Raw genomic sequence first — 288,358 nt, forward strand, 5'->3', positions numbered from 1 at the left:
TAAATGTTGTAATTGTACCAGCCTTCACCACTTCCTCTAGCAACTCATTCTACCTAGGTACTATCTTCTGCGTGAAAAAGTTGTCCCTCAGGTCCCTTTTTAAATCTTCACTAGACTCCGCTATGCTGGGGGAGAAAGATCTTGGTTATTAATCCTATCCGTGCCCCTTGTGATGTTACAAACCTCTGGTCATTCCTCAAACTCTGATGCTCCAGGGAAAATAACCCCAGCGTCTTCCTATCGTTCAAATTCTTGTAAATTTTTTCTGCACTCTTTCAAGTTTAATAATGCCTTTCCTACAGCAGGGAGACCAGAATTGAATGCAGTATTCCAAAAGTGGCCTTGTTAACATCCTGTACAGCTGTGACATGACTTTCCTACTCTTCTAGTCAGTATATTCAAAACACGATAGCTTATTTATAGATTATAGAATCCCTATGCTGTGGAAACAGGCCTTTGGCCCAATAAGTGCACACCAACCATCAAAGCATTGTGCCCCACCCAGATCCATCCCCCTATACTTGACGTACCTTGCAAATCCCTGAACACTATGGGAAATCTAACATGGCCAATCTACCTAGCCTGGACATGTTTGGATGGTGGGAGGAAACCGGAGTGCTTGGAGGAAATCTGCACAGACACAGTGAGAATGTGCAAATTTCACCAGGTCCCTGGTGCTGTGAGGCCTATCTCAATTAAATTTCATCTGCCGCTCCTCACCCTGTCAGCCTATCTGATCAAGCTTACAGTGTACTCTGAAATAATCATCATCTTCACTACTACACCACCTATTTTGGTGTCATCTGCAAACTTATTAACCGAGTCTCCTGTTATTCAAACCAAACCAAATCAATTATATAAATGATAGAAAGCACCAGATTCACCATTGAGCTTGGCGCTATACCACTGGTCTCTAACTTCCAGTCTGAACAACAACCATCCACAACAGGCCTCGTCTCCTACCTTCAATCAATTTTGTATCCTAAAGGCTAGTTCTCCCTGGATTCCACGTGACCTAATCTTGCTAAGCAGTCTATCACTGAAGCGTGTTGTCAAAACATTTTGCTGAAGTCTACATAGACAGTGTCCACTGCTCTGCCTTTGTCAATCTTTGTCACTTCTTCAAAGATAATTTGTACTCCCTGATATGGAATCAGCAGCCACACCAGATTTATCATCAGGCTACTATCCTATCCCTGTTTCTTCTTCAGTTTATTCAGGCAACGTGGGCAGCTGCTCACTCCATCTGGCAACATTTACTTCCCATACATCATTGCTGTTTAAGATGAGCTAATCCTGGGGAAAGGGACTATGAGAGGAAGTGGTGTAGGAGAGGACGGGAGGGAGAGACAAGTGGAGAACAAACAGGAGAGGAAGTTGCACACCCTGCCTCCATATCATTTCACAGTTGACAGCTGTTCCTTGGTTCATTTGAGGCCTGTGCCCTTGAGTTAACATACCTGTTAAGAAAATGGAGAAGTGGCAGAAATGTGGAGCTGATAATACATAAGAGGTAACGAGCAGGCTTGGCAGCATCTGTACAGAGGAAGTAGAGCTAACGTTTTGGGTCCTGTGACCATTTAGCAGAACTACATAGGAATAGGTGGTACGTATTGCCAGAAACAGTGGTTGGGGTGGTGGGGTAGAACTAAACTACAAGGGGAGATGAAGTCCAGAGTGACAGAACAGTAGCTGGGCAATGGATTTCTGAGGAAGGGTGTTGACCCGAAACGTCAACTTTGCTGTTCCGCTGATGCTGCCTGGCCTGCTGTGTTCCTCCAGCTCTACACCTTGTTATCTTGGATAATAGTGAGCCAGAGAGAAAAGCTGCTCATGGAGTGATCAATAATTGGTGGAAAGGGGAAACCAGTTCTCATTAGTCGTGTTTATTTCTCCCTGGCTGCTCTTTCTATGTATAGCTGTTATCACACCTGCAGACGTTTTGAGATAACAAGGTGTAGAGCTGCGTGAACACAGCAGGCCAAGCAGCATCTTAGGAGCACAAAAGCTGACGTTTCGGGCCTAGAAACGTCAGCTTTTGTGCTCCTAAGATGCTGCTCGGCCTGCTGTGTTCATCCGGCTCCACAGTTTGTTATCTTGGATTCTCCAGTATCTGCAGTTCCCATTATCTCCGAGCAGGAAAGCTAACACTTCGGGTCTAGACCCTTCTAACCCTAACCCTGGCGCAGAGATTTTCCAGTATTTTCTGTTCACGTTCCTAATTTCCAGCATGCACAAGTCCTTACCCACGCCCAGTTCATGGAACGTGGTGACACTCGTAGGACCACACCCTCTGATTGGGTGCCGACACTTACACCCCGCCCTCTATTTGGCTGACGCCCGAAGCCGCTTCCATTTCCAAACGTAACTGGCGCTGTGCTAACGCAAAGCGCAGGTTCCACCGTATTGGACGGCCCAACTTGACAACGGAATTATGATTGGGTCAAAGTCCGAGGCACTGATTGGCAGGGGGCGCGCAGGCGCGGGGTGGTTGTTGTTGTGAGGCGGGAGGCGGCGGTTGGTGAGTGGAAGATTTGTTAATGTTCGCTCCGGGTTGTGATATCTAATCGTCTATCTGTCCGCCCGGGGACAAGGACTGTGGTTTCCGCAATCAGCCGGTTGCATGCCGTTCCCGGATCCTCACGCGTACTCACCTCTCTCCTAGGCTTCTTACTTCCCATCTCCATCGTCTCTTTCGCCACCAATCTCCTCACCCTTCTCCCTCCACCCCCCAGCCCTTCTCGCCCGCCCCCCCCCAGCCCTTCTCGCCCCCCCCGCCCGCCCCCCCAGCCCTTCTCGCCCCCCCCAGCCCTTCTCGCCCCCCCCCCCAGCCCTTCTCGCCCCCCCCCAGCCCTTCTCGCCCCCCCCCAGCCCTTCTCGCCCCCCCCCAGCCCTTCTCGCCCCCCCCCAGCCCTTCTCGCCCCCCCCAGCCCTTCTCGCCCCCCCCCAGCCCTTCTCGCCCCCCCCCAGCCCTTCTCGCCCCCCCCAGCCCTTCTCGCCCCCCCCCAGCCCTTCTCGCCCCCCCCCAGCCCTTCTCGCCCCCCCCCAGCCCTTCTCGCCCCCCCCCAGCCCTTCTCGCCCCCCCCCAGCCCTTCTCGCCCCCCCCCAGCCCTTCTCGCCCCCCCCAGCCCTTCTCGCCCCCCCCAGCCCTTCTCGCCCCCCCCCCAGCCCTTCTCGCCCCCCCCCCAGCCCTTCTCGCCCCCCCCCAGCCCTTCTCGCCCCCCCCCAGCCCTTCTCGCCCCCCCCCAGCCCTTCTCGCCCCCCCCAGCCCTTCTCGCCCCCCCCCCAGCCCTTCTCGCCCCCCCCCAGCCCTTCTCGCCCCCCCCCAGCCCTTCTCGCCCCCCCCCAGCCCTTCTCGCCCCCCCCCAGCCCTTCTCGCCCCCCCCCAGCCCTTCTCGCCCCCCCCCAGCCCTTCTCGCCCCCCCCCAGCCCTTCTCGCCCCCCCCCAGCCCTTCTCGCCCCCCCCCAGCCCTTCTCGCCCCCCCCCAGCCCTTCTCGCCCCCCCCCAGCCCTTCTCGCCCCCCCCAGCCCTTCTCGCCCCCCCCAGCCCTTCTCGCCCCCCCCCCAGCCCTTCTCGCCCCCCCCCCAGCCCTTCTCGCCCCCCCCCAGCCCTTCTCGCCCCCCCCCAGCCCTTCTCGCCCCCCCCCAGCCCTTCTCGCCCCCCCCCAGCCCTTCTCGCCCCCCCCCAGCCCTTCTCGCCCCCCCCCAGCCCTTCTCGCCCCCCCCCAGCCCTTCTCGCCCCCCCCCAGCCCTTCTCGCCCCCCCCCAGCCCTTCTCGCCCCCCCGCCCGCCCCCCCAGCCCTTCTCGCCCCCCCGCCCGCCCCCCCCAGCCCTTCTCCCCCCCCCCAGCCCTTCTCCCCCCCCCCAGCCCTTCTCCCCCCCCCCAGCCCTTCTCCCCCCCCCCAGCCCTTCTCCCCCCCCCCAGCCCTTCTCGCCCCCCCCCCCCCCCCCCCAGCCCTTCTCGCCCGCGCCCCCCTCCCCGGTAGGGGAGCATTTTGGTAACAGTGATCATAATTCTGTATGTTTAAAGATTAGTTATGGATGGATGAAGATAAAGTTTCGTCCTTAAGTTAAAGCACTAAAATGTGGGGAGGCCAACAGATCGGTATTAGGCAATGACTGGAGAAATTAGATTGGAGAATGCTTGTGAATCTACATTTGATATGTGGGAATCTCCTAAAAGCATGGACCTGTATTGATAAATATAAGGATGGCACAATTTGGGAACCCTGAATGACAAGATATTGAAAGTTTACTCAAAAAGTAAAAGGGAGCATATGTAATGTTCAAGAAAAAGAAATTAGACAAGGCCCTACGTGAGTACAAAGGAAGCAGGAAAGAACATAAAGTAGGAATTAGGAGGGCTAAAACGGGCCATGCCAAGTAGGATTATGGAGAATCCCATGGCATTTTATGTGATAATTAGGAGCAAGAGACTAGCTAGGGAAGGGCTAGGCCCGTTCAAAGACAAAGGGAATTTGTCAGTTGGACCAGATGAAGTGAGTAAGTTCCCAAGATGTATTTGGCGCCAGTCCTCAACAGGAGATGGACATAGATTATTGTCAAATTTGCAAAGTGTACGTTGATATTCAAAGGTATGCGATATTAAACACCTGGTGGTGTTGGGTGTCATCCAACTTAATACATTTCAAAAGTCCCCAGGTCCTATTGGGATCTATCCCAGGATACGGAGGGAGGCAAGGAAAATATTGCTGGGATCTCAACGGGGATTTTTCTATCCTATTTAGCTACAGTCAAGGTCCTTGAAGAATAGCCAATGTTGTTTCTTTGTAGAAGAACGGTGATTCTTAACAGATAATACTGGTGATTATAGGTGAGTGCACCTTATCAGTGGTAGGTGAATTATTGGACAAAATTCTCAGTAACAGGATTTACTCACATTTGGAAAAGAATGGACTTTTCATGGATAGTTGGCATGGCTTTGTGAGGGGATGGTCATGTCTCATTTGAGTTTTTTTCAGGAAAAGACAAAGATGATCGAGATAGGGCAGTGGATATTATCTACATTCATTTTACTAAGGCATTTGACAAGATTCCTCATGATAGGCTGGTCCAGAAAATTGAGTCACGTTAGCTCCACAGTGAATTGGTAAATTGGGTAAAAAATTTGACTTGGTCATAGAAAACAAAGGCTAGTTATGGAGGGGTGTTTTTCTGTTTGGAAGTCTGTGACCAATGATGTTCCACAAGGACTAGATCTGTTGCTTGTAATATTTATAAATGATTCGGACAAAAATGTAGTTCTGATTTGTAAGTTTGCAGTTGACATGAAAATTGATGGAGTTGTGAAAAGAAAGGAAGGTTGTCAAAAGATACGGCACAATATAGATCAGTTGGAAAGTTGAACAGAGAAATGAAAGATGGAATTGAATCTGGACATGTGAGAGTTGATGTATTTTTGGAGGTCAAATGCAACAGGAAAGTCTATAATCAATGGCTGGACTCTTAGGAGTATTGATATCAGAGGGATCTTGGGCTCTAAGCCCATAGCTCCCTGAAAGGGGCAACACAAGTGGATAAAGTGGTCAAGCAGGAGTGTGGTATGCCTTAGCGAGTCATAGGCCAAATGCAGGCAAATGGGACCAGTTTAGTTTGGGAAACCTGGTCAGCAAAGGTCTATTTCCGCACTGTATGACTGACTTTAAGTCATGTCGCAGCTGTGTATAACATCAGTTATGGTACTTACGGAATATTGTGCGCAGTTCTGGTCGTCACTCAATAGGAAGCATATGGACACTTTGGAGAAGTTGTAAAATAGGTTTACCAGTATGTTAGATAACAAGGTGTGGAGCTGGATGAACACAGCAGGCCAAGCAGCATCAGAAGAGCAGGAAAGGTAACATTTCGCGTCTGGACCCTTCTTCACATGAAGGGTCTAGGCCTGAAACATCAGCCTTCCTGCTCCTCTGATGCTGCTTGGCCTGCTGTGTTCATCCAGCTCCACACCTTGTTATCTCAGAATCTCCAGCATCGGCAGTACCCAGTATTTCTTACCAGAATGTTGCCTGGCTTGGAGTGCATTGGTGATAAGAAAAGGTTAATCACACTTGGACTTTTTTCGATATAGCATCAAAGTTTGAGGGACGTCCTGATAGAAAAATATGAAATTATAGAGACTTGGATAGTCAGAGTTGTTCTCCCAGGATATAAATATCAAATACCAGAAGGCATTGATTTAAGGTGAGGTGGGGGGGGCAAGGGAAATATTTAAAGGAGATGTGCAAGGCAAGTTATTTTATTTTACACAGAGGCCAGTAGGTGCCTGGAATGTGCTGCCAGGGAAGGTGGTACAAACAGATACAGTAGCAAAGTTTGAGGCATTTAGACAGATGCATGAACAGGCAATGAACAGAGAGATACAAACCATATACTGGCAGATGGGGTTGGTTTAGAATGGCATGTTGTCTTTCTTGGCCAAAGGGCTTGTTCCATGTCCTTTGTTCTTTTATTCCATGTGCCAGTTCCTGGGAATTCTCTCTGCTAAGTGAATTAATAAGAATACCATGTGAGTATGATTACCATTTTCTGACCAATTACTAATGTTGTGTGGTGCCTTGAAGACTGAAGGCCAAACTTTCTGCTTCCTAAAAATAATATTGCTCTCAAATTGCAGTGATTTGAGAATTCTAGTTGGTATTCTGTCGTAAATTTAACTCTGTTTTCACCTTTGGTTGTTCCTTGACATTTTTGCTACGGAAGCCCCTTTTTTATTGTGCTTTTTGGGAGCATAACCAAACAAAAAGGACATTGAAACTGAACAATGTAGTACAAGTTAAGGTGTGTTGAGAGGGAAATTCAGAAAGAAAACATAAGTGCAAGAGAAAATGAGATGTGGCAGTGTCTGAGGAGAGAGAAACAGTTAATGTTTAGAGTCAAGTATGATTCTGGAGAAATTCGGAGCCTTGGTAAGCTGCTAGGAGTGGTAGAATGTCACACAAGCAAAAATAGTGAATTCTTGAGTGATGGCAGTATACAGAGAGATCTATTTGGCAGAAATTTCAAGGATTGGTAAATAGAAACGGACTGTGCACGGGTGAAGGAGTCTAAATTAACCCCCCCAAAATAAGGTGCCATATTAAATGTTGAACATGTAGGACAGAGTAGATGAGAGTTTCTTGCCAAGATGGGTACATGTTCCGTGGAACACTCAGATTTGAAACTAAAAGCGTAACACTGAAGTGTAAATTAGAAGGGTTATTGAGATAGTGATACTAGCGCAGGATATTCGGACTTAGGGATAGGTTAGACTAGGCGCTCGAGCTGTGTTATTTCTGTGTAGCTCAGTACCAATGTCATGCAAAGAGTATGCTGGTTAAATACACCTCTGATGCAATGGATTTTTAGAATACAGTGTTCTGCAGTAGCTATTCATCCAGAAAGTGGAAAAAATCCTGGAAGAAAAGGGTGAATGTGATTGCCCGCTCTAGAACTGTCATGTGATTATTTGCAAGGAGAGGATTTTTGAACACTTAGAAACGATAAGCAGAGCAAAAAGGAATTTTTTCACTGTGGGGAGAGAAAAGTAAACGAGAAAAGAATGTAAAGGGAAGATGACATGCTCTTAAAATCCAGTTGGCTAAGAACAGAACTAGAGTCAGTCTTGGCGTACACGTTTATTTATGCACATTACAAGTAAACATCTCCTCAACCAATAACTGAAGGTTTAGTCTGCGTCTGCTTTTAGGATTCAAGTGAATCACAAATTAATACTCACCACTTGTGTACTTTAACGTAGATATAGACCCGAGAGAGAGCCGGAAACATTTAAAGCGAATAACGTGAAAAAAACTTTTGTGCTTCAGAGCATGCAAAACACGAAAATCAGTTCCAGAAAGGAGTCGTAGCTTTATGAAAAGATGGCTAGTTTCTGTATCAGAATGGAAGTAATGCAAGGTATCTGTCAGCTATCTTGAGGGGTGTTAATCATCCCAATCTAGTTCAGTACTACAAATGTACTGCCAAAACTCCCAGGTGCTGATGTCGCCTTAATTATCCACAGTTCATGTCGTCATTGGCTTATGGTCTTTCAGACACCTGGGTCCCAAACTTTGGAAATTTGAATGCCTCTCCAGTTTGTCTCTCTACTCCAAGACCTATTCTTTTGACCAAGACATTCTTTGCCCAACCTGAAATTCATTTTTGAATTTAGCAACGTTTCTCTAGGCGTTCCTGTTGGTGTTCTAAGCTGTCGTCTTTTGGGAGGTATGTGGTCAACAGAGACTCGGGCATATGTGGTTGAGAGTGTGTCAGTCAGGAGGTCAAACAGATGCTTTCCTCTTTCCTGAGCCCTTTTGTCTTTCATATGAAATCTATTCTTCATGCAGTTGCTCAGTTCCAATTCCATAATTTATGTTGTTGGCACTCTATTAGTGAAGTTTGCAGCATGAAGCAAAGTACAGAGGAAACTGCCATTTGGAATTCATCGCTGTAGACTTGTGGCCTAAATAGATGTGACACTTTTATAGAACAGTTGTACTTCTGACAAATACATGACCTGAAATGTAATCATCACACTTCATGATAACCAGGAGCTAGTGAATGTAATGTTCCACTCCTGACAATATTGTTACTGCTCCTTCATGGAAGCATAGGAAGTTTTAGCCAAGACAGATACCATTGAACTTTTCATGTCTCTGCTAACAAGCAGCAATCCAGACGACTCCCACTTTCCTGATTTAGTTCTGTGGCCTTGTAAGTCACAGTACTTTAAGTGCGTATGCAGGAACTTTAGAATTCCTAAGTGTGTTTCTGGTTCTGCCACCCTTTCAAGCAGTGTATTCCTGATTTTCCCCCAGCAACCTTTGGATGAGATTTTTTAATTTCAATCGTCTGTAAACTTTGCAGCTCTTCTCACAGGAATAAAGTTTCCCTCTCTACTTTAACTAGACTTCTCGTAGTTTTATACGCTTCAATTAGGCCTTCCCTCAACCCCTTCTGTTAGAAGGAAAACAACCATGTCCCTATCCAGTATTTCCCCTCAACTAAAACTCCAGTTCAGGCAATGCTATGCTAAATTTCTTTGATGTCAAATGTATTTACATACTTCCTATATTGTGATGACCAGAACTAGACATACTTTTCCAGCAATGACCTGAATTGTTTCTCACAGTTTCAAGAAAACCTCCCAGCTCTTGAATTCTTAGGGAAATATCCCATATTCCACTTGGCTGTCCTGTCTAACTATCCACTATCAGGGATCAGTGTGGATATACATTCTCATATTCCTCTTTCCTCCCCACCTATCCATATTCTACCACTTATGTAAGAGTGCATTCCTTTGCCATTTTTGGCTTGCCCCAAGTGCATTACCTCGCGTTTGCCTACAGGATTTCTTGTTGTCTGGTGCAGACCAAGCAACTCAAAAGGAAGAACTTTGGTTCTCTTGAGTGAGAGAGGACTTTTTTTAAAATAGTATTGGTTTTATGTGTTCAATCATGATCCTGTTTGGAAAGCTGTTTCCTACAGCACTAATGAACCCAAGAAAGCATGACCTTGGTCCCCACCCTCCAAATAATAAATCGTATATTCTGAGATTTGAAGGTTTGTTGGCCAAAGGCCAAGAAAAGCAAGACGCAAGCAGGCCTACAGGTTGTCAGCTAAATGTGAGTGTGCTTAAAGTGCATCAAGCAGAAGAATCTGGGCTCTTTGAGGTGTTGCAGGTGTTAGATCCAGTGCAAGGACTAGCCATGGGAAGGTGGGATGTATATTAGGTTCACTGCAGTCAGGGCAGATCCTTGGGAAGATGGAATGGTGTTCTGTCTAGTGGTGGGTTCATTTGGATTATTTTTGAGGGAGGCAGGCGTTGAATTCATATCTTCTTTACCTGTGTTATCCAGGGTACGTAGCTAAGAAAGGTTTAGAGGGATATGGGTCAAATGCAGGCAGGTGAGACTAGTTCAGTTTAGAAATCCTGGACCGTATGGGTGAGTTGGGCCAAAGGGCCTGATTCTGTACGATGTGATTCTCTGAATCTTTAGCTGACCAGATATCTGAAATAAATCTAGTCCCGTTTGCCAGCATTTGGTCCATAGCCTGCTAAACCCTTCCGGTTCATATACCCATGTTGTACTAGCCTCCACCACTTCGACTGAAAACTAGCTCATTCCATGCATGCATCACCCTCTGCATGAAAAAGTCTTTTTTTATTCGTTCAAGGAGTCAGGACATTACTGGCTAGGCAGCATTCATTGTCCATCCTGAATTTCCCAGCGGGCAGTTAAGATTCAATCGCATTGTTGTGGGCCCGGAGTCACGTGTAACCCAGACCCTAAACAGTCCTTGCCTTTCCAGGTAGATGTAAATCCTGACCCTCTGGTTTCCTACCAGTGACATCAGACTCAGTTGTCCATAGTTCCCTGGCTTTTCCTTATAACCTTTCTTAAATAGTAACACCACATTAGCCAACCTCCAGTCTTCTGGCACATCACCTGTGGCTATCATTGGCACGCGTCTCAGTAAGGGGCCTAGCAGTCACTTCCCTAGCTTTCCAGAGTTCTGGGGTACATTTGATCAGGTCTCGGGGATTTATTCACCTTTATCTGTTTTAAGCTATCCAGTATCTCGTCCTCTGTATTGTGGTTATTTTTCAAGATGTCATTGTTTATTCTATATCACATTTTATATCTTCCTCCTCATTCTACACAGTAAACAGTGATGCAAAATACTTGTTTAGTATCTGCCCACTCTGCACTTCCAAACACAGGCGGCCTTGTTGATCTTTAAGGGGCCCAATTCTCTTCCCTAGTTACCCAGTTGTCCTTTTAATGTAATTGTAGAAATCTTTGGATTCTCCTTAGCTTTAGCAAACAGGGTTATCTCATGCCCCCTTTTATGCCCAACTGATTTCCTTCTTGCACCCCTACTGCCTTTATACTTTTCTGGGGATTCACTCAGTCTCTGCTGTCTATACCTGACATATGCTTGCTTGCTTCCTTTTTCTTGACCAAAACCTCAATTTCTGTAGGCATCCAGTATTTCCTATACCTACCAGCCTTGCCCTTCACCAAGACAGGAACATTCTATTTCTGGACTCTCATAGTCCCATTTTTGGAGGCTTCTCATTTTCCAGCTTTTCCTGGGTAACTATTAAGCTTAAGCAAATCACTATCTCCTGAAGTCTCCCAACTTAGAAATGGAATTGGTAACTTTTTCAGACAGCTCCAGATGCCAGGTAGTTTTGACCTGCTAGTCAGTTCCCGTGGAGACAGAACTTCTGCATGTTCTGACATGCAAATCCAATCCAGGCTATGCAATAGAACAAAGAACAATACAGGACAGCAACAGGCCCTTTGGCCTCCAAGCCTGCGCTGACACATTTTGCTCTTCCATATTAAAACTGTCTTCACTTACAGGATCCATATCTCTGTATTCCCTTCCTATTCATGCATTGTTCCGGGTGCTTTTTGAATGCTGCTGTTGTCCCTGCTTCCACTACCTCTGGCAGTACATTCCAGGCCCTCCCCACCCTTTGTGTGAAAAACATCACGCACATCTTTTAAACTTGTGCCCTCACAACTTGAACCTGAGTCAAGCCCACCGACTCCCACCCACCTTCCTGCAAAAAATTCCATCCCCTGTTCCCAATTCCTTAAACTCTGCCGCATCTGCTCCCAGGATGAGGCATTCCACTCCTGTACATTTCGGATGCCCTTGTTCTTCAAGGACCGCAACTTCTTCCCCCGCAGTGGTCAAGAACGCCCTCGACCGTATCTCCCGCATTCCCCACAACTCCTCCCTCACACCCCGTCCCCAAAATAACGGCCAAAAGAGAATCTCCCTCGTCCTCACGTACCACCCCACCAACCTCCGGATCCAACGCATCATCCTCCGACACTTCCGCCATCTGCAGTCCTACCCCAACACCAAAGACATTCTTCCATCCCCACACTTGTCTGCCTTCCGGAGGGACCAATCTCTCCGTAACTCCCTTGTCCGCTCCACACTCCGCTCCTACCCCACCACACCCGGCACTTTCCCCTGCAACCGCAGGAAGTGCTACACTTGCCTCCACACCTCCTCCCTCACCCCCATCCCAGGCCCCAAGAAGACTTTCCACATGGAGCAGATGTTCACCTGCACATCTGCCAGTGTGGTATACTGCATCCGCCGTACCCGTTGTGGCTACCTCTACATTGGGGAAACCAAGCGGAGGCTTGGGGACCACTCTGCACAGCACATACGCTCGGTTCACAACAAGCAACTGCACCTCCCAGTAGTGAACCATTTCAGCTCCCCCTCATATTCCTTAGGCAACATGTCCATCCTGGGCCTCCCGCAGTGCCACGACGATGCCACTTGAAGGTTGCAGGAACAGCAACTCCTATCCGCTTGGGAGCTCTGATACCATTGGGCTGTAATGTGGACTTTACTAGCTTCAAAATCTCTTTTCTTCCCGTTCATCCAGTTCCACACCTCGTTATCCCCTAGTAATTGACCCCTCCGTGCTGGGGAAAACGTCTCATAGTTTCTACTCTTTCCATGCCATTCACAAGCTTAGAAATTAGTGTCATGTCACTCAACTCTGTGTTTCAGTAAAAACAAATCGAGTCTATCCAACTTTTCTTCATAGCTAAAATCCCCCATATCAAGCAACATACTAGTAAGGCTTTCTCTGTACCCTCTCTAAAGTATCCACATGCTTCTGGTTGTTTTGAGACCAGAACTGTGTGCAGTATTCCAAATGGGGCCTAAATAAAGTTCTACAAAGCTGCAGCATAACTCGTCCATCCTTCTATTCAGTGCCTCTTCCAATGAAAGCAAACGTGCCATAGGCCCTTTTTTAACGACGTTATTTACCTCTGCTGCCACCTTCAGTGATCTGTGGACCTGCTCACCCAGATCCCCCTCAATATCAATGCACCTATATAATTAGCCTCATCCCGCCTCCTTGACCTGTCCAAGCTCCCCGGACAGACCTATCTCCTCCCTACCTCCCCACCTGCACTCGCCTCTACTGGCTCCGTCCCCGCCTCTTTAACTTGTCCGTCTCCTCTCCACCTTTCTTCTACTCTATCCAAGATAACAAAGTGTGGAACTAGATGAACACAGCAGGCCAAGCAGCATCTTAGGAGCACAAAAGCTAACGTTTCGGGCCTAGACCCTTCATCAGAAAAGGGGGATGGGGAGAGGATTCTGAAATAAATAGGGAGGGGGGGGGCCATTCACTATATAATTTCCACACGTACTTGACCTTCCAAAATACATCACCTCTCGTTTGTCCAGGTTAAACTCCATCTGTCATTTTTCTGCCCATTTCTCCAACTAATCTATATCCTGCTGCATCCACTTACAATCTTCCTCACTGTCTGCACATGTACCAATTTTTGTATCGTCCACAAGCCAACTCATTAGACCAGCAATGACAAGGTGTAGACTTGGATGAACACAGCAGGCCAAGCAGCATCAGAGGAGCAGGAAAGCTGAAGTTTTGGGTGTGGACCCTTCAGAAATGTTCTTCAGACATTTCTGAAGAGGGGTCCAGACCCGAAACGTCAGGCTTCCTGATCCTCTGATGCTGCTTAGCCTGCTGTCTTCATCCAGCTCTACACTTTGTTACTGCGGATTCTCCAGCATAGGCAGTCCCTACTGTCTCATAGAACAGATATGTTTTTTCTTCAAATCGTTTGTCGATCATGAACAGCAGACGTCCCAGCTCTGATCCTTGTGGAACACCACACGTCACAACCCTCCATTCCAAAAAGCATCCTTCCACCAATGCTTCCTGTCTCCTATGACTAAGCCAGTTTTGTATCCATCTTACCAGCTCACCTCTTGTACCATGTGACTTCACCTTTTGGACCAGCCTACCATGAGGGATCTTTACCAAAGGCTTTATCGAAGCGTATGGAGATAACATCAACCACTTTTTCCTCATCAATCACCTTTGCCACCTACTGAAAAAAACTCGATCAAGTTAGTGAGGCACGAACTTCCCCATATGAAACCATGCTGTTTATTGCTGATCAATCCATTTGCTTCCAAAGATGTGCAGGCCAGGTGGATCAGCCGTGCTAAATTGCCGGTCATGTTCAGGGGTGTGTGGGTGAAGGGGGAATGGGTCTGGGTGGGATGCTCCAAGGGGCGGTGTGGACTTATTGGGCCGAAGGGCCTGTGTCCACACTGTAGGGAATCTAATCTAATCTAAATGCTTACAGATCTTGTCCCTGAGAATCTTTTCCAGTAATTTCCCTACGTTGACATGAGGTTTACAGGCCTGTAATTTCCTGGATTATCCCTGATATCCTTTGTAAACAATGGGACAACATTAGCTATTCTCCAGTCCTCTGGGACCTCACCTCTGGCCAAACAGGATACAGAGATGACTGTCAGCACTCCAGCAATTTGTCTCCTTCCTCGCTCTGTATTCTGGTATAGGTCCCATCAGGAAACAGGGACTTATCTATGTTAATGCCTTTTAAGACGCACAACTCCTCTTCCTTTTTAATAACAACTTAGCTTAGAAATTCAGCAGTCCTTTCCCTGAGATCATCTCCCACCAATTCCTCCTCTTTGGTGAATACTGGTACAAAGCATTCAGTTAGGAACTCACCCACCTCTTCTGGCTCCGCACATACATTCCCTCCTTTGTCCTTGATTGGGCCAACCCTTTCCCTGGCTGCCCTCTTGCTTTTAAATATGTATAAAAAGCCTTGGGATTCTGCTGAATCTTGCCTGCTAAAGACTTTTCATGACCCTTTTGAGCCCTTATAATTCCTTGCTTAAGTTCTTTCCTATTTTCCCTAGATAATGTCAATTGTTTTGTCAGTTCCGATCCTCCTAGATCTTGCATATGCATCCTTTGCCTTTTTGGCCAATGTCATAACATCCCTGGTCATTCGAGGCTCATGTAACTTGCCATACCTATCCTTCATTCCTGCAGGAACATGCTGCTCCTAAACACTTACCAACTGCTGTTTGAAATGCCATGATCATCTTCCCTTTAGAAATTCTGGACTAGTCAAGTTTTTATTTCATTGTGCTGTTAAGAATGTGGAGCCTTGCATGATCCATGGGTTGAACAGGACACCTTGGGAAAAAGAATCTGCTGTTCTCCGTCAGCATGCTTGGCTGGGAAATTTTAGCTGCTGTTCTCACTGGTCACCAAGGTTTTCTCCGATCACCAAATGTTTATGGTCTAATGAAATCTGATACTTTCCAAGTTTGTTTGTTAAATAGCAAAGGAATGTGAATAATTTAATATTTTCTGTCTTGTGTAAGGCTAAGTTCTGATGAATATAAAGTTGAATTCTTAAGACTGACTGAAAGGATGTCAAGTTGGTGTACAGACTGCTGCTTTTCCTGATATTCAGCAGTGTCCACTTTTACAAAATAATCGCCCTTCTTTGTTTTTTTTTAAAAGTTTATTTTTAATTGGGCTATTTCCTGAAGACTAGTGGAACATTCTTGTGTTCAATTCTGGAATCCACATTATAGGAAAGATGTGATTGCACTAGAGAGAATGCAGAGGAGAATAACCAGGATGTTACTTGGGCAGGAAAGTTTTAGTTATAAGAAGTGTGGTAGACTGGAGTTATTTTCCATGCAGCAGATGAGACATGATTGAAATGTGTGAAATTCAGGGGTATCGATTGGGTAGACAAGAAGAGACTGTTCACTCCCCAGGGGGCATAGATTTAAAGTGACACGATATGAGGAAAACGTTTTTTCAACCAGAAGGTGGTGCCAACCTGAAACTCACTCCCTGGAAGGGAGAATTGGAGGCAAAAATCTTGGTGACATTAAAAACAATATAGATATACACATGTGATGCCAAGGCATAAAAGCCTTTGAGCCAAATGCTGGAAAATGTGATTAAAATAGTTTAGCTGGTTGTTTTTGATTTGGTCACAGGACCTTTTCTGAGCAGTAGACGTGATATTTTTATTACTCTATACTAACGGTCTGTTGACTATAAATCCACTTGCATCAATTGTGAGTATCGCAGAGTGTAGGAACAAGAGGAGATTTTGCATTTGGAATATTGTGTTCAATTCTGGTCACCCCACAACAAGGAGGATGATGTGGCTTTGGAGAGGGTACAGAAAAGAATTACCAGCATGTTGCCTGGTATGAAGGACATTAGCTATGAGGAGAGGTTAGAGAAACTTGGGTCGTTCTCACTGAAACAACAGAGGCTGAGGGACAACCTGATAGAGGTTTCCAAGATATGAAGGGTGTGGACAGTCAGAAGCTTTTTCCCAGCGAGGAAGAGTCGGTTACTAGGGGGCAAAGGTTTAAGGTGCAAGGGACAAGGTTTAATGGTATTGTACGAGGCAAGTTTTTTTTTGCACAACTATTGGTGGGTGTCTGGAACCCACTGCTAGGGGAAGTTAAGGAAGCAGATACGATAGTCACTTTAACGGGTGTCTTGACAAATACATGAATAGGATGGCAAGAGAGGGATACGGTTCCTAGAAGGGTAGGGGGCTTTAGTTGTGAAGGGTGGCATGTCAGTGCAATCTTGGAAAGCCGAAGGGCCTGTTCCTGTGCTGTAATTTTCTTTGTTCTTTGTACTCATTTCTTTGACTGCTATGTTATTCATTTGGATCGTGTTGAACTAATCTCAAATCCATTTTCTCACCTTGGCTCTATATCCCGTGATAGTTATCGCCCACAAAATCTGTTAGTCTCATTCTTCAACATCTCTTTCAGTCAGATCACTCAGCTGTTCTTGGGAATAGGCTCAGATTACATCAACCCTTATTTGGGAAATGTGCTTTCGAATTTCCTTCCTGACTAACCTAGTGCTAATGTTGATATTCTTCTGTCGGAGTCTTGATTCCCTCTACCAGCCAAAAAACAACTATATCACCATTCAGTAATTCTACTATTTTAAATATTTTAATAGATTACCATTCAACTACACAAATACACCTGATTGTTTATTGATTTAAACAACCTGCCATCATAACTTGACACTTTAAATACACTGATCAATTTTTGTAAATCTGACATTTTCCCAGCCACCAGTTCGCAGTTGAAGGCTAGCAATTTTTTTGCTGAAATACACTACCAAAATTGCAGACCCTGAGGTGGGATTTGACCAAGTCTATGTATTACCAAAATATTACTTCCTTCACGTTGCATTCCAACCCCCTTAAAACAAAGGCCAGTGCCCCATTGCTTTTTTGCACCCATGCCCCTTCAGCTCTTCCACAATGCTGAATCTTTACCCATTGGGGAAAAAAAAAATTCTGATCTGTCTGTCTTGGGTTTTACTTTTGAATGTTGCCCATAGGAGCTACGTTGGAAGTCCAAGCCTTGAATCTCTTTACAATTGAAAAATCAGGCCTTTTTGGATTGTCAGTTTGAACTGGATTTTAACTACATCACAGAAGTTAAGTGTGTTTTGTAACTGATTTGTCTGTTAGTAAGGTAGCAGATGTAACAAGTTGCTGAATTTACTGTAGAGTTTTCTGGTGATAGCCTGTTGCGGTATATAGAACAATACAGCGCAGAACAGGCCCTTTGGCCCTTGATGTTGTGCCGACCTGTGAACTAATTTAAGCCCATCCCCCCTACACTATCCCATCATCATCCATATGCTTATCCAAGGGCTGTTTAAATGCCCCTAATGTGGCTGAGTTAACTACATTGGCAGGCAGGGCATTCCACACCCTGACCACTCTGAGTAAAGAACCTGCCTTTGACACCTGTCTTAAATCTATCACCCCTCAATTTGTAGCTATGCCCCCTTGTACAGGCTGACGTCATCATCCTCGGAAAAAGACTCTCACTGTCCACCCTATCTAATCCTCTGGTCATCTGTTAAATCCCCTCTTAGCCTTCTCTCCAATGAGAACAGACGCAAGTCCCTCAGCCTTTCTTCATAGGACCTTCGCTCCAGACCAGGCAACACCCTGGTAAATCTCTTCTGTACCTTTTCCAATGCTTCCACATCCTTCCTGTAATGGGGTGACCAGAACTGCACGCAATATTCCAAGTGAGGCCGCATTAGTGTTTTCTACAGTTGCAGCATGACATCATGGCTCCGGAACTCAATCTCCCTACCAATGAAACCTAACACACCATAAGCCTTCTTAACAGCACTATCAACCTGGGTGGCAGCTTTGAGGAATCTATGTACATGGACACTGAGATCCCTCTGAACATACACACTACCCAGAATCTTTCCATTGACCTGGTATTCTGCCTTCCTATTATTCTTCCCAAAGTGAATCACCTCACATTTATCCGCGTTGAATTCCATTTGCCACCTTTCAGCCCAATTCTGCAGTTTATCCAATCTCCTTGCAACATGCAACATTCTTCCACACTGTCCACCATTCCACCGACGTTAGTGTCATCTGCAATCTTACTAACCCATCCACCTATGCCTGCAACCAAGTTATTTATAAAAATGACAAACAACAGTGGACCCAAAACAGATCCTTGAGGCACACCACTAGTAATCGGACTCCAGGCTAAATATTTTCCATCAACCACCACTCGTTGCCGCCTTATAGAAAGCCAGTTTCTAATCCAAACTGCTAAATCTCCCTCAGTCCCATGCCTCTGGATTTTCTCCAGTAGCCTACCATGTGGAATGGTATCGCAGGCTTTACTGATGTCCATGTACACTATGTTAACTGCTCTACCCTCATCCACATGCTTGGTCACCTTCTCAAAAAACTCAGAGGTTTGTGAGACACGACCTGCCCTTGATGAATCCGTGTTGACTATCTCCAATCAAATTGTTGCTTGCTAGATGATTATAAATCCTATCTCTCCTAATCCTTTCCAAAACTTTTCCTACAACAGACGTAAGGCTCACAGGTCAAGAATTACCTGGGTCATCTTTACCATCCTTCTTGAACAAGCGCACAACGTTTGCAATCCTCCAGTCCTCTGGTATTAAACCTGTAGACAATGAGGACTCAAAGATCAAGGCCAAAGGCTCCGCCACCACCTCCCTAGCTTCCCAGAGAATCCTCGGAAAAATTCCATTCGGCCCAGGGGATTTATCTACCTTCACACCTTCTAGAATTGATAACACCATCTCCTTACTAACCTCAATCCTTTCGATTCTAGTAGCCCGTAACTCACTTTTCTCTTCTACAATATTCTGCTGTTCCTCAGTGAAAACAGATGAAAAATATTCGCTCAGCACCTCTCCAATCTCCACAAGGTCAACACAACTTCCCTCTTCTCTCTTTGACTGGCCCTATTCCCACCCTAGTCATCCTCTTATTCCTCACATACCTATAGAAAGCTTAAGGGTTCTCCTTTATTTTACCTGCTAATGTCTGCTCATGTCCCCTCCTTGCTCTTCTTAACTCTCTCTTTAAATCCTTCCAAGCTAACTGTAATCTCCATAGCCTCATCTGAACCATCTCGTCTCATCATCACATAAGCCTCCCTCTTCCGCTTTACAAGAGATACAATTTCTTTAGTAAACCATGGTTCCCTTTCCTTATTACTTCCTCCCTGCCTGACAGGGACATACCTATCAAGGACACGCAATATCTGCTGCTTAAAATAGCTCCACATTTCGATGGTCCCCATCCCCTGCATTTTGCTAACCCATTCTATGCCTCCTAAGTCTTGCCTAATCGCATTATAATTGCCCTCCCCCCATCTCTAACTCTTGCCCTGTGGCATGTTCCTATCCCTTTCCATTGCTAAACTAAACGTAACCGAATTATGGTCACTCTTTCCATAGTGCTCGCCTACCACTAAATCAAACACCTGGCCTGGTTCATTACCAAGTACCAGATCCAGTATGGCCCTTCGACATACTGTGTCAGGAAACTGACTTGCACACAGTGGACAAAAACTGATCCATCTGACATACTAGAGTTATAGCATTTCCAGTCAACGTTAAGGAAGTTAAAGCCTCCCATAATGACCACCCTGTTCCTTCCACTCCTGCCCAGAATAGTTTTGCCAATCCTCTGCTCCACATCCCTGGAACTTTGCGGAGGCCTATTTTTGAAAAAAACTCCCAGCAGTGTGACCTCTCCTCTCCTGTTTCTGACCTCAGCCCATACCACCTCAGTAGACGAGTCCTCGTCAAAAGTTCTTTCAGCCACCTTTATACTGTCCTTGACAAACAAAGCCACACCTCCCCCTCTCTTACCACCTCCCCTGATCTTAATGAAGGATCTAAACCCTGGAACCCGCAACATCCATTCCTGACTCTGCTCTAGCCATGTCTCCGAAATGGCCACAAGATCGAAGTCCCAGGTACCGATGCATGCTGCAAGCTCACCTACCTTATCCGGATACTCCTGGCGTTTGAAGTAGACACACTTCAAACTAGCTTGTTGTCTACCAGCACACTCCTGTGACAGTGAGATCCTGTCCATGTCCTCCCTACTCTGTTCCTCCTGTGTACTGGAACTACACCTCAGTTTCCCATTCCCCCTTCTGAGCTAGTTTAAATCCACCCAAATAGCACTAGCAAATTTCCCACCCAGGATATTATTACCACTCTGGTTCAAGTACAGACCATCTTATTTGTAGAGGTCCCACATTCCCCAGAATGAGCCCCAATTGTCCATGTACCTGAAGCCCTCCCTCCTGCACCATCCTTGCAGCCACGTGTTCAGCTGAAATCTCTCCCTGTTCTTTGCCTCGCTATCATTGACACGGGTAACAAACCAGAGATAACCACTCTGTTCTAGCTCTTCCACCCTAGCTCTCTGAAATCCTGCCTGACATCCCTATCCCTCTTTCTACCTATGTTGTTGGTACCTATGTGGACCACAACTTGGGACTTGTCCCCCTCTTCCTTCAGGACCCCAAAGACACACAATCTGAGGCAACACACCAACCGTGAGTCTCTTTCGTTCCCCACAAACCTTCTATCTGTCCCTCTAACTGTCTCTTGAGTCCCCAATACTGTCCTCCTATAACCCCTTCCCTTCTGTGCAAGAGGGACATTCTGTGTGCCAGAGACCTGCACCCCACTGTATCCAAAACGGTACACTTGTTTTTCAGGAATGACAACAGGGTATCCCTGCACTGATTGCTTTCTTCCCCCCTCTTCTAACAGTTACCCGGCTTTCTTCATGCTTAGGAATAACTACTTCCCTGTAACTCTTGTCTATCACAGACTCTGTCTCCCGAATGATCCGGAGTTCATCCAGCTCCAGCTCCAGCTCAGTTCCCTAATGCGGTCTTGGAGGAGCCGGAGCTGGGTGCACTTCCTGCAGATGTACTTGGGTGGGACACTAATGGCATCCCTCACCTCAAACATCATGCAGGAGGAACTTTCCTCTACCTGCACTGCCATCCCTGCTAGTCCCCTTATCAGAAAGTGTAGAAAAAAAAAAGTTTAACTGATTTGTCCCTGGTGTATAAGGTTAGAGGAGGTGGATGGGTGGGAGGCCCTACAAGGATTGGGTCTTGGGCTTGGAAAGTGATCAATTATGTAGCAGAGGGGATAAAAAAAAGTCCCTCACTTCCCAGAAACCTCTGCTCTCTGAGGTGCTGCTGCTTACAACACAAATGGAGGGCTCCGACACTCAAGGTAAGCTTTTGAAGATTTAAAAGCACCTACTCGCCCGCTTCCTGACAGGCCCCTGGTTCAAGCTCCCGCTCTTGCTGCAGCTCAAAACACAAATGGGTATTCTGGCACATTTAGTTGATGGAAAATATCATCCAGAGCCCATAGTTTCTGTGGCAACTATGGTGATTTACCTTTGAAGATTTTTGAAAGACTTTCACTTCTACAATACTTTGACACTGTTGGGCAAAATGTTTTACAGCGAATGAGATAGTTTTAAAATCTGATTTTGTAATCTCAGGCACACAGCAGCCAGTTTGCATAAGGTCTCAAAAACTGTCAATGATGACCATGGAAATGGACTGTAAAAAGACAGTTGTTTTGCTGCATTTGTATGAAACATTGGTGAGGCCTCATCTGGAATCTTCTGTTCAGTTTTGATCTTTCTTAGACTAAAAGTACATTAGATGCTATTTAGAGAAGGCTCGCTGAGCTGAAGTCTAGGATGCAGGAATTATCTTATGATGAAAAATTGAATAGGTTAGGCTAACATTGACCGACTTTCGAAGAATGAAAGAAGATCTTGATGGAGTGAATACTGAAAGGATATTTCCCCTTGTGGGAGAGACTAGATTAGGGTACACAGTTTAAGAATGGGATCTCCCATTTTGGAATTGAGATTTTTTTTCCTCTCGGGTGGTGTTTAGTCTTTGGGATACTCTTGGAAACAGAGTGGGGTCATTGAGCATTTTTACAGCCGAGCTAGATGGATTGTTGACGAAGAAGGGAGTTGATGACTATCATAGAGTCAGAGCCGTACAGCATGGAAACAGATCCCTTGGTCCAACTAATCCATGCTGAACATAATTCCAAAGTAAACTACCTTTCAACCTGCGAACAAAAACAAAGTTGCTGAGAAAGCTCAGCAGGATTGGCAGCATCTGTGAAGGTAAAAACAAAGTCAGTGTTTCGGGTCCAGTGACCCTTCCTCCGAACTGACGGTAATTGGGAAAATGTCAATTTATACGCAGAAAATAGTGAGGTGGTGGAGCAGGGATTAAACGATAGGATAGAGCCCAAAGAGAGAAAATGACAGTTGGACAGACAAAGGAGTTGCTAACGATCAGGCTGGGAGGGTGAGTAGTTGTTAATTGGGACTGTTAGTGACTAACAACAGGGGGTGTGTAATGGCAGGCTATGTGGTAACAAGGCCTGGTGTGTGGAGTAGGGGGCTGGGACCCGGGAGAGTTTAGGCCCTAAAATTATTGTATCCAGGATTGAGTTCGGAGGGCTGTCGGGTCCCCAAGTGGAAAATGAGGTGTTGTTCCTCCAGCTTGTGTTGGGCTTCACTGGAACACTGCAGCAAGTCTGAGACCAAGATGTTGGCCAGGGAGCAGGTTGTGTGTTAAAGTAGCAAGCAACAGGTAGTTTTTGCAAGCATAATGTAGATATTCTGCGAAGTGGTTTCCAAGTCTACGCTTCATTTACCCAATGTAGAGGAGACCTCATTGTGAGCAGTGAATGCAGTAGACTGTATTATGGGAAGTGAAGGTGAAGTGTTGCTTCACCTGGAAAGGTGTGTTTGGGCCCTTGGATACTGGGAGGGAGGAGATAAGTGAGCAGGTAGGTATTGCACCTTCGCCAGTTACAGTGGAAGGTGCCGTGGGGCTGTGGGTTCCACCCTGCCTTATCCTGGCCCATATCCCCCCAAACGTTTCCTATTCATTTACTTATCCAAATGTCTTTCAAACATTGTAATTGTACCTACATCCACCGCTTCCTCAAGAAGTTTATTCTACATGCAAACAACCTTCTGTGTAAAAAGTTTGCCACTCGTGTCTTTTTTTTCATAGAATCGTACAGTGTGAAAGCAGGCCATTCAGCCCACCCTGCCCCTCCGAAGCACATCTCACCCAGGCCCGCCCCCTACCCTATCCCTGCATTTCTCACCATAGACACGATGGGCCATTTATGATGGCCAATCCACTTAACCTGCACATTTTTGTACTGTGGGAGCACCCAGAGGAAACCCACACAGAGACGGGGAGAATGTGCAGGCTCCCCGTTGCCCAAAGTTGGTTTCAAATCCGAGTCCCCAGCACTGTGAGGCAGCAGTGCTAACCACTGTGCCATCCCTAAATCTCTTTCTTCTGACCTTTTTTGAAAAAAAGTGTCTCCTAGTCTTGAAATCCTCCATTTTAGAGAAAAGGCAGCTGCCATTAACTCTAGCCATACGCCTTATTATTTTATGAATCTGTATAAGGTTGCCTCTCAATTTCCTATGCTCCAGTGGAAAAAAAATCCTAGCCTATCCAGCCTTTACAATTCAAGCCCTCTGAACCCAGCAACATTCTGGTAGATCTCTTCTGAATCCTCTCCAGCTCAGTGATTCTCATTGTCAGAAGAAGCTGGAAGTGTGGAGTTAAAGTCACAATCAGACCAACAGTGATCTTGTCAAATGGCCGAGCAGGCTGTTGTGGTACAGTGGTAGTTTTTTTTTTATTATTGTGGCCATGAGTGGCTGGCTAGCATTTGTTGCCCATCCCTAGTTGCCCTTGAGGCAGGGGTGGTAGCGAGCTACCCTGTTGAACTGCTCCAATATACCTGCTGTGGGTTGACCCACAATGCTGTTAGGGAGGGAATTCCAGGATTTTGACCCAGTGACAGTAGAAAAATTTGAGAGATATTTCCAAGTCAAGATGGGGAGTGGCTTGGAGGGAACTTGGAGGTGGTGGTCGTGTTCCCATATATCTGCCACTCTTGTTCTTCGAGCTGGAAGTGATCGTTCTTTTGGAAGTTGCTTTCTGAGGATCTTTGAATTTCAACGGTAGATAGTAGAACAGTGTGTACTAATTGGTGAAGGGAGTGGAGGCCTGTGAATGTAGTGCCAATTGAGTTGGCTGTTTTATCTTGGATGGTGTGAAGCTTCTTGAGTGTTGTTGGACCTGCACCCGTCCAGGCAAGTGGGGAGTATTACATCACACTCCTGACTTGTGCCTGGTAGATAATAGACAATAGACAACAGGTGCTGGAGTAGGCCATTCGGTCCTTCGAGCCAGCACCACCATTCATTTTGATCATGGCTATTCATTCACAATCAGTATCCTGTTCCTGCCTCATCCCCATGACCCTTGATTCCACTATCTTTAAGAGCTCTATCCATCTCTTTCTTGAAAGTATCCAGAGAGTTGGCCTCCACTGCCTTCTGGGGCAGAGCATTCCATATACCCACCACTCTCTGGGTGAAGACGTTTTTCCTCAACTCTGTTCTAAATGGCCTATCCCTTATTTTTAAACTGTGTCCTCTGGTTCTGGACTCACCCATCAGCAGAAACATGCTCCCTGCCTCCATAGTGTCCAATCCCTTACTAATCTTATACGTCTCAATCAGGTCCCCTCTCATCCTCCTAAACTCAAGAGTATACAAGCCCAGTTGCTCCAATCTTTCAACATACGATAGTCCCGCCATTCGGGGAATTGACCTCGTGAACCTACGCTGCACTCCCTCAATGGCAAGAATGTCCTTCCTCAAATTTGGAGACCAAAACTGCACACAGTACTCCAGGTGCGGTCTCACCAGGGCCCTGTACAGCTGAAGGTGGACAGGCTTTGGTGTGTCAGGAGGTGAGTTACTCACCTCAGTATTCCTAGCCTCTGACCTGCTCTTGTAATTACTGTGTGTATGTGGTGAGTCCAGTTGGGTTTCTGGTCAATGGTGACCCCTAGAAAGTTGATTGTGGGAGATTCAATGATGGTAACACCATTGAATATTAAAGGGTGGTGGTTAGATTGTCTCTTGGTGATGATCATAGCCTGGTATTTGTGTAACATGAATGTTATTTGCTACTTGTCAGCCCAGGCTTGGATATTTTCAAGTTTTTTTTAATTCATTTATGGGACGAGGGCATTGCTGGCTAGGCAGCGTTTATTGCCCATCCCTAATTGCCTAGAAGGCAGTTCAGAGTCAACCACATTGCTGTTGCATTTGAACTGCTTCAGGATCTGAGGAATCATGAATGGTGCTGAACATTGTGCAGTCATCAGCTACATGACCTTATGATGGAGGGAAGGTCATTGAAGCAGCTGAAAATGGTTGCTACTAGGACAGTATCCGGAGGAACCCACGCAGACACGTCCTGGAGCCGAGATGACTGACCTTCAACAACCACAACCATCTTCCTACGTGTCAGAGATGAATGGCTCCAACCATCCAGTGGACAGTTTGCCTCCAATACTCAATGATTCCAGTTTTGTGAGGGCTCCTTCATGCCACATTCATGCAAATGCAGCCTTGATGTCAAAGGCTGTCACTGTCACCTCACCTCTGGAATTCAGTTCTTTTGTCCATGATTGAACTGAAGCCAGCCTCCCTGCTAGGGAGGCCTGAGTTCAAGTCTGACCAGTTACGGAGGTATGTAATAACATGTCTGAACAAATTGTTTAGACATTTATTTATTTTTCTTTCTTTTTTTTCCTGCCATCATCACCTAGTCTGGCCTGCATGTGATTCCAGATCCCCACCAATGTGGTTGACTCTTAGGCAATTAGGGGCAGGCAATAAATGTTGGTCCAGGCAGTGATGCCCACATAGAACATTAGAGCACAGTACAGGCCCTTCGGCCCTCGATGTTGTGCCGACCTGTCATGCCGATCTCAAGCGCATCTAACCTACACTATTCCATGTATGTCCATGTGCTTATCCAATGACGACTTAAATGTGCCTAAAGTCGGCGAATCTACTACCGTTGCAGGCAAAGCGTTCCATTCCCTTACTACTCTCTCTGAGTAAAGAAACTACCTCTGACATCTGTCCTATATCTTTCACCCCTCAATTTAAAGCTATGTATGCCCCCTCATGCTCGCCGTCACCATCCAAGGAAAAAGGCTCTCCCTATCCACCCTATCTAACCCTATGATTATTTTATATGTTTAAATTAAGTCACCTTTCAACCTTCTTCTCTCTAATGAAAACAGCCTCGAGTCCCTCAGCCTTTCCTCGTAAGACCTTCCCTCCATACCAGGCAACATCCTAGTAAATCTCCTCTGCACCCTTTTCAAAGCTTCCACATCCTCCTTATAATGTGGTGACCTGAATTGTACACAATACTCCAAGTGCGGCTGCACCAGAGTTTTGTACAGCTGCAGCATAATCTCTTGGTTCCGGAACTCGATCCCTCTATTAATAAAAGCTAAAACACTGTATGCCTTCTTAACAGCCCTGTCAACCTGGGTGGCAACTTTCAAGGATCTGTGTACATGGACACCGAGATCTCTCTGCTCATCTGCACTGCTAAGAATCTTACCGTTAGCCCTGTACTTTGCCTTCCAGTTACTCCTACCAAAGTGCATCACCTCACACTTGTCTGCATTAAACTCCATTTGCCACCTCTCACCTCAGCTCTGCAGCTTATCTATGTCTCTCTGCAACCTACAGCATCCCTCTTCACTATCCACAACTCCACTGACCTTAGTGTCGTCTGCAAATTTACTAACCCATCCTTCTATACCCTCATCCAGGTCACTTATAAAAATGACAAACAGCAGTGGACCCAACACCGACCCTTGCGGTACACCACTAGTAACTGGTCTCCAGGATGAACATTTCCCATCAACTACCACCCTCTTGTCTTCTTTCAGCAAGCCAATTTCTGATCCAAACTGCTTTATCTCCCACAATTCCATTCCTCTGCATTTTGTACATCCCATGAATGACTTTTTTTTAGAAAGTCCAGTTTTCTCCCCTCACCACTGAAATAATGGCACAAAGGCTTGTTTCCAAAATATCTACAGAGCAGGCTCAGTTGGCTGATTAACTTGTTATTCTAGTTAATATGTTTGTATTGGCCATTTCATGATGTGGATTGAGAGGTATTGTTCAGGAGACTGAAAATCACTCTCTCGCTCTTCAAGATAGTGATGTGATCCTTTACATCTACCTAGGAGAATGTGTAAGGCCTCAGTTCAATGTTTGATACCTCTGACAGTGTGAGACCATTGAAATTACACTGGATTGTCAGCCTTGATTTATTTGCAGATGGCCTGGATCGTCGCTTGAATAATCAGCATTTTGCTTGGGTTGAGAGTGCTGCCAACCAAGCTATGGCAAATCAGCTAGAGGGAAAATTCAGAGATACTTCAGATGGTTTTGTGACCTGGACCATGTCCCTGAAAGGGAATGTGAATTTAAAAGAACTGTCAATAGGTGTTTGGATTTGCATTTGAACAAGATTAATTTGCAGACTATTGGGGAAAATCTGGGGTGTAGCCTAGAATAGACATTTTCTAGAAGCCAGGATAGAGATCATAGGATGAATAACCTCCTTCTGTGTCTAAATATTCTATGAAATTTGACATGAAATGATGATGTACAGCATTGTTGTAGAAATATTGAGCAGTTTTTTTCAGATGCAATAATTGTTTTCTCCTAGAAATGTATTTTATTGGTCTGATCCTTTGTAGCCTGTAGATCACATGTTGAACCCGCGCCAAGCCTACAATTGATACATCGGCATAATTGCTCTATTTGTCTAGTTCAAAACTATGAAACAGGGAAAAATATTTTGGAAACAAAAATGAATGTCCTGGACCAGCCATAAGTGGAACCCTCACTGTACTTTTATTGCCTGCCTTTCCTACTTTTGAAGTCACGGTTCCTGTGGATTATTACGCTTGTTTTGCGGGCTAGATGTAATCTGCTGTGGAGGGATTTGAGAGTTCTGGATTTAACTTGTTTTGTGGATCTGGGTTGTTCATTCACTAAATTCTTGTACTGTTTAATGGACACAGTTTATGAATGTTGATGTCTACAGATCAGCAATTGTATGCTGAAGCTTATTTTTCTGAGGAAATTAATCATTCATCTTGTAGTCAATGAGATAAAGAACAAACATTGATTTAAGTCATTTCTTAAACAGGAGCATAAAATCCTTTGGCTAAGCAACTCTTCATCGAAACATCCCTCTTCCAATTTTTCCTTTTGTTTTGTCTAGTATATAGTCTAATGAGCTATAATTAGCACATGATCCAATTTAATTCAGTATTCAAACAAGGCAATGAGGAGTGGCACTGTCAATCCATATAATTAGCATCATTGACAGTGTAAATTGAGGCGGTGTCTGACTCCTGCCTGCTTGGAGCACCAGATGTATGACTAAAGAGTGCAGATAGCCACACAAGATGCTGGAAATGCAGTGTTTAGTTTTGGTTCTGTTACTTCCTTTTGGTTTTCATCAGACCTTTGATTTTCTAGTGCTTAATGCTTCTAACTACATTTATTTAAAAATACTTTGAAAGTAACATGACTATATTCTTGTCAATTCCATTTCCTGTGTCAGACAGCAAAATTATATTTGTATTGTGACCTTAAAATTTAAAAGCTTCTGTACTTCACAGATGTTTTATGAAACTAACACTGAGCTATATAAGGCAATATTAGTCAGCTAACTGGAAGATTGGTCAGAAGGAAAAAGACTTTAAGGAGTACTTCAAATAACAAAGAACAAAGAAAATTACAGCACAGGAACAGGCCTTCGGACCTCCAAGCCTGTGCCACTCTAGGTCCTCTATCTAAACTGGGGCCAAACTGGAAATTTAAGAATGAAGTTAAAGGGAAAGTGAGAATGAGAGGTTAAGAAGGACAACAGAATCAACAGAGCAGAAAACTCAAGAACGGATCGTACAGTATCGCCAAGTGAAATAGGGATTGATAGGAAGGGTGGGGGGAGAAACACATTAAAAATATTAGAAATGAATGCACGAAGCATAAGAAATAAGGTGGATGAGCTTGAGGCTCAGTTGGAAGTTGGCAAGTATGACGTTGTGGGTATAACTGAGACGTGGCTTCAAGTGGACAGGGCCTGGGAAATGTATATTCAAGGCTATACGTGCTATTGAAAAGACAGACTGACGGGCAGAGGGGGTGGGGTAACCCTGTTGGTGAGGAATGATATTCAGTCCCTTGCGAGGGTGGACAGAGTCAGGAGATGTAGAGTCAGTATGGATACAGCTGAGAAATTCTAAGGGTAGAAAGACCCTAATGGGAGTTATCTACAGGCCCCCAAACAGTAGTCAGGAGGTAGGGTGCAGGTTGAATAAAGAGTTGAAATTGGCCTGTCACAAAAGGTATCACTACAGTTGTTATGGGAGATTTCAACTTGCGGGTAGACTGGGAGAATCAGGATGGTACTGGACCCCTAGAAAGGGAGTTTGTCGAGTGCCTCTGAGATGGATTCTTAGAACAGCTTGTGCTGGAGCCTACCAGGGAGGAGGCAATTCTGGATCTGGTGTTGTGCAATGAACCGGATTTGATCAGGGACCTCAAAGTAAAGGAGCCATTAGGAGGTAGTGACCATAATATGATAAGTTTTAGAACATAGAAAAGTATAGCACAGTACAGGCCCTTCGGCCCACGATGTTGTGCCATGGAATAATCCTAATCCAAAAATAAAATAACCTAACCTACATTCCCCTCAATTCACTGCGGTCCATGTGCATGTCCAGCAGTCGCTTAACTGTGACTAATTGACTCCGCTTCCACGACTACCACTGGCAATCTATTCCATGCGCTCACAACTCTCTGGGTGAAGAACCTCCCTCTGACGTCTCCTCTATACCTTCCTCCTAACACCTTTAAAGCTATGACCCCTCGTGGCAGTCTTAATCTGCAGTTTGAGAGGGAGAAGGGAGAATCGGAAGTGTCAGTATTGCAGTTGAATAAAGGTAACAATGGAGCTGTGAGGGAGGAGCTGGCCAAAGTTCAGTGGTTCAATGCCCTCGCAGGGATGGCAGTGGAACAACAATGGCAGGTATTCCTGGATATAATGCAGAAGGTGCAGGATCAGTTCATACCAAAGAGGAAGAAAGATCCTAAGGGGAGGCGGGGGCAGCCGTGGCTGACGAGGGAAGTTAAGGACTCTATAAAGATAGAAAAAGTATAACATAGCAAAGGTGAGCGGGAAGCCAGAGGACTGGGAAAGTTTTAAAGAGCAACAGCACATAACTAAAAAGGCAATACACAGAAAAAATGAGCTATGAAGGAAAACTGGCCAAAAATATAAAGGAGGATAGTAAAAGCTTTTTTAGGTATGTGAAAAGAAAAAAAATGGTTGCGACTAAAATTGGGCCCTTGAAGTCAGAAACGGGTGAATTTATTATGGGGAACAAGGAAATGGCAGATGAGCTGAATAGGTACTTTGCTTGTGTCTTCCCTAGTGAAGACAGATCCAATCTCCCAGATGCAGTAGTGACTGAAGGACCGAGGGTAATGGACGAACTGAAGGGTATTTATATCAGGCAGGAAGTGGTGTTGGATAGATTGTTAGGTCTGAAGGCTGATAAGTCCCCGGGACCTGATGGCCTGCATCCCAGGGTACTTAAGGAGGTGGCTCTAGAAATTGTGGATGCGTTGGTAATTATTTTCCAAGGTTCTATAGATTCAGGATCAGTTCCTGCGGATTGGAGGGTGGCAAATGTTGTCCCACTTTTCAAGAAAGGAGGGAGAGAGAAAACAGGAAATTACAGACCAGTTAGCCTGACGTCAGTGGTGGGAAAGATGCTGGAGTCATTTATAAAAAATGAAATTACGACTCATTTGGATAGCAGTAACAGAATAGGTCAGAGTCAGCATGGATTTACAAAGGGGAAATCGTGCTTGACTAATCTTCTGGAATTTTTTGAGGATGTATCTGTGAAGCTGTACAAGGGAGAACTAGTGGATATAGTGTACCTGGACTTTCAGAAGGCCTTTGATAAAGTCCCGCATAGGAGATTGGTGAACAAAATTAGGGCACAAGGTATTGGGGGAAAAATACTGAGTTGGGTTGAAAATTGGCTGGCCGACAGGAAGCAGAGAGTAGTGATAAACGGATCCCTTTCGGAATGGCAGGCGGTGACCAGTGGGGTACCACAAGGTCCGGTGCTGGGCCCGCAGCTGTTTACGATATATATTAATGATATAGACGAAGGCATTAAAAGTAATATTAGCAAATTTGCTGATGACACAAAGTTGGGTGGCAGTGTGAAATGTGAGGAGGATGTTATGAGAATACAGGGTGACTTGGACAGGCTAGGCGAGTGGACGGATGCATGGCAGAAGCACTTTAATGTGGATAAATGTGTGGTTATACACTTTGGCAAGAACAGGAAGGCAGATTACTATCTCAATGGAGTCACATTAGGTAAAGGGGAAGCACGATGAGATCTAGGTGTTCTTGTACATCAGTCAATGAAAGCAAGCATGCAGGTACAGCAGGCAGTGAAGAAAGCTAATAGCATGCTGGCCTTCATCACAAGAGGAATTGAGTATAGGAGCAAAGAGGTCCTTCTGCAGCTGTACAGGGCCCTGGTGAGACCGCACCTGGAGTCTAGTGTGCAGTTTTGGTCTCCAAATTTGAGGAAGGACATTCTTGCTATTGAGGGAGTGCAGCGTAGGTTCACAAGGTCAATTCCTGGAATGGCGGGACTATCATATTTTGAAAGATTGGAGTGACTGGCCTTGTATACTCCTTGAGTTTAGAAGGATGAGAGGAGATCTGATTGAGACATATAAGATTATTAAGGGATTGGACACTGTAAGCAGGAAGCATGTTTCCGCTGATGGGTGAGTCCAGGACCAGAGGACACAGTTTTAAAAATAAGGGGTAGGCCATTTAGAACAGAGTTGAGGAAAAACCTCTTCATCCAGAGAGTGGTGGATATATGGAATACTCTGCCCCAGAAGGCAGTGGAGGCCAACTCTATGGATGTTTTCAAGAAAGATAGACAGAGCTCTTAAAGATAGTGGAATCAAGGGTTACGGGGCTAAGGCAGGAACAGGATACTGATTGTGGATGATCAGCCATGATCATAATGAATGGTGGTGCTGGCTCGAAGGGCCGAATGGCCCACTCCAGCACCTATTGTCTATAAACCTGTCACCTATTTTCCAAGAATCTGTATCCCTCTGCTCCCTGCCCATTCATGTATCTGTCTAGATACATTTTAAATGAAGCTATCGTGCCCGCCTCTGCCGGTGACGCGTTCCAGGCATCCACCACCCTCTTCGTAAAGAACTTTCCATGTATATCTCCCTTAAACTTTTCCCCTCCCACCTTGAAATCGTGATCTCTTAGTAATTGAGTCCCCCACTCTGAGAAACAGCTTCTTGCTATCCACCCTGTCTATACCTCTCATGATTCTGGTGACCTCTGTCAGGTCCTCCCCTCAAAATCCGTCTTTCTATTGTAAATAATCCTAATCTACTCAACCTGTTGTCATAGCTAGCACCCTCCATACCAGGCAACATCCTGGTGAACCTCCTCTGCATCCTCACCAAAGCATCCACATCTTTTTGGTAATGTGGTATGCAGTATTCCAAATGTGGTCAAACCAAAGGCTTATACAACTGTTTGAGAGGTAGTAGGAACTGCAAGATGCTGGAGAATCTGAGACAACAAGGTGTAGAGCTCCATGAACGTAGCAGGCCAAGCAGCATCAGAGGAGCAGGAAGGCTGACTTTTCGGGCCTACTTGGTAGACTCTCGTCGGACCTCTGCCACCACCTCTATTTCCGAGGCCAACACCACAGACACTGAGGATGCACCTACCATCACCGCTGCTGCTGCTGCCGCCTACCCCACTCTGTCCACCATGGATGCAGACACAAATCTGCCCACCGCAAACACCAATCTAACTCCACCCACTGCCAACACTGCACGACCCACCACCGACGCTAACGTCGCTCCATCCATCACCTCCACAGCCAGCAGCTCCAGAGGAGACAGGTCTTCACCATCCCCCCAGACCTCCCCCTTACTGAGGATGAACGGTCAGTCCTCAGGAAGGGGCTCAGCTTTGTCCCCCTTCACCCACACATCAATGAATACCGATCACGCTTGGACGTTGAACAGTTTTTCCTCCACCTCTGCACGCACTTCTTCAACCGTGGGTCTGATCCCTTCTGCCGCCTCCAACACACCACCTCCTCCAGGACACCACCCCAAGACCACCTACACACCCTCGACCTCTTCATCTCTAACTGCCGTCGAGACATCAATCACCTCAACCTCTCCACCCTGTCACCGACTCCAGCCTCTCCCCCACAGAACTTGCAGCCCTCCGCTCCCTCTGTTCCATAAAACCCACGGACAAGGGAGGCTCACTGGTAGTATGACGTACTGACCTCTACATTGCCAAGGCTACGCGCCAACTCTCCGACACATCCTCCTCCCGCCCACTTGATCATGCCCCCACCCCCAAGCACCAAACCATCATCTCCCAAACCATCCACAAGGTCATCACCTCAGGTGGCTTCCCACACAGCCTCCAACCTCAGCGTTCCCCAACCCTGAATCGCTTGCTTCTATCTCCTTTCCAAATTCCACAAACCTGGCTGCCCTGGTTGACCCATTGTCTCCACCTGCTCCTGTCCCACCAAACTTACCTCCACCAACCTTAGAACATAGAACATTACAGAACAGTACAGGCCCTTCGGCCCTCGATGTTGTGCCGACCTGACATACCGATCTCAAGCCCATCTAACCTACACTATTCCATGTATGTCCATATGCTTGTCCAATGACGACTTAAATGTACCTAAAGTTGGCGAATCTACTACCGTTGCAGGCAAAGCAACGTTCCATTCCCTTACTACTCTCTGAGTAAAGAAACTACCTCTGACATCTGTCCTATATCTTTCACCCCTCGATTTAAAGCTATGCCCCCTCATGCTCGCCGTCACCATCCTAGGAAAAAGGGTCTCCCTATCCACCCTATCTAACCCTCTGATTATTTTAAATGTTTCAATTAAGTCACCTCTCAACCTTCTTCTCTCTAATGAAAACAGCCTCAAGTCCCTCAGCCTTTCCTCATAAGACCTTCCCTCCATACCAGGCAACATCCTAGTAAATCTCCTCTGCACCCTTTCCAAAGCTCCCACATCCTTCTTATAATGCAGTGACCAGAACTGTACGCAGTACGCCAAGTGCGGCCGCACCAGAGTTTTGTACAGCTTCACCATAACCTCTTGGTTCCAGAACTCGATCCCTCTATTAATAAAAGCTAAAACACTGTATGCCTTCTTAACAGCCCTGTCAACCTGGGTGGCAACTTTCAAGGATCTGTGTACATGGACACCGAGATCTCTCTGCTCATCTACACTACTAAGAATCTTACCATTAGCCCTGTACTTTGCCTTCCGGTTACTCCTACCAAAGTGCATCACCTCACACTTGTCTGCATTAAACTCCATTTGCCACCTCTCAGCCCAGCTCTGCAGCTTACCTATGTAACCTTGACTCTCTTTTTTTCCCTCTTGGTCCAGGAACTCCCTACCTATGTCTGTGACACCACCCATGCCCTCCACCTCCTCCAGAACCTCCAATTCCCTGGTCCCCAACACCCCATCTTTACCATGGATGACCAGTACTCCTCCACTGACACCCTCATCCACTTAGTCGATCTCGTCCTCACCCTCAACAACTTCTCTTTCAATTCCTTCCTCTTCCTACAGACAAAGTGGGTGGCCGTGGGCCCAAGCTATGCCTGCCTCTTTGTAGGTTAAATGGAACAATCCCTCTTCCAGAGCTACAGTGGCCCTTAACCCCACCTCTTCCTCCGTTACATGGATGACTGTATCGGCACCACCTCATGCTCCCACGAGGAGCTCAAACAGTTCATCCACTTCACCAACACCTGCCACCCCTACTCGAAGTTCACCTGGACCATCTGTAACACCTCTCTCACCTTCCTGGACCCCTCTGTTTCCATCTCTGGCAACCACCTAGAAACTGATATCCATTTCAAGCCACTGACTCCCACAGCTACATAGAATACGCCGCCTCCCACCCACTTTCCTGCAAAGCTTCCGTCCCCTCTTCCCAATTCCTTCGCCTCCGCCCCGTCTGCTCCCAGGATGAGGCATTCCACTTCCATACAGCTCAGATGTCCTCGTTTTTAAAGGACCCGCAACTACCCCCACCCCAGTGGTCAGGAGCGCCTTCAACCATGTCTCCCGCAACTAATCCCTCACACCCCTTCCCCGCAATCACAACCAAAACAGAGTCCCCCTCATTCTCACGTACCACCGATCCAAAGCATCCTCCTCCGACACTTCCGCCATCTGCAACCCGACCTCACCACCAAAGACATATTTCCCTCCTCACCCTTATCTGTTTTCTAGACGGACCAATCCCTCCATAACTCCCTAGTACGCTACACACTCTCCTCCAGACCCACCACACCCAGCGCTTTTCCCTGCAACCGCAGGAAGTGCTACACTTGCCCCCACACCTCTCCCCTCACCTCTAACCCAGGCCCCAAGAAGACTTTCCACACCTGCACGTCTGCTAATGTGATATACTGCATCCGCTGTTCCCGTTGTGTCCTCCTCTACATCAGGGAAGCCAAGCAGAGGTTTGGGGACTGCTTTGCAGAACACGTACGCTCGATTCACACTAAACAAGTGCACCTCCCAATCATGAACCATTTCAACTCCCCCCTCCTGTTCCTCACGTGACATGTCCATCCTGGGCCTCCTGCAGTGCCACAACGATACCACCTGAAAGTTGCATGAACAGCAACTCGTATTCTGCTTGGGAACCCTGCACCCCAATGGTATCAATGTGGACTTCACAAGCTTCAAAATCTCCCCCCCCCTCCTACTGCATCCCAAAACCAACCCAGCTCGTCCCTTCTTCCCACCTATCCCTCCTTCCACCTCAAGCCCCGCCCCTATCTCCTACCTACTAATGTCATCCTGCCCCCTTAACCTCCATCCTCCCTGGGCTGACCTATCTCTTCCCTAACTCCCCACCTCCACTCCCCTTTACTGGCTCCATCCCCGCCTCTTTGAACTGTCTGTCTCCTCTCTCCATCTTTTATCCGCCTCCACCCTCTCCCTATTTATTTCAGATCCCTCTTCCCCCTCCCCCATTTCTGAAGAAGGGTCCAGGCCCAAAACATTAGCCATGCTGCTCCACTGATGATGCTTGGCCTGCTGTGTTCATCCAGCTCTGCACCTTGTTATCTCCCATACAACTGTAACATGACCTGCCAACTCTTGTACTCAATACCTTGTCCGATGAATGAAAGCATGCCGTATGCTGCCTTGCCCACACTATCGGCCTGTGTTGCCACATTCAGGGTACAATGGACCTGAACACCCAGATCTCTCTATGCATCAATTTTCCCCAGGGCTTTTCCATTTACCATATAGTTCACTCTTGAATTTGATCTTCCAAAATGCATCACCTCATGTTTGCCTGGATTGAACTCCGTCTGCCACTTCTCCACTCAACTCTCCAGTCTATCTATATTCTGCTGCATTCTCTGATAATCCCCTTCACTATCTGCTACTCCACCAATCTTAGTGTCATCTGCAAACTTGCTAATCAGACCATTTATATCTTCCTCCAAATCATTTATGCATATCACAAACAACAGTGGTTCCAACACGGATCCCTGTGGAACACCACTGGTCACAGTTCTCCATTTTGAGAAACTCCCTTCCACTACAACTCTGTTTCCTGTTGCCCAGCCAGTTCTCTATCCATCTAGCTAGTACACCCTGGACTTTTTCCATCAGCCTACTATGGGGAACCTTCTCAAATGCCTTACTGAAGTTCTTGCATATGACATCTGCAGCCTTTCCCTCACCTGTCAACTTTGTCACTTCCTCCAAGAATTCCAGCAAGTTGGTAAGACATGACCTTCCCTGCACAAAACTATACTGCCTATCACTAATAAGCCCATTTCCTTCCAAACATAAATAGATCCTACCCTTCAGTATCTTCTGCAGCAGCTTCCCCACCACTGATGTCAGGCTCACCGGTCTGTAATTGCCTGGATTATCCTTGCCACCCTTCTTAAACAAGGGGATAACATTAGCAATTCCCCAGTCCTCCGGGACCTCACCTGTGCTCAAGGATGCTGCAAAGATATCTGTTAAGGCCCCAGCTATTTCTCCCCTCACTTCCCTCAGAACCTGGGATAGATCCCATCCGGACCTGGGGACTTGTCCACCCTATTACCCTTTAGAATGCCCAAGCATCCATATCCTGGGATATTTAGTTGCCAATCTTGCCCTTCCCTCAACCAAGTCTCAGTAATAGCAATGATATCATACTCCCAAGTACTTATCCAAGCCCGATCTAATAGCAATCAGTAATAGCAATGATATCATACTCCCAAGTACTAATCCAAATCTTACCTACTACATTTCCCGCATTAAAACAAATGTACCTCAGACCACCTGTCCCTTTGCGTTCATCATCTGCTCTCTGCCTACTGTTCCCCTTAGTCACACTGACTTCATTATCTAGTTCCTTGCAGGCTTTAGTTACTACCTCCTTACTGTCCTCTAACCTCTTCATTTGGTTCCCATCCCCCAGCCACATTAGTTTAACCCTCCCCAACAGCATTAGCAAATGCACCCCCTAAGAATTGGTTCCAGTCCTGCCCAGGTATCGACTATCCCACTTGTAATAGTCCCACCTCTCCCAGAACCGGTCCGAATGTCCCAAAATCTGAACCCCTCCCTGCTGCACCATCTCTCAAGGCACTCATTTATCCGGCCTATTCTTTCGTTTCTCCTCTGACAAGCATGTGGCACTGGTAGCCATCCTGAGGTCCTACTTTTTAACTTGGCTCCTAACTCCCTAAGTTCTGCTTGTAGGACCTCATCCTGTTTTTTACTTGTATCATTGGTGCCTATATGCACCATGACAGCTAGCTGTTCACCCTCCCCCTTCAGAATGTCCTGCTTTCGATCTGACTCATGCCTGACCCGTGCACCTGGGAGGCAACATACCGTTCGGGATAATAGGAACTACAGATACTGGAGAGTCCGAGATAACAAGGTGTAGAGCTGGATGAACAGGCCCAAAATGTCAGCTTTCCTGCTTCTAAGATGCTGCTTGGCCTGCTGTGTTTATCCAGCTCTACACCTTGCTATTGCCATTCGGGAGTCTTGTTTTTCGACCACAGAACCGCCTGTCTACACCCCTTACAATCGAATCCTCTATGATATAGCCCTTCCACTCTTTTTCCCGTTCTTCTGTACAGCAGAGCCAGCCACGGTGCCAACCATGAACCTGGCTACTGCTGCCTTCCCCTGGTGAGCCATCTCCCCCAACAGGATCCAAAATGGTGTATCTGTTTTGGAGGGAGATGACCACAGGGGACACCTGCACTGCTTTCATGCTTTTTCTGTGCCATTTGGTCATCATTCCCTTTCTCCATCAGCGATCCTAATTTGCACTGTGACCAATTTGCTGAACGTGCTATCCATGAATTCCTCACTATTGTGGATGCTCCAAAGTGAATCCGTCCGCAGCTCCAGAGCCATCATGTGGTCTAACGAGCTGCAGCTGAACACACTTCTTGCACATGTAGGAGTCAGGGACGTCAGCCGCGTCCCTGAGCTCCCACATTGAGTAACAGGAGCATAACACAGGCCTGGGATCTCCTACCATTTTAACTCTTAAGTTTAACTCAGTCCTGCTAGAATATCAATACTAGATAAATGAAATGAAAAAAATTTACCAAATAACTCTATTTACCAGCATGCCATTTTAAAAAAAAATCTTAAAGTATGGGAACACTTAGGAGGCAGCAATCATAATATGGTGGGGTTCAGTCAGCAGTTTGAAAGAGAGAAGGCAAAATCGGATGTAATGGTGTTACAGTTAAATAAAGGTAATTACAGGGGCATGAGAGAGGAATTGATGAAAATCAACTGGAAGCATAGCCAGCCGGGAAGACTGTAGAGCAACAATGGCAGGAGTTTCTGGGTGTAATTGAGGACACAGTATAGAGGTTAAGCCCAAAGAAAAGAAAGATTATCGGGGGTGGTGGGGAGGGGGGCGCAGTGGTGGGGGGATTAGACAGCCATGGCTGTCATAGGAAGTCAGGAAATGTATCAAAGAAAAAGAGACAGCCTATAAAGTGGCCAAGAGCACTGGGAAATCAGAAGATTGGGAAGGCTACAAAAACAGAGGATAACAAAGAGCGAAATAAGGAAAGAGAGGATCAAATATGAAGGTAGGCTAGCCGGTAATATTAGAAATGATAGTAAAAGTTTCTTTCAATACATATGAAACAAACGAGAGGCAAAAGTAGACATTGGGCCGCTCCAAGGCTAGTGATGGGAGATAAGGATATAGCTGAAGAACTTAATAAGTACTTTGCATCAGTCTTCACAGTGGAACACCTGAGTAATATCCCAACAATTATCCTAAAAGACATTAAGGTGGACAAGTCCCCAGGTCCGGATGGGATCTATCCCAGGTTACTGAGGGAAGCGAGAGAGGAAATAGCCGGGGCCCCAACAGATATCTTTGCAGTGTCCTTAGACACGGGTGAAGTCCCAGAGGACTGGAGACTTGCTAATGTTGTCCCCTTGTTTAAAAAGGGCAGCAAGGATAATCCAGGTAATTATCGACGGGTGAGCCTGACGTCAGTGGTAGGGAAGCTACTGGAGAAGATACTGAGGGATAGGATGTATTCCCATTTGGAAGGATAGGCAACATGGTTTTGTACAGGGAAGGTCATGTCTTACCAACTTAATAGAATTCTTTGAGGACGTGACAAAGTTGATTGATGAGGGAAAGGCCGTAGATGTCATATACATGGACTTCAGTAAGGCGTTTGATAAGGTTCCCCATGGCAGGCTGATGGAGAAAGTGAAGTCATATGGGGTCCAGGGTGTGCTAGCTAGATGGATAAAAAAACTGGCTGGGCAACCGGAGACAGAGGGTAGTAGTAGAAGGGAGTTTCTCAAATTGGAGACCTGCAACCACTGGTGTTTAACAGGGATCTGTGCTGGGACCACTGTTGTTTGTGATACATGTAAATGATCTGGAGGAAGGTGTAGGTGGTCTGATTAGCAAGTTTGCTGATGACACTAAGATTGGTGGAGTAGCTGATAGTGAAGGGGACTGTCAGAAATTACAGCAGAATATAGATAGACTGGAGAGTTGGGCAGATAAACGGCAGATGGAGTTCAATCTGGGCAAATGCGAGGTGATGCATTTTGGAAGATCAAATTCAAGGGTGAACTATACAGTAAATGGAAAAGTCCTAGGGAAAATTGATGAAGAGAGAGATCTGGGTGTTCAGGTCCATTGTTCCCTGAAGGTGACAACGCAGGTCAACAGGGTGGTCAAAAAGGCATATGGCATGCTTTCCTTCATTGGGCGGGGGATTGAGTACAAGAGTTGGCAGGTCATGTTGCAGTTGTGTAGGACTTTGGTTCGGCCACATTTGGAGTACTGCGTGCAGTTCTGGTCGCCACATTACCAAAAGGATGTGGATGCTTTGGAGACGGTGCAGAGGAGGTACACCAGGATGTTGCCTGGTATGGAGGGTGCTAGCTATGAAGAGAGGTTGAATAGATAAGGATTATTTTCATTAGAAAGACAGAGATTGAGGTCTACAAAATCATGAGGGGTATAGACAGGGTGGATAGGAAAAAGCTTTTTCCCAGAGTGGGGGACTCAGTTACTAGGGGTCATGAGTTCAAAGTGAGAGGAGAAAGTTTCAGGGAGATGTGCGTGGAAAGTTCTTTACACAGAGGTTGGTGGGTTCCTGGAATGCATTGCCAGCAGAAGTGGTAGACGCAGACACGTTTCTTTGTTTGTTTTGTTTCTTTATTTGAGAGTCAGGGGCAGAGTTGAATATGGTAGGCATTACAAAAGAGAAAGTGCTAGTAAACCTAAAAGATCTAAAAATTGATAGATTTCCTGGCCCTGATGGGCTACATCCTAGAGTTCTGAGGGAGGTGGTTGAGGCAATAGCGGAGGTGTTGTTTGTGATCTTTCAAAAGTCACTGGAGTCAGGGCAAGTCCCAGATGATTGGAAAATGGCTGTTGTAACCCCCTCCTTTAAGAAAGGATCAAGACAAAAGATGGAAAATTATCGGCCGATTAGCCTAACCTCGGTTGTTAGTAAAATTCTAGAATCCATTGCTAAGGATGAGATTTCTAAATGCTTAGAAGTGCCGGGTGGGATTAGAACAAGTCAGCATGGATTTAGTAAGGGAAGGTCGTGCCTGACATAGAGCAAAGAAACCTACAGCACAGGAACAGGCCCTTCGGCCCTCCAAGCCTGCGCCGATCAAGATCCTCTCTCTAACCTGTCATCTATTTTCTAACGGTCTGTGTCCATTTGCTCCCTGCCTATCCATGTACCTGTCCAAATATATATTAAAAGATGCCAACTGTCTGCGTCTACCACCTCCGCTGGCAACGCGTTCCAGGCACCCACCACCCTCTGTGTAAAGAACTTACCACGCAAATCTCCCTGAAACTTTCCTCCTCTCACTTTGAACTCATGACCCCTAGTAATTGAGTCCCCCACTCTGGGGGGGAAAAAGCTTTTTGCTATCTATCCTGTCTATACTCCTCATGATTTTGTAGACCTCAATCTCTGTCTTTCTAATGAAAATAATCCTAATCTACTCAACCTCTCTTCATAGGACCCTCCATACCAGGCAACACCCTGGTGAACCTCCTCTGCACCCTCTCCAAAGCATTCACATCCTTTTGGTAATGTGGCGACCAGAACTGCACACAGTACTCCAAATGTGTCCAAACCAAAGTCCTATACAACTGCAACGTGACCTGCCAACTCTTGTACTCGATCCCCCGCCCAATGAAGGAAAGCATGCCATATGCGTTTTTGACCACCCTATTGACCTGCGTTGTCACCTTCAGGGAACAATGGACCTGAATCCCAGATCTCTCTGTTCATCAATTTTCCCCAGGACTTTTCCATTTACTGCATAGTTCACCCTTGAATTTGATCTTCCAAAATGCATCACCTCGCGTTTGCCCGAACAAACCTGTTAGAATTCTTTGAGGATGTAACAAGTAGGTTAGGCTAGGGAAACCCAGTGGATGTTATCTATCTGGACTTCCAAAAGGTCTTTGATATGGTGTCTCACGGGAGGCTGCTGAGTAGGGTGAAGACCCGTGGTGTTCGAGGTGAACTGCTGGCATGGATTGTGGATTTGCTGTCTGACAGAAGGCAGAGAGTTGGGATAAAAGACTTTTTTTTGGAATGGCAACCGGTGACAAGTGGTGTCCCATAGGGTTCAGTGCTGGGGCCACAGCTGTTCACTTTTTTTTTATTTATTACTGATCTGGATGAAGGGACTGGGGGCCTTCTGGCGAAGTTTGCCGATGATATGAAATTAGGTGGACAGGCAGGTAGTGCTGAGGAAGTGGGGAGGCTGCAGAAAGATTTAGACAGTTTAGGGGAGTGGTCCAGGAACTGGCTGATGAAATTCAACGTGTGCAAATGCAAGGTCTTGCACTTTCAAAAAAAGAATACAAGCATGGACTATTCTCTAAACGGTGAGAAAATTCATAAAGCTGAAGTACAAAGGGATCTGGGAGTGCTAGTCCAGGATTCTCTAAAGGTTAACTTGCAGGTTGAGTCCGTGATTAAGAAAGCAAATGTAATGTTATTTATATCGAGGGTTGGAATATAAAAGCATTGATGTGCTTCTGAGACTTTATAAAGCTCTCGTTAGGCCCCATTTAGAACACTGTGTCCAATTTTGGGATCCACACCTCGGGAAGAATGTACTGGCACTGGAGCGTGTCCAGCGGAGATTCACAAGGATGATCCCTGGAATGGGAGGCCTAACATACGATGAACGGCTGAGGATCCTGGGATTGTACTCATTAGAGTTTAGAAGGTTGAGGGGAGATCTAATAGAAACTTAGAAGATAATGAATGGCTTAGAAAGGGTGGACGCTGGGAAGTTGTTTCCGTTAGGTGGGGAGAATAGGACCCATGGGCACAGCCTTAGAATTAGAGGGGGTCAATTTAGAACGGAAACGAGGAGACATTTATTCAGCCAAAGTGTGGCGGGCCTGTGGAATTCATTGCCGCAGAGAGCAGTGGAGGCCGAGACGTTCAGTGTCTTCAAGGCAAAGATCAATAAATTCTTGATCTCGCAAGGAATTAAGGGCTACGGGGAGAGTGCAGGTAAGTGGAGTTGAAATGCCCATCAGCCGTGATTAAATGGTGGAGTGGACTTACTGGGCCGACTTGCCTTACTTCCACTCCTATGTCTTATGGTCTTATGGAAACCTTACCTTATCAACACACCAGGGTCTTTTTTGTTTGGCCAGAGGAGGAGAGCGGGTGGGAGACACTACACGTATAGTGCCCAAATATATCAGTTCACTCACCTAACCAGAGCGCAATTTGATGACTCCCACTCAGCTCCACTGCTGAAATGAAGAAGGGGAAAAGTAGAGAGACTCAGTCGTCTAGAAACAGAATTCCAGAGTTATGGGCCTTGATGTCAAAGGCGTGATCACCGAAACGGGGAAAGCTTGAATACAGACTTCAGATGAGTGCAAATATGAGAGTCAGATGTTTATAGCACATAAGGAGGCCATTCAGCCCATCAAGTCTGTGCCACTCCAAAAAATATGACTGCATGAATCCCATTTTCCAACTCTTGGCCCATAGCCTTGAATGCTATGGCGGTGCAAGTATATGTCTGAATACTGCCAATCACAGTGATATGGATTGGGGAACTGAAGCAATTTTAAAACAAGTGTGATAGGTTTGAAATTGAGACATTGTTTACCCGTTTGGCTCAGTTTTATGTTTGGAAGGCTTTTTAAAATATTGTTTATGGGATGTGGGGTCTTTGCAAGCTAGTATTTATTGCACATCCTACCTGTCTTTGATAAGGTGATGTTAATTTGTTGCTGAACTACAACAGACCTTGGGATGTAGAGGCACCTATGAGCAAGGGAAATAAGCTGTTAACAAAGAACAAGAATAACACGAGATGTTTGAAAATGCCATAGAACTTGCTTAAATGTTAGCTTAGTATTTGAAGTTTGCAGCGTCATTGTTTGTTGCACAGACAGAGAGAATTGCATATTTCACACTACATTAAATTTCACCAAAAAAATTGACTTTTCTGCCTGAAGATGTGTAGTTTACTGTCCACGTCTTAGAGTCTTGTCATTTTTGGATCTTACCTGTGGCTCGTGTAGGGAGCCCAAAGTAGTCTTGCGTTGCTTTGAAAAAGGCGCATACACACACTGCATCTGGGTGATGAGTTAAACTGTCTCAACCTTAACTCTCCTCCACTTGTTCTTCAGCCTAATGGGGATTTTTTTGCCTTAGCTTTGCCTGTCGTGTGAGCAAGCTATTTGTGAGTTTAGATCCCGTTGTCAGGCTTAAAATGCTGTCACTTTACATTCAATGATTTTATATTTCTCTATGTCACTATCAGACCAGTCCTAGTGTCTTTTATTAGCAAATCCAAAGATTTTTATTAGCAAGTCCTGGCATGAAAATGTGTTGTCTTGAATTTTTAGTGATGTGACCATCCGTTCCTGTCATTTCTATTGGTTTGTTCTCAACATCGAGCAATGCAGCACAGAACAGGCCCTTTTGGCCCTCTGTTGCGCTGACCTGTAAACTAATCTAGGGGCCTGGTTGTCGTCGTCATCCTTGGCATTAAAATCCATGAGATAATGTCTTTGAGGTAATACACTTGCTAGATTACGATATGGACTGGACCAAACCCCGTGAAAAAATATTCATGGTCTAGACGCCCTAACTTTTTTTTCTTATTTTAAAGGCAAATATAAGGTGTTGCATTCCACATGCAATTCGATTGGTCAAACTACACAACATTAAGCAAAACCTACTTTATTCATACACTATAGCTAAAATACAACAAAAATAACTAATTTTAGAATAACTTAACTTGATTGGAAAATTTTCCAGAATAATTATTTAACTACTCAACAGTATCCCATAAACACACCCTTGGTAAAACAGATTGTCTCACATGCAATTCTAGCAACAAGAGGAGAACCCCCAACTTTTAGCTGTAACCAGGAGATGAAAAGCTGCTTCCACATCTACCTTCGAGACCCCAGCAACTGCTACTGAAAAACACTCAAAATCCTGGTTCTTTGGGAGCTTGGCCCCACTCATTAAGGCTGCTTTTATTGTTCCACCTGTTTCTTTTAACAACACAAGGTCTCAAACTGTTTATTCTAGTGGCCCGAGTAGACTGCTTGTCTCCCCTCTCTCAACCTTTCTTCATTTAAAACAAATCCAGGATGGAATACACCTCTTAAAGCCATAGTATTGTCACAAATGTCTAAGTTTGAAGAGAAAATTTCTTTTAGTTTGCTCTCAGTAGGTGCATAAATGCTGATGAGTTTGGAAAAGTATTATCGTTGAGCTTAAAATGAGTGCCTGGGGATGCTGATTGTTAGCAGGGAGTTTATGAAGTTTTTTTCATTTCCTTTGTGATAGCAAAGCTGACTCATGACTCCTGTGTTATTGTTCTGATTTTCCTTTTCTAGGTGCAAGGATAATTACTATTACGTTCTTTTGATTTGCCAACTTCCACGACTAAATCTCGCTAGAGGCGACCATGTCAGTGTGTGGGTGTCAAGAGTTTGTGGGCCCCCTTAGCCATTACCCTTAGATCAAATGAGGGGGGATTCCCTTTTGCCCTTCCAAACACTAATGGACTTTTCTTGAGAGTTGGAGAAATTTCTTCAAAATTTACTTTTTTTGTTTCTTCTCTCATAAATGGTGTAGTTAGAAGACAAGTTGCAGTGCGTATAGCTTTGTTCTGGCTTTTTGGGATAGGTTTCTTAGACCAGATGGTGTTTTATGTCCTTTGGTGTGTATGCATCAAATCATATTCACGTGATAAGATGCTGATTTTTCAGTAGCCTGACATGTTTCCTTTGAATTTAGATACAGTGATGTGAGGTAGATGTTTGATTGATTAGGAGTAACTCTTTTGTGCAAACTGTTGAATAAATTTAGGCAAAAAGATATAGTTTGAGATAAATTGTTTGACAATATTAAAGTCACAAGTTGAAATTGAATGTTACGATGACTGATTTTTAGTTTTTCTCACGCTGGTAAACAGCTTCTTGCTCTGGACAAAGGTTAAGAATGAAAAGCTGATGCTAAGTCTGGTATGCATGGTGCAACAGTTTGCTAATCCTCCCTGCAGACTTTTCTCTCATCCAGGTAGACAGTACGGAACTTCTTCATTCTTGTCGGCTTAGGACAAAAGAAAAGTGTCTTCTGGTAGTCCACCTGGCTGCCCAACTCTTCGTCACCGTTCTGCTGTCCGTTATGTGTCCTTCCTCACCCAACTGTTTGGATGTGTTGTTTCTTCCCAGACCCAATGGGCCTTCTCTGTACCATAAACCTCAAAGACATTATGCCTCATGCCCATCTACCTGCAGCTCAATGTTTGAACCTTTCCAGATAGGTTTCCGCTCTTGCTGCAGCACTGCCATAACCAGTCATGACTCTGCTGTTTCTGTCCATAGTTGACCACTCCATTCCCCAACAGTGCTTCTTCCATAACAGGGCATCAGGTGAGATTCCAATCCACCCAGCTATACCAAGAGAATTTCCTGCAATGGCTCGTTTGCCAGTTCTGCACCCTTACTACTTGTGTCCTCCAAGTAACAATTCTTTAGAGCAAATCCACCCATCCCAAACAATTTATCATGTTGTCCAAGTTGACACTGTCTGAAAACGTACCATGCGTGGGTACGTTGATGCAATCCAGCAGAAATGAAGTCCCTGGTCTCTTGAACCTGGCATTGTCCCTGTCTCGTTGGGCTGCCTGTCAAACATCCAGTATTGAACGAAATGAAATGTGTTTCGATAAAATATTGAGAAGACCAAAGCCACAGTCTTCTGCCCTCTAAACTTCGATTTCGTTCTTCTACCTCGCAGTTGTCTGTGATCCAGATGATTCACAATATTGAACCTGTCTGGGAATGAGCTATGTTTTTACTCTATTTCCCTCCTCATCAAGACCGACTTGTCAACTCACCTACCTTCACATTTTCCTCAGGCCATCTGCCACTGAATATTTTATCCATACTGTACAATCCCAAGACAGTGTCTGATTGACAAACTTTCATTCTCTATTGATGAACTGATCCAAAACTGCTGCCCATTTGCTACTTTGCAGCTGATCCATTCATTACCTCTGTGCTGAAGGGAAGGTGATGGCCTAGTGGTATTATCACTGGACTGTTAATCTAGGGATCCAGATAATATTCTGGGACTCTGGTTCGAATTCTGCGACAACAGCTGTTGGAATTTGAACTCCATATCTGAAATTAAGAGCCTAAAGATCGTGAATCCATTGTCGACAGTCAGAAAAACCCATCTGATTCAGTGATGTCCTTTAGGAAACGAAACTGCCATCCTTATCCAGTCTAGCCTACATGTGGTTCCAGACCCACAGCAACGTATTTGACTCTGAACTGCCCTCTGGGCAATTAGGGATGGGCAATAAATGCTGCCTAGCCAGCGATGCACTGATCCCGTGAATGAATAAAGAAAAAAAATTGGACTAGGTTTGTTCTTGATTTTTAAATGTTTCATTGTTTTCAGATCACTATGTCCACTCCGCCTCCCTATCATTGTGGCCTCCTCCAACGTGACAACCTTCCAGAATATCTGCAGTACTCCAGCTTTGGCCATCTGTATGCTTTTAGACTTCCATGGCTTCACTGTTCATGGCCGTGCATTCACTGTCTGTGCTCAGCAATCCCACTTTCAACTATTCTTTTAAATCTCCTCATTTTAAAGACTGCTGTTAAACCTACTTCTTTAAGCTTTAAGACACACCCCACTGTCTCCTTTTTATTCAGTCTCTATTGTTTTTGTCTGGTTTGCAATCCTGAGGTTACATGGGATGTTTTACTTTGTTAAAGATGTTATATAATTGTTGTTTGAACTGGTAATCTTCTGTCTCAAGGCAAGAGTATAACAGACTGAGCCAAGTTTATTTGTGTGTGACTAATTTTACTAATGGATGTAACTTGTTTTCTAGAACCTTGTCTAAGCTACACTTGTTTCCTGGCTTGCTACAGGAGCAAGCTGCGCCATGTCTTTGAACCCTCCCACCAGCAATGACGCATGCCTGAGCATCGTGCACAGTCTGATGTGCCATCGACAAGGTGGTGAGAATGAGACCTTTGCTAAACGTGCCATTGAGAGTTTAGTGAAAAAGCTCAAAGAAAAGAAAGATGAATTGGACTCACTGATTACAGCTATTACAACCAATGGAGCACATCCCAGCAAATGTGTTACAATCCAGCGGACCCTAGATGGAAGACTACAAGTAAGTGCAAATATGATGTGTAGATTTTATAGTAGTGCTGTTCATGTAAAATATCTTTGCTTCATGGACGCACTTTTTAAAGGGTGGTGGCTTTACAGCAGCTATTCTAAATTAGCAATGCTTTTTGGGAACCATGAAACAAATGGCAGTTTATCAACCGATTGCCAAATACGTTTGGATATAGGTAAAATATTCTGCTTCTCAGTCACCATCAATAGCCCTTGTTCCCAAATTAGCTTTCCATGAAAGCACGAGATAGAACACCTTTCCTTTCCTCCTCACTAAGGCCCCAAATATTGCTGACAATTAAAACAATGGTGACTTCTATTTTGTGTGCTCTATTCACTGTTCCCAACATGATGTGCCTTGTTGAGGAGACCATGTAGAGAGGACGCTGGGTGACTACTTTACAGGAGACCTCCATGGCTCAGAGGTTCTAGTCACCTGTCATTTAAATTGTGCAGCACGCTCACCTCTCTATTCTCTGGCTTCTGAAATCTTCCATTAAAGCTCAGTGTAAGTTTGAGACACAATATATCTTTTCAGTGAGAACTTTACTGTGGCTCACTACTTCCTTTTCATTGGCTATTAAGGGTGATCAATGAGACTTGACTCCAGCTCCCATTCGAAGCAGTTTATTTTCTTACTTGGTACCAAGGAGAGTGAGTGTCGATCTCCACCGGCACCTGACTCTGCTAATACAGAGTATAACAATCTCCTTTATACCATTAACTTCAGAGCAGGGTGTTCCTGTGACATCTTGTGTTTGTCGATTCGTTCATTGTAAGCTTAAAGAAAACAGACGCTGCTTGAGGTAACAGGAATGCTGTCTTAGAGATACCTTAATAGTTACTTCTTCAAATGCCCTTTGGCATGCAGCTAGCATAGGGAGTGATTTACAGTTTGATTGAAGGTCTAACTTATCAGTAACTAGGCTCCACAGGGATACAAGGGACATCTCTAATTCAGCCTAAAACCTTGGTATAGTGACAGTATATCAAGAGATCCTCCTGTAGCTATAGCTAAGATAACATGCACATAGTGATAACGCAGTCTGAGTAACTACCTCCTGACTTCTGCTAAGCTCATTAAAACCTGACATGCTAAACTAATTAAAAAATCTTCCTCTACACCATCAATTTCTCCCATGTCTGCCATTTCTGTCTTGGCCTAAATTCCCATCTGCCTTCGTGATGTAAAATATTTTTCTTCCACACCAATATGTTGATCACACGAACAAAAAGCTTCTGTCAAATCCTCATACAGTCTTATATTCCATCTATTTGTGTGTGACATTGACTTCCTCTGTCTATCTTACATAAGCCCACCTGTTCCTGGGCAAAGTATAATAAGCCACCTTTTGTAGTAATATGCTACCTTTTCTTTCCTATAAATTCTGTTGCTGGTATTGCTGCATCCTTTGCCCCAATTTCTTAGTTCCTGACTGGAATAGGGAGTGTCAGACAGGCACTGTCAATTACAATACTTTTATAATTGGCCTTCCAGTCTTGGCTGTGTAATAAGTCAATTGTTCATGGAGTGCTGTGAGTTATTTGTGATTGGTCACTTTGAATATTGGTGGGAAATGGTTATTGTAAAGTCACAAATCAAATTGTTAAAACCCATTGAATCGCAGCATACACAGTTGCCCTGTTCTCATGAAAGCTGTATAGCTGCAAAAATATGCCTGTCAACACATCACAATAGCATGGGCTGTGGTCATAATGCTTCTTTACTTGGCTGGTGTAAACCTGAGAGTTTGTTTTGCTGTTGGTTTAATGTCTTTACTTCAGGATTCTTTACCTCGCACTTCCTTTGAGATTTGCTTTGTATTTGGCTGGAAAAGAGCGAGAAGGATCTGTTCTTCTGCAGCCAGTGTCTGTACATAACCTGCTTTCTCTCAACCTATTAACATAACATAAATTTGCTCAGTTCACACCTTACCTTGCACCTCATTTTAAAAAAATGTATTTAGGAATAGAGAAACCAGAAAGATTTGCCCTTTTATTAAAATTACTTAGATCACAGCTGTTATAATGTGGCCAGTTCTGGGCTCCCACTTCTGAGAGCATTATAACGCTTTTGAGTTGATGCAGAACGGTACCAGGGATGACGGGCTTTATTTATGTCAGGTGATAAGAGGAGCTGGAGTTATTCTCCTTCATCTACAGATATTAAGGGGGATTTGGTTTCAGTATCCAAAATAATGGGCTTAATGGAGTAAGAAAAAGAAGTTTTTTTTTTGTTTTGCACTCATCAGGACATTTAGCAAGAAATATCAAAGTAAAGTGTGAACATTTTATACTGTATGAAAGGAGGTTGCTGATTTGTTGGCAGGTCTCTGACTGGTAGAAGTGTTGCCAAGGAGGATGCTGATGGGTCAATTACAAAGAGCTTTGCCAGAATGTATTTTATCAGCGATACTTAAATTCTGAACTAGCAAACAACTGAGTACAGAAAGAGAAATTGTTTCCAGTTAGAGGATGTTCACTATTGAGAGGGTACAGATTGAAGGTAATTGGCAAAAGAACTGAAGGTGATGTGAAAAAGCAGAGTTTTGTTCAGTGATTCGAATGCACTGCCCAAAAGGAATTGATTTCAATTATACATTTTTAGACGTAAAATATATATAGGCATGAATGGGAAATAATTTTCAGAGCTATAAGGAAAAAATTGGATGATTAGGACTAATTGGATAGCTGTAACAAAGAGCTGGCAGAGGCTCAGTGAGCTGAATGCACCTTTTTCTTGCAGTATGGCTCTATGAGATGACTCCTGAAGAAGTCTGTCAAAAATGTACACTTGCATCATTCTTCTAATGTATTCACACTAATGAGATTCTGTGCAATAACCATGCTGACAGATAACTGTTGTTATCAGCGTCCAAAACATATGGTGATGTCTTGCTCCCAAGTTACCTTTGTCTGTTTGGGTCACCTTGATCCAGGGCAATGCTATTTAATTTAAACTTGTAGAATCTTTGAAAAGCTGACTTGATTTTAGAATTTACATTCATGTCTTCCTCGGTCTCTAAAGAGCGGCCTGAAATTGCATCTGATTGGTGTGGGAAGTCATTCCCTTCAGAGATTCTCTTTGTGTGTGCTTTAGTGGAACTGTTCACAGGCCGGGGGCATACTTGCCTCCCTTATAGGCTGGAAAATATTTTTCTTCTAAAGGCTGGAAAGAGCCTTGTTGGTGGCAATGTAGCTCAACAACATCCCTCATCAGGAGACGAGGAAATAAGTAAGGTCAGAGGTGTCTTATTTTGAACATTTAGTAACAACTTGTTAGAGGATTTTTTTAGATCACTCATATCTGCTGTGCTGTATGCTTGTGCAAGTGAACACCATTGGGTGTTCACACCGTTAAACGTTGTCATTGACACTGGCTGTTCCCCACTGGGTCTTTCACTGGTCTTTGTGAAGATCTTAATTTCAAACATTTTGCCAACAAATTTGTCCAGGAAGCAACATGTGGGAAAGAAAGATGGATTCAGAGTGGCAGAAGTGGAAAGAAATTTTTCACAAAGGTCAATACTGGGACCATGAATGATATAGACTTAGGAATAATGTCTAAATTTTTCAAGTGGCACCAAATTGAGAGAGTACAACCAATACTATAGGGGATTGCAACAAATTACAAAGTGCACACTTGGAGAATGTGCCTATGATTGGCAAATGAAGTTCAACTTAGTTAAGAGTGAGTTGTGCATTTTGGAAAGAAGATTCAGGGGTTACTTACAACTGATGCAAGTCTAGGTGGGGAAAAGTACAACAACATCAATCACTGAAGGTTGTGCTTTCTGAGGAAGGATCACTGGATCTGAAATGTTAACTCTGATTTCTGTTCTCAAATGCTGCCAGACCTGAGCTTTTCCAGCGACAACTTCTGTTTTTTGTTTCTGACTTAACGCATCCGCAATTCTTTCAGCTTTTATTGAAGGTTGTGCCACAGGTTAGAAAGTTCATTTTAAAGAAGAAAACCAAACACTGGGCTTCATTGCTGGAGGGATGGAATTAAAAAGTATAGACTTGTGTTTAAAGTGATAATGGAAACTGCAGATGCTGGAGAATCCAAGATAACAAAGTATGAGGCTGGATGAACACAGCAGGCCCAGCAGCATCTCGGGAGCACAAAAGCTGACGTTTCGGGCCTAGACCCTTCATCAGAGAGGGGGATGGGGAGGGGGAACTGGAATAAATAGGGAGAGAGGGGGAGGTGAACCGAAGATGGAGAGAAAACAAGATAGATAGAGAGGAGAGTATAGGTGAGGAGGTAGGGAGGGGATAGGTCAGTCCAGGGAAGATGGACAGGTCAAGGAGGCAGGATGAGGTGGTAGGTAGGAAATGGAGGTGCGGCTTGAGGTGGGAGGAAAGGATGGGTGAGAGGAAGAACAGGTTAGGGAAGCAGAGACAGGCCGGGCTGGTTTTGGGATGCAGTGGGGGGAGGGGATGAGCTGGTCTGGTTTTGTGATGCAGTGGGGGGAGGGGACGAACTGGGCTGGTTTTGGGATGCAGTGGGGGAAGGAGAGATTTTGAAGCTTGTGAAGTCCACATTGATACCATTGGGCTGCAGGGTTCCCAAGCGGATTATGAGTTGCTGTTCCTGCATCCTTCGGGTGGCATCATTGTGGCACTGCAGGAGGCCCATGATGGACATGTCGTCTGAGGAATAGGAGGGGGAGTTGAAATGGTTCGCGACTGGGAGGTGCAGCTGTTTGTTGCGAGCCGAGCAGAGGTGTTCTGCAACGCGGTCCCCAAGCCTCCGCTTGGTTTCCCCAATGTAGAGGAAGCCACACCGGGTGCAATGGATACAGTATACCACATTGGCAGATGCGCAGGTGAACATCTGCTTGATATGGAAGGTCATCTTGGGGTCTGGGTAGGGGTGAGGGAGGAGGTGTGGGGGCAAGTGTAGCACTTCCTGCGGTTGCAGGGGAAGGTGCTGGGTGTGGTGGGGTTGGAGGGGAATGTGGAGCGGACAAGGGAGTCGCGGAGAGAGCGGTCTCTCCGGAAGGCAGACAAGGGTGGGGATGGAAAAATAGCTTGGGTGGTGGGGTCGGATTGTAGATGGCAGAAGTGTTGGAGGATGATACGTTGTATCCAGAGGTTGGTGGGGTGGTAAGTGAGAACGAGGGGGATCCTCTGGGGGCGGTTGTGGCAGGGGCGGGGTGTGAGGGATGTGTTGCGGGAGACGCGGTCAAGGGCGTTCTCGACCACTGCGGGGGGAAAGTTGCGGTTCTTGAAGAACGTAGACATCTGGGATGTGCGGGAGTGGAATGCTTCATTCTGGGAGCAGATGCGGCGGAGGAATTGGGAATAGGGGATGGAATTTTTGCAGGAGGGTGGATGGGTGGTGTATTCTAGGTAGCTGTGGGAGTCAGTGGGCTTGAAATGGACATCAGTTTCTAGCTGGTTACCTGAGATGGAGACTGAGAGGTCCAGGGATGTGTTAGAGATGGCCCAGGTGAACTTGAGGTTGGGGTGGAAGGTGTTGGTAAAGTGGATGAACTGTTCGAGGTCCTCTGGGGAGCAAGAGGCAGTGCAGATACAGTCATCAATGTAACGGAGGAAGAGGTGGGGTTTGGGGCCTGTGTAGGTGCGGAAGACGGACTGTTCCACGTAACCTACAAAGAGGCAGGCATAGCTTGGGCCCATGCGGGTACCCAGGGCCACCCACTTTGTCTGCAGGAAGTGGGAGGAATCGAAAGAGAAGTTGTTGAGGGTGAGGATGAGTTCGGCTAAGCGGATGAGGGTGTCGGTGGAGGGGGATTGGTCAGGCCTGCAGGACAGGAAGAAACGGAGGTCCTTGAGGCAATCTGCATGAGGAATACAGGTGTATAGGGACTGGACGTCCATGGTGACAATGAGATGTTGCAGGCCAGGGAATTGGAAGTCCTGGAGGAGGTGGAGGGCAAGGGCGTGGGCATGGGTGGTGTCACGGACGTAGGTGGGGAGTTCCTGGACCAAAGGTGAGAAAATGGAGTCCAGATAGGCGGAGATGAGTTCGGTGGGGCAGGAACAGGCTGAGACAATGGGTCGTCCAGGGCAGGCAGGTTTGTGGATTTTGGGAAGGAGATAGAAAAGGGCCGTGCGGGGTTGGGGAACAGTGAGGTTGGAGGCTGTGGATGGGAGGTCCCCTGAGGTGATGAGGTCATGGATGGTGTTGGAGATGATGGTTTGATGCTCGGGGGTGGGGACATGATCGAGGGGGAAGTAGGTGGTGGTGTCCTGAATGACTACTAAGAGTCGGGTTCTTTCAGTGAAACATTGAAAGTCTCACTCCCCACCAACAAATTCCTGTCACTTCTTTCTCACTTAACTTAGTCACTTCCTCCCCTTCATGTAATTCAAAAAAAAAAGCCTGCCTTCCTGGTCTGCTGTGGAAGACTGATCTGCTGTTGACAAAAGTCAACAAATAGGTGGGGAAAATGGCTCTTTAATAGGACATTTGAATATTTAAATTGATATCCTTGTTGCAGGATTGTTATGGACCATACCAAGCCCCTCAAAATATAAGATAGCATAGATCCTAACTTTTTCTTAGTCTTAAAGATAAGTGTAAGCATTCCAGATGCAATTCGATTGGTAAAACTACTCAACTTTAAGCAAAACACATATTTTTGCACTACAGTTAAAATACAAAGAAAATTAAAAATAAAAACAATGGCTTAATGCTATCAAAATGCTTAACAAAATAATATATTAACTACTGCTAATTAACTTCCAATATAGTAACATCCCACACAAACACACCCTTGGCAAAGTCAAATTCAGTAAAACAGATTCTGACATGAAATTCTAGCAGCAGGAAGAGAGCACCTTTTAGTTGTAATGAAGAAAGGAATAAGATCTTCTACATCCAGCCTCAAGATGCCATCAACTGCAACAAGCTAGCTTCTGGCTCTGTGGGAGCTTGACCCCACCCATTCAGGCTGTTTCTACTGTCCCAACGGTTTTTAAAAAAAACCCAAGTCCTCACAAGCTGTTTACTTGATTGGCTTTGAGCAGACTGCTTGTCACTTGCCTCAACCTTTCTTCATTAAAAAATAACTAGGGCAAAATACACCTCTTGTAGCCAAAGTATTGTCACAGGATGCACGTCCAAGTCAGTCCCACCATTGAAAAAGTTCTTGTGTGTCCCAGTTAATCTCCATCCCTCCCCTTGTACCCACCGTATTGATGTACCTGCTGCAGTTCAGTTTCTGGTCAGTTGTGAACCCCAGGATTTTGATGGCAGAGCACACCATTGAATGTCAAGGAATGATGGTTCAATTCTGTCTTGTTGGAGATGGTCATCATCTGGCATTTGTGTGGCATAAATGTTACTTGCAGCCTTGCGGGACTGTCTGTATGGAATTTGCATATTCTCCCAGTGGTTTCATAGGTTTCATTGATTGCTCCGTTTTCCTCCCACCGTCCAAAGATGTGCAGGTTAGATGAATTGGCCATACTGAAATTGTCCGATGTGATCGGCTAGTTGGATTAGCCAGGGTTAGAATATTTGGTGGGGAACTGGGTCTGGGTCAAATGGCGGCCTTCCGTGCTGTAGGGGTTCTGTTTTTGTGTAAATTTTCTTCTGTTCCTCCTTCCATTTCTCTCATGATGAATTTATCTCTATTCCTGAGTAAACTGGCTAAGAAACATTTCAATGTTTTCCCAATATAATTTTGAAGATCACTATATGGCTTCCGTTAACTTACCTCTATTGAAGTAAGAAAATGCAAATTTCTTGAGCTGAGGTGGAGGTGCCTGGGATGAATTTAGTGGACAAGGTCAAGTCACATGACACTGGGTTATGGTCCAACAAATTTATTGGCCATAACAAGGACTGTTGGACTCTACCCTGACCAATTTCTAGCTGTTCATCCAGTTTTCCCCACATCGTCATCAACGTACAAAACCTCTCAATTCTATTTCCAAAATTCAGATTATGTACTGTTTAAAGGATTAAGATAGTGGTGTAGAAGAGAATCTCACCGGTTGTATTTTGAGTCGGATAAAATTGAGACGAGGAGAAAAGCCTGTCCCTTCTGCAAAAGAGTACGCTCCTCGGAGTGAAAACAAAATCAGTGGTTAAGATGCAGGGAACAAAGCGGGAAAGTAATGAAAGGGAGGGCGGAGATGACAGATAAGAAGAACTGCAATGAAGGACAAATACAAAGTGAAGAGCTCAGAGGGCAAGGTTGGGAATGAAAGGATGACTGGTTAAAAGTATGTGTAGGGCAGGGGGGGAGCAAAATGAAGTCAGCTTGGCCGGAAAGGCGGAGAGATTGAGAAATGAAGATAGATACTGGAAGCGCCAGCACCGTCTTAGGGGTTTTGATTTGCTTTGTTATTGTCATGTGGTGTTTAGTAACGCGGGGCTTCCTGGAATGCGGTCCCACACCCCAAGTAGAAATTTCGGAGTTGAGTGCCTGTCATGGAGGCCTTACCAGGGTGTAATAAGGGGTACAGTTGTCATCCGTGTTTTGTTTTCACTGAAGGGATGCAATAGTTTTCGAGCCTTGAAATGGGTTCGCAGAAGGAAAGTTTGGGAAGCTTCGTTTGGTGTTGAATTATTTTTAAGGATGAGCGACATGTCCGATCGACACGGTGTCTCCAGGACAGATAAAATCCACCTAGAATTGAGTCAGTGGATTTCTGTTTGCATGTTTCGATCAAATATGCTCGGAAGCCTAAGCTTGTGAACGAATGATAGGGGCTGCTCGGTGCTCTGTGTGTGTTTGGGGGACGGGTTGGGTGTTATTGTGCTGACGGGTGGAGTCGGTGTACATTGCAGTGTGGCGCCAGTGCAGCCGGCGTCACTCGATAAGTTTTGACATTTCGCCACAATGGAATAAACAAAAAGCGATGAACCGGGTCCCTGGGGTCGTTGAAGATGAGGAACGAGTGTCATGTTTCAGAGTCGAGACTGGCTGAAAGAATGTGCAGAATCCTGCGTTTGGTGTCATTTAATGTGCTCGGATAAACAGCTGATGTTTACTTCTCCTTATTGTTATTAACTATTGCCATACCAGTTTGTTCACATTTGCCTTTTCTGAGTTTCATTAATTGTTGCTGTGATCATATACGCTAACAATTTTAATGTGGTAAAACCAGAATCGCACACACTTGTTACTCCAAGCTTAATGTGTTCTGAAAATCCAGATAAGCCAAATCTGTCTCTACCACTTCTCCCCTTTCAAGCCTTGAAGATTCTAGTTCTTACTAGAGTTCGGTTCTGCAGATATTGTTGCACTCCGTTTTATTGTCAGAGGCCATTCTGTATGGAGTCAGCCCAAGGCAAAAAATGTGAAAAGCATATTTAATGGGCCGTCAGTCAAGAATGATGCTGTCCTTACCCAGCACTTAGAAACACATCCAGTTTCCAGCAAGATAGCAATCAAGAGTTCAAAACCATTCCAATCATCTCTGAGTAACCCAAACACACTGCAGCCACTTGCAGTGCTGGACTACCTTTGTTGAAATCAGCTAACTCAGTAGGTTGTAAATGAAATCTAGCAATTCAAATCTGTCACATTTTGTATCAAGGAAAAACTAACATGTTAGAGAATGTTGCAATAAATACAGGGCCCCCTTGCTCCTCAGCATCACTAGGAAGCCATTTGTTCAAGTCATGCACTCTTTTAAAAAACCCATTCTACTCGCAGACTCTATTACTTAAAGCCCAGTGTAGTTACAGTGCTAGTAGATTTACGGTGGATATTATTGTCATTGTATGCGAGCTCCAATAGAGCTGAACTGTCGTGTTTACTTTAATAGATGTCATCAAAGCATCAACACTTGGTAAGGCCAGAGTCTATATATTTCGGGAGTTTCTTTTCATGCTATACACTGTTCTAAACAGTTTGACAGCACCACTTCATGTTTTCAGGTGAAGAATGAAAGGATGTCAGACTGACTGAGGCTTTTGATCAGCCTCGATAAAGTGCCATATTTGGATGTGAAGTATTGACTTGCAGCCATCAAGAAAGGAAGTTGAACTATTTAACAACTTCGTTATTTGCGATGCATTTTGAAAATCCCATGGAAGGATAAAACCATGAACATGCCAGTCCCCTCAGAAAAACTAGCCTCTATTTCCAACTTTCCAGATATTTGGAATGGATTAATTTATGACAGGCTGAGAGAACTGTCTTACCGTTGGGAATGATACCAAAAAATTCACTGGATGCTGGAGGAGGAATAACTGAATGTTAGCATGAACAAGCTAGATTAATACCAGTTGTTGCAGTCAGAAACATGGTGTTTTTGGGTAAGAGTTAGAGCACCCTTTAACTGTCAAGACGACTATAAACAATCGCACAATTTAAAATAGAATTAAAATAGTAATAGAACTAAATGCTGTAGTTAATGGTAATTGTTTGATGTTAATCATCATCTTATTGTTGATTTTCTTTAGCCCCGTTTTCTGACAGTACAATCTATTGCTGGGCTAGGCTTCCTTTGGGAATTTGCCATTGTCAGCAGTGAGATCTTATAAATGATAGGATGAATAATCAGTCACCTTTCCTGATAGATTATCAGCACCTTTACCTTGCAGAAGAAACACTGATCTCTCCCCTCAGCTATCACGATTAATGGTAGAATTGATTACTGAATGTTGCGAGTAAAGTAGATTAGCAGGTAGAGATATAGTTAGTAACTTCAGGCACTGAAAAATCTTTTTAACTCTCAGAATTTTACAATACAGAAGGTTACTCTTTTACCCCTAATATACTTGTAAAATCCCTTTGGATTCTATTTTAGCTTATGAGCCAAAGTTATCACATTCCCTTTTTGTCTTCCTAACTTCTCTCTCCTATTTACTACTACATCCCCTATATTCCTCAAGAGATTCGCTTGAACCCAGCTGCTGATACCTGACACATTTCTCTTCCTTTTTCTTGACTAGTGCCTCAATATGTCAAGTCATCTAGTATCCCCTACTCCTGCTAGCCTTGCCCGTCTTACTAACAGGAACCTGCTTGCCCTGAACTCATGTTATCTCACTTTATTGAAAACCTCCCCCTTGCCAGGCATCCTTTTTACTGTGAACAGCCCCACCCAATCAAGTTTTGGAAGTTTCTAATACCATCAAAATGGGCCTAACCCCAATTTAAAACTTTGACTTGTGGACCGGGCCTATCTAATTTATTAAAACTAATAGAATTATGGTCCCTGGCCCCAAAGTGCTCCCCCGCTAACACCTCAGTCAACTGCCCTGTCTTATTTCTTAAGAGGTGGTTGAGTTTTGCCCCTTCTCTAGTAGGGCCATCTACTTTTTGATGAGAGTGTTTTTCAGAACACACTTTACAAAATCCTCTCCATCCAAGCCCTTATTGCTATGGCAGTTCTTGCATCAAGGATGGCATCTTAAGAACTTCATGCACCTTTAGTAAGAAGTTGATTATGAGTACTAATGGATATTTTGAGGATGTGGTCAGTTCTTCAGAATGTAATTTGCTTCTGTTTGCAATAGTTGAAAAATCAATTCCGACCCTTAGGCGTTGCAGACGGTTTGGTAGACAACAAATTGTTTTCAAAAGGCCTACATGTTTAGTAACATGGAACTGAGATGAACAGAACTGACAGTATAACACCAGATTAGTGCAAGGTTAATGCAGAAGATACTGGGCTTTCCAATGTTGAAGGACATGGTTGAGCCATACTGTGAATGTATTTGATGATATTTCATTAAGTAGCATCTGGAATTGACGGAAGTTTAATTGTGTTTGCATTTCAGGTCGCTGGCAGGAAAGGTTTCCCTCATGTGATCTATGCCCGACTCTGGCGCTGGCCAGATTTGCATAAGAATGAGCTAAAGCACGCCAAATTCTGCCAGTTTGCCTTTGACTTAAAATATGACAGTGTGTGTGTCAACCCGTACCATTATGAGAGGGTTGTCTCTCCTGGAATTGGTGAGTGGTAAAATGTGTTATCAGCATTTACAGAATTCGCAAAGAGCCCAAAAGTGTAATAATTTAAAATTGCTAACTTTGCACCTATTTGCTCCCATTCTTGTAAGTTTCCTCAAACTCTCTCTGATGTTACCAGTGAATTTCTGCTTTGGGAAAAGAGAAATACGTGGGCATACACTGCTGTCATTTTATTGACATCTCCAACTTAAGTATTCAGCATTCTGGAAAATTAGGTGAGAAAGCCAGATATCAAGAAATAAATGTTGAGTTAAAGCTCAAGTTTTGAAGCTAAATTCACGGCATTTAGTTTCGAAGAGATTAAGCTGGATGTAACCAATTGTACAAGTTCTTGTGTCATCACCTGAAAGAATCACTGAATGAAGCAAGTGGGAAACCTCGGAGTTGGAGTTAGATATTGACTTGAAATGAAATTGTGTAACCATGGAGATGACTTATTGAGAAGTGCATGATACCAGACCCAAAAAACAGATTTTGGAGTTTCCCAGATAAAGAATTAGATTTTGACAGTTGTTCAAAGGTTGAAGTCACGGAGTATTTATTGTAGCAAACCTGGAAAATCGGCACATGAACAGTCATAATGAAGACCTTGAAATTAGCCAGAACTCTTAAAGAAGGGAAGTGTTGACAATTTGGAGAACACAAGATGTAAAAGAGCAGAACAGAAATTAACAAAGTCACTGGTTAAGAACTCCATATTTGTGAGAAGGAAATATGAACTGTAAGGGGACAACAGAGATCATTGTGACCGAGATAAATTTGGTGTGACATTCCCTCTCCTAACAGGGTTGGTTTTGAACTGTGTTCAGGGAAACACTGGGATGTTGATGCTGGATGAAAATCCCACTCAGTTGCTAACTTTGAGTTGTATCTCAGGAACATATGGAGCATCTGATTAGCTGCGGAGAGAGGCCATTGGCTTTTTTCATGATGCACGAGAGTATTGCTTTGTAGTTGGCCACAGATAATGGCTGACTGGAGATATGAACTATCCTTTCTCTTTCTGCTGCTTTCTCTTCCTTAAGGCTCCAGTGGACATTAAAAAGTCTCTCTTTTTTTGTTTTGCAGGTGTCAGTCTTCAGAATACAGGTTAGTATTTCAAATTACTTGTTTGAACTTTAAAGTGTTTTTGCATGCATTGTTGAGACACTCTCTTCAAAGTTCTGTCACTGTGGCAAGAGAATTTCAGTAACCTCTGTACTGATAGAGCACTGCGGATTATTGCTTAGTAAACCAACGCCAATGGCCATGTGGAGAATAAAAGCGGACTGAGTTTAGAAAGAAGAACAGCTTCGAATTGGTACTTATGTGGCTCAAGTGTTTTCCTGAATCAAAAAAAGCCAAATGACATGGTTAATGTTGCAGCAAGGATATGTCTCATGTTGAAAAAGTTCTAGGAACACATGATTCCAAGGTAATTCAAAGCAATGTTATGGCCTTAAGCCACAGAAGACAATATTACAGTTGATGGTCAAAACTTGGTCAAAAACTTCTGTGCAATAAAGGACAAAAGAGAAAGGCTTCAGAAAATTTCTAGAGTTTGGGATATCTCGAAGACAATGGTAGAGCAATGAAAATTCAGGACACTGAAGCCAAAACGAAATTGGTTCACTGTTTTGCAGGGTTTTGGGGCTGGAGGATATGAGAGGAATGGGTGAGACCTTTTGAAAGCAAGGTTATGAATTTTAAAATCCATTTAGCAGTGTATGTCAGCAAGCACTGATGGGTCGATTAGATGGTGTGCATAAGGACACCGATAAAAGTCTTCGATAGCCTCAAGCATACAAATAATAGAATGCATGAACTGAGACAGCACTGGGTTGGAATAGAGGTAACAAAAATTCAGATGACCATTTCGGCAACACATAAGCTGAGGTCAAGGTGAAGTCAGGCAGTTATTATGGAGGTTGTAATAGATCATCTTAGTGATTTCACAGCTGTATACCTACCTGGGGGTGTCAAATCTAACACCATTATGAATGTGAGTGAGTAGTGAGAAGGGTTGTGTAATTTGTTCCAAATTCTGTCTGACAGCAAGTCTGCATGGCTTGGTTACATAGCATCAAAGGTGGCCAAGTCAAGAGTTAATAACAGCTATATGCAAAACGTTCTCACCCGAAACAGGCAGGAGCAGCTTGGGCTGACGTTCTGTCTCCAGGATTTTGGATTGGGTGTCTCTGCTGGCTTGACAAGCAGAAGGGAGAGTATAGCCTACTTGGCAGAATTCAGGAGAGAGAATGGTCACTGGTCACCAAGAGATGAATGTAAAATGAGAGGGAGAGTCACTGGTTCCTGTAAAAACTGGAATCGACAGTGGGCAGTGCAATATACCTATGCTATGAGGTCAGAGTTTTAGCGGAGTTTTATGTTAATGTTGATAGACTGGAGTCGACATAGAGTATCAACAAATTATGATCTAGAGAGTGAACTCCAGAAGAGGCTTGAAGAGTAGCATATTACTGATGCACTGATGGAGTAATTTCTGAGAATGAAGATTCATGACTCATCCAGAATTGGCTTATAAGGATTATGATCATGTGCAGTCCCTGCTCATGTTTAACAACAAAGTCTGACCTGCAGTCATCTTGGAGCACCTTTGTCATGGATCAAAACTTCTCTCTGTCGAGACTGAGAAATTGACACCATTCAACAACCGGCCCACGTTTTTTGTTTAAAAAGTCATATTCCACATCAGAATGAAGTCAGGGGTGTGGAACATCCAGACACTGAAGGCAAAACTTAATGAGCACAGACCTAAGCGCTGCACCCATATTATAATTTGGAAACTCGTGCTTCAATGTTACATTATCACTCTAACTAAGACACAACATGCAGGACAAGACCAACTGAAGGAGCATTGCAAAGAGTGTGGCTTTTCTGGAAGCTGTCTGTACAGGGTGAGCTTCATCAAAACTGATCATCTTTGGCACCTTAGTGACTTATAACTATCCAGCTCGCCCTCACAAGGAGAGCAGAGTTCCGAAGACCTCAATCCTCAGAGAAAAGGAAAATTGGCTTCTCTCGATTTTAAATGAGCAGCCCCTTATTTTTAAATAGCTCAAACTTCTCTCGAGTCAGTCATACAGCATGGAAACAGACAAAGTATTTTGTCCTTATCCAACCTGTCAAGGTCTGTCAGGAGAACCAAGTGTGGAGCTGGATGAACACAGCAAGCCGAGCACAAAAGCTGACGTTTCAGGCCTAGACCCTTCATCAGAGAGGTCCTGTCAGGATCTTGTTGGTCTCGATCAAGTCCTCTCTTCACTTCTAAACTGTAGTGGATACAAGCCTAGCCTGTCCACCCTTTCTTCATAAGCATACCTACCCATTCCTGGGTCACAGTTTAAAGATACAACATAGGCCAAGTAGGTATGAGATAAGAAGAAAGTTTTTTTTTTCCACTCAGATTGAGAGCCTATAGAGTTCTCTGTCAGAGAAAGCAGTTGAGGCCAAAACACTGAATGTTTTTGATAAGGAGTTTGGTATAGTTCTTTGGGTTAAAGTGATCAAAGTGTATGTGGAGCAAGTAGGTACAAGATACGGAATTAAATGATCAGCCATGACCATATTAAATCGTGGAACAGGTTCAAAGCGCCAAATGGCCTACTGCTTTTTCTACGTTCTGTTTCTTCCAATCTGGTAATCCTTCTCTGAACTGCGTCAAATGTATTTACTTTTGAAGTGAGGTAACTGTAAGTGTATACCGCACTCAAGATATGACTCACCAGTGTCCTGCACAACTGAAGAACAGTCTCCAAAAATGAGGGAGGGTAAGGGGATTCTGAAATAAATAGAGCTGGGAGGGGAGGCAGATAAAGGTTATTTCAGAATCCCCCTCCCCCATTTCTGAAGAAGGGCCCAGACCCAAAATGTCAGCCTTCCTGCTCCTCTGATGCTGCTTGGCCTGCTGTGTTCATCCAGCTCTACACCTTGTTATTTCAGATTCTCCAGCATCGGCAGTTCCTACTATCTCTGAAGAACTATCTCCATAGTTTTGTATTCGGTTCCCCACACAATAAATGATAACGTTCTGTTAGCTGTCCTAATTACTTGCTGTACCTGCATCTTCAACTTCTGTGATTCTCACACAAGGTCACCCAGAGCTCTGCAGTTTCTAACCATTTAGATATAATTTATTTTGTTCAATTTGGAAGTAAGAATACAATTTCAAATTTTTCACATTATACTCCATTTGGCAGATATTTGCCCACTCACTAAATCTATCTGCCTGTTTGTCTCCCTATATGTCTCTTTGTCGCATTCTTTTGTCCTCTTCATGCTTTACTTTCCTCCTGTCTTTGTCATCAGTAGATTTGCAAACCATACCTTTGGTCTGTTTCGTTGTTAAGCCTCAGCTAGTTTAAAGTATGCCTTTTTAAGAGACATGCTTATGATGGCATTAACATATCAAAGCATACGACCTGAAGATATGAAAGCCTTTACTGTATCTTAAGTAGGGCATGGCACACTGATAGAAGCATGCTGTTGTTGGTTTTTGTTAGTATTAGCAGAATATTTTAAAATATTAAAAAGTTATTTCAAACACAAAGTGCCAGTGTCAGTAATATATATATCTAAGTACCATGTTACACATCTTGTGATATGGGAGCGAGCGTCAACACTGCTGCATCAGGCACAGATACTGTACTGGAGACAAAGCCCACACCACAGTAGGAGATCACCTTCACCCAAGTCACATAGTAACCCATTGAGGTCCCAACACTGTTTGCTGTGGCCAGCCATTACGTCTTACCATTCTCTCTGGTTTCTGTTAGCCAGTCAATCTTCTATCCGTGCCAGTATGTTAACCTTTTAAAACCATGAGCTTTTCTTTTCCACAAAAGCCTTTATCAAACACCTTCTGGAAACCCAAGTACAAAATAATCACTAGTTTCCCTTTTAACCTCAAAGATTCCAATAGATTGTTTAAACATGATTTCCTGTTCACAAGCACACATTAACTCTGCCCAATTGTTTTGAATTGTTTTTTAAATTCCCTTCCTTTTTGCCATAACAGCTTCTAAGATTTTCTCTAAGACAGATTTTGCGTTAACCCACCTGTAATTTCCTGCTTGCTTTCTCCAGGGTTCTGAAGGAATTGTACTTGACACCTTCTAATCTAATGCGACTTGACCTAAATCTAGGGGTTTGTGGAAAATTAAAACTAACGCATCAACTATCTCACTAATTACTTGTTGCAAGACCCAAGGATGAGGTCCATTTAAGACCAAGGACGTGTTAATCAGCAATTCCAACAATTTACACAGTCCTACTTCCTTGGTGATTGCATTGTCCAAAATACAGAAAATGACACTACACCACACCATGTTTCACCTTTGTCTATGCTACAAGCAACATTCTCAGAAATCTTGAGTTTATCAAAACATTATTTCCCTTTTATAAATCCATCCTGACTGTGCCCTATGTTGCCTTTTTTGTCTAAATGTTCAGTTATCATATCTTTTATACTAGAATTTTAACATATTCCCTTTGAGAGCTATTAAGCCACTAGGTGAATAGTGCTTCATCCTCCCTCTCCATCACCCTCTTAATCTCATTATTTGAGATGAGATGACTTTTTTGTTTCTTTCCAGAAGCCTTTCCAGAATTGTTTTTGGCAAAAGGGTAATACTTAAATGGGAGAGGAGAGGAGAGGAAGAAAGTTTCACGCTGGAGATGAAGTAAATGATGGAGGATGATGCGTTGAATACTGACAGTTGGAAGCTGCTTTTGTAGGGACTGGGTTATACCCAACCTAGTTACAGGCTGGCAACAACTAATATGAAGTGATAGCAAAACCTCCAAAGATACCATAGTCTATTTATGGTTTAAGTTGTGACATAACTATTTTTCATACCTGTCTTGAGTCCTAGATACTGTTTTCTTCTGCTTTTTACTGTCTGGCCATCCACTGAATGTAATCTAAATTATTTACTTGGTTATGTGTTAGCTCCTCCTACTCGTTTGGTGAAGGATGAATTTGTGCATGAGTGTGTGCAACTTGATAGACCACAAGTCATGTCGCATGCTGAAGAACATAGGCTTGAGCCAGTCAAACACCCAACTAACGCACGACCATCTTCTGAAACCTACGTACAGCCCCTCCCAGCTCCAGTACTTTCCTTGCCAGAGACTTCCAGAGCCACTGTGCACAGCTTTCCCAGCATTCCAATGTCATCTCCTCGTGAGTACATTGTTTAACTGACTACTCATATACTGTAATTCCTGAATAATTTTCTTCAAGTGCTAATGGATTAAATGCTATGGGCAAAAATCAGCAGAAATGCTTTAAAGATTTTGTCAAGCTGATATGTTATCATGATATGAGGTACCGCAGGATAGACACTGTTGAGAACCTCCACAGAGAGCTGCTGAGTGTGACTCTGAAGAGGTCAGAGCCAACTGAGGATATGGGGAATATACTTCTGATTATTGTAGAGAACTTTGTGACAGCTTACTTCTACTGGTTTACAATTAGTCAGTTCTGTATCATTCTGCCATTATAATTCATATAAATAGGACTAATTAAATACTATTAATATTCAGCCCAACTTCTCCTCTGTGCATTTTATTCAGGTATTTTTCCTTTATTGCATTCCAGAAATAGAAAGCATGTCCTGTACTGCTTGCTGTGTTTTGGAGTGGTATACTGAAAGTGGAACCCTGTCTCCTCACTCTGTCTCTGACTCCCTCTTGTGTGCTGTGTATGCTTGCCTGCTGCCTGTGTGTCTCTGCTTTCTATGTCTCAATCCTGGTGGGAAGAGTGCGCTGGTAATCAAGTGCCGTTATCCTAAGAGTGGTCACAAATGTATAAATGACCAACTAAATCACTGAGATATTTGACTTGCCTGACCCTGACTGCTGTCTGGGGCAAAAGAAACTCACCCCAGGTTTTTTAATGAAAGAAGAAAAAGCTCTTACTATAAATAAGCCTGTCTTTAAACAAGCAGTGAAGCAGATTATTACCTACTATGATGCAAACTTGAACTATATCCCCTCTAAAACCAAGCATACAATCTTTTAATTGCAACAAACAGTTCTGTAGAAATACTGTGGTGAAAAGGATGCAAAAATGAACAAATCGAAAATCTAAACTACGGGGGTGGAATGAGGTGGCTTTTTCATTATTCCTTATCAACTATACAATGATAGACAGCCCACAATTGAATAGCTGGTCAGTTGATCAACAGCTTTACTTGAGTTAGAAGTTCTTCATTTTGAAGTCTTTGAGTGTTTATTTGGCTGGCCAACAGAAGACAGCGAGTGGTAGTAGAAGGAAAATATTCTGCCTGGAAGTCAGTGGTGAGTGGGGTTCCACAGGGCTCTGTCCTTGGGCCTCTACTGTTTGTAATTTTTATTAATGACTTGGATGAGGGGATTGAAGGATGGGTCAGCAAGTTTGCAGACGACACAAAGGTCGGAGATGTCGTTGACAGTGTAGAGGGCTGTTGTAGGCTGCAGCAGGACATTGACAGGATGCAGAGATGGGCTGAGAGGTGGCAGATGGAGTTCAACCTGGATAAATGCGAGGTGATGCATTTTGGAAGGTCGAATTTGAAAGCTGAGTACAGGATTAAGGATAGGATTCTTGGCAGTGTGGAGGAACAGAGGGATCTTGGTGTGCAGATACATAGATCCCTTAAAATGGCCACCCAAGTGGACAGGGTTGTTAAGAAAGCATATGGTGTTTTGGCTTTCATTAACAGGGGGATTGAGTTTAAGAGTCGTGAGATCTTGTTGCAGCTCTATAAAACTTTGGTTAGACCGCACTTGGAATACTGCGTCCAGTTCTGGGCGCCCTGTTATAGGAAAGATGTGGATGCTTTGGAGAGGGTTCAGAGGAGGTTTACCAGGATGCTGCCTGGACTGGAGGGCTTATCTTATGAAGAGAGGTTGACTGAGCTCGGTCTCCTTTCATTGGAGAAAAGGAGGAGGAGAGGGGACCTAATTGAGGTATACAAGATAATGAGAGGCATAGATAGAGTTGATAGCCAGAGACTATTTCCCAGGGCAGAAATGGCTAGCACGAGGGGTCATAGCTTTAAGCTGGTTAGTGGAAAGTATAGAGGGGATGTCAGAGGCAGGTTCTTTACGCAGAGAGTTGTGAGAGCATGGAATGCGTTGCCAGCAGCAGTTGTGGAAGCAAGGTCATTGGGGTCATTTAAGAGACTGCTGGACATGCATATGGTCACAGAAATTTGAGGGTGCATACATGAGGATCAATGGTCGGCACAACATTGTGGCCTGAAGGGCCTGTTCTGTGCTGTACTGTTCTATGTTCTATGTTCTATTTACTCCAAGGGTGAGAAAAACAGAGAACAGTCTTTTCTTTTGTGTTTCTCAAGTTTTCAATGTTCTCTCAGATCGGTGACAAATTGTGACTTTAAAATTGAGACCTGTTGCTCGGCACCTTTTCAAACCAAAGACACCTTGTAACTTGTGATCAGAAATAATGAGAACTGCAGATGCTGGAGAATCCAAGATAACAAAGTGTGAAGCTGGATGAACACAGCAGATCAAGCAGCATCTCAGGAGCATAAAAGTTGATGTTTCAGGCCTAGACACTTCATCAGCTCTGATGAAGGGTCCAGGCCTGAAACGTCAGCTTTTCTGCTCCTGAAATACTGCTTGACCTGCTGTGTTCATCCAGCTTCACACTTTGACACCTTGTATCTTGAATCATTTTCCCACACAAAAGTATTAAATCAAACTTTACCAAAAGTGTCATGACCTGGTGTAACCAATAAATGAACACTAAATAGTTACACCTTTGATTTGCAAGTTGTGATTTTCAAAGAAAAAACTCGATACATTCTGTGCAATCCAGCAGTGTCCAAACTTCCATAAATCCCAGTTTATATTTAGAAAAATACATGAAGTCTTTAGAGTCACAGAACATAAGAAATAGATCCAATAAGGCCAGTCTGCCATTCAGTGAGATTACCTACATCAACACTATTTTCCTGCAGTATCCCTGTATCCCTTGTTTTTGACATCCAGAAATTGGGCAGTTTCAATTTCGAACAAACCCGAGAACTGAACGTGTGCAGTCCACTTGGGCAAAGAATCCCGTCAGAGAGCGAGGAAATTTTTCCTTATCTCTGTTCTAAATTAACTGTCTGTTGGATCTGAGATCCCCCTGTTTCTGAACGCACCTCCAAGACAGGGGAAACATGTTCCTTCACTTCTCCTCGAGTTGATTCATGTATGAGCAAACAATAGCAGAGGAAAACCCTTCAATCCCTTGCTGCACTGGCTATCATCCGATAAAGTCATGGCCTTAACTGTACTTTTTTGTCTGCCTTAAAATTTTTGACTCCCTTGTCAATTAAGAAACTATCCCCTTACCCCCACTGTTGTGTGGGAAAGAGAGTTCCATTGGCGAATGATCTTCCAAGGAAAACCAAGTCTCATTATTTCCATTCCGATGGGAGACTCTTATTTTAAAATTCTGTCTTCTGGTTCTAATCCCTTCCATAAGGAGAACTTGCCTCTCAGCTCCTAACCTGTCATATCCCCTCAGGATTGTGAACTTTACAATAGGATCAACTCTCGTTTTTCTAAATTCTGAGTACAGACCAAATTGGTCCAGCCTTTCCTTTAAGAATCCACTTATCCCTGCAGTCAGTTGAAAATCCTTCTCTGAGCTGCTTAGAATAAACCCTATTCTTTCTCAATTTAGGATATTAAAGCTGTCTGCAGTCCTCCAGATCCAGTGTCTCATGTCTGTACAATTGCAGCAAAATTTTCCTTCTTTGTTAGCTCCATGTTTTCTAATCACTGCTGTACCTGCATGCTAACTATTTTTTAAGTGATTCACGCACCAAGGCACCCAGATATCTCTATCTCACTGTTGTGTCGTGTCTCTACATTTACTAACATACTACTTTTTTATTCTTCCTGCCAAAGTGTTCACATTTCTCCACATTATACTCCATCTGCCAGTTATTTTGCCCACTCACTCAGTTTGTGGACTGTTAAGTTCTCGTCACAACTTACTTTCCCACCTATTTTGATGTTATCAGCAAATGTATCAGTCTTCAATTTGGTGTGTTCATCCAAATCATTGATATCAATTATACATAGTTGATCCCAGCAGCAGTTTCTTTATTCCTCTACTCGCCAAGATAAAAATGACCCACTTATCCCTAATACCTGCTTTCTGTTAACCAGTCTAGACATATACTAATATGTGACTGTTTACTCACCAAACAAGATTTTGAGGTGGTAATGTACAATGTGGCAACTGCCTTTTGGAAATCCAAGTACACCAAAACTACTTTCTTTGGTACTTCCTCAAATAACTGTACTAAATTGGTGAAGGATAATTTTCCTTTCACAAAATTGTGCTGATTTCAATTGCAACAAGATTTTCTAATTGTCCTGCTGCTCTGTTTTCCTGGTTACAAATGTCAGCTAACCAACTCATTGTTTCCTCCCTTCTATCTCCCCTTTTTTTGAACACAGGAGTTATGCATGATATTTTCCAAACTGTTGACACTTTTTCCAGAGTAAAGGAATTTTGGAAAATTTCAACCCCAAACCATCTGCTATCTCCGCAGCTACTTTTAGGACCCTGGCATGCAGGCCACCATGTATGGAGACGTATCAAACTTTAGTTCTCATTATTTTCTCAGTATTTTTCCCCAGTGATTAAATGTTTTACGTTTCTTGGTACCTTTCATCTCTTGATTTACAAGTATTTCAGAGATGTTACTTGTGACTTCTAGCGTTGAGGAAGTGATGGCCTAGTAGTATTATTGCTGGACTGTTAATCCAGAGACCCAGATGATGTTCTGGGGACCTGGGTTCAAATCCTACCAAGGCAGATGGTGGAATTTGAATTTGATAAATATCTGGAAGTAAGAGTCTAAAGATGACTGTAAATCCATTACTGATTGTTGGAAAACCCATCTGGATCACTAATTCCCTTTAGGCAAGAAAACTGCCATCCTAACCTGGTCTGGCCTGCATGTGAGTCCAACCCCATGACTCTGTGGGTGACGCTGAACTGCCCTCTGGGCAACTAGGGATGGGCAATAAATGCTGCCTGGGCAGTGACCCCCTCAACCCTTGAATGAATAAAGAAGACAAACCACAAAATATCTGAAAAATAAAACAAGGAGCTGCGATGCTAGAAATCAGAAACAAACTCAAATTGCTGGAGAACTGAATAAGGGTCACTGGACTCAAAACATTAATTCGGTTTTCTCTTCACAGATGTTGCAGAACTGCTGAGCTTCTCTAGCCATTTCTGTTTTTGTTACAAAATATCACCTCACATGCCCACCAGTTCCTTATTTGGGAAAGGAATAATGCATTTCAAATATCTTGATTGAAGAATTACTTGAATATTTAAAAGTTAAATACAAATGTAAGTAACTCACTTCTTGGTTCTCTCTCTTTCTCTCTCAGCTGCCAACAATTCTCTCATTCCTATGAATCCCAGTGAGGGTTTATTACAGATTGCTCCATCACTGCAACAGATGGCACCTCCCCCAACTCCACCTCCCCCTCCTCCTGTGCCCCCCAATCCATCTCAGCAAAATGGATATCCACCACCAAAACAGCCTTATCAGAGTAAGTACCCCTCCCTTCAAAGGGTCTTGGAAGTGAAAAATATTTGGCGGCATTATTTTTGAACTGTATCGAATGCTGGAATTTACAATGTGACCATTTACTAATTATGATCCAGTTCTTTCAGAAGCAGATTTGCTCATGTTTGCGATCGTGTAAAAGTTTTTTGAACATTTTAAAACCACTAGCAGCATGTGACAGCTACAGAGTTTTATCCAGGTCTTCTCTTTGAAGTAAAAACAGAAAATATTGGAAATATGCAGCAGCTCAGGGCACATCAGTGAAAAGAGAAGCAGTTAGCATTTTAAGTCGAATGCCCTTGTCAGTTCTGTCTAATGGACAGTGATCTGGTGTATTAGTTCTGTTCCTGTCCTCTCATGTTCCCTGATCTTCTGACTATTGCCAGCAGTTCTGCAGCAATCTTGACTGAAGCAGAATGTGTAACATGGTTGCTTGATAACTTGAGGACGACCCCAGTCACCAATGTAAACATGCACTGTATCCACTACCAGCGCAGTGAAGGCAGTTCGAATTACATGCAAGATGCACTGGAACAACCCACCAAGGCTCCTTTTGTCAGTTTCCAAACTGCAACTGTTGTTACTTACAGGGACAAGGGCAGGCAATGCAAGGAAGCAATAATCTGCAAGTTCCCCTCCAAACTAAACAGCTTCCAACTTGAAACTTTGTGTTTCTTCATGAACACCGTCGCTGGATTAAAATTCTGGAACTCCCTTCCTAATAGCATCTACACCAGATGAATTACAGCAGTTTGGGAAGACAGCTCACCACCTCATGGGCAAGTAGGGCTCTGTAACAAATGTTGGCCCTTGACAGAAAGACCCACATCCTATGGAAGAAACTTCATGAAGTGTTCTGGCTTTGTTTTGCTGAAATAATTTGTGGAAAGGTGTAATTCTGGTTATGTTTACTTCAGTTGCTACAGTTTTAAAGCTATGTTTTCATTCCATAGATACAACAGCAACTTGGACAGGCAGCAGCACAGCTGCTTATGCACCGAACATGGTGCCCCAGCAAAATGGGCATGGGCACCATCAAGCAGCAGTGCACCATGCCAGCCATTACTGTGAGTACATCCTGATGTCTGTGTCACATCTGAGGTACTTAGCTCAAACTCCGTCTCACTGAACTTTTCAAATCCAACCATTCATTACAAACACACCTTTCAAGTAGTCAGTCCTTCCACCCATTCTGCATTGCCCCATTATAGAAATGGCACTCTGTATAAGAACTTACCAGTAACTTGGTTTCCTTACAGTAGACTATATTTTATTTACTGTAGCTGCACATGGTTGCTATTCTAACAGGCGGAATTATTGAATTGCTGGTAAAACTGCAGATTATTTTTAAGGACTTATCCAGTGGAACTAAAAAATAAGAAAGGGGGCATTCACTTTGTGATTGTATTATATGCCTCCCAATAATTAGCGAAAAATTGAGGAGCAAATAGGTAGGGAGATCGGAGCTAGCTGCTAGATGGTAATTGTAGGGGATTTTAACATTCCAAGCATAGAGTGAGACTACTATAGCAATAAGGGTTTAAATGGGGAAGAGTGTCTAGTGTGTTCAGGAAAACTTTCTCAATCAATATGTAGGTGGACCTATGTAGAAGGGGCAAAACTCAAGCTCTTCTTGGGAAATAAGGCTGGGCAAGTGACTGAGGTGTTAGTGAAGGAGCTCTTTCTGGACCAGTGACCATCATTCTTTTAGTTTTGAAATACTTGTGGAAGAGGATAGGCCTGGTCCACAAGTTAAAGTTCTAAATTGGAGTAATGCCAATTTTGACAATATTAGACAGGGACTTTCAAAAGTTGTTTGGGGAAAGTTGTTAGCAGACCAAGGGACATCTGGCAAGTGAGAGGCTTTCAAAAGCAAGATAATGAGTTCAGGGCCAGCGTTTTCCTGTCAGTGAAAAGGGCGAGGCTGATAGGAGTAGGGACACTGGATGACTAGACATTGAGGCCCTGGTCAAGAAAAAGAAGGAGGCATGTATACGTAGCTAGGATCAAGTGAACCCCTTGAGTGATTGGAGTGGAGGAGTACACTTAAGAGGGAAATCAGGCGAGCGTGGAGGGAGCAAATCCAAAGAGATTCTGCAAGTATATTTAAAGTCAAAATAGTAACCAGGGAGAGAAAAGAGGCCCTTTAAAGATCAAAAAAATTGTCTGTGTGGAGCCACAGGAGATCCCCCAACGAATATTTTCTCATCAGTATTTACCATAGCAAAAGGTTTGGAGGCTAGGGAACTCAGAAAGAAAGTCCCAATTCCAGAAGAGGTGGTGCTGGAATTCTTAAAACACATATTGGGAAGCTAGCAAAGAAATTGCAGTGCTCTGAGGAGAGATATTAGTATCATTGACAGCCACAGGTGATTTGCTTGAAGACTGCAACGTGACTAATGTTGTGCCATTATTTAAGACAGACTGTAAGGAAAAGCCAGGGAACCTACAGACCGGTGAGCTTAATATCAATGATGGGTAAGATGTTGGGATTCTTAGACAGGATCTACATGCGTTTGGGAAAGCAAGGACTGATCAGGGAAAGTCAGTATTTCTTTGTGCGTGGGGAATTGTGCCTCCAAATTTGGTTGAGTTTCTTTATAGTGGTGACAAAGAAGAAAAATGAAGGCAGAGCGGTAGACATTGACTACATGGATCTTAGCAAGACCTGTGATAGGATTCTGTATGGTAGACTGTTTAGTAAGGTTACATCGCGTGGGATCCAGGGAGAACTAGCTAACTAGATACTGAAATTGTCTTAATGGTAGGAGACAGAGGGTGGCAGTAGAGGGTTGTTCAGACTGGAGGCCTGTGACCAGCAGAGTGCAGCAAGAATCAGTGTTGGGTCTGCTGATGCTCGTCATTTTACATAAATGATTTGGATCAGAATTTAGGAAGCATGGTTAGTAAGTTTGCAGATAACCCCAAGACACCAAAATTGGTGATATGAGTGGATGGTGAAGAAAGCTGTCTAAGACTAAAACAGGATCTTGATTGAGTGGCCTGAGGAATGGCAGATGGAGTTTAATACAGATAGATGTGAGGTGTTGCTTTTTGTTAGGACAAACTAGGGCCGGACTTGCACAGTTCATGGTGGAGCCCTGGGGAGTTGAACGGAGACCTGGGGGTGTCGATACATTGTTCCTTGAAAGCAGCATCATGGTTGACAGAGTGGTGAAGGAGGCATTTGGCACTCTTATGGTGCATTGTGTACAGAATTTGGGGCACCATGTTATAGCTGTACAAGACGTTGAGGCCCCATTTGGAGCACTGTGTACAATTTTGGTTGCCCTGCTTTGAGAAGGAAGTTATTAAACTGGAAAGGGTGCCAAAAGATTTTCATAGGTGTTACTGAGACTGAAAAGTTGTAAGTAGAGGCTGAGGCTGTCTTCCCTGGAGAAGGGGCTAAAGGGTGACCTTATAGACCTTAAAATCGTGAGGGCATAGCCATGGTCTTTTCCCCAGGATAGGAAGTCCAAAACTAGAGGGCATTGGTTTAAGGTGAGAGGTGAGCGAGTTAAAAGCGACCTGAGGGATAACTTTTTCAGAGAAGTTAGTGCATATACGGAACAAGCTGCGAGAGGAATTGGTAGAAGTAGGTGCAGTTACAACAGTTAAAAGATCATTTGGACAGGGACACTGATAGGAAAGATTTAGAAGGATATGGGCCAAACACAGACTAAAGAGTTCAGTTCAGTTTAGAATACCTGGGCAGAGTGGATTAGTTGGGCCAAAGTGTCTGTTACATGTTAAGTGACTCTGACTGTTATCTGGAGGCTTAATGGTCAAGTGATCTTTCAGCAGGCTGATGTTTTCAGATTTGCAACATGCACAGTATTTTCTTTTGGCTTACTGTTACTTACAAGTCTATCTTTGATTCCAGACTATTTCACCTAGATGTTTTCCTTTGATGAATCAACTGTTTTGCTCTCTTGTTACCAGCTCATTTTTGTGCACTAATGTGTTATATTTTTGGGCTGCCTGAAGAAACCAACTTGGTCATTACTTCAATGTCAGTCGTGGCTCAGTAGCCAAGAGGTGAATTGGTTTGGTGTTTTCCTTTTAGGCAGAGAGATTTTGGGTGGCTTTTGTGGCACAGTAGTACTATCTCTACTTCTGGGCCAGGAAGGTTAGGTTCAAGCCATACTTGCTCCAGAGGTGTGGCATGACCTGTGCGAACGGATATTTGAAAATACTGAGGCAGAGTAGTTTAATCTGTGATGACCCACTTCCAAGGCAGGTGGAACTTGAACCCAGACCTGCGACCCAGAGTTAGGAAGATTGCCACAACAAGCAGTTACTATTATTACAGGGTTGAGAGAAATCCAGAAAATTACCCTTGCGTGTTTATTTCTTGATGTGAATCTTGTAAATCTTAGTGATTACATTGAGGGTGGGCTCTTTGCCCGTAGGGAGGCAGGGAATATTGAGAAACTAACTTTTTTGCTCCATCTGAATTATTTGCCCATAAATTTTCAACTTTAATGTATATTGCTTTACAAAGCCTTCTAATGCACACGCTGAACTGTCATATGATCCCTCAGGTCAGGCATCACAGTCAGCAGTGATACCCTTCCTCTTGCGTCACACTGCCTCAGCCTCTCAACCACGCACGCCACACAATGGTGAGTAAACCTTATCCTGTCACTTTTGAAATCCTGGAAGTGTACTTGCAGAAATGTTACCATCGTTAGTTGACTACTTTTCCTGCTTTTAGCAAAATTAACAGGTTTTCAATAAATTGGGCATGGTCTTATATTTGAAATTGACTTTTTTTAATTATTACTGTAAGAAAGCTTTCATTATCACCTCAGCAGAAACATTGCACATCTGATAGCTGAGTGTATTTTCAATAGACACTGTGGAATTAGCCCAGATTATGCACTCAACTCTTTGGGGTGGGCGCAAAGCCGTAGCCTTTCTAACTCAGCATGAGAATCACTGTGTAGATCATGAACAACACCAACAATTAGTATTGATCTGTAACGAGAGGAACAGTGGGTGAATGAGACTGCATGACTTGGTTGAATTGGATGGCCTGAAATGCCTGGCGAATGAGAGCTTTTAACCAGGTATCTATTGTAATCAACGAGTCTGGCAGTGAAGGTGTGGATGAGGGTTTTAACAGCAGATACTCCTAAGTTTGAAGTCAGCTATCGTTATCAAAATAGCTGCTTTGCAGTGCCGCTACATCTTTTTTGCCTTGTAAACTTGCATTTCCCCCTCCTGAACTGTAACCACCTTGGAAAAAGAGGTTTAACTAAAGGCTTTATTTGGTTTGGCAGCATTATTTACCCCTTGCTTGAGAGGACTATGAAAGATGTTTAGCAGAAAAGATGGCTGAGAAACAGTACAAAATGTTGAAGAAAATTGTTCGTGCCTCAGTCAGCAACAATACATCTTAGTGAGGAGGAAGGGTTCTAGGAACGGTATAAACCAACCACAATAATCAAGGATGTCAAAGATAATAAATTGATGGAAAAACACAACGGGTTTTTTTCCTTAGGGTTTTGGAGGCTGAAGTGACCTTCTAGACATATGAGACATGAGGGGCATGGATAGGGTGAATAGCCACGGTCTGTCTCTCCCCACCTCCCCAAGCGTAGGCGAGTCCAAAACTAGTGGGCATAAGTTTAAGGTGAGAGGGGCAAGATTTAAAATAGACCAGAGGGGCAACCTTTTCAAGATGAGGGCAGTGCAGATATGGAATAAGCTGCCAGAGGAGGTGGTGGAAAAGATACAATTGTGTCATTTCAAAGGCATCTGGACATGAATAAGGAAGGGTTTAGAGGGAAATGGGCCAATGCTGGCAAATAGGACAAGATCAGTTTAGAATATCTGGTTGGCGCAGATGAGGCGAACTGAAGTGTTCGTTTCCACGCTGTATAATTCTGACTCAAATTGGAGAATAGGGAAAATAATATAAAATTACAAAAAATGACCCAAAAATAATAAAAGCAGAAACTATGACCATAAAATAGCAAGAAATATAAAAATGAAAAGTAAAAGTTTCATTAACTGTATAAAAAGGAAGAGAGACCAGAGTCAGTATAAGCCCCTTAAAGAATGAGGCTGGGGAGATAATAATTGGGAATCAGGAGATGGCAAAAGAATTGAATGAATGCTTTGCAAAAACTTTTAGGTGGAGGATGTTAATAGCATTCCAAAGGTACAAAATAATCCAAGGGTATGGGGTGAAGTTGCAATAAGTACACTATCACTAAAGAGTAAGTGCTAGGGAAACACGTAAGGCTAAAGGCTGCTGAGTACCTTGGTCTTTTTGTGTTGCATCCTAAGGTTTTAAAGGAAATAGCTACAGAGATATTGGATGCACTGGTAGTAGTCCTCCAAGAATCCTTAGATTGTGGAAATGCCCCAGAGGATGAGAAAATTGCCAATGTTAATCAAAATAGGGTGGGAAGTGAAAATTCGGTAACCATAGACCAATTAGCTTAACATGCTATCATGTTAAACTCTGTTATAAACAATGTAATAGCAGAGCAATTAGAAATCCATAACATGATCCAACAGAGTCAACATGACTTCATGAAGGGAAAAGTGGGGCTGACAAATCTTAGGATTCTTTGTGAAGGTGACAGGTGGGATAGATAAAAGGGAGGCAATGACTTTAGTGGTGTTATTGCTAGAATATTAATCCAGAAACTCTGCTAATACTCTGGGGAGACTTGTTCGAATCCCACCAGCAGATGGTGGAATTTGAACTCAAAAGAAAATCTGGAATTAAGAATCTACTGGTGACTACGAAACCACTACTGATTGTCAGAAGACCCCATCCGGCTCTTTAATGCCCTTCAGAGAAAGGAGTCTGCCATCCTCACCCGGTCTCGCCTGCATGTGAGTCCAGACTTTCAGCAATGTTACCACATTGGGCACATTGACTGTCAGCTGTCCTCTGAAATGGCCTAGCAAGCCACTGATTTCAAAGCCAGCTAGAGATGGGCAATAAATGCTGGCCAGCCAAAGGTGCCCATCTCCTGTGAGTGAATAGGAAAGAGAGAACCAGTTGATGTATTTGCATTTCCAGAAGGTGTTAAAGAAGGTACCATGGATAAGGTTACATAATAACCCAGGAGTCCATGGTGTTGGGGGCATTATATTGGCAAGCAAAGATAAGCGAGTAACAGATAGAAAACATAATTGCAATAAAGGGGTGGGGCACATTTTTAGGATGGCAACATGTAGTTCGTGGGGTGCCACAGAACTCAGCACTGGGGCCACAATTATTTGCAGTGTATTTAAATGTCTTCATAGAATCCTTCGTGTGGAAAAAGATCATTCAGTCCATTGAGTCTGCACCTTCCCACCGTTGAGCATCACGAAGACAGAGAACCCCGCCCTATCCCCGTAACCCCACATTACCATGGCTAACCCATCTTGTCTACACACACCCCTGGACACTACAGACAAGTTAACATGACCAATTCACCTAACCACCATATTAATGGACTGTGGAAGGATACTGGAGAAGCCAGAGGAAACCTACACAGACATAGGGAGAACATGCGCACTCCACACAGACAGTCACCTGAGGCTGACATTGAACCTGGTGCTCTGAAGCAACAGTGCTAACCAAGGTTTTGCCCAAAGATGCTGATGTAAATGTGGGAAGTGAATGTGTTGTAGCCAGGTTTCTGGATCACATACAAATAGGTGGGAAAGCAAGCAGTGAAGGTGATGCACACAATCTGGAAATGGATATAGACAGATTAAGTGAGTGGGGGGAGAAAACTTAATATAATGGAGGAAAATGCGGGGTTACATACTTTGGCAGGAAATTAGAAGAGCTAAATATCTTTTAGATGGCAAAAGACTGTCTGAAATACCCTGTGACCCAGGCTTCTCAACCATTTTTTTAAAGAATTCCACAGGCTCCATATCTTCTAAAGAAGTTTTTCCTTCATCTCAGTCCTAGCTGGCCTACCCCGATCTTGAGACTACATCTCCAGCCTGGGAAAACATCTTCCCCACGTCTCGTCTGTCCAGCCCTGTTGAATCATTTATGTTTCAAATCATCATCACCACCAATGTCCCCCCCCCCCCAAAAAACCTTCTAAACTCTAACAAATGCAGGTCCAGTCCAACTGATTTCTGTTCACATGACTATCCTGCCATCCCTCGTATGAACCGACTGAACCTTCACTGCACTCCCTCTGTAGTATGTATATCTTTTCTCAGGGAGATCAAAACTTTGTGTACAACTGCAGTCAGACATCCCTACTCCTGGACTCAAATCCTCTTGCAAAAACCAAAGTACTAATTGCCTCCCTAATTCCTTGCAGCACCAATATGTCTACTTTCATTGACTGGTGTCCAAGAGCACCCAAATCCTTTTGTACATCCACGTTTTCCAATGAATCACCACTTACACTGGTGCATAATTTCACATTGAGCCACATTATACCGCATCTGCTATGTGTTTGCACACCACTCAACTCGCCTGAGTCATGTTGAAGCCTCCTTTCATCTTCCTTATAACCCATTTTCCTGTCCAGTTTTATGTCATCAGCAAAACAGGAAATATTGCATTTAGTTCCCTCATCCAGGACATTTTTACATATTGTGAACAGTTGGGATCCAAGCACTGAACCTTGTGGTACCTCATTGGTGATTTTCTGCCACTGGATGGGGGAGATGGAGGGGGAGAAAGAGAAGGACAATAATCTCAACCCATGTAAGTAATTTCAGAAATTTAAAGCAGGCTGGGAAAATAGACCAAGGCGAAGATCAGTTGGCATGGCAGACATTTTAATCAGATATTTTGTAGTGCTCAGCAAAAATTTATTCCAGTTAAAAAGAACTTTGAGAAGGTTGAACAACTCCATAGTTAACAAATCCAGCCAAGGAGAATATTCAGTCACTAACTATGTCACATAAAGCAGCAGAAACTAGTGGGAGGCCAGAGGCTTGGGAATTTTTTACTAACTGTAGCAAAAAGAAAAGCTAACAAAGACTTGGAGTTGCCTTTGTTTTTTAATTCTGTTTCACCCTTATAGGGATATGTAAAAGCACCACCAGGTCTGAAGTTACCAGTTCCCTGCTGAGTCGGTAGGTGGGTGAGCAGGAGTAGTTGTCAACCTCTTATGATCTCCACCCTCTTAGTCTTTCTGTTTTGAGTTTCTTGAGTATCCCTGATTTTGTCCAGGATGATATTCCATGGGTTCACACAGGACTCTGCCAAACAGTTGCTGAATTTACATCCACGGTCATCTTTTGGCTGGAGTAGCAGTTCTGTTTTAGGAAAAGCATGTTGAAGTGAACAAGTTCAATAAGTACTTCAGAGTTCTGATCATTGTCTTGATGAGAAGAAGCTATGATTTTCATGGTGTTGCACCATGAAGAATTTCCAGATCAATGTGTATACCACTAGGGGACTTTAGATAATCGCCTTTTTGTCCCAATTAACAAATTCATTTTTCCGCACGAGTTGTTAGGAATTACAATTTGAATTTGTGAATTACAAGCTGAAAAGTATTTCAAATTCAGATTAACTTTGCTATAACCGCTGAGAGAACTTCTTAAAATTGGGAGCGCATAAGTGATTTTGAAATCATTGGGCTTTATAACTCTGGTCATTTATCACTCTAGGCTCTTCACATCACAATGGAGCATCCTATCAACAGTCGCTGTCCAACCATCCAGGTAATTCAGTCTTTCCAAGTATAGGTGGAATAAACAACGCAAACTGTTCACTTGGACTGACGTGTCTGCTGTTGTTTATACTTGGCAAGAGTCTTCTCCCAGCTCTCTTCATCAAACCCCATCAATATCTCCTTCTGTTTCTTTCTTTCTCCTTTTTGTATTTACATTATAGCTTCCCCTTAGATATGCCTATCATTTGCTCCGTATTTTCATAAATATCTTTCCTGAAGTAAGTAGACCAAAACTGCGCGCACACTTCAGTTGAGATCTAACCAAGACAGTCTTTATTGCGAGACAGTTGGAGTAAGACCTTAACTACTGTATTCAAATCGTCTTGTGATCGCCTTTAGCCTTCCTAATAGCTTGCTGTACCTGCACGTTATCTCTTAATGACTTGTCAACAAGGACACCTCGGTCTCTTCTTTATCTACACTTTCCAACCCCTTACCATTTAAGAAATGCTCTACACATCTGTACCTCCTACCAAAACAGGTACCTTCCACATTGTTCCATCTGCTGTCTTTGTGCCCAGTCAGGGAGCATGCCCAAACCTCCCTGAAGCTCCTGTTCATCTTTCTGCTTAGCTTGGTATCATCTCAAAATTGGGAAATATTGCATTTGTTCCCAGCTCCAAATTATTAATAAATATTGTGAATAGCTGGGACCCAAGCGCTGATCTTTGTCGTACCCCACTAGTAACCTGATTGCACAAGAATGATGACATTTATTCCTATTCTGTTTTCTGTCCATTAGCCAATCAATAATTCCTTCTTTTACCTCTCTTAATCTATTATCACTTAGCCAGCGTGCTTTAACTAGCTACCCAGCCTTCCATGGAAATGGAGTCATATAGTTAGAGGGTAATAAAATTCTACAGCATGGCAAAAGGCCCTTCTGCGCACTGTGTGCATCTGATCATCAAGTATCTATTCAATTCCCATTTTCCAGCATTTGATCTGGAGCTTTTCATGCCACGACGTTTTAAGGAGTCATCCATTTGCCTGCCTCTCCCACCTTTTTAGCGGTGAGTTCCAGATATTTGCCATCCTCCATGTGAAAGATTTTCCTCAAATCCTCTCCAAGTGTCCTGTTCCTTACGTTTAAAACTGTGCCCCTAGTTAATGACCCTTCTATTAATTGAAAAACATTTAGTCTGTGCCCCTCAAACTTTGAATCTTATCAAAAACATCTTGAAAATCTAAGTATACTGTGTTCTTCAATCCTCCTTATACATTTTTTGTAACATCGTCAAAAAGCTGCAACAAGTTCATCAAACACAATTTCCCATTCGCAAACCATATTGAATATGCCTAACAAGATCATCTTTATCCAGATATCTATTTATCCCAGGTTTTATAATAGATTCTAGCATACCACCGACTACTGGGCCAAGGAACGGCAGATGGAATTTAATTTAAATTAATGTGAAATGTTGCATTCTGGTGAGGTAGATCAGGGTAGGACTTGTACAGTTAGAGTGCCCTGGGGAGTATTGCTGAACCAAGACCTAGGGGTGCACGTACATAGTTCCTTGAACGTGGAGTCACTGCTAAACAGGATGGTAAAAAGGTGTTTGGCATACTTGCCTTCATTGTCATTGCATTGAGTACAGGAGTTGGGTCATCACATTGCAGCTGTATAAGGCACTGGTGATGGCACTTTTTTGAATACTGCATACAATTCTAGTCACCCTTCTAGAGTAAGGATTTTGTTCAGCTTGAGAGGGTGCAGAAAAGTTTACAGGGACTTTACTGGGACTAGCGAAAGGCTGAAGTTTTTTACCCTGGAGTGTTGGAGGCTGAGGGGTGACCTAATAGAGGTTTATAAAATCATGCGGGGCATGGGTAGGTTGAATAACCCAGCTTCTTTTCTTAGGGTGGTGGAGCTCAAAACCAGAGGGCATAGGTTTCAGGTGAGAGGGGAAAGTTTTAAAAAGGACCGGAAGGGGTAACAGTTTATGTAGAGGGTGGTGCGTATATGAAACAAGCCACCAGAGGAAGTGTTGGAGGCTGGTACTATCAGAACATTTAAAATGTACCTGAATGGGATTTGAATAGGTGGTGTTTATAAGGATATGGGCCAAATGCCGGCAAATGAGACTAAGTCAAGTTGAGTTGTCTGGTCGGCCCAGATGAATTGAATCAAAGGGTCTGTTTCCATGCTGTATAATTAATGACACTGGCTATATACTAATGTACTGCGAGCAGGTCTGTGGTTCCCTGTATTCTTTCACTGCCTTCTTGAATAGTGCAGTGATATTTGCCATCTTCTAACCTGCAGAAATCACTATCATTGGAACTTTGAAAGGTCATCACTTATACATGCACTATCTCAGGAGCCACTCCTTCGACACACTGGAATGTAGACTGTCAGATTCTGGGGATTTATTAATTTTCAATGTTGTTAATTTATTCAGTACAATCTTAGCATTGCTAGTTTGCTTCAGCTCCTCGTTCTCCCTCGTCCCTTGGATCTCTATTTTTGGGAAATGTTTTGTATCTTGCTCACTGAAAGCAGAGCAGTCCTACTGGGCCAAATGGCCTCATTATGCTCCTGTATCTTATTGTCTGAAATTAGACACAAAGTAATCATTTAGCTTCTCTGCCATTTCTCTTTTTATCAATTTTAAATTTTCCCAACTCTGCCTGTAATAGATTTGCATTTTTCTAAGCTGAACATATCCTTTTATATACCTGTAGAGGCTTTTACAGCCCATTTGTTTCTTGCTAGATTGTGTTCATATTGTGCTCCTTATCTTCTCAGTTTCTTGTTCCTCTTTTCCTATATTCTGAAAACTTACCAGATTTATTACTTTTATTGGCCATTTTATTATATAATCCTTAACTTATCTACTTATATGGAGCCAAGAACTGTGCATTGTAATTGGGGTGCTTGTCAGCGGTGTTTGTACAAGTGCCACCGTTTGTTTTCCCTCCAACCATTGGTTTGTTTGCATCTTCCTCACTCTGTCCTGTCATGTTCACCCTTCTATAGGCCCCGAGTTCTGGTGTTCAATCACATACTTCGAAATGGACATGCAAGTGGGAGAGATGTTCAAAGTTCCCTCTAGCTGTCCAGTAGTGACGGTTGATGGCTATGTGGATCCTTCAGGAGGAGATCGCTTCTGCCTAGGCCAGCTTTCCAATGTACATCGAACTGATGCCAGCGAGAAGGCCAGGTTAGTGTATGTGGTGATATTGTAGAAACTAGTGTAATAGGCTTTATGGCTGACCGGTACTATTGCTGTCTCACAACTGTGTATACTCTCCTTCACACTAAGAACTAATGTACTTGCATCAAGTGATGAGAGAATCTCTTCCCAGATGGCTGAATGCTTCTCTTTGGATTGGACATCCAAAGCAATGTCGCAACAACTTATTTTTTCTCCAACAGCCTTTTATGTTCTTCCGCAGGAAAATGGATCTGCATCAAGTAAACTGTGACCCTCTGCCCACTGTGAATTTCCCTAAATGAGAAACTTGGAGACTTCTGCTCTTAAATTTTTGTTTTTTTTGCGTAAATGTGCTACCAAGCGTGATGTCAATCCATACTGAGCAAGAGATTCCAAGTTTCATCCACATGCCTTGCTGCCAGAGCTGGGGTTTCAGTCATTAGAAGAGATGAAACTCAACAGAATTCTTGTTCATTGACGTGAAAAGTATGTCTGTGTGCGGTGAGGACAGTAAGGTGTTCACCTATGATTTTTTTTTTTCTTTTGTGGGAAGTGGACGTGGCAGCAAAGGTCAGCATTTGTTCTCTATCCTAATTGCTCTTGAACTGAGTGGTTCACTAGGCTGTTGTGGATAGCAGTGACGAATCGACCACATTGCTGAGGGTCTGGAGTCACATGTAGACCAAACCAGATACGCATGGCAGATTACCTTCTCTAATAGACATTAATGACCTAGATTGGTTTTGATAATGATTGATGATAGTTTCATGGTCACCATTACTCAGACTTTTTTTTAATCAGTTTCAGATTTAATGGTTTCTGATGTCAACTGATCTTATTACCAGACAAGTCAGACCTGAGACTGATATCTGTCTTGACAGATTATGTTTTGTTTTCTTTAACAAGGTGTTCTCTGACTGAAGCAGAAGCTGCAATGCTGCAGGTTTGCTTTGAACAATAAAGTAGAAGTTTATTATGCAAAAGAAATGGAGATAAAATAGTATAAACTAAGCTGTTTATATATAATACAATTTGAAAGATTTTGGAACAAAGTAAAAATACAACTCTCCATCTATGCCAGCAGCAAACCTTTACAGTGCTCTCACACCAAAGAAAATTCCCTTCCCATCACATTGAAAGGTTTGGCTTAATTATTGCCTTCAACACCAGGCCCTGAGAGTCCGATAGCCTCTTCAGTGACGATTAACACAACTGCCCTGAGATTTTCTCAGCTTCAAGTAACTCCTTCAGGGTTCAAACAAACACTTCGTCTGGTCTGTAACATCAAACTAAGTCTTTACTCATGTTGTCTTTTTCAAACTGTTCTGAACTGTCTTCCGTGTCCTGAGAACACAGGACATCTGCAAACTGAAGCCATGAGACTCTGATGAAGGGTCTCGGCCCGAATCATCAGCTTTTGTGCTCCTGAGATTCTGCTTGGCCTGCTGTGTTCATCCACCTTCACACTTTTTGTTATCTTAGACTTCTAAGCTGTCTGTCTTTTCCTAACTGATAAACAAACAATCCCTGATCCTTCTAACTGAAGACAAGGTGATCCTCTTCAATGTTTACTCTGTTTGTTCATAAAATTCTCCCCAGTGCAATAGATTCCCATTAGCATTCCAGGACCTTGCACACTCCTACTGGTTTCTAAAGACCCCTGACTCAGAAATACTGATCACTTCACCATTAATCTTTCTTCATTCTTCTGCAGTCTGTAGCACGAAGAACCAGGTCTTTTTAACCCTTACTAACTGTTGCCCCCAAGCCATTATCAGAAGCTTTTGAACTTGTATTGGCTTTTTAGGGCAAAAGCCATGGTCCATCTCGAGCTGACCGTTACACTTTCCTTGTGTCTGTCCAGCTGTTTTTTGTCTCTGGGCTCCATTCCCACCTACCTTTTACTCCTTTCCTGCCCCATCCCTTGTTTAGCATTTGTACCAACCTTTTCATAGCTACAGTCGTCAGAGTCGCTAGCCCCAAAACAATAATTCTCCATAAATGCTGTTTTTACAGCAGTTTCTAATGTTGCTTTCACTGTTCAGCATCCACACTGTTTGGGTTTTTTTTTGTTCACAGTCAATCTTGGTTTGGCTGTGTAGCCTGTGGCTAATTCTTATTGGTTTCTTTCAAGTTAATAGTCATCTGAGTGATAGTTCTCTACTGTCTCATCATTCATTCTTTGACAAGTTAATCATTTTATATGATAATCCCTTTCATAACAGGTTGAACCTCTGATGCTTCCATAGATCTTTACCAAGAAAAGATGGCACTGGTGAAGGGTTGTGTTATCTGCTTAGAGTTGTCATGTCACTTTCCAGTGATTGACCATCAACCGAAGTGATACATGTCAGCATTCTTAAAGAAATCTATCAGTGCTCTTCAACTACAAGAGCTATGTGTGACTCCACAATTAATCTAATTCACGTTCAAAACAACCATATGTTACAAATAGACCTATTGTGCATTTTTGTTACCATTTTCAAAAGTAACATAGAACATAGAAAGGTACAGCACAGTACAGGCCCTTCGGCCCACGATGTTGTGCCGTGGAATAATCCTAATCCAGAAATAAAATAACCTAACCCACATTCCCCTCAATTCACTGCTGTCCATGTGCATGTCCAGCAGTTGCTTAAATGTCACTAATGACTCTGCTTCCACGACTACCACTGGCAAAGTGTTCCATTCGCTCACAACTCTCTGGGTGAAGAACCTCCCTCTGACATCTCCTCTATACTTTCCTCCTAACACCTTAAGACTATGACCCCTCGTGGCAGTCAATCCTGCCTTGGGGAAAAGTCTCTGGCTATCGATTCTATCCATGCCTCTCATTACCTTGTACACCTCGATCAGGTCACCTCTCTTCCTCCTCCTCTCCAGAGAGAAAGGTCTGAGCTCAGTCAACCTCTCCTTGTAAGACAAGCCCTCCAGTCCAGGCAGCATCCTGGTAAACCTCCTTTGCACCCTCTCCAAAGCCTCCACATCTTTCCTATAATAGGGCGACCAGAACTGGACACAGTATTCCATGTGTGGTCTCACCAGGGTTTTGTAGAGCTGCAGCAAAACCTCACAGCTCTTAAACTTGATCCCCCTGTTAATGAAAGCCAAAACACCATATGCTTTCTTAAGAACCTTAACCACTTGGGTGGCAACTTTGAGGGAGCTATGCACTTGAACACCAAGATCCCACTGTTCCTCCACACTGCCAAGAATCCTGTCTTTAATCTTATATTCAGCATTTAAGTTCGAGCTTCCAAAATGCATCACTTTGCATTTATCCAGGTTGAACTCCATCTGCCATTTCTCAGCCCAGCTCTGCATTCTGTCAATGTCTCGCTGAAGCCTACAATAGCCCTCGATACTATCAACGGCTCGTCCAACCTTTGTGTCATCAGCAAACATACTAACCCACCCCTCAACCTCCTCATCTAAGTCATTTATAAAAACTACAAAGAGCAAAGGCCCAAGAACAGAGCCCTGCGGGACACCACTCGGCTCTGACCTCCAGGCAGAATACTTACCATCTACAACCACTCTCTGCCTCCTGTCAGCCAACCAATTCTGAATCCAGACGGCCAAATCACCCTGTATTCCATACCCTCTGATTTTATGAATGAGCCTGCTGTAGGGAACCTTACCAAATGCCTTGCTGAAGTCCATGTACACCACATCCACTGCTCGACCCTCATCAACCTGTCTCGTGACCTCCTCAAAGAACTCAGTAAGATTTGTAAGGCATGACCTGCCCCCCTCAAAGCCATGCGGACTCCATTTAATCACGCTATGCTTTTCCAAATAGTCTCGAATCCTATCCCTCAATTCTTTCCAAAACCTTGCTGACTACAGACGTAAGACTGACTGGTCTGTAATTTCCACGGATTTCCCTATTCTCTTTCTTGAAAAGAGGAACAACATTTGCCTCCCTCCAATCTTCCGGGACGACTCCCTTGGAGAGTGAGGAAGCAAAGATCTTCGCCAGCGGCTTAGCAACCTCCTTTCTCGCTTCCCGGAGCAACCTAGGATAAATCTGGTCTGGCCCCAGGGACTTATCAATCTTAATGTTTGCCAAAATTTCCAGCACATCAAGTTGCTCAATCTCGATCTGTTCAAGCCTGTTTCCCTGCTCCTCAAAGTTCTCATTCACAACAAGGTCCCTTTCCTTAGTGAAAACTGAAGAAAAATTTCATTTAGGGCTTCCCCTATCTGCTCAGACTCCACGCGCAAGTTTCCTATGCTATCCCTGATCGGCCGTAACTTTTAATTAATGACACAGCTATACCTATTTCAAAAGCATTTTTATGTAACAGTCTAAACTTTTACATAAACCTGAGCCATAAAACAGCAAGCAGTCATAAATTTTACTTTTGAATTTGGGTGTATGCTTTCTTGCCTACAAAAGCTGTTTAACAATGAACTACAATTAAAAATATAATTTAATTCACCTCATTTAGTGAAGCCAAAGTTATAATTGTTGAAAAGTAACTCAATCCTGCAGAGGAGAGTAAAAATCACTGATGATGGTCACGAAGCTTTTTCCAAAACATTGCCCTTGTATGTATTTCATCCTCCGGAGTTCTCCGAGATATGGAAAATGTCACTTCACTCTTCAAGCAACTCAGCTATTCTCGTTTCTCTGGGAGCTCTGAGTCAAATTCACGATGAAACACTTCTTTTGAAGTGTTACGCTGTGGACTGGTGCATATGAAATTAGATTGCAAATGTTGAGGTTAACCTTAATTCCAAGTCTCCGTTGGGTCATAGGAACAAAGGAGGATTTTTCATGAAATTGCTTCACTTTTAACCTGAATTCTAACTGGTCCAAAGTGAATGAACTGTGTATTAACTCTGCATCGTTTGAATTTTCTTCTTGTGACAGAATATGGCGGAATTTACTAACCAGTATCTGCGTGTATTTACAAGTATGTCTAATGTGTTTTGTATTTAAAAACATAACACTGAGGCTATCAATGGAAATGAAGAATGGGTTTCTGTGCTTTTGTGTAATCCAGATTGCATATTGGTAAAGGCATCCAGCTTGAGTGCCGTGGTGAGGGCGATGTCTGGATGCGCTGCCTCAGTGATCATGCTGTATTTGTACAAAGCTATTATCTGGACCGAGAGGCAGGCCGTGCACCTGGAGACGCTGTACATAAAATTTATCCTGGGGCATACATCAAGGTGAGAATGAATTCTTCATTCTGTATTGTGACAAGTATGGAATGCAAAGTTTTGAGTCTAAACTATGCTGTTGCAATGGAGCAAACATGGCAAAGGAAATGGAAGAGAATGCGAGTTCCCCTCGGTTTTTGTATATACAGCAGCTTTAATTTGTTTGCTTAAGTTTTTAATCTATATATACTGTCTAGCAAATTTAAATATTAATTGTCCATCAGATATTTAATTACTAAGATCCATCATAAATTCCATTTTATTTTTAATTGTGTTCTGTGTAAACTTCAATTTATGCAAATCTCTGCTTCCTACGTCATGTCCTGCTTATTTGTCAGCCAATTCTTGCTGACTTGCTTTGCATCCCTATCTCCCAACACTCATCCTCATGTTTTCTGATCTCTGCAAGCCAAACCCCTCTCTACCACCCATCCTCAGGACTTGGTGTCTCTGATTCTGATGCTCATTCTTCCTTTTAACCCTTTATGGCACCATTGACAATTGTAGCCCATGTTCCTCTGTAGAACTCTCTCCAGTTCTTTATCCAAACTTTTTCTGTTTATCCTAAGATCTCCTTCATCTCAGTATTCAATTTTTCATTTCATGAAAAGACTTTGATTCATTCTTTTCTTGTTAAAATAATCTATAAATGCAAGTTTTTTTTTATCCTTTCTATGCTAATTTTAAACAAATGCATTATCTAAGAACTTTAAAATGGTTTCTGCTACATTCTAAGGTAGATTTAACCTGGTCATTGAGAACAGATAGAATGATGAACACACTATTCGGCCACACTCCCTGGGCAGCTGTTCAAATATTCTAACTCTGAGATGATGGTGTAGGTGGACAATCTGTGCACCAACAGTTGCACTTCTCCTGCACTTTTTTACATAGTCAAGCATCCTAAAGTGATTAAAAAACATTTATAAAACAAAACTGATCACCGAGCAGCTATTAATTCATAGGACAGAAATGCTGGCTGAGCCAGTGACATTCATTACCTATTCCTGTTATCGTGGAGAAGTTAATGTTGAGCTGCTACCTTGAACCATGATTTGCTGTAGTTAGACCCATAGTACCACTGGGAAGTGAGTTCCAGTAATTTCATCCAGTAACAGTGAAGAAACAATATGTTTTCAGGTCACAATGGTAAATTGCTTAGAGGGGAACATGTAGCGAGTGGTGCTCCCATTTCTTTTCCTTTGCTCATTCGTGGGATGAGGGTGTCACTGGCTAGGCGGCATTTACTGCCTGTTCCGAATTGCCGAGAGGGAAGTTCAGAGTCAACCATACATTGCTGTGTGTCTGGAGTCACATATAGGCCAGACCAGTGAGGATGGCAGATTTCTTTCTATGATGGACGTTAGTGAGCCAAATGTGTTTTTCTGACAAACGACAATGGATTCACAATCATCATTGAATTCACATTCCACCATCTACCATGGCAAGATTTGAACCCGGGTCCCCAGATTAACAGTCCAGTGATGATAACACTAGGCAGTTGTCTCCCCTTGTGCTTTTAGATAGTAGTAGTTATGGGTTTGGAAGACATTGTCTCAGGATCTTCGAATTTCTGCAATGGATTTTGTAAGTGTTGCACACTGCAGCAGGTGAGCATAGAATTTCCTTTGTGACAGCACTGTGGACGTACCTACCCTGTATGAATTGCAACAGTTCAAGTCTTTGACAAGGTTCCACATGGTAGACTAATTAGTAAAGTTAAATCACTTGAGATTCAATGTGAGCTTGCCGGTTGGATACAACATTGTCTCCTTTCATAAAGCCAAAGTGTGGTGGTAGAGGGTTGTTTTTCGGATTGGAGATCTATGGCCAAAGTGTTTCACAGGGATCAGTAGTGAGTCCACGCTTGTCATTTATGTGAATAATTTGAATGTGAACATAAACATAGTCAATAAGTTTGTGGAAGACACCAAAATTGGTGGTATAGTGGACAGTGAAGAAGGTTATCTATGATTACAAAGAGATCCTGATCAGTTGGGTCACTGGGCTGAAGAGTGGTAAATGGAGTTTAATTGGGATACATGTGAGGTAATGCAAACAAGGACATGACTTACACAATTCCTGGTAAGGCCTGGGTAGTGTTGTAGAACAGAGACTAAAGTGTTCAGATAGATAATTTATTGGAATTACCATCACAGGTAGACATGGTGTTTCAGAAGGCATTTAGCACACTTGCCTTCATTGCTCAGACAGTTGAATATAGGAGTTAGGGCATCTTTGAGGTTGTACAGGACACTGGTAAGACCTCTTCTGGAGTACTGTGTGCAGTTCTAGTCACCCTGTTACATAAAGGATGTTATCAAGTTTTGAGAAGGATGTTATTAAATTGGAGACGGTTCAGAAAAGATTTACCAAGACGTTGCCAGGAATGGAGAGTTTGAGATATGAAAATAGACTGGAAAGGCTGACACTTTTTCCACTGGAGTGTAGAGGTTGAGGGCTGACCTTACTGAGGCTCATAAAAATCATGAGGGGTATAGATAATGTGAATGACCAGGATCCTTTCCCTAGGGTGAGGCAGTTCAAAACTAGGGGGCATATTTTTAAGGTGAGAGGAGGAGAAAGATTTAGAGGATATGAGGGGCACCTTTTTTTTTTAAGCTGTGTGTGGTTCAGTGTGGAATGAACGGCTAGAGAAAGATGCAGATGCAGTTATAACATTTTTTTCAAAAATTAGATAAGTTCATGAATAGGAAAGGTTTGATGGAGTTTGGGCCAGATGCAGATGGGTGGGACTAGTTTAGTTTGGGAACATGGTTAGTGTGGGCTGTTTGGACCGAAGGTTCTTTTTCCATACTGTGTGACTCTGTTGGCTCATTGTTACTCTCCTAAGGGCAAGTAAGGATGGAAACAAATGTTGGCCCAAGCAGCAAAATTCACATCCTGTGAAATAATAATAAAACTCATGCTGATATTTCATTGACCATAGAGAGAATGCTACACTGTCAGAGGTACTGTTGACCACTCTGAGACATTGCAGAGTAAACAGGTTCCCACTTTTCTATTGCACTGACTTAATGAATGAGTGAGGCAGCCTTGTTGTGCTGGCCCGTATTTATCACGCACTTCTCATCAGCGTAACTAATTTGGTTATTGCCCCATTGTTGCTTGTGAAAGTTTTTTGTTTGTGTATGGTCTGTTACCTCTGACCATACTTCAAAACCACAGTGTTGACTGTAAAGCAATTTGGAACATCCTAGGGTCACTGTAGATGTGCCAGCACTTTTGTTTTTATTTCAAGGTAAAGAGCAATGTGTTGACTGTTTGCCTGAATTGGGGTGTGACTTGTTTCTGCGCAGGTGTTTGATTTGCGTCAGTGTCACAGACAGATGCAGCAACAGGCGGCCACAGCACAGGCAGCAGCAGCAGCTCAGGCCGCAGCCGTAGCTGGGAACATTCCAGGCCCCGGCTCTGTGGGAGGCATTGCTCCAGCAGTTAGTAAGTATCAATACGTCCCACGTACATATTTGCCTGTCTCTGCAGATAGCCAAAAACATTCCACTTCTTTGACAGATGTTAACGATCCCATGGCAGTGTTCAGAAGAAAACAGGGAAGTTCTTGGAATCCACATGTATGTTTGTCCATGACCAAGTGTTTCTAAAAGAATTGTGAAATGCTTTCGCACTGCCTAAAGTGAGAAATTTAACCAGGATGAAAGTTTGTCCATTTCCTTTTTGCATCAATGTTGAGATGGAATCCATTGTTTTGGAACTTTATTCTTAAGTCGGCCCCAAACTGAAAGGAAAGTTGAACCTTCAGCTTTCTGAAGACACTTCATAAGTTGGATTGTCACTCTAAGCTTAAGGAAAGAAACAATATTTCTGAGTGTTCGATTGGACTCACCCAGACTTTGGTTAGAGCAGGCAAAGGTAGAATTAGAAAGAGAATGAACAAACTTGAATTCAAAAGGGAAAGGAGAAAATTAGAAAGGGATGGGTTTGAATTGAAATTATAAAATCTTGTCGTAAGTGCATCGAGTTGAAAAATTGAGGATGACCAAGACTAAACACCACGTATATTTTACTTCATAGATTCGTAGATTCATACAGCACAATAAAGGCTCTTTGGCCTATTGAGCCTATACTAACATAGCTACTACTGAAAGTACACTAATCCAATTTCCTGTGCTTGTCTCTTACACTTGACTGTTAGGATATTTGACGTATCCAGATTTTTTTTAAAGCTTGTAAGGTCTCTGGTCTCCACTACCTTCCCAGGCAATACGTTCCAGATTCCCACCACCTGCTGACTAATAGTTTTTTTTCCAAAGACCCATCTGAATCTTCTATCACTTAGCCTAAAACTATGCCCCCTCATGATTGAACCCTTAACCAAGTAGCTGCCTTCTATTTACCTGTCCATACCACTCATATAATCTTAGACATTTCAGTCATGTCCCCCCTGCCTCAATCTTCCCTGTTCTACAGAAAACAATCTGAGCTTTCTAGTGATAATGGGAACTGCAAATGCTGGAGAATCCACGATAACAAAGTGTGGAGCTGGATGAACAGAGCAGGCCAAGCAGCATCTCAGAAGCACAAAAGCTGATGTTTCAGGCCTAGACCCTTCATCAGACAGTCTGATGAAGGGTCTAGGCCCGAAATGTCAGCTTTTGTGCTCCTAAAATGCTGCTTGGCCTGCTGTGTTCATCCAGTTCCACACTTTGTTATCTGAGCTTATCTAGTATCTCCTTGTAGCTCAGTTTCTCCCATCCAGGCAACAACTTGGTGATCCTCATCTGGACACCTTATAGTACAATCACATACTTTAGTGGGGTGAACAGAACTGCACACAGTACTCTAGTTGCAGCCAGATCAACGCTTTGTACAACTCCAGTATTACCTCGCTGCTGTTATACTTTATGCCACAGCTGATAAAAGCAAGTGTCCCATATGCTTTCTTAACTGTCTTATTTGCAAGCAGTGGCGAATTCAGAGATCTGTGAATAATTACAGTAAGATCCCACTGTTCCTCCAAGCAACTCAGTATCCTGCCGTTATTTTAAATAATCCCTCCTCTTGTTTCTTCTTCCGAAGTGCATCACCTCACACTTCCCAGGGTTAAATATCATCTGCTGATCTGGTTATTTTTGTAACCTACAGCCATCTTCACTGTTAACTGAACTGTTCACTTCACCAATCTTGGTGCCACCTGCAAATTTGCTTTACATTCCTTCCAGATTTTTATTTGTTATAAAATATAATGATATAAATAATAAGGGTCCCAGTACTGATCCTTGTGGTATACGGTTGGACAATCATTCAGACAGTGTTCTAGCACTGCCATTTGTGTCCTATTTCTAGGCCAGCTTCTGATCCACCTTGCCAATTTTCCCTCCATTTCATGTCCTTTTACCTTCAGTTTCCCACATGGGACTTTGTCAAAAGCTTTGCTAAAAACCAATATTGCTACATGAACTAACTTGCCTCATTGACACACTTGATCATGTTTTCAAAAATTTCTAACGAATTTGTTGGGCATGATCTCCCTCTGACAAAACCATGCTGACTATCCCTAATTAACCCATGTCTTCCTTTTGTAGGTATTAATTCAGTCCTAAATTTTCTCCAACAGGTTCCCTACCATTGATGTGAGACTCATCAATCTTCAGTTTAGACTCCCTACAATGTGAAAACAATAGGTGCAGGAGAAGGCCATTCGACCCATTGAGGCCTTTCAGCCCAACAAGTCCACACCGACTCTCACAGCATCCCACCCAGACTCATCTCTCTATAACCCACCTAATCTACACATCCCTGAACACTATGGGCAGTTTAGCGTGGTCTGTCCCCCTCATCTTAGGGCTGTGGGAGTAAACTTGAGCACTCAGCAGAAACTCACTCGGACACAAAGAGAATGTGCAAACTCCACACAGTCGCCCTAGAGTGGAATTGAATCCAGGCCCCTGGTGCTATGAGGCAGCAGTGCTAACCACTGTGCTACTCAAGATCTATAATTGCCTGGTTCATCTCTACTGCCCCACCTAAGACCACATTAGCCATCCTTCAGTCCTGTGGCAGTTACCCCATGGCCAGAGAGGAATTAAAAAATTGTTAGAGCCCCTACAATTTCCTGCCTCACCTCCCACAGCAGCCTGGGATGCAATTCATCCCGGCCAGGGGTTTTTTTATTTTTAAGCCTGACAGAGCCTTCCATACCTCCGTTTTCTATGTCAAACTGCGTAAGTTCTTCACAGTCCCTTTTCCTAAATTCTGTACCTGCGTTCTCCTTTCCCAGAGTGAAGACCGAAGAGAAGTATTCATTCAGCACCCTTCCAGCATCCTGTGGCTTCACACATAGGTTGCCCCCATGGGCCCTACTCTTTCCCTAGTTAACATCTTCCATTGATTGTATGTATAAAATACCTTTCGATTCTCCCTAATCCTGTTCACAAGTCCTTTTCCATGCTCCCTTTTAATTCTTCTAATTGCTTTCTTAAATTTCCTCCTGCACTTGCTGTATTCCTCTAAGGCCACAGCTGAATTGGTCACTTTGGACTTGATAAAAGCCCTTCTCCTCCTCTTTATCCAGTCCCGAATTACCCTAGATATCCACAGTTCTCTGAATTTATTGCTCCTACATTTTCCTCTAAAGGTGTTGGACCTGTACTCCCCCCAGTTCCTTTTTGAATGCCCCCACCATTGCTCTGCTGGATACATTTCAAGAAATCTGTTCCCTCTAAACCCTTTATACTGTAAGTATCCCAAGTCATTGTTGAGAAAGTTGAAGCCAACTAGTGTAATTACCCAATTATTACTCTTGCACACCTCTGTCAACAGCCTCCGTAGTTGTTGTTCTAGTTCCCACCGACTCTTTGGGGTCTATAATACAATCCCAGTAAAGTAGCTGCCCCCCTTACATTCCTAAGTTCTACCCACAAAGCCTTGTTTGAAGACCCTTCCAGGATGTCATCTCTCCTCATTTCAGTAACTGACTCCTTAATTAATAGTGCTACACCACCACCCTTTTCTGTCTCTCCTAAAGATCCTACACCCTGGAATGTTGAGTTGCAGTCCAGCTCTTCCTTCAACCATATTTCTGTGATGGCAACAACATCATATTTCCTTGTGATAATCCATGCCATGAACTCATGCCTACCATTAAAGACCGTTCAGCCTTGCCTCACTTGACACTCAATATAGCTGAATTTACTGTGACTTGCTTCCCCTGTTGTAGTATGATGTGTCTGTATTTCATCAATAATCTATGCCCCCGCCCCATAGTTCTTTGTCTATGACAGATAATATTTATTTGATATCTAAATTTAATGAGGAGAGAGGAAGTACTTTGTGTCTTCAGAAAATAAGTGCCAGTGGTCTGAAACAGTGCTCCCATGCTCCTGTAAGAGTGCTTCATGAGGGAATTGGTGGAGATGTACTCACTTTCAGAGGAGCTGTCGGGTGACTGTGATAGTAAACACTGCTGTTCTCAATACCTACAAGTTGGTATCAGAGGAAATGGGGCCAGAACTGCCAGAGAGAAGGCACTTTCCTTAGTATAAACAAAGCTATAGTAATAGTGGGTAATTACAATTTAACTCGAGCATATTAGCAACATGACCCAGTCTGCAGACTTGGAGAAATTGTGGATGTGGGAATTTTGAGTACAAAAAGACATACATCTCTGCTGAAGAAGGTGGTAAGGGTGAAGCAACCCTCAAATAGGAAAAGAGAGTGCCTGGTGGATGTTCAGTTTAAGGGAGTGGAAATGCTTAAAAAAGGATGTATGAAGACTGAGTGGAAGTAGAAAAACAAGTCTGTAGCATCCAGCTGGCCCTCCAGAAGGTGCCGTACGAACTAGGAAAGTTCATGATAAGCAGGTAGTTTCTCCCCATGTTTACTACACCCTGATTCGCTATAAATACTTTGTTTGAAGTAATGTCCTCATGTTTATCTAGTGAAGCAGGCAATTTAGTTGAGATCTCTGGAGATACAGTTACTGGTGCTGGCATGTGACATGAATTTCTCTCCAGATAGTTTGTTGAAAGTATTGATGGAAATGACTTCCTCTTTCCTTGTATAGGATTGATTTTAAGAATTGACTGTTAATGATGTTTCTAGTTTGCTGATTAAGGGTGTGGGGTTTTGCTAAGAAAGGACAAGGCTGGAGACATGGTGTAGGCACCTTCAGTGACGTTTAGGAATTATTGCAGAAATGAAGGATGACTTGAAGGAACAAATTACTGTTTATAAACCTGCTGCTATGTTTGGATTCTTACTAAAGATGTTACAGAAGAGTCAGAAAATCAACTTGCTGTTTAAAAATGCCATTGGAGCACTAAGCTGAGGAAGAAACATAAATGGCTATTGAATGGGCCTAAAAGCAACCAGCTAGAACTGAAGAAAAAGCATGAACAAGATGGAGCAAAGCAGATAGTAACAATACCCAAAAACGGTGATAAGAAACGGAAGGTGACATGCTTGCAAAGAAACTGGAAAATGTGTGCACTTACCCTCATGAATTGAAGATCAAGAGATCTAATGAGGTATAGAAAATGCTGCAGGGATTGACAAAGTAGACATAGATAGGGTGTTCCCCATGTGGAACAATCTGGACTGAGAGATCATGGGTTTGGGCAAACATAGGTGAAGAGAAATTGACTCTTTGAAAGAAACATGAATCTGTGAATTCACTCGCTGAGAGTGCACCTGATGCTAGGACATAGAGTAAATTTGGGAAGGATATAGACAGTTATATATTTTTGAATTAGTAATGGGTTGAAGGGTTATGGGGAGCAGATAGAAAAGTGGAGTTGAGGTGAGTTGAGATTAGCCATGATCCTATTGAATAGTTATTCATTACCCACCATTCTGCTGACCTGTTTCTGAACTGTTGCAAACAATTGGTTTCATCCTCACTATTTGCCACAACTGCCAGATTTCATTTTCATCTGACATTGCCTGAATAAGAGGGTATTGAGCTTGGAAAATTCCTAAGTGCAGGTGAAGTGTCTTTCAGCTAAGCATCGGACAGCCTCTTGGTGCTTCCTTTGAAAAGAGCTGAGTACTGCAGTCTTTGGGCACAACTAGAAACAGAATCTCTCTTTTAAAAAGGCTACCTGTAACACATTTTCATTAATATTATCAATTTGTGTTGTAATAGTGCTTGGACAACATGTAATGTGGATCCATTTATTCTAACCAGTTCTTTAACAGGCCTCTGAGATGAAACAATGCTGTGTAAATGCTATTCTGAAACTCCCTCTTGTGGGGACCCAGTCAAAGACTGTGAAATGTTCTTCACTGGTGCTGGCAGCTTGGATCTGCACAGTGAGCTATTATTGTGATTCATCTGTGCAGAAATGAGTGAAATAATCTCTCTGGTAAAGACAGTGTCACTTGCATTCATTACTTCTGGGAGAGCAGACAACTTCCAGACTCTCTTCCTCGAGAATTGGGAAATAGCAAACTCGAAGCTTGAATGTAATTATTGATGACTGTTGGTTCTGCAGCTTGAATCTGTTTGAAGTTATTTTGTGAAGGACAAAGAGGAAGGAAATTAATTCTAAGATATTACCTTTTTTTTCTAAGCTTCTGAGGGCCTTCTAATTGCAAAGCGAATAGCTCAGTTCAGTTAACATTTCAACGTTCCACTCACCACACCCTCTTACCCCAAAATCTAAAAATCCCCCCAGTGTGAAATAGTAGGAGATAACGCAGCGTGGAGCTGGAGGAACACAGCAGACCGGGCAGAATCAGAGGAGCAGGAAAGTTGATGTTTTGGGCCAGGACCCTCCTTCAGGTCTAGATGAAGGGACTGGAGGCAATCTGGCGAAGTTTGCTGATGATATGAAGATAGGTGGACAGGCAGGTAGTACTGAGGAGGTGGAGAGGCTGCAGAAAAATTTAGACAGTTTAGGAGAGTGGCCCAGGAAACGGCTGATGAAATTCAACGTGACCAAATGCGAGGTTTTGCACTTTGGAATATTTTCTAAACGGTAAGAAAATTCGTAAAGCAGAAGTACAAAGGGATCTGGAAGTGTTGGTCCAGGATTCTCTAAAGGTTAACTTGCAGGTAGAGTCCGTGATTAAGAAAGCGAATGTAATGTTGTCGTTTATCTCAAAAGGGTTGGAATATAAAAGTAGTGATGTGCTTCCGAGACTTTATAAAGCTCTAGTTAGGCCCCATTTAGGATACTGTGTCCAATTTTGAGCCCCACACCTCAGGAAGGACATACTGGCCCTGGAGCGTGTCCAGCGGAGATTCACATGGATGATCCCTGGAATGGTAGGTTTAACGTACGATGAACGGTTGAGATCCTGGGATTGTACTCATTAGAGTTTAGAAGGTTGAGGGGAGATCTAATAGAAACTTAGAAGATAATGAATGGCTTAGAAAGGGTGGACGCTGGGAAGTTGTTTCCGTTAGGTGGGGAGAATAGGACCCATGGGCACAGCCTTAGAATTAGAGGGGATCAATTTAGAATGGAAATGAGGAGACATTTATTCAGCCAGAGTGTGGCGGGCCTGTGGAATTCATTGTCACAGAGGCCGGGACGTTAAATGTCTTCAAGGCAGAGATTGATAAATTCTTGATCTCACAAGGAATCAAGGGCTACGGGGAGAGTGCAGGCAAGTGGAGTTGAAATGCCCATCAGCCATGATTAAATGCCAGAGTGGTTTTGATGGACTGAATGGCCTTCCTTCCACTCCTATGTCTTATGGACTCGCAACATCAACTTTTCTGTTCCTCTGATTCTGCCATGCCTGCTGTGTTATCTCTAACTCCAACATCAGCAGTTCTTACTATCTTAATGTTAATAGGAGGTTGTTTGTTTGTCCGTATGACATTTTATTTATTTGCAGGTCTCTGACTGAGAGGTTGTCTGAGTTCATTCCTTGAGTGAACTACTTTTGCAAGCATCCTTAGCAAGATCAGATTATTATGCTAGGATCTCATAGCCAGGTCGTATCATTCCTTCATGTAACACCAGCATATTATACTCTGTCTCCTCATGTTGTGGGTCATTTGTGGCTTTAATATTTTATCTTCCACTCTTGTCATCACCTTGAATTGCTAAAGTGTCTCTGTTGTTTCAGGTCTTTCTGCAGCTGCAGGGATAGGCGTTGATGACCTGAGGCGTCTTTGCATCCTCCGACTGAGCTTTGTAAAGGGCTGGGGACCAGATTATCCACGGCAGAGCATCAAACATACCCCCTGCTGGATAGAGGTCCATCTGCACCGGGCATTGCAGCTTCTGGATGAGGTCCTGCACACTATGCCCATTACTGACCCAGGATCTGTTAACTGACACCAGTCACCATCCTAGCGTTGTCCTCCTCTTCCTCTTAATTATTACAAAACTTGTAAACTGCTCACTTGAACCTGGGACAACAGCAGTCAAGATAGACTGATGCAACATAACTTTATTTTTATATGTTTTATCTTATTGCTTATTGACCATTTTCATAAAATCATGGTCATGAAAAATTCACACTACAACCAAATTGGAGGTGCTTTTGGAACTTACTGCCCTTACCTCTATAAAATGTATTTATTTAGTTTTCTAATTAGGATTTGCAACAAATAATTCAGCAACAGGAGAACTGGTTCTAATTCAATTCCTCATGCAGAATTTAACCCCGATCTTTCTCTGATTTTGGATTTCCTGTATAACCGGTTTATCGGGACAAGAATCTTCAAACTGTTTTTAGACTTCTGCCTGAACAGTAGATACTTTGACTTTTATTTTCAAGAACTTAAGCCCAGTTGATCTGTTATCACTCAATGTCACTGTATTGTGCCACAATCTAAAGCTAGAGGTGAAATTGCTGAGGTTTGTTTTAACTATTTGATCAAATAATATAGTACGACATGATATGCTGCACATATTTTCCTGACTGAAGTCTTCACGTGGCCAGGTAAGAGTATTTCATTGTCTGCTGGACTCACTTGCAGAGCAGACAGAGGATGAATAGTTTGAAAGCTGCTCCATTGCCTTTAGCAAATTGCTTTCTGCATCTTTCACCATCTCTCATTGAAATATGAGGCACTGGAGCCCATCTAGTTCTTTGTCGTTCACTTTTCTTAATCAAAATTTCAGGCTTGAGGATAAATTTGAAGACATGTTTGGCTGGATCGTTTTGACTAACTCTGCAGCAAAGATTTGTTATTTATTGCAATAACAATATTTGCAAAGCCTTGAAGGCCCTACCTCAAGCACAGTTATCTCATTTAGGTTCCTGTAAAAGAAGAAGGTTCAACTGTCAGCCTTGGTAATTTTCATTTAGGTTCGATTGGATTGTGAATGACTGTAAGCTGAGATATTACAAATTCTTAAGATCTAACAGTCTTTTGTCATACTACCTGTTCTAGCTTTACTCCCTATGGTTTGAGCTTTTCAACAGCCTAACATTGTAGAGTTATACAGCATGGAAACAGACCCTTTGGCCCAACTCGTCCACGCCGATCAGATATCCTAAATTAATCTAGTCCCATGTCATTTGAAAGTTGTATTGTAATTCACGGCGTTCTTAATCGAACAATGGGGGGGCCAAGAAGTCGTGTTTCTACATGACTAAATACACAGTTTTAATGCTGATGTGCCATTGTAACTTCTCTGAACGTAGCTTAGAAAATTTTGAACTGGCTCTGACACTCATGCAGTGGCAGAATGTAGCTGTCTTGCACATCTGGTTTTGTTTTTATCTGGATTCACTTCTATTTTGGTTCCTTTGTAAAGTCAAACTTGTAGTCAGTACATGGCCTTTGTGATCTGTGTGCTACATACCCACTGTAGACTTGCCTGCCACCTTAATGCAGAATCATTGTTGCACCATTCGGTACAGGCTCTATATACAGCTAGCATTTGATTTGATCAAAATGTCCTTATTCCTCCCAACTGCAGCTTCATCCAGAGCTGTCTGTGCTGCTAGCCACTAGTGACTCCCTCTTCAGCTGACTGCAAGTTGGGGCTCAAGTTGTGATTGTCATCTTGCTGCCACTTACTGTCTCTGTTCATTTATACACATTGATGTCTGTCACAAATGGCTATAGAATCAAGATGCTCGAGGGCTGCTGTCTTCAGGCAGAGGAGAAAGTAGCAACCAAAACATTGAGTTAGATTCAAGCAACTGGATGCTGTAAATGTAATCTATGTGTGATATTTACTCTATGACTGAGGATTCTCTTGATCGTGATAAACATGAGATTTCTATCATACTCTTGGAAGTAGAGTTCCTAAGAAGAATACCAATCACACTGAAGTGGAGTAATGAGCAAGTTCAGTCATCGAATCTGCTCTGAGCTCCTCTTGTCCTCTCCTGGCAATACAAGTGTTGAACCTCTTAACTTCCAAAGAATCTTAATTGTGATATTTGTCTGATTTCTTTGGACAGTGAAGTGGGAGCTCTGTGGAGTACGTAAAACATGGTGTAACCAATGCTGAATGGGGCAGTGCAGTGGGAGCTGCGTTTCACTTAGGTATGGCACTAGTTAAGTTTTGAATAGGACGAAGTAAGAAGTGTTACTTGCTGTACTTTTTGCAGTGCTGAATGGGAAAGTAAGTGTCTTGTCTTGCTGTGCATTGGCAATACCGTGGCATATTCTCCAGTAACCCCATTCTGGTGGCACAGGGACCAATCCTCACCATCACCTGCTTCCTGTAGCAAAATTGCATTGTCTGCATTTCATCAGAGGTGCTGGGTTTTTTCTCAACTAGGCCGCCTTGCATTCTGTCCCAGTCCATCCTTTTGTAGGATTCTCTGTCAAGCTGTGTGTGGTATGGGAGAGGGAGAAGGGACTGCTCGCTAAGTCTCACTGCATTCGTTATCAATCTGAGAAGGAACTCACTAATTCTGGCCCCCGGAGTATTTACGCTGACAGCCCCATTCCTCCCCCTGCCCCCGCCCAGAAAAAAATCAGGGTTGTGCACGCTGAGATAACAAAATGTGGAGCTGGATGAACACAGCAGGCCAAGCACATCTTGACCTGCTGTGTTCATCCAGCTCCACACTTTGTTATCTCGGATTCTCCAGCATCTGCAGTTCCCATTATCCTTGTGCTCGCTGATGTCTCATCTTCCAATTGGGTATAAATTCTGATCCTCAAGTTCCCTATTCATATCCCTGATATTTCCTGATTAACTGTTTTTCCCCCCCACCCCTGGTTTGTATATTCAGATTCTTTCTGTTCTTGCCATGCCGTTGGACCATATACCATCATTCCTCCTGTTATCCTCTTAGCACAAGCTTCTGCCTCCCCAGCCCTTCACCATGACCTATCTGGGGCTTGCACCCTAATAACCTGTGCTGATATTTTATCTTTTCCCAGCCACTCTCCCACTTTGAAGGATAAACCCTTATCCTTGTATTCTCCAGGCATGCGGACTGTCAAACTCATGAATACTGCTGCAGGTGGTGTTGGAGTTCTGCATCCTACCACCCCGACTCCCCCTCCAATGACCTTAGGCACTTTGAATTCTACACTGCAGAAAACTTGCTAAGTTATGGAATTCTTTCAGTCGTGACAAAAATTTGTGTAGAACTCAGTCGGTTTAGTGGTTAGACTTTGTATTGTAACATTGAAGTGTCAGCTGAGGTGCAGTCTCTGGCAGAGATTTACTATTAAACACCTGGCTATCCTCCACCCATTTCAGAAAAACCTTGCCAAAGATTGAAAGCAGTTTCAGGAGTTTGAAACTCCCAAGTGTTCTTTGGAACTTGATGACCAACGTGTTGGCTTATTCTTGTGGGGATATCTGACCAAGTGTGACTTGTATTTGGCCATCTGTGAGTGGGTGTACCGCTGTATTTTGATTCCTCTGCAGCCTTGCATTGCAGAAGTTGAACTGGGTCGTTATTTCTTGGTTGTTGTCAGTTACCCAGAGGATGTCAAACTCAGGATCACAATGGGACTTCCACGCTGGACAAAGAACAATCAATGTGATCTTTGTCGTGAATAAATTCAAGAACACTCTTTCAAATAGGGATCTCTGAATGGTGTTTGTTGCCCAGGATGAATGTACAGTACAGCTGTCCTGAAAATGTGATCATGCTCCTCTGGTCAGTGCAATGCAGAATAATGCGCCTTACCGGATGTTTTTCCTGGCACTATTCGCACCATGTCATGGCTCCAGTTCTGTTTGCAAAGATTGTGACACAGGAGCACGTACCCTATTCAGGAATCTGAAAAGGTTTAAGAATCCCACACTGATCACAACAGCTACTGGGTAACTGGATGATTGCTGATGACTGAGCTCTCCGTATGCTTGAGGGAATGTCCAGCTGCTTGCTGACAGATCACTTTTCCCAGCCCTCAGAGTTGTGTTAAGAGACACACTATAAAAACTATGCTGTCACCATACCTCCAAGAGTGAATGCTCACAACCGGATCTGTACATCAACATTTGGTTTAACATCAAATATGAAACAACAACATAATACACGAACAACTCATCTCCTTACTGTTGAAGTAATGGGCATCCTGCATCGTCAATCAACCAAAAGCCAACTGATACAGCAATACCATTCTCTACTTCTCTGCAACTACCTCCTCACCCAAATAAAACTGTGGCAAATAGGTAAACAGCTTGTCAGTAAGTGGCTGTACATGCAGGCCCTGCAAGAGATACCAAACACCACGCACCTATCTTCCTCTTGACCGGGAAGCGTTTGAGGGGGGAAGAAATATTCTAATTGCTTTGGTCAGTGGGAGTTTGGACCAAAAATCCCTTAGTACTAAACAGTTCCACATCTATGGTTCCATGATGATGATTAATGTAGCAAATTCTAGACCCAGATATAAACTGTACCCCAGCTTGGAATTAGATACAGGAGCACTTATATTTTCAGCTATACTTGATAGTAGGTTTTGTTTCCTGTTCTGTTTATATTTGTACGTGGTTACTTAGTAAATAGTTAAATTCAGGCTGTGGGTACAAATGAGTGCAGATATTTTACATCTGATCTGGAAATTTATCTCTACCCGTTGTATATGTATTGTTCCTGGCAAGCAGCAATAAGCTTGTGGGTATTTGATGTTATGTGTAAAAAGGGAGTTGAAGTAGTCCTGATCGTGTATAAAATCTTGTGTCAATAATCTGTGTACTTTCATCTTTTGCGAAGTGTTTGTGAGAAAATTAACTTGTTGTGTTGTAAGTAGCTTTACCACCATCCTCTCATTATTCCTTCTGCCTGGCATTACACTGATGTGATTTTGAGCCATGTATCCTAAAAAGAATATCCCAATTTGAATGACTTAGCTTTGCTGATCTCAGCCATGTTAGGTATAGAATCTTTGCAGCTGACCTGACCTGACCATACTTGGGTTGGGTGGTCGTCAGTTGCCAGCCTGGCAGGAAGGGATATGTAATGTTAGGTAAGGCAAGGCAGGGAGTCACATAGGCATACTCTTCATTATCTCAAATTTACAGCTTGGATTTTCCACTTAGTTATTTGAAAGCGGTTAGAAATTTTGGGTATCACCACCTTACAAGTGAAAAACTATTTTTCCATAGGTTGGAAGTCTGACAACACCATGTTCTAGTTCAACAGGTTTATTTGAATTCTCAAGCTTTTGGAATGCTGCCCCTTCGTCACTTCACCTGACAGAGGGGCAGTGCTGCAAAAGCTTGTGATTTCAAATAAACCTGTTGGACTATAACCTGGTGCCCTCTGACCTTGCCTACCCCAGTCCAGCACTGGCATCTCCACTTCATATTTTTCCAGAGAACTCAGTTGTCGTATTCCCTTGCAGCTAAAGAAGTCAGCCTAGAGGGGACAAGCCTGGTCAATGAGTGTGGTAGATTTGAAGAAATGTTCTTTGGCACTGAATGAATTATTCAAGTAGAAAGTTGTGATTTGATATCGACAATAGCTTGCTAATGTTTTCAAAACTGGGTAATTCATGGAGTCAGGATCAGAGGTGCCTCATTGTTTTGAGCTGAAAAGAATGTTTTCATTGGAGGATAAGGAAGGAAATGAACTGAAATGCAACCCACAGTCTGTCTCTCACTCACCCATGCTCCTGCTGTCATGTCTGCACTCTATAGTTGTGCCTTTCTGTGCTGTCATGTTTTCATACCTGCACTCTCGCTGTCATACCCATGTCCTCGCTGTTGCACACTCTCTTTGTTTGATACTAATTGCAGATGATGAAAGTAATGCTTACTAAATAGTGAATCAAGTTCTGTTTCTGTGATTCGATGCAGGGCTGGTATTTTGAGGTTGAAATATTGCATTGTCTGAAGTGAAGCCTTGGAATTACAGAATTGTCTCAATAGCTCTGATGGCTTTCAAAGTTGAATTTCCGGAGGTTTCTTTCACAGGTAAGCTTTGTAGATGGAACAGAACAAGTGACAGAGAGCTATTGCTTCTCTAGTTCTGCAAGCAAGAAACATATCTACTGCCCAAGTGAATACAGCAGACTTCCAACTATTTCTGGATATTTCTGTTTCTTGCTCCCAGAATTGAAGCTTTGGCCTTCTCTAAAGATGTTTCAAAAATCTCTCTCTTGCTGTTTTTGTTTTGGCATCTTGTCCTGCCTTTTCTATACTTTGGGCATCTTTGCTTGTCTACTACAGTGTTAAGTGATTTGGACAAACTGCCAAATTATCTTCCAAACAAGGCAAATAATTCAGTTTCCAGTTTTGAATGCTTAATACCTTTACATCTGGCAATTACACAAGTTTGAGTGCCATCTAGGCAAGCCTGTTTGTATTCCACTTCCAAAGCTTGTCCAGTGTTGCCATTGTGAAAGGTAAGGTGACTCTCGGAGTTCATTCCTGTCTTTAAACTGGAGCAATATTTACAAGCTGTAATTTCTAAAACAGTTTATTAAATAGAACAGCTTCTCAGTTTATGATACACATGATGACTTGGAAAAGGTCAGTGTGACTAGTAGAGCCAAAACAAGGAGTGGGTGGGGGATGTTGGAGTTAGTGAGAATCACTGATCATAAAATGTCACGTGTGGTTTTCCTTTTGGAGCTTCAAAACCAAACCCAATTGAGTTCCTAAAAGTGGAAGATATCACAGACATTTTGGAAAGCAGGTACACTAGTTATGACAAACTGTCATTTTCTGAAACTTCCTGCTCTGTTTGACGGTATGTGGGAAAGCTAAAAGGAATTTCCAGAGAGTTCAGTCTAGAATTATCCTTCTTCACAACTGGCTGATGCATACAAGCTGAACAATGCACCGGATCTAGGCTTATTCTGTATGCTCACTTGTAATTCCACAAAGGGCTGCAGTAGCTTCCTTGTTCAATCTGTTGAAGACTGCAGACTAAGGCTACAGTATTCAGAAACAGTGGTACATATGGTGGAAGTTTGGGAATGTCTAGACTTGACTGAACATCGTATTGGTAGGACTCTGGTGACTTTACCCTCTGTAATTGTTAATGAGTATAGGAATGTGGACAGCAGAACAGCAATATTGTACTTTAAAACAAAACATTAAAAGAATTTTTTAAAATTGTTAACAGGAGTGCAATAATATCTGAAAGATTTTTGCAAAAAGTGAGTTTTGTCTCACTGAACAGAGACAAAAAAAAAACCTGCAGATACTGGAATCCAAAGTAGAGACACATGAGGCTGGAAGAACACCTAGCCAAGCAGCATCTGGATTCTGTCTCTCCCTCCACCCCTTCCCCCCTCTTCCCCTCTTCTTTATCTGCAGCTCCCCCTACTCCCACAGCCGCACCTAAAGAAGGGCAAAGCCAAAACGTTGACTGCTCCTTTCCTCCAGATGCTGCCTGGCTTGCTGTGTTCTTCCAGCCTCCTGTTTGTTTACATTGTCTCATGGATGCTGAAAACAAGTCTCACTTTTCTCTTCCCCAATTTACTTGTCTTTTCAGACCCAGCTTTATAGAAAGTATGGGCCCTGTATCAGTACTGAACACCAATTAGATGTTATTACAAATAAATAGATTTTAGCTACAGATAAACAATTATAACTCCTCCCCCCCGCCCCCACCCACCTGTATACACACAAACACAAGGACTCTGGTGTTATGGTTGGAAGGAAAAGCTGGGAAGGCAGTTCAGTAGTCCCTGTCTATAGTTCGTCGAGATGATCCTTTTTATTTGTCAGTACTTGTTAATTAATTTCACTCCTCCCAGGTTTTGTTTAACTTCATCATTAACAACTGGTCACCACTGCATAGACCAACAAGTCTCATTTTATACATCACCTGTACTTGTTGAACAAAGCAGCAATGTAAACACCACTTACAAAGTTTTAATAACTTCCTTCTGGGATTCCATTTGCGCGGGTAGACAGAGCTGTTGTGTGATAAATTTGACACATTGTGGACTATGCAACAATGTCTAGTCATCTGTCAAGGTTCATTAGTTATTGAAGCTTCAGCTAACATTTAATGTGTTGACACAAGTGATATCAAACAAAACTGAAGTCACTGGGAGTGAGGGAAAATGTTTAGTCTGACATGTTAGAATCCCTCAGCCCAGCCTGTTCAGTTGATGTAGCAGTGAATTGCCCTCCCTGGAAGGGCTCACTGTGCACCTGTATGTCCCCCTTACACAGTCTATGCTGATGTATCATTGCAGAACCTGGTCTCCAATCTTCTTGAAATCCACTTGCTATTGGACCGTATCGCAATTGATTTGCAAAGATCTTCCTTTGTTAAAACAAATTGATGTCTATGCACACCTACTTGTCAAAATGAAGTTTGACAAGTGGGATGTTTGCAGCTTCACAATCAGCCCCCCCCCCCCCCCCCCCCCCCAGGCAAGGCCTGTGCACTGCCACCAGCACTCACTGCATGTTACTGCAGCCACAGTTGGCGAGACAGTAGATACAGGAGAAAGCAAACTGAAGGAACAAGGCAGAAGGCACACCTTTCTTGAAAAATCTTCCAAACGTAGATTGAAGGTAGCAAGTATGGGATTTTTCCATTAAAAATGAGCTCCTCTGGCAGTGCAGCAATTCTGCCCCACCACCTCAGTTCAATGAATGACTGACTTGTAATTGCAGTCCAAATTATCAGCACTTTGGGATTGCTCCACCACAAGGCCACAGGTGGGCAGGGAATGCTTCTGCATTGATCTTGAGCAATTTCTAGCCTGAGTCTCAGTTGGCAAACTGCTGTTGAAATCTCAGAAAACAGTCAGAAAAGAGATGTATCTCTGGAGGGGTGGATGAGGAATGTGTAAGGGAAAGCAAACTTCAAGGTATTGATTCTCCTAACTGAATGTTAGGACACGGACTGGTCATTGCCAATACCCTGATTCCAGGAGTTGATCAAACACAAGACTTTGTTCTCATTTGAAATAGAAATCGCAGGAAATGACCCACAGTATAACAGAATTTGGCAGCCATCAACAAAGTTCCTAAATGTCAAAGGCCACATTAAGTAATACTGTAAGAAATTAACTTGAAGGACCTCAAAGATCCTACTGAGGCAGTCCTTGTCATCCAAATGCCTCTGGTTATACACCGTCCATGGTCTCTGGTCAACCTTAAAGTCTTCAAGATCAAACATCTGAAAAGAGGTCCATGGCTTCTTGATGACAAAACATCAGAACTGTTTTAACAAAGATGACCAAGATTTACAGGAATTAGTTGAGGCTAGGTGTAAAATTTTCACAGACTTGAAACTGCCATGCCTTGAGAAAAGTAGTAATCCTACAAGACTCCAAAAGCATAAAACCTCTGGCACAAAGAACAAATGGGGGCTAGGAAGACTTAAATAGATGTAACTTTAAATGGGAGTGATTTCCTGGTGTCCTGACCAATATTTCTCCTCTTAAAAAACACCACAAAGCAGATTATATGCTTATTACCATAATTTTTTGTGGGAGCTTTCTGTGCATGAATTGGCTGTTTTCTACGTTGCAATTACACTTCAAAAGTAATTGGCTGCAAAGTACATTGATAGGGTCTGAGTCACATAAAGGCAAATTTTTTTTTCTCTTATGGAATTAGTGGTGGTAGCAATTTCTGCAGGAACCAAAAAATACTTCTCTAGATTTGCAGTGTTTAGAACATAGAACAGGCCCTTCGGCCCTCAATGTTGTGCCGACCTGTGAACTAATCTAAGCCCCTCCCTCTACTCTATCCTAGCATTATCCAAGAGGTAGGTTTCGGGTTGTTGAAAGAAAGGTTTGCATGTATTGTCACTTTCTAGTAATGACCTGTCTTGAATTCTGTTCCACTGAGCTTACTTGGGTACAGTGAAATTAATTGGATGGCCTCTGGAATTGTGTCCACCTGATTTCAGGTGGACACAAAATGTGAACTGCTCTACTGTAACAGCACAATCCCCAGCAGGTGCTAGTTTGATCCGAAGCTGTTTGCTGTCTTCAAACTGCTGCGAAATATGGACAATCACAGCATTGCTACGCTGTTGGAGGCCATTTGATTCATTGTTACCTGCACTGACTCTCCAACTGAACAGCTTACCTAATATCATTCACTCATCATCTCCCTATAAATCCTGTGCATGGTTCTCCTGCATTTGAAAAAGCAACAATTCCTTTTTGAAAGTCTGGATTGAGACTGCCTCCATCAACCTTCTTGGGCACTGCATTCAAGATCTTAAGCACCAGTCACTGTGTGAACAATTTGTACATATGCAGCAGAGGATGAACATGACCAGATGGGAGTTACGCAGTGAAACTTATGATCTCGAGTTAACTTAGTCTGGAAGGTGGGAGGGCAGCCTGGAGACAAGGTTCAAGATTGGATATTTGCCTTATGAGCCTGAGGCAGGGCCTGTATCCTTTTCCTGATACATACAGGATCTGCCCACAATGATCTCTAAGTAAAAAAGAAAGAAATAGAGTAGGCTATGACTGTTGTGGCACAGTGATAGTACCCATACCTGTAGACTAGTTAAGTCCAGCATTCAAGTCCCACCTGGTCCAGAAGCGTGACTCAACACATCTAGTATAATTTTTGGAACAACTTCTCTTGAATTGTAAATTCCAGGTCCTGGTTTCAAATAGGACTGACTTTTGTAAGCTATGAGACCATAAGACATAGGAGTGGAAGTAAGGCCATTCGTGTCCACTCCCACCATTTAATCACGGCTGATGGGCATTTCAACTCCTTACCTGCACTCTCCCCGTAGCCCTTAATTCCTTGCGAGATCAAGAATTTATCAATCTCTGCCTTGGAGACATTTATTCTAACTTGGACTTATCATGCTGTAAATACACCTTCCCACGAGCAGTGCTGCCATATCACTGCAGAAATGAATGTAGTTGTTTGAACTTCGTGACGTGCCCTGTTCCTGAGGGAATAGTGGGATCTGTTTAAATTGCAGAACAAAGCAAATCAAGGCAGACTGTAGGTGCTGCAGCTACATGTCAGTTCTATGTCCTTACATAGAACAGTACTGTACATGCCCTTCAGCTCACGATGTGGTGCTGAACTTTTACCCTGAACCGCCTATTGTAACCTCCACCCTTACCTTTTATACTATCGTCCATATGCCTATTTAATAGCTGCTTAAATGCCCCTAATGAGGCTACCCTTACTGGCAATGCATTCCACGCCCCTTTGGTATCAGTCCATTGGAGACAGTGCAGAGAAGAGCTCAACAGTATATTTTTTTGAAACTCCCATTATCCTTGCACCTATGATCATGAAAATAAAAGGATGCTTCTAGGTACAATCTACATTTCACCATTAAATTTATTCATTGGTCAAAGCTGTTACATTTTCCACAGTTCAACATGGAACTTTGTTCCTGAAAAACAGGCAAACAAAATAAGCTGTCCTGTAACATTAGAGAACCAACACCAGGTCCATCAGTGAATGAAAGAATGTTTCTATGTCAAACACCACCGAGGTGCTAAATTTCACATGAAAGTAACAGCCAACTGAGCTAAGCAACAGTTAAACAGTGGCCTACTGGGACCTTATTTTATTTGTCCAGAATAGCAAGTATATTGCTAGTGGAAAGACAAAGCATATTCCCCAGTGTTCTTACTCTGAACCATTATCCGCTACTCCTCTTCATAGGTACAGAGGAAGAAAACTGTGTGCTTAGGTTTAACATTATCATTAGATCACATGAGTAGAGCAGAACAGATACAGAAGTTGAATAATGGATAATAAACTGCCTTGTTTGTTCTGAAACCTGATCCAGAAAGCAAGATACATTCCCAGACTGGGACTAAAATGTGATCTTCCTTCAGAGTTTGTACTGACCAGGGAACATGTAGGTTGGTACAAGATAGTAGAACAGAGAATGCTGAAGACTCATAACTCAAGGCAGAACAGGTACAGCACAAACTAAAATCCTTTGGGTTAATAAACATCAGAGATTTTATTTCAGTTTTACAAGAATTTGTACTTAGGCCTTGTGTTTCAAAATACAACCTTGCCTTTGAATTACACAGTATTTGATTCCTGGCTTCAAACCTCAATAACTAACAATGAAATGTTATTTTAATACTAGATATGAATTATCAAAGAAGTGAGACACTGTTCCTGTCATCACACTGTTACAGTGGGAGCTACATTCACAGCACCTTTCCCCATATCAACAAATTGGGGACATCATATCATTTCTTTTGGCCCAGTAGGTTTGGCTGTAGGTTTTAAGATCCTGAACTTACTGTATCTTCAGCTGTTACAGAATACAAATGGATAAGTGCTCAAATCTATTGTCAGGCCATACATCTGTTACTTGACAAAATGGTCCCACTTACATGCAACAGTCGTCGTCCTCCTCCTCCCCAACCCCATGCCCTTCACTCTTATTACTGACCCCCAGAACTCAGACTCTCACTGTCCCTCATCAACATCGTCATCTTCCAGCGGGGAGGGCTGCCTCAGTGCATTATGAGTTGATACCCGTTGGATGGAGAGAATACCACTGAGGAAAGCGTAACCAATCATGGCAGAGAGCCCCACCAGCACCGAGAGGACCTGACTGCGTCTCTTGTGAGGGTCCTCATCGGAATCTGATGAGTTATTCCGGGGAACTTTCTTGGAGCTACGGTCAGCGTCTGAAACAAAACCAGGAATATAGTATGAACACAACTTAGGAGGAAATTGTGTATGTTGTTCTTATGCTTCAGTATGTTCTTGAGATTCTCTTCCCAATAAACAAATGACTTTGACATAAAGTTAGTGCTGTTATACAGGGCAAAAGTGGAGGTAAATTTATGCGTAGCAAGATCCCACAAATAAAAACCAAAATGGATTGCTATTTTGGCCAAGGCAGGCTCAGCAAAGCTTGTTCAAGATTACCTGAACTGTCATTTGGAAAATACAGACCAAGGATGGACGTGCAGAGTGCACACAGGTTGTCAAGAGAGCGCAGATGTTGCTGCAGTTTACTGTTGGGTAGTTTTGCCTTCAGAATTGGTGCCAAATGTCCAAATACAATGGCATCTAAGGAGCTGGGTCTAAAGCAGAAGGAGACACATCGTTAAACACAGCAACCCTGACATTAGGTAAGAAAACTGCAGGGAAATGGCACACATTGCATCCAACACAAACTGCTGTTCCAGAACATAATGTTACTTTTCATCAACTGAGTAAGTGCTCTGCCAGCAGAGCCACAGTGTACAGTTCCCAATTATGCTCATTGGTGGGTTAGTGCAGAATGTGTGTTTCTTTTATTTGCTCATGGAACACGAGCTTTGCTGACAAGGCTACGATTTATTGCCCATCCCCAGTTACCACTAAGGAGATTGTGATAAGTTACCTTTAGGTACTGATGCAATCCACATGGGGAAGATGAACCTTAAACTCAGAGTTAGGGAGTTTCAGTTGTGCCAATGGAGGAATGATGACATACTTACAAGTCAAAGCTTAGTCAGGGTCAGCACCTTTGGGAGAGGAGGGGATCTCGTACTCTGGCAAGGGTCAGCACCTTCAGGAGAAGATAGGGACCTACTACTACCCACCTGGACCTGATTGTCTGGCCAGAAATCTCTGCCCATCTCACCCATCTTCTGGGTCCACCTGTGACCAGGTGCCCATGTTCACTACAGTCTGCTCTTCTTATATCACAGTCATCAACAATTAAAAATAATGAACCCTTCATCTCTGGCAGTGGAAGAACAAACTACTTACGAATCTCCAAAAAAGAATTTAAGTGACCCCAGCCTCTGAGACAGCAGCGTTAGGCACTCACGGGCCTCTTTGTAGATCTGAAAAGAAGCAAGTATTCACACTTCGTAGTTTTTGGTATTCTTGAATGCAACATATGCTGTCCAGACTGACTTTGTCAAGGGCTTCATTCAACTCCTGAGCTTATTCTTAGAGATCAAACACCTCATGCGGTAACTAAAAATCATGATTTCTTTAAGGAAAAATTCTACTTAAAAACCTTCTACATTGTAAATTTATGCCTCAACTATTCCTCTGAACTGGAGTAGCCAAGGTGCTGGAATCATTCTACCTCATTCTCTGCTTCCTCCTCATTGTCATGCCACTGGCCACCACGGATCAGGCGAAGACGGTCCAGGAAGCGCGTGTGCATGCGGTTCGGGAGGAAAAAATTCAGTGGGAATGGTATTGCCTCTCCGTACCAGGGCCTTGTGAACGATACATAATTCTTGGAGTCAACCCAAAACATGTAGATCTGAGAAAAGAAAAGATAGGGAGCTGAAACAGGAGTTAAGGGGAGGCAATGGCCTGGTGGTATTATCGCTGGAGTGTCAATCCAGAGCCTAACCTAATGTTCTGGGGATCCAGGTTAGAATCCTGTCATTGTAGATGGTGAAATTTGAATTCAGTAAAAATCTACAATTAAGAATCTAGTGATGAGCATGAATCCATTTTTGACTGTGGGAAAAACCCATCTGGTTCACTTACGTTCTTCAGGGAAAGAAACTGCCGTCCTTACCTGGTCTGGCCTACATGTGACTCCAGACCCATAGCAATGTGGCTGCCTCTTAACTGCCCTCTGGGCAGTCAGGGATACACAACAAATACTGGCCTAGCCAGGAATGCCCTGATCTCGTGAATGAATTTCAAAAATCTCAGTACAAACATCCAAGACAAATAGGGTCACATGGTTAACAAAGTCGGAGGAGGACCCCAGGTGCTGTGACTTGATGCAGCACTCACCAGTGCAGGTAGTAACTTCTCTTCTATCAGGGAGGCAAAGGCAAGTGTGTCCGCTGCCTGTGTTGCTGAGAGCCCGTAATCAGCATTGTACTTCTAGGAAAATAAAGACAATGATAGTAAGCAGTTGTAAAGCAGTAATATCACAACAGTCTGCTCCACCAGAAATCATATGAATACCGAGAGGGAATAAGTTACGGTTTGGATATATATAGTTTTATAGAATGACAGCTAGAAGTAAGTTACAGGCTGCATTATATCTTAAGTGTTGCGGCAGTTCACCTGTAGAATATATACACTTGGGAAGAGAGGTTTTGTACAACACAGCTCATTAGATATTTTTAATTTGCCAACAATGAAACTGTCAGTTTTGTATCTGACAAGTTAAAAGTTGTGGTTTTGGATCAAATCTGAATGTGCAAAATTGTACCCCCTCCCTGACACCAATTAATTTTCATGACCATCTGCAACTTGGAAGAATTTAGTAAAAAAAGGAATTTCCTATGGAAGGGATCATATTCCTAGCCAATTTATGTAAATAGGAAGTTGCTATAGTTACTAGCACTACACCAGGTTTACTAGGCCTCTGGTGATGGGAGTGAGTTGCAGGGAAGTTTAGGACCTGCATCATACAGGCCAGATTAGAGCAGACAACTCAGGCTCCAGCCCAAATGTCCTGATGTCAGCCAGGATGAGTCGCAGGACATTTTTACTTTCCCTTCTCAGTGTCATCTGCTGCTGCTGCACATGGCCATGAGAGAATCAGGCTTCACAGTACTGTTGCCTTAGGTAAATAGCATGCTGATCCTCACCTTCTCAACTCAAATGTTACAAGTGATAATTTAGCCACGATGTTGGGATTCTTGGTGTTTCAAACTGTGTCAAGTGAGAAAACAGGATTTTAAAAAAAAATCACCTTTCAATGATATGGGCCAAACGCAGGTAAATAGGACTAGTTTAGTTTGGGACATTTGGTTGGCATGGACGAGTTGGTCCAAATAATCTGTTTCCGTGCTGTGTGATTCCATGTCTCTATAACACCAACAAAGTGACGAGCATCTAACTAGTGTCCACAGTTCTTTCAGTTTTTAGAAACTAACAGTGTTTCACGTCATTGATAGTACAGCTTAAAACAATCTCTTTAGAAACAAAAGTGGTAAATTATCCATGTGCATGAGCTCCCATACACTCGCAGTTATGTTTCCCATTACTCAGAAGTTTTGATTTCTTCCCATGTGCAGTGTTTGACTGAACAATTTTGGTTGCTGACTCTAACTCTCTCTTTACAAGGTTACAGAATTCTATAACGATCCTGTCACCCAAGGAATATGATCACGTGTTTGTATTGTCCATAAAATCATAAAACATGGGAGCATAAGTAGGCCATCAAGTTTGGACTGCCATAATGAGATCATGGCTGATCTGATAATCTTCAATTTCACTTTCCTGACTTCCCCCAGAACTCCTTATTTACTCACTGATTAAAATATTTTCAGTTTCAGCCTTGAATATTGACGCAGCTTCAGCAGCCCTCTCAAGTGAAGAAACGTCTCCTTATTGGTCTTAAATGGGTGACCTCATACAGGAGTAGGCTTTCAATAGCATTAAACCTGGGAGCAGCTCATCAACTATCCCAAAGGTGACAGGAGCAAACAGCATTTCTCATCACTTGTGGCCTAACCCAGGAAGATGACTCAAACAGAAAGCAATTTCTCAAGCTGATGGCTGAACTTGTACACTTCCTCCAGTATTGCTAAATTCCTGTACAAATTCCACTGTAGTAGAGTTTACTGTAACCTCTCTATATTGCAATAAATTGTGGGGGTACAAAATTCGGCACTGATACCCTCTATACAACTGTTGAACTAACCATGATTCCACATTAAAAAGCTTAGAAACACAGTCAGATCCTCCAGACCAGAACAACATGATACACGACACGCCAGTCTAAGTATCCACTTTCCTCTTCTGAAGGCTCTGGGTCCAGTTCAACAAGCACAAGTTGCACTCAGGTACCTCTGTCAGGGAGCAAACCTTCATTCCAGAGATGTTCAAAGCTTCATACTTAGCAGTATGCTGTTCATTCACATTTAGAAAGAGAAAAGCAACAGTGTGTCTCTCCCCTTCTCCTTGGCTATATGAAGAAGTTTGGGTCAGTGAGTTGACACACTGAAATGACTGTATTCACTGATATCCCATCAGTGAACACAGGACCTTGCAAAATTACACACGTTGAGCTATGTCTCCTGATGGCTTTCATTCTCTCAAATATAGCAGGTAATATCTTGGTTCAAATGAAATGAACCTCATTTTGTCTCAGCTAACATATTAAAATTATACATATCACTGGTTGTTCCATCTGTGGTACTAGCCAAGAACCACATTCATTAATATTTAAAGTTTTAAATTTTATGTGAACGTGTTTCTTCAGGATTTAACACCTAGTAAAACAGTTCAAATCTGTCAACATCATAACAAGAAATCCCAACTCCAGGCAGAAAGAACTTTCACAAAAATCATGCTGTACCCGTTTCCTGAGGTAGGCAAGGATCTGGAGAGGGTGTGACACAACATCTTTCTCAGTCTTCAGTGCTGGCAAAACCCCTGTCAACAAAATAGAAGAAACAGATTAATTTTACACCCAGTGTTCTCGGGAAAGCTGTGACCAGGCCAGCAAACTGCACAGATGCTAAAGACCCCACACCAAACAGGAGGATTGGTCTGTAAGCTAAAGCCTGGACAGGGAGAAGGTTAACAGGATTGACTGCAAAGACTCAGTGTCTAGCCAAATCCTGACCTCCAGCCACTGACATACCAAAAGACTGGTGTTCCCTTTACCAGCATGAGGCGCTGAGCCAATTATGAACGGTCTGGCTGAAATCTACAGTTGCTGCTGAGACCTGAGCACAATGGAAAATGGTGGCGGTTGTTGGAGGTCAGTTATCTTAGTCACAGAACATTGTTGCAGCAGTTCCTCAACACAGATATTTTCCACTCAACCTGCTCAGACATGTTATTAGGCACCTCTGGAACAGGATGGGACATCAATCCAGGCCTACTGGTTCAGAGATAGGAACACTACCATTGCATGCTGAGAACCAACAATCTTCAGCTACTTCATCAATTATCTTCAAAATCTGTATTTTTAAAGTTCTTTTCAGATTTTTCATTGTGGACTGAAAAGGGGAAGGAACTGGTTTGGAAACCAACAATTGCTACTTTCTTTTTAAAAGCAGGTTAGCTGACACTCACTGTAAGTGCTGTTTACACAGCTGTTGGTTCAAGCAATGTGGAAGGCTAGTTAGACACAAGCTGCAACTAGGGAGAGTTAGGCCAACAACATGTATCAGATTGGTTGTGAAATAGTGGCCAATTATTGATGGAAAAAGCCTCTGCCTGACAACAATGATTGGCTGACAGGTAGGTGAACACCTTAGGGATGTGAATGCGCAGGGCAGAAGCTACTAGATTTCTGGAAGGAGAAAAGCTGCTTTATCTGCAGTAAAAAAAATCTCAAATCTGAAGACAGCCAGTTTATTTCCCCTGTTCCAGTTGGTGTAAGGTGTGATGTTTAATAAGGAGGGGATCGTTATAGGCGTGAACCAGTCACCTTGTGCCTCCTGCAAACAAGTGGAAGTACCAGGTGAATGAAGACCAAGAAGCAGCACCCTGATCAACAAAAGGATCGTCTCAGCTAACCCAGTGGACAGGAGCCACTGAACTGCCTTCCCAGTCTTTCCATTTGCCCAAAACACCCATTGTTTATGTGTCCATCTGTACATGTGTATAGAGCAGCAGTTTTATAAGTGAGTTAGGTTTAATGAGTAGCGTTATATGTCAGTGGTTCATAATTTCTTACCTGTAGTTAGTCTATTTCAAATAAATAGATTCTAATTGTTGTTAAGTACAGAAGCCTGATCCATGCTTTCTGTTAACCTAGGTCAAAAAGACAGAGAGACTGGGGAATTCTGCATTCTTCTTAAAATCGTTAACCTTTGTAATAACTCTGAGAATAGCGGGGCTTGATGTCTAACATGTTGTCCCACCGGGCGGTGGCACCTTCCATCCATCATACAGTTAAACGTAGGCACGTTTGCTATTCGGTGTACAAAGGTCAAGCCAATAGAAAGAATACAGAACCTTGAAAATGTGCAGGGCAGTTTTAGGAGGAGCATACCGGTACAAATAGGTTTAAATTCTGAAACATGTTACATGACTAAGTTCGTATTCATCTGAAATACCAAGACTAATGGGTGATCAAATGGAGACATTTCAGATGATTAAAGAATTGGACTGGATGCATAGAGAGATGTCTCTTCCAAGGGAGGTGACCAAAAAGGGGCATTATTTTCAAATTAGGACTAGGATTTTCAAGGTTCATTTTTAATGCCTTTGGCACCTCTCAAATCTCTGTCCTCTTCCCTAAGGAGAAGGCAGCTTTTCCCAATGTATGCATGTAACTGAAATCTCTCTGCCCTGGAACCATTCATATCAATATTTTCTCCACCCTATTTAACAAATTATCAAGAACAATGTAACCAAGGTGGGCAAAAGAGTTTGCCTATATATTGGTCATCACCTATCGAACACATTAGTTTCAGCTCAAGGAGCTCAGTAGCTTCCTCTTTGAGATGATGCCTGCACTCGTAGTTACTTGAACAAATCCAGGTTGCTGCGTAATCTTACCCGAGGGACTCCTCCAGGGATTGCTGAGCTTGTGCACTCTGACGGGGGCTCCTGAAAACCGAGCATAGGCCTGACAAAAAAAAAATCACTTCATTAAGTAAAAGTTACACACTCTGAAGTCTCACTAAGGTTAACATTCTAACATGAAGGTTTAGACAGTCCTAGGGCAGGTACAGCGTGAAACTTAAAGTAAAGCTCCTTCATCATTGCTGCCATCAAACACTCTTAGGACAGGTAGAGAATGGCCTTAAGAATACAGTAAAGCTACCTCTACTCTTTTAAACTGAAAGTAAAGCTCCCTCGATGCCGTCCCCATGAAAAAATCCAAGGACAGGTACAGCACAAGATTGGATAGAGTAAAGGTTCCTCTATTCTTTTAAATTGAGAGTAAAGCTTCCTTGACACTCTTCTTCAGACACTCCCAGGACAGGGACAGCATGGGTTTAGATGCTCTTTTCAAATGAACGTGAAGCCTGCTACACTGTTTTAAACTGAAAATAAAAGTTCTCTCGATACTGTTCCCGTCCAACAGTCCCAGAGCAGGTACAGCACAGGGTCAGATACAAAGTAAAGCTCCCTCTACACTGTCCCTGTCAAACACTTGCAGGACAGATACCACATGGAGTTAGAAAAAAATCCAACTTCTACACTGTATTCCTGAAGGCTTCCGTAAATGACAGCAACTCAACCTGATATGGGAGAGGAAATCTCTCTCTTCCAGGGTTGAAACGTCTGTTTCTCTGCCTCGGGAAAGATCCTTTGCCTCACCAGGTAAAAACACAGCAGCAGCAATGTTGCAAGTTCTCAGCAGCTTCAAATTGTTTACAACAAATAATGTTGATATGTAATCCTAGTACAATGACGTGTCACAGCCTGGTGATGAACACCTGTTGTTTGGGACCACCTTCAGTCCTGTATCCACAGTCATCCATGCCTGCCATACACATCAGCATGATTGTAGGCCACCCCTCAGGCTGATGTTGACCCACGCTAACTCCATGGCTTGGTCACCGTGCTTTTGTACAATGCACTAAGTTTTTAAGGCCACAGGAAAAAGAAACAGGAGTCGGCTATTTGGCCCCTTAGCCTGCTTCGCCAATCCACAGGATCATGACATTTCTCATGTCCACTTTCCTGCCTTTTCCCCATAGATCTTGATTCCCCCTACTGATCAAGAATCTATTTCATTCTTAAATTTATACAAGGACTCTATCCCCCACAGGTCCCTGTGGCAAGCCTCTAAGAAATTCCTTATCTCAGTCTTAGATTTAATCTGAGACGATGTCTTATGGTCTTAGCCTGTTCAAATCTGTTGTCAGAGTCTATCTTCCAGCTGCAGTTACAGGACAATATCAGGGGATGAGTTGGTCCAGAAAAAGAGGCCCAGAACTGGAGGAAGTCCAGAAGAATAGAGACAGAGTGAAGAGTACCAGTCATGAGTGCAAGAATAACAAGTTCTCTAATACAACAGCAAATGGGTCTTTGGACTTAGTACAATAGCGATCAATGCTTTTTAGTACAAGATAGTCCAAAAGAGCAGATGGACAGCTACTTATACATATTGCTATTATCTGGCCTGTGTGGTTGCTCAATAGGGCAGTGCAAGGAAACAGTGTTCAGCTATTCCACAAAATCGAACCTATGAAATACAACACTCAATGCTCCCTCTGAGCCTTTTCCCAGTGCCTTCACTCTACCCAGAGTACCCGGTCACCAAAGCTCCACCTTTACTGAGGGCTGACTGCAGCAACTGGCTAGTGGACTGTAGCTTTACTGTAATTCTTTCAGGAAAAACAGCAGGGGGCCAAACCTGAATTCCATCCAAGCACTGAGGACAGATGATGTAATGGAATCAGAGCGAGACAGGGAAGTGCAGCCCAAACCTCTCAGGCATGACATGTGGAAAATATAACTGAACCACAAACTATTCATCCTGTTTATTCACACATGGCCAAAAGAACCTGACCACAACACATTAAACTTATTCAGCTCCTCTCTCTCAAACTGATCTGGGAGACGTAGCTGACATCCAGGAATGCTTACGTTAAAGATGCCAAACAATCAGAACGACAAAAGGTTAGAGTATACACAGAGTGAAATGCTCAAATATGTCACTATTATACTTGGCACCATCTTAGTACAGAATTACTGATTACATTCCAGCCTGTAACTCACTCCTAGGTATCGGTTATGTATATAAACCACTCAGACCCCTGAGTGTCATGATGCCTCAGTGGTTAGCACCAAGGATCCAGGTTCAATTCCAACCTCAGGTGACTGTGCAAACTCCACACAGACATTCTCCTTGTGTCTGCGTGGGTTTTCTCTAGATGTTCTGGTTTCCTCCCACAATCCGAAGATGTGCGGATTCGAGATGGATTGGTCATGCTAATTTGCCCACGGTCTCCAGGGAATACAGGTTAGATGGGTTAGCCATGTGAAATATTGGATGGGGGGGGTGGATTTGGGTGGGATGCTCTTCAGAGGGTCGGTGAGGACTTGATGACCTGAATGGCCTGCTCTCAAACTGTAGGGATTCTGTGATAACATTCCAGCCTGTGGCTCAATCCGAAGTATTAGTTATGTATATAAACCATTCAGACACCTCATTTACATTCTAGCCTGTAACTCAGTCCCAGATATCAGTTTTCTTTATAAATCAAGAAGTTCAGATCCCTTGATTACATTCCAGCCCATGACTCACTCTGGGGTATCAGTTACATATATAAATAACTCAGACCCCTTGATTACATCCCAACCTGTAACACACTCCAGGATATCAGTTTATGAAGAGAACTGCTCAGACCCCTCAATTACAGTCCAGTCTGTAACTCACTCCCAAATATCAGTTATGTATATAAACCACTCAGATCCCTCAATTACATTCCAGCCTGTAATGTAAGAACCAGGAGCAGGAGTAGGCCATCTCGCCCTTTGAGCCCACATCGCCATTCAATAAAGTCACGGCTGATGTTTTTGTGGACTCAACTCTACTTACCCACCCTCTCACCATAACCTTTAATTCCTTTACTGTTCAAAAAATTATCTAAGCTTTAAAAACATTTAATGAGGAAGCCTCAACTACTTCGCTGGGCAGGAAATTCCAATAATTTCCAACCCACTGAGTGAAGAAGTTCCTCTTCAATTCAGTCCTAAAGTTGTGGTGCTGGCTAGAAGGACCAAATGGCCTACTCCAGCACCTATTGTCTAAACCTGCTCCCCCTAATTTTGAGGCTATAACCTCTTGTTCTAGTTTCACCCGCCAGTAGAAACAACCTCCCTGCTTCTATCTTATCTGTTCCCGTCATAATTTTATATGTTTCTATAAGATTCCATCTCATTCTTCTAACATTTCAATGAATATAATCCCAATCTTCTCAGTCTTTCCTCATAAGACAATCCTCTCCATTCCAGAATCAACCTAGTGCATCTCCTCTGCACCCCATCTCGTGCCAGTACATCCTTTATCAAGTAAGGAGATGAAAATGACACAGTACTCCAGGTGTGGCCTCATACAGCTGTAACCCAACGTCCCTGCATTTAAATTCAATCTCCGTAGCAATGAAGGACAAAATTCCATTTGCCTTCCTAATTACCTGTGCACCTGCAAACCAACATTCTATGATTCATGCACAAGGACACCCAGGTCCCTCTGCATAGCAGCATGCTGCAATTTTTTACCATTCAAATAATAGTTATTCCTACCAAACTTCACACTTATCAACATTGTACTCCATCTGCCAGACTTTGCCCACTCACTTAAACTATCTCTATCCCTCTGAAAATTTTCAGAGTCCTCTGCACAATTTGGTCTACCACTCAGCTTAGTGCCATTGACAAACTTTGACACACTCCACCTGGTTCCCAACTCCAAATCATCTTTGTAAGTTTGTAACACACAACCAAGTATCGGTTATGTATATAAATCACTCCGACTCCAGGTATTTGTCATGGGGTCTTAGTGAAAATGTGTAGCTCGGTTTGTGGATGCTGTTGATCATAAGCTCACCAAGCTGGTTGTTCTGTGGCGTGCAGACATTTTGTTACCCTTCTCGGCAGCATGATTAGTACGAGCTCTAATTGAAGCATTGGTGTTCTGCTTCCTTCTAAATTTATATGATTCTCTGGCGTGATAGAACTGGAAGTGACAAGACTATCACAACCAAAGGATCATATAAATCCAGAAGGAAGCAGAACACCAACACTTCAATTAGAGCTCGTGCTGATGATGTTGCCTAGAAGGGAAACGGAATGTCTGCACATCACAGAACAGCAGGCTCAGCAAGCTAGCAAACAACTGTATGCGTTGTAGTTTTATATAAACCTACTGAAACTCTCACTATGATTCAAGTTTGCAAAACACTTGGTTATCTATATGTTTACATAAACATCCATTAAATCTTGAATAGATTCCAGTTGTAACTTACTCCCAGACACTGTTTAATTTTTAGAAGTTCCCAGACCCTTTATGTTAGATTCCATTCTGTAACTCCTTCCAGGAGATCTACGATAACTTGTAAAACACCCTGCCCCTCTCTGTTAAGATTCCAATCTGTAACTCCCTCCCAGGTATATGTTGCTATTTCTAAAATCCCCGGTCCCTGTTAACTTCCAGTACATAAAACACTCAGGGAATCTGCTGGAATTTTTAAAGAGAGACTCCCTGTGTCTTAGAATCCAGTCAGAATACCCTTTCAGCATATCTGCTACGATTTGCCTGAAAACCTGGATACCGTCTGTGAGATTCCATTCTGTAACTCCCTCCTGATGCAAATTCTTTTTTTAAATACAACTGGAAACTCCTTATTAGATTACAGCCCGAAATTCCCTCCCGGGTATCTCTTATTTATTGTATATATCTCTTATTATCTCTATAAACCCCCGATTCCTTTCAGTCAGATTCCAGCTGAGAACTCCCTCCTGGATATCCCCTCAGATCTTCTCCATTAGATACCTGCCTTCAATTCCCTTCGCAGGTATTTGTTATTCCATCCATAAAGCCCAAGTCCCAATCTGTACTTCTCTCCTGACTATTTATTATTATTATTATTTTTATCATTATTATTACTACTACAAACCCCCAGCCCCTCTCTGTCAGATTCCAGTATGTAACTCCCTCCCTGGTACCCGTTAATATTATTACAAACCCCCAGCCCCTCTGTATTAGATTCCGGTCTGTAACTCCATTCCAGGTACCTGTTAGTATTATTACAAACCCCCAGCCCCTCTCTGTCAGATTCCAGTCTGTAACTCCCTCCCGGATACCCGTTATTATTATTACAAACCACCAGCCCCTCTGTGTCAGATTCCAGTCTGTAACTCCCTCCCGGGTACCTGTTATTACTATTACAAACACCCAGACCCTCTGTGTCAGATTCCAGTCTGTAACTCCCTCCCGGGTACCTGTTATTATTATTACAAACCCCCAGCCCCTCTCTGTCAGATTGCAGTCTGTAACTCCCTCCCGGGTACCTGTTATTATTATTACAATCCCCCAGCCCCTCTGTATTAGATTCCAGTCTGTAACTCCCTCCCGGATACCCGTTATTATTATTACAAACCGCCAGGCCCTCTGTATTAGATTCCAGTCTGTAACTCCCTCCCGGGTACCTGTTATTATTATTACAAACCCCCAGCCCCTCTCTGTCAGATTCCAGTCTGTAACTCCCTCCCGGGTACCTGTTATTATTATTACAAACCCCCAGCCCCTCCGTGTCAGATTCCAGTCTGTAACTCCCTCCCGGATACCTGTTATTATTATTACAAACCCCCAGCCCCTCTGTATTAGGTTCCAGTCTGTAACTCCCTCCCGGGTACCTGTTATTATTATTACAAACCCCCAGCCCCTCTCTGTCAGATTCTAGTCTGTAACTCCCTCCCGGGTACCTGTTATTATTATTACAAACCCCCAGCCACCCTCTGTCAAATTCCAGTCTGTAACTCCCTCCCGGGTACCTGTTATTATTATTACAAACCCCCAGACCCTCTGTATTAGTTTCCAGTCTGTAACGCCCTCCCAGGTACCTGTTATTATTATTACAAACCCCCAGCCCCTCTCTGTCAGATTCTAGTCTGTAACTCCCTCCCGGGTACCTGTTATTATTATTACAAACCCCCAGCCCCTCTGTGTTAGATTCCAGTCTGTAACTCCCTCCCAGGTACCTGTTATTATTATTACAAACCCCCAGCCCCTCTCTGTCAGATTCCAGTCTGTAACTCCCTCCCGGGTACCTGTTATTATTATTACAATCCCCCAGCCCCTCCGTGTCAGAGTCCAGTCTGTAACTCCCTCCCGGATACCTGTTATTATTATTACAAACCCCCAGCCCCTCTCTGTCAGATTCCAGTCTGTAACTCCCTCCCAGGTACCTGTTATTATTATTACAAACCCCCAGCCCCCCCGTGTCAGATTCCAGTCTGTAACTCCCTCCCGGATACCTGTTATTATTATTACAAACCCCCAGCCCCTCTGTATTAGATTCCAGTCTGTAACACCCTCCCGGGTACCCGTTATTATTACAAACTTTCAGCCGCTCTGTATTAGATTCCAGTCTGTAACTCCCTCCCAGATATCATTATTATTACAAACCCCCAGCCCCTCTGTATTAGATTCCAGTCTGTAACTCCCTCCCGGGTACCCGTTATTATTATTACAAATCCCCACCCCTCTGTATGAGATACCAGTCTGTAACTCCCTCCCAGGTACCTGTTAGTATTATTACAAACCCCCAGCCCCTCTCTGTCAGATTCCAGTCTGTAACTCCCTCCCTGGTACCCGTTAATATTATTACAAACCCCCAGCCCCTCTGTATTAGATTCCGGTCTGTAACTCCCTTCCAGGTACCTGTTAGTATTATTACAAACCCCCAGCCCTTCTCTGTCAGATTCCGGTCTGTAACTCCCTCCCGGATACCCGTTATTATTATTACAAACCCCCAGCCCCTCTGTATTAGATTCCAGTCTGTAACTCCCTCCCGGATACCCGTTATTATTATTACAAACCCCCAGACCCTCTGTATTAGATTCCAGTCTGTAACTCCCTCCCGGGTACCTGTTATTATTATTACAAACCCCCAGCCCCTCTCTGTCAGATTCCAGTCTGTAACTCCCTCCCGGGTACCCGTTATTATTATTACAAATCCGCAGCCCTTCTCTGTCAGACTGCAGTCTGTAACTCCCTCCCGGGTACCTGTTATTATTATTACAAACGCGCAGCCCCTCTCTGTCAGATTCCAGTCTGTAACTCCCTCCCGGGTACCTGTTATTATTATTACAAACCCCCAGCCCCTCTGTATTAGATTCCAGTCTGTAACTCCCTCCCAGATATCATTATTATTACAAACCCCCAGCCGCTCTGTATTAGATTCCAGTCTGTAACTCCCTCCCGGGTACCCGTTATTATTACAAACCCCCAGCCGCTCTATATTAGATTCCAGTCTGTAACTCCCTCCCAGATATCATTATTATTTCAAACCCCCAGCCGCTCTGTATTAGATTCCAGTCTGTAACTCCCACCCAGGTACCTGTTATTATTATTACAAACCCCCAGGCCCTCCGTGTGAGATTCCAGTCTGTAACTCCCTCCCGGGTACCCGTTATTGTTATTACAAACCCCCAGCCCCTCTGTATTAGATTCCAGTCTGTAACTCGCTCCCAGGTACCTGTTATTATTATTACAAACCCCCAGCCCCTCTCTGTCAGATTCCAGTCTGTAACTCCCTCCCGGGTACCCGTTAATATTATTACAAACCCCCAGCCCCTCTGTATTAGATTCCAGTCTGTAACTCCCTCCCAGGTACCTGTTATTATTATTACAAACCCCCAGCCCCTCCGTGTGAGATTCCAGTCTGTAACTCCCTCCCGGGTACCCGTTATTATTATTACAAATCCCCAGCCCCTCTGTATTAGATTCCAGTCTGTAACTCGCTCCCAGGTACCTGTTATTATTATTACAAACCCCCAGCCCCTCCGTGTGAGATTCCAGTCTGTAACTCCCTCCCAGGTACCCGTTATTATTATTACAAACCCCCAGCCACCCTCTGTCAAATTCCTGTCTGTAACTCCCTGCCGGGTACCTGTTATTATTATTACAAACCCCCAGCCCCTCCGTGTCAGATTACAGTCTGTAACTCCCTCCCGGGTACCTGTTATTATTATTACAAACGCCCCAGCCCCTACGTGTCAGATTCCAGTCTGTAACTCCCTCCCGGATACCTGTTATTATTACTACAAACCCCCCAGCCCCTCTGTCTGAGATTCCAGTCTGTAACTCCCTCCCAGGTACCTGTTATTATTATTAAATACCCCCAGCCCCTCCGTGTCAGATTCCAGCCTGTAACTCCCTCCAAGGTACCTGTTATTATTATTACAAATCCCCAGCCCCTCTCTGTCAGATTCCAGTCTGTAACTCCCACCCGGGTACGTGTTGTTATTATTATTACAAACCCCCAGCCCCTCCGTGTCAGATTCCAGTCTGTAACTCCCTCCCGGATACCTGTTATTATTATTACAAACCCCCAGCCCCTCTGTATTAGGTTCCAGTCTGTAACTCCCTCCCGGGTACCTGTTATTATTATTAAAAACCCCCAGCCCCTCTCTGTCAGATTCTAGTCTGTAACTCCCTCCCGGGTACCTGTTATTATTATTACAAACCCCCAGCCCCTCTGTGTTAGATTCCAGTCTGTAACTCCCTCCCGGGTACCTGTTATTATTATTACAAACCCCCAGCCCCTCTCTGTCAGATTCCAGTCGGTAACTCCCTCCCGGGTACCTGTTCTTATTATTACAAACCCCCAGCCCCTCTCTGTCAGATTCCAGTCTGTAACTCCCTCCCGGGTACCTGTTATTATTATTACAAACACCCAGCCCCTCTGTATTAGATTCCAGTCTGTAACGCCCTCCCAGGTACCTGTTATTATTATTACAAACCCCCAGCCCCTCTCTGTCAGATTCCAGTCTGTAACTCCCTCCCGGGTACCTGTTATTATTATTACAATCCCCCAGCCCCTCCATGTCAGAGTCCAGTCTGTAACTCCCTCCCGGATACCTGTTATTATTATTACAAACCCCCAGCCCCTCTCTGTCAGATTCCAGTCTGTAACTCCCTCCCAGGTACCTGTTATTATTATTACAAACCCCCAGCCCCTCCGTGTCAGATTCCAGTCTGTAACTCCCTCCCGGATACCTGTTATTATTATTACAAACCCCCAGCCCCTCTGTATTAGATTCCAGTCTGTAACACCCTCCCGGGTACCCGTTATTATTACAAACTTTCAGCCGCTCTATATTAGATTCCGGTCTGTAACGCCCTCCCAGATATCATTATTATTACAAACCCCCAGCCCCTCTGTATTAGATTCCAGTCTGTAACTCCCTCCCGGGTACCCGTTATTATTATTACAAATCCCCACCCCTCTGTATGAGATACCAGTCTGTAACTCCCTCCCAGGTACCTGTTAGTATTATTACAAACCCCCAGCCCCTCTCTGTCAGATTCCAGTCTGTAACTCCCTCCCTGGTACCCGTTATTATTATTACAAACCCCCAGCCCCTCTGTATTAGATTCCAGTCTGTAACTCCCTCCCGGATACCCGTTATTATTATTACAAACCCCCAGACCCTCTGTATTAGATTCCAGTCTGTAACTCCCTCCCGGGTACCTGTTATTATTATTACAAACGCGCAGCCCCTCTCTGTCAGATTGCAGTCTGTAACTCCCTCCCGGGTACCTGTTATTATTATTACAATCCCCCAGCCCCTCTGTATTAGATTCCAGTCTGTAACTCCCACCCAGGTGCCTGTTATTATTACAAACGCCCAGCCCCTCTGTATTAGATTCCAGTCTGTAACTCCCTCCCGGATACCTGTTATTATTATTACAAACCCCCAGCCCCTCTGTATTAGATTCCAGTCTGTAACTCCCTCCCGGGTCCCCGTTATTATTACAAACCCCCAGCCGCTCTATATTAGATTCCAGTCTGTAACTCCCTCCCAGATATCGTTATTATTTCAAACCCCCAGCCGCTCTGTATTAGATTCCAGTCTGTAACTCCCACCCAGGTACCTGTTATTATTATTACAAACCCCCAGGCCCTCCGTGTGAGATTCCAGTCTGTAACTCCCTCCCGGGTACCCGTTATTGTTATTACAAACCCCCAGCCCCTCTGTATTAGATTCCAGTCTGTAACTCGCTCCCAGGTACCTGTTATTATTATTACAAACCCCCAGCCCCTCCGTGTGAGATTCCAGTCTGTAACTCCCTCCCAGGTACCCGTTATTATTATTACAAACCCCCAGCCACCCTCTGTCAAATTCCTGTCTGTAACTCCCTCCCGGGTACCTGTTATTATTATTACAAACCCCCAGCCCCTCCGTGTCAGATTACAGTCTGTAACTCCCTCCCGGGTACCTGTTATTATTATTACAAACGCCCCAGCCCCTACGTGTCAGATTCCAGTCTGTAACTCCCTCCCGGATACCTGTTATTATTACTACAAACCCCCCAGCCCCTCTGTCTGAGATTCCAGTCTGTAACTCCCTCCCAGGTACCTGTTATTATTATTAAATACCCCCAGCCCCTCCGTGTCAGATTCCAGCCTGTAACTCCCTCCAAGGTACCTGTTATTATTATTACAAATCCCCAGCCCCTCTCTGTCAGATTCCAGTCTGTAACTCCCACCCGGGTACGTGTTGTTATTATTATTACAAACCCCCAGCCCCTCCGTGTCAGATTCCAGTCTGTAACTCCCTCCCGGATACCTGTTATTATTATTACAAACCCCCAGCCCCTCTGTATTAGATTCCAGTCTGTAACTCCCTCCTGAGTACCTGTTATTATTATTACAAACCCCCAGCCCCTCTCTGTCAGATTCCACTCTGTAACTCCCTCCCAGGTACCCGTTATTATTATTACAAACCCCCAGCCCCTCTCTGTCAGATTCCAGTCTGTAACTCCCTCCCGGGTACCTGTTATTATTATGACAAACCCCCAGCCCCTCTGTATTAGATTCCAGTCTGTAACTCCCTCCGAGGTACCTGTTATTATTATTACAAACCCCCAGCCCCTCTGTCAGATTCCAGTCTGTAACTCCCTCCTGGGTACCTGTTATTATTATTACAATCCCCCCAGCCCCCCTCTGTCAGATTCCAGTCTGTAACTCCCTCCCGGGTACCTGTTATTATTATTACAATCCCCCAGCCCCTCTGTATTAGATTCCAGTCTGTAACTCCCTCCCGAATACCTGTTATTATTATTACAAACCCCCAGCCCCTCCGTGTGAGATTCCAGTCTGTAACCCCCTCCCGGGTACCTGTTATTATTATTACAAACCCCCAGCCCCACTCTGTCAGATTCCTGTCTGTAACTCCCTCCCGGGTACCTGTTGTTATTATTATTACAAACCCCCAGCCCCTCTCTGTCAGATTCCAGACTGTAACTCCCTCCCAGGTACCTGTTATTATTATGACAAACCCCCAGCCCCTCTGTATTAGATTCCAGTCTGTAACTCCCTCCCGGGTACCCGTTATTCTTATTACAAATCCCCAGCCCCTCTGTATTAGATTCCAGTCTGTAACTCCCTCCCAGGTACCTGTTAGTATTATTACAAACCCCCAGCCCCTCTTTGTCAGATTCCAGTCTGTAACTCCCACCCGGGTACGTGTTGTTATTATTACAAACCGCCAGCCCCTCTGTATTAGATTCCAGTCTGTAACTCCCGCCCGGGTACGCATTATTATTACAAAACCCCCAGCCGCTCTCTCTTGGATTCCAGTCTGTAACTCCCTCCCGGGTACCTGTTATTATTATTACAAAGCCCCAGCCCCTGTCTGTCAGATTCCAGTCTGTAACTCCCTCCCGGGTACCCGTTATTATTATTACAATCCCCCAGCCCCTCTCTGTCAGATTCCAGTCTGTAACTCCCTCCCGGGTACCTGTTGTTATAATTATTACAATCCCCCAGCCCCTCTCTGTCAGATTCCAGTCTGTAACTGCCTCCCGGGTACCTGTTATCATTATTACAATCCCCCAGCCCCTCCGTGTCAGATTCCAGTCTGTAACTCCCTCCCGGATACCTGTTATTATTATTACAAACCCCCACCCCTCTGTATTAGATTTCAGTCTGTAACACCCTCCCGGGTACCCGTTATTATTACAAACTTCCAGCCGCTCTATATTAGATTCCAGTCTGTAACTCCCTCCCACATATCATTATTATTACAAACCCCCAGCCCCTCTGTATTAGATTCCAGTCTGTCACTCCCTCCCGGGTACCCGTTATTATTATTACAAATCCCCAGCCCCTCTGTATTAGATACCAGTCTGTAACTCCCTCCCAGGTACCTGTTAGTATTATTACAAACCCCCAGCCCCTCTCTGTCAGATTCCAGTCTGTAACTCCCTCCCTGGTACCCGTTAATATTATTACAAACCCCCAGCCCATCTGTATTAGATTCCGGTCTGTAACTCCCTTCCGGTACCTGTTAGTATTATTACAAACCCCCAGCCCCTCTCTGTCAGATTCCAGTCTGTAACTCCCTCCCGGATACCCGTTATTATTATTACAAACCCCCAGCCCCTCTGTGTCAGATTCCAGTCTGTAACTCCCTCCCGGGTACCTGTTATTACTATTACAAACACCCAGCCACTCTCTGTCAGATTCCAGTCTGTAACTCCCTCCCGGGTACCTGTTATTATTATTACAAACACCCAGACCCTCTCTGTCAGATTCCAGTCTGTAACTCCCTCCCAGGAACCCGTTATTATTATTACAAATCCCCAGCCCTTCTCTGTCAGACTGCAGTCTGTAACTCCCTCCCGGGTACCTGTTATTATTATTACAAACCCCCAGCCCCTCTCTGTCAGATTCCAGTCTGTAACTCACTCCCGGGTACCTGTTGTTATTATTATTACAAACCCCCAGCCCCTCTCTGTCAGATTCCAGTCTGGAACTCCCTCCCGGGTACGTTTTGTTATTATTAATACAAACCGCCAGCCCCTCTGTATTAGATTCCAGTCTGTAACTCCCTCCCGGATACCCGTTATTATTATTACAATCCCCCAGCCCCTCCGTGTCAGATTCCAGTCTGTAACTCCCTCCCGGATAACTTATTATTATTACAAATCCCCAGCCGCTCTCTGTCAGATTCCAGTCTGTAACTCCCTCCCGGGTACCTGTTATTATTATTACAATCCCCCAGCCCCTCTGTATTCGATTCCAGTCTGTAACTCCCTCCCGGATATCTGTTATTACTATTACAAACACCCAGCCACTCTCTGTCAGATTCCAGTCGGTAACTCCCTCCCGGGTACCTGTTCTTATTATTACAAACCCCCAGACCCTCTGTATTAGATTCCATTCTGTAACTCCCTCCCGGGTACTTGTTATTATTCTTACAATCCCCCAGCCCCTCCGTGTCAGATTCCAGTCTGTAACTCCCTCCCGGATACCTGTTATTATTATTACAAACCCCCAGCCCCTCTGTATTAGATTCCAGTCTGTAACTCCCGCCCGGATGCCTGTTATTATTATTACAAACCCCCAGCCGCTCTCTGTCAGATTCCAGTCGGTAACTCCCTCCCGGGTACCTGTTATTATTATTACAAACCCCCAGCCCCTCTGTATTGGATTCAAGACTGTAACGCCCTCCCAGGTACCTGTTATTGTTATTACAAACCCCCAGACCCTCTGTATTAGATTCCAGTCTGTAACTCCCTCCCGGGTACCTGTTATTATTATTACAAACCCCCAGCCCCTCTCTGTCAGATTCCAGTCTGTAACTCCCTCCCGGGTACCTGTTATTATTATTACAAACCCCCAGCCCCTCTGTATTCGATTCCAGTCTGTAACTCCCTCCCGGGTACCTGTTATTATTATTACAAACCCCCAGCCCCTCTCTGTCAGATTCCAGTCTGTAACTCCCTCCCTGGTACCCGTTAATATTATTACAAACCCCCAGCCCATCTGTATTAGATTCCGGTCTGTAACTCCCTTCCGGTACCTGTTAGTATTATTACAAACCCCCAGCCCCTCTCTGTCAGATTCCAGTCTGTAACTCCCTCCCGGATACCCGTTATTATTATTACAAACCCCCAGCCCCTCTCTGTTAGATTCCAGTCTGTAACTCCCTCCCGGGTACCCGTTATTATTATTACAATCCCCCAGCCCCTCTCTGTTAGATTCCAGTCTGTAACTCCCTCCCGGGTACCTGTTATTATTATTACAAACACCCAGCCCCTCTCTGTCAGATTCCAGTCTGTAACTCCCTCCCTGGTACCCGTTAATATTATTACAAACCCCCAGCCCATCTGTATTAGATTCCGGTCTGTAACTCCCTTCCGGTACCTGTTAGTATTATTACAAACCCCCAGCCCCTCTCTGTCAGATTCCAGTCTGTAACTCCCTCCCGGATACCCGTTATTATTATTACAAACCCCCAGCCCCTCCGTGTCAGATTCCAGTCTGTAACTCCCTCCCGGGTACCCGTTATTATTATTACAAACACCCAGACCCTCTCTGTCAGATTCCAGTCTGTAACTCCCTCCCGGGTACCTGTTATTATTATTACAAACACCCAGCCCCTCTCTGTCAGATTCCAGTCTGTAACTCCCTCCCGGGTACCTGTTATTATTATTACAAACACCCAGCCCCTCTCTGTTAGATTCCAGTCTGTAACTCCCTCCCGGGTACCCGTTATTATTATTACAATCCCCCAGCCCCTCTCTGTTAGATTCCAGTCTGTAACTCCCTCCCGGGTACCTGTTATTATTATTACAAACACCCAGCCCCTCTCTGTCAGATTCCAGTCTGTAACTCCCTCCCGGGTACCTGTTATTATTATTACAAACACCCAGCCCCTCTCTGTCAGATTCCAGTCTGTAACTCCCTCCCGGGTACCTGTTATTATTATTACAAACACCCAGCCCCTCTCTGTTAGATTCCAGTCTGTAACTCCCTCCCGGGTACCCGTTATTATTATTACAATCCCCCAGCCCCTCTCTGTTAGATTCCAGTCTGTAACTCCCTCCCGGGTACCTGTTATTATTATTACAAACACCCAGCCCCTCTCTGTCAGATTCCAGTCTGTAACTCCCTCCCGGGTACCCGTTATTATTATTACAAACACCCAGCCCCTCTCTGTCAGATTCCAGTCTGTAACTCCCTCCCAGGTACCCGTTATTATTATTACAAACCCCCAGCCCCTCTGTATTCGATTCCAGTCTGTAACTCCCTCCCAGTTTGTAAGAATCCCCGGCTCATCCCGTTCCTGCCCCCGGTTTTGAGAGGTTCGCCAGGTTGTCCTTCCTATCGCCAGGCTCTCACCCACCAGGACCATCAGGCTCTCAGTGTCCACAGACGGCAAGCCCCAGTCTCCCTTCCAGCAAAACAACTCTAAGGGAGCCGCCATTGCCCATCCGTCCGGCGGAAGTGAAGCCCGTTGACCCGGAATCAGTTTCTCCCGGCTGAAGAGTTCCACTTCCTCTGTGAGGGACGAGTAGGAAATGATAATGTCATCTCCTCATTTTCCTTTCATTCTTCACCATGATTTATTTATTATCCACCCGGTCTCCACTGTGACATTTATGTCTTATGGACTGGGACTACATTTTGTAATATATTCATCATTCTCGGCTGGTCACTGTCATCAGTTGATGTTGTACAAAGACAGGACAGTGTCGTTCCACCTTGTGAGAAGAATGACATTAAAATGGAGAGAGTTCAGAAAATATTTACCAGGATATTGCTGGGAATGGAGGTTGGGAGATATAAAAACAGACTGGAGAGGCTGGAATAATTTACTTGGAGCATAGGAGATATCTGGGTAATCTTGTTGATGTTTACAAAATCATGAGGGGAACAGATAAGGGTCTGTTCTTTAGGGTGGGGGTGTTCAAAACTAGGGGCCAAATCTTTAAAGTGATTGTCCAAATCCAGTGTATAACATATGTTATGCTGTCCAATCTTGTTTTATAATGAATGAATTACACGAGAAGCATGGCATCCCAACCAGAACTCCATCAACAAACACATTGACTTGGAGCCAATCTACCATCCTCTGAGAAAAAGAACAGGAAATGACATCACCAACCCAATGAAACCTAAACAGATAAATAGAAATCGGCAGACTGTGTTCATTGGGTACCCATTCTTTTTGAATATGCTGTACAGGTGATTTTCTTCTGCTCTTCGTAGTTCCTCTGTGCTGCAGTGTGTGGTGGCTCGTTGGAATAACATTGGACAAACAGGCAGAAAGCTAGCCACCAGGATACACGAACATCAACTAGCCACAAAACAACATGACCCACTATCACTAGTATCCTTACATACAGATGAGGAAGGACACCACTTTGATTGGGACAACACATCCATCCTAGGACAAGTCAAACAGAGACACGCACGAGAATTCCTAGAAGCACGGCATTCCAACCGGAACTCCATCAACGAACACATTGATTTGGAGCCAATCTACCATCCTCTGAGAAAAATAACAGAAAATGACATCACCAACACAGGAAATGACATCACCAACCCAAGGAAACCTAACAGATAAATAGAAAGCGGGACATAACACCAGCGCTTCGTCGGAGGCTCACTGATGATGTTACCTAGAATGGTGACGAAACGTCTGAAAACGAACCTTCCAGCTCAGCGAGCAAACTCACATCCAGAACCTCAACCTGAGCTACAGATCTTCTCAAAACTCGCTAATAAATTACACTGTCCTGGCTAGGTGCATAATGAATAAATTACACTGTCCAGATTAGGTGAATAATGAATATATTACACTGTCAAGATTGGGTGGATAATGAATAAATTACGCTGTTGAGATTGGGTGAATAATGAGTACATCACACTGACCAGATTGTGTGAATAATGAATAAATTATACTAGCCAGGCTATACTATTAGGTATTTTGATTTGAAGATATGCACTGGGAACTATGAGGGGCTGGGGGTTTGTAATAATAATAACAGGTACCCGGGAGGGAGTTACAGACTGGGGTTTGTAATAATAATAAAGCTAAAGATGACTTCTGGACTATGGATAACAGCTTATGTTTAAAGTAAAACAGACCAAACTAGCTTTTGTTTATTTTTGAGGCCAGTCTTGGAAGTTAATTGCAGATCCTTTCCTGATCAAAAGCTTCAGCACCAGGAAAGAACATTATGTTTAAACGGACAGCAGAAGTTGGCTATTAACAAGGCCAATGCATGTGACTTGGAAAAGCCATTATGTCTCATAGGAGAATCTGGAATTGACGTTATGCTCAAACAGATGGCAGATGTTTAATGGTGACTAGGATTCCATGCAGGAGACGATCTATCTGTCAGGGAATGGTCTAAATTTGAATTGGGTTTTCTGTGGGTAAAGAAGGAACCTGGATGTTGATGTTCCAGCATGAAGATTTGACAGCTCTCTGCCTAACCTCCCACAATCAGCCTTGTGAATGGGTTTTAGGTTTAAATCATAGAATAATTAGATTGTTTTGTTATTAATTTTACTTAACTGAAGTTACATTGCTAATAAATTGCTAAACCTTTTAAACTGGTGTCTGGTATTGATTATTCTGAAAGTCTGGGTTTGGTTATTCAAAATGTCTGGAAAGAACCATTGGGGTCAATTTTGAAGTTTTAATTTTACTGTTGGAGTGAATTTCGAAGTAAAAATTTGTTTTTGTTCAGCTGTATCTAACCCCATACATAATCTGGCCTGGAAGCACTTGCTGGGAACAGTGTAAAGGGAGCTTCATGTTCAGTTTAAAATGATAGAAGGAGTTTTACTTTCAGTTTGAAAGAATAGAGGGAGCTTTACTCTGTATTTAGCTCTATGCTGTACCCATCCTGGGAGTGTTTGAGGGACAGTAAATGAGACCTTTACTCTCAGTTTTGAAAAGTAGACAGAGCTTTACTGCATATCTAACCACATTCTGTACCTATCCTGGTATTGTTTGATTGGGGCATAGTGAGGCAGCTTTATTTTCAGTTGAAGAGAGTAGAGGTAGCTTTACTCTGTTACTGACAAACACCATGCTGCATTTGTCCTGGGAATGCTTAATGGAGACAATGCCAAGGGTACTTTATTTTCTGTTTAAAAGTGTACAGGGAGGTTTATCATGAGCATAACAGAATGCTGTACTTGCCTGGGAGTGTTTGATGGGGACAGTATCAAGCAGGCTTTCCTATCAGTTTAAAAGAGTAGAGATAGCTTTACTTTCAGTTAAAAGAGTAAAGGAAGCTTTATTCTGTATCTGATTCCATGACATCCCTGTCCTGGAGTATTTGATGAGGATTCATATCTATTTTCTATATGTTGGCTTAAGACAGAAGAAAAGGCTTTACTCTGCATCTAACCCTGTGCTGACTGTGTTCTGGAAGTGTTTGATGTGAACATTTGTAGAGGCAGTTTTATTCTGTATCTAACCCCCTGCTGTACTTGTTCTGGGAGTGTTTGATGAGAACAGTGCTGGAGGGGGTTACACTTTCTGTTAAAAAGAGGGCTGGGAACTTTACTTTCAGATTAAAAAGAGCAGAGGAAGTTTTATCTACCCAGATGCTTTAACTGTTCTGAAGTATTTGATGGAGACATTTTAGAGAGAGCTTTACTCTGCATCGAACCCTGTGCTGTCCCTGTCCTGGGAGAGTTTGATGGCTTCCTAGTAATGCTCTCCTACAACCCTGACACCAGGCAGAAAATACAGAAGCTTGAACACACACTCCAGTAGGTTCAAGAACAGCTTCTTCCCTGCTGTTATTAGACTGATGAATGGACCTCTCTAACTTCAAATAATGCTGATCTTGTTAATGTTGATCTTGTCTAGCGCTTTACTCGGCTGAGTTTTTTTCCACCCTATGATCTGCATGTCCTTGCTTACTATGGTCTGCCTGTTCTGATAGCAAACAAAGCTTTTCACTGCATTTAGGTACATGTGACAATAAATCAAATCAAATCACTTTTGGTTTAAAAAGATTAGAGACAGCTTTATTCTGTATCTAACCGTATGCTGTACCTGTTCTGGGATATGATGGGTACAGTGTCAAGCAGACCTTACTTTCAGTGTAAGAAAGAAAAATGAGTAGCATTTGTTGTACCTTTTCTATATTTGTTCAAAGCTGACACTGGGGGTGCAAAGAATCAAAATGTGATTTGATCTTCAATTGTAACATGTTCCAACTTGCTGTATTTCTCAAATGTGGTAAACTGATCATAACTGAGAGGTTTTCCAAGAATTCATCCGCTTAACTGATCACATTTTTGTTCACAGGTCAAGCACTATTGAATCTATTGAGGCTTGTGCTATTATCGATGAGGCAATTTTTGTAAGTACGCAAACAAATCGAGTGAGCTGGCGCTGGGAATTAGCCCTAGTTTGACCTTTTGTAATCAATGAGTTTCCGATGGGACTTTGCTGGTGTTGGATTTGAGACTCGCCACAGGCCTGACGGGGATTTCCAATCGGTATTGAGCGGTGGGGGAGGCAGTATGTGCATGAAATGCTTCAGTTAGAAACAGGCGCCGAGACGAAGTGAAGCAGCATGACACAGATGGATGAGGTGTCGAGAGATGCTGCAGAAATGCTGCACGGTTATGATAATTCCATGGAACAGAAGTCCGGCTGTTTTGTGTCACAGTGGGTAGTGTGTACATGTGGAAAGTGCTTTCAACATGAACCGCTATCACACACTGTTCAAAGATGAAAATTGTTTTTTGAATAGTTGATGTGAGAAACAAAATTAATAGTCACATTCGTGAAATCTATCATCCTGAACTCAACAGGATCAAATACTTTGATAGAACCATCGGGAACCGACTTCAGTCACTGAGGAAGTCTGCTCACTGAGAAGGGGATGGGTAGTCGGAATGTCTGCTTCCTTATAGTTTATGAAATCTTTTCACCCAGTATCCAAAAGCCTGTCCTGTTCGAGGATGGAAACTAAATTTCCTTTTGTTCGGCAAAAGAGAATGATAAACACCAAAACATCTGGAATATAATCCACACTTAACCCCTGGTGTTTTCTCCAAGACAGTTCCTGAGTGTTCTGTTATGGGGTGGAAACATCACCGCCCGTCAGTATTCACCAACTGTATCAGAGATAGTAGGAACTGCAGATGCTGGACAAAGAGTCTTTCTGAAGGGTCTAAGCTTGAAACGTCAGCTTTCCTGCTCCTCTGATGCTGCTTTGCCTGCTGTGTTCATCCGGCTGTACACCTTGTTACCTCACCCTTCATGAACGAACAGGCTTGTATGAAACCTCACAAACTGCATCCAAAATGCAAAAACAGAGGCTTATTTTCCAGCTCCATACACTCGCACACCAGTGCTCCAGGCGCTGATTCAGACTGACCCACAAATCCTGAGTGACCAGGTCCTCACTGTTGCCTTTCCCAGGAAGCAAGTACTTGAGAACGAAACAAAACCTATCAGGGCATCAAGATAATAAAATGTGAGGCTGGATGAACACAGCAGGCCAAGCAGCATCTCAGGAGCACAAAAGCTGACGTTTCGGGCCTAGACCCTTCATCAGAGAGAGGGATGGGGTGAGGGTTCTGGAATAAATAGGGAGAGAGGGGGAGGTGGACCGAAGATGGAGAGTAAAGAAGATAGGTGGAGAGAGTGTAGGTGGGGAGGTAGGGAGGGGATAGGTCGGTCCAGGGAAGACGGACAGGTCAAGGAGGTGGGATGAGGTTAGTAGGTAGCTGGGGGTGCGGCTTGGGGTGGGAGGAAGGGATGGGTGAGAGGAAGAACCGGTTAGGGAGGCAGAGACAGGTTGGACTGGTTTTGGGATGCAGTGGGTGGGGGGGGGGGAAGAGCTGGGCTGGTTGTGTGGTGCAGTGGGGGGAGGGGACGAACTGGGCTGGTTTAGGGATGCAGTAGGGGAAGGGGAGATTTTGAAACTGGTGAAGTCCACATTGATACCATCTGGCTGCAGGGTTCCCAGGCGGAATATGAGTTGCTGTTCCTGCAACCTTCGGGTGGCATCATTGTGGCAGTGCAGGAGGCCCATGATGGACATGTCATCTAGAGAATGGGAGGGGGAGTGGAAATGGTTTGCGACTGGGAGGTGCAGTTGTTTGTTGCGAACTGAGCGGAGGTGTTCTGCAAAGCGGGTCCCAAGCCTATCAGGGCATCACACTGCTCACCCTGAGTGACTGAGAGCAGAATCTACAGTGATTTCTGCTCTCTACGGCCAACAGATCGACAAGAGACAAATTGCTCCGAATTGGTGCAGATTAAATCTGGTTGTCATGGACATGTTGGACCCAACCGTCTGTTTCCATCCTGTCCAGCTGCAGGAATCTGTCAAACACCTGGACTCTCCCTCCCTCTCTGGGATCCTGTCTCTGTCTCTCTCCCTCTCTCTCTCTGGGCTCCCGGTTTACTACGGGACTTATCCCTGTCTCTCTCTCTCTCTCTGGGCTCCCGGTTTACTCCGGAACTGATCCCTGTCCACATCGCCTTCCCACCCACCCCGTCCGCCTTCCCCGCCGTCTCCCCACTTCCCCACCCCACCTCCCCCTCCTCTCCTCCTCCCCCTCCTCATCCTCCGCCCTTCTCCTCCCTCTCCCCTACTACCCCTCCCTCCCCCCCCTCCCCCCCCTCCCCCCCTCCTCCCCCCCTCCCCTCCCTCCTCCCCCCCTCCCCCCCTCCCCTCCCTCCTCCCCCCCTCCCCTCCCCTCCCCCTCCCCTCCCCCTCCCCCTCCTACCCCTCCCTCCCCCCCTCCCCCCCTCCTCCCCCCCTCCCCTCCCTCCTCCCCCCCTCCCCTCCCCTCCCCTCCCCTCCCCTCCCCTCCCCCTCCCCTCCCCCCTCCCCCCCTCCCCTCCCCCTCCCCTCCCCCTCCCCCCCTCCCCTCCCCCTCCCCCTCCCCCCCTCCCCTCCCCCTCCCCCTCCCCCCCTCCCCTCCCCTCCCCCACCCCCCCCCTCCACCCCCCTCCCCCACCCCCCCCCCCACCCCCCCCTCCCCCCCCCCCCCCACCCCCCCCTCCCCCCCCCCCCCACCCCCCCCCACCCCCCCCTTCCCCCCCCTCCCCCCCCACCCCCCCCTTCCCCCCCCTCCCCCCCCACCCCCCCCTTCCCCACCCTCCACCCTCCCCCACCCTCCCCCACCCTCCCCCCCCCCCCCTCCCCCCTCCCCCCCCCTCCCCCCCCTCCCACCCCCCCCCACCCCCCCTCCCCCCTCCCCCACCCTCCCCCCCCACCCACCACCCCCCTCCCCCACCCCCCTCCCCCACCCACCCCCCCCCCACCCCCCTCCCACCCCCCTCCCCCCCCACCCACCCCCCCCCTCCCCACCCTCCCCCTCCTCCCCCCACCCTCCCCCTCCTCCCCCCCTCCTCCTCCCCCCCTCCTCCTCCCCCCCTCCTCAACCCCCCCCTCTTCAACCCCCCCCTCTCCACTCCACCCCCCCAACCCCCCGCTCCCCCCGACCCTGTTTCTCCTACCCCTGTCTGTCTCGTCTCCCCTCCCTTCTCCCCGCCTCCCCCTGTCTCCCGTCCCTCCCCGAGGCTCTCACAGTGCGGGCGCCCTGCACCGTGCAGCCGCTTCCTTTTCTATCTCTCGGGCTCCTTGTCCCAGCGGGCGGCCATGGCCCCTGGTTTCCTCCTGCTCTTCCTGCTGGCGCTTTGCAGAGTGAGTGCAGCCCGCGAAGAAATGCGAGGTAAGGGAGCTGGGTAAAACAGTCTCGGAAAAGTTTCCTTGGGCGGCCGAGGGCTTTCCCGGGATCGGGAAGCGTTTTGGGATCCTGTCTCTGACCGTTACTTGCCCCATTCCCAGGCCACGGTGAGGAGAGGACAGGGAAATGGCAGAAGCATTTCAAACTGCAGACTTTCCCCACTTCAACACCGTCCTGCACTCGGATTGAAATCCGGTCTCCGGTTCCTCCCCGAACATCAGCTGTCTTGGCTGGGGGTGTCGGGGGAGACCTGGAATACAGGAAAAGTATTTTAGCAGAAGGGATTCCCAAAGTCTGTGTCACTTTACCTAGCAAGGGTAATGAAATCAACTTGTATTCATTTACATAGCGCCGTTAACACGCCGGGGCGTTCGGTTAAGGAAACAGAGAATCGAGTTCCACTCGAATGAAAGCAAAACTCAACAGATGCTGGGAATCTGAAACATACAAGAGTGCAGGAGAAATCTCCGCAGGTCCGGCAGGCTTTGTGCAGAAACAGTGAGAAACTCGTCCTCAGACTCGGGGCTTCAGCGCATTTCACAGCGTCCTCTGTGTTTAAACCCACTTCCACTGGCCGGAGCGTCTGGGGGATTAGGAAAATCAGAGCTTGCCCTTTCATGGATGAAGTCAGGAGAGGAAGCGCGTGTAAACGCAGAAGGTGCCAGTGCTCACATCGCCAGATGGCAGTTATTGTGGGGTTTTTTTTCGCATTAAATGGCAATTGTTACATTCATCCAAAGATGCAAACAAACTTTGGGGGCAGTGACAGACAGCCCTGGACTCTCTGTGTGATGGGACAACAAGTACCCTCATCTCAACCCACAGAAACCAAATTCTCAAACCTTAAACCCTTAGCCTTCCGAGAATCTCCTGTTTTTCAATAAGGCCTCCTCTCACTCACATAAACTCCAATGAATATATCGGAACAAAAACAAGTTGCTGGAAAAGCTCAGCAGGTCTGGAAGCATCTGTGGAAGAGAAAACAGAGTTAACATTTCAGGTCCAGTGACCCTTCCTCAGAACATTTCCATCCTATGAATATAGGCCTTTCTCAATCTCAACCATTCCACCCCCCCCCCCCCCCCCACCACCACCACCACCACCTTAAGACAGTCCCTCCATACTCAGGATCAACTTAATGAGTGAAGATAACAAAATGTGGAGCTGGATGAACACAACAGGCCAAGCAGCATCTCAGGAGCACAAAAGCTGACGTTTCAGGCCTAGACCCTTCATCAGAGAGGGTCTAGGCCCGAAACGTCAGCTTTTGTGCTCCTGAGATGCTGCTTGGCCTGTTGTGTACATCCAGCTTCACACTTTGTTAACGTGGATTCTCCAGCATCTGCAGTTCCCTTTATCTCTCAACTTATGATTCTTCTCTGGACCGCCACAATACTGGTGTACTTGATATTCATGAAGGGGAACAAAGCTGTTTATTTTCGGTGTGATCTGATGGGTGCCCCATTACTGGCACAAACGCCCATGAAGTGAACCCATTCCTTCCACATAACTCCTTGAGATTGATTGATTTTGTTGTTATGTCTATTGAAATACAGTGAAAAGCTTTGTTTACAGCGGTACAGGCAGATCATAGCAAGCAAAGGATACACAGATCAAAAAGACTTAGGGCATACAGGCTACATTATTTGAGTCTGGAGTCCATTTGACAGTCTGATAACAGCCTGAAAGATGCTGTTCCTGAGCTCGCTTATGCATGTGCTCAGGCTTCTGTATCTTCTGCTGACAGAAGAGGTTATCAGAACTCATTACCATGGTGTGACGAGACTTTGCTGATGTTGGACAAGTTTCCACAGCAGCAAGCTGCGTAAATAGAGTCCATGGATGGAAGGTTGTCTTTTGTAACAGTCTGGGCTGCGAACACCACCTTCTGTAGTTTCTTACGGTCCTGGGCAGAGCAGTTGCTGTACCAGGCCATTATGCACCTGGACAGTATGCTTTCAATGGTGCTACTGTAGAATTTGGTGAGGGACCTTATGGACATGGCAAATTTCCTGAGCCACCTGAGGAAGAAGAGGTGCTGTTGTCCCTTCTTGACAAAAGCATCCCCTATTGCCCCCCCCCCACTTGAATGGCTAGATACTATTGGACAGTTGTACAAACAGAGGGACATTGAGAGCTGCCCCTAGGCTTCCAATACTCACTTCATCTGCAATCACATCATCCTGTCCATATTTGAAAGACCTGATCTCAGGGCTATTACTGCCTCCTGGAGCATAGTGGCCAGTAACCTTCCCCTTCCTCATGGTGCAATGTCCGTAGCTTGAATTCCATCTTGTCAACTCCGATCCAAAGTTCCTCATGCTGTAAACCCAACAGATGTGAATCACAGGACAATGGATAGATTATTTCTGGTTGGAGATGGTCTTTGTCCAGGACTTGAATGTAACATCTGTGCCACACAAATACCAGGCAATGACCATTTCCAACAAGAGAGAATCTATCACTCTCCACATCAAAGGCTTTACCATCACTGAATCCCTCAATACCAACATCCTGGGGTATTACTGCTGACCAGAAACTTGTAGCTACAGGTGCAGGTCCGAGGCTAGGAGTCTTGCAGTGGGTAACTCACCTCCTGAATACCCAAAGCCAGTTACACCAACTATAAGGCATGAATCAGGGGTGTGATGGAATATTTCCCACTCACCTGGATGGGTGTAGTCCCAACAATGCCCAAGAAGCTCAACATCATCCAGGACAAAGCAGCTCCTTGTTTGGCACCACATCTCCAAATATTCACTCCCACCACCACCAACACTCAGTAGCTGTAGTGTATATTATCTACAAGATGTACTACAGCAACTCAACAAAAATCCTTAGACAGCACCTTCTAAGACCACCACCACTTCCATCTTGAAAGACAAGAACAGCCGATGCAGGGAAACCCACCAGTGGCGAGTTTCCCTCCCAGTCATTCATCATCCTGACTTGAAAATATATCACTGTTCCTTCGTGTCATTGGGTTAAAATCTTGGAATCCCTGCCTAACAGCATTATGGGTCTGACCAAAGTGTTTACACTATGCCTGAGGAAGAAGCAGAACTTCAAACGCTCGTATTTTCAAATAAACCTGTTGGACTATAACCTGGTTTTGTGTGATTTCTGACCTTGTCCACTCTTCATTCATTCATGGCTTGGAGGAGATTGTACAGATCTGTTTATTCCCATGTATTGGCTGCCCTTATCCTTCTTTACACTTTATTGTAATTTTCAATTTTTTGTATGCCAGCATCAACCTTATATGTAACAAACTGTTAGGAAAGAGACAGTAAGACTAGATACTGATAGACAACTGATGACCTTGTCTTTACTTTATTGACTGTAAATAGCCACTGATCAGCTGCTTTGTTTAGGCAAAAGTAACCGAGCCTGCCCCTCCTTCAGTGACTAGGAGATAGCAGTGACTGCAGATGCTGCAAGTCAGAAACAGTAACATGTGGAACTGGAGGAGCAGGAACGTTGATGTTTTGGGTCTGGACCTGTCATCAGGGCTGGGGAGGGGGAAGGGAGCTCAGAAATAAATGAGGGGATGGGGCTGGGAAAGGGGGTGGGATGGGGAAGTTGGATGCAGGTGGGGATTGTAGAGATTAGTCAGTGCGAAGGGTGGAGCAGATTGGTGAGAAGGAAGACGGACAAGTTTTGTCAGATCAAGGAAGCGGAGATGAGGAGGAGGGCTGGACATGGGATGAGAACGGGGGTGGGGAGATTTTGAGGATCCTGAACTCAATGTTGAGGTCATTGGGCTATAAACTCCCAAGGTGGAATATAAGATGTTGTTCCTCCAGTTTCTGTGTGGCCTCATTTTGATAATGGAGGAGGCCCAGGATGGACATGACACCAAGGGAGTGGGAGCTGGTGTTGAAATGGTTGACAACTGGAAGATGGTGTTGATCGGAGTGTACAGAGCGCAGAAACTCTGCGAACCAGTCACCAGCTCTGCACTTGCTTTCTCCAATATAGGGGAGACCACATTGGGGAGCAACAGATGCAATAGACCAGGTTAGAAGACCTACAGGTTAATCTCTGCTGGATTTGGAAGGATTAACCTGCGAGGCGAGCGGGGAGGTGCAGGGGCAGGTGTAGCACTTTGAGCAGATGCAGGGTAAGTTTGCTGGGGAGTTTGGAGCTGATGAGGGAGTTGCAGAATAAGCGGTCTCTACAGAAAGCAGATAAGGTTAGGGAAGGACAGATCTTTTTAATGGTGAGGTCTGATGGCAGGTGATGAAAATGGTGGAGGATGATGCTTTGGACTTGGAGATTGGTCTCAGCATAGAGTTCACCAGTCTTAAAATCTCCCCATGTCCAGCCCTCCCTCTCATCCCCACCTCCTTGACCTGACATGACCTGTGTATCTACCTTCTCACCTACCTGCTCCACTCTTCCCACTGATCAATCTCTGCATTCTTCTACCGCATCCACCTATCATCATCCCATTTACCTTCCCCCAAGGCCCACCCCCTCACTCTATTTAATCCTGAGTTCCCTTTCCCTTCCCCAGTCCTAATGAAGGGTTCAGACCTGAAACGTTGACTTTCTTGCTCCTCTGATGCTGTCTGACCTGCTATGCCCCTCCGGCTCTACATTTTATTGACTCTGCCCCTTCTTCATCCTGTACTCTGCAGCACTCTAATGTAGGCTACGCTCAATAAAACACTGGAGCAGAAGTAGGCCATTCAGCCCATTGAATCTGCTCTGCCTTTCAATGAAACCATGACTGATCTGATAAAAGTCATTCTAACTTGGCTCCTTATGTATGCACCAAATCCATGAGTCCATTATTGAGGATCCACATTCACCTCATTCTTAATTAGGTGCTCTTTTAATAGAACATTTGAAAATGAACCTGCTCAAAGCTCACAACAACAAAATTTAAATTATAGATTTAGTTTTAAGGTGCAGTGTAACATTGGATAGATGTGAAGTTGTTCACTTTGATTGAAAAACAGAAAGGCGGAGTATTCTTCAAATGGTGATACATTGGGAACAGTTACGTATAGTGGATCTAGGCTTACTTGTACACCAGTCACCGATAGAAGGCAAACAGGTGCAGCAGACTGTTAGGTTGGCAGTTGGTATGTTGGCCCTTCATTGCAAGAGGATTTGAACGCAGGCACAAGGAATTCTTACTGCATTGTCCTACAGGACTTGGTGAGATTACAGCTGAAGTATTATGTACTGTTTTGATCTTTTTACCAAATAAGAGGTATATTTTCCATGGAGGGAGTTCAGTGAATGTTCACCAGACTGCTTCTTGGAATATCATATTTGTCATGTGTTATTACAACGGAGTTTGTATTCACTGGAGTTTAGAAATGTGAGAAGAGACCTTGTTGAAATGTATACAATTCTGGCATAGCCGGACAGACTGGATGCAGGGAGGATGTTTCCACTGATTCAAGGGTTCTAGAACAAAGGGTCACAGTCTCAGGATACCTAGCTAGTTTGGACAGAGTTGAAAAATTTTATCACTCAGAGGGTGGAGAAACAAGGACTATTCTACCACAGAAGAGGCTGTAGAAGACAAATCACTAATTATGTCCAGGTTAAAAAAAAGGATTTTTAGAAGCTAAAAAGATCATGGAGTATGGGGATAGGGTAGGAATATGGTGTTGAAATAGAGGATCAGCCAGGATAATGTTGACGGGTAAAGTGAGCTGAATGGGCCAAATGGCTGCCTCCTGTTCCTAGTTTCTACTTTCCTGTTCTAGAACATCTCCTTAAATGTCTGCCACTGCTTCTGTTTTGATGTATCTCCTAGTTTGCTTCAACTTTCATGCCCAGATGGTTGCCCTTTATTAAGTTTAAAGTACTAGTCTTCGACCCACTCTTCTCCCTGTCAAACCAGATGTAAAATTCAATCATACTGTGCTCACTGCTGCACTGATGCCTTTACACTGAGTCATATTTAATTAATCCTGTCACGTTACCCGACCACAAGTCTAACATATACTGCTCCTTGATTGATTCCAGAATGTGGAGCTCTTAGAAGCCATCTTGAAATCATTGTATGGACTCTTCAACCAGGCGACCATTGTTAGTCTGACTTTTCCAGTTGGTAATACGGGTTAAAGTCACCCACGGTTATTGTGTCCTTTTCACACAAGGACCCAACATTCTTTTACTTTGCCCCACATTGTGATTCTGTTGGGGGGTGTGGGGGGGCAAGGTGAGTGGGGTGAGGTTGCTGCTATTGACCACTCAAATTACATCCCAATCTCCTGAACGAAAGTCATCTCTCAGTATTTTACTAATGCCACACTTGATGAACAGTGCCACCCCTCCACCTATTCTTCTTGAATGTCATCGACTCTCCAATATTCAGGACCCAAATCCTTGTCATACACCAAGCTCATTTGCCAAATCGCCAACAGGTCACATTTATTACTTCACTGTGTGTTATCAATTTGTTTTGAGTGCTGTGTGTATTCACATACAATGCCTTCAGTTTTATCCTTGTCTTATCTTCTAATATTTACTCTTGACTGTTGGTGCATTCTGTGGTTTTTCTCTTTGTGTCCTTTTCTTCCATTCTCTGACCTTCATTTCCTATATTACTATTTTGTTGTGCTGACGTATATCCAAGCTTGAACAATCCCCCCTTGTTTAATTTAAAGCTTTATTCATCTCCTTAGTTATGCACTTTGCCGGAACTCCAGTCCCAGCACTGTTCAGTTGTACTATACTAATATTTCTTCAAGCTGCATTGCTGTGCAGTCCCTCTGAGGTTCTGGTCACTCCTGATCCTTCTTTTCCTAGCACTGATGCTAGTGCCCAAAGAGCTGGAACCAAGCTCTCTTACACCAGTCCTTGAGGCACATATGAATTCCTCTGAACCTATTTGCTCAATGCCAATTTTATTATTCAGTTTATTCAATCACAGGATGAGGGTGTTGCTGGCTGAGCAACATTCATTGCCCATCCCTAATTGCCAAGATGACAGTTCAGCGTCAACCACATTGCTGTGGGTCTGGAGTCACATGTAGGCCAGACCATGTAAGGATGACAGTTTCCTTCCCTAAAGGACATTAGTGAACCAGATGGTTTTTGTCCCGACAATCAGCAATGGTTTCACGGTCATCATTAGACTCTTAATTCAAGATATTTTATTGAATTCGAATTCTATCATCTGCCATGGTGGGATTCGAACCAGGTCCCCAGAACATTATCTGGGTTTTTGGATTAAGAATCCAGTGATAATACCACTAAACCATCGCCATATTGCATATGGCTCATGTAGTAATTCAAAGATTATTACCTTTGATGTTCTGCTTTCTAATTTAGCACGTAGCTTCTCACTCCCTCAGTAGAACCTCTTTCCTAATTCTACCTATGTCATGGTACTGACGTACAGCCACTGGAACCTACTCCTCCCACTGCCAGTTCCTCTCCAGACCAGAGGCTGATATCCCAAACGCTGGCACTGGACAGGCAACATAGCTGTCTGAGTGCATGCCCTTTTCCTCAGAGAACAATGACATTACACTGTCCCCTATTGCCACTGCATTCCTTTCTGCTGCCTTTGTTGAATGGCACCACGGTGCCTTGATCAATCAGCTCATTTTCCTAGAAGCACTTACTCGCATTAAAACAAATTGAAAGTATCTCAAAGATAATGGGAACTGCAGATGCTGGAGATTCCAAGATAATAAAATGTAATATAATATCTCAAGTATCTCAAACCTGTTGGACACTTTGCAAAGACTGAGGCTGCTGTGATCCTGCTGTTTGGGTCCCCTTAGCTGCCTCACTAGCTGTACTCACCTGTCACTGACTACTGTCGAATCAGATAACTGAGTGTTACCATGACTTGGAATGAGGTGTTCAGATAATCTTCCCCTTCACACTGCTTCTACAGCTCAGACTGCAGTCCATTCACTCTGAGCTGAAGCTCACACAAACTACACGTGTTCACTCTGGATCACACTGGCATCCAGAGACTGCCACATCCCACAGTCACAATACATCACTTACCCTGCTAATTTCATAGTGATTTAGCTGATGAGTAACAGCTTAATTGATTTATAGTTTATAATTCATAATTATGAAACACTGCACCTCCCAGTAAATTTTACCAATACCTGATAAAGAGCTTACAATGACTTAAAAACTAAAAGAACTGCAGATGGTGGAAATCAGAAACAAAAGTAGAAATTGCTGGAAAGGCTCAGCAGCTGTAGCAGGATCTGACAATCTGAGAGAAGTCAGAGTTAACTCTTCAGGTTCAGTGACCCTTCTTCAGAACAGCTTACAATGATTAATAGTTCTGTACTGTTCAGCCAATGGTATCACTTTCTCGTTAATAGCCTCAGGTGGTTTTCCCCATTGTATTTGGAGTCAAAGGGTGAGCATTGAGAGGTGCTATGAGAAACATCATCTTCAGTTTCCCCTCAGTGAATGTCTGTCCTTCAATTGTGATTTATGTTGAGCACGTTTCCATTTTTATTTCTTCTTTGGATTTCCATTGTTCAGTTGTCTTTCTGCTTTGACCATTCCTTCTATCTCTGTCCCAGCAGTGATTGATTTTGGATCAATGCACAATGTGAAACAAGAGGCCTCAATAGTGGAGAAACTGGCCACAGAGATTCTAACGGTGAATGAGCTCTTTGTCCTGTCTGTATTCAGGCTGCCACCCAGACAGGGTGGTATTCTGCTGGGGTTCTATGCCAAGAGAGACAACATGAGATACCTGGAGGTCACTGTGATGGGCAAGATCAACAGAGGTAAGAGATGGGCATCATAAATGCTACCACTGTGAAAGAGATAGTCCCATGTTAGGGGTATGAAGAGGATGGCATAGTGAGGGGAATGGGAGGAAAGGAGAGATGATGGTGAGGATATGACAGGTTGGAATAAGGAAAAGAAAAAGAACAGCTGATTAGTGTGTTACCTCTCACTTCTACATAGTGCTTGTCCGCTACCTGAGAGAAGATGGGAAGACTCAGTCTGTGAATTTACAAAATGCAAACTTGTCAGATGGAAACCCTCATTCCATCATCCTGAGGATCAGTGGCCTCCAGCGTGACCTGATCACCATGGAGCTGTATGTTGACTGCAGACAGATGGATTCCAGTGTGGGGCTCCCGGCGATGGTGACCGTCCCTCCAGAGCAGGCAGACATGGTCGATGTACGGACTGGTCACAGGGCTTACACACGGATGCAGGTGAGCTCAAGCCATGAAACAAATGGAAAGTAAACAAATTGGTCAGTGATCACAGCTAGTTAGCTCTCAGCATCCTTTCTGGGGCAACTGGATGTTTCCCAGTCCCTGTGAGCAAACACCTTGTCAATTACACAGACTCTCAGCAGCTCAGGAAGACTGAGGAGATGGGTGATGTGCTTGGATAAAGAGGTAAATGGGGTGAAGTACTGGAAACAATGGATACTGGGGAGAGGTGAAGGAATCTGACTATGTCTTGACCTGCCTAGTTTTTGAGTAACCTGGGTCAACCCTGGAATACTCATCCCATTACCTGGTTCTTTGCTAAAATGCAAAGTGTGACATGAACTTCCTAAACTTCACTAAATCATGATGAGGACAAGGATTTCTTGTGTAGGATTGGATAACAGAGCAACATGAACAGCTCACAGGAGGTTGGGATTGTGTTAACTGTTCAGTATCAATACATCCTATTTAAAAAGGAGCCATTCAGCCCCCCTTCTCACTGCACCCCTCACCCATGCCTAAACTGCTAATGCTGTTTACTGATCAGATGATGTCAAGGATTTCCTGCTCTGGAAAGATTCTGATTGGGCAGGAGCAGCAAGCTTCTCCGCTCATCCGAATTCAACCGCACCTGATCGTGTGAGGAGCTGGCTATCTGACCTCAGAGCCCGAGAAGGCTGGCCTACTGATTCACTCATCCACCCAATTATCCAGCACTCACAATTTCAATATCTTCCACCCATCATTCCCAATGAGGACATACACATTGGTATTAGAGGAATTTTGTGGGTAAAGTGGTAAGACAAAAACGATAGACACGAGTCTTCAAGGATTCTGTCCTGCCAAGTATGCAGCTTATGTTCTCCCTTCAGCTTTGATGATTGGGACACATTGACAGAATGTCCTGACTCGAGACCAAACAGATTGACTACTTGGAAATGACCAGGAGACCTGTTCACATGGTGACGATAGAACATATAATATATCCAAGACAATCTGAAAGCCTTTGTGAAAACCTGTGATCTTAACATCAATACATGGGAAGCAAAGACTAAATTATTACCAAGATTGCAATTTATCGTTGATAAAGACATCGAAGCTTTGCAATTGACCAAAGAAGTGGCTCTGTAAGGACAGTGTGAGAAATGGGAAGAGAAGGCGCCAACATTAACCAACAATTTGCTGTTGACTTTATCAGCTAACAATCATTGCACTTACTGTGTAAGAGGCTCAATAACCGGCTGTGAACCCACAATCACCCTTTCATATCTCATTACACCTCGAAGCAGGAGGGGGCCACTTAGCCCTTGAGTCTGCTTTCCGTGCAATGAGATCATTGTGGATCAACTCCACTTTCCTGCCTTTCCCCACAATCCTTATTCCCTTACTGATTAAAAATCTCTCAATCTCAGCCTTGAATATACTTAATGTCCCAATCCTCTGTGATAAAGAATTGCACAGATTCAGACCCTCGGAGAAGAAATTCCTCAAATATTTCTAACTTAAAAGAGGCAACTCCAACAAATGATGATTTTCCCACAAGGGGAGGCAACCTTTCCATAATTACTCTTTCAGCTCCTCCCCTAAGAATCTTGTATGTTTCAATAAGGTTCCCTCTGATTATTTTCAACTCTGAGTCAGGCCTAATTTGCAAAGCCTCTCCTCATAAGAAAATCCCTCCAGACGTGACATCAACCTTGTAACCTTTCTCTGTACTGCCTCCAATGCTAGTACATCTTTCCTTAGACAAGGGAATAGGGTGTGGTCTGACTAGTTCCACGTATAATTTTAACAAAACCTTTCTACTTTTAGAATCCATTCCCTTTGAAATAAGAGCCAACATTGTATTTGCTGTCCTAATATTTGCTGAACTTGGATGTGAGTTTTTTTGGGACTCATGCAAGAGGACTCCCAAATATCTCTGTGCTGCAAGTTTCTGTAGACCCTCTTCATTCAAGTAATCTTCCTTCTTCCTGCCAAAGTCTACAAACTCGCATGTTCCTGCATCTGCTAAGTTTTGCCCACTCACCTAACCTGTGTGTGTGCCCCTACAGACTCGTAATGTCAATCTCACCACTTGCCTTCCTAGCTGTTTTTTGTGTCATCTGTAAACTTAGCTATGGTATATTCACTTTCCACATCCATGTCATTTAATATATAAAGCGTAAATAATTGTAACTCCGGCACTGATTGCTGTGGTACATCACTAGCTACATGTTACTGTCCTGAATTTCTCCTTCTATCCTAACTCTCTACCTTCTATAAGGTTTTGGAGTAGATTTGTAGGGTTGTGGTTGGTTGTCTCGCTGAGCTGGTTTGTTGTTCTGTAGATGTTTCATTACCCTGCTGGGTAACATCATCAGTGCAGCCTCCAACGAAGCACCGCTGTGTTTTCCCGCCTGTTATTTAAACTCTGGAGTCCGTTGAGTTGGATTACCTTCCTTCCAGTTTTCCTTCGCAATGGATTATATAAAGGATCTAGCTGTATGTGTTTTGCTGATGGCCTTCTCAGTGGAGTACTAGTCTTTTAGCAATTTCTGTACTTGTCTCTGCTTCCCCTGTCCCAGGATCTCGGTGTTGTCCTAACTGATACGGTTGTTTTCCTTATCTATGTGGATGGAAGTGAGTGAGGATTGGGTTGTGTCTTTTTGTTGCCAGTCGATGTTCGTGCACTTTGTGTGTACACGATGCCTAATACACAAATGACACCACGAAGATACTGCACGCCCTAACACACTCATCACACTACCTTAGATCAGGAACACATCTGACCACAAGACTCCTACAACCACTGGGCATTAGAGTAGCGCACAAATCCACATCAACCCTCTGCCAACTGCTCACCTGAACCAAAGAACCACTACCCACTATGGACAGGACAAATGTCATATACAAGATTCCCCGCCAAGACTGCAACAAACACTACATTGGACAATCAGCAAGGAAATTAACTACAAGGGTACACAAACATCAGCTATGAGATTGGTATTTGTGTGGTTAGCTGATCTGTTTTGTTCTGAATTCCAAATAGCTCACAACAATCTCAATCTGCAGTATGTCATCTCAGGATGCTATGCCCATTTTTCTTAATTTCAGGAACTGAACTTCTGGTATCCATCGATTAGCAAGTTACATAATTATTCTATAGAAGTTGACAATTGTTTGATTTAAATATATTTTATTTATGTTAAAGAGAAATAAAATAATTGAATGAATGAAATGATGCCTTTGTTCTGTATTCAGGGCTCATTGGAGGAATTGAAGTTATTCCTGGGAGGGACAGTGGTCCGTGTTGGTGCATTGCAGGAGTGCCCATTTCAGAGGGATGACGCTGTAAGGAACATGGGTATGATTTAAGTTCAACTGCACTATTTCCCTAAAACTCCACTAACAAACTATCTCAGCTACTTTTAATGATTAACAGATTGGGCGGGACATCTTTCTCAGGGCTTTATGACATTCCATAAGCTATAAAGTCTGTCAGATGTGTATCTGTGATTTAACCTGATTCAGATCTTTCCTTAAACATGGGTTTCCCCACCCAAGGTTGAATGAGGGATGTAGACTCAGTTTCCTGCATGAATAGGTGTCCTGTGCCCAAACCCCACCACTGTCCAATGTCCACTACGTGGCTTTGGTGACTATTTTCTACGCACTGACTTTTCCTAAAGTCTGTGTTCCAAGCTCAGTTTCTGATATTTGTTTCCAGTGATTGGATGTAGTGGTCAGTGTTTTGTGAATGGTATTGTGTATCCACAGTTTCATGGCTCTATATCAGGGGTTCGGGGTTCCCTATCTGTTTTTTTAATTCAATCATGGGATGTGGGCATTGCTCACTGAGCCAGCATTTATTGCCTATCCCTAGATGCCCTCGAAGATGGTGGTGAGCTGCCTTCTTGAACCACTGCAGTCCGTGTGCTCTAGGTTGACCCACAATGCTCTTAGGAAGGGAATCCCAGGATTTTGACTCTATGATGCTGAAGGAATGGCAGTATAATTCCATTTCAGGATGGTGAAGTGGCTTGGCGGAGAATGTGTAGTTGGTAGTGTTGGCCTTTTGAGATGGAAGTGAGTTTTTCTTTGAAGGTGTTGTCTAAGGATCTTTGGTGAATTTCTGCAGTGCATCTTAAAGGTAGTACACACTGCTGCTACTGAGTGTCAGCGGTGAATGGTTTTTGAATGTGATTTCAAACAAGCAGGTTGCTTTGTACTGGACAGGGTCAAGCTTCTCCAGTGTGTTGGAGTTGCAGCCATCCAGACAAGTGGAGAGTATTCCATCTCACTCCTAATTTGTGCCTTGTAGGTGGTGGTCAGGAATTGGGGAGTCAGGAGGTGAGTTGCTCGCTGTAGTGTTCCTAGTCTCTGACTTGCTCTTGTAGCCACTGTTTATTTGGCAAGTCCAGATGCGTTTCTAGTCAATGGTAACTCCCAGGGTGTTGATGGTAGGGATAATATCAAGGGGCATTGTTTAGATTGTCTCTTATTGGAGATAGTCATAGCCTGGCATTTGCGTGACATAGAACATAGAACATAGAACATAGAACAGTACAGCACAGAACAGGCCCTTCAGCCCACGATGTTGTGCCGACCATTGATCCTCATGTATGCACCCTCAAATTTCTGTGACCATATGCATGCCCAGCAGTCTCTTAAATGACCCCAATGACCTTGCTTCCACAACTGCTGCTGGCAACGCATTCCATGCTCTCACAACTCTCCGTGTAAAGAACCCGCCTCTGACATCCCCTCTATACTTTCTTCCAACCAGCTTAAAACTATGACCCCTCGTGTTAGCATTTCTGCCCTGGGAAATAGTCTCTGGCTATCAACTCTATCTATGCCTCTCATTATCTTGTATACCTCAATTAGGTCCCCTCTCCTCCTCCTTTTCTCCAATGAAGAGAGTCCGAGCTCAGTCAACCTCTCTTCATAAGATAAGCCCTCCAGTCCAGGCAGCATCCTGGTAAACGTCCTCTGAACCCTCTCCAAACATGAATGTTACTTGCCACTCGTTAGCCCAAACCTAGATTTTTGTCGATCTCTTGTTGCATTTGAACATGGACTGCTTCAGTATCTGAGGAATCGCAAATGGTGCTGAACACTGTGCAAACATTGGTGAACAGCCTCTTATGATGAAGGGAAGGTATTTGATGAAGCAGCTGAAGATGGTTGGGCCTAGGACAATACTATCAGGAACTCCTACGGAGATGTCCTGGAGCTGAGATGACTGCCCACAACCAGGACCATCTTCCTATGTATCAGAGATAATAGGAACTGCAGATGCTGGAGAATCCAAGATAATAAAATGTGAGGCTGGATGAACACAGCACAAAAGCTCCTGAGATGCTGCTTGGCCTGCTGTGTTCATCCAGCCTCACATTTTATTATCCATCTTCCTATGTGTCAGGTATGACTCCAACCAGTGGAGAGTTTGTCCCCTGATACCCATTGATTCCAGTTTTGCCAGGGCTCCTTAATGCCATGCTCAGTCGAATGCAGCCTTGATATCAAGGGCTGTCACTCTCCCCTCACCTCTGGAATTCAGCTCTTTTGTCCATGTTTGAGCCAAGGCTTTAATGAGGCCAGGAGCTGAGTGACCTAGGCAGAACCCAAACTGGGCATCACTGAGCAGGTGCTGTTGATGACACCTTCCATCACTTTACTGGTGATTGAGAGTAAAATAATCAGAGGGTTAGATAGGGTGGATAAGGAGAGCCTTTTTCCTAGGATGGTGACAGCGAGCACGAGGGGGCATAGCTTTAAATTGAGGGGTGAAAGATATAGGACAGATGTCAGAGGTAGTTTCTTTACTCAGAGAGTAGTAAGGGAATGGAACGCTTTGCCTGCAACGGTAGTAGATTCGCCAACTTTAAGTACATTTAAGTCGTCACTGGACAAGCATATGGATGTACATGGAGTAGTCTAGGTTAGATGGTCTTGAGATCGGTATGACAGGTCGGCACAACATTGAGGGCCGAAGGGCCTGTACTGTGCTGTAATGTTCTATGTAAACTAACAATGTCGTAATCAACTGGGTTGGATTTGTCCTTTCTGTGTACAAGACATACTTGGACGCTTATCCACATTGTCGGGAGTCTAGCTTGGGGTGTGGCAATTTCTGGAGCACAAGAATGTTGTCAGGGCCCGTAACCTTTGCAGTGTCTCCAACTTTCTTTACATCACATGGAGTGAATCCAATTAGCTGTAGGCTGCTATCTGTGATGCTGGGGACATCTGGAGGCTGAGATGGATCATGCATTTGGCACTTCTGGTTGAAGATTGCTGCAAAGGTTTCATTTTATCCTTTGCACTGATTTGTTGGTCTCCCCCATCATTTAAGATGGGGGAGACTTGTGGAGCCTCGTCCTCCAGTGAGTTGTTTAATTTTCCAGCATGTACATGACTGGGTGTGGCAGAACTACAGAGCTTAAGTCTGTGATCAGGGCACTCCATCTGCATTTGGTGGGGGGGGTGTTCCCTGTCTGCATTGCAGGTGGAGAATTCCCTGCCTGTGTTTGGGGGGGGGAGGGTGGGAAATCCCTGCCTGTGTTGGGAGGGGGGGAATTCCCTGCCTGTGTTTGGGGGGGGAGGGGTGTGTGGGAATTCCCTGCCTGTGTTTGTGGGAATTCCCTGCCTGTGTTTGGAGGGGGGGGGGTGTGGGAATTCCCTGCCTGTGTTTGGGGTGGGGTGTGGGAATTCCCTGCCTGTGCTGGGGAGGGGAGGGGTGGGAATACCCTGCCTGTGTTTGGGGGGGGTGTGGGAATTCCCTGTCTGTTTGGGGGGGGAGTGTGGGAATTCCCTGCCTGTGTTGGGGGCGGTGTGGGAATACCCTGCCTGTGTTTGGGGTTGTGTGGGAATACCCTGCCTGTGTCTGGTGGGGGGGGAGTGTGGGAATTCCCTGTCTGGGGGGTGGGAGTGTGGGAATTCCCTGTCTGGGGGGTGGGAGTGTGGGAATTCCCTGCCTGTGTTGGGGGGTGTGGGAATTCCCTGCCTGTGTTTGGAGGGCGGGGGTGTGGAAATTCCCTGCCTGTGTTTGCGGGGGGGGGGGTGGGTGTGGGAATTCCCTGCCTGTGTTTGTGGGGGGGGGGGGTGGGTGTGGGAATACCCTGCCTGTGTTTGGGAGGGGTGGGGTTGTGGGAATAACCTGCCTGTGTTTGGGGCGGGGGGGGTGTGGGAATACCCTGCCTGTGTTGGGGGGGTGGGGTGTGGGAATTCCCTGTCTGTTTGGGGGGGGCGGGGAGTGTGGGAATTCCCTGCCTGTGTTGGGGGGGTGTGGGAATACCCTGCCTGTGTTGGGGGGGGTGAGGGAATACCCTGCCTGTGTTTGGGGGGAGGGTGTGGGAATTCCCTGCCTGTGTTGGGGAGGGGTGGGAATTCCCTGCCTGTGTTGGGGGGGGTGGGAATTCCCTGCCTGTGTTGGGGGGGGTGTGGGAATACCCTGCCTGTGTTTGGGGGGAGGGTGTGGGAATTCCCTGCCTGTGTTGGGGAGGGGTGGGAATTCCCTGCCTGTGTTTGGAGGGGAGGGGTGGGAATTCCCTGCCTGTGTTGGGGAGGGGTGGGAATTCCCTGCCTGTGTTTGTGGGGGGGATGGTGGGAATTCCCTGCCTGTGTTGGGGGGGGTGGGAATTCCCTGCCTGTGTTTGGAGGGCGGGGGTGTGGGAATTCCCTGCCTGTGTTTGGGGGGAGGGTGTGGGAATTCCCTGCCTGTGTTTGGGGGGGGGGGGTGGGAATTCCCTGCCTGTGTTTGTGGGGAATTCCCTGCCTGTATTTGGTGCGGGGGGGTGGGAATTCCCTGCCTGTGTTTGGGGGGGGTTGTGGGAATTCCCTGCCTGTGTTGGGGGGGGGGGTGTGGGAATTCCCTGCCTGTGTTTATGGGGAATTCCCACCCCACCCCCAACACAGGCAGGGAATTCCCACCCCACCCCCAACACAGGCAGGGAATTCCCTGCCTGTGTTTGGGGGGTGGTGGTGGGAATTCCCAGCCTGTGTTTGTGGGGAATACCCTGCCTGTGTTGGGGGGGTTGTGGGAATTCCCTGCCTGTGTTTGGAGGGTGGGGGGGTGGGAATTCCCTGCCTGTGTTTGGAGGGCGGGGGTGTGGGAATTCCCTGCCTGTGTTTGCGGTGGGGGGGGGGTGTGGGAATACCCTGCCTGTGTTTGGGGCGGGGGTGTGTGGGAATTCCCTGTCTGGGGGGTGGGAGTGTGGGAATTCCCTGTCTTGGGGGGGGGGAGTGTGGGTATTCCCTGCCTGTGTTGGGGGGGGTGGGAATTCCCTGCCTGTGTTTGGAGGGCAGTGGTGTGGGAATTCCCTGCCTGTGTTTGCGGGGGGGGGGGGTCGGTGTGGGAATACCCTGCCTGTGTTTGGGGCAGGGGGGTGTGGGAATTCCCTGTCTGGGGGGGGGGGAGTGTGGGAATTCCCTGCCTGTGTTGGGGGGTGTGGGAATTCCCTGCCTGTGTTTGGAGGGCGGGGATGTGGGAATTCCCTGCCTGTGTTTGCGGGGGGTGGGTGGGTGTGGGAATACCCTGCCTGTGTTTGGGAGGGGTGGGGGTGTGGGAATACCCTGCCTGTGTTTGGGGCGGGGGGGTGTGGGAATATCCTGCCTGTGTTGGGGGGGGTGGGGTGTGGGAATTCCCTGCCTGTGTTTACGGGGAATTCCCTGCCTGTGTTGGGGGTGGGGTGGGAATTCCCTGCCTGTGATTGTGGGAAATACCCTGCCTGTGTTTGCGGGGGCGGGGGGGGGAATTCCCTGCCTGTGTTTGTGGCGGTTTGGGAATTCCCTGCCTGTGTTTGGAGGGTGGGGGTGTGGGAATTCCCTGCCTGTGTTTGCGGGGGAAGGATGTGGGAATACCCTGCCTGTGTTGGGGCAGGGGGGTGTGGGAATTCCCTGTCTGGGGGGGGGGAGTGTGGGAATTCCCTGTCTGGGGGTGTGGGGAGTGTGGGAATTCCCTGCCTGTGTTTGGAGGGCGGGGGTGTGGGAATTCCCTGCCTGTGTTTGCGGTGGGGGGGGTGAGTGTGGGAATACCCTGCCTGTGTTTGGGGCGGGGGGGCGTGTGGGAATACCCTGCCTGTGTTTGTGGGGGGTGGGGGTGTGGGAATACCCTGGCTGTGTTTGGGGGGGGTGCGGGTGTGGGAATTCCCTGCCTGTGTTGGTGGGGGGGGGGGGCGGGATTCCCTGCCTCTGTTGGGGGTGACTTGTTGTTGTGGAGATCCCCTGTGTGTGTTGGTGGTTGTGTCGGGGTGGGGAAGGGGAATTTCCCACCCCTGTGTTGGTGAGGTTCCCTGTCTTTGTGATCTCCTGAACCCTGTGCCCAGTGCTGCTGCTGCATCGTCTCATTCAAGAGCTTATGTTTCTAACTTATACTCCTTCGTAACTGTTTATAATCATTCTTCACACAGAGAGTGGTGGGCGTGTGGAATGTGCTGCCGGCAGCGGCAGTGGAGTCAGATACTTTAGAGACTTTTAAGTGACTCTTGGATAGGCATGTGGAGGTTAGTAAAATGTAGGGTATGCAGGGTAGATTGATCTTCGTAGGATAATAGGTTGGCACAACATCGTAGGCCAAAGGGCCTGTGCTGTGCTGTACTGTTGGAAGTTCTGTGTTCTTATATTCTATTTATTTTGTTTTTTTGCAGTGAATGGTGCAAATTCTGTTCTGGGTAAGTATGTCTTTTAAAAGTTGGTAAGCTGTGTTGTTAAATTTCAATGAGATTGACTGTTTGGTTGTAAGAGTGAAAATGTTGAGAGGGAAATGGAGACTTAACCCAAGTTTGTGTCTGCCTTTCTTTCAGGGGACCAGACAAGAGCACTAGTCAATCAGTTGGCTCTTTTCAATCAGGTCCTTCGTGACTTGAGAGAAGATATTCGTGAGCAGGTAAGCAAGCCTCCTGTCCAGGGACTGAACTTCCCGGACAGTGGGCCATTTCCCTAAATAGCACATCAAAGGATATTAAAAACCCAAAAAAAATCTGCAGATGCTGGAAATCAGAAACACAAACAGAAATTGCTGGAAAAACTCAACAGGACCAGCAGCATCTCTGCAGAGAAATCAAAGTTAACATTTTGGGTCCAGTGACCCTTGTTCAAAACTAGGAAAAAGTTGATATTTATGCAGATGATAGGGAGTAGGGAGGAGATGGAGCTAGAATCCAAAAAGAGAACAGTAGTTGGACAGACAAACGAATGGATAATGATCAGCCTGAAAGAATGAATAGCTGCAAATGGGGAGAGTTTGTGCCGAACAGTGGGTTGTGTGTAACAGCAGACCATACGATAACAAGGCGTGGTGTGTGGGATTTGGGGTAAGGACATGACAGAAGATGCTTCAAACTCAAAGCCTTGAGCCCAGAAGGCTGTAGAGTTCCCAAATGGAAATTAAGGTGCTGTCCTTTTGGTTTATGCTGAGTTGTGTAGGACCACTGCAGCAAGCATCAGACAGAGATGTTGGCCATGGAGCAGGGTGGTGTTGAAGTAGGGGGTAACCGGAAGCTCTGTCATTTTTGCAGACAGAACGTAGGTGTTCTGCAAAGCAGTCACCCAATGTGGAGGAGATTGTATTGTGAGCAACAAATGCAGTGAGGCCAAATTGAGTGAAAAGCAGGAACAACACTGCTTCACCTGGGAAGTGTGTTCAGGCACTTGGATACTGAGGAGGGAGGAAGGATATTGTCTTACATTACACGAAAGGAATGACCCAACCAGGGGCTCTGTGCCCTGGGCAGCAGGACCAGTGCCCTGGGCAAGGGATAAGTGTCCTGGGACATGAGATTGAGGGGTACTTAACCTGGGCAGGAAGCATCAATGTTCTAGTCCATGCATAAAGCAGAGAGAGGGTCAGTCTCCTAGTGCTGGGCCAGAGGGGGCATTGCCATGGGCAGCGTTGGGGGTTGTCAGTATGTGAAGTGGAGAGGGGGGTCGGTGTCCGGATCAGTGGGTTAATGGTGTGAACATTAAGTCAGGGAGCTAGATAGCTACAGCAGTGTGCCCAGCAAAGGGGAGGTCAGGATCCAGTACTTTTGTCTGTCATCTAGTTTCCTGCTTTCGCCAACAGGTGAAGGAGATGTCCCTGATACGGAACACCATCCTGGAATGCCAAGTGTGTGGTGAGTGTGAGAGAACTCTTCGAGCAAATCTGCATATGCCTGCCTCTGGCCAAGCACTGGCCATGAATCCTTGTCAGTTTTGGAAAAATCTAGGGCCAATAAATAGATTTAATCACTAACACATGGCTCCGAAACAGAATCAGCCCAATGGGAATAAATTGGGAGCAGCTTTGATCCAGTAGAACTGGTTGCAATCAGAGTTGGGGGTAATGTCCATTTGATTTGTGTACAATAGCAATTAACAGGGAAAGGTTTATCTGCCTGGGATTCTGTCCAATAGGAATGAAAGGAAAGGTATTTGATCCATTGGGATTCTGTCCAATGGGAGACAAAAGGAAGGATTTGATCCACTGGGATTCTGTCCAATTGGAATGAAAGGGAAGAAACTAGATCCATTGAGATTCCGTTTGATAGGAATGAAGTGGGAGGAGTTTAATCCAATGTGATGATGTCCAATGGCAGTTAAAGGGAAGGAGCTTGATCCATTGGGATTCTCGAAAGGGAATATGTTGGCAAGTGGATGGTACATTTTTATTAAAGTCTTTTCCATTCCTTACAAAGGATTTCATGACCATCGGTCCAAGTGTGATCCCAACCCCTGTTTTGAAACTGTGGAATGTATGGAAACCTATGAATATCCCGGCTTCCGCTGTGGATCCTGTCCTGAAGGTTTTACAGGAAACGGCACACACTGCACCGATATTGATGAGGTCTGAAATTAATTTTAAATCATCATCTCTTCATTGTATGGAGATGCAGAGTGAGTCAGCCTGGAATTTTAATTGCTGATTTGAGGGATAGACCGCAATCTAATTAATGGATGGAATGTGGTGCCAGTACAGAGTAAAGATATGGTATAGGTGCAGAAGTCCAGTAGTTTTTCTTTTATGGAATAAGTTTTTTTGCCTGTCACTAGTTGCCTTTGAGAAGGTGGAGGTGAGCCACCACCTTGAACTACTGTAGCTCATCGGGTCGCGTTACCTTGCACAGTGCTGTTAGGAAATGAGTTCCAGCGTTCTCACTTAGCCACAGAGAAGGAGTTGTAGATTGTGTGCACCTTGGGCATCAACTTACATGTGGCTTACAGCATCAAACTCTCCACCATCAGCCAGGGATTACCATTGACCAGAAATTGATTGGGCCAGATACCAACCATACTAACACAATGGTTAAAGTGCAGTCAGAGGCTGAAAATCCTGCAAAACTCACAAGCTGACTTCTCAAAGCCTGCCCACTATCTACAAAGCAAAAGTGAGGAGGGTGATGGAATTCTGCCCACTTGCCTGGATGAGTGTAGCTCCAATAACACTGTAGAAGCTCAACATCATTCAGGATGAAAAAGCCTGCTTGATTGGCACCACATCCCACTACCTTCAACATCCAGTCCCTCCAGTCACACACACTGTATCTGCTGTGTGTACCATCTACAAGATACACTGATCAAGTTTTTCAATAGCAGTTCCCAATCACACTGAAGGACAAGTGGGAGAAGGTGCTTCGGTACACCACCGTTTACGAGTTCTGCTCCAAGACCCACACTGTTCTGACTTGCACTTGATTGCTGTTCCTTTAACGTTACTGTGTCAAAATTCTGGAACTTCTTCCTCCAGGTGACATCACTGTACCTACACAAAGTGGACTGCAGCAGTTCAAGAGATATCACCTCATTATCTTCTCAATGATGGACTCAGGTAGACAGGGTGGTAAAAGAGGGCATTTACGCTGGCCTTCATCAGTCGAGGCATTGAGTATAGGAATTGGGGTGTTATGTTACAGTCGTATAAGTTATTGGTGACACCTCACTTGGAGTAGCGTGTATAGTTTTGGTCACCCAGCTATAGGAAAGTCATAGTTAAACTGGAAAGTGTGCAAAGAAGATTACAAGGATGTTGCCAGGACTAGTAGGCCTGAGTTATAGGGAGAGGTTGGCCAGGATAGGACTTTATTCATTGGAATGTAGGAGAATGAGGGGTGACCTTATTGAGGTGTATAATATCATAATAGGCATAGATAGAATGAATGCATATCATCATTTCCACACCAACCCCCCCCCCCCAAGAGATGGGAAATTGAAAACTATAGGGCAAAGGTTTAAGGTGAGAGGGGAAAAATTTAAGAAGGACCTGAGGGGCAACCTCTTCACGCAGAGAGTGGTGCATGTATGGAACGGGCTGCCAGAGAAAGTGGCTCATACATGTATAATAGCAACATTTAAAAAACATTTGGATCAGTACATGGATTGGAAGGATTTAGAGGGATATGGACCAAATGAGGGCAATTGGAACTAGCTGAGTGGGCACCATGGTCAGTTTGGACCAGTTAGGGCCAACAGGTCTGTTTCCATGCTGTATTACTCCATGACTCTATGACAGTAAATGCTGCTTTTCTAAAACCATGTCTTGTGAATTAAAGTCTGGAACGTGTTTCGGGCTGGGATCTAGTTTAGGAAGTCTCAGAATGCAGGAGGAGGGTTGGGGGTGTATTATTCGGGTACTTAGATTGTATTGTGTTGAATGTGCTGTATAACATTTGCTTGTGCATCAGAAAGCAGCTTGAACTTGCATTAATTCTGATGTTAGTGACAGGAGCTGCAAATGTGATGTTTGATGCAGAATGAAGTAGCATTGATTTTTAAAGTGGAGAGTGAAGGTGGATGGCTTTGTGTTAGTGTCAGCATTGATATTCTGACTGCATTCATTGTTTTCTTTAGTGCTTCTTTGCCAATCCCTGTTTCTCTGAATCCAAATGCATAAACGCAGTGCCAGGATTCCGCTGTGAGTCCTGTCCCTCGGGATATCAAGGAACAATTGTAGCTGGTGTAGGAGTGCAATATGCAATGACCGTGAAGCAGGTACGTAATAAATAGAAAATATCTGGAGATAACAGACATCACAAGAAAGACAGGTATATTTTACAGTGACAGTCAAGTGCAGTCCTGTGCTGAACGGATAGTTCTTTACATGGTTTCTAGAGCAAGGTGTGCCCAGTGATTTGTATTCTCACCCTGCATTGTAATTTTGAGGTGCTGCTGTTCATCCAGAGATAATTAAAGATTATTTCTTAACTTTGTCTGTTGCATATCCTACTGGGAAGAATGTGATTCAATGTTTCTGAATAATCTTGTTACATTTCCAAAGGTGGTGGCCATTTCAGAGGTGTTTTCATGTGCTGCAGCTTGGTTGATAGTTAGAGAGGCCAGTCCTTCAAAGGCAGGTCCTACCTCAGGAGGCAGGCATGACGCTATCAAACATCATGGCTTGTTGTCTTTGGTTAAGCCTGTTACCAAAGCGATTGTGAATGTGATGATGCATTGTGGCCCATTTTCCATGTTCCCAGCTAGTAACTCCCAGCTGTGATATTCAACCTCCATAACGTCCAGGACACCTTTGCACCGTGGCTTCTGCTGGCCAACTGCTTCACCACACAGGCAGTCTTTGGAAATGAGACTGTGTATTTTGTCCTGTGAATGTCCCTGAGCCATAGACACTGCCTGTTTGAGTACTGACGATCTTGGGAGCTCTGCGATGTTCCTGATTTTGTCCTGTCAGGATGTGCACACAATGATGGCAGACAGATGTGATGGAAGTAGTTGAGCGCCTTTTGATAGCTATAAGTCATCCATTGTTCCCAGCCACCCAGCAAACTGCTGACAAAACAGGTCTGAGAAAACAGCATCAGCTGACCTTGATGTTCTTCCATTTGGGAAGTTGGCTAAAGCTGCTTTCTCATCCCACGTGTCAAGAGACAAGTTAACCATGGGCCGTAGGCAGAAGAGTGAGTTATCCACTTCCAGAGGGATTTTATTTCAGGACAAGTGACCTCAAGGTGGGAGAACTTTCAGAGAAAGTTCATAGAAAAAATTGTACTCCCGTTAAAAATGGATAGAAAGAATGATCAAAAGGTGTTGGACTGAAATTCAGATTAATCAGTTTAAAAAAATAAAAGACCATAAGATAGATGGGCTGAATGGCCTAATTCTGCTCATCGGGTCTGCTCCACCATTCGATGGGAACATGAGCTGATAACCCTCAACTCCACTTTCATGCCTTTTTCCCATAACTTTTGATTTCCTTCCTGAATAAGAATCTGTCAGTCAGCCTTGAATATACTTAAGGATCCAGGTTCAACAGGCATCTCTTGCAAAATGAGGGGTTGATTTAGCTCAGTTGGCTGGACAGTTGACCTGCGAAGCAGTGCGATGCTGATAACATGGGTTTAATTTTGACACTGGCTGAAGTTCCCATGAAGAACTTCCCTCCTCAACGTCTCCCTTTGCTTGAGGCATGTTGGCCCTCCGGTTAAACCAGCACTAGTTGTCACTCTGTAGTGAAATTTGTAGTCCTATGGTCTGGTAAAACTGTGGTGACTTAACTTGACAAGCAACGACCTAACTGTTCAATATTGCATGCACAAACTCTGTCATCCTTACCACTAGCATTCCCATCTATTTTTGTCTCATCCTTGGCAATAGTTCATCATGTCCCTCACCCACGTCATTAATATACGTTGTAAATAATTGCTCATTTTGCCCAGATTACTCACTGCATAATTGGCATTACTGTGTCTCGTCTTAATTTGAAAAGGTCCAGTGAATCTTACCTTCAGTGGTTCCATGAGTACGGGCAACAAGACTAACACCCTGACTCCTACAACAACACTTCAAACTCTGGTATTTTTGGCTGCTCTAGATTTCATTATTTGTTGAGTTTCTTTCAGATATTTTTGCCAACTCTAAAACATTAGTAAGCTTCTCTGGGAAATGGAGACTTAGATGGGAATTGCAGTTTCTGAGCTTTGTTTTATTCAATTCACTTAAGCATCCCTCTTACCTCAGGTACATATTTTAGTACAATGCATCTTCAGACTGTGGGTGATTAGCAGAAAATGTGAATTATTTAATTCCCAAATGAATTATTGTTTCTTTAAATATCTATTTTTAAAATGGTCTTTGATCTCATTGTATTTCTTTAAATAATCCACATCTACTAAAAAATGAACTTTGGTTTTAATGAGGTGGTGTCTCACTAAAACATAAGCAAACAATGTTGCAGATTTTGCTTTAACAATAAGACAGAAGTTTATTAACTACAGAAATGAAGATAAAAATGGAATAAACCAAACTATTTGATATATTCAAATATTATTAAACATGCAGTAAAAGTATAACCTCATTATTCTCAAAGCACTCCTTTACCAATTGAAAAGAAAAATAATAGGTTTTATATAAGACCCAAAAACACCACGTTTAGTATCTAAAAATATCACTGTTACATTCCTCACAATAGAATCCTTATCACTAACACCTTGGTTGACAGATTTAAGTCACCTTAATGTATTGACTGGAATTACAGATAACTCCTTCATGGAGTTATTATAACATGAGCTTAAACATATTCCACTTTAAGTAATGTCTTCAGGGTTTGTCCTAACACTTCTGGTCTGGGACTACTTTGTTCACTATATCCTTCCCTTCTCAAGAGCATTGCTCTTTATAACCATCTTCATCCAAGAGTTTCACAGGATTATTTCACAGTAACATTTAAACAATTTCTCTGACTAGCTACAAAAAACAAGTTCCTGAAATTCTTGGAAAACATTGAGGCCTGATTTTTTTTTTTTCCTCCTCTCGACTGGTTTGGAAATCAATGTAACGTAAACAAAGATCCATGAGCAATGCACGAGAACATATTAATTTGAAAGCTGGGCTACAGAAACACTTAAATTCATTCTTCATTTCTTGGAGTTTGCCTTGGAAAAATAAAAATCTGCTTAAGTCTAGCCACAGACTTTTAACTGTGGATCTCAGTTTCACACAAGCTACAAACTAAATTGTACTCAGGTTTGTATAAACTAATGATTTAGACTTTGTTACACAGCAAATGCATGCACTGACTTTCAAACTGACTGAGTTTGCCATTTGGTGTTTAAGCATGAGTTTGGATAAATTAAAGATGACATCTTTTCTCTCTTGCGGGACACATCAGAGACTTTGGTTTCAAACATATCAAGGATACAACAACAGGCGTGACAAAGGCTTAATGATGAACAATTGATTACATCTAGATGCTTGGAATTCCCAGTCCCATCCCGAGGAGCTGGATTCTCCACAGCAGCCTGCAGGTCCTGCTATGATATTACTGTAGGAATTCTCTCCTGTTAAAGACCCATCTTTCAAACTGTCTGAACTGGGAATATTGCAGCTTCATTTGCGTTGTTTCCTGCTGCCCACTTGGGGCCAGGAAACAGGTGGTTTTGTGTTCATGATCCCTTTAGGCTTTATGAAAACCCAGTGAAGCAGAACAGAAGCCGTTGTCCTTATACTGTTAGCTCAGTGTGTCGGCCTCTAAACGATTTTGAAATAGTACTTCTACATAGAGGGCTCAGTTTATTTAGTTGGAAGCTCTGGCTGTGATAGATGCTGTTCTGTTTTTTTTTCAGGTTTGCTCAGACATCGATGAGTGTAATGATGGGAATAATGGCGGCTGTATAATAAACTCTCTCTGCACAAACACAGTGGTGAGTGATAACAATCCTGTGGCAGTTACCCTTCTGTTGCTGTGGAGAGTACCCAACGGCTCAGTGCACAGCCTCAATGTCACTCACTCACTGGCTGCTACCTTCCCCTGGTTCAGCACCTGCTTTCTGTAGTTCAATGTTGGATAGAGAAGATTGAACAACTGATGACTGAGATTCCCATTCTCAACTCCCAACTCCCATTCTTCAGACCAATTGAAATGCCGGTGCTGAATGCATTCCCTCTTGTCTGTGAATGTTGGAAAGAATCATATTCAGTAGCAAAGCTGTTTCCTGTTGTGGGGAAATCCAGAACAAAGGGGCCCTAGTTTAAAATTACCCATTAAGGACACAAATGAGAGGAGATGGTTCTCCAACTTTGGGACTTTCTGCCTCCAAGGGCAGTGATGATGGGGGTGGTTGAATATTTTTAAGGCAGAGGTGGAAAGATCCTAGTTAGACAGACCTGGGGAAGCAATGGCCTAGTGGTATTATCACTGGACCATTAATCCAGAGACCCAAATAGTGTTCTGGGGACCTGGGTTTGAATCCTGCCACAGCAGATGGTGGAATTTGAATTCAATAAAAATATCTGGAATTAAGAATCTGACGAAGACCAAGAACCCATTGTTGATTGTCGGAATGTTCCATCTGGATCACTAATGTTCTTTACGGAAGGAAGATGCCACCCTTACCTGGTCTGGCCTAATTATGACTCCAGACCCACAGCAGCATGGTTGACTCTTAACTGCCAATAAATGGGCAATAAGTGCTGCCGAGCCAGTGAGACCCTCATCCCATGAATGAATAAAAAAAAATCAAAGTGTATTGGGGAAAGATGAGAATGTGGAATTTGGAACATAAGCAAATCTCCTCCACTCTGCATGATACCAAACTCTTGAAACAACTGCTCTGTTTGGACCTTTGATGCAACAGGATACTCCAGGAAGACAACAGAAACATTTCAGAATGACATCAAATTAATGTCATAAGTTTTTTTTTAAAAAATCCCACTGGCTCACAAGACACCCTGGTGATCAAAAGAACAGAACTAATGGAATCAGAAGGAAAGCATGTCATCCACAATCCTGACGAACTGGCTAAGAGGGAGATAACACGGTGGGGAGCTGGATGAACACAGCAGGCCAGGCCGCATCAGAGGAGCAGGAAAGTTGACGTCTCGGGTTGGGACCCAGCTTCAGACTCCAGCAGCTGAAGTTTTTACTATCTCTGGCTGAGAAGGAAATGTGTTTCTTACACAACATACCCTACTCTGTACCAAAGCTTGCTCACCTTCACACTTGTGCTTGTTATATGGAAAGGCTGGGACTTTTTTCAGTGAAACTTTGAGGGGTGACTTTAGAGGTTTATAAAACCTGAGGGACATAGATAAGGTGAGCAGCAAAGGTCTTTCCCCTATAGCGTGGGAGTTCAAAACTAGAAGCCATGATTTTAAGATGAGAGATGTAAGATTTAAAGGGATCTGGGAGACAACTTATTTTGACAGAGGGTGGTTTGTATGTTGAATGAACCGCCTGAAGAATTGGTGGATGCAAGTATGGTTACAACACTTAAAACATGTGGACAAGGAAATGAATCAAAGGGTTAGAGGAATATGGGCCAAATGCAGACAAACAGGACTAGTTTGGATTTGGAAACCTAGTCATCATGGCTGAATTAACCAAAGGGTCTGTTTCCGTGCTGTATAACTTTGTGACTCTTGCATAGAAGAAGGCACAAGCAGGGGCTAAATGGTGAATGTCTGTTCCTCATTCATATATCTGTTTGCCAACAGCATTCAGACAGATCTCTCACATGAGTGTTTGTGGAGCTACAATCCAGTGGGATCACTGGCTTTAATCAAAAACTTTCATTAGAAATTGACTGCCAACTGCTGGGCATTCAGAGAATCCCTTATATTGACACTAACTCCTCTAGAGGGCTGCATCTTTACTCAAAACTCAAGGGAATACAGTCTCAGTTTTCCCAAACTGTTTCGTCATTGGTCAGTTCCCCTATACCAAGAACAAAGCTGGTGAAGCTTCATGGCATTTCCCCCTAAGGCAATAATATCCTTCTGGATACAAGGTGACCAAAACTGCGCGCACACTTCAGTTGAGATCTAACCAAGACAGTCTTTATTGCGAGACAGTTGGAGTAAGACCTTAACTACTGTATTCAAATCGTCTTGTGATCGCCTTTAGCCTTCCTAATAGCTTGCTGTACCTGCACGTTATCTCTTAATGACTTATCAACAAGGACACCTAGGTCCCTTCTTTATCTACACTTTCCAACCCCTTACCATTTAAGAAATGCGCTACACATCTGTACCTCCTACCAAAACAGGTACCTTCCACATTGTTCCATCTGCTGTCTTTGTGCCCAGTCAGGGAGCATGCCCAAACCTCCCTGAAGCTCCTGTTCATCTTTCTGCTTAGCTTGATATCATCTGAAAATTGGGAAATATTGCATTTGTTCCCAGCTCCAAATTATTAATAAATATTGTGAATAGCTGGGACCCAAGCGCTGATCTTTGTCGTACCCCACTAGTAACCTGGTTGCACAAGAATGATGACATTTATTCCTATTCTGTTTTCTGTCCATTAGCCAATCATTAATTTGTGCTAGTCCATTACTTCCTACCCTGTGAGCTCTTAAAACTTTCTAACCAGCCTCCTGTGGGAGACTTTAGCAAAATAATTCTACATCCATTGGTTCTGCTTCAGCAGTTTTGTAAGTGGCATCTTCAAAAATATCATGTTGTTCAAACATGTTTCTCTTTCACAAATCAATGCCAAATATGTTGAAATAGATCATTTTGTCCAAATGTCTATTCATTCCCATCTTCTATAATAGATTCTAGCAGTTGCCCTATTATTCACATAAGGCTAACAGGTCTGCAGTTCCCTGTTTCCTTTTTTACTTCCTTCTTAAATAGTGTGGTGATATTTGCCAGCTTCCAATCCAAAGGAGCCATTTCTGGAATCTATACAGATAATCATAAATGCATCAACTATCCGTATAACCACTTCCTTTAATGCTCTCAGATGTAATCCATCAGACCAAGTTTCAGTCCCATTAATTTCTTCAGTACTCTTACTAATTTCGTCAATTATCCTAATTCCTGGGGTAGAAGAGTCTTGTCTTCTGAGGACAGTTTGGGCCAATATCCCTTGGAGTTTCAGAGAATGGATGGTGATTGTCAAGACTCCTCAGGATCTTCTGTATTTCAATGTGGATGTTTTCCCTTGTACAAGAGACTAGAACTAGGGCACCCAATTTAAGACAGAGGTAAAGTTCTCTCATGGATTGCACGTCTATGGAGTTCTCTTCTCCAGAGTGTAGTTAGTGGAGGTGAGTTCATTGAATATCTTTAAGTGATATTCTTTATTGATAAGATAATCAAAGGAGTAGGGGATAGGCCACCATCAGATCAGGCTTCTTGGGCTGAGTAACTGCCTCAATTCCTCAATCATTTGTTTGAATTTATTCCTATGTGTAACGGTATTGGCATTAACACCTTAAGGGGTTCGATAACATTTTGAGATGCCTGTTTTAATTTATTAACGATGGGAAAGGATCCTGAGCATTTCAAGATCACCCCCATTTCAGGGCATTAACATTAGCTCCAAAATGAAACCCTGGATTTCAAACAGACTCCTCCTTTACCACCCCATCAGCTGTGTCTTGGTGATAGGTGACGAGTATTCAGGGAGCCCTTCGCGTATCTGCAGTTGAATTAACTGTTTCTTGTGCAGGGTTCGTTTAAATGTGGTCCATGCCAGAGAGGGTTTGTTGGAAACCAGACGGTTGGCTGTGTTCACCAGAAGTCGTGCAGCAGTGCCACTGTCAACCCGTGTGACATCAATGCACAATGTTCGATTGAGCGGAATGGACAGGTGTCCTGCTATGTGAGTATTGGTGTTCCAGAACAGCCTCCTGCTTCACATATGGCCAGCCACTACTTTTGTGAGAAAGGGTGAACATTCGCAAGGTTCTCCGTAATGACCTTTGGTTCATCAGCGACACCTACAAAGATGAATTGACTCTGAAAAGTTAAATGGTTATTTCCTCACAGGCAATCATGTGGCCTCATTTTCCACACCCCTCTGACGGTCTCGCTGTGAGTCAGCATTACCTCCGTCACCCCCTTCCCAATCCAATGTTGACATTCTGCTTGTAGACTTGCATTACTTCGACAATCTGACAATATGGTGGGTGTTCTTGTGCTCTGAAGTTCAACTTTGAGCTTCATCTATCTGCCTGTGTTTGTGACCTATCAGAAGCAACACTGAAGTTTGTGAGTTGTGCCTGTGGGCTACTTTGGGTTGTTAAGTAGTCTTCCTTCTTTGCAGACCTGTCCATTGTTTCCAGTAAAGAGAGAGCTGTGGTACTGAGGCAGGGAAATTAACCCAGAACTGTGTGTACATTTCTCGTTCTGACTGTCTTTCCTCAGTGCAGAGTTGGCTGGGCTGGAAATGGGTATGTGTGTGGGACCGACACAGATATCGATGGATATCCGGACCATGACCTACCCTGTATTGACAATCATCGTCACTGTAAGAAGGTGAGTCTTCACAGGATCATCAAGATGTGTTTGTTTTTTTTTAAATCCATGTGTAATCACTTTTATGTTTAAAAATGAAAGAGCGACTTATAGACTACATTATCAGTGATGGTTGGGAGATGTTAGATAGTGAGCTAGCAGCTCTCACCACCTCTGAATAGCGTTAGGAGATGCTCCCACTATCTGACAAGGTAAATATCTTTCGCTCAGCAATTAAAAGGCAATGCTTCTTACAGTCCCTCAGTATTGACTTTCAGGCTTTGTGACACTCAGTCCAGTCTCTTCTTCAGTACTATCCTTTGACACTGCGGCACTCTCTACATACTCAATGTACTGAAATTTCAAGCAGAACCTTCTGTTTAAGAGGCAGGAAAACTGCCAATTGAACCTGGTCATTCACCTCCAATAGTTAAACACTGGGACTTGGAAAGTGGGTTCATGCGTACAATGCTAGCACATGGATTTTGAAAATTTATTTATAAAAAGTATGTTTACATATATGTATATTTTTATATTTGGGAAACTGTTCCTGCTATGCTCGCACTTCCCATTCTTTTGTTTTAAATTTATTTCTGTCATCTGCTTTTCCCCCACCCCCTGCAATCAGGATAATTGCCGGTATACCCCAAATTCAGGTCAGGAGGATGCTGATAATGATGGTGTTGGAGATCAGTGTGACAACGATGCAGATGGAGATGGCATCAAGAATGTAGAGGTTCGTATTAATGTCCCTGAACCAAAGATTTTGTCAAATTGTATAAGGGAATAGAGGACCCTTCCAAAGTATGGAAGTCAGTAAGGGATATGTAGTCCCTGGTATCCTGAATCTGATCTCATCCCTGTCTTCTAAGGGAGGGGGAGGGGGAGGATGTCAGGGGGATCTGGATCTGGGCAGTATCACAGGCTGGCTTGGCCTCCAGCAGATCCCAGTTCCTTCTCAATCAGGTTTTCTGACTGATGCTCAAGGAGTGTGTTACTCCACAGGTAATATCATGCAGTTTTATTTAATTCACTTGAGTTTCACTAGCTGACCAGCATTTATTGCCCATCCTTAGTTGCCCTTGAGAAGGTAGTGATGAGCTGCTCTGAATCTCTGCAGCCCATGTGCTGTAGGTAGACCTGCCATTCCCTGAGGGAGGGATTGTAGGATTTTGACCCAGCGACAACCGAAGGAATGGCTGATATAATTCCAAGTCAGGATGGTGAGTGGCTTGGAGGGGAACTTGTAGGTGATGGTGTTCCCATGCCCTTGTCCTTCCAGACGGAAGTGAACCTGGCTTTAGAAAATGTTGCCTTCCAAGCCTTGGTGAGTTGCTGCAGTGTATGAAAGATCTAGCAGAAAAATCTAGAAGCATAATAGCTCGTAGCTAACGCTCTAATAAGTGAAATGTTTAAGCACTTAGTTTGTGTCAATAGTGGCTTGGTGCTGGGACACTATAGGTGTGTTCCCAGAATACAAAGGGAAATGGGAAATGAAGTAGCAGAGACACTGGGAAAGGGTAGATGGGTCACTAGACCCATAATGTTGATTCTGCTTTCTCTCCACATGCGGCCAGACAATACTGAATTTCTGCAGGTATTTCTGTTTTTGTTAGGGTGTTATGGGTACACTCACCACAAGTTACCTCTAATTCAGCTACTTATCACAAAGTCTCAGACAATCATGTAGTGAAACAATGATTTAAACTTTACTGCATGCAGCAATCAAAATAAGATCCCTCAAATAAGTCTACGAGTTAAGCCTTACAACCCAACTTGGTTATTACCAGATTAATGGTGGAGCTTGGCCATGATTTCACCAACAGTGTCTATCTCAAAGTATTCAGGGTTCAATCCTTCGGCAGCATGGTTCTTCAAAGTTCTGCTACTGAATTGTTCTGGTGTTTGATTTTTATACAATTGACTCTCTTTCAAGTTTGGGGGGTGACATTACTAATGATTCAATAGATTCTTTCATCCCTACGATTGATTATACTTCTGGAGACTTCAGGTCTTGCCTTCTTATCAGCTGTAGCTCCCCTGTTCCCTGTTACATTCAGGGTTAGCTGTCTGTTTGAAACACAGCTTTTCTTGCAGTTAACTCCTTTACTTCAGAGCATTAGTCCTGCAGGCAGACTTAATTGCCCATTTGTCACAATTATCAAGCAGATTGTTTATGAACAAAAACGAATTGAGTTCTGAGGAGTTAACCCAAAACGTTAACTCTATTTTTTCCTTCACAGGTGCTGCCAGACCTGCTGAGCTTTTCCAGCAGGATCATTGCATCCCCAGTTTTTTTTTCAGTTTTTAACTGTTTGTTAATGTTGTTCAACTCCTTTCCAGAGATGGTTAATTCACTTTTTTTTTAAATGTTCCTTTTATAACAGTTTCTCCTTGTCCCTTTTAATCTCGAAACAACTTATTCCAGAAAGAGTAGATGCTAATTCTTTCAAACCACAAAACTATTAAAGTTGTGAAGTTTACTTTGTCACAGGATTTTTTTCATTACTGTCCTCAAGCCTGTTTTGTAAATGTCAGTTTGGATCCAGGTCATTCAGTGAGACAGCTTTCTTTGTAGACAAGAGTGAATGGACCACTCAGTCTTAGTTTGACTAATCCATAACCCTCAACCAATATCTCCGAAATAGATTAGGTGCTCAGTTACAGTTATTTTAATCAACATGCTTGGAAATGTTATTATATATCACAGGACAGGTGGGGCTTGAACTTTTGGCACCTGAATTATAGATAGGGACACTGTCAATGCACCATAGAGTGCTCCTGAGATGCTGCTCGGCCTGCTGTGTTTATCCAGCTCCACACTTTGTCTTGGATTCTCCAGCATCTGCAGTTCCCATTATCTCTCCTCTCACCATATGAGTCCTGCCACGTTGTCTTGTAGCTCCTTCTACACACTAGTTTCATAGAGATATTGGTTATAAAGAGCCTGCAATGAAACCAGAAAAGAAAGTTGAACTGACCAAACCTGTTTGGATTCTTTGAGAAGTTTAACAATCTCATATTTTTTTGTGTGTGCAGCCCTGAGGACATCAAATTGTGGAATGGAGGCAGTAGACTAGATTCAGAAATTAGCAATTGTTTAAAAGGCCCCTGAATCTCAGAATGTACAGCAAGGGTCCTCAATAAGGTGGGAACAGCTCCCAATGTCACCCCGCCTCCCACAACCTCACCCCAATCTGTTTCTTTTGATACTAACTGAGGGATAAAATATTAGTGGCACACCAGGAGATTCCCCCAACTCCCTTTTATAGTGCTATGAGATCTTCTGCCCAAGAAAGAGTCTGACATAAACCCTATCCTTTCCTTTTGCAGGATAACTGCAGGCTGGTTCATAACAAGGACCAGCAGAATTCTGATGCAGACTCATTTGGAGACACATGTGATAATTGTCCCAATGTTCCCAACAACAATCAAAAGGACACAGACAACAATGGAGAGGGAGACGCTTGTGATAATGACATTGATGGAGACGGTATTTTCTATCAGTACACCTGAAGCACTACTGCATTCCCCCCCACCCCCCATCACTCAAACCTTACCCCAATGCCCAGGGGCATTCTTCCCTCTCCAAACCTTCAAGCATTCTGTCCACTCTGTCTCTGCTCTGAAACTCTGCGCAATCTTCATCCCTACCCCCAGCCCAAGAATGCTACGCCCCCAAAACCCAAGAATTCCTATCTGTCAAATGCGAGGTAATTCTACCTCAATACCCATGTAACTGTAACCACACCCACTTTCCCATCCATGCTAATTCCTCTGCCACAGCTCCTGAAATATCTGTACCACACATACCCCACCCACCCTCTCCCTCCATCCCCAGTGGTCTGAGGAACTCTGGAGACAGTACAGAAGCAGACGCTATAAGCTAGAGTCAGTAAATGTGGAGCTAGAAAAGCACAGTAGGTCAGACAGCAGCTGGGTTTCAGCTCCCTGCTCCTCAGATGATGTCTGACCTGTTGTGCTTTTCCTGCTCCACATTTATCGACCTCTGAGGAGCTCTACCCTCTTTCTCAAGGTCCATATGGGTCTGTACCTGCAATTCCCTGCATATAACACCTCACCCTTGAAGTATAAAACCCAAGATTCTGTGACCTCATCCCCAGAGCAACATGAACATCTAATCCTTCAGGAAACTGCCACAAAACCCTTGTCTACTTATTGTTTTGTTTTGTTTCCAGGTATTCCCAATCTTCTGGACAATTGTGCTGGGGTTCCAAATCCTCTCCAGACAGACAGGGATGGAGATGGAGTCGGAGATGCATGTGACAGTTGTCCTGAGATGAGTAATCCCACACAGGTACTATCTATCACCTTCCACAATCCTTTTGTAAACAGATACTGCTTTTTGTTGGAAGCAACAAAATACCTGCTGCAGAATCCAGATTCTGCTCTGTGTGATCGGTGTTTGTGTAAGTTCCTGCTAGATTCCAGTCACCTCTTTATTCCTTGCTTGGATTCTGTTCTCCTATATACCGCACTCTTACAATATTGGATCCCACTGGAATCATCTGGAATGCCTTGGATAGATTTACTGGCCCCAGTCCCTCTTGTGGTATGAGCCCAGGCTATAAGGACCAGAAGGGATGTTTACCCATTTGATATGAGGCAGAAGGTAGGCTTACTGTTGACGAACATTAAACAGGTTCACTCCATCTTTCTGGAAAGCAAACTACATTACAACTAAAGATATGAGGCATTGGGTTCCACTGAAGCGTAAGTTCACTTTGCTACTTTAGCTGAACACTGTTAACACAGAGAAAAATCACTAAGGTGGGATTGAGGTTCACAAGGAAGAGGTATTAGAAATCCTACAGAGTGTGAAGATAGATAAGTCCCCTGGGCCGGATGGGATTTATCCTAGAATCCTCTAGGAGGCCAGGGAGGAGATTGCTGAGCCTTTGACATTGATCTTTAACTCGTCATTGTCTACAGGAATAGTGCCAGATGACTGGAGGATAGCAAATGTGGTTCCCCTGTTCAAGAAGGGGAGTAGAGACAACCCTGGTAATTATAGACCAGTGAACCTTACCTCAGTTGTTGGTAAAATGTCGGAAAAGGTTATAAGGGATAGGATTTATAATCATCTAGAAAAGAATAAATTGATTAGGGATAGTCAGCACGGTTTTGTGAAGGGTAGGTCGTGCCTCACAAACCTTATTGAGTTCTTTGAGAAGGTGACCAAACAGGTAGATGAGAGTAAACTGGTTGATGTGGTGTATATGGATTTCAGCAAGGCGTTCGATAAGGCTCCCCACAATAGGCTATTGTACAAAATGCGGAGGAATGGGATTGTGGGAGATATAGCAGTTTGGATCAGAAATTGGCTTGCTGAAAGAAGACAGAGGGTGGTAGTTGATGGGAAATGTTCATCCTGGAGACCAGTTACTAGTGGTGTACCGCAAGGGTCGATGTTGGGTCCACTGCTGTTTGTCATTTTTATAAATGACCTGGATGAGGGCGTAGAAGGATGGGTTAGTAAATTTGCAGACGACGCTAAGGTCGGTGGAGTTGTGGATAGTGAAGAAGGATGCTGTAGGGAGCAGAGAGACATAGATAAGCTGCAGAGCTGGTCTGAGAGGTGGCAAATGGAGATTAATGCAGACAAGTGTGAGGTGATGCACTTTGGTAGGAGTAACCGGAAGGCAAAGTACTGGGCTAGTGGTAAGATTCTTAGTAGTGTAAATGAGCGGAGAGATCTTGGTGTCCACATACACAGATCCTTGAAAGCTGCCACCTAGGTTGACAGGGCTGTTAAGAAGGCATATACAGTGTTTTAGCTTTTATTAATAGAGGGATCGAGTTCCGGAACCAAGAGGTTATGCTGCAGCTGTACAAAACTCTGGTGCGGCCGCACTTGGAGTATTGCCTACAGTTCTGGTCACTGCATTATAAGAAGGATATGGAAGCTTTGGAAAGGGTGCAGAGGAGATTTTCTTGGATGTTGCCTGGTGTGGAGGGAAGGTGTTACGAGGAAAGGCTGAGGGACTTGAGGCTGTTTTCATTAGAGAAGAAGGTTGAGAGGTCACTTAATTGAAACATAAAATAATCAGAGGGTTAGATAGGGAGAACCTTTTTCCTAGGATGGTGATGGTGTGCACGAGGGCGGCATAGCTTTAAATTGAGGGGTGAAAGATATAGGACAGATGTCAGAGGTAGTTTCTTTACTCAGAGTAGTAAGGGAATGGAGGCTTTGCCTGCAACGGTAGTAGATTTGCCAACTTTAGGTACTTTTAAGTCGTCTTTGGACAAGCATATGGACGTACATGGAATAGTGTAGGTTAGATGGGCTTGAGATTGGTATGACAGGTCGGCACAACATCGAGGGCCGAAGGGCCTGTACCGTGCTGTAATGTTCTATGTTCTGTGTACAAACTGAAGACACTATTTGACTTTTAGTTGGCTCCTCTCAATCTCATTTTTTAAAAATATTCTAGTAGTTGAAACTTATCTTGTGATGTCTGTTAACCCTTTCAGGTACTAGAAACATCATAAATAATAATGGGTGACCTCAAAGTAAAAGCATCTCTTGTCATCAGTGACCACAGTATGATTGAATTTTACATCTGGTTTGAAGGGAGAAGGGTGGGTCTAAGACTACTACTTTAAACTTAAATAAGGGCAACTTTGTAGACATGAAAGCTGAAGTAAACTAGGAGATACATCAGTACTGAAGCAGTGCCAAATTATTTCAGATGTTCTAGAATAGGAAAATAGAAAATAGGAGCAGAAGGAGGCTATTTTGCCTATTGAGGCCACCTTACTGTTCAACATGATCCTGGCTGATCCTCCGTTTTACACCATACTCCTACTCTAAGCCTTGATTCTTTTAGCTTCTAGAAATTTATCTAATTCTTTCTTAAATGTATTTAGTGATTCTACCTCCACAACCTCTGTGGTAGAGAATTCCACACGTTTGCCTCCCTCCAATTGAAGACCAGTTTTCCCATCTCGGTTAAAAATGACCTCCTATGTATTCTGAGACTCTGATCCATATTCTTCTGCATCCTCTGATCGGGGAACATTCCTCCCTGCAACCTGTCTGTCTCGCCCTGTCAGAATTGTACACATTTCAGTGAGATCTCTCTCTCATTCTTCTAAATCGTAGTGAATACACAGGCTCACTTGACACAATTTCTCTGCATATGACAAATCTGTCACCCCAGGAATCAATGTGGTGAACCTAGGCTATACTCCCTCTTTGGCAAGTATACCTTTCCTTCGGTAAGGAAAGCAAAACTTCAGGCAATACTCCAGCTGTGATCTCATCCAGGCAGTAAGAATTGCATACTTCTGTAAACCATCTTGCAATAAAGGCCAATATAGATTTTGCCATCCTAGCTGATCAATGGACCTGCATGCTTACTTTGTACATTAACCTTTCCCCCAATATATCAGCATTTAAATAATAATCTGCACATTTACCCACATTAAACTGCATCTGCCATACTATTGCCCATTCACACAATCTGTCTGAGGCCGCTCATACCTAGTTTTGTCATCTGCAAACTTGGAAATGTTACACTGCATTCACTCATCCAAATGGGTAAATATTGTGACTAGCTGGAGCAAAGCACTTATACCAGCACTAGAGCACTTGTCCCCACCTTCCATGCTGAAATAGGCCTATTGACCTCTACCCTCTGCTTCTTGCCTGAAGACCAATTTTCAGTCCACGTCAGCATATTCCCCTCAATCCCATGGGTGTTGATTTGGCATAGAAGCATCAAAAGTAGGACTTCTTTAAAAGCTTTCTGAAAATCCAAGCAAATCACATCCAGTGGTTCTCCCTCATATATTCCACTAGTTTGTATAATCCCGTTGGTGTTTCCTGTATGTTCTGTTATCTCATCCTTTGTAGTAAGACTTGTGTGTTTTCCCTATGCTTGATGTTAGGCTAACTGGTTTGTAATTCCTGATTTTTCGCTCTCCTTTTTTTAAAAACAGTTGGGGGTTGCAGTTGCTACTCTCTAATGAATCTATGGAATTTTAGGAGATGACAATGAACACATCCATTATTTCATTGGCCACCACCTGGAATACATTGGGGTGTGATTATCAGGCTCTGGGAATTTATCAGCTTTCAGATTCATTCATTTCTCAGGTGCCTTTTTTGACTACTAGGAAGCTCCTTCAATTCTTTCTTCCTCATAGATTCTTGTTTCCCCACTACTTCTGTCAAGTTAGTTGTGTTTTCTTCTGAGGAGACAGAATTAAAATAGTTGTTTAATTGCTTTGCCATTTCCTTAACTCCATTATTAATTTTCCCATTTCACACTGTAAGGGACCTACATTTGTTTCCACAGATCTTTTTCTTTTTTGTATACTAATAGAAACTGTTACAGTCTGCTTTTATGTTCCTTGTGAGTTTATTCTCATATTCTACTTATCCCCTCTTAACCGATCACTTGGTCCACCTTTGCTGAATTCTAAACTTGCCCTAGTTCTCAAGCTTGCTACTTTTTCTAACAGCTTTATATGAGCACTCTGCACCTAATACTAGCCTTCATTTCTTTTGTTAATCATGGGTTTGTGTTGTGTTCTTTCACCTGAAAGGAATCAAAGTCTGTTGCAATGTACGCATTTGTTCCTTCAGTATTAATCATTGCCTGCCCATTGTCATACTTCCTAATGAAAATACTCACTTTATTGAAGCCAACACATCCTTTACCCTTCTTTACCCTTCTTGAAGACCAAGTTTCGGATTGGACTATTTCACATTCTGTCCAAGTGAAGAATTCTCTCATTTTAGGGTCACATTTTCACCAAAGACCTCTCTCAAAGATTATTAATTGATCTATTCATATTGCACAAATCCAAAACTGAAATTGTTGGTTCCTCAATGTACTTGTTTAAAAATCAATCTTGTACACATTCCAAGAATATATCCACCATAATATTACTGCCAATATGGGTTGCCAACTGGATATGTAGATTAAAGTAACCTATGTTTACTGTAAAACCCTGTTTACATGCATCCCTTAAACAGTCTACTGATTTGGAGAGATGATAATAGCTCATCTATTAGAAATAAATCTTGCTTTAACCTGTGTTGAAATATTCAATCTCATGGGGCTCTGCTATTGATATTACCAACCACTGGTCCAGATCGGAATGCTGCAGGTGGGTTTCAAGGTCACAATTAGACAGTGAAGCTCATAGAGGACTGTGCATGGATTGTCCGTGGAAATAAATTCTGCTAAATCATGTGGATTGTGTTTGGAGCATGGGTGGGGGAGGCTCGCATCTGGGGGAGGCCCGTGTTTGGTATGAGGGCGAGGGAGACCCATGTTTGGTGTTAGGGGTTTGTGTTTGTTGCAAATTTAGGGGTGAGTTGCCTCCTCAATGAATTTGCCTATTTTGTTTCCTGTCTGTAGACTGATGCAGATGATGATCTTGTTGGAGATGCTTGTGATAATAATCAAGATGGGTATGTCACCGTCTTTTAAACTCCACATACTCCCACGTTATGGTTTCTGTCTTTCTTTCTCTCTCTCATGTGCATGCGCGCGCGCGCACACACACACACACACTTAACCGTGCAGTGTTCCCTTTTTCAATCTGTATCATTGGATAATTTGGTTGGGGAGCCAATAGTATTAGTAACGGTTCGTTGATCATTTGTCTCATGATTTCTTCTACAAAATCCATTGATCTGTATAATTGTAGTGTTTAGGATGAAGCTTGATTGTAATGCCCCTTATTATGGAAAGTGCTACTGACAGTCTCTATCTAACTCAAGCAAGATTTTCGGTAGAAGAAAACAAATTACGGATTTGCTCAGAGTTAGTTTTAAATAATAAGCATCAACAAACATCTTGTAAAACCTCCTCCCATATTTACACCCCTGTATACATGCAGCAGAAGTAGATAGAGGGAGGAAGTTTTCAGATCAATACCTTCAAATTTCTGGCCAAATGATCAATCATCCTTAAGTCTCACAGTTGTCTGACCACCTCCTACATGCTTCCTGCCAGTCTCTGCTCTTGTTCTAATACTCCCACTACTCCAACTCACAGTCTTGACATGATTTCTGTTCCTAGTACAACTTCACCAATCAATTCTTCCCTCTTATGAGCATTATTTCTCTCCCATGCTTTGTCTATCAATCCTCCAATTCCAATGTAGGCACCATTCCTGTTCCTGTCACCTTCTGTTTTACTCTGACCATGTCTTGTATGAAATGTTGACTTGGTTTTGCATATATGTCCATTTTGTGTATGTTATAATGAACATTAACCTTTATCTTGTGTTATGGTGAGCACTGATCATTGTTTGTGTGTTATGGTGCAGGTCACTGTTGTGTATATGTGTCATGCTGAGATATTAACCTCATTCTGTGTGTGTGATGGTGAGCTGTTGTGTGTGGCATGATGAGATATTAAGACTGTAAGAAATAGGAATAGGATTCAGCCATTCATCTCCTTGAGCTTGCTGCCCATTTAACAGGATCATGGCTATTCTAACAGTCCTCTCTTCTTTCCTGCTGTTTCCCTGTAATCCTTAATAGCCCTTCCATAATGAACACTTCTGCATTTTCTCACTTTCTATCCCATTTGCCAGTGTTTTGTCCATTTAATAACCTTCCAATATCTTCTGTAAACAGTTTGTATCCTACTCACAACCTCTGTTCTTGGGCCTCTGCTCTTTGTAGTTTTTATAAATGACTTGGATGAGGTGGTTGAGGGGTGGGTTAGTATGTTTGCTGATGACACAAAGGTTGGAGGTGCCGTTGATAGTATCGAAGGCTATTGCAGGCTTCAGCGAAACATTGACAAAATGCAGAGCTGGGCTGAGAAATAGCAGATGGAGTTCAACCTGGATAAATGCGAGGTGATGCATTTTGGAAGCTTGAACTTAAATGCTGAATATAGGATTAAAGGCAGGATCGTCGGCAGTGTGGAGGAACAGTGGGATCTTGGTGTTCAAGTGCATAGCTCCCTCAAAGTTGCCACCCAAGTGGATAAGGTTATTAAGAAAGCATATGGTGTTTTGGCTTTCATTAGCAGGGTGATCGAGTTTAAGAGCCGCGAGGTTATGCTACAGCTCTACAAAACCCTGGTGAGACCACACATGGAATATTGTGTCCAGTTCTGGTCGCCCTATTATAGGAAAGATGTGGAGGCTTTGGAGAGGATGCAAAGGAGTTTTACCAGGATGCTGCCTGGACTTGAGGGCTTGTCTTACGAGGAGAGGTTGACTGAGCTCAGACTTTTCTCTCTGGAGAGAAGGAGGAAGAGAGGTGACCTGATCGAGGTGTACAAGGTAATGAGAGGCATGGATAGAGTCGATAGCCAGAGACTTTTCCCCAGGGCAGGATTGAGTGCCACGAGGGGCCATAGTTTTAAGGTGTTAGGAGGAAGGTATAGAGGAGACGTCAGAGGGAGGTTCTTCACCCAGAGAGTTGTGAGCGCATGGAATAGTTTACCAGTGGTAGTCGTGGAAGCGGAGTCATTAGTGACATTTAAGCGACTGCTGGACATGCACATGGACAGCAGTGAATTGAGAGGAATGTAGGTTAGGTTATTTTATTTTTGGATTAAGAATATTCCACGGCACAACATCGTGGGCCAAGGGGCCTGTACTGTACTTTTCTATGCTCTATGTTCTAACTTGCCTTGCCACCTATTTTATTGTCGTCTGCAAATTTGGCTAAAATTCACTTCCTTGCTCCAAGTCAGTAGTATAAATTCTAAACAGCTATGATGTCAGCACTGATCCCTGTGGAAGTCCATTGGTCACAGGTTGCCAACCTGAAAAAGGAAAGAAAATTTCATTCCTGTTCACGACCAAATCTCTATTGACCATTGTTTATGTGTGTTATGGTGATATATTGACTGTGTGTGTGTGTGTGTGTTCTGGTGAGCTGTTGAAACTACTGGTGTGTGTAATAGTGAAATGGTGACTATTGTTTTTGTTGGGTTTGGGTTGTAGTGATGGCGATGGGCATCAGGACTCCAAAGACAATTGTCCAGAAATTCCTAACAGCTCTCAGCTGGACTCTGACAATGACGGGTTGGGCGATGAGTGTGATGATGATGATGACAACGACGGAGTTCCTGACTATGGGCCATCGGGTCCTGATAACTGCCGCTTAATTGTGAATCCCAATCAGAAGGATTCTGATGGTTAGTGACTCGACTCTCTCTCTCCATAAAATGGTAGTTCCTGGTGGATGTTTCATAATGTGCTGGGGCTTGAGGATGAGGGTGGGATTGAGAGGTAGAGTTGAGGTTCAATGATGGCTTCAATGAGCTTCATGGATTGGATGAATTCTGGGGAAGGAGGGTGAGTTGACTACTGGTAGGTGGGTCAGATGAGGTCAGTGCCATTGTTTCATTCTGATGTGCTACTTGTCTTTTACATAGATAATGGGATTGGTGATGCTTGTGAAAATGACTTTGATAATGACGCTGTCTTTGACCAATTTGATGTCTGTCCCGAGAGTGCAGAGGTCACTCTCACTGATTTCCGAGCCTATCAGACTGTTGTTCTGGATCCTGAGGGTGATGCACAGATTGACCCAAACTGGGTGGTCCTAAACCAGGTAAACTTATTCTTAATGGATCTCTTTATTTGTGTTAATTCTCAGTCCCTCTTTCATGTTTCTTTTGAGTCTCTTTCTTTAACATGGTGAAAACCTTAATCAGATCTCAGTCAAGGCACTGAATGATGTATTGCACTGTAAACTATGGCAGGTACATTAAAGCAGAAAAGAGGGCTCAGTATAGATTTACTGAGTGTTGCTGGGCATAACCAAATAACTACTCGGAAAGTTCAGAAACTGTTTTGTTTAGCTAGAACATAGATTACAGGATGATGTGACAGAAGTAGAAAAAAAACATGGTAAATAGAAACATGTTTTCAACTGTTTTCTGGAATGTGGGGTAACAAATATCTAAAAAAAAGAGGTCAGGCTAAATGCTTACAATTATGAGATTCTGAAATTCACACCCAGGGTCAGTGCTTGAGTTAAAAACTGTCAACATTCAAGATTCAAGTGGACTGAACTGATTTGATGGTTGAAGGTTAGGTAACAAAGCATGTAAATTTGATTAGAACTGTTGACATGAGGGAAGGTTAAACACAGATGGACTGGTTGTCTCGAATGGTTCATTTCTTTTGCATAAATAATAAGATTTTTAAAAAATGTACAGATACCACTATCTTATAATGGGTGTAGAGAGTTTGTGTTTATTCAGTGTTTTAGTGATTAGATGATGACAGTGAAATGGTTTTTTGTCCTCATTTTGAGCAGTGGATCCAAAATCTAATCACTTATTGAAATAACTCAAACTTCACATTGGTTGAAAAAAAGCAGCCTTTGAATGGGTGAGGGTAATGACAGGGTGTACACAGAGTGAGCACAGGGAGAAGACAAGCATACAGCTAGAGTACAAGTTTATTGAACTCCCTAAAATAACTGGTTCATTTAATATATTATAATTGATACCTGTATCAATGAAAAATGCTCATTACTGACATGATGTTGATTATGGACTATGTAGAAGGTAAGGTGATACTGCTTTTGAGGGCAACCAGCCTCACCCTCCCCAGTTAGGGAACCCACGAGATTGAAATGTTGCTTTTAGACCCAATCCTGTGGTCAGCCAACATGCAGCTCAGGTTAAAATTGCCTCTTTGTTATCAGTCTCTTATATTCTACTTCCACTTGGATAAAGCATGCCTCCATCCAAAACCAATTCCTCTATACCTGAAAATATTCTATCTTTCCACTCTTCCATTATATCTTTTCCACACTCATTCTATCCACAATCTTCTGTTTTGGCCCTATTCATACTAAATTGCTGCTCACTCAACCTCCCATCCACCCCAGTTCAGCTGATGTTGCAAATGTTTCCCTCTGCTCACACATTGCCCTTATCTTTAACACCTACTCCTCAAAAGAAACAGCGTTTGACCTCCCCCCACCCACCCACCGCCACCAACCCCCAACTTCCCACCGCACTGTGCTTGAACACTAAGAATAAAAAAAACTACAGCCCAATAACAGACCATTCAGCCCACCAAGACTGCACTGAGACATGATGCCTTTTGCATCTACACAGTCTGTATCCCTGTATTCCCTGCCTATTCCTGTATCTTTCAAGACGTCTCTTAAAACTCTGCTATTGTATCTGCATTTACCACCTTCTCTGGCTGTGCATTCCAGGCACTTGACATCCTCTGTTTTAAAAAAAAAACACTTGCCTCTCACATTTCCTTTAAACTTATCCCCTTTTACCTTAAACCTGTGCCCCCTAGTAACTGACGTTTCACAGAATCATAGACTGTTTACAGTGTCGGTACAGGCCATTTGGACCATCAATCCATACTGACTCTCCAAACAGCATCCCACCCAGACCCAACCACCAACCCTATCCCTGTATCTCCCACCCTAGACACTAGGGGCAATTTCCCATGGCCAATCCACCTAACCTGCATATCTTTGGACTGTGGGAGGAAAGCAAGCACCTGGAGGAAACTCATGTAGACACAGGGAGAATGTACAAACTCCACATAGACAGTCACCTAAGGCTGGAATCGAACTTGCATCCCTAGTGTTGTGAGGCTGCCGTGCTAACCACTGAACGACCGACCATGTCGCCCTGGGGAAAAAACCTCTGCAAATATCCATGCCTTTCATAATGTAAACATAAATCACACCTAAACCCCACCCCCCAACCCCCAACAATCCTTTGATATTCAAGTGAAAACAAACCAAGTTTGTCCGATATCTGCTCATAGCGAACACACTCCAAACCAGACAACATCCTGGTAAACCATTTCTATACTCTCTCCAAAACCTCCACATCCTTCTCGTAGCGTGGTGACCAGATAGTACACAATATTCCAAATGTGGTCTAACTAAAATTCTATACAGCTGCAACATAACTTACCAGTTTTTATACTCTGCCCTGATCGATGAAGGAAAGCATGCCATATGCCTTCTTGACCACCTTATCCACTTGTGTTGCCATTTTCAGGGAACAGTGGATCTGCGCACCTAGATTCCTTTATGTCAATGTTATTAAAGGTTCTGCCATTAACTGTATACTTTCCCTCCTGCTTTAGATCTTCCAAAATGCATCACCTCGCATTTGTCTGGATTAAACTCCATCTGCCATTTCTCTGCCCAAGTCTCCAATCTATATATTCTGCTGTAACCTCTGACAATCCTCCTGACTATCAGCAGCTCCTGCCCATCATTGTGTCATCCACAAATTTAGTAATCATGTCATCTACATTCTCCTCCAAATCATTTATTTTTATGACAAACAATAGGGGTTCCAGCACTGACCCTGCAGAACACACTGAGCACAGATCTCCAGTCAGGAAATTACCCTTCTACCACCATTCTCTGTCTTCTATGATTAAGTCAGTCTTTATCCAGCTTACTAGTTCATTGCAGATCCCATGTCATTTCTCATTTTGTATCAGCCTGCCACGAGGGACCTTTGTCAAAGGCCATGCTGAAGTCCATTAAGATAACATCTACCAGGGGAGGCAATGACCTAGTGGAATTATTGCTAGACCGTTAATCCAGAGACCCAGGTAATGATCTGGGGACCCAGGTTTGAATCCCATTAAGGCAGATGGTGGAATTTGAATTCAATGAATACCTGGAATTAAAGTCTAATGATGACCATGAAACCAATATTGATTGTCATGAAACCCCCATCTGGATCACTGATGTCCTTTAGGGAAGGAAACAGACATTCTTACCTGGTTTGGCCGACATATGGTTTCAGAAACACAGCAATGTGGTTGACTATTATTGCTCTCTGAGCCTAGCCAGCAATACCATCATCTGTGAATGGATACCACCCTGCGCTCCTCAATCATCTTTGTCACTTCCTCAAATTCAATCAAGCTTGCATGACGCAACCTTCCCCACACAAAGCCATGTGGCCAATCACTAATAAGTCCATATTTTTCCAAATGTGAGTTAATCCTATCCCTGAGAATCTTCTCCAATAATTTCCCTGCTATTGACGTAAGGGTCACCAGCCTATAATTTACTCAACTATCCCTATTTCCCTTTTTAAACAAAGGAACAACGTTGACTATTCCGCAGGCCTCTGGGACCACTCCTGTGACCAAAGAGGAAATGAAAATTCCATACAAGGCACCAGCAATTTCCAATTTCCAATTTCCTCACCTGGCTCCCAATAGACAATAGACAATTGGTGCAGGAGTAGGCCATTTGGCCCTTTGAGCCAGCACCACCATTCATTATGATCATGGCTGATCATCTGCAATCAGTATCCTGTTCCTGCCTTATCCCCATAACCCTTGATTCCACTATCTTTAAGAGCTCTATCTATCTCTTTCTTGAAACTATCCAGAGACTTGGCCTCCACTGCCTTCTGGGACAGAGCATTCCATATATCCACCACTCTCTGGGTGAAGATGTTTCTCCTCAACTCTGTTCTAAATGGCCTACCTCTTATTTTTAAACTGTGTCCTCTGGTTCTGGACTCCCCCATCAACAGAAACATACTTCCTGCCTCCAGATTGTCCAATCCCTTAATAATCTTATACGTCTCAATCGGATCCCCTCTCATCCTCCTATACCCAAGTGTATACAAGCCCAGTTGCTCCAATCTTTCAACATATGATAGTCCTGCCATTCCGGGAATTGACCTTGTGAACCTACGCTGCACTCCCTCAACAGCCAGAATGCCCTTCCTCAAATTTGGAGACCAAAACTGCACACAATACTCCAGGTGTGGTCTCACCAGGGCCCTGACCAGCTGCAGAAGGACCTCTTTGCTCCTATACTCAATTCCTCTTGTGATGAAGGCCAGCATGCTATTAGCTTTCTTCACTGCCTGCTGTACCTGCATGCTTGCTTTCATTGACTGATGTACGAGAACACCCAGATCTCGTTGTGCTTCCCCCTTTACCTAACTTGACTCCATTGAGATAGTAATCTGCCTTCCTGTTCTTGCCACCAAAGTGTATAGCCACACATTTATCCACATTAAAGTGCATCTGCCATGCATCTGTCCACTTGCCTAGCCTGTCCAAGTCACCCTGTATTCTCATAACATCCTCCTCACATTTCACACTGCCACCCAACTTTGTGTCATCAGCAAATTTGCTAATATTACTTTTAATGCCTTCATCTATATCATTAATGTATATTGTAAATAGCTGCGGTCCCAGCACCGAACCTTGTGGAACGCCACTGGTCACCGCCTGCCATTCCGAAAGGGACCTGTTTATCACTACTCTTTGCTTCCTGTCAGCCAGACAATTTTCAGTCCAAGTCAGTATTTTGCCCCTAATACCATGTGCCCTAATTTTGCTCACTAATCTCCCATGTGAGACTTTATCAAAGGCTTTCTGAAAGTCCAGGTACACTACATCCACTGGTTCTCCCTTGTTCATCTTCATAGTTACATCCTCAAATTCCAGAAGATTAGTCAAGCACGATTTCCCCTTTGTAAATCCATGCTGACTCTGACCTATCCTGTTTACTGCTCTCCAAATGATTTGTAATTTCATCTTTTATAATTGACTGCAGCATCTTTCCCACCACTGACATCAGGCTAACTGGTCTATAATTCCCTGTTTTCTCTCTCCCTCCTTTCTTGAAAATTGGGACAACATTAACCACCCTCCAATCTGCAGGAACTGATCCTGAATCCGTAGAACATTGGAGAATAATTACCAATGCGTCCACGATTTCTAGAGCCACCTCCTTAAGTACCCTGGGATGCAGACCATCAGGTCCCGGGGACTTATCAGCCTTCAGACCTAACAATCTATCCAACACCATTTCCTGCCTGATATAAATACCCTTCAGTTCATCCATTACCCTCGGTCCTTCAGTCACTAATGCATCTGGGAGATTGCATGTGTCTTCCCGAGTGAAGACGGATCCAAAGTACCTATTCAACTCTTCTGCCAATTCCTTGTTCCCCATAATAAATTCACCCATTTCTGACTTCAAGGGCCCAATTTTAGTCTTACCCAATTTTTTCTTTTCACATACCTAAATAAGCTTTTACTATCCTCCTCTATATTTTTGGCCAGTGTGCCTTCGTACCTCATTTTTTTCTGTGTATTGCCTTTTTAGTTATGTGCTGTTGCTCTTTAAAACTTTCCCAGTCCTCTGGCTTCCCGCTCACCTTTGCTATGTTATACTTTTTCTATCTTTATACAGTCCTTAACTTCCCTCGTCAGCCACGGCTGCCCCCGCCTCCCCTTAGGATCTTTCTTCCTCTTTGGTATGAACTGATCCTGCACCTTCTGCATTATATCCAGGAATACCTGCCATTGTTGTTCCACTGCCATCCCTGCTAGGGCATTGAACCACTGAACTTTGGCCAGCTCCTCCCTCACAGCTCCATTGTTACCTTTATTCAACTGCAATACTGACACTTCCGATTCTCCCTTCTCCCTCTCAAACTGCAGATTAAGACTGCCACGAGGGGTCATAGTTTTAAAGGTGTTAGGAGGAAGGTATAGAGGAGACGTCAGAGGGAGGTTCTTCACCCAGAGAGTTGTGAGCGCATGGAATAGATTGCCAGTGGTAGCCGTGGAAGCGGAGTCAATTAGTCACAGTTAAGCGACTGCTGGACATGCACATGGACCGCAGTGAATTGAGGGGAATGTAGGTTAGGTTATTTTATTTTTGGATTAGGATTATTCCACGGCACAACATAGTGGGCTGAAGGGCCTGTACTGTGCTGTACTTTTCTATGTTCTAAAACTTATCATATTATGGTCACTACCTCCTAATGGCTCCTTTACTTTGAGGTCCCTGATCAAATCCGGTTCATTGCACAACGCCAGATCCAGAATTGCCTCCTCCCTGGTAGGCTCCAGTACAAGCTGTTCTAAGAATCCATCTCAGAGGCACTCAACAAACTCCCTTTCTAGGGGTCCAGTACCATCCTGATTCTCCCAGTCTACCCGCAAATTGAAATCTCCCATAACAACTGTAGTGATACCTTTGTGACAGGCCAATTTCAACTCTTGATTCAACCTGCACCCTACCTCCTGACTACTGTTTGGGGGCCTGTAGATAACTCCCATTATGGTCTTTCTACCCTTAGAATTCCTCAGCTGTATCCATACTGACTCTACATCTCCTGATTCTATGATTCCCCCCCCCCCCCCCCCACCCCACCCCTTGCAAGGGACCGAATATCGTTCCTCACCAACGGGGCCACCCCACCCCCTCTGCCCACCAGTCTATCCTTTCAATAGCACGTATAGCCTTGAATATTCATTTCCCAGGCCCTGTCCACTTGAAGCCATGTCTCGGTTATACCCACAACGTCATACTTGCCAATTTCCAACTGAGCCTCAAGCTCATCCACCTTATTTCTTATGCTTCGTGCATTCATATATAATATTTTTAATTTGTTACTCCCCTCACCCTTCCTATCAATCCCTATTTCACCTGACCATTCTGTATGAACCCTTCTTGAGTTTTCTGCTCGGTTGATTCTGTTGTCTTTCCTAACTTCTCTTATTTTCACTTTCCCTTTAACTTCCTTCTTACATTGCCAGTATGTCCCCTCTGCCCCCCACTACTTAGTTTAAATACACCTCAGCCACACATTCAAGTCCATTATCTCCCTGTTCCTACCCTCTCCAGCCCAAGGAACTGGAAGCAAACCGGAGATTACCACCCTGGAAGTCCTGCTTTTCAGCCTTCTTCCCAGTTCTATGATGTCCCGCTGCAGAATGATCCTCCTCTTCTTCCCGACGTCATTAGTGCCGACTTGCACCACCACCTCTGGCTCTTCACCTTCACCCTTGAGGATTCTCTGCACTCTGTCAGTGACGTCCTTGATCCTGGCACCCGGAAGGCAACACACCATCCTCAAATCCTGCCTGTTGCTGCAGAAACCCCTTTCAGTCCCTCTCACTATGGAGTCCCCAATTACCACGGCTCTGCATGATGTCTGCCTCCACGCCAATTTTCGTTTGGCAGACCTGTCCGTCTCTCGGACTGGCAGCGTCGTCTGTCTTGACAGCTTCCAAGAGAGTCAACCTGTTCACGAGAGGTACTTCCCCCGGGGTCTCTTGTACTTGAGTTATCTCTTCCTTCCTCATCGTCATCTCCCTTCTCTCTTCTGGTATCCTCAGTGTAATGACCTCGCTGAAGATGCTGTCCAGAAAATTCTCGTTCTCTCGGATGAACCTGAGGTCATCTAGCTCTTTCTTTAGTGCTGCAACATGCTCCTTCAGAAGCTGAACGTGTTCACACTTACCACAGCTATAGGAGCCAGAAGCATCATCAGTGTCCCTGACCTCCCACATCATGCACGAAGCACACTGAGCCAGCCTGGCAGTCATATCCTTCACCCTCTTCACCCTGGGATAATCTCGTCACTCAGCCTCTACACCAAGACTCCAGAGCCAAAGACGTGCACTTCTCTCACCAGACACTTCCCTTGACCCCTTTTTTCTTGCTGCGAGTCTGTGGACTCTTAATTAGGTTGGAGGAGGGTGGGAGGAAGGCCCTACCGTGTAGGACCTGGGGCCTAGAACACGCCTCCTTAAATAGCACTCACCTACCTTTCCCAACCGCCTCTGTGCTGTGACCTCACTTCTGCCCTGCACCCGCTGCTCTCTGCTGCTCCCTCAGCATTCTGGGACAGGTCCCATAGGTCCTATGGACTTGTCTACCTCAATGCTTTTCAAAACACCCAACGCCAGCTTTTTATGTCAACATGCTTGAGAATATCAACATACCCTTCCTAAGGCTCGTTTTCCACTATCCTTCTCCTTTGTGAATACTGATGCAAAGCATGTGTAAAAAGACTCCAGTTCCATGCATATATTCCCTCCTTAGTCCGTGAGTGGACTTACTGTTTCCCGAGCTACCCTCTTGCTCCTTATATGTAAAATTTCTTGGACTTAATCCTGTTTGCTAAAGACATTTCATGGCCCCTTTTAGCCTTCCTAATTCCTTATTGAATTCTTTCCTGCTATCTTTGTATTCTTTGAGAGCTCTGTCTGTCTTAAGTTTCCTAAACTTTATGTATGCCTCCTTTTTTTTTCTGACTAAGCTTTCAATTTTTCTTGTCATCCAAGGTTACCAAATCTTGCCATCCTTGTCCTTCACTTTCCAGGAACATGCTAGACGTGAACTTTAGTCAACTGGACTTTAAAAGCATCCCACATGCAAGATGAGGATTTACCCTCAAAATGCCATCCCCAATCTACATTCCCCCTTTCTGCCTAACATTGTGGCAGTTAGCCTTCCTCCAGTTTCATACTTTCACCTGAAGACTACTTTTATCCTTATCCATAAGTAACCCAAAACTTCCAGAATTATGGTCACTGTTTCCGAAATGCTCCCCCCACTGAAACTTCAACTTGGCCAGGCTCATTCCCCAATACCAGGTGCAGCATTGCCTTTCTTAGTTGACCTATTTACGTATTGTTTAAAAAAAACATCCTGGAAACACCTAACAAATTCTCCCCCACCCAAGTCCCTGTCACTCAGGGAATCCCAGTAAATATAGGGAAATTTAAAACCATACACCACATCAACCCTGTTGCTTTTTCATTTTTCCATAATCTGTCGACCTATCTGTTCCTCTATCTCCCACTGGCTGTTGGGAGGCCTGAAGTACAATCTCATCAAATTGATTGCATCCTTTCTATTCCTGAGCTCTATCCATAAGGCCTTGCAAGATGAACCCTCCAAAGTGTCCTCCCTCAATACAGCTGTGATATTGTCCCTGATCATTAACGCAACTACCCTACCTCTTTTACACCCCTCTATCTCACCTGAAACATCTAAATCCTGGAATGCTAAGCTGCCAGTATCATTCTACTCTCAACCAAGTCTCTGTAATAGCTATTTATATTTTTATATATATATAAAAAATAATTAATCCAAGCTCTAAGTTCAGTTGCCTTACCTGTTACACTCCTCACTTTAAAACAAATACACATCAAACCACTAGTCCTGCTGTATTCAGTATCCTGACTCTGTCTGTTCTTCCTCTTCACCTTACTGGCCTTAGCGTCTGACTCCTCAGCTGTCATTTTCCTTGCCGACCTATTGCTCTGGCACCCCAATCCCTGCCACACAACCCTCTCAAATGGAACTAGCAAACCTCCCTGCGTCATGATGTTGCTACCCCTCCAGTTTAGACGCAACCTGCCTCCAGAAGACATCCCAATGATCCACATACCTAAAGCCCTCCATCTGACACCAGCTGTTTAGCCACATATTTAACTGTACTGTTTTCCTATTCCTTGCCTGACTGGCACATAGCACAGGAAGTAATCCTGAGATTGCAACCACAGTGGTCCTGCTTTTCAGCTTCCGACCTAACCCCCCGAGTTCTCTTTGCAGGACCACATCTCTCTTTCTTTCTGCCTGTGTCGTTAGTACCAATACAGACAACAGCCTCTGGCTGCTTTCCCCCCCCCCCCCCCCGCCCCCGCCATTTAGAATATCCTGTGCCTGCTCAGATACATCATTGACCCTGGCTCCAGGGAGGAAACACACTATCCTGGAGTGTCATTTGCAGCCACAGAAATGCCTACCTGTGCCCCTGACTATAGAGTCCTCTGCCAATACTGCTTGCCTGTGCTTTGACCCTCCAGTCTATACAACCATGGCAGTCATGGTGCCACTCATCAGACCACTGCTTTGCCCTGAGAGGTCACCTCCCCCACCAACTGTATCCAAAACGGTATACCTGTTTGAGAGGGGAATGGCCACATGGGACTCCTGCACTGCCTGCCAACACTTACTTGTCTTTCTTGTGGCCACCCAACTCTTTTCTGTCTGTGTAGCCCTTTCTATCGTTGTGACTAACTCACAACATTCTCAGCCCAGGGCAGAAATGGCTAGCACGAGGGGTCATAGTTTTAAGCTGGTTGGTGGAAAGTATAGAGGGGATGTCAGAGGCAGGTTCTTTACGCAGAGAGTTGTGAGAGCATGGAATGCGTTGCCAGCAGCAGTTGTGGAAGCAAGGTCATTGGGGTCATTTAAGAGACTGCTGGACATGTATATGGTCACAGAAATTTGAGGGTGCATACATGAGGATCAATGGTCGGCACAACATTGTGGGCTGAAGGGCCTGTTCTGTGCTGTACTGTTCTATGTTCTATGTTCTATGATGTTCCATAGTGAGTCCATCTGCAGCTGAATGCACATCTTGCATATTCCATGAACATTGGGCATGTCCCTGATTTCCCACATGCTGCAGGAGGACCATTCCACGGGGCCAAATTCTCCTGCCATTTTGAACCACATTAGTTAAATCAACCTTATTAACTACAGACAACAAGCTAGGAGCTGATTACACAATTTGAATCACTGGTCACCAAACTCAGTCTCTCACTCCCACTCTCTATTCTGAGCAGACTACAACTGCAAAAAGTAAGTACCTAATCTCTCTCTAAACACTACTCACTCAGTCTGCAAACCCGTTTCCCGAGGAGCCAAGCCTAAGTCACTTTTTGAGTTGTGATATCACGTCCAGAAATCCATGTCGAGATTCAGTTCCATGTTCGCTCAGTATTTATCCTACTGCCACATGTCTAACCTTGTCTCATTTGATATTTGCTCAAAACCCACCCCAACTTTCTTAAACACACTCTAAATCACCCCAAAATTGGCTCTATCATTGAACCCCACCCCTGTGCCTGAAACCTGTCCCCCCACAATCCTCCAATTTAAAGCTCCTGCCAGAAGCCATCCATCTTTGTGATGGGGGATTTGGGCTCAGTCACCAATTACAATGATCCTTCTGGCTGCCTTTTGTGATTCAGAAGTATATATCATGATGGCCCTTATGTTGTCATTTGTCATGTTGCGCTTACTGAGCAATGCATAGCTGTCTATCACCATCATTGTAACCCAAATCTAATTCAACCTAGTCAATATCTCTCCACAATGCAAGGTCAGGATGAAAGTCTTATCTTAAGCATATTGCCGCCTCCCAAGCCCATGATGGCGTCTTTTTCACAATTCTCTTTTGAATCTCTTAGACTGTCCCATAACATTTTAAAAATCCTAACAAAGGTCATGAATGAAATTCTCCTCATCTACAGACATGGATCATAATTCCTTCCCAATCTCTTGACAATCTTAATATGCATGATTCGGCCATCGTTCTTCAACGGCCCTCTTCCTTTTCCATGGGACTATCCTAAATTTACTTGTTTATCCAAATACAGGCACAGCATCTTCAGGCAAGATCTTTCTCTTTTTGCTGCTTATTGCTGTCTCACCAGAAATTCTTGTTTCCATGACTTCTTCCCTGTTGATATGGGTTTCTGCTGATTAGGTAACATCACGTACAGATGCACATTTTAGTTTGCATATGTACCCTGATAACAACATCTCTGTTGTTACGTTTCAACATCTAGTGTTGGAAAAACTTCAAGTCCTGAGGTTAAACATTAGTGAGACAAAAATCATCCATCTCCAGCCTGTCATTTGTCTGTGACCTTGGTATTCCCAATTACCTTTGGTCAGCATCCCCAGAAGGTCCCAATGTTTCAATAATCTTTGTGTTTGTGTGCCAGGGAATGGAGATTGTGCAGACGATGAACAGTGACCCAGGATTAGCTGTTGGTAAGTTGGGTGCATTTTGTTCAATTGGTGAAATGTGATGTCAGCAACACAGCCTGATCTGGACTGACTGAAAACAGAGATTTACTATTGAACTAATCTTCCAGACCTCTACATTGGAAATCCAGGTGTTTCCTACATCCTGACAGTTTGATATGGATGATCTCAAGGGAACTTTATACTGTATTTCACCAGTGCTGAGAATGTTTGAAGCTCTGTTAGTTTAGGTCCTAATATATGCAAAATTTAACATTGCTCCTTTATAAAAGCAAAGATTAATAAAATTAACAGGAGATTTTCAATTATGTTTTGGTCAGCTGTTGCTTGATCCTGCCTGAGTGGTTTGGGACAGCGATGCTGTTGTAAGAACACAGTGTTGATCATGCTATTCTTGCCCTCATGCCCCAGGTTACACAGCATTCAATGGTGTGGACTTTGAAGGCACGTTCCACGTGAACACTGTGACAGATGATGATTACGCCGGTTTTATATTTGGCTACCAGGACAGCTCCAGCTTCTATGTGGTGATGTGGAAACAGACAGAGCAGACATACTGGCAGTCTACACCATTCCGTGCAGTGGCTGAGCCTGGTCTTCAGCTCAAGGTGAAACCAATGCTCCAAACTGTGAGAGGCCCATTACAGCTAACTCAGGAGTCAGAAACTAGGCAAGGGATAGGATTGTCCATGGTTGCTCAGTAACCACAATCTCAGCAAGAGACAGTCCTGTCCTTGCTAACTCACTATTCAGAATCTCAGTGAGACCCATGCCTCCTCTCTCAGTAACCTGAATCCTAGGAAGAGGCACACCTGTACTAGCATTTTAAATAGCTAGAAACTTGGTGAGACAGGTCTTTCCTTGTTCTTTCAGTAGCCAGAATCTTAGCAAGAGACCGATTTGTCCCTGTTTATTCAGTACACAAAAACTTGATGAGTGACAGGCTTCTCTCTGCTTCTTAGGAGCCAGAATCTCAGCGAGAGACAGACCGATCCCTGCTCACTCAGGAACTCTGCAAGAGACACACCTGCCCCTCCCAATCCAGATGTCTCCGTGTTTACTTAGTAACCAGAACTCAGTAAGATAGACTTGTTCCTGCTAACCATTGTCCAGAATCTCAGCAGGAGATAGGCCTACCCTGTCACTCAGTATCCAGAATCTCAGTTAGTGATTAGTGATTCTTCCTGTAATGACAACCTGGATTGTCTATCTATAAGCTCATAATTTTAGGCACATTGTGTGTACATGAACCATTTTTCTGACCTAACTATGTACTCAATCTTCCCCAAAGACGGAGCTGTGTTTGGAATCACGGACACATATCGAGCTGCTGCTGTGCACCTTGAGGTTATTGGCTGCTGTCAAATTATAGCAGCTGAAATTCTCCAGACCTCAAATTGTTGGTGGAGCCACAGTGAAGACCAGCTCCAGCTTTACTCCCTGTCTTTCAGATTCTTAACCACAGACAGCCAGATACATGGTTGACTGATGAATCTTTCAGTGTGCAGGCTGTCCCTGTCTTCATGATGTTGATGCATCCTCCCAGAACATTATATCGGCCCCTTGCCCTCCCCCATATCACCCTGTACCTTCAGGTTATCCTTCATCTTGCATAACAACCCTACACTAACTAATCCTGTCCTCTCAGTTACCTCTAGCTCACTTCCTCCTTGACAGATGCCCCCCCCCCCCTCATGTCAGGAAATAGATACTTACTGTGTAGTAGGTCCCCTTATGTCAGAGAGAGAGCGTTCACGATCAAAACGAATAGATTGTCTACATTGTAAACACTGAACTTAACCACTGTGGTGGAGAAATACAGGAAAGGGCTCGATCATAGAGTCATATAGATGTACAGCACGGAAACAGACCCCTTGGTCAAACTCAGCCATGCTGACCAGCTATCCTAAATTAATCTGGTCCCATTTGCCAGCATTTGGCCCGTATCCCTCTAAAGATGTACTAGAAATTTTGAAAAACATGAGGATAGATATGTTCCCTGGACTAGTCAGGATATACCCACCGTTTCTATGGGAAGCGAGGGAAGAGATCGCTGCCCCTTCGGCAATGATCTTCACATCGTCACTGGCCACTGGAGTAGTGCCAGCTTGGAGGATAGCAAATGTCATTCCCTCTTTCAAGAAAGGGAATAGAGATAATCCTGGAAATTACAGACCGGTCAGTCTGTCTTCTGTCGTGGGCAAATTATTGGACAAGATTCTGAGAAATAGTATTTATGATTATTGGGAAAAGCACAGCTTGATTAGAAATAGTCAGCATGGCTTTGTGAGGAGCAGGTCATGCTTCACAAGCCTTACTGAATTCTTTGAGGATGTGACGAAATACATTGATGAAGGTTGAACAGTGGATGTGGTGTATATGTCTTGCTAAAATCCATTCAATAAGGTTCCATATGGTAGGCTCATTCAGAAAGTAAGGAGGCATGGGATTCAGGGAAATTTGGCTGTCAGGATACAAAATTGGCTGTCCAGTAGAAGACAGAGGGTGGTAGTAGATGGAAAGTATTCAGCCTGAAGCTCAGTGACCAGTGTGTACCACCGGGGATCTGTTCTGGGATCTCTGCTTTTTGTGATCTTTATAAATGACTTGGATGAGGAAGTGGAAGGCTGGGTTAGTAAGTTTGCTGATGACCCGAAGGTTGGTGGAGTTGTGGACAGCGTGGAGGGCTGCTGTAGATTGAAGGTCAATGGGACATTGAGAGGATGCAGATCTGGGCAAAGAAGTGGCAGATGGAATTTAACCCAGAAAAGTGTGAAGTGATTCATTTTGGAAGGTCAAATTTGATTGCAGAATACAGGGTTAATGGCAGGATTCCTGGCAGTGTGGAGAAACAGAGGGATCTTGGGGTCCATGTCCATAGATCCTTCAAAGTTGCGACCTAAGTTGATAGGGTTGTTAGGAAGGTGTATGTGTGTTGGCTTTCATTGGCAGAGGAATTGAGTTTAAGAGCCGTGAGGTAATGCTGCATCTCTATAAAACTGCACTTGGAATATTGTGTTCAGTTCCGGTCACATCACTACAGGAAAGATGTGGAAGCTTTAGAGAGGGTACAGAGGAGATTTACCAGGATACTGCCTGGACTGGAGGGCAGGTCTTGTGAGGAAAGTTTGAGAGAACTGGGGCTTTTCTTATTGGAGCGAAGAAGGATGAGGGGTGACTTGATAGAAGTGTACAAGATGATGAGAGGCATAGATAGAGTGAATAGCCTAGAGACTTTTTCCCAGGGTGGAAATGACTATGCCAAGGGGGCATAATTTTAAGGTGTTTGGAGGAAGATATAGGGGAGATGTCAGAGGTAGGTTCGTGGCACAGAGTGATGGGTGCGTGGAATGCACTGCTGGCAGTGGTAGTGGAGTCAGATACATTAGGCACATTTAAGCAACTCTTGGATAGGCACATGGGTGATAGTAAAGTGTAGGGTATGCAGGGTAGTTTAATCTTCGAGTCGGATAATAGGTCAGTACAACATTGTGGGCCAAAGGGCCTGTACTGTTCTACGTTCGATGAAGATCATCCCAACCAGACCTAACCCTGTACTTCCCATAGCTAACGTACATAACCTACACGTCCCTGAACCCTATGGACAATTTAGCACGGCCAGTCCACCTAACTTGCACATCTTTTGACTGTGGAAGGAAACTGGAGCACCCGGAGGAAACCCATACAGACACAGGGAGAATGTGCAGACTCCACACAGACAGTCACTGGAGTCTGGGTCCCTGGTGCTGTGAGGCAGCAGTGCTAAACAGATTTGGAAAGCACTGATCCACTGTGCCACCCATGTCTGACTCTTCAGGAAATGGGCCTGAAAGTTTCAACACTCTCGTTTACATTCAATGGTGGAGCATCCATAACATTAGAAGCATTAGCAGACAAGTTAAAACACACACACTACCTGACCCACCAATTAATCTAAGCATTCGGTTTGGATAATCAATTTGAATGTTTAATGTGTTTATGATGATCATGTATCATTCAGATTACTCACTTGTCCTTCACTTTGCATCCCAATCAGGCTGTAAAATCAAAGACTGGCCCAGGGGAGTACCTAAGGAATGCTCTTTGGAATACTGGCACCACCCAAGACCAGGTAACACTGCTGTGGAAAGATCCCCGTGATGTGGGCTGGAAGGACAAGACCTCCTACAGATGGCAGCTGGTGCACAGGCCACAAGTCGGCTATATCAGGTGAGTTCAGAATTACATGCTCAATAGAAACCAGTAATCGACAAACGCTCTGCACTCCTTATTAAATACACCTTAAATTTAAGTGGTACCATCTTACAGCGAAAAGTCTGAAGATGGTTTACTGAAAAGTTAATCAACAGAATTTGAAATATTGGGACAGGTGAGGGGTAGATTTGAAGGAGTATATTAAAAGGAGAGGAATGGAGAGATTTAGGGAAAGAATTCCAGGGTACATGGATTGAACCTTGCCATTGCCTCTGTATAATTTTGAGGCACTAGGAGAGACACTGTCATCAGAAATCTCCCCACTGTCCACATCCCCGAGTCAAAGTTTCCCTATTTCTTCATAAGAATTGGTCAGTCACTTTTTATGAATTTCCGATAGATTTGTATTTTCAATGATGCATATTAAAGAATCTGTGGAAGTCATGGATGGTTTGGAGATTTTTAATGTTTGGCGACTTCTGCCTGATAATCTTATACCCTGACATGAGTCTTAATGAGCCGAGACAGCCCATATGTCGGCTTATTGGAGTTTTGTTTTTGGAGTTGTGTTTTGTTATTCTAGTGAATGCTGAACATGTTCTCCAGACACAAAAGACATCCTTTTCCTCTGGTAACCAAGAAACTTTCCCATAGCAACAGGATCCTGACAGGTCAGTTAGGGCCCCATTTCCATTGAAATGTAAATCTGGAGACAATGGCTGAGAGGCTGAAGTTACTGTTTGGAATTTGAGTTCTGCATCATCAGTTCAGCATAACTCCAACTTCCAGCAATTCCACTTCTTCCTTTGTTCGAACTCTGTCCGATTTCAGATCCTGAAAGCAAACTCAGAAAAAATTCAGTTTGCCGACATGTGTAATTAAAGGCAGAGAAATGCAGCTAGTGAGAAAATGAAGAGGGAAGCAAACTTAGAGATTGAGAACTATACTTGCACACAGACCAAGGAACACATACAGTAATCAGAAGTACATACAGTGTATTTAGAGAATGAGGAAAGAGGCAGAGTGCACAGACAGGGAGAGACAAAGTTACAAAGCAGTGCAGAGTTAGGAGATAGAGACAGACCCACACAATGCAGTTAGGGAGATATTGTTAGTGCAAAGCTGAGCTACAATAATTGACTAGTTTTCCATGAACTTTGGCTTTTACTAAATGGGCCCCTCTCTCAGTTAGTGTATAACAGTTCTGGAATATAAATTCCCTTAACACAGATTTGTAGGCTGAAAAGGTTGTCCCACCCTTCCCCATTATCTTGTCATTTTTTTTCTCTTCAGTTGCTTTTTCAATTTCTGAGTGAAAGCGATTGAACCTTCCTTCACTAAACTCCCAGGCAAACATTCCTTACCCTAAATGCTGACCTGAAAAGATATCACCAGAATATTCAGAATCTGTAACGGGGTGGGGGGTGGGCCTGAGCTTGATATCTTTGTAAGTATTAAGAGTTATATGCAACATGAAAGTTAACTCTGTTTCTCCACAGATGCTACCAAACCTGCTCATTTTCTCGTCGTTATTGTTGTGTATGCTTGTGATCTTGATCACCCTCTCCATCAACCCCTTCGTAGAACACTCCCATTCCTGTTTAATTGACTGGTCTCTCCTCCCTTTGCTGTTTCGATGTAGTTTCTCACAAACTGAGAGCTCAGCATCTGATTACTCTGTTGCCTTCTGACCTAAACATTGAGCTAAGAATTCAGATCCTATGTCCTCCATTTTCTTCACAGCAAGGGTTTGGTTTCTGAAGGTTATACAGCCAAAGGTCTATATCCAATCCTGTAGACTGCATGATCTGCTGCATATGATCAGCTGTGTTTCATTTAAGCAGACAATGTTGGTGATTACAAACACAACTGCACCATTTTAAGAGGCACAAAAGGTAAACATTTCTTTCAGTTATAAAACTGTGGCTTTGTTAGAACACAGAGCAGGACAGCACAGTACAGGCTCTTTGGCCCACAATGTTGTGCCAAACTTTTACCCTAATCCTAAGGTCTGTCTAACCTCCACCCCCACCTTATACCATCATCCATATGCCTATCCAATAGCCGCTTAAATGCCCCTAATGAGGCTGACTCTACTACCCTCTCCAGCAATGCATTCCACTCCCCGACCACTCTCTGAGTAAAGAACCTACCTCTGAAGTCTCCCCGATATCTACCTCCACTCACTTTAAAACTATGGCCCCTCATAATAGCTACCTCCACCCAAGGAACAAGTCTCTGGCTGTCCACTCTATTTATACCTCTGATCATTTTGTACACCTCTGTCAAGTCACCTCTCATCCTCCGTCGTTCTAAAGAGAAAAGCCCCAGCTCTCTCAACCTTTCCTCCTAAGACCTTCCCTCCATTCCAGGCAACATCCTGGTAAATCTCCTCTGCACCCTTTCCAATGTCTCCACATCTTTCTTGTAATAAGTTGACCAGAACTGGACCCAATACTCCAGATGTGGCCAAACCAGGGTTTTGTGTAGCTGGAGCATAACTTTCATTCTCCTTTCAGAGTCAAATTGTACGAAGGACCTAATCTTGTGGCAGATTCAGGTGTAACAATTGATACAACCATGCGTGGAGGACGTCTCGGTGTCTTCTGCTTCTCTCAGGAGAATATTATTTGGTCCAACCTGCGCTACAGGTGTAATGGTGAGTACAGCTTTTTTCATACATTCCTGGGAATGTGGGAATTGTTGGCTGGGTCAGTATTCTATTTTCCCCTATTCATTTTGTAGGATGTGGGCATTGCTGGCCAGGCCCAGCAGTTCTTGCCTGTCCCTAGTTGCCCCTTGAGAAGGTGGGGGTGAGCAGGCTTCTTCAACTGCTGCAATCCTCCTGCTGTGGGTTGACCCACAATGCTACTAGGGAGGGAATTCCAGGATGTTGACCCAGCAACAGTGAAGGAACAGCGATATATTTCCGAGTCAGGATGGTGAGTGACTTGGAGGCGCTGGTGTTCTCATGTGTCTGCCACCCTTGTCCTTCTAGATGGAAGTGGTTGTGAGTTTGGAAGGTGCTGTCTGAGGATCTTTGGTGAATTTCCGCAGTGCATCTTGTAGATGGTACACACTGCTGCTACTGAGCGTCATTATTGCTTATCCTTAGCCAAAAAGATCTTCAGCACAGAAAAAAGGCCTTTCAGCCAATCGAGTCTACACCAGTCAAAACAACCACCTAACTATTCTAATCCCATTTTCCAGCACTAGGTCCATGGTTGTATATGCCTTGGCATTGCAAATGTACATCTAAGTACTCCTTAAATGTTGAAGGTTCTGCCTCTATGGCCCTTACGAGTAGTGAGCTCCAGATTGCCACCACCTTCTGGGTGAAAAAATATTTCTTCACATCCCTTCTAAACCTCCTGCCCTTTATCTTAAATCCCTGATTGTTGAACCCTTCACTAACAAGAAACATGACCTCCCGTCTATCCTGCTTATGCCCTCTCGCAATTTTATACATCTCAATCATATTCCCCTCTGTTCCATGGAAAACCAGCCCAGGCTGTCCAATCTCTCTTCACAACTAAAACTCTACAGTCTGGGCATGTTAATTGCCTTGGGAAGGTGGTGGTGAACTGCTGCCTCGAACTGTTGCAGCCCATTTGTTGTAGGTGGACCCACAATGCTGTTAGGGAGAGGATTGCAGGATTTTGACTCAGTGATATATTTCTAATGAGTGGCTTGGAGGGGAACTTGCCCATAGCCCACAAAATATTAACCACACGTGGTGCTGATGGAAATGCTTAGCTGAGCACAGAGGGGAAATGTGCCAGATTATTCGGCTCGCTTGATATTGCTTTCCTCCGCTTGTTTCACAGACACAATTCCTGATGACTTTGAGCCATTTCGGAAGTTGCTGCAGCTCCAGATGAGAGGACGCTGAAGATCTAAGAGGTCCTCATGCTAGGTGATATCAGGGGCCCTTGTCAATCGTTTCCAGAACCAGCGAATTTGGCCAAATTTGCAACATCAAACAAATGTTTAAAACTCCATAAAAATTAAAAAAAAATAAACCTGGCTAGCAGTCTGATTGTCAAAGTGAATTTTGGTCCTGGTTCACTGTGAGGGACAGAGGATTACACAGAGTGACTGTGAGGGGTCACTGTTATTTCACCCAAGAGTTTTTGCAAGGTTTCCATTTGAATAACAAATGTTTACCAATATTTTCTCCCGTGATCTGTCTCTCTCATTTCTGGGCTTCCAATTCACAAGTGACCCCTCCTCACATCGCCAGTGCTTGATATGAGCCTGTCCAGGTTAAGCAGCTGTTGTCTGCTGATTTGACTTGGTCCAGCCAGGCATTTCAAGTTTCTGCTCTTGTATATTTCAAAGTCTCCAGTTAGGGAAGCAGTGGTGTCACCGTGTACATCAGGCATGTTACTCCCCTTCCAATGCTAGAGTTGTTGAGCATTGAGCATCTTTGTAGTTCAGTTGCTATGAATGTAGTGATTACAATGAGGCCAGCCAGGTGGTTCCCTGATTTGGGCTGCTTAATCTGGTCCAATCAGGGAACCCTGGCCGAGACACAAGAAGAGGAGTGTCAGACATCCTGAGATAATGGGAACTGCAGATGCTGGAGAATCCAAGATAATAAAATGTGACGCTGGATGAACACAGCAGGCCAAGCAGCATCTCAGGAGCACAAAAGCTGACGTTTCGGGCCTAGACCCTTCATCAGAGAGGGGGATGGGGTGAGGGTTCTGGAATAAATAGGGAGAGAGGGGGAGGCGGACCGAAGATGGAGAGAAAAGAAGATAGGTGGAGAGAGTATAGGTAGGGAAGGGATAGGTCAGTCCAGGGAAGACAGACAGGTCAAGGCGGTGGGATGAGGTTAGTAGGTAGATGGGGGTGTGGCTTGGGGTGGGAGGGAGGGATGGGTGAGAGGAAGAACAGGTTAGGGAGGCAGAGACAGGTTGGACTGGTTTTGGGATGCAGTGGGTGGAGGGGAAGAGCTGGGCTGGTTGTGTGATGCAGTGGGGGGAGGGGACAAACTGGGCTGGTTTAGGGATGCAGTTGGGGAAGGGGAGATTTTGAAACTGGTGAAGTCCACATTGATACCATTAGGCTGCAGGGTTCCCAGGCGGAATATGAGTTGCTGTTCCTGCAACCTACGGGTGGCATCATTGTGGCACTGCAGGAGGCCCATGATGGACATGTCATCTAAAGAATGGGAGGGGGAGTGGAAATGGTTTGCGACTGGGAGGTGCAGTTGTTTGTTGCGAACTGAGCGGAGGTGTTCTGCAAAGCGGTCTCCAAGCCTCCGCTTGGTTTCCCCAATGTAGAGGTAGCCACACCGGGTACAGTGGATGCAGTATACCACATTGGCAGATGTGCAGGTGAACCTCTGCTTAATGTGGAATGTCATCTTGGGGCCTGGGATAGGGGTGAGGGAGGAGGTGTGGGGCAAGTGTAGCATTTCCTGCGGTTGCAGGGGAAGGTGCCGGGTGTGGTGGGGTGGGAGGGCAGTGTGGAACGAACAAGGGAGTCACGGAGAGAGTGGTCTCTCCGGAAAGCAGACAGGGGTGGGGATGGAAAAATGTCTTGGGTGGTGGGGTCGGATTGTAGATGGCGGAAGTGTCGGAGGATGATGCGTTGTATCCGGAGGTTGGTGGGGTGGTGTGTGAGAACGAGGGGGATCCTCTTTGGGCGGTTGTGGCGGGGGCGGAGTCTGAGGGATGTGTTGCGGGAAATGCGGGAGACGCGGTCAAGGGCGTTCTCGATCACAGTGGGGGGAAAATTGCGGTCCTTGAAAAACTTAGACATCTGGGATGTGCCGGAGTGGAATGTCTTATCGTGGGAGCAGATGCGGCGGAGGCGGAGGAATTGGGAATAGGGGATACATCCTGTTCACTCTGACAGCTGGTTCTGAGGGACCTGCACCAGTATCAAGGGCTTTCTATGTGTAAATAAAGGGTGACTTGGCGACAGGATACTGGGTCTGTGGAGTTATTTCATGAGGACGTGGATACGGGTCAATTACTTACAGTTACATTACTCAAATGTTCCTGTAGTGACAGTTGTAGGAATTTTGCTTGTTACTCCAGGATCAGGCTGGAATGCAAAGATAATCCTGAGTGTATTTTCTCTATTATAAATGTCTTCTGACATTCCTAATCCCTTTTCCTCCACCCTTATCTGCAGCTATTATGTGGAAACAGTTCACAGACTTCTTTGTCACCAAGATTGAAAGTACCTTGTCAACTGCCTATGTCAAATCTTGTCCTTCTACCAGCCCAATAGGCCAAATGTCCTGTAAAGTTCAAATTTCATCTTTCTCCTATTTCTTGCCTATCTTCCACATGCCCTCTTCAAGCTCACTTTGTCCTTCGCCTGCACTCTCTTAAACAGTTCCATCAAACTACTGACCGCATAACTTACCTCTTGGCCCCATGTTACTGACAATGTAAGAAATAGTAGGAACTGTTGACATTGGAGTCTGAGATAACAAGGTGTGGAGCTGGATGAACACAGCAAGCCAGGCAGCATCAGAGGAGAAGGAAAGCCGACGTCTTGGGTCTGTGGATCTTCAGAAACCTCCCCATTTCTGAAGAAGGGACCCGACCCAAACTCCCACAGCTACCTAGAATACACCTTCTCCCTCCCACCCAGCATCCTGCAAAAATTCCAGCCCCTATTCCCAATTCCTCCGCCTCCGCCGCATCTGCTCCCAGGATGAGGCATTCCACTCCCGCACATCCCAGATGTCCAAGTTCTTCAAGGACTGCAACTTTCCTCCCACAGTGGTCGAGAACGCCCTTGACCGCATCTCCTGCATTTACCGCAACACATCCCTCACGCCCTGCCCCTGCCACAACCGCCCAAAGAGGATCCCCCTCGTTCTCACACACCACCCCACCAACCTCCATATACAACGTATCATCCTCCGACACTTCCGCCATCTATAATCCGACACCACCACCCAAGACATTTTTCCATCCCCACCCTGTCTGCTTTCTGGAGAGACCACTCTCTCTGTGACTCCCTTGTTCGCTCCGCACTGCCCTTCAACCCCACCACACCCAGCACCTTCCCCTGCAACTGCAGGAAGTGCTACACTTGCCCCCACACCTCCTCCCTCACCCCTGTCCCAGGCCCCAAGATGACTTTCCATATTAAGCAGAGGTTCACCTGCACATCTGCCAATGTGGTATACTGTATCCATTGTACCCGGTGTGGCTTCCTCTACATTGGGGAAACCGAGGGGAGGCTTGGGGACCGCTTTGCAGAACACCTCCGCTCAATTTGCAAAAAACAACTGCACCTCCCAGTCGCGAACCATTTCAACTCCCCCTCCCATTCTTTAGATGACATGTCCATCATGGGCATCCTGCAGTGCCACAATGATGCCACCCGAAGGTTGCAGGAACAGCAACTCATAGTCCGCTTGGGAACCCTGCAGCCCAATGGTATCAATGTGGACTTCACCAGCTTCAAAATCTCCCCTTCCCCAACTGCATCCCTAAACCAGCCCAGTTCCTCCCCTCCCCCCACTGCATCACACAACCAGCCCAGCCTGTCTCTGCCTCCCTAACCTGTTCTTCCTCTCACCCATCCCTTCCTCTCACTCCAAGCCGCACCTCCATTTCCTACCAACTAACCTCATCCCACCTCCTTGACCTGTCCGTCTTCCCTGGACTGACCTATCCCCACCCTACCTCCCCACCTATACTCTCCTCTCCACCTATCTTCTTTTCTCTCCATCTTCGGTCTGCCTCCCCCTCTCTCCCTATTTATTCCAGAACCCTCACCCCAGCTTTTGTGCTCCTGAGATGCTGCTTGGCCTGCTGTGTTCATCCAGCTTCACACTTTATTACCCGACCCAAAATGTCAGCTTTCCTGCTCCTCTGATGCTGCCTGGCCTGCTGTGTTCCTCCAGCGCCACGCTGTGTTAGACTCTGTGATATGGTTGACTCTTAACTGCCCTCTAAAATGACCTAGCCAACTCCTGACTTCAAGGGCAATTAGGGATGGGTGGAAAATCCTGGCCTTGACCATGACACCCACACCGTATGCAAACATAAAAATATGCCCAGTTGTACCCCACCGCCATCTCTCTTGATTGACACAGGCATCACTGGGTTGGCCAGCATTTGCTTTCCATTATTAATTGCTCTTGAATAAATGATATTCAGCTGCCTCCTTGTACCGCTGTAATCCATGTTACACAGGACACCCACAGTGTTGTTAATTAAGGGAATTCCAGATCTTTGACCCAGCAACAGTGAAGGAACTGCAATCTAATTTTAAATCAGGTTGGTGTATGACTTAGGGGGCAACTTGTAGATGGAGATGCTTCAATGTAACTGCTGCCTTTTGTTTTAGAAAGTAGAGGTCATGGGTTTGGAAGGTGATGTAAGAGAACTCTGGGTAATTTGCTGAAGTGCATCTTGCAGATGGCCGACACTGCTGCCACTGAGTATTGAAGATGCTGGGAGTGAATATTGAAGTTATTAGGTAGCGTCCCAGGCCAAGTATCTAGTTTCCTGTTGATTTGCTGGATGAGGACATGAACCAGGCCAGTTGTGGAGTTCTCCATGGACAAGAAGAGACTCTAAGCAGCAATTAAGCATCTTCCAGTTAAAGTGATGTGGCCCTGAGCTGTGTAACCCTCTCAGACTCTGGCTGGGATGAGTGCAATGCCTTTAAGAAAAAACTCAATGCAAATTACAGCCCTCCCAACCGTAGAATGAGAGGAAGTCCTGCATGCCAGTGAGCCGCATCTGATCACAGCAGTTACCACCCAGCGTGGCAATCCAGTCAGACCGGGAGGCCGGGACCAGTGCAATATTGGAAGGTAATGAAACAACAGTGCACCTCATCCCGCACCAGACGGTCAGTTGGAGCAGCTTCTTCAGTTCTGTAATATTGCCAATCAACCTGAAATAGATCATAGCAGCAATTAAACAAAGGAAGAATTGGTGGGGAAGGAAACTAGTCCAATGGGCTGAGTAGCTTTGCTCACAACCAAAGTGACCCAGTTGGACAAGCAAGTCTCAGGACCAATGTTCAACATTTATTTGGATTATCTCAGATTTCTAAAGCAAAACACAATGTCTTAAATTCATTCTTCAAGAGTTGGTTTGGTTTCATCATTCAATAATATTTTTTCAAAGATTACAAAGTTGTATTCCACCTCAGAAATCTAATAGAGAGAACTAAGATGTTCCAAACTTAAGTATGTCAGAACTGCGATCGTTTTGTGATACAAGCAGCGACATGAAACATGTGCGGTTGAAACCTATACTACAGGTGGTGGAAATTCCTGGATATATCTCACTGGGAGGATCCTAAGTTTAATTTCCCTGTGGAGATTGTTTTGTTTGGAGATTGAGGACAGACCGGGCTGTTATCCACTCAAGTTTAGAAGAATGAGAGGTGCTGTCATTGAAACACGCCACTGCTAACGGGATTGGCTGGGTGAAATTCTGATGGAGATGCTAGAGGGCACAACTTTAAAAAAAAAAGGTGCAAATTTAAGATGGTATGAGTTCTCTTTTTTTCCTAGAGAATTGTTAGTCAAAGAGAGCAATGGGGGCAGAGTCACAGAATATTTTTAAGGCTGTGTTTAGATAGATTCCCACATAACAAGGGAGTCAAAGGTTATAACTGGGTAGGCAAAAAAATGGCCTTGAGACCACAATCAGGTCAGTCATGATCCTATTAAATAGCAAGGGAGTCCGATGGTCTGCTCCCTACTGGTGTGATACTTTGGTTAATTGCTGTGATCTAAACTAATGGCTGTGGGGATATTAGCATCCCTAGATAATGCTGCATGGACATCACTGAATTTATTTCAACATCACTTTTCCAGCTCAGGACAAAATGTTTTCTCTGATGAAAAGATTTTAGTGAAGGCAGCTTTGACTGTGGTTGAGCTCACATTATGACAATTAAAGAAACTCGGAATGTGGATTAATGCCTGCTTCGAATGTAGGGCCACAATGCTGCAAATTCATTTTTTTTTACTTGGTGAGCCAAGTTGGGTTTCTTTGGAAAGGACAAAAACAAACATTAGGTAATGAATAACTGGGCTGTATAGAGGAACTGGCAGTCGTCATGGTGACAGGGCACCTAGCAACACCACAAAACCAGCTCAATGGAGAGACAGAACCAGAAAGAAGAGGGAGAAAGGCATAAAGAAAAGTGATGAAAATGGAGAGGAGATACAAAGGAAGAACTATAAACTAGAGCAGGGGAGTGTTTATACAAAGTTTACTCAAAGAGCACGGTAAATGATAACTTCTTTTATAAAACTGTAAACCCAACAGATTTGGAAAATTCAACTCCACATTAAAAAAGATATATATTCTGTTTTGTTCTTACCTCGGCTGGAGCTTGGTTCATTTTAGTGAATATTCCAGCATTATTAACTTCTTTGAAACAACTTCTGTAGCTTCACTGATCAGAGTCAGAAGTTACACAACCCCAGGTTATAGTCCAATTGGTTTATTTGAAATCACAAGTTTTCGAAGTGCTGCTTCTTCATCAGGTGAAGTCATCTCCGCTTGGAAACACCTCTAACCCTATCGCAGCTCCCCTCCTCCGCAGGTACAGGGTTCCCGGCCTCGGCATTAGCCTTGAGCTCTGAGGGAGCACTTTGTAGTTCCCTGCAATAGCACTAGGTCTAAATGGGTCTTTTCAAACCCGCCCTTTTTCCTCACACACCAACAAAAGACACAGCTCTGCTCACTCGGGCTTGTCCTGACACTTAAAGGGGCCACTGCTTCATTTTTTTTGCAAGTTTCAGCACCTTAGCAAATGAACATTGCCCCTGGGAGAGTGACAGTTTCTTCCACGTTGGATATGGAACGATTGATCATTTCTTGGGTCCAAGGGCAATGGCCCTTCTAAAATGCGATTATGAATAAGCAGGGTCAGTGTTGGAGAGATTGTGATCAGAATAGACCCACATTTACCCAGCTATAACCAAAGTTGGCACAGAATAAATAAAATGCCACATTCTCTGATGCTATGGTTTACTCACCCAATCGCAGCTGGTCCTCATGAGTGAAAGACTTCAGGGAAAGTATAGAAGAAGTTAGGACAAACCAGACCGCTTTGAGCAATAACAAGGGAACTGCCATTGCTTGTCCAAAGGAGTCAGTATCTCAGGTGATTCGTTCATTGTGATAGGAGAAGGATATTCAACCTTTGGGGTACTTAATGATGGCAAGTCCATGTCAACTCTTCTACTGGGAGCAGTCAGTACATGGTTAGGAGCTATCGACTGGACTGTTGGTGTGATTTATACTTTGTGTGTATACGCGAAGTGTTTCCATAATATGTCCAATGTGCTTTAGGGATAACCTACAGCACACACCTCATTGCACTGGAGTAGTATCACCAGCAGTGCCTTTACAAGATTGACTCAGTTCAATTGTAAGAAAGGCAGTCCAACAGCAATGGCTTTTCTCCTGCACGGCCTGCATCGAGTTGCTAATCACTCAAAATCAGCTCTGTTAAGTGAGCCACATTGTTCAATTGCTAACACCAGACTCATAGAAATTATTGTACTGGTCGCAGCAGAAGATTCCCAGGAGGACAGCAGAAATACTTTAGGTATATCTACAAAGCACCTCCAAAGAGGTCAAACCTCATTGCAGTCTCATTGAACTGTTCAGCTTGTGAGCAACCAAATGGAGATGTTTAATTTGGGAGGAGGCCAAACACATCACAAGACTTTGTCAGAAACACAGAGGGCATGTCAAGGCATTGGAGAGAGCACAAACTTCCAAATCCCCTAACCACCTGACCTGAAAACATTATCTGTCTCACATTTAAGAGTTGCAGACCATGCATTGGATTTAGCAGCCATCTCAGACTCATTGAACTGGAATCAAAGCAAGTCATCTTCAATTCTAACGAACTGCCTCACAAGAAGAGGAAAAGTTACTTCACAAAAAGACAGTTCATGGTGTGGAGCAGTGCCTCCCAAACTGCCTATTTCCCAGACAGAAGAACAATTGATTCCTACTCTTTCATTTTTCTGGTAACCAGCTCTACTCATGTTTTAATTTTACATGCTAATCTCTGATGTGAAACCTTATCGTCTGCCCTTCTGAAAGTCCAGTTAAACCATATCCACTGGTTCCCCCTTAGCAACTCTGTTAGTTACATCCTTGAACAATTCCAGATTTGTCTCTTTCATAGATTCATGCTGACTCTATTTGGTCCTATCACTGTTTTTCAACTGCTTTGCTATTAATTATTTTATTATGGATTCTATCATTTTTCCTACTACTAATATCAGGCTGACCGGTTTCTAGAACAAACAACAATGCAGCACAGGAACAGGCCCTTCGGCCCTCTAAGCCTGTGCTGACACATTTTTCTCTTCCGTACTGAAATGGTCTTCACTTGCAGGATCCGTATGTCTCTATATTCTTATATTTCTTCCTTCCTAATTTCCTAAGAAATTCCTTCCTATTCATATATTCTTCTAGGTGTTTTTTTTATGCTACTTTTGTGTGCTTCTACAATCACCTCTGGCAGCCCGTTGCAGGCACTCACCACACTTTGTGTGAAAAACTTGCCTTGCACGTTTCTTTTAAGCATCACCCCTGCACCTTGAACATGTATCCCCAATAGCTGACCTCCACATCCGGGGAAAAAGCCTTATAATTTCTACACTAATCATGCCATTCACAATCTCATAAACTTCTGTCAGGTCACCCTTATCTTCCTGTGTTCCAGTGAAAACAAACTCAGTCTTTCCAACCTCTCTCCATAACTTAATCTCCCATACCAGGCATCATCCTGGTAAACCTTTTCTGTACCCTCTCCAAAGCATCCACATCCTCCTCCTGTGGAGACCAGGACCATACACAGTATTCCCCGTATAGCCTAGATAAAGTTCTATAAAGCTGTAGCATAACTTGCCTATCCAGTCAATGCTTCTTCCAATGAAGGTAAGAATGCCATAGGACTTTTCTACTACCTTATCTACATGCGCTGCCATCTTCAGTGATCTGTGGACCTGCACACCCAGATCCCTCTGCATATCGATACTCCCAAGGGTTCTGCCATTCACTATATAATTTCCACCTGTATTTGACCTTCCAAACTGCCTCACCTCACAGTGGTCTGGTTTAAACTCCATCTCCCATTTATCTGCCCATTCCTCCAACTGATCTATATCCTGCTACATCCTCTGACAATCCTCCTCACCATCTGCAACTCCACCAATGTTTGTATCATCTGCAAGCTAAATAACTAGACCATCTGCATTTTCCTCCAAATCACTTACTTATGTGGACCACAATAATTCTCTGTTTTTTCCCTCCATCCTTCTTTTAAAACAGTGGTGCTAAATTATCTACCCTCCAATCTGCAGTAACTGTTCCAGAAGCTATAGAACCTTGAAAGATGGCCCACCGTGCATCCATATTTCCAGGGCTACTTCCTTAAGTACACTGGGATGCAGATAAACAGAGCCGTTTAATCTCATCAAATTCTCAAACACTGTTTCTCAACTAATAGTGATTTTCTTCAGTTCCTCTCACTAGACCACTTGTTCCTCAATGGTTTTGGAATGTGATTTGTATACTCCTTTAATGAAAATGAACAAAAGATGTATTTGCTTAGTTCCACTTTATACCTTTCTCAGTTTCTGATTGTAAGGGACCTACATTTGTCTTCACAAATCAATTTCTCTTAACACGTTCCTCACAAGTTGACACTTGTACTCTATTTTCACTTTCTTGATCAATCCTTTGGTCCTACTTTGTTGAAATCTAACGTCCTCCCACTCATCAGGTCTGCTTGTGTTTTTTTGGCCAATTTGTATCTAATGTTATCCCTCATTTCCCACATCAGCACGGTTGAGCCATCTTTCCCATTTACTGCCAGACATGAATAAACAATTAATGCAGTTCCTCCATGCTTCTTCCTATCCACTCTGGGTATCATTAGCTAAATAGCTGCCCTGCAAACTGCCAAAGCCTTTTGCTTTGTAAGCCTATGTATCCCCTCCTCCAGAACCCTTTCCCTGTTGTTAGAACCAATTACAGTTGGATGAGAATAAGAGACATTGGAGCAGAAGTAAGCTGTTTGGCCTACTGAATCTCCTACTCCATTCAATGAGATCACAGCTGATGTGATAATCCTTAACTCAAATTTCCTGCCTTTTCTCCATAACTTTGGATTCCCTTGCTGATTAAAAGTTTGCCCATCTAGGCCTCAGTGACTCAGTCTCAACAGGCTTCTGTAGTGAAGAATTCCATAGTTTCACTACCCTTTAAGAAATTCCTGCTCATCTTTATCCCAGATAGGTGACCCATTACTCTGAGGTCATGCCCTCTGGTTCTAACTTCTCCCAACAGAGAAACAACAGTACTCAACCATACAGTCAAGACCCCAAGAATCTTATATTTTTCAATAATGCCTCCTCTTGTTCTTCAAAACGCCAATGAATAAAAGCCCAACTTACAGAACATCTCCTCATTTAAAAAAAAACCTTCCTTGCTCAGGATCAACCCAGAGAACTTCCTGCCTCCAAAGTCAGTATATCCCTCCTTAGATGAGGGGGCCAAAGCTGTTCACAACATCATAAATGAGATAACAAGGTGTAGAGCTGGATGAACACAGCAGGCTAAGTAGCATCAGAGGAGCAAGAAGGCTGCCATTTCGGGCCTAGACCCTTCTTCAGAAAACCCTTTTGGCCCGCTGTGTTCATCCAGCTCTACACCTTGTTATCTCGGATTCTCCAGCATCTGCAGTTCCTACTATCTTTCTGCAACATTATAAATGTGTTCTGACTAATGTTCTACATAGTTTTATCCAGGCTTTCATAATTTTATCCTCTATTCCCTTTGAAATAAAAGCTAACAATCCATTTGCTTTCCCTATTATCAACAGCACAGGTTCAGCAGAGGTCACCATGAAAGCCCTACCTGCTCAACTTTGCATCTTGCCTGAAGCATGGTAACCCTCAGATTAAACTCACCATTCATTGTGGTTTTCTACCTCTCATATAAGAATGAAGCCATATGGTCTTCTGGGAGTATAGCAACTTTAGCTTTATCTCCCAGCACTGATCTCTGTGGCACTCCACTAGTTACAGGTCACCAAGCTGATAATGCCTCCCTTATTCCAACTCTCTGTCTTTCATTCATTAGCCAATCTTCTACCCATGCTAATATATTGCCCCCAGCACCATGAGCATCCATCTGATGGCAGAGCCTTGTGTGCAGTTCCTTGTCAAAGGCCTCATGGAAATTCAATTCCACCACATCAACTAGTTCCCCTTTATTCGTCTTGCTTGTTACCTTCTCATGGAATTCTAATGCATTTATCAGGCAATTTTCCCTTCCGGAAGCCATGCTGATACTAAATTCTCTATTATCTCCCTCATTCTAGATTCTAACATTTTCCCAATGACAGATGTTTAAAATAACTGGCCTATCATTCTTTTAAATCTCTCCCCCTTTTTGAATAAGGATGTTGAATGTTAAATTGGCAGGTTTCTAATCCTTTCAGATTTTTCCAAAATCTGAGGGCTTTGGGAAGATTACAGTGTATCCACTGTCTCTATTATTATCCTAGGATGCATCCAATCAGGTCCTGAGGACTTCTCAGTTTCCTGTAGAGGTAATATGTTATTTATTGACTCTTGTCTCTTTTGCCCCTTGATTATTTCATATTTTTGGAATGCTATTGGTGTTTTTTGTTGAGAAGACTGATGCAAAGAATTTATTCAACTCCTCTGTTATTTCCTGGCTCCCTTTTTATATTTCCCCAGCTTCATTCTCTAAGGGGTCTATGTTTACATTGGCGTCTCTCTTCCTTTTCATATGTTAAATTAAATATTTTGTTTTATTTTCCATATTACTTGTTAGTTGGCCCTTAAAGTTTACTTTCTCCCTCTTTATTAATTATTGAACATCTTTTGTTGGTTTTTAAAACTTGCCTAATCATCTAGCTTAGTGCTAATCTTCCTTTCAATTTGATAGCCTTCATATCGTCCAGTACCCAGTGACTTATCGCAATTGCTGGTGAAAGCCAGTAACATTCCTCAATTACTTGTGAGCATCAATAATTTATGTTTACAATGTGTAATTAGTGATTGCTTCAGAGTACCAGTATTTGCTGGTAATTCCTGGTGAAAGCCAGTGATTGCTGGAGAATGCCTGTGTTTGATGGTGTTGCTGGAGAATGCCTGTGTTTGATGGTGCTGCTGGAGAATGCCTGTGTTCGCTGATGTTGCTAGAAAATGCATGTGTGCGATGGTGTTACTGGAGAATTCCTGTGTTCGATGGTGATTACTGGTGCATGCCTGTGTTTAATGGTGTTGCTGCAAAATGCCTGTATGCGATGGTGTTGCTGGAGAATGCCTGTGTTCGATGATGTTGCTGGAGAATGCCTGTGCTCGATGGTGATTACTGGTGCATGCCTGTGTTTAATGGTGTTGCTGCAAAATGCCTGTATGCGATGGTGTTGCTGGAGAATGCCTAAGTTCGATGATGTTGCTGGAGAATGCCTGTGTTCGATGGTGATTACTGGTGCATGCCTGTGTTCGATGGTGTTGCTGGAGAATGCCTGTGTTTGAACATAGAACATAGAACATAGAACAGTACAGCACAGAACAGGCCCTTCAGCCCACAATGTTGTGCCGACCATTGATCCTCATGTATGCACCCTCAAATTTCTGTGACCATATGCATGTCCAGCAGTCTCTTAAATGACCCCAATGACCTTGCTTCCACAACTGCTGCTGGCAACGCATTCCATGCTCTCACAACTCTCTGCGTAAAGAACCTGCCTCTGACATCCCCTCTATACTTTCCACCAACCAGCTTAAAACTATGACCCCTCGTGCTAGCCATTTCTGCCCTGGGAAATAGTCTCTGGCTATCAACTCTATCTATGCCTCTCATTATCTTGTATACCTCAATTAGGTCCCCTCTCCTCCTCCTTTTCTCCAATGAAAAGAGACCGAGTTCAGTCAACCTCTCTTCATAAGATAAGCCCTCCAGTCCAGGCAGCATCCTGGTAAACCTCCTCTGAACCCTCTCCAAAGCATCCACATCTTTCCTATAATAGGGCGCCCAGAACTGGACGCAGTATTCCAAGTGCAGTCTAACCAAAGTTTTATAGAGCTGCAACAAGATCTCACGACTCTTAAACTCAATCCCCCTGTTAATGAAAGCCAAAACACCATATGCTTTCTTAACAACCCTGTCCACTTGGGTGGCCATTTTAAGGGATCTATGTATCTGCACACCAAGATCCCTCTGTTCCTCCACACTGCCAAGAATCCTATCCTTAATCCTGTACTCAGCTTTCAAATTCGACCTTCCAAAATGCATCACCTCGCATTTATCCAGGTTGAACTCCATCTGCCACCTCTCAGCCCAGATCATTTGCTGGTGTTGCTGGAGAATGCCTGTGTTCAATAGCCTTGCTGGAGAATGCCTGTGTACGATGGTGTTGCTGGAGGATGCCTGTGTACAATGGTGTTGCTGGAGAGTGCGTGTGTGCAATGGTGTTGCTGGAGAATGCCTGTGTTCGATGGTGTTGCTGGAGAATGCCTGTGTTCGATGGTGATTACTGGTGCATGCCTGTGTTTGATGGTGTTGCTGGAGAATGTCTGTGTGCGATGGTGTTGCAGGAGAATGCCTGTGTTTGATGGTGTTGCTGGAGAATGCCTATGTGCGATGGTGTTGCTGGAGAATGCGTGTGTTTGATGGTGTTGCTGGAGAATGCGTGTGTTCGATGGTGTTGCTGGAGAATGTCTGTGTTCCATGGTGTTGCTGGAGAATGCCTGTGTTTGATGGTGATTGCTGGTGCATGCCAGAAATTAATGATGATTACTAATGAATTCCAGTAATTACTGGTGGGTGACTGTGATTGATCATAGAATCCCGACAGCATGGAAGCAGACCATTCGGCTCATCAAGTCACATAGACCCTCTGAAAAGCATCCTTCACAGATCCACATCCTTGCCCTACACTTCCAATGACTAACCTACTGAGCCTGCACATCCCTCGACACAATTGGGCAATTCAGAATGGCTAATCCCCCTAACTTGCACATCTTTGGACTGTGGGAGGAAACCAGAGCACCTAGAGGAAACCTGCACTGACACAGGGAGAATGTGCAAACTCCACGGAGACAGTCACCTGAGGCTGGATTCGAACTTGGGTCCTTGGTACTGTGAGGAAGCAGTGTTAACCACTGAGCCACTGTATGCCAGTGACTGCTGGTGAGTGCCCATGATTGGTGAATGCCAGTGACTGCTGGTGAGCGCCCATGATTGGTGAATGCCAGTGATTGATGGTGAGTGCCCATGATCGGTGAATGCCAGTGATTGATGGTGAGTGCCCATGATTGGTGAATGCCAGTGATTGATGGTGAGTGCCCATGATTGGTGAATGCCAGTGATTGATGGTGAGCGCCCATGATCGGTGAATGCCAGTGATTGATGGTGAGTGCCCATGATTGGTGAATGCCAGTGATTGATGGTGAGCGCCCATGATCAGTGAATGCCAGTGACTGCTGGTGAGCGCCCATGATTGGTGAATGCCAGTGATTGATGGTGAGTGTCCATGATTGGTGAATGCCAGTGATTGATGGTGAGTGCCCATGATCGGTGAATGCCAGTGATTAATGGTGAGCGCCCATGATCGGTGAATGCCAGTGATTGATGGTGAGTGCCCATGATCGGTGAATGCCAGTGATTGATGGTGAGTGTCCATGATTGGTGAATGCCAGTGATTGATGGTGAGTGCCCATGATTGGTGAATGCCAGTGATTGATAGTGAGCGCCCATGATTGGTGAATGCCAGTGATTGATAGTGAGCGCCCATGATCGGTGAATGCCAGTGACTGCTGGTGAGCGCCCATGATCGGTGAATGCCAGTGATTGATGGTGAGCGCCCATGATTGGTGAATGCCAGTGATTGATGGTGAGCGCCCATGATCGGTGAATGCCAGTGATTGATGGTGAGCGCCCATGATTGGTGAATGCCAGTGATTAATGGTGAGCGCCCATGATTGGTGAATGCCAGTGATTCATGATGAGTGCCCATGATTGGTGAATGCCAGTAATTGATGGTGAGCGCCCATGATTGGTGAATGCCAGTGATTGATAGTGAGTGCCCCTGATCGGTGAATGCCAGTGATTGATGGTGAGTGCCCATGATTGGTGAATGCCAGTGATTAATGGTGAGCGCCCATGATCGGTGAATGCCAGTGATTGATGGTGAGTGCCCATGATCGGTGAATGCCAGTGATTGATGGTGAGCGTCCATGATCGGTGAATGCCAGTGATTGATGGTGAGTGCCCATGATTGGTGAATGCCAGTGATTAATGGTGAGCGCCCATGATCGGTGAATGCCAGTGAATGATGGTGAGCGCCCATGATCGGTGAATGCCAGTGATTGATGGTGAGCGCCCATGATTGGTGAATGCCAGTGATGAATGGTGAGTACCCTTGATTGGTGAATGCCAGTGATTGATGGTGAGCGCCCATGATCGGTGAATGCCAGTGATTGATGGTGAGCGCCCCTGAGCGGTGAATGCCAGTGATTGATGGTGAGTGCCCATGATTGGTGAATGCCAGTGATTGATGGTGAGCGCCCCTGAGCGGTGAATGCCAGTGATTGATGGTGAGCGCCCATGATCGGTGAATGCCAGTGATTGATGGTGAGCGCCCATGATTGGTGAATGCCAGTGATTAATGGTGAGCGCCCATGATCGGTGAATGCCAGTGATTGATGGTGAGTGCCCATGATCGGTGAATGCCAGTGATTGATGGTGAGCGCCCATGATCGGTGAATGCCAGTGATTGATGGTGAGCGCCCATGATTGGTGAATGCCAGTGACTGATGGTGAGTGCCCATGATTGGTGAATGCCAGTGATTGATAGTGAGCGCCCCTGATCGGTGAATGCCAGTGATTGATGGTGAGCGCCCATGATCGGTGAATGCCAGTGATTGATGGTGAGTGCCCATGATAGGTGAATGCCAGTGATTAATGGTGAGCGCCCATGATCGGTGAATGCCAGTGATTGATGGTGAGCGCCCATGATCGGTGAATGCCAGTGATTGATGGTGAGCGCCCATGATCGGTGAATGCCAGTGATGAATGGTGAGTACCCTTGATTGGTGAATGCCAGTGATTGATGGTGAGCGCCCCTGAGCGGTGAATGCCAGTGATTGATGGTGAGCGCCCCTGAGCGGTGAATGCCAGTGATTGATGGCGAGTGCCCATGATTGGTGAATGCCAGTGATTGATGGTGAGCGCCCATGATTGGTGAATGCCAGTGATTGATGGTGAGTGCCCATGATTGGTGAATGCCAGTGATTGCTGTTTATTACTTGTAATTTCCTGCGATAACTGGTAAGAGACTTAGTTAGTGATTGTCAGCTAAAGGCAGTGACTGCCTGTGATAGGGTTTTTATCTTATTCATTTGTGGGGCATGAGCATCACTGGCCGGCCAGTGTTTACTGCCTGTCCCTAGATGCCCTTAAGAAGGTGTGGGTTAGCTGCCTTCTTTAACTATTGTAGTCCTCCTGCTGTCGGTTGACCCACAATGCCCTCAGGGAGGGAATTCCAGGATTCTGACCCAGTGACAGTGAAGGAACAGCAATATATTTCCAAGGCAGAATGCTTAGTGGCTTGGAGAGGAACTTGAAGGAGGTGGCATTTACATATACCTGTAGCTCTTGTCCTTTAGGTGGAAGTGATCGTGGGTTTGGAAGGTGCTGTTTGAGGATCTTTGGTAAATTTCTCCAGTGCATCTTGTAGATAGTACACACCAATCACCAATCAAGCGGGGGCTGCTTTGTCCTGGATGCTGTCAAGCTTCTTGAGTGTTGTCAGAGCCGCACTCATCCAGGCAAGTGGGGAGTATCTCATCACACTCCTGACTTGTGCCTTGTAGATGGTGGACAGGCTTTGTGGTGTCAGGAAGTGAGTTACTCGCTGCAGTATTTTTAGCCTCTGACCTGCTCTTATAGCCACTGCATCAAACATGGTAAGTCCAAATGAGTTTCTGATCAATGATAACCCCCAGCATGTTGATAGTAGAGGATTCAGCGGAGGATTCACCATTGACTGTCAAGGGGCAGTGGTTAGATTGTCTCTTGCTGGTGACGGTCATAGCCTGGCATTCGTGTGGCGTGAATATTTGCCACTTGACAGTCTAAGCCTGGATATTGTCCAGATCTTGTTGCATTTGGATACGGACTGCTTCAGCTTCTGAGTGGTTATGAATGGTGCTGAACATTGTGCAGTAATCGGCAAATATTCCCACTTCTGACACAATGATGGAGGGAAGGTCACTTGATGAAGCAGCTAAAGATGGTTGGGCCTAGGATACTACCATGAGGAACTCCTCTAGATATGTCCTGGAGCTTCAATGATTGACTTCCAACAACGATGACCGTCCTCCTATGTGTCAGGTATGACTCCAAGCAGTGGAGAGTTGTTCCCTGATCCCATTTATTCCACTTTTTCCAGGGGTCCTTGATGCCACACTCATTTGAATACAACTTGATGTCACCACCTGCTGCTCTCACCTCACTTCTGGAATTCAGCTCTTTTGTCCATGTTTGAACCAAGGCTGTAATGAGGTCAGGAGCTGAGTGGCTCTGGTGGAACCCAAACTGGGTGTCAGTGAGCAGGTTATTCTGAACAGGTGCTGCCTGACAGCACTGTTGATGAAACCTTCCATTACTTTATTGATGATTGACAGTAGACTGATGGGGCAGTAATTGGCGGGGTTGGATTTGTGATGTGTTTTATGTACTGGTCATACTTGGGCCATTTTCCACATTGTCGGGTAGGTGCCAGTGTTGTAACTGTATGGGAACAGCTTGACTAGGGGAGTGGCAAGTTCTGGAGAACAAGTCTTCACTACGGTTGCCGGAATGCTGTCAGGGCCCATAGCCTTTGCAGTATCCAGTGGTTTGAGTCGTTTCTTAATATCATGTGGAATGAATCGAATGGGACGATGACTGGTATCTGTAATGCTGGGGACCAGTAGAGGAGGCTGAGATGGATTATCCACTCAGTGAGTTGTTTAATTGTCCACCACCATTCATGAAGGGATGTGTAGAACAGGACTGCAGAGCTTAGATCTGATCTGTTGATTGTGGGATCGCTTAGCTCTGTCTATCACTTGCTCATTATGCTGTTTGGCATGCAAGTAGTTCTGTTGGGAGTTGAAACCTCCTCTTCAGATAGGCCTGGTGCTGCTCCCAGCATGCCTTCCTGCACTCTCCATTGAACGAGGATTGATCCCCTGGTCTGATGGTAATGATCGAGTGAGGGATATGCCAAGCCATGTGGTTACAGATTGTGCTGGACTACAATTCTGTTGCTGTTGTTAGCCCACAGTGCCTCATGGATGCCCAATCTTCAGTTGCTAGATCTGTTCAAATTTGTCCCATTTAGCACAGAGATAGTGGCAAACAACATGATGGAGGTTATTTTCAGTATGAAGGCTGGACTTTGTCTCCACAAGGACTTGCTTGTTGCCTCACCACCTGATGCAGGGAGGATGGTACATGGCAATCAGCAGGAGGTTTCCTCGCCCATGTTTAACCTGAAGCACGAGACTTCATGGAGTCTGGAATCAAAGTTGGGGATTCCCAACGTAACTCCTTCCTGACTGTAACCCACTGTGCTGCCACCTCTGCTGGGTCTGTCCTGCCAGTGAGACAGGACATATCCAGGGATGATGATGGTGGTGTCTGGGACATTGTCTGTAAGATATGATTCTGTGGGTATGACTGTGTCAGGTTGCTGCTTGACTAGTCTATGAGACAGTGCTCCCAATTTTGGCACTCACCCCTAGATGTTAGTGAGAAGGATTTTGCAGGGTCAACAGGTCTGTTTCTGCCATTGTCTTTTCTGGTGCCTAGGTTGATGCCTGATGATACATCTGGTTTCATTTATTTGAGACTTTGTAGCAATTGGTACAATTGAATGGCCATTTTCAGAGAGCAGCTGAGAGTCAGCCACATTGCTATGGGTCTGGAGTCACATGTAAGCCAGACACGGTGAGGATGGCAGATTTCCTCTCCTGGAGGACATTAGTGAACCACATGGGATTCGTCCTGACAATCAACAATGATTTCATGGTCATGGTAGATTCTTAATTTGGATTTTTTAAATTGAATGTTATTGAATTCAAATTGGCGGGATTTGAATCAAGGTGCCCAGGACATTATCTGGGTCTCTGGGTTAACAGTCTAGCGATATTGCACTGGGCTATCGCCTTCCCTTCTCCATTATTAACTTGTTAACAACTCCATAGATGCTATCAAAACTGCTGAGTTATTTCAAGTGTTCCCTTTTAATCTCTGAAGTTTGTTTTCTTCATTTATGTGATATAGCTGCCGGGACCACCATTTTTACTACTGCTCTAATTTCCTTTTGACTTGTGTGGCTTTCTAACCCATTTCAAAGGTGTTAAACAGTCAGTCGCATAGAGTAATAGAGTTGTGCAGCATGGAAACACACCCTTCAGCCCAAATAGGCCATAATCCCAAGCTAAACTAGTCCCACCTGCCTGTTCCTGGCCCATATTCCTCCAAACCCTTCCTTTTGCATATCTATCCAAATGTCTTTTAAACATCATAATTGTACCTGCATCCACCACTTCCTCAGGGACTTCATTCCACATGCAAACTATCCTCTGTGTAATACAGTTGGCCTCTTAGGTCTTTTTAAAATCTCTCTCCTTTCACCTTGTAGGCCTGGAGTCACATGTAGACCAGACCAGGTAAGAGCTAAAGATGCTTTTCCCTAAAGGGCATCAGTGAACCAGATGACATTTTACAGCAATTGAGGGTGGTTACATGGTCACCATGAGATTAGCTTTTAATTCTTGTTTTTTTAAAATTTAATTTACATTTCACTATCTGCCATGGAGGGAATCGAACCCATGTACCTGGAGCATTAGTCTGGGGGCTTTTGGATTATCATTACCACTGTGTCATTGCTTGCCCCGAAAGCACTGGTCTTCTGCCCAGGTTATTTATAGTTTCTGAATTTGAGTATTACCACTTGGGGGAGGTATAGGTACAGTCGAGATTTCATCAGCTCCAGATGTAAACATGTCTCCATGTTTGAAAGGTGAGTGGCTGACAGCCAAGTGTCAAGGAACCGGATCTGTTAACATTTGCTTTGATGCTGGGACTGTAGCTGCTCCACTCTGGGTGAACAGAACACTAGAAACAAACTGTTTTGAATTATTCACTGTGAAACAAAACGTGGACAAAATGTACCAATGACCTGCTGCTCCCATTGAAACCATTAGACTCATGCGCTAATTATCAGTAAGAAGAGCATCACTGGCATCTCTGTGCATGGATGTAATGTGGTCACACCTGCAGGTTTCCATGCAGTGCCTGTAGACCTTGCTCGGCTGATTTTTTTTTATTCGTTCCTGGGATGATGGCATCACTTGCCATGCCTAATTACCCAGAGGGCAGTTAAGAATCAACCCCATTGCTGTGGGTCTGGAGTCACATATAGGCCAGTCCAGGTAACTACAGCAGTTTCCTTCCCTGAAGGACATTAGTGAACCAGATGTGTTTTTCTGACAGATTTTTTTTGTTTATTGAATTCAAATTCCACCATTTACCATCCCTGCCAGAAGCTCTGTGCATTGGTGCTGAATGGATAGGGACAGGATTCAGCTCATTGCCTGTGCTGTTTTAATCTCACAGCTCCCATCTCCAAACTAGTAAAAGCAATTTATCTGTGTGCAAACTTCTCAGCCCTGCTCCTGGAGAAGCCTCATCCTCACCATAGCTAAGATTAACTCAGAACAGACCAGGAATTGAATGTGTGCATTAGCATGGTGGCTCAGTGGTTAGTACTGTTGCCTCAAAGTTCCAGGGACCCAGGTTTAATTTCACCCTCAGGTGACTGTCTGTGTGGAGTTTGCACATTCTCCCCGTGTCTACGTGGGTTTCATCAAGCTGCTCCAGTTTCCTCCCACAGTCTAATGATGTGCAGGCTAAGTGGATTGATAAGGCTAAATTGCCCAGGCAAAGTCTTTATCTCTTTAAATATTTTCTAAACAACTTGTTCAGAGATGTTATTACTCAGTTCTGGTGCAGGTGGGACTTGACCAGGGACTCCTGGCTTGGAGACAGGACACTACCACTACAATACAAGATCCCTTGGTAAAGTATTCACTTATTTTGAATTCCTATTGAGAAATGTCATGATATACTTCTGGAGCAGGGAGGAGTTGAATTCAGGCCTTTTGTCTCTAAGGCAGGGTCACTCCCATGCACCAGAAGAGCCCTAGGCAAAGCATTTTTAAAAATTATTAAACGTATTTTTTAATCAACCTGTTCAGTTCAGTTATTACCTCTGGAGCAGGTGGGACTTGAACCCGAGACTCCTGGTCTAGGGGTAGGGATACTACCACTGTGCCAGAACAGGGCACTGGCACCTGACTAAATGTGATACTGCTGCATTTGAAATTTGGGGTGACGAATTGCTTGTATCTAACATTGTGACACGGGTATTACTCTGGTGTGTTCAGTATGGGTCTAAATTGAGCTCACCACCTTGCTCACTCCAGTAACTGAGGGAATACTGTATTTTCAGAAATTCTGCCTTTTAGGTGTATCCGAAACAGACATGCCAGCTCTCTGTTAAATCAACGTAAGAGATCACATGGTGTTATTCAAAAACATTCCTCCTGGTGTTGTGATTGACATTCATCCCAATGAACTGCACGACTGCTATTTGGAGAACCTCAGGTGCCATAATAGAACAAAGAACATAGAACACAGAATAGTACAGGCCCTTCAGCCCATGATGTTGTGCCAACCTATAATCCTACTAAGATCAATCTTCTCTGCATACCCTACATTTTACAATCCTTCATGTGCCTTTCCAAGAGTTGTTTAAAATCTCTAAAGTATCTGACTCCACTACCACTGCCAGCAGCGCATTCTACACACCCACCGCTCTCTGTGTGAAGAACCTACCTCTGACATCTCCCCATACTTTCCTACAATCACCTTAAAATCATGCCCCCTCATAACAGTCATTTCTGCCCTGGGAAAATGTCTCTGATTATCCACTCTATCTGGGCCAGTCCTTCCTGTACAGCCCCCACCTTCCCCAGAAGGTATCCCAAAGATTCACAAACCTGAAGCCCTCCATCCTATACCACTGTAGCCATGTGTTCAGTTGTGCTCTCTATCTTTTTCTAGCCTTACTAGCCCATGGCACCGGTAGTAATCCTGAGATTACTACTGTACCCATCCTGGCTTTCAGTTTCCATCCTAATTCCCTATGATCACTTTTCAGGTCCTCATCCTGCTTCCTAGCTATGTCACAACTTCTGACTGCTCTCCCTCCCTCTTAAGAATCCTGAAAGCTCAATCTGATACATCCCTGACTCTGACACCCAGGAGACAACATATCATCAGGGAGTCTCGCTCGGTACCACAGAATCTCCTGTCTGTTCCCCTAGCCTTTGAATCTCCTATAAGTATTGCTCTCCTATTCTCCCCCATTCCCTTCTGAGCCACAGAGCCAGGCTCAGTGCCAGAGACCTGGCTGCTATGGCTTCCTCTGGTAGGTACATCCCCCCCCCCTCCCAACCAGTATCCAAAATGGTATACTTATTACTGAGAGGAATGACCACAGGGGATTCCTGTCTGTCTGCCTATTCCCTTTCCCCCTCCTGACAGTCACCCAGCTACTTTTTTTCCTGTAACTTGGGTGTAACCACCTCCCTATAACTCCTTTCTATCATCCCCTCATCCTCCCAAATGATCTGGAGTTCATCCAGCTCCAGTTCCCTAATATGGCTTTTGAGGAGCTGCATTTGAGTGCACTTCCCGCAGAAGTCAGAGGGGACAGTAGCAGTGACCCTTACCTCCCACACCCTACCCTGCCCTAGGTTCCATTCCCTCTGCTCTAGACTTCCAGAACAATAAAGAAGAAAACACCTTACCTTACCAACCCTCCACACAGTGTTGTTTTTTTGGTTAGAGGAGAAGGATGGGTGGGAGACCCTACACATGTAGTGTTTCGGGTTTAGCCAATGCCCGAATATATTAGTTCACTTCTGGCTCACGTTCTCACCACTCCTGACGCTGAAAGCAAGAGGGCTGCTGACTCACGAGATAAGTTTCTATAAAGAAAGGCCATTATAAAGAATTAGCCATCGAGCTAATTCAAAATGAACTCATTTGCGATCAGGAATGTTCAGAAGTCCTGAGGAAGTGAGAAGTGTGTTATGAAAATTGAATAAGGTCAGGGCACAAAATAAAAGGAGTCACTAATGCTGTCCGTGACACCACACATCTGTTTTCCAGTTCGAACAATCCAACCACATATAAGGTGGATCCTCGAAACAGTGAGGTATGATTTCTGCCCATTTAATGTCTTTTGCCCATATTCAATTAGGTTTCCTTCTTTAGTGAAGAAGACTTTGTTAGATTAGATTCCCTACAGTGTGGAAACAGGCCCTTCGGCCCAACAAGTCCACACCGCCCCTTGAAGCATCCCACCCAGACCCATTCCCCTATAACCCACACACCCCTGAATACTACGGGCAATTTAGCATCGCCGATCCACCTAGCTTGCACATCTTTGAACTGTGGGAGGAAACCGGACCACCCCGAGGAAACCCACGCAGACACGGGGAGAATGTGCAAACTACACACAGACAGACAGTCACCCGAGGCTGGAATCGAACCCGGGTCCCTGGCGCTGAGGCTGCAGTGCAAACCACTGAGCCACCGTGCCACGCCAAATGGGATGAGGTTAGCTTGCACGACACCGTCCACAGTGGCAGAATAATTTCCATCTCGACACCAGCTCAAGGAGGAAGGTAGGTTAGAGTAATTATTTCAGCTGCTGGATGTTTTAATTCTGTTCCTGGTGTGGGTCTGCTCCTGGTATGAGTCAGATCCTGATGTGTTTCTAAACCTGGACCATGTCTGTTCCTGTTGGTCTATTCTCAGTGTGTGTTATTTAGCCGGGAGTGTGCTCCAGTACAAATGATTTACCGATGTTTTTATGCTCCAGCAGGGAATGTGTTCCAACTGTATTCAGTTTCATGTGTGCGCATTCCGACTCTGGAAGTGTTCTATTCTGGGTGCATTCCAGGTGTGGGTCTGCTTAGAGTGCATTCTCTTTGAGGCCTGTGAGTGTGTGGTCTTGGTGTGGGTGTGTTTCAGGTGCAGTTAGGTTTTGGGCATCTACCTCATGTGGTTTCACTGGTGGGGGAACTGTTTCATGGATTCACCTAGTTCCAGTACTTTCAGTTTCAGATATAGATTCTTCCAGGTTTGGATCTGTGTGGATCTGTAACTCAGCAGTTCCTCTGAGAACTTTATTCTAGGGTGGAGGTAGCTATTACGAGGAGGGCATAATTTTAAAGTGAGTGGAGGTAGATATAGAGATGTCACACGTCGGTGCTTTACTCAGAGAGTGGTCGGGGCATGGAATGCATTGCCAGAGAGGGTAGTGGAGGCGGCCTCATTAGGGGCATTTAAGCGGCTGTTAGGAATATGGATGATAATAAAATGTAGGGGTGGAGGTTAGATAGTCTGTAGGTTTAGGGTAAAAGTTTGGCACAACATCGTGGGCCGAAGGGCCTGTCCTGTGCTAGGTTCTAATTAGTTCCAGGTACAAACGTGTTCCACATGCAGGTCTGCTGTGCATCTCTTCCAGGAGTGGCTCTGTTTGGGACTTTTCCAGTTTTGGGACTTTACAGGACTGTTACTGTTTCATATTCAGGTCTGTGCAGATTCCGATGTTGGTCTGTTCCATCTTTTGGCAGATTCTAGTTGTGGGTCTTTTCTGCTTTGGATTTGTCATGGTGTGGGTATGATCCAGGTTTGGATCGGCCCAGCAGTGGGTGTGCCCCAGGTAGGAGCCTTTTCTCTGGGTGAATTGTTCTGGATGTGTTCCTGTTCCCTGTGCAGCTGGATTCCAGGATGGATTTGGTCAGGTGCAGTGGGTTTATTCCTAGCCTACATCCCCATGGCATAGCGTTAGTTCCAGCTTCTTTTGTTTTGGAGAGGGGTGGTCAGCAGGATAGTTACGCGTGTGTTTTTCAAAGTGGCCTGGAGTTTGATTCCAGTGAGGAACTATATTTTCTCCAGTGAGAGGGTGGAGTTTATTTCCGATATGGGCGGCACCTCCAGGTGTATTGGTACTGTTCCGGGCGGACCCTCTTCATTAAGTGGTGGAGCTGCTGTGCGAGCGTTGATGGATTTTAAACATTTTGCTGAACATTGTTCCGTGATGAACCAGCGACGCCACTTGTCCGCTTTTCTGTTTTTGTGGATCTGCCTTGGAGCAGGTGAGAGCTTTAAATGTGCTGCTGGCGATAGCGGGTAGGGAGACTGTAATCTGGGTTGGCGTGTCCCTGGGAAAGCCTCACACGCTTTTCCAAATAGTCCATCACCTGTTGGTGGGAAGTTGATCCGAGAATTGGCCAAATAAAGGTATGGAAGCAGTAATTGACTTCAGGCAGCGGGACCAGAACAACATGGGGAAGTGTGCACCCACCAAAGCAGAGTTGGTCTGGGAATGAGATAAAAGGCGGCTTTCAAAAGTTCTGAATCTTTAGACTGCTGCTGGAATTGCCTCTTCTGAATTTACTGTGGACAAAGCCATGTCTCTCCGACCTCTGAGTGGTTTGAAAGTGAAGTGGCAGGGTGTGAGCGGAAATGTTTAACCGGTAAATAATCGAGCACAGTGAAAACTGGCGGCTGGGCTTGGTGGTTGGAAAATAAAAGGGTTTATTGTGTGAAAAATGCGTGTGATGAATGGCTGTTTTGGAGAAAGGTTAGGGTTTGTATACAGCCCTGGCCCCTGGGGGTAATTGCCCCTTTTTTTGTTTTGAGGTGTGATGTGGTGTTAACGAGGCTGTTTCTCTGGAAAAGTGCCTTGAGAGATCGGAGAATCCCCACCGCCCACCTGAGAGCCCTCTATAAATGGCTGGTGATTGATGTTGTTCCTGTGCTTTGAGAACTCGCGCCTGCTTTGTGAAGCTGCTGTTTCTGTAAAGAACAATAAAATCCCCAGCTGAGGGCCACCTCCTGGTGACATGACTGCAACCTTTTCCAAAACCATCACACAAAGTCATCACAACAAACACAAACTGCTGGTGAAACTCAACAGGTCTGGCAGGTTCTGTGAAGAGAAAAAAAAAGTCCAAGTGGAACGTTTCATAAGAGTCCGCTATAAACTGAACTAATTCGAAACCGAGCTGAACTCCGTTACTCCCTCCACAGAAACTGTTGGGTTTCTCCAGAATTCTCTGCTTTTTTTTAAACTTCACTCTAACCACGTCTCAGTGTTGCCAAACACTGAGGGAAACACTGAGCCGTGAGTGTGAGAAAACTGATCGATTAGCGCGGGAAGATGTTCCTCGAGGGTGGCCAGTGTGAATATATTTTCCTGATGATTTAAATCATCAACCACGAAGTAACTTGCGTCAGAGTCCGTTAATCAAAAGCACAGTAACAGTTTTACACTATCTGACGTCGCCGAGCATGGGGACAAAAACGCAGCAGGGAGTGGGAGCAGCGGGGTGGGGTGTGGAATGGTTGACGCTGGCAGTTATAATGGAGCTAGTTCCAGGGATGAATATTCAGTCACTTCGAGGCAGCGCTGCTTTCAATTTCGTAGTGTGGGGCACCTGTTCTACTAAAAATGTTTTACCAAGGGGCAAGTCCAGTGGAGGCTGTGCCGTAAAGAGTCAACATTCATGTCTCTGCGCAGAGCAGTGAATACCAGGCAAGCCGGTAACTCTGCTCTAAACAGTCTCTGAGTACTTCAAAACGCAACGACTAATTTTATTTTTCCCGACGCATTCTGCATTTGTGTTAAATTTCATGGTTTCCTTATTCTCCTTTACCTTGTTACCTGAAAACTGAGTATAGTAACATTGCCACACGGCACCAGGCCGCCTCCGAAATCTGATCTAAACCCTCAGTTGGACATAAACAAACAGTTGTTAATGGGTTGTTTCACTATGAACCAAGCATGATCCTGTCCGATGCATTCTGCAGGGACAACTAATAGCGTTCGGCAGTGAATCCGAAGGACATACGAGACTGAACTGTAAAAAAAAGTCATACATTAGAATCAGCGCATTTTACCGTACAGGGGGCTGTTCAGTCCACCGTGTCTGTACGGGCTCTTAAAGGAGCTTCCCAGCTGGTCCCACTCGCTAGTCTATTTTGATAGTCATCTAAATTCATCACTTTAAAATATGTTTCGAGGTCTCTTTTGAAACCTCCCGCTGAATCCTCTCCCTGGCAGTTCATCACAAATCGTATTAACTGCCCGATAAAAATGTTTGTCCTGCCCTCGCTCCTAGCTCTCTTGCTGACAAACTTAAAATCGCGAACCCTAGTTACTGACATACAATCTAATGGAATATCCATCTTTACCCTGTCAAAATCGTTCCTAGTTTTGAATACCTCTGAATTTTGTTTTTAATTCAAGGGACATGGACATCGCTGGCTGGCAGCATTTCATTGCTCATCTCTAACTGCCCTTGAGAATGTAGTGGTAAACTGCTTTCTTGAATTTTTTATTCATTGCCCAAAGGGCTGTTAAGATTAAACTGCATTGCTGTGAGTCTAGAGTCACATGTAGACGTATCATTCCCTTAGTTAGTGAACCAAATGGACCCTCCACCTTATGATCAGATTTTCTTTGAAATTAAAATTTTACCGTCCTCAATGGTGGAATTCAAACCCATCTACCGGATTAATAATCCAGAGATAAAACCAGTAGGTTATCGCCTCCCAATCTTTTCACACTGCCCAACACAACAGCCGTGAGCAAATTGGGGACCGTATTTCAGCTCAGTGCCACACTTGGTTGCTGCAGCTGTGATGTAGCTGCCTGAGTTTTATAGGTAAATAGCACGAACTGCAGACGCTGGAGTCAGAGTCAACACAGTGTGGAGCTGGAGGAGCACAGCAGGTCAGGCAGCATGGGAGGAGCAGGAAGAGTCCTGAAGACGGGTCCCGACTCGAAATGTCGACTTCCTACACCTCCGATGCTGCCTGACCTGCAGTGTTCTCCCAGCTCCACACAATATTGTGGAACCACCGCCACCACCCACTCCCAAAGGGACTAATCTGTTCTTTTCTGACCCTTTCCTGATGAAGGGTCTAGGCCCGAAACGTCAGCTTTTGTGCTCCTAAAATACTGCTTGGCCTGCTGTGTTCATCCAGCTCTATACCTTGTTGCCTCGGATTTTCCAGCATCTGCAGTTCCCATTATACCTGCTCTTTCCTGTCTGGCAGTTAGACAAACCATTGTTCTGCCATTCTCACATTCTGATCACAATCTGAACTATCAACATCCTTTTCACCCCAGCACTCTAACTCCCTCACTGCCTAAAGGCTGTCTCCCCCACACTCTAAACCCCCTCACTGCATAAAGGCTGTTCCCCCCCTCCACATTCTAACCCCCTCACCGTCTAAAGACTGTCCCCCTCTACACTCCAACTCCGTCACTGCATAAAGATTGTCCCCCTCCCCCACACTCCTACCCCCCTCACTGCCTAAAGGCTCCCCCCTCCACACTTTACCAGGTCTGATGAAGAGTCATCGAGGTTGGAACCATTAGCTTGCTCTCTCTCCCACTGGGAGCTGCATGGCTTGCTGTGATCTCCAGCATTTTGCTGTTGGTTCAGTCATCTATCAGAGGCAAGGAAGGAGAGAAAAAAGGCGTATTTGCATTTTCATTTCATCGCTTGTGACTGGGCGATTGGTTAATTTGTAGTCGCTTTCCCAAGCACTTGTGCGAAGAGACGCTGACCGTCCGCGACTCCTCCGGTAACTTTCATAACAATGCACGCTATCTCAGACTTTGGGCTGGGGGGAGAAGGGGACAATGCTGACTGAAACTGCGCTCTGCCCAGGGGCTTAGAAAAAATGTTCTGGTATAATGTATAGAATTCTGGAATCATTTTTAACATCAACTTGCATGATTGTAGTAACTAACATCCCAAGGCGCTTCGCAGGAGCGACTACCAAATAGAATCTGACACAAACACAGGAAACATATAACCTGCATTCAAGCAGGTTCTTGCCGGACACAGCTAGGCTTTCGGAGATGTCTTCGGAGGGAGGCAAAACTGAATTCCAGAGTTTAGGGCTTGGGCAATGGAAATAACAGGGAACAGTGACTGCCACGACTCAATTGCAAAGGTAAATCTGACACTTGCACCGCACCGAGGTCGTCCCAAAGAGCTTGTGACCAGCGATGACCGAGAAGTGCCCTTGCTGCTTGCTTCTACAAATGTGGCAAATCTGTGCGCATCGGGAAAAGCACAAGTAGTAATGAAGTTTTGCAGCTGGGGAGCATGATGATGGTTAACTCAAACTATCCCATGTTCAGATTTAGCAAGGTGACCCGTGTGTGTGCATTCGGTACCACATTCCTCCCGACTGAAGATCAGCGACTTGTAAAAGAAGGGTCAGTGTAACTGTTAGCAATTAGAGGTGGTTCATCTGCTCAAAAAAGCTGCCTGTTTTGTTTTACGTTTAAACCAGGATGGAAGTGCTGAAGAGATCAGGTTTTCACGATCGACTGCAATGATAATATCCATCCAATGTGATTAAATGACGTGGGTTCTCAGCAATAACCTTGAGTCAGCAGATCACACCGACAACACGGGCCAGCTCTATGTAATAGTTTTCACGCCCCCTAACCAGCTCCCAGCTCTAGTCAATCATTAACCAGGGCAGTTTTCTACCTCCACACCACACCACTACCAACCCACACGGCCCCTCCCCACACGAAGTGAGAAGTCGTTTTTCTGGTTAAAAGTTCCAGTATCTCCGCTGTTCATGAAAACAGCTGAGTTTCTGCAGTAAGCTTAGGTCAAACCTGCTAATGTTTTCTAGCATCACTCGCCGAGTACCATCGTTTTGATGACCCAGCGCACTCTGCAAAAAAATCCAGGTCCCGTAAACTGACCTTTAAAATATATATTTTAATCTGAGTTCGTTAGTATTACAATGTGTGTGTTTTTTTGTTCTTCCTTAGTAGACATTTGCAGCTAACTTTGAAGGGTTGTAAAAACCGAAAAAAAATTGTCGAGGTTGCAAATCAGAAACAAAATCAAGTTGCTGGAAAAGCTCAGCAGGTCTGACAGTATCTGTAGAAAGAAATTAACATTTCGGGTCAGGTGTCCCTTCTTCTGAGGAACGGTAGTTGTCGGCCAGTCTGGCAACTAACTGTTAATGCCTGCAGTATTGCGATACGTACAAGTGTAGAGCTGGATGAACACAGCAGGCCAAGCACATTCAGAGGAGCAGGAAAGCTGACCTTTCGGGCCGAGACCCTTCTTCAGAAAATGAAGTTATGGTCCTCAGCTCGCTCTGCCGAATACAGTGGAACCTCGACGGGGCTGTGATTTTGCACATAGCTGGTTGTAGATAGATTTTCGCCAGTCTGGACAGGTTGGAGCTCCGTGCAGTGTGGTTCATTCCTGTCGTTTCTTCTTCCGAATGGAAATTCTTCTCCGCCTCCAGCCGAACTCAAGTAAATCGCAAGAATTGGCAGTGGATCATCTGGGCTGGGGCCTAGCAAAGTTTGAATGTATGTGAGGAAGAGAAGACAGGCCTGGGAGCCAAGGACTAAGTGAGAGAACCTAATAAACTTAGTAACTTGGACTGCAGGCGTTGGACTGTGGTTGACTAGGTCAAAACCCACCCTACACCGGGTTATAGTCCAGGTTTACTTTGAAAAAAACTTTTGAAATCTCACTCCTTCAGGTGTTATTGAGAGAGCTGGTATCAGACATGGAATTTATAAGCAAAAGATCAAATGGTCATAGAACTGGTGCAAATGTATTGAACAAACCTAAGATGGCTGTTTAATCTTTAATCAGTTAGAAATGAGATGCAGGTTTTGACTGATTGATACGCAAATCCCAGAATTTCTTTCAAATCACTGCCCCAAGATACCTAAGGATAACTAAAGGTCCATATCACAGTACAGGTGTTAGAAGTATTAGGATGTACAAAGGTGGATATCCAAGAATCCTGCAAAAGGCAAGGGAAGAATTGCGGGGGCTGTGGCTGATATATTTGCATCATTGTTAGCTACGGGTGAAGTCCTGGAAGAGTGGAGGGTAGCAAATGTTGTGCCCTTATTCAAAAAGGGCTGCAAGGAAAAACCTGGAAATTATAGACCAGTAAACTTAACATTTGCCAGAGAGGGTAGTGGAGTCTTGGCCTCATTCGGGGCATTTAAGTGGCTATTAGATACGCATATGGATGACAGTACAAGGGAGGGTTGGAGGTTAGATAGACCTTAGGTTTAGGGTAAAAGTTTGGCACAACATCTTGGGCAGAAGGGCCTGTGCTGTGCTCTACTCTTCTATATTTTATTTGTGGTAGGTAAATTACTTCAGAAGATTCTGAGGGATAAGAATTTGCATTTGGAAAGGCAGGGTTTGATTAGGAGTAGTCAGCATGGCGTAGTCTGTGGGAGATCATGCGTCACATTTGTTAGAGTTCCTTGATGAAATGAACAGGAAGGTTGATGAGAATAGGTCAGTAGACATAGTCTATATGGATTTCACTAATGCCTATGATAAGGTTCCATATAGTAGGCTGCTCTGGAAGGTTAGATTGCATGGAATCTAGGGACAGCTGGCAAATTGGATACACATTTGGCTTGATGGTAGGAAACAGAGAGTAATAATGGAAGGATGCTTGTCTGACTGGAAGCCTGTGACTAGTGGCCTCAGGGGTCGGTGCTGGGCCCATTGCTGTTTGTTTTCTATAGCGATAATTTGGATGAGAATGTACAAGGCATGATTAGTAAGTTTGCAGATGAAACTAAAATAGGTGGTATAGTGGATAGTGAGGAACGTTATCAGAAATTGCAGCAGGATCTTGATCAGACAGGGAAGTGGGCTGAGAAATGGCAAATGGAGTTGAATATAGGTAAGTGTGAGGTGTTGCATTTTGGAAAGTCAAATCAAGTTAAGAATTTCATGGTGAATGGCAGAGCCTTAAGGAGCGTAGTGAGCGAGAGGGACCTTGGAGTTCAGGTGCACAGTTCTCTGAAAGTGGAGTCATAGAACAATACAGCACAGTACAAGCCCTTTGGCCCTCGATGTTGTGCCGACCTGTCATACCGATCTGAAGCCCATCCAACCTACACTATTCCATGTATGTCCATATGCTCATCCAATGACGACTTAAATGTACCTAAAGTTGGCGAATCTACTACTGAGTCACAGGTAGACAGGGCAGTGAAGAAGGTTTTTGGCACATTGGCCTTCATCAGTCAGGGTATTGTGTATAGAAGTTGGGAAGTTATGATGCAATTGTACATGACGTTGATGAGGCCGCATTTGGAGTATTGTGTTCAGTTTTGATCACCTTGTTATAGGAAGGATGTTATTAAACTGGAAAGAGTGCAGAAGGAATTTACAATGATGTTGCCTGGACTCAAGGGACTGACTTAGAGGGAGATGTTGGACAAGCTAGGACATTTTTCTTTAGAGCGTAGGACACTAAGCGGGGTTCTAATAGAAGTGTATAAGATCATGAGAGGCATGGATAAGGTGAATGCACTCAGATGTTTTCCCAGGGCTGGGAAATCAAGGACGAGAGGGCATCAGTTTAAGGTAAGAGGGGAAAGAATACATGAAAACCTGAGGGGCAACTTTTTTTTTACACAGAGGGTGGTACACATATGGAATGAGCTGACAGTGGAAGTGGTTAAAGTGGGTACATTAACAACGTTTAAAATACATTTGGACAAATATATGGATAGAAAAAGTTTAGAAGGATGTGGACCAAGTGCAGGGAAATGGGCTTAGTGTGGATGGACATTTTGGTCAGCAAGGACCAGTTTGAGCCAAAGGGCCATGCTGTAGGAATGTTGACTGTCTTAACATTATGTACAAGAGGTGACGTCTCTGGTCAGACAATGCATTTGAAGTGTGAGGCCTTGTTTAGAATCAGCCTGTGTTTTAACTTGGAGTCAGACGATGATGATAAGCACCTCACTAAGATCTTCCCTATGCCTCCATTTCTCACCTTTGAACAACTACCAAACCTTAAACAGGCCATTGTTTGCAGCCAACTACCCAGCCTTCAGGACAACATCAACCACAACACCATACAACTGCCATGGCAATCTCTGCAAGACATGTGAGATCATTGACATGAATGGGAACACCACCCACCACATGCACAGCAAATACTCAACGTGACTCGATCAACATTGTCTATCTCATATACTGCAAGCAAGGTGCACTGAGGCATGGGATGTTCGCGCAAACATGCAGACAGTACGAAAACAGATGAACGGACACCATGCAACAATAACCAGACAGGGATGTTCCCTTCTCATGGGGAAACACTTGAGCGGTCAAGGACATTAGGCCTCGGATCTCTGGGTAAACATTCTCCAAGACTGACTTCAGGATACATAACATTGCAGAGTAGAGGCTGATAGCCAAGATTGGTAACCATGAGTAAAACCTCCACCGGGATCTTGGGCTCATGTGGCTCAGTGGTTAGCACTGCTGCCCCACAGCGCCAGGGACCCAGGTTCGATTCTACCCTCGGGCAACTGTCTGTGTGGAGTTTGCACATTCTCCCTGCGTCTGTGTGGGTTTCCTCCGGGTGCTCCGGTTTCCTTCCACAGTCCAAAGATCTGCAGGCTAGATGGATTGGCCATGCTAAATTGCTCGTAATGTTCAGAGCTGTGTAGATTAGGTGGGTTATGGGTCTGGGTGGGATTCACTAAGGTTCAGTGTGGACTTGTTGGACTGAAGGGCCTATTTCCACACTGTAGGGATTCTTTGAAATTCAGGTCACCCCACCACACCATACACTGTCCCTCACACACACGCATGCATACACACACACACACACACACACACACACACAGGCACACAAACACTCTGTCACAAGCGTGGACATATAAATCAAATGGGTGAATGTGCATTTGCAAATTTGTAATTTCAGATACATTCTATTTTGTTCAAAAAGCACACAATTCATACTTTGGAAATAAAACCAGTCTGACTCTAAGTTAAAACACAAATTCTAAACAAGGCCTCACATCTAAAATGCATTGGTATATGCAGACTAAAATGCATAGTAAAACCTTTAGTTACCTCACAGCAGTGACTTGAGAAAAGCTCTGGGATTTGCCATATTAATCAATCAAAACCTGCATCACCTTTCTAACTGATTAAAGAATTCAGCACTAGGTTATAGTCCAACAGATTTATTTGAAAATGCAAGCTTTCTGAGCTCAGCTCCTTTCTCAGGCAGTGAAGCTCCAAAAGCTTCAAATAAACCTGTTAGACTATAACCTGGTGTCACGTATTAAACTTAGCTTGTAATTCTTCCTTATTTATTTTAATCTCACCTTTTGTTTATTTTCAAAATGTAAATGACATTATGTCACGGGCAATTATTTTGCATGCAAACAATAGACTAATTATAATCTTATTGTAAAAATGGAAAGGATGAAAATAATTAGAAAATCAGGTGATGTGATCAGGTATGAGAGCTTCAGAGGCTGTGAAATGCAATGCCCTCTGCATAGCTCTTGTAAATGTCTTCTTTTAATATGACTCCATTCTTAATATTCACTGGTTCTCATCGGGCTTGCCCCTACACACACTCATGACGTCACAGCCAATCCCTACATTTATGCATTAGAAGGATGCTCTTAAAATGTAACTGGTCAGGACATGTGTTACTTGTGCTTTAAAGCAAACAATTGAGACATTGTTCTTGGGTATTTTGGGTCCTCAAACACTGTTCCTAAGGCAGCTTGTTCCTGTCAATAAATTGGATTCTTTGACTCCTTAGGTATTGTAGTATTTCTTTATTTTCATCTGTAAATAATAGGTTAGGGGTTAGTTAGCTCAGTTGGCTGGATGGCTAGTTTGCGATACAGCCTAACACCAATAGTGCAGATTCAATTCCTGCGCCAGCTGGACCAAAGGACGCTTCTCAACCACTCCTCTTTCCTGATGCATAGTGACCCCCAGGTTAAACTACCACAAGTCATCTCTCTGTATTGAGAGACAGCCTTTTAAGCTGGTAGGGTACGTGGGGTTTTAATTTTTACCTCAAGTACTAGGTTATCATACACAGCTCTCTAGAGTTATGTTTACGTCCTCTGCTGTCAAATGCCGATTCTAGACTGATGTGTTCTCTCTTAGTCATGTCAGAGTCATGATATCAGTTACATCAGTAAGATTTACATGAATCTGCACATTGCAGGAACTCATTGCTTCAAAAAAATCCAAGTGTTCACAATGGGTATCAAATTCCTTGAAATAAATTATGCAGCTATCCTGGTAAACTCCTAATTTCTTTCTGTTGAAAGTTATTTCTCCTTACAGTCCACAGTTCTTAATGACATAAAAATATAAAGACATGGTTCTTACAATTTCTACTTCTTTACATAATCTTTGTAATCACTGATATCACAATCAACTTTGTTAGTCATCGCTGTTATCACCATCATCATCATTTCTCCCCATTCCCTCAAAGTCCAATCTCAATAGTTGCAATGGTTTGGAGGTCCCAGCCAGTGCAGGCAATGAACCCATGCTGTCACTCTGCATTGCAAACAATCTATCCAGCCATCTGAACTAGCTAAGATAATAGGAACTGCAGATGCTGGAGGATCCGAGATAACAAAGTGTAGAGCTGGCTGATACACAATCAGGTGTATCAGTGTAGGTGTAGTATCAGCTGTCCCACATCCTGAGTTAGTCATCCGCATCTCACTTCTTGCCACAAGCAAGATCAATAGCAGAGATAACAAGGTGTGGAGCTGGATGAACACAGCAGGCGAAGCAGCATTTTACATAGAACATAGAACATTACAGCACTGTACAGGCCCTTTGGCCCTCAATGTTGTGCCGACCTGTCATACCAATCTGAAGCCCATCTAACCTACACTATTCCATGTACGTCCATATGCTTGTCCAATGACGACTTAAATGTAATTAAAGTTGGCGAATCTACTACCGTTGCAGGCGAAGCGTTCCATACCCTTATTACTCTCTGAGTAAAGAAACTACCTCTGACATCTGTCCTATATCTTTCACCCCTCAATTTAAAGCTATACCCCCTCGTGCTTGCCGTCACCATCCTAGGAAAAAGGTTCTCCCTATCCACCCTATCTAACCCTTTGATTATCTTATATGTCTCAATTAAGTCATCTCTCAACCTTCTTCTCTCTAACGAAAACAGCCTCAAGTCCCTCAGCCTTTCCTCGCAACACCTTCCCTCCATACCAGGCAACATCCAAGTAAATCTCCTCTGCACCCTTTCCAAAGCTTCCACATCCTTATAATGCGGTGACCAGAACTGTACACAATACTCCAAGTGCGGCCGCACCGGAGTTTTGTACAGCTGCAGCATAACTTCTTGGTTCCGGAACTCGATCCCTCTATTAGTAAAAGCTAAAACACTGTATGCCTTCTTAACAGCCCTGTCAACCTGGGTGGCAACTTTCAAGGGTCTGTGTACATGGACACCAAGATCTCCCTGCTCATGTACACTGCTAAGAATCTTATCATCAGCCCAGTACTTTGCCTTCCGGTTACTCCTACCAAAGTGCATCACCTCACACTTGCCCGCATTAAATTCCATTTGCCACCTCCTAGCCCAGCTCTGCAGCTTATCTATGTCTCTCTGTAACCTACAGCATCCTTCGTCACTATCCATAACTCCACCGACCTTAATATCGTCTGCAAATTTACTAACCCATCCTTCTACGCCCTCATCCAGGTCATTTATAAAACTGACAAACAGCAGTGGACCCAACACCGACCCTTGCGGTACACCACTAGTAACTGGTCTCCAGGATGAACATTTCCCATCAACCACCACCCTCTATCTTCTTTCTTGCCTCAAGCAAGATCAATAGTAGAGATAACAAGGTGTGGAGCTGGATGAACACAGCAGGCCAAGCAGCATTTTACATAGAACATAGAACATTACAGCACAGTATAGGCCCTTCGGCCCTCGATGTTGTGCCGACCTGTCATACCGATCTCAAGCCCATCTAACCTATACTATTCCATGTACGTCCATATGCTTGTCCAATGACGACTTAAATGTACTTAAAGTTGGCAAATCTTATAGGAAAGATGTGGATGCTTTGGAGAGGGTTCAGAGGAGGTTTACCAGGATGCTGCCTGGACTGGAGGGCTTATCTTATGAAGAGAGGTTGACTGAGCTCGGACTTTTTTCATTGGAGAAAAGGACGAGGAGAGGGGACCTAATTGAGGTATACAAGATAATGAGAGGCATAGACAGAGTTGATAGCCAGAGACTATTTCCCAGGGCAGAAATGGCTAGCACGAGGGGTCATAGTTTTAAGCTGGTTGGAGGAAAGTATAGAGGGGATGTCAGAGGCGGGTTCTTTACACAGAGAGTTGTGAGAGCATGGAATGCGTTGCCAGCAGCAGTTGTGGAAGCAAGGTCATTGGGGTCATTTAAGAGACTGCTGGACATGCATATGGTCACAGAAATTTGAGGGTGCATACATGAGGATCAATGGTTGGCACAACATCGTGGGCTGAAGGGCCTGTTCTGTGCTGTACTGTTCTATGTTCTATGTTCTATGTTCTAAATCTACTACCGTTGCAGGCAAAGCATTCCATACCCTTACTACTCTCTGAGTAAAGAAACTACTGCTGACATCTGTCCTATATCTTTCTGATCCAAACTGCTATATCTCCCACAATCCCATTCCTCCGCATTTTGTACAATTTTAGGAGTAGGAAAGCTGACATTTCTGGTCTAGACTCTTCATCATCTGACCCTTTCCTGCTCCTAAGATGCTGCTTGGCCTGCTGTGTTCATCCAGCTCCACAACTTCTTACCTCGGATTCTCCAGCATCTGCAGTTCCTATTATCTTTAAGATCAATAGCATCCTGTTCTTCCTGAATGTCCCTTCAGGTGTTTTAGAGGCATACAGCATGAAAACAGACCCTTCGGTTCAAATGACCAGATTTCCTAAATTATTCTAGTACCATTGGCCACCATTTGGCCCATATCCCCCTGGACCCTACATGTTCTTGCACCCGTACAGATGCCTTCTCCACCATGTCTGCTGGCACCTCAGTTCATACATGCACCACCCTCTGTGTGAAAAAGCTGCCTCTTAGGTCCCTTTTAAATCTTTCTCCTCTCACCTTAAATCTATGCCTTCTAGTTTTGGACTCCCCTACTCTGCGGAAAAAGACTTTAGCTATTCACCCTATCCATGCCCCTCGTGATTTTATACACTTCTATAAGGTTACCCCTCCATCTCGACATTCCAAGGAAAGTAGCCTCAGCCTATTTAACCTTTCCCAACAGCTCAAATCCTCCAACCCCTTGTAACATCCATGTAAATGTTTTCTGCATCCTTTCATGTTTAACAACATTGTTCCTATTGCAGGAGGGAAGGCAAGGAGTGCCACTCATTGGCCAGGATTTGAACTGAGGCCTCCTGCATGGCTGACAAGAATTCTACCACTGAACCACAGTTGGTTGTTCTGTATATCTGATGACTATTGTTTCTGACTTCTTCTTTCTGCCCTGGTTTTAAGGTTGACAAGAGTTTTTACCCATTGTCCAGAGGTGTACCACCTCTGTTGCTTTTGGTTTGGTTTTTCTTGAGTTGTTTTTTAGCCTTCTTGTGATCTTGAGAGGTTATGTTTGGCCTACGGTTGTGTTCAAAAACATTTTTGACCTTCTCCCCATTAACAGTTCAGCTGTCGAGTACCCATTTTTCAACATTGTTGTGCTAATACTGCATAGAGCTAATTCCCAAACTGGATTTTTATGCATCATCAACTTCACGGTCTTGACTCTTTTCTGGCTTTCCATTTGACTGCAGATGAAGTTAAGAACTTGTCACCTGGTTGACACCTGTTCTAAAGTGAGCTTCCTGAAATCTTCACTCATGAATCAAGATCTATTGTCCCATACTAATTATCCCAGGAAACTGTTTATCACAAAGATCCCTTTCAGTGCTGTGATCTCCAAGTCTACTATGGTTGAATGAAGTCTCACCACTTCAGTTCGTCATGGATAATGGCTAACTTCTGAATACATCTTCCTTCTAAAATTGAACAAATCCATTTTTAGCATATCTCATTGTCTTTCCAGAAGAACTGACACTATCATTGACTCTGTAGATGCTTGGTTGAGTATGGCTTATTTTTGGTTTCACAAAATGCAATCCTGTGTGTCTTTGGAAATCTTTGGCCACCATACTAATTGTTCACTATTGCTCATCATTTCGCAATACTTTGATGTTACTGGTGGATTTTCTGTAGGAATTCTCTCACATTGACTTTGGTGTAACCATTTTTAAAAATTCTGTCAGCACTTAGTCTGCTGGACTATATTCTAACGACCATTGCAAATAGAGTTGTCTGACCTTTGTGCATCTTTTTATCAGATATTTTGAGCAGTATGAATTTGAGTTTTGTTCAGTTACTGGTAAAGTTATTGTTGTAGAATAACAAGTTCTTTTCCTGCTCAATCCACTGCTTCCCAAACAGTTTACCTATCATTACTTGCGGCTAGTCTGGAGCACAAACTGCATCATTGTTATATTGTGTCAGCCCCAAAGCCTGAATCTTTGTATGTGGAGGCATTTTTGAGATTTATTTTGATCCTGATAATGTTGCCAAGGCAGCATTGTCCATCTTGACCTAGAATTTCAGTCCCAACCTTTCACATCTCCACACAACTGTAAGTGTTTCTTTCTGTAAGGTTGCACCCTTTTCAGTCACTATCAAAGCTTTTGATAGGATTTTGTGTTCTGTCAATTTGCACTGATAAGCACTGCTCCTAGTCGTCTGGATGAGGTAGCCACCTCTATGATCGCAAATAAGCATTGAATTGTGCTAAATATGCTGAAACATTGTGGTGTTCTTACAATTATAGCTCCTCACTTGGAGCTATCAAAATCAAGCAAGGGCTAGAAGATCTGGGTTCAAATCCCACATCTGGACACGTCATAACATGTTTGAGCAGGCTGTTTAAAAATAATTATTTTTCAATTAATTTCCTTTAACTTTTGACAGAGAGTTAATTTGAGCCTTCAGAGACCAACCAGTTCCCTAACCAAAAGAAGAAAGCCAATCAAGTGGTTGCCATCTTCCTGATAGTCTAAAATTTGTTGTGTTTCAATTAGATTGCAATTTTTCTGGATACTGTAAATGCTGAGCAAATCTCTTCAACCAAATATTCCCCTACCAAAGGGGAAAGGAATTGGGTTCATTTAGCATTTAATACAGAAGAGCAGATGAGACAATTTAAATTTAAACATAAACTTAATATTATAATAAATCATACAATTTTGACATTTATGTAAAGAGTATAAAAGCAAAACTAAATATTATCCTGAAAAGAAAGATAAATAGTTCTTACATCTACAAGAGAATATAAACATCAACTTTTAGTTGGTACAAAATTAAATTTTAAATGAAGACAGATATCCAATAAATATCAAAGTAATATTACCTTCAATTCCTAAAGTGAGAGCCAATAGGTTCAGAATGTGTCTGAAGTGGTGACCAATACTAACGTCTCTCCCCTAATGAATCTCATCTTTTAAATTATATTAATAATGAACGTTTTAATGTGTGGAAGATGGTTATTTGAGTAATAACAGCTATCCCTAATTATTACCCTATATAAAGTGGTAGGGCCTCCCTCTTATAATAAAATTGCCTATTCAATATCCCAGAAATATTTTCTCAATTTATTCTTGAAAAAATTGGGCTGGCTAATATTTATGTCAGTCAATAATAAGTAAAACAAATTTTTAACATATATGCCTTTCTCAGGTCAATAACAAAACCTCAGACAACATTTGAATGAATTAGGTAAAGAAAGAACTTCAATGATGAAATGAGTGAACCTCTAGAATTATGCTCATTAAATGTAACACTGAGAATTATGGCATTGCAGTGTTGACCCTTTGTACCCCCTGCATATGGTGTAAGAAAGGTGGACTCTGTGAAGAGATGGAAAGCTAGAAACAGCACGTGTTACCCTCAAACGTGATGATTAGCTGTGTCAACGTTGAATAAGTGACCAGCTCACTTGGTTCTAGTACCAGTGTGCTACTTGACAGTATAGGATATCAGACTTGACTGCTATAATTGGTTTTACAACAACAAGTTGTAGGGTGTTAGGGTGGGAGTTATTGCAACAGTCAAGTGGCAGAGCAGCTTTCACTTGATGACTAGTTGACCAAGACAAACCTGAAATCACTCTTTTTTTACTTTCCCTTGCACAAGGTCACTTAGGATTATCTTTGCTTTTTTTCTCTTCCAGAAGTAGGTATGACACAAGAGCATACGGAAGAGGTTGGATCATCCATTTCAAGCAGTGCTTCTTCCAGTACATCCTCTCATTTATTCAGTATGACACAATTGCCGTCCACGTCGACAAGCAAAATCACATCTGCTCTGCCGACAAACACAAATAATCCATTTAGCTCATCGGTGAACAGCACGTCCAGCCCATTGGCAAACGGCATGTCCAGCCCATTGGCAAACGGCATGTCCAGCCCATCGGTGAACAGCACGTCTGCTCCATCATTGAACAGTACATCCAGCCCATCGGTGAACAGCACGTCCAGCCCATCGGTGAACAGCACTTCAAGCCCATCGGTGAACAGCACGTCCAGCCCAGCGGTGAACAGCATGTCCATTCCAACATTGAACAGTACATCCAGCCCATCGGTGAACAGCACGTCCAGCCCATCGGTGAACAGCACTTCAAGCCCATCGCTGAACAGCACGTCCAGCTCATCGGTGAACAGTACGTCCAGCTCATCGGTGAACAGCACGTCCAGCCCATCGGTGAACAGTACGTTCAGCCCATCGGTGAACAGTACGTCCAGCCCATCGGTGAACAGTACGTCCAGCCCATCAGTGAACAGCACATCCAGCTCATCGGTGAACAGTACGTCCAGCCCATCGGTGAACAGCATGTCTGCTCCAACATTGAACAGTACATCCAGCCCATCAGTGAACAGCACGTCTAGCCCATCGGTGCACAGTACGTCCAGCTCATCGGTGAACAGCACGTCCAGCCCATCACTGAACAGCACGTCCAGCCCATCGGTGAACAGCACGTCCAGCCCATCGGTGAACAGCACGTCCAGTGCAACGGTGAACAGCACGTCCACCCCATCGGTGAACAGCACGTCCAGCCCATCGGTGAACAGCACGTCCGGCTCTTCGGTGAACAGCACGTCCAGCCCATCGCTGAACAGCACGTCTGCTCCAACATTGAACAGTACATCCAGCCCATCAGTGAACAGCACGTCCAGCCCATCGGTGAACAGCACGTCTGCTCCAACATTGAACAGTACATCCAGCCCATCGGTGAACAGTACGTCCAGCTCATCGGTGAACAGCACATCCAGCCCATCGCTGAACAGCACGTCCAGCCCATCGCTGAACAGTACGTCCAGCCCATCGGTGAACAGTACGTCCACCCCATCGGTGAACAGTACGTCTAGCCCATCGGTGAACAGTACGTCCAGCCCATCGGTGAACAGTACGTCCAGCCCATCGGTGAACAGCACGTCCAGCCAATCGGTGAACAGTACGTCCAGCCCGTCGGTGAATAGTACGTCCAGCCCATCGGTGAACAGCACGTCTAGCCCATCGGTGAACAGCACGTCCAGCCCATCGGTGCACAGCACGTCCAGCTTATCGGTGAACAGCACGTCCAGCTCATCGGTGAACAGCACGTCCAGCCCATCGGTGAACAGCACGTCCAGCCCAGCAGTGAACAGCACGTCCAGCCCATCGGTGCACAGCACGTCCAGCTTATCGGTGAACAGCACGTCCAGCTCATCGGTGAACAGCACGTCCAGCCCATCGGTGAACAGCCGGTCCATTCCAACATTGAACAGTACGTCCAGCCCATCGGTGAACAGTATGTCCGCTCCATCATTGAACAGCACGCCCAACCCATCGGTGAACAGCACGTCCAGCCCATCGGTGAACAGCACGTCCAGCCCATCGGTGAACAGCACGTCCAGCTCATCAGTGAACAGCACGTCCAGCTCATCGGTGAAGAGCACATCCAGCCCATTGGTGAACAGCACGTCTGCTCCATCTTTGAACAGTACGTCCAGCCCATCGGTGAACGGTACATCCAGCCCATCAGTGAACAGCACGTCCAGCCCATCGTTGAACAGTACTTCCAAAAGTACAACCCCTATCAGAACCTCCTTTACTACTCCAGGAAATATGAACCTCACTACAATTTTTAATGTCTCATCCACAATACAGCCAAATAATACTGCAACATCTAGTGGACTCTTTACAACTTTTTCCAGTGAAAGGACAATGGTGTCTGTCACAAGCTCAAATAATACAGTACATCCAACTCTCTCTGCCACGACAGCTGGTATTAACACTACAAGCACCATGTTCACAGAAAACAGGTCAACAGTCAAAATGTCAACCAGTTCTATTTTGACTAATCAATCTACAACCTCTTTTCCGATGAGTTCTACAGTTGCTTCCAATACGACCAGTACAATCTCTACGAACATTAGTGGAGTACCCCCCAGGACCACGACTGTCATTTCAACACCAATTCCTTTGCCAGACTCTACTGCTTCTAAAGTGACCTTGACATCACTTGCAACCACACAAGGGCCTGCCAATGCCACCATCAGCCACAGCACCAGACCACTGACAAACACTGCTGTTCTGAACTCCTCAACTACTCAGCAGCTCAGTAACACTATTCCAACTGGCAATTCAGCATCTGGCACAACAACTAGATACGTAACCACAAGTGATATGCAGTCAAGCCGTGCCTCAGTGTCCACTGTGCTGACAACCATGAGGACCACCACTAAGACGTCAATTGCCACAGCAACCCCAACATCAAATTTCAATATAACTTTCAGAATTGTCAACAAGGTTTTTAATAACAGCTTGGAAGATGAAACTTCTCCACAATTCAAGAAGTTGCGCAATGAAGTTATTGAAGCGGTGAGTGTATTAATGACAATGCTTAAAATGCATATACTAATTAACAACACATGTCCCAAATTTCATGTAAACCCCCCCACCCCCATCTTCCTCAACTCCCACCTCAATGGGTAAATAACAATTCTAAGGGTGGAAAATTCTTTAAATTCAGTGAGATTTAAATTCATTTCAGCAGTACTGTCCATGAAGTAAAAAGCGGAGAATTTGGGAAGCTTTTTTAGAAGTCTAATAATTTGCTGAAAAGTGTTTGTGCATTGTCAGGGATTAGACTTAGTTCTTATGCTTGCAATGGTTAAATACCTTGTCAACACTCAATATCCAAGTATCCACATGAAGAAGGGAGACAGCTGCAACATAACTTAGTACTTTCAAGACAAAATAGAGAGAGGAAAAGGACATAGGAAATAGGAGTAGGAGTAGGCCATTCAGCTTTTCGTCCTTGCTCTGCCGTTTGAGTCCACAGCCCATCATCCAACTCAATGCCTTTCCCATACCCCTTGTTGTCATTCGTATATTAGAAATCCTATGATGGCTATCTTGAACATACTCAATGACTGAGCCTCCAGAATTTTCCAGGGAAATGAGGCAATAGTCAGTGTTGCTTTCCAATTGAGTAATAATTGATTTGGCAACCAAACAACATTTTTGAGCCTCTTTTCTCGCAGTAGCTACCCTTGCAGAATCTCAGAAAGATGTCATATTGTTTACAATCATGTGCAATGAGCAAAAGCCCCATGGGAACTAGGTTTCCCAGATTAATTTCCTGTTAGCACCTTTTAGCCAGAAGATAAAAGAGGCTTTCGTCTTGATTAGATTTAAAAGTCTGGTCTAAAAAGGGTTGAATTGAGACGATCATAGAGCAGGTGTCCTAGATTTGGTTTTCAATCCACAACCTATACTCAATCCCAACTCTCTGTTACCCAGTTTGTATTCATGACTACTGGCAATAGACTTTAATCTTGGCTATGTTTACCTGACTTCCCAAAATATTTACTGTGCACAAATGAAAAAAGATCATTGGTGCTAGAACTGTAGATTTAGTAGAAGGCTGTCTGTACTATAAGCAAGATAGCATATTGAGTGAAGTAATCACTGCTGCAGGAGCTGTATATTAGTAGAAGGCTTTCTGTGCTGTGACAGAGAAAATGCATTAGCTGAAATAGTGCGAGGTGGAAAATCTAAATCCTGCAATCTCACCTGTTCTGCATCTTTCAGTCCTTTCCATTGCATGTTACATCATTTTTATTGTTGATATCAATTGTTAATTAATTATCAACAGAAAGTAGAGTCAACATTAGAAATGTCCCAGTCAAGGCCACAGTGGCCAGTTCAAATGCTGGCTAAATCAAGATTCCAGATTGTTACAAATCTGGTAATGATGCAGCGGATTGGAGCAGTTAATAGCAAAAACATGGTGTTACAGGTATTTGAATAAAGCAGCGTCTCGCTGAAAAAAGAGACATGCTGTCAAAGCTTTTTATCTTGAACTCTTAAAACAGGTGCAAGAATACTAAATTTCAGAGCGAACAATAATTGAAAGTATATGAAAAAGTGGCAGTGATTGTTTGGCATGTCACTATGATTTCTTCAGAAGGGCCATGAAGAACACACCAATGAAGAGTTATTCTCTCTGTTTTTATTTGATGGAAAAAGTCACAATTCCTAGACAGATTATTTTTCTGTTTGTGGGGAACTGGGTCCTATGCATCAATATGCAGTATAATATGTTGTCCCCTTTGAAACTTGAATCTCTTGCTTCCAGCCTGATGAAAGCAGGACGAAAAAACTCCAATCCCATGTTTCTTCCAACAGCACTCAAGTTCTGCACTACAAAGCAGGGCATGTTAGCATTTGGTAGCGAGAATGGAATATTGTGGTAGCTGAATTTGGAAGTACTGGAATGAGTAGGGAAGTGGGCACAGTTATTGATAACAACAGGGTTATATGACAGCCAGATAATTGGTGTTGTTGGTGCAGTGGAAAAGTACAGGCTACAAACAACTGTTGGGGACATTTATTTTCTTTCCATTAAATCATACATAAGTATTTTCTAAAATTTTTGTTGCAGCTGAGAATTGCTTACGGTTGTTCTACATGCTCCCTCCATTCATCATATGAGGGTTCCGAAGTTCTAAGTTTCACGTAAGTCATTCACTTCCTGTGTTGGGTGAAGAACAACCATAAGGTCCTGTCCTTTTTAGTGTCAAACTACAAAAATAACATTACAGTTTCAAATCTATGGTCCCAGCAAAATTGTCACCAAGAATGTGAAATTGTAGATGTTAAATTATCCAAATATGCATAGAACTGACTGCACTGAAAATTGTGTGAGGTCAGCTAAATTGAATAGTCGAAGTTAATAAATTAAGTCTCAATAAAGCTCTAGTCTTGCAATAGTAGTTCTTTTTGAAGAGGTGCAGATTTGGCTCCAAGCTCAAATTTGAAGAGAAGTGGCCATTCAAAGGTAAGTTACTATGAATGGTGAGAAGATATTGTCTCAGCTTTTACAATTTTTCAAAAAATATTTTCATTTGTCAGCCCTTAAAAATGCTGCAGAAAATAATCCGGTCTACAAAAAAAAGGGAAAGAAAGTCTAATATGAAGCCAAGTGACCTAACCATCCGTCTGATGACTGGAAACGTGAATGGACTAGTGTGAATATGATTGCCACATGCACTTAAAGAAAACTCTCCAGATGTTAGAATTGTATTGTACATGGAAGGCATCCATGATGATCTGCACTCTTGGGATTATCACTACTCGTGAACTGTTAAATGCCCCTCCCCCCAGGGAGAATGATGATTGTTGTCCCTTGTCTAGAAGGTATCTGTCAGTTGCTTCTTGTATGGATGCGTAGCTGTCATATTGATTTCACAAATTGCTGCAGTGCACTTTTGACATTCATGTTCAAAGGAAAAGTTAGCTTGTCATACAATATGTTGGCAGTCAATTTGCAATCGCCACATCATACCACACAAGAGAGATTGGGAGTAACCAAATGGTAGGTAAGATTGTATATATGGATATACATACATCAGGTACTTATTCCTGCCTTTTTAGTCCCCTCAAAATCTGTTTCTGGAGTCAACATCAATCTCTGGAAAATATCCCAACCATCCTGCTCAATTTCATTTCTGTAAGTAAAATTGCAGCAAGTAATAGGGCATTTGTTTTTTGATGATTGTACAGTGACACCTACTTTTGCTTGGATATTGAATGGTTGATTGAATCTAATCTGTAATGTTACAGTCTAATATATTGCCAATGGTTAATGTATTCTGGTAACTGAAGACTTGTGCTCCAGGTCAGTTGACAGGGGTGCTTGGTTGGAGAGTTGGTAATCAATGGTAGGCTTCCTAGTCCATGTTGGATGTGATGTCATGAGACCTTGAGGGTCCCGGAGTCAATGTTGAGCACTCCCAGTGTTACTCCCTCCTGACTAATCTTCTGTATTGCCACCTTTGCTGGGTCTGTCCTGCTGATAAGACAGAAATATAAGGGAGTGGTGATGGTGTTGTTTTCAACTTTTTTCTATCAGTTACAATCCTAGTTGCCTCTAGGCTGTGCAGCCAGTCTGAAGTCCACGCACTTGCAGCATTCTCTTCTAATAAGAGCAACAGAATAAGTTTTTATGACAATTCACAATGATTTCCTGGTTATCATTAGACTTTTAATTACAGATTTAATTATTTTGATTGTTTTTTAACAATTCAAATTCCATCATGGATCCCAAGATCATTACTTGGGTCTCTAGGTTAATTAGTCCAATGGCAATTCCACTGTTCTCACCTGACCCCTTCTTCAAAATAGAATTCCCACAGAAGGAATATGGGACTTCCTACCTTTGGTATAGTTTTCTGATTCAAAATTTTGTTAATGGATTGTGTTATAACTACAATTAATACCCTTCTGCTATTGAGTCACCATCAATCTGAAGATTCTAATTGTTGTGCTTTTGTTGTCCCCTGATAGATCAACTGCCTCAACATAGATCAGGAAACAAAGCTGTGACTTTTCTGTAAAGATTGTGTCCATTGTCTCGGAAGCTGGGTTTCATAATTAATATGTAATGATTGTTATGTTTTCTTTTTAAGGAAAGGGTCAGTCATCACTGAAACTAAATCTACCTTCATCTCTGATGCCTCTGTAAACCAGGGCACAGTTGAGAAACAGTTTAAGGATGCCTTAAGGAATTATACAATCAACAATCTAGTGGTCAGAGATATAGAAGGTAATGTTATTTGCTATAAGGCTTGGTCCTTTGAAGCTGGGAATGTGATAGAAATTTTGTGATAGGCTGAATGTGCAGACAGGTGAATTTATTCCTTTATTGTTAACTCCTCAGCAACGGTCATAAACTAGGCTTCCTTACGAAGGTTAGTCAGTTGGATAAGATATTTGAGTAGCCTTAATTTTGTGATAGCACTGTGACTGTGCAGGATGCTGAAATCACGATAGATGCACAATGAGACGCACAATTAAAATTAAAATAAAATTCAGACACCGTGATTATAATTTCTTTAAATAGGGACCTAATATTTGGTGGAATAGGGACTACAGTGAAGTGTATACTTGGGACAATATTCAATCCTGATTATCAGGGAATAGGTTATATGACAGAAAGAAGATGAAACCTCATTTGGGTTGCTGAAATAGTGTGTGGATTGCTGAGTGGTAATTTCTCATTCTTGTATTTCTCTTTATCTGTAGAATGAAATTGAAATGTAGGAGAAAAGACACAAAGTATCTCTTTAATTTTTTTTTAGTGAATGAGATGAAACCTGTTGTCAGCACAACCACAACTTCCCAGCCTCCACCTGTGCCTGGCTGGGGCATTGCTCTTCTGGTCCTTGTCTGCGTTATTCTCCTGTTGATCATCATCATCATCCTTCTCATTGTAAGTCTCTAATGGTTTTTATTTGTGTCTGTGGCCACAGATTATCTCCCTTTCTCATTATAAAAACCTGCTGAATGAGAGGATTTGCAGTGCCCCCTTGCATATCTCTCTCAGGAAGAGGTGTACTATAGCAATAAGATTTGTTACCAGGCTAATGCCACTTATCAACATCCTAGAGAGCATACAAAAATGGCCCAGAGTGATTTGGTCCTCTTCAACCCCAAAAACTGAGCTTAGGTCTCTTCTTCTGCTTACTTAGCCTCATTCACTGGAGCAAAGGGGAAACTGAACTAGGAACAAATCCAGTTTAACATGTTAAAAGGATGAAATATGAATGTGGCAATGTAGATGAAGTTGAAATCCAAAATATAACAGTTGGCACACTTTTTCTGGACTGCATGCTTTGTCTGTGCTACTCTAAGGTACCTGTATTTGATGTCTCCTCAAGACTGATTTGGCTGAAGGAACATAAATTGAATTCCAAGTTCAATCAATGATATGTCTGCAGATCTTGGGAAATCTGAATGCAGATTTTGTTTTTATTTTAGTTGTGCCAACATTTCAAAATTGATTATGGAATTTTGTAAATTATAAATGAGATTCTGGCCAACTTCTTTCAGATGATCACATCCTTGGTTTGCTTCGTTCTGACCGGTTCTTCATTTCATAAATTGTCTGCATATTTTTTCTAGATAATCTACCTGTGTCGCCGCAGAAGTCATGGAAAGTTTGAAGAGTTTGGTTCTCGAGGATCATACTACCCAATGGCTGATCGGAGTGATTACCCACAATACATGACTCATAGCAGGTTCACAGCACCTAATGGCAAGCAGAACTCCTACAATCAGGTAAGCTGATCAATGTGAAAGGGAAAGCTGCATGGTTTAATCCTTGACAATAGACAACAGGTGCAGGAGTAGACCATTCGGCCTTTTGAGCCAGCACCACCATTCATCATGATCATGGCTGATCATCCACAATCAGTATCCTGTTCCTGCCTTATCCCCATGACCCTTGATTCCACTATCTTTAAGAGCTCTATCTATCTCTTTCTTGTAAGTATCCAGAGACTTGGCCTCCACTACCTTCTGGGGAAGAGCATTCCATATATCCACCACTCTCTGGGTGAAGAAGTTTTTCCTCAACTCTGTTCTAAATGGTCTACCCCTTATTTGAGCGAGGAGACACTAGGATACGACAGCATTGGCAGGATATTTTTGACTTTGATTAAAATTCTGTGGGGGGTATTGAGCAGTGAAGCTCCATAGAGTGACTTAATTCAGAAATTGAGAAAACATGTAAATATATTATTAAACAAATCTCTTACTTCAAAGTTAATCTGAAAACTGGAGAACAAGATATAACTGAAAATTTATTATGTTAGAGTAGTTATGTTAGGTCAGCCAGCACAGTTTTCTCCTCATTCCAAACCCTTGTTTGGTAAGTCAGTCAAAGCTCCACTGGTACTGTTTCATCTCTGAGGTCAACTAGCTCAACACAGAAACGGAGTGGAATATTCCCAGTCTATATGACTCAGCTATTTGGTCTTTAAACCCATGGCTATTGAGGGAGCAGCTTGTGGAACACACCTTGGAGGCAGGAGCATTCGGGTATAACTCTGTGATACAGCGGCATACTCTGATAACTTATGCTTTGGCTGTTGTAGAATTATGTTCAAAGAGATTCGCAAATGCAGGTACTCTGAAATTAGCCAATCAAACTGAGTGAAGGGTGGAAACCATGCTATCAGCCAGTGAATTAAAGAGTTTAAAAAAGAATGGCCACACAATTCTGAAACAAAATATCTATGCTTTGAAATGAATACACTGACTGGGTTCTCAGGAGAAAAACTGATTAATTAGTATTCCTTATGGAGTTAAGTATACCCTGATAATAGTGTCCTCAGGAGATAATTATTTGCTGAATCAATTCCCTGACTACGGTGTCTCCATGTGCTGATTACATGGACTTTGCTTCAGGGAGATGCCGGTATGTAGCAAACCTTTTCTTATGGATCAGGTCTAAGATTAGCTAGAGGCAATGAAAAGAATAAATCATGCTAAAAGCAATAATCAGATGAGTAGGACCAAAACAAAATCAAATGTAAAAGTATTTTACATGGATGTTGCTGGAATGGCTGGCATTTATAGGCCATTCCAAGTTGCCCCTGAGAAGGAGATATTGAGCTACGCTGTTAGAAACCTTAACATAAATTAGATGGTGCTGGAAAAACAAAACTGTTGGCCAGCATACAAAAGGATATTAATTGTTCATGTTGCAGGTGGCATCCTACAGCAGAAAACCAGAATGTGAATGTGTTTCTAGCATTTTCTGTTTCAGACTCCAAATGACTTAATCTTACTTCTAAAATCTATTGAAACAGCAATCACAGAGTATTTAACCTTGAGAGCTGGAATTGAAGCTTGTGAAAAGGTTTGTGAAATGGGATTGTACCTCATTGTTATGGTGAGGAGGTAGTAGATATTTCATACCGAATGAGAATGCTTGGGTTTGACTTTCTTCTCTCTTCAGAGTTTCACATCTCTATATTACACAATGACAAGCTCCCAGATGGATGTTGATTTGATGCCATCTTAGAATTAATAATAAATAATTAGATCAATATTTCTGGATAGACAGAGGCAGCTTCCAATTTTTATCATGTAACTTCAATTTCTGATTGAGGGACTCTCCTAGACAGAACATGAGGAATCAGTCTAAAAATTTTGCTTGCTGCACATGTTTGAATATTCATTTCTTAATCTTTACAAAAAGATTTCTTATCATTAAATGCACTTGTTCTTGAGTACACTTCTTGGTGTAGCACAGTAGCACAGTGGTTAGCACTGCTGTCTCACGACTCCCGCAGCCTGGGTTAGGTTCCTGCCTTGGGCGACTGTCTGTATGGAGATTGCACATTCTCTCTATGTCTGCCTGGGTTTCCTTTAGGTGCTTCGCTTTCCTCCCACAGTCCAAAGATGTGTGGGTTAGGTGAATTGGCTGTGCTGAAAATTGGCCCGTAGTGTCCAGGGATGTGCAGGTTTGGTGAGTTAACCGTGGTAAAAACTACACGTGGAGTTATGGATTGAGTCTGGGTAGGATGCCGTTCAGAGGGTCAGTGTAGACGCAGTGAGCTGAATGACCTCTTTCTGCACTGTGGGGATTCTGCGATTCTATATTGGGTTTCTGAAGTGTCACCTACATTCAACGTCCTGCCAAGAAACCATGCTTCAGTTTGTGCCCAATAAGTAAATGTGGGCAGAAGCAACATACTGCCAAATTCAGCCCTGATCTCATCTGATATTGAAATCTACGATATTTCCAAGAGAAATTACCAAGCATTAATCAGAAACCTTGATTGAGTTCCCCATCTCCTCTCAACTAAGGGCACTGAGGGAATTGAAAAGTTCTCATTGATGTCCTGGTTGAGTTGAGTTAATTTAACACAGGTCAGAAATTGGACTTAAGATTCATGGATCAATAGCAATGCCTGAAGGGAGTACATATATTTGCACATTTTTTATTTAAAATAAATCCTTTTCCAGGCCTTGGACTGTGTTCTATGATTGTTGCCAAACCTCTGGAGATCAATCAACAGTGGGTCATTTTGCAGGAAGGGAGCAGGTTAAAATAATTTTCAGCATGCAGGTAGTGAAATTGATGTGTTAATGCTGCTTTGATTTCTCAGACTGCTTCTGGCTGTACAACAGGTTCCTCCACTGGGAGCCAGCTCCAGACTCTAAATTGTTCGTGCTGCTCTCCTTTTCTGTTTACAGTCATAAGTATTGATGAGCTCACTAAAGCACTTTAGCACCTGAATTTTGAGATTGTTCCTCTTATTTTTTTACACTGAACTAGAGTTTTCCTATGCAGATCTGTGTATTTGCATTTGTCTGTTTATGTCCTGCCAACGAGGCCTGGCAAACTTTGTGTGTCCAATTTTTTGCTTCTTTTTCGTACTAAAATTGTATGAACAAGGAACAAGAGTAGCCACTTGGCTCTTCCAGCCTGCTTCACCATTCAATAAGATTATGGCTAACCTAATCTTAACCTCAACTCTACATTCCTGCATACCCCTATACCTTCCATCTCTTTGTCAATAAAGAATATGTCTACTTCTGCCTTAAAAGTATTTAAAGATTCTGTATCCACTGCCTTTTGAGAAAGAGAACTCCAAAGACTGTTATCTCCTGACAGAATGTCTTTCCTCATCTCTGTCTTAAATGGGTGAACCCTTATTTTTAAACTATGACCCCTAGTTCTGGATTCTCCCATAACAAGAAATGCCTTTTCCATTCACACACGGTCAAATCCTCTCAGGATCTCATTTATTTAAATTCAGTCACTCAGACTCTTCTAAAATCATAAGACAATTTGCTCATTCCAGGTACTAGTCTAGTGAATCTTCTCTGAACTATTTCCAAAGCATTAACACCCTTCTGTATTGACGGTAACCTGCAGTGTTTCCTTTAAACATTTTTCTTCTATGTGGATGTCTGAGGTTTGGAGCCAGAAGACAATGCTGCGATGTGTATGTAATTGTCATGCACAGCTTGGAGGGACTGTTAGTGACCAGTCCTGTATACAGTACTTTAGATATGGTCTTACCAATGCACTGAAGTTTAACCTCCTGCTCTTGCATTCAATTTCCTTTGTGATAAAACATAACATTCTATTAGATTTCCTGATTACTTGCTATATATGTACACTAACCTTCTACAATTCATGCAGTAGGACACAGGGATCTCTCTGCATCTCTAAGCTCTACAACCTCTCACCATTCAGATAATCTGCTTCTTTTTTATTCTTTCTGTCAGAATGGACAATTTCACACTAGTCCCACTTTATTTGCCAGATCATTGCCCACTCAGTCCACCTATCTGTATCCCTTTCTGGTTCCTTATGCCCTTTTCACAACTCACTTTCCTACCTATCTTTCTGTGATCAGCAAATTTAACAACAATACCGTTGGGCCCTTCATCCAGATTGTTTGCATAAATTGTAAAGTGTTGATCCTGCCACTTTGAAAAATCCTGTTCATTTCTACTCTCTGCTTCCTGTTAGCCAGTCAACCTTCTATTCACGCCAATATGTTACCCCAACACCATGCAATAACCTTTGAAACAGCACCTTATCAAATAAAAAAATGCAATCTCTGGTACAGTACTAAATCACACAAACAGGCAAGTCCCAGTTTCAACCCCATACTGTAATGTTGTCTAAGATTGATCATTACAATTACCCTTTACTTTCTTGGCTAAGACTGGTTCTGACGGAATGCCCTATGTTATAATACATAAGAATAAAAGTTCAAACAAGAAGAGTGGTCCTATAGGAATGTTGAGCAGATGCCATCTTTGAAAGCATTATCCGGTAACAGCTAGGAAGGAAAGATCGAAAAAGTGTTGATGTTGTAGACTCAGAATGATCTATTAAACCTGATGTGTTACTAAGCAGGAAATAGTCACTGGAATTGATGTAGGTTAAGAAATTAATGTGTAAATTAAAGTTTTTGAGAAGATCTGTAGCTCGGGTTCTGGATGAGGTTGTCGACATGCTCATCAAGTCGGTGGGGTTTGGTTGCAAACATTTTGTCGCCCTTCTAGATAACATCGTAAGTGCACCTCCAGTGAACTTACGATGTCACCTAGCAGGATGATGAACGTTTGCAGCCGAACACATAGGCTCACCGACCATGTCTACAACCTAATGTGTAAATTAATGTGAGCTAACAGTGATATATTTTGATGAGGTTGAAAAAATAAAAGGCTGCCTGAAGAATGCCTTCCCTTTTGCTGCAAAGGTCTTGTCATCTCGCAGTATGTGTCTATCTTCTCCACAATTCTATGTCTGAATTTGTTTAATGAGGTTTTTGCCATTGCCATAAAACTAGGACCTATCTAGCTGAAAATTATGGCATCTGTAACTGTGCAAGTGATATGCACCACCTGCCATAGAATTATCTTAGTTCTGCAAGAGAATAAATGGATTGTTAAAGGATCAAAAGTGAAAGGGCAAAGATTTAAAATGATTTTCAAAGGAAGCAAAGACAAGGTGAGAAAACCTTTTCATACAACACATGGTTCAAATCTGAATTGCATTGCCTGGAAGTGTGATGAAGGCAGATTCAATTAAGACATTCAAAAAGGCTTTTGTTGATGATTTAAATAAAAACAATGTACAATAGCATGGAAAAAAGGCAGGAGAAAGACACTGAGTCATGGTGTTTATTTAGAGAGATGCTGTAGACATGATGAGCCAAATGGCCTATTTCTGTGCCATAATGCTTTTGTGATTCTGTGATTTATTCTCTCTGAATTGGACTTTGTGAATTATAACAACTGTTACCCCCAAGAGTTTCCCAATATTCAGTCTTTAAGCTAAAGCTGTGGTCATGAGGTGAGACTTTCAGGCTGACCCATTTTAACTGAGTTGGATAGTAAGCTCTGAGCAGCTCTGTGCACCTGTGGCTGAAACTCAACCCTGCCATGACACCCTCTCTGATAGTGATCTGCCTGGAATGTGCTGTCTGAATGCCAGCCTTTTCTCTCAGGATTATCTGATTAACATAGAAGGAGGTTTATTCCTGTACATACAGGTTAAATAATACTTAGCTGTAACTAATGATTTCTAGAAAATATAATAATTAAGCATTTTGTATGATTACTGTCAGGAGTGCTGTGACTTAAGGAGACTTCAATGTGCGAATAGAACATAGAACATGGAAAAGTACAGCACAGTACAGGCCCTCAGCCCACGATGTTGTGCCGTGGAATAATCCTAATCCAAAAATTAAATAACTTAACCTACATTCCCCTCAATTCACTGCTGTCCATGTGCATGTCCAGCAGTTGCTTAAATGTCATGAATGACTCCACTTCCACGACTACCACTGGCAAAGTATTCCATGCGCTCACAACTCCCTGGGTGAAGAACCTCCCTCTGACGTCTCCTCTATACCTTCCTCCTAACACCTTAAAACTATGACCTCTCATTGGCACTCAGTCTGCCCTGGGGAAAAGTCTCTGGCTATCGACTCTATCCATGCCTCTCATTACCTTGTATGCCTCGATCAGGTCACCTCTCTTCCTCCTTCTCTCCAGTGAGAAAAGTCCGAGCTCAGTCAACCTCTCCTCATAAGACAAGCCCTCCAGTCCTGGTAAACCTCCTTTGTACCCTCTCCAAAGCATCTACATCTTTCCTGTAATAGGGCGACCAGAACTGGACATAATATTCCAAGTGTGCTCTCACCAGGGTTTTGTAGGCTGCAACAAAACCTCGCGGCTCTTAAACTCAATCCCCCTGTTAATGAAAGCCAAAACACCATATGCTTTCTGAACAACCTTATCCACTTGGGTGGCAACTTTGAGGGAGCTATGCACTTGAACACCAAGATCCCACTGTTCCTCCACACTGAGGAGAATCCTGCCTGTAATCCTATATTCAGCATTTAAGTTCGACCTTCCAAAATGCATCACTTTGCATTTATCCAGCTTGAACTCCATCTGCCATTTCTCAGCCCAGCTCTGCATTCTGTCAATGTCTCGCTGAAGCCTGCAATAGCCCTCGATACTATCAACGGCACCTCCAACCTTTGTGTCATCAGCAAACATACTAACCTGCCCCTCAGCCTCCTCATCCAAGTCATTTATAAAAACTACAGAGGCCCAAGAACAGAGCCCTGCGGATCACAACTCAGCACTGAACTCCAGGCAGAATACTTACCATCTACAACCACTCTCTGCCTCCTGTCAGCCAACCAATTCTGAATCCAGACAGCCAAATTACCCTGTATCCCATACCTCCTAACTTTATGAATGATTCTGCCATGGGGAACCTTAACAAATGCCTTGCTGAAGTCCATGTACACCACATCCACTGCTCGACCTCGTCAACCTATCTCGTGACTCCTCAAAGAACTCAATAAGATTTGTGAGGCATGACCTGCCCCTCACAAAGCCATGCTGACTCCCTTTAATCATGCTATGTTTTCCCAAACAGTCATAAATCCTATCCCTCAGAATTCTTTCCAAAACCTTGCTGACCACAGACATAAGACTAACTAGTCTGTAATTTCCAGGGATTTCCCTATTCGCTTTCTTGAAAAGAGGAACAACATTTGCCTCCCTCCAATCTTCTGGTACGACTCCCATGGAGAGTGAGGAAGCAAAGATCTTTGCCAGCGGCTTAGCAACCTCCTTTCTCGCTTCCCGGAGCAACCTACAATAAATCTGGTCTGACCGTGGAGACTTATCAATCTTAATGTTTGCCAAAATTTCCAGCACATCAACTTGCTCAATCTTGATCTGTTCAAGCCTGTTTCCCTGCTCCTCAAAGTTCTCATTCACAACAAGGTCCCTTTCCTCAGTGAAAACCGAAGCAAAAAACTCATTTAGGGCTTCCCCTATCTGCTCAGACTCCACACACAAGTTCCCTACGCTATCCCTGATCGGCCCTACTTTCTCCCTGATCATTCTCTTATTCCTCACATATGATTAAAATACCTTCGGGCTCTCCCTAATCCTTCCTGCAAAGCCTTTTTCGTGCCCCCTCCTGGCCCTCCTCTGTCCACTTTTGAGCTCCTTCCAAGCAAGCCTGTAAACCTCTAAAGCTGTGCTAGACCCTTGCTTCCTCCACCTTATGTAAGCTGCCTTTTTCTTTTTGACGAGAAGCACCTCTGTTCCCGTCATCCAAGGCTCCTTAATCTTACCCCTTCTTACCTGTTTCAGAGGAACAAATTTATGCATCACTCGCAACAACTGCTCCTCAAACTGTTACCACATGTCTGTTGTGCCCTTTCTGTGGAACAACTGCTCCCAATCAGTACTTCCCAACTCCTGCCTGATAGCGTCATAGTTTCCTTTTCCACAGTTAAATATCTTCCCTGGTAACAGCTCCTTTCTCTTTCCATGGCTATGGTAAATGTGAGGCTGTTGTGGTCACTGTCGCCGAAGCGTTCTCCCACCGTGAGATCTGACACCTGTTCTGGCTCATTGTCGAGCACCAAATCCAAAATGGCCTCCCCCCTCGTCGGCCTGTCCACATACTGAGTAAGGAAAGCCTCCTGAACACACCTGACAAAAACGGTTCCATCCAAACCATCTGCACTAAGGAGGTTCCAATCAATACTGGGAAAGTTGAAGTCACCCATAACAACAACCCTGCTACGTTTGCACTTTTCAACAATCTGCCAGCCTATGAGTTCTTTGATCTCCCTACTGCTATTTGGGGTCTGTAGAAAACCCCCAATGAGGTGACTGCTCCCTTGCTGTTCCTAACTTCCACCCATCCCGACTCAGTTGATAAACCTTCCTCGGCAACCCTCATTTCTTTTGCTGGATGCACTCTCTGATTAGCAACGCTACACCCCCTCCTCTTTTTTCCCCCTCCCTGTTCTTTTTAAATGTTCTAAATCCTAGAACATCTCTCAACCATTCCTGTCCCTGTGAAACCCCTGTCTCCGTTATGGCCACAACATCATAGTCCCAAGTACTGATCCATGCTCTAAGTTCATCACTCTTATTTCTGACACTCCTTGTGTTAAAGCAGACACATTTTAACCGATCCCTTTGTTCCATCACATGATAAACCTTCCCGGTAGATTCACCGCATCCTGCTACTGCCTCATCTATTACTACGCCCCCTCCCCCCTCAGATGTGTAGCCTTGGTTCCCATCCTCCTGCCAAACTAGTTTAAACTCTCCAGAACCACTCGAGCATATCTCCCACGCAGGACATTTGTGCCCCTCCAGTTCAGGTGCAGCCCATCCTTCATGTACAGGTCCCACCTTCCCCAGAAGGCATCCCAATGGTCTAAGTATCTGAAGCCCTCCCTCCTGCACCAGCTGCGCAGCCACGTGTTAAGCTGCACTCGCTGACTGTTCCTCACCTCGCTATCTCGTGGCACCGGTAGCAAATCTGAGAACACTACTCTACTCGGCCTGCTCTTCAGCTTCCATCCTAATAGGGCTTGATGAGTAGGAGAAAGTCATATGATGAAAGGTGGGAGGCTGATCAGGAAAGCATTGGATTAATTGATTTTGGAGGTTAAAAAGATATCAATGAGAGTTTGGACAACAGATGAACTGAGGCAAAGTTGGAGGTTGGTGATTTCATGATATTTAGGGGCAACATGGTGGCTCAGTGGCTAGCATTGCTGCCTCACAGCACCAGGAATTTGGGTTCAGTTCCACCCTTGGGTGACTGTCTGTGTGGAGTTTGCACATTCTCCGCATGTCTGTGTGGGTTTCCTCGGGTGCTCTGGTTTCCACCCAATAGGAGGATTGGCCATGGTGTCCAGGGATGTGCAGGCTAGGTGGATTAGCCATGGGAATTGCAGGGTACAGGAATAGGGCAGTGGGGTGGGTCTGGGTGGGATGCCTGTCAGAGAGTTGGCGTGGACTCCATAAGACCATAAGACATAGGAGTGGAAGTAAGGCCATTCAGCCCATCAAGTCCACTCTGCCATTTAAATCATGGCTGACGGGCATTTCGACTCCACTTCCCTGCACTCTCCCCGTAGCCCTTGATTCCGAGATCAAGAATTTGTCAATCTCTGCCTTGAAGGCATCCAACATCCCAGCCTCCACTGCACACCGTGGCAATGAATTCCACAAGCCCACCACTCTCTGGCTGAAGATTTTTTTTCAAGTTACTGCTTGTATTAGAAATTTTACATCCAGCTTTTAAATAAAAACAGCTATTAGTTTCAGAATTATATACAAAGTGCAGTTTTACTTTCATGAGTTGTGTAGAACAGTGTTTTCAGTTTTTTTTAAAAGTGTCCAAACACGCACTGCTAATTTGAACTAAATTTCACCCACAATTGGCAGGCATATTCAATAGTGAGCAGATTCAAGACATACCCCCCCCCCACCAACCCAGTGTGGGAAAAGGAATTTCTTCATCCAAACATTCAATTGCTTTGTTGCTTGATGCGCAGGGTCCCACCTAAAGCACATGCAGAAAGCAAACCACAGAATCCAAGAAACAGTGCAATCCCAAGGAGGATATACGTGACGGTGTTGGTCTGGAAAGCAAACAAGTAGAGAGTTTTATCGCAGTAATTGGGAGAGGTTTTTTCAATATATTCTGGCTCATAGATGCTGTAGATCCAAATATTTCCTGTTATAAACCAGATGAAGGAGAACAGTGAGAGGAGACTTCTCCAAACCCTGCCAATTCTTTGGAAACCAAAAATATTGCTCTCATCGTTTGGGGGACATGGAACTAGTGAAATCATACATAGAACAGGGTAAAGCTTCCAGAAACAATCAAATAAATTGGGATCAAGTATTGCTTGGGACAAGAATCCAAGTAGACAGTACCAATAGTGATGGAGGCAAGAGCCAAGAGAGAGGTCAAAATTTTCATGGATGCTGATGCCATTGGGGATGTGGGAGACTCTTCAATTGTCCTCAGGAGTGGAGTGTACAGGCTACTTTCAGGGTCCATGTTTTAGCCACCTCCTATTAGACAGGGTGCAGAGAGCAAATTACAGTCAAAATCAAAGGCCAAATGCCCTGTTTCCACTCCATAGGAATTCAATGAAGTCCGAAGTGTCACAATACCAAATATAGTCCAGCAGGTTTATTTGAAATCACAAGCTTTGGAGTGCTGCTCCTTCGTCAGGTGAACTGACGAAGGCATAGGTCTCTGAAAGCTTGTGATTTCAAATAAACCTGTTGGACCATGACCCTAGTGTTGTCTGACTTCTGCCTTTGTCCACCCAGTCAAACACTGCACCTCTACATCATGATTCTATGAAACAAGGCGTTCTATGCAGTGATGTAGACCTGGGACTGGTAGTTTGCTTCAGAATTGAATAGGAAGTCTCAGCTACAAACTGTCAGATTCAAATTAAGACAGCAAGGAAGGAGGTTGAAATTAGTACAAGGGTATGGTGCTTGCAGCAGAATCAGGATATGTTGATAACTTTGGATTTCACCTGACTCAGACTCTCGCCTCCTTAAACCTACACACAAAAGTAGGTTACATAGAACAATACAGCGCAGAACAGGCCCTTCGGCCCTCGATGTTGCGCCGAACTGTGAACCAATCTAAGCCGCTCCCCCTACACTATCCCATCATTATCCATATGCTTATTCAAGGACTGTGTAAATGCCCCTAATGTGGCTGAGTTAATTACATTGGCAGGCAGGGCGTTCCACGCCCTTACCACTCTCTGAGTAAAGAACCTGCCTCTGACATCTGTCTTAAATCTATCACCCCTCAATTTGTAGCTATGTCCCCTTGTACAAGCTGAAGTCATCATCCTCGGAAAAAGATTCTCACTGTCACCCTATCTAATCCTCTGATCATCTTGTATGTCTCTATTAAATCCCCTCTTAGCCTCCTTCTCTCCAATGAGAACAGACCTCAGCCTTTCTTCATAGGGCCTGTGCTCCAGACCAGGCAACATCCTGGTAAATCTCTTCTGCACCTTTTCTAATGCTTCCACATCCTTCCTGTAATGGGACGACCAGAACTGCACGCAATATTCCAAATGAGGCCGCACTAGCGTTTTGTACAATTGCATCATGACATCATGGCTCCAGAACTCAATCCCTCTACCAATAAAACCTAACACACCGTAAGCCTTCTTAACAGCACTATCAACCCGGGTGGCAACTTTCAGGAATCTATGGATATGGACACCAAGATCCCTCTGCACATCTACACTACCAAGAATCTTTCCATTGACCTGGTATTCTGCCTTCCTATTATTCCTCCCGAAGTGAATCACCTCACATTTATCCCTATTAAACTCCATTTGCCACCTTTTGGCCAATTCTGCAGTTTATCCAAGTCTCCCTGCAACCTGCAACATTCTTCCACACTGCCCACCACTCCACCAACTTTAGTGTCATCTGCAAACATACTGACCCATCCACCAATGCCTGCGTCCAAGTCATTTATAAAAATGACAAACAGCAGTGGTCCCAAAACAGATCCTTGAGGCACACCACTAGTAACTAGACTCCAGGCTGAATATTTTCCATCAACCACCACTCGCTGCCTTCTTACAGAAAGCCAGTTTCTAATCCAAACTGCTAAATTTTCCTCAATCCCGTGCCTCTGTATTTTCTCCAATAGCCTACCATGTGGAACCTTATCAAAGGCTTTACTGAAGTCCATGTACACCACGTCAACTGCCCTACCCTCATCCACATGCTTGGTCACCTTCTCAAAAAACTCAATGAGGTTTGTGAGACACGACCTGCCCTTGACGAATCCATGCTGACTATCTCCAATCAAATTGTTGTTTGCTGGATGATTATAAATCCAATCTCTTATAATCCTTTCCAAAATTTTTCCTACAACAGATGTAAGGCTCACAGGTCTATAATTACCTGGGTCATCCCTACTGCCCTTCTTGAACAAAGGCACAACATTTGCAATCATGAGCCCTCTGGCTCATGATCCCACCCCGAACACCAAACCATCATCTCCCAAACCATCCACAACCTCAGCATCCAGTGCACTGTGATCAGCAAAATGATGATTTATCTGTTTTCCCAGTTATTTAGTAGCTCCTTATTGGATGGTGGAATTGGGTGAAGACAAGCTTCAAAAATGGTTCATTATTACCCATTGTCTAGGTTCAGTTTGAAAACAGCCCACTAGTCTGTGTGTTGAGTGCTACCCCAATAAACACCGAAAAAAAACTGGGGGGTACTGGGAAGAAATAAGGGGAAATAAAACTGCTAAAAATGCTACAGGTCAGAAGACGAGTAAAAGTATTACCTTAAAAAGCCTTCAAATTTTTCTCATTCATTCAGAGAATGTGGGCTTCGCTGTCTGGGTCAGCATTTACTGCCCAACCCGAACTGCCTAAGGGAAGATGGTAGTGAGTTACCTTCTTGAACCGCTGTAATCTGTTTGGTATCAGTGCACCTATAAAGCTGCTAGGGAGGAAGGTCCAGGAATGTGATCAAGAGATACTGGAGGAACAATGTTATCTCTCAAAGTCAGGATGGTGTATAGCTTGGAGAAGATCTTGTGGGTGATAGTAGTCTCATGCATTTGCCCTCCTAGATGGCAGAGATTGTGGGTTTGGGAGGTGGTGTCAAAGGAGTGAATTGCTACGGTGCATTTTGTAAAAGGCACATGTTGTACATTGGTGGTAAATGCAATGAATGTTGAATATATTGGAAGGGGTGCTGAATGTGGAGGACTGATTTTCCCAAGATGGTATTAAGCTTCTTGAGTGTTCTTGGGGCTGCACCCATCAGGAAGTGGAGAGTATTCCATCATACTCCTGATCAGGCCTTGTGGATTATTGGTCAGGCTCTGGGGATAGGGTTCCTTCATTCCACACTTAGTCAAACGCAGCCTTTATGTCAATGACAGTCACTTTCAACTCATCTCTGGAGGTCAGCTCTTTGGCCTTGTTTGAATAAAGTTTGTATTCAAGCCAGGAGTTAAGCAAGATCTTGCCATTCAAGTGCTGTTTAATAGCAATGTTGATCACTCCTCCTATTACTTTACTGACGATTGAGAATGGACTGATGGGGCAGCAGTTGGTCAGCTTGTATTTATTCTACTTTTGTGTACAGGGCATAACTGGGCAATTTCCCACATTGCTGGGTAGATTTCTGTGTTGTAGCTGAACTGAAAAAGCTTGGCCAGTGCCTTATTGATATTAAAAACTGTGACAATAAACTCTCTACTGTACTTTTAAATGTACATGGTTGTAACATTTACACTTAATTCAAAACTAACCTTATAGTTTCTTCAAACATCATAGAACTGTTTTGTTTATGGAGTCAGGAAGGTTCTGTGGACCTTAAAAAACAAAAGGCAGGATCTGGAGCAAAAGTTCTGCCCTGTCTTTGATGTAGGATTTGAATAGAAATTTGCTTTTATACAAGTTGAATCACTGGAAGATACTTAAAAACGTTTTAAAAATTCATTCATGGAATGTGGATATCATTGGCTGGAACAATATTTATTGCCAATCCCTAATTGTGCAGAGGACAGTTAAGAGTCAAACACATTGATGTGGGTGTGGAGTCACATGTAGGTCAGACCAGGTAAGGATAGCAGATTTCCTTCTCTAAAGGGACATCAGTGAACCAGATGGGTTTTTCCTGACACTTTGCAATGCATTCATAGTCATCATTAAATTTTCTTATCTAGATTATTATTGAGTTCAAATTCCACCATCTGACATGGCAGGATTAAATCCAGGTCCCCACAACACTACTGGATCTCTGGATTAATAGTTTATTGATAATAACACTAGGCAATTGTCTATTCCCAACAGTGTGAAATGGTTATGTGAATGTGATATTTTTCACTCCCAACTGTGCACGTGTGGGAGCTGCATTTGAGAGTTATAGTTTTTTTTTCATCTCCATGAGTTCTGCTTATGTTGAATGTTGGTTGAGAGGCTGTGGAGAGTATGAACAAAGAAAGAGCAAAGAAAATTACAGCACAGGAACAGGCCCTTCGGCCCTCCAAGCCTGTGCCATTCAGACCCTCTATCTAAAGCTGTCGCCTATTTTCCAACAGTCTGTGGCCTCTGCTCTCTGCCCGTTCATGTATCTGTCTAGATACAACTTAAATGACACTTTTTTCTGAAGAAGGGTCTCGACCCAAAACATCATCTTTCCTGCTCCTCTGATGCTGCTTGCTGTGTTCATCCAGCTCTCCATCTTGTTATCTTAATGATGCTATCATGCCTGTCTCTACCACCTCCGCTGGAAACGTGTTCCAGGCACCCACCACCATGAAGGAGCATGAAGCTATGAGTAAAGGGAATGAGTTGCTATTATATTGACATTGGAGGGTCTGAAAGGCCATGGTCTAGTGAGTAAGGGGTGAAAAGTGAGAGCTAGAGGGTCTAGGAACTTGTGAAACAACAGATGAACTCCCAGAGAAATGGAGCAAACCTTCTACTCATACCATACCTGCACTCATCACCACATATGTGGCTACTTATACGCTTTCTGAGATTGGTGGGCCTGATGTTTCTCTCCACAACTGGACCAAAAATTGGACTTTTCAATACACTAGAAAATTTCCTAACTTGAGCTATCCACCTTGGTGGTGAAGATCTGACCAAATGTCTTGGCTTCGTGACAGCACTCTGATCTGAATCGAAAAGCTGTGAGTTCAAATCCCAGTTAAACAATCTAGTCAACACTGCAGCTAGTACTATTTCATATTAGATGTTAAACCGAGTTCTTTTTATTTTAGAACAATCATCAAGTCTTCTAATTTATGGGGTCACTTTATACGTGACCATGAAGGATGCGTAAAACTAAAAGATTCTACTAAGCCACCACCAATACTCAGTAGCAGCAGTGTGTACCATCTACATAGTGCACTGCAGAAATTCATGAAGACTGCTTGCATAGTACCTTCCAAGCCCATGACTACTTTCCTCTAGAACAGAAGGCAACAGATATATGGGAACACTGCCACAAGCAAGTTCCCCTCCAAGCTACTCACCATCCGGACTTGGGAATAGGTCACTCTGCCTTCAGTATCACAGGGTCAAAATCCTAGAACTCCCTCCCTAATAGCACTGTGGCTTTACCTAAGTATATGGTCTGCAGCTCAGCACCACCTTCTCAGGCAATAAATGCAGGCCAACCATTGATACCCAACCATGTCATATGTATGAATTTTAAAAAAACCCTTCTGTCAGCCATCAGTTTGTCAGTAGAATTTGGGAAGGTAGTGGCACAGTGTAATAGTAATCTGGGAATCCAGGCTAATTTTCTGCAAACATAGGTTTGAATCCCACCATAGCAGATAGTGATTTAAAGTCAGTTTGACAAACTTGAATAAAACAAGCTAGACTAATGGTAGCCATATAACCATGTTGATTATTGTAAAAAGAGGCTTCCCACTGACCTCTACATCGCTGAGGCCAGGCGCCAACTCTCTGACACCTCCTCCTACCGCCCTCTGGCTCATGACCCCACCCCCAAACACCAAACCATCATCTCCCAAACCATCCACAACCTCATCACCTCAGGTAACCTCCTACCTACAGCCTCCAACCTTATCATTCCCCAACCCTGCACCGCCCGCTTCTATCTCCTTTCCAAAATCCACAAACCTGACTGCCCTGGTCGACCCATTGTCTCCGCCTGTTCCTGATCCCCCCTCAGAAATCATCTCCACCTATCTGGACTCCATTTTCTCTCCCTTGGTCCAGAAGCTCCTACCTATGTCCGTGACACCACCCACTCCCTCCACCTTCTCCAGAACTTCCAATTCCCTGGTCCCCAACACCTCATTTTTTACTATGGACGTCCAGTCCCCATACACCTGCACTCCCCATGCAGATGGCCTAAAGGCCTTCCACTTCTTCCTACCCCAACCAGTCCCCCTCCACTGACACCCTCATCTGCTTAGCCAAACTCGTCCTCACCCTCAACAACTTCTCTTTCAATTCCTCCCACTTCCTACAGACAAAGAGGGTGGCCATGGGGACCCGCATGGGCCCAAGCTATGTCTGCCTCTTTGTAGGTTACATGGAACAATCCCTCTTCCGCACCTACACTGGCCCTAAACCCCACCTCTTCCTCCGTTACATTGATGACTGTATCGGCGCTGCCTCATGCTCCCATGAGGAGCTCGAACAGTTCATCCACTTCACCAACACCTTCCACCCCAACCTTAAGTTCACCTGGACTCTATCTAACACCTCCCTCACCTTCCTGGACCTCTCTGTCTCCATCTCGGGCAACCACCTAGAAATGGATATCCATTTCAAGCCCACCTCCTCCCACCCACCTTCCTGCAAAAATGCCATCCCCTATTCCCAATTCCTTCACGTCCACCGTATCTGCTCCCAGGATGAGGCATTCCACTCCCAGACATCTCAGATGTCTTCGTTTTTCAAGGGCCGCAACTTCTTCCCTGCAGTGGTCGAGAACGCCCTCGACTGTGTCTCCCACATTTCCTGCACACCCTGTCCCCACAATAACAACCAAAAAAGAATCCCCCTCGTCCTCACATACCACCCCACCAACCTCCGGATCCAACGCATCATCCTCTGACACTTACGCCATCTGCAATCCAACTCCACACCAAAGACATTTTTCCCTCCCCACCCTTATCTGCCTTCCTCAGGGACCACTTTCTCTGTGACTCCCTTGTCCGCTCCACACTCACCTCTAGCCCCAACTCACCCGGCACTTTTCCCTGCAATCGCAGCAAGTGCTACACCTGCCCCTATACCTCCTCCCTCACTCCCATCCAGGCCCCAAGAAGACTTTCCACATCAAGCAGATGTTCATCTGCACATCTGCTAATGTGGTCTACTGCATCCGCTGTACCCTTTGTGGCCTCATCTACATTAGGGAAACCAAGCGGAGGCTTGTGGACCGCTTTGCAGAACACCTACACTCGGTTTGCAATAAACAACTGCGCCTTCCCAGTCGCGAACCATTTCAACTCCCCCTCCCATTCCTCAGACGACATGTCCATCCTGGGCCTCCTGCAGTGCCACAACAATGCCACCCAAAGGTTGCAGGAACAGCAACTCATATTCCATTTGGGAACCCCACAGCCCAATGGTATCAATGTGGATTTCACAAGCTTCAAAATCTCTCCTCCCCCTAATGCATCCCAAAACTAGCCCAGCTTGCCCCCACCTCCCTAACCTGTTCTTCCTCTCACCTATCCCCTCCTCCCACCTCAAGCTGCACCCCCATTTCCTACCTACTAACCTCATCCCAGCCCCTTGACCTGTTCATCTTCTCTGGACTGACCTATCTCCTCCCTACCTGCCCAACTATACTCACCTCTACTGGCTCCATCCCCACCTCTTTAACTTGTCTGTCTCCTCTCCACCTATCTTCTCCTCTATCCATCTTCGATCCGCCTCCCCCTCTCTCCCTATTTATTTCAGGACCATCTTCCCCTCCCCCATTTCTGATGAAGCGTCTAGGCCTGAAACGTCAGCTTTCCTGCTCCTAAGATGCTGCTTGGCCTGCTGTGTTCCTCCAGCTCTGCACCTTGTTATCTCTGATTATTGTAAAAATGCTGGTGTACTCATGTCCTTTGGAGAAGGAAATCTACTATCCATACCCAGTCTTGTGACTCAAAATTCATAGCAGTGTAGTGATTCTTAACTAACATCTGGGCAATAGATGCTTGCCCAGTCTGCAACAGCCACATCCAATGAACAAATTAAAAAGCTCTGATTCTGATTCTATTATGTTTTTAAAACTTAAATGAAAAAGTTCCAATTTTCTGCTGAAGACCAATAGGTCATTTTTGGAATCATTCTTTCAAGGAGTTCACCAGGCATAACGCAGAAGACTAATGAGATTCAATCATGCTTCAAGAACAATTCCACTAATTGGAGACAGAAGTATAGAGATATTTAATGACCTCTCCTGTGGAAAATTCTTCTGAAGTGCTTGAGAGCAGATGCTACAGAGTAGAAATATCCCTTTGGTGTGCAAAATAGTCTGAAGTATCAAAGTGCTTTTCTATGGAAACTGCTAATTATTCTTCAATTGGCCTTGCCATTTGTTGCTAGTTACCAGACAAAAACCTGATCCTACCAGGGGGATACAACAGAGGCTTGTGTTAGAAATGAGTGAAGCTCAATTTTACTACTGTATGTCATAATTTTTTTATTTTTCTCATTGCTCCTTATTCTTCCATATCCCATCATGTACTCTTAACTGCAGTTGCTTCCAAATTGTGATACCACATGTGTGTAAAAGTGAAAGTGGTCAGTTTTTAAATCAGACTTACGACAAGGCAGGAACGTTCATGGATCATGGCTCCACATCTCCCTGTGCCTGCTTCACAACTTTAGTAGCCATGGAAAGAGCGCAGATATTCTCCCTTCAAGGTGATAAAAGTACAGGAAAGAAAGGGAGAAACAGACTTTTAAAAAAAGTGGTGTTTCAGTCAGCTAGGGCATTTACAACACTTCACATGTTGGAAGGTAGGACAAGTGAGTCCCGTTTTCTCCAAATGCTATCCCTCATACCTGAAAAGAGAAACCAGTCATTTCTGAAGAAGGATTCTGACCTGAAACGTCAACTTCCCTACTCCTCTGATACTGTCCGGCCTGCTGTGTTCCTCCAGCTCCGCACTGTGTTATCTCTGACCTCAGCATTGGCAGTTCTTACTATCTCTGAGTGAGTTATAACCCCACTGCAAAGCCCCATTTCTGAAGAAAGGTCCTGACCTGAAACATCAACTTTCCTACTCCTCTATGCCACCTGGCCTGCTGTGTTCCTCCAGCTCCACACTGTGTTATCCCTCACATGTGAAAATATGTGTTTGTTTGGAACCTGAAGACACAATAATGAGAGTAAACCCGTTGATGTGGTGTACATGGATTTCAGTAAGGCGTTCGATAAGGTTCCCCACAGTAGGCTACTGTACAAAATGCGGAGGAATGGAATTGTGGGAGATATAGCAGTTTGGATCGGAAATTGGCTTGCTGAAAGAAGACAGAGGGTGGTAGTTGATGGGAAATGTTCATCCTGGAGACCAGTTACCAGTCGTGTACCGCAAGGGTCGGTGTTGGGTCCACTGCTGTTTGTCATTTTTATAAATTACCTGGATGACAGCGTAGAAGGATGGGTTAGTAAATTTGCAGACGACACTAAGGTCGGTGGAGTTGTGGATAGTGACGAAGGATGCTGTAGGTTGCAGAGAGACATAGATAAGCTGCAGAGCTGGGCTGAGAGGTGGCAAATGGAGTTTAATGCAGACAAGTGTGAGGTGATGCAATTTGGTAGGAGTAACCAGAAGGCAAAGTACTGGGCTAATGGTAAGATTATTAGTAGTGTTGATGAGCAGAGAGATCTCAGTGTCCATGTACACAGACCCTTGAAAGTTGCCACCCAGGTTGACAGGGCTGTTAAGAAGGCATACAGTGTTTTAGCTTTTATTAAAAGAGGGATCGAGTTCTGGAACCAAGAGGTTATGGTGAAGCTGTACAAAACTCTGGTGCGGCCGCACTTGGAGTATTGTGTACAGTTCTGGTCACCGCATTATAAGGAGGATGTGGAAGCTTTGGAAAGGGTGCAGAGGAGATTTACTAGGATGTTGCCTGGTATGGAGGGAAGGTGTTGTGAAGAAAGGCTGAGGGACTTGAGGCTGTTTTCGTGAGAGAGAAGAAGGTTGAGAGGTGACTTAATTGAGACATAAAAAATAATCAGAGGGTTAGATAGGGTGGATAGGGAGAGCCTTTTTCCTAGGATGGTGACGGCAAGCACGAGGGGGCATAGCTTTAAATTGAGGGGTGAAAGATATAGGACAGATGTCAGAGGTAGTTTCTTTACTCAGAGAGTAGTAAGAGAATGGAATGCTTTGCCTGCAACGGTAGTAGATTCGTAACTTTGGGTACATTTAAGTCGTCGTTGGATAAGCATATGGATGTACATGGAATAGTAGTAGGTTAGATGGGCTTGAGATCGGTATGACAGGTCGGCACAACATCGAGGGCCGAAGGGCCTGTACTGTGCTATAATGTTCTATGTTCTATAATGTTTAGTTGTGACGTCTCTGGGAGCTGAATATCCTGTAAAAATATCTTCAGGATCACCAAGAATGGGTCTTGGAAGAAGTAACAGAGGAAAGGAGAAAATGAATTGGTGCATTTTAAAGGGGTTTTGTCATAATTTGCAGTTCTTTTGAGACTGCTTCTTTATAAAATTACTGTTGTACACTAATAATTCTTGACTTGTTTTGCTACTTTTTTAGGTATCTGGGAATGGCACAAACATGTACTCGTATACCAATCCTGCTGCAGAGTCAGATAACCTATGAGCACATCAGAAGGAAGATTACATGTGGAAAGCTGCCTCGGATTCAAACTCAAAATAGGGCAGTTATGAAGCTTAATTTTAACTCTGTTCTGTCATTTTAAAAAAAAATCAAAGAAATGCTCTTTCAGGGAAAGTGCTGGATCTCCTCCACTGCCAATACACACTACAGATTAGATATGAAAGAAATGAGTGGGCATATGGTGCATGATGAATTCACTGCATGTACACACAATTAAATGCCCAATATAATATTTTAGGAGATGGGTCAATTTTGCTTGGATGAGTTAGTCAAATTTAATTTGAGCAAACTATATGCACAAACGATCATGTACACATTGCTTCTAAGACAAGTTAGCTTCTGAAGTTTGGATTACTTTGGTAAAGCAGGAGGTGAGGCTGCAGCTGTTGTCAAACTGACTGCAATCTTTTAACCTAGTCTGAAACAATGATCTTACTTTAAATACACACCCTGCTTAGTACTAATAATTAGTGCTAAATATCCTGTTTAAGAGGTGCTGTTTTGCCACTGCACCTTCAATTGAAAGTCCATCCATATTGCCATCCATGATGCTGGAAGAATATACAGCATCCAAACACCTTTCAAGTCTGTTGAATTTTGACTTGGAGTTAACAGCTAATTTTTCATCAGCTCCACATGTAAACCCCACAAACAGATTACTTTTCCTACTGTTCAATGAACAGGAAAGAAGCATTCTATTGTTACATAATTACGTGCTGCTTATCTCCTAATACTAATTCTCACACGATATGCCAAACCATATATAGATATGCAAACAATTATTTATGGTCAGAGTTGCATAATAACAGTAGTAAATTTCCATTACTTGGAAAAGAATCTCTTTGTCTCACTGCCTGTTCTCCCCTGCTATTGCTAAGATCCCTTTGGCCTATGTTTGAACAAAGACAAACAAAAAGACTGGAAAAACTCAGCAGATCAGGCACCATCTCCGGAGAGAAACAGTTAAGTTTTAGTTCTGATAAAAATTTAGTGACCTGAAATAATGTAAAGATTTTCCTCTCCTTAGCACGATCGAGAAGGGCAAATAATTGGGTGGGTTGACACCAAGGAGAGATCCATCTGTGTCCCACCGCAGAAATTTAAGTTCTGGTCAGAAGACCTGTCGTTGACCATCTGATCTGCTCATTATTAAGGTCCTTAGGTAGTCAATGATTGACCACATAGGGCCTGAGCAGGCCCCAGCACTCCTGGTTGGCTAGAAAAGTGACAGCCTTCCTGACTCTGACAACAGGACAGTCTGCCTAATGGAGAGTGTGTGTGTGTGTGTGTGTGTGTGTGTGTGTGTGTGTGTGTGTGTGTGTCTCCTAGGCAACGCTTTTGCTTCTTTCCAAAGATGCTACCTGACCAGCGAAGTTTTACCAGGGTTCTTTTATTCTTATTTCAGATTTCCAACATCTGCAGTATTTATTTTTGTATGTTTCAATAAAGTTGTGCCTGGCAATGCCTGTGGCTGGGTTATAATTTTCCTTACCTTATTTCTGCCAACAGAATCCAATAATTCTTTCAGAGGCATGCAAACAAATTTAAAGCAACTAGCCTTCAAAATGTTTTTTCCTCATTAAAAGTTTTTTCTTTTTCTTTCAGCCCCCTTGTGTTTTCACTTAATGTTCCTATTGTCGTTGATAAATTCATAGATTTATACAGTGCAGAAAAGGCCCTTCAGCCCATCAAGTCTGCACCAACGTAATTACCACTAAAAACACGCTAATCCAATTTTCCTGCGCTTGTCTCATATTCTTGAATGTTACGATATTTAAAGTGCTCATCCAGATATTTTTTAAAGGTTGTAAGGTTCTCAGCCTCTACTACCTTCTCAGGCAGTACATTCCAAATTTCTACCACCCTCTGAATAAAAAAGATTTTTTTCCTCCAAGTCTCCTCTAAATCTCCTGTCCCTTAACCTAAAGTATACCATCTTGTGATAGACCCCTCAACCAAGGGAAACAGCTGTTCTCTACTCAGCCTGTCCAAACCCCTCATAATCTTACATACCTCAATCATGCCTCCCTTCAATTGTTTCTGCTCTAGAGGAAACAATCCAAGCATATCTAGTATCTCCTTAAAGCTCAGTTTCTCCATGCCAGACAACATCCCTAGTGAACCTGCTCTGTACTAAGTGCTATCACATCCTTCCTGTGGTGAGGTGACCAGAGCTACACACAATATTCCAGCTGTGGCCTGGCTAACACTCTGTATAACTCCAACATTACCTCCTTGCTCTTATACTCTATGCCACAACTGTTGAAAGGAAGTGTCCCGTATGCCTTCTTAACCATCCTATTCACGTGCTCTGCCGACTTCAGGGATCTGTGAATAATTACTGTAAGATCCCTCTGTTCCTCTAAGCTACCCAATGTTCTGCCATCCCTTAAATACTCCCTCGTCTTGTTTCTTCCAAAGTGCATCACCTCGTGGTTATCAGGATCAAATACTATCTGAAACGGCTCTGCTCATCTGACCAACTCATCTATAGCTTCCTGTAACCTATAACCATCTTCTTCATTCTTAACAATTCTACCAATTTTCATGTCACTAGCAAATTTTTTTAACATTTCCCCCTACATTTTCATCTATATCTTTTATGTATATAACTAACAATAAGGGATACTGATCCTGGTGGTTCACCACTGGACACCAACCTGCAGTCATTCAAACAGCCTTCTACCACTATACTTGGTCTTATTACTATGCCAGTTTCTAATCCATCTTACCAAGTTTCCCAGAATTCAGTTTCCATGTGGGACCTTGTCAAAATTTTTGCTAAAATCCATATAAACCACATCAGCTGAACTTTCCTCAAGCACACACTTAATCACATTTTAAAAAATTTTAACAAACTTGTTAGGCATGACCTCCCTCTGACAAAGCCATGCTGACTATCTTTATTTAACCTATGCCTTTCCAAGGGGTATTAAGATGCTCCTACCAAATTTTCTCCAATAGTTTCCCTACACCTAACATGAGACTCACTGCTCTGTAATTTCCTGGTTCATCTCTGCCATCCTGCTTATAAAGTGGAATCACATTAGCTATCCACCAGTCCTCTGGCATCTCTCCCGTGGCCAGACAGGAGTTAAAAATTTGTGCCAGAGCCCCTACAATTTCCTACTTCGCCTCCCACAGGGATGCAATTCATCCGGGCTGGGGATCTGTCTGTTTTTAAGCTTGGCAGAGCCTTCAATACCTCCCATTTCCCATGTCAAATTGTGCAAGATCCACACAGTCCCTCTTCCTGAATTCCATACCTATGTTGTCTTTTCAAAGATGAAACATTTTCTCTTCACTTTTCCTCATGCTCAGCCACGAAGGCTGTCGATAAAACTTCAGTAACAAAACCTGTACTCTCAATTTTGTTGTTGTAATTGCTAATGTCAATTGATTAGTACAAGCTTTAATCCAGAAAATGGGCGAGGAGGTGTGAGGATGAACAATATGAGTTAACAATGAGCACCAGCCCAAACACTGAATGCCAGGTATCACATTTGAATATGTCTATAAATGTTCTTATTCAGTCGAAGTTTTATTTCTTTCTCAAGGATGATTTATTGAGCTCTGGACCGACTGATGTAAAACCAGCCACATGATGGACCTTTGATTGTTTGTTGGCAAATTGTAGTTTGTTGTATGCCTGTGAAATGCCTGTTTGTTAATTTTAAATGTATATTTTAATTCTGCAGTCACTTTTTCTGCTGAGTTAGTATATGAAGGAGACTATGATATAGATATGAGGGTGTTTTCTGGCATAGTGGCCTTCAAGATCACAAGAATTCAAAGTTCACTCAGTGACCCAAGATTACTCATTGTGCTGGGAATGTGTGCTGCAAGGGCAAAACTGACCAAGAATATGTACCTAGTAAATGCAGCTCTCTAATGAGTCCTTTTCCAATTTGTGGACCTACACCTGATTTAGCTGGAGACCAGTTCTAGAGACAGCTAGGGATTAAATAACTCTTTTGAATTGTGGAGGCTCCCTGTCCATGCCAGAGGGAAAATTGCTCACATGTATCTCCCTGGTTAACTCTGGTAGAGTTACTGCAGTACACAGTAAAGTTATCCCTCAAAGTCACCAAAAACGTCTGTTTATTTTCATTGTGCTTGCAAAATTGTCAGTCAGAGTACAGATTGATTTGTAGACCCTTAAAGTTTCTACCTCCAAAGCTTTGGGAGCTATACAAAGTATTCAGTATAATAGTACAAGGCAAATTTGTCTAAACCAGGTCAGGAAGGAGCTGGTTAAGAACAAAGCTTTATCCAGACGAGTAAGATGTTGTCACTGAGCCTTTTCACAAAGGAACAGTGTTAACAATGTGACCGCAGGATTACAATATAAACTACAATTAAATTCTTGTTTGAAATGTTCGCTTTATTGTGATCATCAAACCATAGTGCTGTAACTTAAACCTATTTATTGTACATCCACTGTATGTATGTGTGCGCATGTGTGTTTTTGTGTATCACTTTTGCTGTCACCTTCTGTATTTTAAATAATTTGATGCATCACTAATCATATTTATATCTCGTTCAATAAAACTCCACTCCTATCTGAGGACTGAAGCATATATATAAAGCAAATACTTATTATTTTTGTATTGAAATCCTTTTCATGGTAAAATTGGTCCTAACTATCACACGCTGCTTTTTAAGATTTTTGGAACATTGCCAAATTCATAAAATAGAAAATGTATTGAACTATCAATGTGATCTAAATATAGAAATAAACTTAAAATAATTACTTTTAACTTATACTTTTCTGTTGAGTTGCTAATTGGTCCCACAGACACCTCAATGTACAGTTCATATGGGGAGGTGATGAGATAGTGTTAACGTCACCAAACTAGTAATCCAGATATTCAATGTAATCCATGGATTCAAAACATAGCATGATGGTGAAATCTGAATTCAAATCAAAAGGATTATAGTAAGTTTAGAGAAAAGTTTATTCTTACTCTAAGGCATGTTAATATTAAGAAGGAGCAAGTGTTAGATATCTTAAAATACATTAACGTAGCTAAGTCCTCAGGACCTGATGGTTTCTGTCCCAGGATACGGAAGGATGCAAGGGAGGAGATTGCTGAGGCCTTAACATAGATCTCTGTATCCTCTTTAACTGGAGAATAGCCAGTGTTTTCCTTTGTTCAAGAATGGTAACAAAGATAATCCAGGAAATTGTGGGTCAGTGAGCCTTATATCTGTGGTAGGAAAATTATTGGAGAAAATTCTTAGGGAAAGGATTTACTTGTATTTGGAGAAGAATTAAGTTATCACAGATAGTCAGAATGGCTTTATGCAGGACAGATCTTGTCTCACAAACTTGACTCAGTTTTCTGCGAAAGTATGAGGATGACTGATGAGGGTAAAGCAGTGGGTATTGTCTACATGGATTTTACCAAAGCATTTGACAAGGTCCGTCATGGTAGGCTGGTCCAGAAGATTAAATCACATGGAATCCATGCGAGTTGGCAAGTTGGATACAAAATTGGCTTGGCCATACAAGTTAGAGGATAATTGTGGAGTGGTGCATTTTGACCGGAGGTCTGTGACCAGTGGGGTTCCACAAAGATCAGCGGTGGATTTCTGTTGTTCATAATTACTTATGTTAATTTGGCTAACCATGTCTGTGCCAACCAAGGTGCTATTCTAAACTAATCCCATCTGTCTGTGGTCCATATCCCTCTATTCTCTGTCTGTTCATCTGTCTGTCTAAGTGCCACTTAGACTTTGTTATTGTATCTGCTTCTACCACCTCCCTGGAAGCATGTTCTAAGCATCTACTACCCTCAGTGTGGAAAAAAAAACTTTCCTTGCATATCTGAAAACAGATGGTCTAATTAATAGGTTTGCAGATGACAGGAAAATTGATGGAGTTGTGGACAGTGGGGAACAATATTAAGGGATATAACAGGATACAGATCAACTGGAAAGTTGAGGTGAGAAATGGCAAATGGCATTTAATCTGGACAAGTGTGAGGTGCTTTATTTTGGGGAGGTCAAATGCAAGAGGAAAGTAAATTGTAATTGGTTGGACCCTCAGGAGCCACTGATATAAAGAATGATCTTGGAGTCCAAGTCCACAGCTCCCTGAAAGTGGCAATACAAGTGGATAGTTATAAAGAACACACATGTCATGCTTTGCCTTCATCAGTCGGGGTAGTGAGTATTAAAGTTGGCACGTTGTGCTGCAACTGTATATGATTTTGGTTAGGCCACATTTGGAGGACTACATGCAGATCCGGTCGCCACACTACTGGAAGCATTTGGAGGCTTTGGAGAGGGTGCAGAAGAGGTTTGCCTGGATGTTGCCTGGATTGAAGTATATTAGCTATAAGGAAATGTTGGGAAAATCTGGATTGCTTTCACTGGAACATCAAAGGCTGAGGGAAGACCTGATACAAGCATATAAAATTATGAGGGGCATGGATAGAGTGGATAGTTGGAGTCTATTTCCCAGGGTGAAAATGTCAAACACTAGGGGCATAGGTCTAAGGTGAGAGGAAGAAAATTTAAAGGAGATTCGCAAGGAAAGTTTTTTTTTCACACTGAGAGTAGTAGATGCTTAGAACATGCTGCCAGGGAGGTGGTAGAAGCAGATACAATAACAAAGTCTAAGTGGCACTTAGACAGACAGATGAACAGACGGAGAATAGAGGGATATGGACCACAGACAGATGGGATTAGTTTAGAATAGCACCTTGGTTGGCACAGACATGGTGAGCCAAAGACACTGTACCTGCGCTGCACTGTTCTATGTATCATGCTCTTATGGTACCCCACACATTGTATTCTCCCTTATTCTACAATGGCTACTGCCAGGACCTACTAGAAATTTTGACACCATTGCCATCTTTGAAGCCCAGACATGTACCCATGTCAAGCACCAGTAGTCCACAGCTGCCGTGCAACAGTTCCTGTCATTTGCCCTAGATACATCAGACAGAGTGAATTTGGCACTCCACTTGGCTGACACATACTTAGATGTCCTGGAGAATGAGGAGGCGTGCACAGTTGCTACCCATGGATCATGTTCACATTCTGGTGACTGCTGTCTATGATGGAGGGCCAGGGAGCAAGCAGCTGGACTTGCCAGTTTATTTCTCTGATTTTCATGTTGGAAACTGTTACTGTCTAGTTTCAAAGTGGTAGATGAAAGAACAGGAAAACTCCACACTGATGAGGTGAAATAATATAATAATAAGGACATTAATCCATGCTAATTTATGAAAATAGATCTCTCACTGCTCACTAGTGACACTCTAGTCTCGTAATTCAACAGTACTTCATTTGAAAGTGAGGCTTTTGCACTCGATTTTGGGAATATTCTGATCTCACTTGGTCCACCCAACTGTCTCACTATTGCTCACATAGTTCAGTGGCTGGGAAAATTCTGCCCTCTCTGTTTTCAATCACTATGTACGTAAAGTAACAATTTTCTCCAATGTTTCCGTATTTACCCATCAAATTATCAAAAAAATCATGTGCAATATTGATTGTAGAATCATTTATCAATGACTTGGGTTAGGTCACAATTATAATAGCTGGTTTGAATCTTAATCTTTCAGTCTCTAGGAAGTCATTTGCAAAGGAATTGCAGTGGGTTTTTAATAACCTTGTGGGCTTCATGACAGTTTTTGTGAGAAGACAACGGTGGTAATCTGCGGTAACTTTTACATATTATTATGAAATATGTCTGCCAGATTATGTTTGAGATCACCACTTTATGAAAGGGAAGGGCACAGTGATTAATTTGGACAATACATAAAGCACAGCTGTCCACTATTGTGAACCATCTGTTCCGTACCACCAAGTGCAATGCTGACTGACTTTACTTGGTCACGCCTTATCTTTGGTTGGAATGTAGTAGTGCAAAACATTACTACACACAAAAACTCAAAAGAAGAATCTGTGAGGAGAAATATAGAGCTATATCATTTAAACTGCATTTTTCTCTACTTTTGCAATGTTTCCTACAAACTCAAAACCTTCAGAGCCAAAGAATTATGAAACTGAGTATTCCGTAATTTGTAGATTTTTCATCAGGATTGCTTTCAGTCTCAAAAGATATAATGATATCTTCTTTATTTTCCCTGATTTTCTCCTCATTTCCTCATCTGAAAATGTTGACTTTTACTGTGGAACAGATTTTTCTCCAAATCTTGTTTCATCAATTCATTTTTTTTTGAGTCTGGACAGGAATGTGTTAGCCTGCTTAACTATGAGAATATCACAGACGAGTCTAATGTCCTTGACTGGATGAAAGTTGTGTCAATTAAATCATGAGCACCTTACAAAGAACTAATTTACAAAAAAAATTAAAAGAGCAGAGACCAGAGAAAACTTCTATTTGCCAAATGCATCACAAGGAGGAGGTTTAGGAGAATGGTTCCAGGAATGAGAAACTTCAGTTATGAGGATAGATTGATAAAGGTGGCATGCATTTCCTTGGAGAAGAGAAGGCTGAGAGAAACCTTCAGTTAATTTTTCAAAAACATGAAGGGTTTGGACAGAGGAGATAGGGAGAAACTGTTCCGACTCCCAAAAGGATCAAGAACCAGAGGGCAAAGTTTTAAAGTGTTTTGCAAAAGAAGCAAATACAAAGTGAGAAAAAAAAATCACGTTATCCGGAAAACCCTTTTTAATCACACAGGCTGTCAAAGCAAATGGAAAGGTGCAGAATGCTTGAAATAGACCAAACATCTTGAAGTTGTGCAGCACAGCAACTTTATTCCCAACATTCCTATTAACCATTTAATTATCCACATCTGGTTGCTGAATGACTTAGTCTGAAATGCATCGCTATAGCCTTCAACTGCATGTACCCTAAATTCTGAAATACCCACCCTCAATCTCTATATTTTAGTTAAGATGTTTCTTAAATCTAACTGCTTGACCAATCTTTTGGTTATCTAGAACAAAAGCAAAAGTTGCTGAAAAAGCTCAGCAGGTCTGGCTGCATCTGTGAAGGGAAAGTTCTTGTGGTTTTTCTTCTGGTTATCTATCCATGTGCCTAATATTAGTTGATTAAACTCTAATAAAACACCTTGGGATTCTTTTGTTATGTTATAGGCTTTATATGAATGCCAATTACTAAATGTGGTGACACCCTCAGTATGGGCTAATGAATAAGCTATGGCCTGCAGTTAAATACTGGATGATCTGCACTTCAGCAGCATTTAGCACCATGAGAGGACAGCTAACAATTTGACAAAAATAATAATCTGCCCACTTTCTGAATGGTGTCAACTAAGAACTGGAGGAAGAGTGCTCCTGATTGGCCGAAGGTGTTGCGTGGATTTATAAATCATTATGCTGGAGTCATTGTTGAATCCCAGGGGATTAAATCAAATTTGGCATGGGGGTGAGGGGTTAGTAGAAGTGGTGAGTGTTTCAAGCGACTCGGGGTCTGTTGCCAATTATACATCTCATCTGAACTTCTTTTCCGTTTGGTTCAATAGAGCAGAGTTTTGCCTCCACACAACAGCATCCACTACCATCTCCCCTCTCCCTTTCTGTCCATACTTGCTTGATAGCTACCAGCACTGATAGAATGATAAAAGACTGAATATAGTACTAGTAGCATCATTATGAAAACACAGTCTGGTATGACAGTGAGCCATACAGACCAGTGGCAGCAGGAAAAAGTATCCACAAGCTACTATCATCAGGATGGTATCCTTAGGGCTAGTATAATTCGTTCAGCATTTCTTCTGCTGATTGTTATCCAGTAATTCAACTGGAGTATCAGTATTATCAGACAAGGGCAAGACCGAAATTCTGCTGAATCTGTGCAGTCAATATTAGGACAGCCAAGCGAACTGCTGTATTTCTTTGATCCTGTACATTCTCAGGCACCTGCAGAACTGCAACCCTGCACGAATCCATACCTTTAGGTGAGGGAAGGGAGATTATTTGAAACAAAATTGTCTGGTTCTGAGACTTGGAGATACTGGTTCCGAACTGGACTTAAATAAATTAAACTGCTGTATTTACATGTTATTTCATGAATTAACATCAGTAACAT

General features: G+C 44.0%; 4 protein-coding genes, 1 long non-coding RNA gene and 1 pseudogene across 20 annotated transcripts in view; 3 read left to right on the forward strand and 3 right to left on the reverse strand.

Annotated features, from left to right (window-relative positions):
• Window positions 1-2,486: 2,486 nt before the first annotated feature.
• Window positions 2,487-118,008, forward strand: smad10a (SMAD family member 10a). Of its 11 annotated transcripts, none has more exons than XM_059643064.1 (15): window positions 6,482-6,526; window positions 48,320-48,610; window positions 60,338-60,512; window positions 61,599-61,619; window positions 66,481-66,714; window positions 71,946-72,110; window positions 73,081-73,194; window positions 76,672-76,752; window positions 81,734-81,787; window positions 84,782-84,965; window positions 89,972-90,140; window positions 93,452-93,590; window positions 101,193-101,359; window positions 107,303-107,419; window positions 117,640-118,008. In XM_059643064.1, exons 2-14 carry the CDS (start codon window positions 48,374-48,376, stop codon window positions 107,342-107,344), a joined length of 1,782 nt encoding a protein of 593 aa, XP_059499047.1. In that variant the 5' UTR covers window positions 6,482-6,526; window positions 48,320-48,373; the 3' UTR covers window positions 107,345-107,419; window positions 117,640-118,008. The 11 variants fall into 11 exon arrangements, with proteins under 11 accessions (XP_048381469.1, XP_059499044.1, XP_048381471.1 ...); XM_059643067.1 differs by lacking the exon at window positions 117,640-118,008 and adding an exon at window positions 103,491-104,020 and having other exon boundaries at window positions 104,100-109,757; XM_048525512.2 differs by lacking the exons at window positions 6,482-6,526; window positions 117,640-118,008 and adding an exon at window positions 2,487-2,521 and having other exon boundaries at window positions 101,193-104,020; window positions 104,100-109,757.
• On the reverse strand, window positions 113,363-136,272 carry LOC125449749 (metaxin-1-like). 2 transcript variants are annotated; one of them, XM_059643069.1, is made up of 8 exons: window positions 136,154-136,272; window positions 120,830-120,899; window positions 118,671-118,747; window positions 116,147-116,239; window positions 115,476-115,658; window positions 115,148-115,224; window positions 114,317-114,474; window positions 113,363-114,072 (listed from the first exon to the last, which is right to left on the reverse strand). In XM_059643069.1, the coding sequence occupies exons 1-8, from the start codon at window positions 136,232-136,234 to the stop codon at window positions 113,849-113,851; spliced, it is 963 nt and encodes a 320-aa protein (XP_059499052.1). In that variant the 5' UTR covers window positions 136,235-136,272; the 3' UTR covers window positions 113,363-113,848. The 2 variants fall into 2 exon arrangements, with proteins under 2 accessions (XP_059499052.1, XP_059499053.1); XM_059643070.1 differs by lacking the exon at window positions 115,476-115,658.
• Window positions 136,273-143,307: 7,035 nt separating this feature from the next.
• Window positions 143,308-207,666, forward strand: thbs3a (thrombospondin 3a). Of its 2 annotated transcripts, none has more exons than XM_048525550.1 (23): window positions 143,308-143,481; window positions 152,028-152,237; window positions 152,422-152,678; window positions 155,925-156,027; window positions 162,314-162,337; window positions 162,470-162,552; window positions 163,729-163,780; window positions 164,342-164,490; window positions 166,491-166,631; window positions 170,219-170,296; window positions 174,052-174,204; window positions 174,750-174,860; window positions 175,468-175,575; window positions 178,173-178,332; window positions 179,039-179,157; window positions 184,235-184,287; window positions 186,792-186,985; window positions 187,226-187,404; window positions 199,383-199,431; window positions 199,837-200,033; window positions 203,462-203,634; window positions 206,139-206,278; window positions 207,447-207,666. In XM_048525550.1, the coding sequence occupies exons 1-23, from the start codon at window positions 143,409-143,411 to the stop codon at window positions 207,509-207,511; spliced, it is 2,871 nt and encodes a 956-aa protein (XP_048381507.1). In that variant the 5' UTR covers window positions 143,308-143,408; the 3' UTR covers window positions 207,512-207,666. The 2 variants fall into 2 exon arrangements, with proteins under 2 accessions (XP_048381507.1, XP_048381508.1); XM_048525551.2 differs by having other exon boundaries at window positions 152,031-152,237.
• A 25,126-nt stretch (window positions 207,667-232,792) lies between these two features.
• Window positions 232,793-283,027, forward strand: LOC125449677 (mucin-2-like). The gene is made up of 7 exons (XM_048525548.2): window positions 232,793-232,930; window positions 248,953-251,642; window positions 253,711-253,784; window positions 255,737-255,873; window positions 256,409-256,539; window positions 257,232-257,387; window positions 278,239-283,027. Exons 1-7 carry the CDS (start codon window positions 232,837-232,839, stop codon window positions 278,302-278,304), a joined length of 3,348 nt encoding a protein of 1,115 aa, XP_048381505.2. The 5' UTR covers window positions 232,793-232,836; the 3' UTR covers window positions 278,305-283,027.
• LOC125449679 (uncharacterized) overlaps window positions 253,472-288,358 on the reverse strand; it is a 73,227-nt gene continuing 38,340 nt past the window's right edge. For 2 of the 4 annotated variants that reach the window (XR_009443460.1, XR_009443461.1), the window contains exons 3-4: window positions 276,271-276,363; window positions 253,472-253,850 (exon numbers count right to left, since the gene is read on the reverse strand). This is a non-coding gene — a long non-coding RNA (uncharacterized LOC125449679). Of the gene's footprint in view, window positions 253,851-254,908; window positions 255,118-276,270; window positions 276,364-288,358 lie in introns of those variants that run through there. The other 2 variants (XR_009443462.1, XR_009443463.1) reach the window with 2 other exon arrangements.
• Window positions 267,455-267,993, reverse strand: LOC132207464 (transmembrane protein 272-like; annotated as a pseudogene).

This window comes from Stegostoma tigrinum, chromosome 47 (genome assembly GCF_030684315.1).
Source record: "Stegostoma tigrinum isolate sSteTig4 chromosome 47, sSteTig4.hap1, whole genome shotgun sequence".
NCBI lineage: Eukaryota > Metazoa > Chordata > Chondrichthyes > Orectolobiformes > Stegostomatidae > Stegostoma > Stegostoma tigrinum.

Excerpts from the sequence above, each read along its gene's own strand:
- smad10a (XM_048525512.2), top strand. The coding sequence starts at position 48,374 with ATGTCTTTGAACCCTCCCACCAGCAATGACGCATGCCTGAGCATCGTG. Across the intron at positions 48,611-60,337 it reads CCCTAGATGGAAGACTACAA|GTCGCTGGCAGGAAAGGTTT; the intron begins GTAAGTGCAAAT and ends TTTGCATTTCAG. Across the intron at positions 84,966-89,971 it reads GATGCCAGCGAGAAGGCCAG|ATTGCATATTGGTAAAGGCA; the intron begins GTTAGTGTATGT and ends TGTGTAATCCAG.
- LOC125449749 (XM_059643069.1), bottom strand. The coding sequence starts at position 136,234 with ATGGCGGCTCCCTTAGAGTTGTTTTGCTGGAAGGGAGACTGGGGCTTG. Across the intron at positions 116,240-118,670 it reads TTGCCTACCTCAGGAAACGG|AAGTACAATGCTGATTACGG; the intron begins GTACAGCATGAT and ends TTATTTTCCTAG. Across the intron at positions 115,659-116,146 it reads AGAAGTTACTACCTGCACTG|ATCTACATGTTTTGGGTTGA; the intron begins GTGAGTGCTGCA and ends TTCTTTTCTCAG.
- thbs3a (XM_048525550.1), top strand. The coding sequence starts at position 143,409 with ATGGCCCCTGGTTTCCTCCTGCTCTTCCTGCTGGCGCTTTGCAGAGTG. Across the intron at positions 179,158-184,234 it reads AGATGAGTAATCCCACACAG|ACTGATGCAGATGATGATCT; the intron begins GTACTATCTATC and ends TCCTGTCTGTAG. Across the intron at positions 200,034-203,461 it reads AGCCTGGTCTTCAGCTCAAG|GCTGTAAAATCAAAGACTGG; the intron begins GTGAAACCAATG and ends CATCCCAATCAG.
- LOC125449677 (XM_048525548.2), top strand. The coding sequence starts at position 232,837 with ATGGATTTTAAACATTTTGCTGAACATTGTTCCGTGATGAACCAGCGA. Across the intron at positions 251,643-253,710 it reads GCAATGAAGTTATTGAAGCG|CTGAGAATTGCTTACGGTTG; the intron begins GTGAGTGTATTA and ends TTTTTGTTGCAG. Across the intron at positions 253,785-255,736 it reads TCCGAAGTTCTAAGTTTCAC|GAAAGGGTCAGTCATCACTG; the intron begins GTAAGTCATTCA and ends TTTCTTTTTAAG.